The sequence below is a fragment of the Eschrichtius robustus genome, chromosome 4, assembly GCF_028021215.1.
Source record: "Eschrichtius robustus isolate mEscRob2 chromosome 4, mEscRob2.pri, whole genome shotgun sequence".
NCBI lineage: Eukaryota > Metazoa > Chordata > Mammalia > Artiodactyla > Eschrichtiidae > Eschrichtius > Eschrichtius robustus.
This window is the reverse complement of record NC_090827.1, coordinates 47,983,302-48,271,659: the sequence shown is the minus strand read 5'-3', so window position 1 is coordinate 48,271,659 and position 288,358 is coordinate 47,983,302. Positions and strand designations below refer to the sequence as shown.

At 35.3% G+C, this 288,358-nt stretch overlaps 1 protein-coding gene across 1 annotated transcript; it reads left to right on the top strand.

Annotated features, from left to right (window-relative positions):
- The first annotated feature begins 46,775 nt into the window (after positions 1-46,775).
- Positions 46,776-267,010, top strand: TLL1 (tolloid like 1). The gene is made up of 21 exons (XM_068542094.1): positions 46,776-46,944; positions 153,525-153,635; positions 157,281-157,361; positions 158,864-159,016; positions 159,507-159,624; positions 167,415-167,593; positions 172,279-172,384; positions 180,187-180,311; positions 188,532-188,647; positions 205,805-205,907; positions 208,448-208,564; positions 209,770-209,915; positions 219,130-219,325; positions 220,969-221,094; positions 222,524-222,684; positions 225,160-225,340; positions 234,279-234,404; positions 236,960-237,087; positions 259,080-259,293; positions 265,490-265,740; positions 266,876-267,010. The coding sequence occupies exons 1-21, from the start codon at positions 46,776-46,778 to the stop codon at positions 267,008-267,010; spliced, it is 3,042 nt and encodes a 1,013-aa protein (XP_068398195.1).
- Positions 267,011-288,358: the final 21,348 nt, after the last annotated feature.

Below are 288,358 nucleotides of genomic sequence, written 5' to 3'. Positions count from 1 at the left end.
GTCCTGCGCTGTTTGTATTCTAAACTCAGTTATCTTTAGGACAGAAAGAGGGTGTCAGATTTCTCACTACAGCAGACAAATAATGCTGTATACTTTATGGACCATCTTGTAGAGTTTCTGGTTAATTACATTCTGAGAAAAACTAAACCCATAATATCATGTATGTCCTTAGGATCAAAATTCCTTGTAAAATTCAAACCTCTCTTTTTATTTGTGTAAAATTTATAATTAAAAATCAATTACGGTAACAATATTCATATTGAAAATGCTATTAAACTAACAACACTTTTTTGCTCTTTGTATTTTTTCAAGTGTGGTGTGTAGTGAGTAAAATGATTTTTTTAAAGAAAGAAAATGCTTTGGTTTAGGCTCATTAAACTTCATTTTAACAAACTGAGCAATATCTTCTCCCTCTTGCGTCTCCCTCCTACCCTCCCCATCCCACCCCTCTAGGTGGTCACATATATGAATGCATATAGCTGATTCACTTTGTTATACAGTAGAAACTGACACAACATTGTAAAGCAATTATACACCGATAAAGTTTAAATAAATAAATAAATAAATAAATAAATAAATAAAAGAGACATGATACATTTGCATCCTCTGATTAAATCAGGTTATTTTCTCAAAGGCTGACCATGTAAATAATTCAAATTCATTCATCACTGTACAATAGACTTAATAAACATAATAAACACTTTGAAGAAAAAATAATACAAAGGCAGAAAAGCTAGTATATTAAGAATGAAAGTTATTATTGAGCCGATAGAAAGAACTTACAATGCATCTTTTGAATCACGGTTTGACATATCTTAATATTCTCAGAACTACTTAGATACACAAGCACACCCTCTTCCACATCTGATGTACCATCTGCCCCATTGTGAACGAGGGCCAAATACCTTCTCAGAATCAAACAATTCACAGCCTCTATCCCACTTTTTCTTATAGAAGCAACATCCTCTATATGGGCAAATTCCACTCCTGGGTAACATGATGTCTGTGCCACTAACAGAATGCCTGCTATCCTCCAGGACATTCTGTATCCTCAGTGTCCCCTTACCTGTGTTGTCCTGGATTACACAATGCTAGGAGCAGGAGGAAAGCATGGGCACAATTTTTTTTTTCGTAGTTCAAAATAAAAATCAAAATTTTCTTCTTTGTAAACATAAATTATAATTAATTTCTGGTTTAGTATTAATAGTATTTCCAGCCTTATATCCTGCCCTGCTCCTGCCCTTGAGTGCCAGAGAATCACTTCAACCTCAAGTTCTCTTCTACTTAGAACATCCTGTACTTTTGTGTTTACCCCATTGTGTTCCCTTCCTATATACCGTCCAGCCTCCCATTCTTACATTTTAAAATTTTACAGTGGATTACAGCTAATTAAAATAGAAGGATTTATTTGTATTAGACACTAATTTATTTGTATTATACAAATATTGCTTAAGTAATGATTTCCTTCATACATGGACAGTTTCAGAGACTTTCTCAATTAAATTCAAATGATTGTCTAAACGTCAGATTTTTGCTTCTGTGCATACTTTTTTTTTTTTTTTAATGTGAAAGACAACATGACTTATGTTTGGCTGTATGAATAAATGCATATTTGACCCTGTACTCTAATTAATGGATTTCATTTTCCTACCAGGTTCCTATTGGCACCCCAGGGTGGATCAGAGCCAAATTTCTGAGCTTGGTTGCTCGCTGAGTAGCCTAAACACACACACACACACACACGCAGGCATGCACACTCACACATTCACTCACTCACTCACGCAGCAAATGGCATCAGCAAATGGGGGTTTAAGGTGCTCCTTCTGGAGCAGGTTCATTGCAAATGGAAATTTCTCCTTCCTCCTCTTCAAATCCTTCCCTTTAAATTATATTTAAGCATAAAAACTTGCTTAATTTCTCTTGAGCTTTCATGACTGATCATAGGAGATACTGACAACTCTCAGTATATCTTCTCTTCCTTACCCAGATACTTCTTAAAAAATAATTTTGAACTGTAGATTAATTTAAAACTTTCTTACACGAGAAACATGCAGTATAGGATGGTGGTAATGAGTGCAGTCTCTGGGATGGACAACACTGGATGATGACTCAACCATTTAGAGCTATATGACTAGACTATTACTTAATCCTTGTAAACCTCAGTTTTCAAATCTAGAAAATGGGAACATTTTAGTATCTACCTAATGGTGCTGTCATATAGATTAACTGAGATTTAGCATTAGTATCCAAGCACTCAGTAAATGGTAACTATTATTATTGAAATTATTGGGGTAATCTCCATCATGAAGATGTGGGCTATAATTAATTTTGATCTGTTTTAACCTGGCTAAAAGTGACCAACATTCTCATCTGATTAGGAGATATTTTAACTTTCAGTATCTCTGAAATATTTATAGCAGTGAAGGTAAATTCTATATCCAGGCTTTACAGTAGATGGGAACACAGCTCAATCTCTCTCCAACAGACACCATAGTCTCTAATTCCTTTCTTTTTCTTTTTTATTTTAAGTTTGAAAAAGGCTATGTGCTGTCTAAAGATAAATAATATTTAAATTTTCTCTCATTTCTTCTCAAGTGCACAAGGAACATTCTCTGGGGTAGATCACATCTTGGGTCACAAATCAAGCCTCGGTAAATTTAAGAAAATTGAAATCATATCAAGCATCTTTTCTGACCAAAACACTATGAGGGTAGAAATCCATTACAGGAAAAAAACTGTAAAACCCACAAACACATGGAGGCTAAACAACAAGCTACTAAATAACCAAGAGATCACTGAGGGTTCAAAAAGGAAATTAAAAAATACATACAAACAAATGACAATGAAAATGCAATGACCCCAAACCTATGGATGCAGCAAAAGCAGTCCTAAGAGGGAAGTTTATACCAATTAAATCCTACCTCTAGAAACAAGAAAAATCTCAGATAAACAACCTAACCTTACACCTAAATCAACTAGAGAAAGAAGAACAAACAAAACCCAAAGTTAGTAGAAGGAAAGAAATCAGAGCAGAAATAAATGAAATAGAAACGAAGATAACAATAGCAAAAATCAATGAAACTGAAAGCTGGTTCTTTGAGAAGATGAACAAAACTGATAAACCTTTAGCCAGACTCATCAAAAAAAAAGGGAGAGGATTCAAATCAGTAAAATTAGAAATGAAAAAGGAGAAATCACAACTGACACTGCAGAAATAAAAAGGATCATAAGAGACTTCTACAAGCAACTATATGCCAGTAAAATGGACAACCTGGAAGAAATGGACAAATTCTTAGAAAAGTACAACCTTCCAAGACTGAACCAGCAAGAAATAGAAAACTTAAATAGACCAAACACACGTAATGAATTTGAAACTGTAATTAAAAATCTTCCAACAAACAAAAGTCCAGGACTAGATGGTGTCACAGGTGAATTCTATCAAAAATATAGAGAAGAGTTAACACCTATTCTTCTCAAACTCTTCCAAAAATTTCAGACGAAAGAATACTCCCAAACTCATTCTACAAGGCCACAATCACCCTGATACCAAAACCAGACAGAGATACTACAAAAAAGAAAATTACAGACCAATATCACTGATGAATATAGATGCAAAAATCCTCAACAAAATACTAGCAAACAGAATCCAACAACACATTAAAAGAATCATACACCATGATCAAGTGGGATTTATACCAGGGAAGCAAAGATTCTTCAATATACACAAATTAATGTGATACACAATATTAACAAATTAAATAATAAAAATTATATGATCATCTCAATAGATGAAGGAAAAGCTTTTGACAAAATTCAACATCCAGTTATGATAAAAACTCTCCAGAAAGTGGGCATAGAGGGAACCTACGTCAACATAATAAAGGCCATATACAACAAACCCACAGTGAACATCATTCTCAATGGTGAAAAACTGAAAGCATTCCTCTAAGATCAGGAACAAGACAAGGATGTCCACTCTCGCCACTATTATTCAACATAGCTTTGGAAGTCCTAGCCATGGCAATCAGAGAAGAAAAAGAAATAAAAGGAATCCAAATTAGAAAAGAAGAAGTAAAACTGTCACTGTTTGCAGATGACATGATACTGTACATAGAGGATCCTAAAGATGTCACCAGAAAACTACTGAGGCTAATCAATGAATTTGGTAAAGTTGCAGGATAAAAAATTAATGCACAGAAATCTCTTGTATTCCTATACACTAACAATGAAAGATCAGAAAGAGAATTAAGGAAACAATCCCATTCACCATTGCAACAAAAAGAATAAAATACCTAGGAATAAGCCTACCTCAGGAGGTAAAAGACCTGTAAGAAAACTATGAGACACTGATGAAAGAAATCAAAGATGACATAAACAGATGGAGAGATATACCATGTTCTTGGATTGGAAGAATCAATATTGTGAAAATGACTAAACTACCCAAAGCAATCTGCAGATTCAATGCAATCCCTATCAAATTACCAGTGACATTTTTTACAGAAATAGAACAAAAAATTTCACAATTTGTATGGAGACACAAAAGACCCTGAATAGGCAAAGCAGTCTTGAGGGGAAAAAAGCAGAGATGGAGGAATTAGACTCCCTGACTTCAGACTATACTACAAAGCAATCAAGACAATATGGTACTGGCACAAAAACAGAAATACAGATAAATGGAACACGATGGAAAGCCCAGATATAAACCCATGCACCTATGGTCAACTAATCTATGACAAAGGAGGCAAGGATATACAATGGAAAAAACACAATCTCTTCAATAAGTGGTGCTGGGAAAACTGGACAGCTACATGTAAAAGAATGAAATTAGAACACTTCCTAACACCATACACAAAAATAAACTCAAAATGGATTAAAGACCTAAATGAAAGACCAGATACTATAAAACTCTTAGAGGAAAACATAGGAAGAACACTCTTTGACATAAATCACAGCAAGGTCTTTTTTGATCTGCCTCCTAGAGTAATGGAAATAAAAACAAAAATAAACAAATGGGACCTAAAGAAACTTAAAAGCTTTTGCACAGCAAAGGAAACTACAAACAAGATGAAAAGACAACCCTCAGAATGGGAGAAAATATTTGCAAACAAATCAACAAAAGATTAATCTCCAAAATATATAAACAGCTCATGCAGCTCAATATTAAAAAGACAAACAACCCAATTAAAAAAATGGGCAGAAGACCTAAATAGACTTTTCTCCAAAGAAGACATACAGATGGCCAAGATGCATGTGAAAAGATGATCAACTTTGCTAATTATTAGAGAAATGCAAATCAAAACTACAATGCGGTACCACATCACACCAGTCAGAATGGCCATCAGTAAAAAGTTTACAAATAAAAAATTCTGGAGAGGGTGTGGAGAAAAGGGAACACTCCACACTGTTGGTGGGAATGTAAGTTGGTGCAGCCACTCTGAAAAACATTATGGAGGTTCCTCAGAAAACTAAAAATAGAATTACCATATGACCCAGCAATCCCACTACTGGGCACATACCCAGAGAAAACCATAATTCAAAAAGACCCGTGCACCCCAATGTTCATTGCAGCACTATTTACAATAGCCAGGTCATGGAAGCAACCTAAATGCCCATCGACAGAGGAATGGATAAAGAAGATGTGGTACATATATACAATGGAATAGTACTCAGCCATAAAAAGAAACAAAATTGGGTCATTTGTAGAGATGTGGATGGATCTGGAGACTGTCATACAGAGTGAAGTAAGTCAGAAAGGGAAAAACAAATATCGTATATTAACGCATATATGTGGAATCTGGAAAAATGGTATGAACCGATTTGCAGGGCAGAAATACAGACACAGATGTAGAGAACAAACGTATGGACACCAAGCGGGGAAAGTGGGGGGGGGGATGAATTGGGAGATCAGGATTGACATGTATACACTAATATGTATAAAATAGATAACTAATAAGAACCTGCTGTATAAAAAAATAAAATAAAATTCAAGAATTAAAAAAAATATATTCATTTTGTTTAGAATTTTTTAAATTAAATAAATAAATAAATAAGAACTCAATACTTTCAATTTGGAAGGAAATGGCTTGCACTGAAAAAAAGGAAAGAACCTGTTATTGATTAATAAAATATACTCTCCTTGAATTACTGCTCTTACTACTTAACATTTTTATTCTAATAAAAGAGATATTTAAACAATGTATTTTTTTCCTTAAGTAATAAGACAATAAGACATAGAGGTACTTGTCAAATCATAATGCAAAATAACAATTCATATCGCTAACCTAGGTCAGAGTGATAACCTTTAATAAAACAGTAACGTTTCAAAACCATAGGTTTAAAGAAGTGACATTTAACATTTGATAAAGCTTGACATTTTGCAATAGATACTAAGATAAAAAATAGTTTTAAATCAATTGCCTTTCTTTCTAATAGCATCAGGAAATTGTATTCTGTGGTGTCTCCTCCATTTGGGCTTTAGGTCTCCAATCACATTTAAAAAAAAAAAAACAGTTCTCCTGTTGCAATACTGATCAGTCCTCAGCAATATTAGGTAAAGTCCAACTTAAAAAAAAAAAAGTTTATGGGAGTGGAGGTGGGAAGGGTGGACATAACTGATATATAAGATTTTTCAAGTGACACCTCACATTTGTCTTTTTTCATGCCTTTCCTAGGTCTCCTTCTTGAACAGTTTGTTATCACCGGCCATGTTCACAGGATAAACTCAGTATTTTCAAGTCATCTGGATCCAAATATGCCCTAGGCTTTTATCTCCAGGGCCAACTTCTGGTTTAAATCATTTGTACGTCTTGACTACTTGAGAAAAAAAAAAACTCAATATGCCTTGTAAAACATTTTTAAAAGGTATGTACATTCATTTGGATCATGTTTTGTTTATTAGATTTTCCTGGACTAAAATGTAACCATTGATCTCAGCACAAAAATATCCACTTGAAAACTCTAGAGGAGCACAGGGAAGTTACTGAAAATTTACTGAAGAATAACTGGCTGTCTTATCTATGTCAACCACACAATTCTTCTTGACAAGTCTTCTTATTGCAACACACACACACATTTATACACATACTCACACAAGCACACATACACAAGAACATACACTTTCAAATCTACAGAGATGGCTAGTTTTGTGCATCTGTTTGTATGTTCTATGTTCTGTAGATCACAAAAACGTCTGCTTTCCTGTATGGAAAGAAAAGTTAAGCTTGCTATTATTTCTTAAATGCCAATAAATTATATATAGGTTGTATATAGGTTAGACAAGAGAACAAAACAAGAAAGAGGGCTACTTGACATTCTTCTCTTAGCAATTCAACCAAACTCAGTGTGAGACGTCAGAGCCTGGAATCATATGGTATCATCATCAGTCATTGTTTATTGTGTGCCTACCAAATACATGGTATTATTATAAATTACTTTTCTCCAGGCTCCTTAGGATGACCTTCAAAATTTTAATAAGCAAATTAAAACATAAACAAAATAATATTCACTCAAAAAATATCAATTGGTGATGGCTCTTTTGCGGAAAGTTTTGCCAGGAAAATTTCAATTAATTTTGAATCAGCATCTCTTGTACTTTTTCAAAAATCCCAAATGATTTTTTATCAATTTATAAATCTTCTCTATTTTCTCATACACAAATAAAAAAGTAACGGTTTTCGAAAATGTGTTTTTATTATGCCGAAACTCTCTCTCTCTCTCCTCTGTCTCTCTGTCTCTCTCTCTCTCTCGCTCTGACCCTTTTTCTGTCTCTCTATATCTCTTTTTGTCTCTGTGCCCCTGTCTCTGTCTCTGTCTTTCTCTATACATACATGATGAATTAGCCATTGTCTTTAACAAGGTCAGAAGCTCCTGACTTGAAATTTGCCAGTTTTGGAGCAAACATTAGTATCAGTTCTTCCAACAGATATTTAGTCAGTTTTCATTACCAGAAAACAATGTATTTCTACCATAATCTAAAAAATGTCATAAATTGTGAAGATGAATTGATATTTGCTATTAGATATTTGTATTAGTTAGATAGAAAGTTTTTTCTTAGTGAGAACTTAGCCATACATGTGGAACTTGAGTAGAGTAATTTGAAGAGGCCCAACTTTCCAAAATGGACTAAATGAAACTCAAAAACAGAGAGAAAACTAGCAACAATCTTGTTGAAAATTCTTGTTCTTTTCTTACATAGAAGAGAATAGATTTTTCTATTTATTAAGTTAAGTTAAAACAAGATTGTTGAGAGAAGATGGCGGAAGAGTAAGACGCGGAGAACACCTTCCTTCCCACAGATACAGTAGAAATACATCTACACGTGGAACTGCTCCTACAGAACACCCACTGAACGCTGGCAGAAAACGTCCGACCTCCAAAAAGGCAAGAAACTCCCCCCGTACTTGGGTAGGGCAAAAGAAAAAAGAAATAACAGAGAAAAGAATAGGGACGGCACCTGCACCAGTGGGAGGGAGCTGTGAAGGAGGAAAGATTTCCACGCACTAGGAAGCCCCTTCGTGGGCAGAGACTGTGGGTGGCAGAGGGGGGAAGCTTCGGAGCCACGGAGGAGAGCGCAGCCACAGGGGTGCGGAGGGCAAAGCGGAGAGGCTCCCGCACGGAGGAGCGGTGCCGACCAGCACTCACCAGCCCGAGAGGCTTGTCTGCTCCCCCGCCGGGGCGCGCGGGGCTGGGAGCTGAGGCTCGGGCTTCGGTCGGATCGCAGGGAGAGGACAGGGATTGGCGGCGTGAACACAGCCTGAAGGGGTTAGCGCACCACAGCTAGCCGGGAGGGAGTCCGAGAAAAAGTCTGCAGCTGCCGAAGAGGCAAGAGACTTTTTCTTCCCTCTTTGTTTCCTGGTGCGCGAGGAGAGGGGATTCAGAGCGCCGCCTAAACGAACTTCAGAGACGGGCGCGAGCCGCAGCTAACAGCGCAGATCCCACAGCAACAGGGGCGCAGAGGAAAAAGCGGAGAGACTCCCGCACAGAGGCTCGGCGCCGAGCAGCGCTCACCAGCCCGAGAGGCTTGTCTGCCCCCCCCCGCCGGGGCAGGCAGGGCTGGGAGCTGAGGCTCGGGCTTCGGTCGGATCGCAGGGAGAGGACAGGGATTGGCGGCGTGAACACAGCCTGAAGGGGTTAGCGCACCACAGCTGGCTGGGAGGGAGACCGGGAAAAGGTCTGCAGCTGCCGAAGAGGCAAGAGACTTTTTCTTGCCTTTTTGTTTCGCTGCACGCAAGGAGAGGGGATTCAGAGCGCCGCCTAAACGAACTCCAGAGAAGGGCGCGAGCCGCGGCGATCAGCGCGGACCCCAGAGACGGGCGTGAGACGCTGGGGCTGCTGCTGCCGCCTCCAAAAAGCCTGTGTGTGAGCACAGGTCACTCTCCACACCGCCCCTCCCGGGAGCCGGTGCAGCCCGCCACTGCCAGGGTCCTGTGATCCCCGGACAAATTCCCCGGGAGAACGCACTGCGCGCCTCAGGCTGGTGCAACGTCACGCCGGCCTCTGCTGCCACAGGCTCGCCCCGCCTCCTCCGTACCCCTCCCTCCCCGTGGCCTGAGTGAGTCAGCGCCCCCGAAGCAGCTGCTCCTTTAACCCCGTTCTGTCTGGGCGGGCAATAGTAGCCCTCAGGCGACCTACACGCAGAGGTGGGTCCAAATCCAAAGCTGAACCCCAGGAGCTGTGTGAACAGGGAAGAGAAGGGGAAATCTCTCCCAGCAGCCTCAGAAGCAGCGGATTAAAACTCCACAAACAACTTGATGTGCCTGCATCTGTTGAATACCTGAATAGACAACGAATCATCCCAAATTCAGGAGGTGGACTTCGGAAGCAGGATATATTAATTTTTCCCCTGTTCCTTTTTTTTTGTGAGTGTATATGTATATGCTTCTGGGTGAGATTTTGTCTGTATAGCTTTGCTTTACAATAGCTTTATTTTACTTCACTATATTATAGCCTCTTTCTTTCTTTCTTTCTTTCTTTCTTTCTTTCTTTCTTTCTTTCTTTCTTTCTTTCTTTCTATTTTTTCTCCCTTTTACTCTGAGCCGTGTGGACGAAAGGCTCTTGGTGCTCCAGCCAGGCATCAGGGCCGTGCCTCTGAGGTGGGAGAGCCAACTTCAGGACACTGGTCCACAAGAGACCTCCCAGCTCCACGTAATACCAAACGGTAAAAATCACTCAGAGATCTCCATCTCAACATCAAGACCCAGCATCACTCAATGACCAGCAAGCTACTGTGCTGAACACCCTATGCCAAACAACTAGCAAGGCAGGAACACAGCCCCATCCATTAGCAGAGAGGCTGCCTAAAATCATAATAAGGCCACAGACACCCCAAAATACACCACCAGACGTGGATGTGCCCACCAGAAAGACAAGATCCAGCCTCATCCACCAGAGCTCAGGCACTAGTTCCCTACACCAGGAAGCCTACACAACCCACTGAACCAACCTTAGCCACTGGGGACAGATACCAAAAACAACGGGAACTACAAACCTGCAGCCTGTGAAAAGGAGGCCCCAAACACAGTAAGATAAGCAAAATGAGACGACAGAAAAACACACAGCAGATGAAGGAGCAGGGTCAAAACACTCCAGATTTAACAAATGAAGAGGAAATAGGTAGTCTACCTGAAAAAGAATTCAGAATAATGATAGTAAGGATGATCCAAAATCTTGGAAATAGAATAGACAAAATGCAAGAAACATTTAACAAGGATGTAGAAGAACTAAAGAGGAACCAAGCAATGATGAAAAACACAATAAATGAAATTAAAAATACTCTAGATGGGATCAATAGCAGAATAACTGAGGCAGAAGAAAGGATAAGTGACCTGGAAGATAAAATGGTGGAAATAACTACTACAGAGCAGGATAAAGAAAAAAGAATGAAAAGAACTGAGGACAGTCTCAGAGACCTCTGGGACAACATTAAACGCACCAACATTCTAATTATAGTGGTCCCAGAAGAAGAAGAGAAAAAGAAAGGGACTGAGAAAATATTTGAAGAGATTATAGTTGAAAACTTCCCTAATATGGGAAAGGAAATAGTTAATCAAGTCCTGGAAGCACAGAGAGTCCTATACAGGATAAACCCAAGGAGAAACACGCCAAGACACATATTAATCAAACTGTCAAAAATTAAATATAAGGAAAACATATTAAAGGCAGCAAGGGAAAAAAAACAAATAACACACAAGGGAATCCCCATAAGGTTAACATCTGATCTTTCAGCAGAAACTCTGCAAGCCAGAAGGGAGTGGCAAGATATACTTAAAGTGATGAAGGAGAAAAACCTACAACCAAGATTACTCTACCCAGCAAGGATCTCATTCAGATTAGATGGAGAAATTAAAACTTTTACAGACAAGCAAAAGCTGAGAGAGTTCAGCACCACCAAACCAGCTTTACAACAAATGCTAAAGGAACTTGTCTAGGCAAGAAACACAAGAGAAGGAAAACACCTACAATAACAAACCCAAAACATTTAAGAAAATGGGAAGAGGAACATACATATCGATAATTACCTTGAATGTAAATGGATTAAATGCTCCCACCAAAAGACACAGGCTGGCTGAATGGATACAAAAACAAGACCCATATATATGCTGTCTACAAGAGACCCACTTCAGACCTAGAGACACATACAGACTGAAAGTGAGGGGATGGAAAAAGATATTCCATGCAAATGGAAATCAAAAGAAAGCTGGAGTAGCAATTCTCATATCAGACAAAATAGACTTTAAAATAAAGACTATTACAAGAGACAAAGAAGGACACTATATAATGATCAAGGGATCGATCCAAGAGGAAGCTATAACAATTGTAAATATTTATGCACCCAACGTAGGAGCACCTCAATACATAAGGCAAATACTAACAGCCATAAAAGGGGAAATCGACAGCAACACAATCATAGTAGGGGACTTTAACACCCCACTTTCACCAATGGACAGATCATCCAAAATGAAAATAAATAAGGAAACACAAGCTTTAAATGATACATTAAACAAGATGGACTTAATTGATATTTCTAGGACATTCTACCCAAAAACAACAGAATACACATTTTTCTCAAGTGCTCATGGAACATTCTCCAGGATAGATCATATCTTGGGTCATAAATCAAGCCTTGGTAAATTTAAGAAAATTGAAATCGTATCAAGTATCTTTTCCGACCACAACGCTATGAGACTAGATATCAATTACAGGAAAAGATCTGTAAAAAATACAAACACATGGAGGCTACACAATACACTACTTAATAACGAAGTGATTACTGAAGAAATCAAAGGGGAAATCAAAAAATACCTAGAAACAAATGACAATGGAGATACGACAACCCAAAACCTATGGGACGCAGCAAAAGCAGTGCTAAGAGGGAAGTTTATAGCAATACAAGCCTACCTAAAGAAACAGGAAACATCTCGAATAAACAATCTAACCTTGCACCTGAAGCAATTAGAGAAAGAAGAACAAAAAAACCCCAAAGCCAGCAGAAGGAAAGAAATTATAAAGATCAGGTCAGAAATAAATGAAAAAGAAATGAAGGAAACAATAGCAAAAATCAATGAAACTAAAAGCTGGTTCTTTGAGAAGATAAACAAAATTGATAAACCATTAGCCAGACTCATCAAGAGAAAAAGGGAGAAGACTCAGATCAATAGAATTAGAAATGAAAAAGGAGAAGTAACCACTGACACTGCAGAAATACAAAAGATCATGAGAGATTACTACAAGCAACTCTATGCCAATAAAATGGACAACCTGGAAGAAATGGACAGATTCTTAGAAATGCACAAACTGCCGAGACTGAACCAGGAAGAAATAGAAAATATGAACAGACCAATCACAAGCACTGAAATTGAAACTGTGATTAAAAACCTTCCAACAAAGAAAAGCCCAGGACCAGATGGCTTCACAGGTGAATTCTATCAAACATTTAGAGAAGAGCTAACACCTATCCTTCTCAAACTCTTCCAAAATATTGCAGAGGGAGGAACACTCCCAAACTCATTCTACGAGGCCACCATCACCCTGATACCAAAACCAGACAAAGATGTCACAAAGAAAGAAAACTACAGGCCAATATCACTGATGAACATAGATGCAAAAATCCTCAACAAAATACTAGCAAACAGAATCCAACAGCACATTAAAAGGATCATACACCATGATCAAGTGGGGTTTATCCCAGGAATGCAAGGATTCTTCAATATACGCAAATCAATCAATGTGATATACCATATTAACAAATTGAAGGAGAAAAACCATATGATCATCTCAATAGATGCAGAGAAAGCTTTCGACAAAATTCAACACCCATTTATGATAAAAGCCCTGCAGAAAGTAGGCATAGAGGGAACTTTCCTCAACATAATAAAGGCCATATATGACAAACCCACAGCCAACATTGTCCTCAATGGTGAAAAACTGAAACCATTTCCACTAAGATCAGGAACAAGACAAGGTTGCCCACTCTCACCACTATTATTCAACATAGTTTTGGAAGTGTTAGCCACAGCAATCAGAGAAGACAAAGAAATAAAAGGAATCCAAATCGGAAAAGAAGAAGTAAAGCTGTCACTATTTGCAGATGACATGATACTATACATAGAGAATCCTAAAGATGCTACCAGAAAACTCCTAGAGCTAATCAATGAATTTGGTAAAGTAGCAGGATACAAAATTAATGCACAGAAATCTCTTGCATTTCTATACACTAATGACGAAAAATCTGAAAGTGAAATTAAGAAAACACTCCCATTTACCATTGCAACAAAAAGAATAAAATATCTAGGAATAAACCTACCTAAGGAGACAAAAGACCTGTATGCAGAAAATTATAAGACACTGATGAAAGAAATTAAAGATGATACAAATAGATGGAGAGATATACCATGTTCCTGGATTGGAAGAATCAACATTGTGAAAATGACTCTACTACCCAAAGCAATCTACAGATTCAATGCAATCCCTATCAAACTACCACTGGCATTTTTCACAGAACTAGAACAAAAAATTTCACAATTTGTATGGAAACACAAAAGACCCCGAATAGCCAAAGCAATCTTGAGAACGAAAAATGGAGCTGGGGAAATCAGGCTTCCTGACTTCAGACTATATTACAAAGCTTCAGTAATCAAGACAGTTTGGTACTGGCACAAAAACAGAAATATAGATCAATGGAACAGGATAGAAAGCCCAGAGATAAACCCACACACATATGGTCACCTTATCTTTGATAAAGGAAGCAAGAATATACAGTGGAGAAAAGACAGCCTCTTCAATAAGTGGTGCTGGGAAAATTGGACAGGTACATGTAAAAGTATGAAATTAGAACACTCCCTGACACCATGCACAAAAATAAACTCAAAATGGATTAAAGACCTAAGTGTAAGGGCAGACACTATCAAACTCTTAGAAGAAAACATAGGCAGAACACTCTATGACATACATCACAGCAAGATTCTTTTTGACCCAGCTCCCAGAGAAATGGAAATAAGAACACAAATAAACAAATGGGACCTAATGAAACTTAAAAACTTTTGCACAGCAAAGGAAACCATAAACAAGACCAAAAGACAACCCTCAGAATGGGAGAAAATATTTGCAAATGAAGCAACTGACAAAGGATTAATCTCCAAGATTTAGAAGCAGCTCATGCAGCTTAATAACAAAAAAACCAACAACCCAATCCAAAAATGGGCAGAAGACCTAAATAGACATTTCTCCAAAGAAGATATACAGATGGCCTACAGACACATGAAAGAATGCTCAACATCATTAATCATTAGAGAAATGCAAATCAAAACTACAATGAGATATCATCTCACACCGGTCAGAATGGCCATCATCAAAAAATCTAGAAACAATAAATGCTGGAGAGGGTGTGGAGGAAAGGGAACACTCTTGCACTGTTGGTGGGAATGTAAATTGATACAGCCACTATGGAGAACAGTATGGAGGTTCCTTAAACAACTACAAATAGAACTACCATACGACACAGCAATCCCACTACTGGGCATATACCCTGAGAAAACCATAGGTCAAAAAGAGTCATGTACCAAAATGTTCATTGCAGCTCTATTTACAATAGCCAGGACATGGAAGCAACCTAAATGTCCATCGACAGATGAATGGATAAAGAAAATGTGGCACATATATACAATGGAATATTACTCAGCCATAAAAAGAAATGAAATGGAGGTATTTGTAATGAGGTGGATGGAGTTGTAGTCTGTCATACAGAGTGAAGTAAGTCAGAAAGAGAAAAACAAATACAGTATGCTAACACATATATACGGAATCTAAGGAAAAAAAAAAAAAAAAAAAAAAGGCCATGAAGAACCTAGTGGCAAGACGGGAATAAAGACACAGACCTACTAGAGAATGGACTTGAGGATATGGGGAGGGGGTGGGGTGAGATGTGACAGGGTAAGAGAGTGTCATGGACATATATACACTACCAAATGTAAAATAGATAACTAGTGGGAAGCAGCCGCATAGCACAGGGAGATCAGCTCGGTGCTTTGTGACCATCTAGAGGGGTGGGATGGGGAGGGTGGGAGGGAGGGAGATGCAAGAGGGAAGAGAAATGGGAACATATTGTATATGTATAACTGATTCACTTTGTTATAAAGCAGAAGCTAACACACTATTGTAAGGCAGTTATACTTCAATAAAGATGTTTAAAAAAAAAAAAAAAACAAGATTGTTTTTCATGTATTAAGCTATTAAGTTATGACAAATTGTGAGACATCATTTTTTCAATATATAAATATGCATATAAATATTATTTTGATATACATATTAATATAACATTCACAAACAATTAATATAATACATGTTGGCATACACATTAATATAACCATGGGAAAAATTCCCACTTCTTTGAAGTATCAGAGGGAGCTTTTTAATCTTTTTTTACCAGCATATTAAGAGCAAGGTGCTATTCAATTTATTTGCAGCAAAGTAGTTTAATGCCAAAAGACCCATGGGATATATACAGTAATAACTACCTAATTGTCTAGAAAATTTAGGCTTAAAGCACGTTGCTTAGGGGAGAATTCTGAAAATAGAGTTACTTTCCCAAGTCCATAGTATCTACTTCTGAGCTAAGCAGTGACGTGTTCTCAAGAGCTCCAGACAATCAGGAGGTGTCAGAGTCTCTGAGAGGCCCAGAGAAAGAAAAAATTAATGACATACTTTCTTCCTATGGCCTAATGAGAGCCTGAGGCCCACTGTTGGGAGGTTAGGCACTCAGACCAGAAAAGGGTAGATCCTGGGAGAAGTCTCACCAGTGTGAACCTCAGTAATTCAAGATGAAGGCTGAGTTTGGCTGATCCCAAGTGTGTCAGGACTCCCTGTTTCCCAAGGAGACAGGATGGAGCTGCAAAGGAAGGCCAAATGTGTATGTGTTATTAAAATATTTTAAAAGAATAATAGTGACAATAATGATATTATCAAGATAGTTTAACTATATAGCTACTACTCAATAATCTCTTAGTGCCAGAATAATCTTGTCTTAATTGTTTTTGTACCTTATCTAATCAAATGTACACTTAGCCAGATCAGAGTTTGCTCTTTAATATTAGTATTCATTTTTATAATTCAGTTTAGAATTTAAAATCTTCATCAGAGTTAAAGAATAATGAAGGTGGCGCAGGTCCAATACTGGGCAATAATTTCAAAATAGGCTACACTTGCAAGATGCCAGGCCATTTGTCTAATGCCATAATTTGTGGGCCAAACAATGAAGGTAATGTCACAGACCATTCAGTGACATATTTTTGTTTGTTTGTTTTTTAACCTTCTCATTTATCATCTTTGAACTTAGGGAGGCTGAATCTCAACATTATTTTTTTAAGCTGTGAAATCTGGCAGGCTTATCTCCTCATTTCATCTTTAATTTTCATATATTCATATGGTCTCTAGTGTTTGACTTGATTACATTTGCCATGACTTGACAAAGAGTTGGTATTTTGACTATAATACAGTATTAATTATGAAGAATTTAATTTTGTTATGTTTCCATTTGAACTCTGAAAGCTCATGCAGGCCTCCAATTGATCCTTTTGTGTTGGATTAACATGGTGCCAGTCAAATGAAATGTTTTAATTTTGGGGTTTTCTTAAACTATATGAAAAATTATACATAGATTCTTTTTTTTTCTTATCTAAGGATATATTCCAGAAATATTGCTATATGTTACTTTAACATTTTAACTGGGTTAATTTCCTCTGTCATAAGCTTTTTGTCTTCCAGTTTGGAAGGGAATTTTTTTTCCTCTTAAATCATTCTTGCCCTGTGAGCTGCCATGGAGGTTAAGGTGGCAAGAGCCTTTCCAGAGGTATGAATGTGGTTAAAAACTGGTTTTTCTTTCTTTCTCTTTCCCACATGCACACAACTACAACCTAAACACACACACCACACATCACGCACACACACACACACACACACACACAGAAAAACACTATTAATCTGTAGCAATTCAGGGGAATTCTAGGTGTAAGAGTCTTTGTTCTGCCCATAGGAAAATGAATTTTTGTTCATGACCTTTTGTGCCAGGACTACTATGACTGCTAAAATGCACCGTGATCACCTAAGAAGCACTGCCTCTCTGCCAGAGCTCAGTTAGCAAATTAGTATTAAAAATATTACCAGCAATCATATAATATCCAGCAGCAATAGAGATTTCATTTTTCTCTTCTATATTGCCAATAAAACAGTTTGTAATTGCATGTGCTCTATAAATTATTTTTTACTATCAACTTTGATCATCTCTAACCACAAGTTAAATAATTCAAGGTTGATTATAAGGTCAAGTAACATGATATGTAAGTATTAAAATAGTATTAATTTTTAAATATCCCTGACACAGAGGCTAATGTAAGTGAGCTATTTTTACTGTTCTTTCTGCCACTGTACTGTCTGAAGACTCTGGCCAGTATTTGAAAGCTCTTTCAACTCCAGACTCCCTTAGATACTCTTTTATGACAAGGAAAAAGGAGGAAGCAGGACAACTTTGTGTTCTGTGTGATGAAGGATCAGAAACCACAGCATATAGATTTTTAGAAAGAATGATAACTTTTTAGAGAGAAAAGATAAAGATTATTAACAACATTGACCTTGCAATCCAGTGTGACCATTCTTAAGACTAAATTGAAGAACTGAAGCAAATAACATGCTGACCCTCAAAACCACCTCATGTGACCATGAAGAATGTGTAGCAGTTGGGCTGAGGCCATGAGGGGTTTAGTTTTAATTATAGCAGTAACTTCAGGCTCACATAGCAAACTCTAAGCAGCTTCCCCAATATTTTATCTTTTTTGTGTATACTAGGAGGACTGTAAATACTGTATTTTCTGGCTTGCGTCATCACTATAGTAAGCATAAAAATTATCACCTAAACTACGATACTTTTGAGAGTGCCAGGGATATTACTACTCTTCTGTAACCACAGGCATAAACTAGGACTGACCTGGAGAAACAAGGAAACGAGAATGCATGGTCACCTAGGAATATATTTGTGGTGGAGAAGAGATCTTATCAAAGAATATGCACTAGTATGCACCTTTTGGAACCTCAGTAGTAGCTTCTAATGATTTTCCACACAATCTAAAAATAAACCATTTCGTCTTGCGAAATTTGGTCAGCAGTGAGATTTGTTGCCAGAGGAAAAACTGAGAGAGTTTCACATAAGTTTTAAACACAACGCTTTAAAAGTTGTGTTCAACAAACAACGATGATATGGTCTTGTATATATCAGAAATGAAGTCTCATGTATGAGTTGCAAATATGATATAAAACATTGTTGAAATATGTCTATAAATGGAATATTCCTAGGATGTAGTTTTTGTTCTAAGTACCTGTAGAATATTGTGGAAATTCTAATAAAAATACATGTATGGCTCATCAAACAGAAATTCCATTATGTTTCTGTTTTATGGAAGGGTGTTTATAATCAACGTCTAGTCTAGAGACTGGAGTAGTCACAACTAGTAATACTGAGAAATTCTTTAGGTAAAAAGAAATTTGTGTTGAAAATACTATCACAATACACATAAGTACAAAGGATTAGGCTAAATTTAGTTATTTCCTTCAACTGGCCACCTTAATTTTTAAGTCTGCTTTTATGTGAAATTGTGGTATTTGACTAAAATGTAAAATTTTCCAAAGTCAGCTTATTTGATCTAGGACAAATAGTAAATACATATATTTACTTTGAGTTTTAGTTGAGTAAGTTGGCTTAAAAGCTGAACAAGTGATATGTTGTGGCACAATCTGACTCTGTTTAGACATTCCAAGTGCAAAGTCAATCTGTAGGTTTCATGGATCAAAGAAGGAATGCTGAGATCACAACAAAGGCCTTGGTTTGTGGAACTGGTCCTGAGTGACTGGGTGTTGGTGGAACCTCTCTGAACCTCAATTTTCTCACCTATAAAAATGAAAGAACTGGATTAGATTGTACTGTAGGTCCTTTCCAGCTCTGACATTTTGTATTTCTGTCCCAGAGATTCAAACCATCAAAACCATTTTGCTATCATTTGACCAATAATCTTCCTCTTGACGTTGTCAGTATTTATGTCTGAGAATGGCTTTCACTGAAATGCATAAAAAATTAACTGTTTTAAAATGAATAATGATAGGAAAATTTTGGGTTTGTATTTTCAACCTCTAAGAAGTATATCTTTCTAACAGCTTCCCTCTAAACATCTTCATGTTAGCAATAAGCTGCACATAGTGGCATTCTCTAGGTAGTGTGTTTCAGCTGCATTTTTATTTCACTTTTACATGAGAAAATAATCAAAGTTGATTCATAAGGATTCACTTTCTGGAGAGATATGGAGGAAATTTCTGATTTTTTTCCAGAGGTACATCTGCCAGCTGCAAGTGAGATTCCATATGTTGTGTGGAATTCAAAGAGAAACTGCTTTTGATTTTTTTGCACACACAAACTACCTTATTTCAGATGTTTTGAAGAATGCCTGCCTGAAAAGGAGCTGCAAAATGATTATAAAATTATTTTGGTATCATTTACTGGAGAAAAATTCACAGTATTTACTAACATATTATCATACCAGCATATATAAAAAAGGAAGCTAGTAAAGTTGCTAGTTACTAGCATATTATTGAAAGCAACTGATTTTGGAATCTAAAATAATAAAACAAACACACATATATAACAAAACAGAAATCATTCACAGATAGAGAACACACTAGTGGTTACCAGAGGGGAGAGGGGTGGGGGGAGGGGTGAAATAAGTAAAGGGGATTGAGAGGTACAAACTACTAGATATAAAATAAATAAATTATAAGGATATATTGTAGAGCACAGTGAATATAGTCAATATTTTATAACTTTGTATGGAATATAATCTATAAAAATATTGAATCACTATGTTGTACATCTAAAACTAATATCATACTGTAAGTCAACTATACTTCAATAAAAATAAATAAATAGGTTATTACAAGATATTACTTTGCTGTACACCTGAAACATTGTAAATCAATGTATAGTTAAATTTAAAAAAAGAATAAAAAATAAAATTGCAATGAATAAATAAATAAATAAATAAATAAATAAATAAATAAATAAAGCACACAAGCAAGCAAGCAACTGAGTGAACAGAAAGGTTCGTTATGTCTGTTTTTCTTGCTTGAAATGACTTCCACACTCAATTGTTACACCTAGCTATGTGCTTTCTAAGATCCTGATCTTTCTCTGTAACACTTTACAATTATAATAGTCTGTTAAAATTTACAATATACAATCATAATTATAAATGCATATAATCTTGGTTTTGTGATGACAAACTTGAACATAATTCAAGTGATTTGTTTACTTGTAAGTGTTACACCCTCAGTAATTCTAACAATGCACTAGAGAATGAGAGCCGTGTAGGCACTGAATAAGTCCCTACTGACAGAGGCTATGCATAGCAGGACTGCTTGTGGGTGCAAGTTCAGTTATAGAAAGCATTTATTAAACCAGATTCCATCACTGCAGGATCTTACTGAATTTTCTGAGCCTTGAATATAGTACTCATTAATAAAGTTTCTACTGAAGGATAGAGAATGAGAAACTTCCCCAAGAATAGGTACCCTCTTGGTGTGAACATATACATCTCTCCTTTTAAAATTGAAGTGCTCTTTAGACTGAATTCTAATAACACAATACAACAGCTGAACATAATTGGTTCAATTTATTTCCTGCTATACAATTTTATGTATGTTTTCTTTAGTTGTGGCTATTTTTACGATCCTAATGGAAAGGGCTTTGCCTGGTATAGCATCTTGTGCATCATATTCTAAAACCTTTTTTTCCTGGAACCTTAAGAACAATGAAATGTACACGATAATGCAGTGATGCCTATGATATGAATCACTCTGTAGAATTCTACATAAACTGTTCTCTCAACAACAAGTAATGAAATATCATCTCTAAGTATTCCAAATATAATCAGAATGTTGTAGCATACTTTTTCAAAGCATTTTTTTTTTCTAAACTCAGAGAATGCCATGCAAAACCTTGAAAGTACTCATTCATAGCTAAAGCAGAAACATAAACATACATTTTTTACCAACTGGAATTTAAATCATTCAGTCACAACTTGTTATGTTAAAAAATAAAGAATGGTCCAAGAGACGTCCTTAAGGCTTGGATTGACTCTTCTGATTTTTAAGTCTGAACTAAACATAAAAACTACATCCTATGACATGATGAACACACAGTTCTGGATATACAGCTGTTACAAAGCAATGCTGACACCTACAGAGAATGTATGCAAATATCCAAGTTTAAGTGGTATGTACTTCATTGATTGGTATTAATCCTTTAAATTCCAGCTATCTTGATGTGCAAAAACAAAACATCTTAAGTTGGATTGTGGCATTTAAAAAGGATATTTGATTTAAAATTGAAAGGATATTTTATTGTCTGTTCAATAAACTTAATTGTTTTAACATTATTATTTGAGTGTCAAATCAAAATGATTTGGTTATTTTAATAATCAAGGGTGAAATTGATCTTACCAGCCCCATTGCTATGGGGCCATCTGCTGATGTCAACTGATGACCTGTGTGAAATATGCTCACAATGAAAAACAAACAAATGTGTTTCTTCTTTTTCCTCCTGAATTCGTGTAGTATTTCTAGTGAGGAAAGAGAGCTAGTTGCTTCTTTCTGGGAGAGTTAAGATAGGGTGTTCCCAAATCTATTACTGGAGGCCAGGGAGAAGCATATTGCCCCTTATCCAGTATTCTCTCTATTGGCCCTTCACCTCCATGCTGTAGAAGAACTATTCCCCTCAAATTAAAGCACATGTGAACTTGGTCCAATGAATATCTTTTATGTAGACAAAACTCAATACTCTCTTTAATGAGCATTAGCCAAAGGAAGGCAAAAACCAAATTCTTTATTAAACAAGTATTGGAGTGCCTAGTTGTCCAGGGGGAGAAATCAGGCTCCTGCACTGATGGATAATGAGAGTCCACTGATTCCAGTTTAAGGCTCAGTATCCAACTATCTACTCTGATTAAAAATAACCTATTTATTTTCAATAAAATTACCAAAGAATAACTTTTCAAATGAAAGTTCAGCAGCTTTATAAAGAAAAAGTAGGGAGACCTTCAAGATGGCAGAGGAGTAAGACGTGGAGATCACCTTCCTCTCCACAAATACATCAGAAATACGTCTACATGTGGAACAACTCCTACAGAACACCTACTGAACGCTGGCAGAAGACCTCAGACCTCCCAAAGGGCAAGAAACTCCCCACATACCTGGGTAGGGCAAAATAAAAAAGAAAAAAACAGAGACAAAAGAATAGGGACGGGGCCTGCACCTCTGGAAGGGAGCTGTGAAGGACGAAAAGTTTCCACACACTAGGAAGTCCCTTCACTGGTGGAGATGGGGGGGGGTGGCGGGGGGAAGCTTTGGAGTCATGGAGGAGAGCACAGCAACAGGGGTGCAGAGGGCAAAGCAGAGAGATTCCCGCACAGAAGATCGCTGCTGACCAGCCTGAGAGGCTTGTCTGCTCACCAGCCGTGATGGGTGGGGGCTGGGAGCTGAGGCTTGGGCTTTGGAGTTCAGATCCCAGGGAGAGGACTGGGGTTGGCTGTGTGAACACAGCCTGAAGGGGGCTAGTGTGCCACAGCGAGCCAGGAGAGAGTCCGGGAAAAAGTCTGGAACTGCCTAAGAGGTTTCAGGGTGCATGAGGAGTGGGGATTCAGAGCACCACCTAAACGAGCTCCAGAGACGGGTGTGAGCTGTGGCTATCAGTGCAGACACCAGAGATGGGCATGAAATGTTAAGGCGGCTTCTGCAGCCACCAAGAAGCCTGTGTGCAAGCACGGGTCACTATCCACACCCCCTCTCCCGAGACCTTGTGCAGCCCACTGCCAGGGTCCCATGATCAAGGGACAACTTCCCCCGGAGAACACATGGCACGCCTCAGGCTGTTGCAACGTCACGCCAGCCTCTGCCACCGCAGGCTTGCCCTTCATTCTGTACCCCCCACTCCTCCTGGCCTGAGTGAGACAGAGCCCCCTACCCAGCTGCTCCTTTAACCCTATCCTGTCTGGGTGGGAACAGATGCCCTCAGGTGACCTACATGCAGAGGCAGGGCCAATCCAAAGCTGAACCCCAGGAGATGTGTGAACAAAGAAGAGAAAGGGAAATTTCTCCCAGTAACCTCAGGAGCAGCAGATTAAATCCGCACAATCATCCTGATGTACCCTCCACCTGTGGAATACCTGAATAGACAATGAATCATCCCAAAATTGAGATGGTGGACTTTGGGAGCAACTGTAGACTTGGGGTTTGCTTTCTGCATCTAATTTGTTTCTGGTTTTATGTTTATCTTAGTTTAGTATTTAGAGTTTATTATCACTGGTAGATATGTTTATTGAATTGTTGCTCTCTCTCTCATTTTTTTTAATATATAGATATATATATTTTTTTCCTTTTTCTCTTTTTGTGAGTGTGTATCTGCATGCTTCTTTGTGTCATTTTGTCTGTATAGCTTTGCTTTACCATTTGTCCTAGGGCTCTGTCTGTCCGTTTTTTTTTTCTTTTTCTTTTTTAAGTATAGTTTTTAGTGCTTGTTATCTTTGGTAGATTTGTTTTTTGGTTTGGTTGATCTCTTCTTTCTTTCTTTCTTTTTTTTAAATTACTTTTTAATTTTTTTAATTTTTAATAATTTTTAAAAATTTTTTATTTTCATAAATATATTTTATTTATTTTATTTATTTATTTTCTTTCTTTCTTTCTTTCTTTCTTTCTTTCTTTCTTTCTTTCTTTCTTTCTTTCTTTCTTTCTTTTCTTTCCTTTCTTCCTTTTCTTCTGAGCCATGTGGCGACAGTGTCTTGGTGCTCCGGCCAGGTGTCAGGCCTGTGCCTCTGAGGTGGGAGAACCGAGTTCAGGACATAGGTCCACCAGAGATCTCCTGGCTCCACATAATATCAAACGGTGAAAGCTCTCCCAGAGATCTCCATCTCAATGCTAAGACCCAGCTCCACTCAATGACAAGCAAGCTACACTGCTGGACACCCTACAGCAAACAGCTAGCAAGACAGGAACACAACCATTAGCAGAGAGGCTGCCTAAAATCATAATAAGTTCACAGACACCCCAAAACACACCACTGGACGGGGTCCTGCCCACCAGAAAGACAGGATTCAACCTCATTCACCAGAACACAGGCACCAGTCCCCTCACCCAGGAAGCCTACACAACCCACTGAACCAACCTTGGCCACTGAGGGCAGACACCAAAAACAATGGGAACTATGACCTGCAGTGTGCAAAAAGGAGACCCCAAACACAGTAAGATAAGCAAAATGAGAAGAGAGTGAAACACACAACAGATGAAGGAGCAAGGTAAAAACTCACCAGACCAAAACAAATGAAGAGGAAATAGGCAGTCTACCAGAAAAAGAATTCAGAGTAATGATAGTAAAGATGATCCAAAATCTTGGACATAGAATGGAGAAAATACAAGAAATGTTTAACAAGGACCTACAAGAACTAAAGAGCAAACAAACAATGATGAACAACACAATAAATGAAATTAAAAATTCTCTAGAAGGAATCAAGAGCAGAATAACTGAGGCAAAAGAACGGATAAGTGACCTGGAAGATAAAATAGTGGAAATAATTACCACAGAGCAGAATAAAGCAAAAAGAATGAAAAGAATTGAGGACAGTGTTAGAGACCTCTGGGACAACATTTAACGGACCAACATTCAAATTATAGGGGTCCCAGAAGAAGAAGAGAAAAAGAAAGGCACTGAGAAAATATTTGAAGAGATTATAGTTGAAAACTTCCCTAATGTGGGAAAGGAAATAGTCAATCAATTCCAGGAAGCACAGAGAGTCCCAAACAGGATAAATCCAAGGAGAAACACGCAAGACACATATTAATCAAACTATCAAAAATTAAATACAAAGAAAAAATATTAAAAGCAGCAAGGGAAAAACAAGAAATAACATACAAGGGAATCCCCATAGGGTTAACATCTGATCTTTCAGCAGAAACTCTGTAAGCCAGAAGGGAGTGGCAGGACATATTTAAAGTGATGAAAGGGAAAAACCGACAACCAAGATTACTCTATCCAGCAAGGATCTCATTCAGATTCGACAGAGAAATTAAAAACTTTACAGACAATCAAAAGCTAAGAGAATTCAGCACCACCATACAAGCTTTACAACAATGCTAAAGGAACTTCTCTAGGCAGGAAACACAAGAGAAGGAAAAGACCTACAGTAATAAACCCAAAGCTATTAAGAAAATGGTAATAGGAACATACATATAGATAATTACCTTAAATGTAAATGGATTAAATGCTCCAACCAAAAGACATAGACTGGCTGAATGGATACAAAAACAAGACCTGTATATATGCTGTCTACAAGAGAACCACTTCAGACCTAGGGACACAAACAGACTGAAAGTGAGGGGATGGAAAAAGATATTCCATGCAAATGCAAATCAAAAGAAAGCTGGAGTAGCAACTCTCATATCAGACAAAATAGACTTTAAAATAAAGACTACTACAAGAGACAAAGAAGGACACTACATAATGATCAAGGGATCAATCCAAGAAGAAGATATAACAATTGTAAATATTTATTCACCCAACATAGGAGCACATCACTACATAAAGTGAATACTAACAGCCATAAAAGGGGAAATACACAGTAACAAAATCATAGTAGGGGATTTCAACACCCCACTTTCACCAATGGACAGATCATCCAAACTGAAAATAAATTTGGAAACACAAGCTTTAAATGATACAGTAAACAAGATGGACTTAATTGAAATTTATAGGACATACCATCCAAAAAACAACAGAATACAATTTTTTCTCAAGTGCTCATGGAACATTCTCCAGGATAGATCATATCTTGGGTCACAAATCAAGCCTTCGTAAATTTAAGAAAATTGAAATCATATAAAGTATATTTTCTGACCAGAACGCTATGAGACTAGATATCAATTACAGGAAAAAATCTGTAAAAAATACAAACACATGGAGGCTAAACAATACATTACTTAATAACCACGAGATCACTGAAGAGGATCACTGAAGAGGAAATAAAAAAATACCTAGAAACAAACGACAATGAAAACACGATGACCCAAAACCTATGGGATGCAGCAAAAGCAGTTCTAAGAGGGAAGTTTATAGCAATACAATCTTACCTCAGGAAACAAGAAACATCTCAAATAAACAACCTAACCTTACACCTAAAACAATTAGAGAAAGAAGAACAAAAAAACCGAAAAATTAGCAGAAGGAAAGAAATCATAAATATCAGATCAGAAATAAATGAAAAAGAAATGAAGGAAACAATAGCAAAGATCAATAAAACTAAAAGCTGGTTCTTTGAGAAGATTAACAAAATTGATAAACCATTAGCCAGACTCATCAAGGAAAAAAGGGAGAAGACTCAGAGTACACTACAAAGCCACAGTAATCAAGACAGTATGGTACTGGCACCAAAACAGAAATATAGATCAATGGAACAGGATAGAGAGCCCAGAGATAAACCCACACACCTATGGTCACCTTATGTTTGACAAAGGAGACAAGAATATATAACGGAGAAAAGACAGCCTCTTCAATAAGTGGTGCTGGAAAAACTGGACAGCCACATGTAAAAGAATGAAATTAGAACACTTCCTAACACCATACACAAAAATAAACTCAAGATGGATTAAAGACCTAAATGTACGACTGGACATTATAAAACTCTTAAAGGAAAACATAGGCAGAACACTCTATGACATAAATCACAGCAAGATCCTTTTTGACTCACCTCCTAGACTAATGGAAATAAAAATGAACAAATGGGACCTAATGAAACTTTAAAACTTTTGCACAGCAAAGGAAACCATAAACAAGAAGAAAACACAACACTCAGAATGGGAGAAAATATTTGAAAAAGAAGCAACTGACAGAGGATTAATCTCTAAAATATACAAGCAGCTCAGGCAGCTCAATATGAAAAAAATAAACAACCCAATCCAAAAATGGGCAGAAGACCTAAAGGAACATCTCTCCAAAGAAGACATACAGATTGCCAACAAGCACATGAAAAGATGCTCAACATCACTAATCATTAGAGAAATGCAAATCAAAACCACAATGAGGTATCACCTCACACAAGTCAGAATGGCCATCATAAAAAATCTACAAACAATAAATGCTGGAGAGGGTTTGGAGAAAAGGGTTTGGTAGGAATGTAAATTGATACAGCCACTATGGAGAACAGTATGGAGGGGTCCCTAAAAAACTAAAAATAGAACTACCATAAGACCCAGCAATCCCACTATTGGGCGTACACCATGAGAAAACCATAATTCAAAAAGAGTCATGTACCACAATGTTCATTGCAGCTCTATTTACAATAGCCAGGACATGGAAGCAACTTAAGTGTCCATCGACAGATGAATGGATAAAGAAGATGTGGCACCTATACAGAACGGAATATTACTCAGCCATAAAAAGAAATGAAATTGAGTTATTTGTAGTGAGATGGATGGACCTAGAGTCTGTCACACAGAGTGCAGTAAGTCAGAAAGAGAAAAACAAATACCTTATGCTAACACATATATATGGAATCTAAAAAAAAAAAAAAAACAACAAATTGTTCAGAAGAACCTAGGGGCAGGACAGGAATGAAGACACAGACGTAGAGAATGCACTTGAGGACATGGGGAGGGGGAAGGGTAAGCTGGGACGAAGTGAGAGAGTGGCATGGACTTATATATACTACCAAATGTAAAATAGATAGCTAGTGGGAAGCAGCCGCATAGCACAGGGAGATCAGCTCGGTGCTTTGTGACCACCTAGATGGGTGGGAAAGGGAGGGTGGGAGGGAGACACATGAGGGAGGGGATATGGGGATATATGTATATGTATAGTTGATTCACTTTGTTATACAGCAGAAACTAACACACCATTGTAAAGCAAGTATACTCCAATAAAGATGTTAAAAAATAAAAAATTTCGGTCCTATATAACTGAAATTAAAGACAGATAAAATGAGAGGAAAAAAAGTGGAAAACTTTAGTGAGAGACAATAAAGCTGACGTATATGAATAAAAGAAACATGTTCCTGAATAAAACATGGATTGGTATAGAGATGTCAATTACCTCCTAATTAACTTGTAGTTTTTATATAATTACAGAAAATCTCCAATGGAGTTTTATTTGCTTAAACTTGTTAGAAATTGTATAAGTCAGGGTTTTCCAGAGAAACAGTACTGATAGGAGACATATACATATATCTCTGAGACCCTCACACATTGGGGAGAGCAGTCTCCTTTACTCAATCTGTTGATTCAAATGTTTGTCTCATTCAGAAATACCCTCACAGACACACCGAGAATAATGTTTAACCAAATATCTGGGCACCCTCTGGCCCAGTCAATAAGTTTAACCATCATAGAAGTTCATGGGTGTAACTAGCTAAGAGCATTTTGCACAAGAAGACTCATAACAGAACAGCCTTAGCAAATAATTATATGCCTAAAGAAGTGTATATTCCATAATATATACTCTATGCCATATTAAATATATATAATATGAAGTCAAAATAATTAAAACAATGTAGCACTACATAGGCAGACACTTCAAAAGAACCGAATCTATAGTTTGTAAGTAGACTGGTATCACAAACTATTGTGAAAAGAACAATTGGTCAATAAAATGGTGTTAAAAATTGATTTCCTAGCTTATTAAATTAGGAAAAATATAGAGAAAATATGCAGAAAGTAAATTGCATATATCATCTGGTCTTTAGATATGAATGAAGAGATCATAAACTAAAATGAAATTGAAAAATAAAGAGTGATTGAATTAAGACCCAAAAAAAGTAGAGATTTCTATGTGTTACAAATATGCCATGTGAATTAAAAAGAAAATATCAAAGTTGGGGAAAATATTTACAGTGATTATAAAAAACAAAAACATATAAGGAAAATCCAAAATGTCCAGTTGAAAACTAGGCAGGGATTATAAAAGGGCCATTTCAGAAAAATTAATACAAATATTTAATAAATAATAGAAAGCATTGTTCAATATCACTAGTATTTAATCAAATAAATTCTAGTTAATGTGATAATACTGTTTTGGAAATTAAAGTTGTCAAAGATCAAAAGTAGATTATATTCACTATTGGGTAGGTATATATATGGTGAGAATACATACTCATATACTGCTGATAGAATATTAACATAGTAAAACCTTCTGAAAAGATAATGTATGGGATTAATGCTCATACTTTTTGATATTATTTTCACTATATGCTTTTATTCTTATTGAATTATGCTAAGAACTATATTCTAAGGAAATAACAAAAGTAGCTTAAGATATAAATACAAGTCAGAACATTCACTGAAGCACCACAAAATTGGGAACTGTCTAAATGTTCAACAGTTGAGAAATGGTGACGGTGATTTTGCTGCTTCCATAAGGTAGAATATTATGTAGCTATTAAGAATATATTTTCAGGGCTTCCCTGGTGGCGCAGTGGTTGAGAGTCTGCCTGCCAATGCAGGGGACACGGGTTCGAGCCCTGGTCTGGGAGGATCCCGCATGCCGCGGAGCGGCTGGGCCCGTGAGCCACAATTGCTGAGCCTGCGCGTCTGGAGCCTGTGCTCCGCAACAGGAGAGGCCGCGACGGTGAGAGGCCCGCGCATCGCGATGAGGAGTGGCCCCCGCTTGCTGCAGCTGGAGAGAGCCCTCGCACAGAAACGAGGACCCAACACAGCCATAAATAAATAAATAAATAAATTTAAAATAAATGTGATTTGAATAAAATATAAAATTTAAAAAAAAAAAGAAAAAAGAATATATTTTCAGAAAACTTTTAACATGTAAGACAGAAAATTCACTGAGATAAGAAATATGGCTATAATATGGGGTAAAGTCAGGATGGGGAAGATCTGTTTGGGTTAAGAACTTAACTTGTGTGTGCTAACGTTTAGCTGAATGAGAAGTATCCAAACAGAGATTGGCAATTGAATACGTGAGACCTGAGCACAGAGGAGATATAAATTGGAGAGTTAACATATCTTACCAACCTTTTTATTTCTGTTTCTAGCATCTCTGGTCATTCTGGCTAAAACTCTTTGTGTAGGGATTGATTTTTTTTTTCCATATGCTGTCCCTTTCCACTGGAAAAATTTAATCTACTTTATCAAATTCTATGAATTACTCCTTCATAGTAATATATTTACTTAATGGAGTATTTAATATTCCATTCAGTGGACTGACATTTTCATTGTCATGACTGACATGAACTGTGGCAATATATTCCTCCACACCCTCTACAGTAGATAATCCTCCAAAACCATCAGCTCTATTATGTCTCTCTCTTTCTCAATATCTTCAATGGATCCTCATTGCTTATAACATTAACAATCCCACATTAGCTTTAGCGAACATTTACTGTATTGTCACAAGACCAACCTCGGATTATTTGTTCCCACGGGCTGTAACGTCTCCCTCTCTTCTATAACACCAAATCTTATTCATATTTCAAGAATCACATAAAATGTCTTATCCTATATGGTACCTTTTTTCAATCCCCACAGACAAAAAGTTTCCTCACACAGAACTTTTCATGGTTCCTATTTTTACTTTTCGGTTACATATATCCCATACTAACCTATATTTTGCTCATTTGTTAAATATTTTACTTCATCTCCTAATTCTAAGTTATTTTTAGCAAAATCGGAGACTTTAAAACATCCCTATCTTTAGCAGATCTCTGGGGTTTAAAACAAAACAAAATGCAACAACAACAATAATAAAACAAAACAAAAAACGAGGGAGTGACAGTTTAATATAAATAAAGACATTAACACATACAAATTAGTTTCTTATGTTACAGAAGAGAAAATCTGTTCCTTTCCCATGCCTATGGGGCTTTTACAAAGCTGGTTGGCAACACACACAAAAACCTTAATACATTCCAAACAGCAAAAAAATGTGCAAGACCACTTTCTTTGATCACACTGTAAAAAATAAAAGGAAATAAAAATTAATAATAAATTGGCAAAAAAAGAAAACAAAATTCAGATGCTTTGAGATTAAAAAAATAAATCTTCTAATTAATTTTCGAGTGAAATTTAATAAAATTAGAATAAAACTACATACCATCAAAAAGCATTACAATGAGAAAAATAAATTTTAAACTTTATGAGATATTGCCTAAGCTCTTCACTAAAAAATACTTCATGTGGAAGATATAGTGCCTTAGCTTGCTCAGTATTCATTTCAACTTTCAATCAGGGGAGCTTTCTGAATGACAGGAGCTAGAAAGCTAAAGCCTACTTTTACATGACTTCCTCACAACTAGATTTTTGGATGTGAAATTGGTTCTTCTAAGAGATGCACTCTTGAGAGTTTTAGAACAGCACTGTTCAATAGAAATTTAATCTGAGCCACAAATGCAATTTTAAATCTTCTAGTAGGCACATTATAAAAAGTAAAAAGAAAACAGATGAAATCAATTTTTAGTACTGCATTTTACTTTACCCAGTATATTCAAAATACTGTTGTTTTAACATGTAGTCAATATTTAAAAATTGGAATGTTTTACATTCTTTTTTTTTCCCATTTAGTCTTTGAAATCTGGTGTGTATTTTAAACTTAGAGTACATCTCCATTTGAACTAATCACATGTCAAATGCTCAGCAGCCACATGTGGCTAACGACTACCGCGCTGGGAAGCAGAGCTCTAAATGATGAAAACGGGGAGAAGCAGTTTCCTGCTGTAGAGGCAGTTTCTCCTGGTAGACACTGTGGTAGAGAAGTTGGGTTTTCTGCAGGGGAAATAGATGTGGTGGTGATAGCGACTTGCTGATTTCTGGATCAAAGCTAAATAGTGCGTTCATGAAGTCAGCATTTCCAGCAATTGGCATCCCAATTCCTCCCTTTCTGATTGTATCAAATGTGGTACCTCCCTAACAAGCTGGTTCTGTGGTCTTCTTCTGGGGTCATTCCTGCTGGATCAGAATCAAGCTTGCTTCTTCAGGCCTTCCAATGTCTAAGTGTACAATTCCAACAGATTTCTCTTTGCTTAAAATAGAACAGTTTTTCCTCCTGCAACTAAACTCCAAATGATATACTACATTATAATAAATCTTCTCATGTTTAAAAAATAGTATATATGCTGAGAATTTTTAACTGTTTTTAAACCCAACTTCAATAAGATGAGTATAAAATGTAAAAGAAATCAATTAATAGAAAGATAAATTAACTAAAAAAAGAAAATCATTTTTACTAGTCTAATAAGTAAATAAAACCTAATTGGAAATGCATAAAATTGAAAATGAAAACAGCATGAGTTGTACAATAAAAAACTAGAAAATTATAATAAAACACTGTGTTTACATCAGTCTTTGTAAATTTTAAAATCTTAATTAAGCTAATGAAATGAAGGTCATAATTTTCTAAGAAAAATGAAATTATCAAATTTGATTAAGATATAGTGAAAACCTGAATATCCATGAAAGAATCAGGCATCTCAGAAGATAGAATATCATCTTTCTACAAAGGAACTTCTACAAATGGAAAAGTCACTCTAATCCCTGTATCAGATGTACCAGTTGGAAAAGTTTGAAAAAAATTAAAAAGTCAGCTGAGCAGAGACTAGAGTCTTTAAATTCTTTAGGTTACATGCTGCTAAGCCTCCAAAGTTTAGAGCATGCAGCAATCAGAAATATTCATAAAAGTTAGTGGGGAAAACCCATAATCTCAGTGATGAAAAGTATAATCTAAGCATTCAAAAAGGTCTGTACTTATGAGTTATCTTAGAGCAAACTGGGTATTGATACAGAAAAACAGTTAATGCTTATGGGTAGATAATGTTTGACAGTTTAAAAGAAGCAAAATCTTTCTCCAACTTACTGTCATTGCCAAGATGAGTGTACCTTTCAATTCAGCTAACCAACAAAGTAGATGATAAAATTACTCAGAAAGAAAGGCTATCTAGCATGTGATTTATGAATTAGAAATTAATGTTTTACTCACCATTCCTTAATTACTAAAAAAAGTCATTATACAGAGCCTACTGTATCCAGCACTGTGCTCATGAAAGGGTGACAAAACAGAAATATAAAATATTGTACAATGTTCAAAAGAGTCATACTTATTTCTTTAGGCATCATTTTATAGTTATGGACCCATTTGGAATTTCCATTACAGCCAAATAATCAGCTTCTGGGTAACTATTTTCACATTACATAAAACATATTTAGCTTCATGTAAGAAATCATGTCTTTTCCTTTTTATTCCCTAGAGTACATAACAGAATGCTGGTTGAATTGAGTTGGAAATAGAATAAAATTGAATTGAATACCCTGCGTTGGTTTACTATGTGAGTAATAAAACAACACCAACACCACCAGCAACAAATTCTACCATATAATCTTAATCTTAACAGTTAACTTGTTACTAATTTCTTTCTGAGTAATTAGAAAGTTTCTGAGCGACCACACCTGTTGATGGTGTAAGAGACAAGAGAACATCAGGAGAGTGATCTGGATGTTTTTGGTCAGTTCCCCTTCATCCATTATGTACAAGAAATTGCCTTTATCCATACTCTTTTGTCTGTGGAGACACAGCTAAGCAATGCTGCTCCCAAGATGTGGCTACAAAGAACTTCAAGTACTTTCTAAAGTACTAACACTTACAAACACTCCAAAGAATTTGTGCCAACCGAAGACTCAGTCATCTGACTCAAATCTTAAATCAGAAGCTGAGAAAGAAAATTCAGACTAAACCCAAAGAAAATGACTATAGCTAAGAGTCATACTGGCTACCTGACACTCATGCAGGTCTCCAAGGTAAGAACAGATTCAATTATTTTAGAAATGAGGGAGTTGGACATGATCTATGATCGTTTCAATTGCTATGATTCTGATGATCCACGCCGATAGTTTCATTAAAAGATTCTAATAGCTGATGTTTTAAAAATTAAAACAAGTTTTCTGACTACGTCACCTCATTCCATACATTTGTTTAGTTGAATTATATTGGTTGATTAATTGAAATTACATTTTCTAAATTACTAATCACAAAATTTGAAACTACCCCAGTATTGCCAAATATGACGGAGAAAAATATCATCTAATTCCCTATTTTTTCTTATGATGTTCTTTAGTTTAAAAACCAATTTATAAGAATTTTAGGAAGCTAGATCCATAAGAATAGATCTAGAACTATTTAGACTAAATTCCCTACCTAAAAGAAAGAAAGAGAGAAAAGATAATCATAGCAAACAAGTTACATATTATATGGCCAAATATAATCAAATTGTGCTCAGTTGACTGAGAAAAGATTTTTATAGTCAATAATTATTCAATATCTTTGTATGGTAACTATTGTGGCAATCATTTTGAAATGTATAGAAATATTGAATCACTATGTTGTGTAACAGGAACTAACATAGTGTTATAGGTCAATTATACTTCAATAACAAATAAGCAAACTGATAGAGATTAGATTCGTGGTTACCAGAGGCGGGCGTGGGGGAGGGCAAATTGGATAAAGGTGGTCAAAGGCACAAACTTCTAGTTATAAGTACTAGGGATGTAATGTACAACATGAGTAGTATAATTAACACTGCTCTATGTTATATATGAAAGTTGTTAAGAAAGTAAATCCTAAGAGTTCTCATCACAAGGGAGAAATATTTTTTTCTATTTCTTTAATTTTGTACCTATATGAGACAATGAATGTTCACTAAACTTATTGTGGTAATCATTTCATGATATGTAAGTCAAATCATTATGCTGCACACCTCAAACTTATACAGTGCTGCATGTCAATTATAGCTCAATAAAACTGGAAAGAAAATTTTTAATTAAAGAAATTTTTAAATGTTTAAAAAATAAAATATTTTATTATTATCTGGGTAGAGTTTATCCAATGGAATCTTTAGGACATAATGAGAATCACTCTCACACTCAAATCTCAGAAAAATTACATGTGTAGTAATAACTATAAGTCTTAAGAGATTCTCAAAAAGTTTGAGATTCAATTAAATTAAATACATTTACTTAGTCTGGGAGATATAAATTTTATAAATAAGTATAAAGTATAAAAAATATATACCCAAGAAAATATTTATTTGATCACAGAATCTTGCCCTTTTTTTTGAGGAAGGATTTTTTTTTTTGATTGAACTCATGTTTCTTGGAACATTTTTAAATGTCATAGCACTAAGGAGGTACGGAGCACTTCAGTTTTTCTAAGTGAGGATAAATTTATAACTCCCAAAGCAACTATAGTCCTGAAATGTTGAAAAACTATATATAAGTGTTAAGTGTAAAACCCTTTTAAAATGTGTATTATTTATACCAAACACCCTAATGTAAACAATGCATTAATATGTTCACTGTTATTAACAATAGAAAGATTAAAATACAGAAAGTTATAAAATATATGTGAAATTTAAGAAAAAATAGAAGGTTATTACCCGAAGTAAAATGTAAAGAGAGAATATTTTTCATAAATAAGGCCAAGTAAGATAAATAGGATTTAGACAGCACCAAAGGAAGCAGAAAGGTACTTGCTTTTTCCTCTTTCATTCTCCCTCATATTCTCTTTTAAGGTACAACACCCCCATGAACACTCTTCCCTCATTCTCTAAAGTGAAAGCTATCACTCTTCATAGAACATCTATAAGCTTTCATTTGTTCATCATATAAGGTATTTATCACATTTGATCAAGTTACTCCTGACATCCACCTTACTAAATTGCACATTCAGGGTGGTGACCATATGTCATTCATTTTCTGTGCCTATGTTTTCCTGTTAATATATATTGATCTCAAACAACTAGGCATCATTATAAAAGTTACAGTTGTTACAACTAAATTTATCAGAATGCCTGGTGCTGTGCTATGTGCTTTGAGAGTTAAGGTCATGATATTCTCATTCATACCGTATGTACTTATTTATGCATTTATATATTATGCATTGAAATATACTTAACTAATTATTTAATGTCTTAATTTCAGGAACTAAACTAAGCATAGCTGCTTTATAGGATTAATTAAAATCTAGTAAAATTGTATCATTCTAAAATTTGAGCATATAAAATTTGCAAAAATAGTTGCTTAAAAAAAGTCAAATAACTGTCCAGTTTTATCTGTAATGTATAGTCATTTTCTTTTTTTCTTTAATACTTAGCTTATATCATCATTGAACTTTTCACACTTTTCCTTTTATTTGTATGCATTTTAATTTTCTTTAGTGTAGTAACTGACTGCAATGAAATATCTAGAAAATTTGAAGAAGATTTTCTAAAGATATATTTTTAAAAATATTTTCACCCTCCCAAACTTGAATTAATACTGTGATCTGAAAAAAGGAAAAGTATTCTATGAGCCTTGCTGAGGTTCTTTTCTGTCTTTTCCTGTAGTTCCTATAGGGACTCAGACTGGACAAGGAAATTTATGTCGGCTAACAACTTCTGGTTCTCACTAGAGGTCGCCGGATGTCAAACAACTGACCAGCCAACAAGGACATAGTTGCCAAATGTAGTCTGCGTAAAGCATCCTCTTTGTACAATCTGGGTAATGCCTCACACAGCATGCCAATTAGAACACCATACTCTAAAACATGTTAAGGCCAATTAGTGCCTAACTCCTGCTCTGGTTCTGTCTTTGAAACTAAGAGCTTCAATGCTATGTGGCCTTTGAAGACCTGGCAGAAAAACAGGATCTGAAGGATTGGTATAACATTCTTTAGAGCAAATGCGTCAATGTAGTTAAGATTGTCTGATGACTTAGGTTATTATTATATTTTCTCTCTTTTATGAAGTGCTAGACATATTTAATTAGCATCACAATCAATGTTATAAATTCAACTTTTACAAAATCAATAATTCTTTAAGAGTTTAGTCATGTTGCTAGAAAAGGATGTGACATCATCCTGTCCTTTACTCAACACACTTGAGTAGGTTCCACAGGCAAATATTCATCTGGTGATCTCAATTTTCAAATTTCATCGTATACAGTACTTTCAGTATTCAAATTCTGACGTGGAGCTCATACTTTTGATTTTTTGCCCATCATATTAACTAGAACATTAATAAAACAAAATAATGCTTAAAACATATACAAAAATATCTCACAACTATAAATCCTCAGGAGAAATTTTAAATGGAGAAATCATTCCAAAAACATACCCTGAAATGAGTGATATGGTTAAAGGATTAATCTTATGGAAAAATATATTATGACAATTGAGGAAAAACAGATTTCATCTTTGAAATTCAAAATTAGAAATTTAAAAATTAGAAATTCAAAAGCCACAGAAAATCTTTCAGAACAACAACAAAAAATAGTCATCACTTCAGCCTATAGTACTTGACATGTGAAAGAAACAACTAATTTTGCAATAAAATAAGTTCTATTGAGCTAAATGAAAATTTATCATCAGATTATTCACTTTACTATTTATTATTTTGAGAAATTATTTATTAAAAATAACTCAGATAACTGAGGCCAAAACAGTAAATATAGATTTAACTAGGGGCAAGTGAGTTTTGAGGGGTAAGAAGAATACAATTTAGTAGCTGGTCTGCTCTGATATTGTTTTCTGTATAGTTAAGATCATTAACTGAAACAAAAGATATGAAGAGCTTATTGTTTTATGATCATTTTATTATTCTTGGAGAGCATGTCCTGTGAACTGAGGCATTTATGTACTGAGTTATTAGAATAAAATGGCTAGTAAAAGATCCTACTACATATTGAATTAATTGCTCTACTAATTGTTTTCCTGTCTTACTAGTAATTAAGAGCAAACAGCTCAGGTTCTCTGCAAGTGGCCTGATGATTTCAAAAGAGAAAGCCATAAACTTTGCACTGATTTTAAAGCCAAACACATGACATTTTCCATCTCTCATAGCAATTGTTATTAGAGAGTAAGAAAACAAAGGAGAACCAACTCATTTTTACAGGTTCAAGAAATGTTTAAAACTGTTGTTATTCATTTTGAAATTATTAAAACATTTTCTTTCAAAAGGGAGCTGTATTTAGAAATTGGTCTCTCAATATAATTTAATTACTTTTTAGTTTGATGTTGGAACCCATATGAATGAAACTTCTTTTAATCCTTCTGAAGAAAAGTGAGAGAGAGAAAAAAAAAAGGTAGGAACCCACTACATTTCTGTTACCACCAGAGTACTTAACAGTGAGGATTTGGTACTGAACACAGCCTTAAAAATGAACTGTGACCACAGACACAGATGGTGTTTTTGGAGTAGTTATAATAATTTGGAAAACACTGGGTATAACCTTCTATCAAATACATGCTAACTAAAGTAGGAAAAGGAGGAAATTATGCAGAAATGTCAGCACTTTTCCACGAGCAAAAACTGAGAGCACCACACCCATCTTCATCTGAAATAGCTATATAATTGATGGTGAGCGGTGCTTTCAAAATCTTGTCTGAGTAATTAGCTTTCGATAACCCAGCTCTCCTCAGTTCCCTGGCAAAGCAATGTGAATATTCCAGTGCTCTACTGACCTGAAGAAATCGGAATCCACTGGCCCAGCTGTGCTCTGCTCTGTTGACAAGATTTTTTTCTTTTTAGTTTTAGTTGTCAGACATAGAGTAAGTCTGAATAAAAACTTCCCCAGGAAGTGAGGAAGAGGAAAAAATGAAGGAAATTGTCCCCTCTGAGTTGTAGCCACTTCAGTATCTTAGGTTTTTAGAGTTGGTGTTGCTAGCCTTGAAGAAATCTTGTTCACCTATTTTAAGGACCATCAGTTAGTGTTGTTAAAGGGCTTCGAAGATGAAAAACAATAAATATACAAATAAACACACCTCAGATGCTTCATATTGATTGGGGGTTGGTTTTACAGGGCAAAACTAGTACTTTAGTGGTTGGAAAATCGATACAGAGTGAGTTATCATGCCTGAAGCTGAAGGCCAAGGTCATTAATTATTGCCACCTGAGAGCCGCCCAGTGCAGCTTACAAAATAAATCTGGCCTGGCCCTAGAACCAGACCCAGAGCATGATGGAGAGTTTAGAAATACTCACAGAAAAACCAGTGTTCAAATGCAGCTGCAAATTGTGAATAGAGTTAAATAAGTTACAAAATAATTTGGTGATTTTACAATGCATCATAAAAACTGATGTCAAACAAGTTTTAAATATATACCAACGAATTACCTAGCAACAGTTTTTCCAGTGTTACTCAAAGATGTTTGCTTTGATAAATCTAGGCTGTCAGAAATTTATTGTGAGAAGGTAAATTAACCAAGTTAGCTATGGGGTATTACTGCTACTTGGACATTTAGTTGCTTACAGGTAGGGACTAGAAAGGAGAGATAAAAGCCTGAAATCCCTGAGTGATGTTATGAATATAGGCAGTCTTCCTTTTCAGTCTCCCTTCAGATTCTCTTTTTACCTCCGAAGGAATTATCTTGTATTTCCCAACCATTTTGTAAATACTTATTACAAGTTTCTTTTTAGGGTATTTGATTTGATTGTGATCTCATGGATATTTTTTATTTGTGGGCGTGAGGAGGTGAGGACTTCATAGCCACAGAGCTCCTGTCAAACACCATGTTCCGTGCTAAGTGATTTATATACCGGATATACGAGATAACCACAGGAGGTTTAAAGGTGAGAAAAATCAAGCTAAGACAGAATGTGTCCAAAGACATCTCATAAGTAGAACAAGGATTCAAGGACATTTTCTAATCCTAAGCTCTGCTTTTATATTAAATGTATAGATTTTTAAAATTAATTTCCACTTTTATTCCAATGTTAAATGTTTCCAGTGATAGCCTATATTACTTGGATTGCTGAAATAGGCTCAATTCTATATTTGTCAGTTAAAAAATTATTTTGCTCTAGTACATATGTACATGCACAATATGTGTTTTATGGGATTCATGCATGGGGAAGACATGGTCTAGATGAGAACAATGACTTGGATGCAGGAAGAGTAGGCACTTCTGTCTAGAATATAATCTGTAGAGTCAGGAAGGAACAATGCAAAGTGAGGCTTCACCAGAGGCCAAAGGAAGAATGGGCTCTTACTGGGGTTAGAGGCTCTTGGCCACTCTTAGACATGCAGTTCCCCACTGCCCAACACTTGTCCACTGGATTAGCAGAACTGCAGGCCCCCAAAGAACAGCCAGCTGAAGGAGCCAGTGGAGGGTCAGAGGTTACAAGTTGACAGTAATATGTTCATGAATGACTCAGTCCTTCTAACTCTTACTCCTTATCTTCAAAAGAGCATAGGATCAGAAAAATGTTTGCAAGTGATCAACCTAGATAATGGGCGTTATGGAGTTTAGGTATTTCTTTCTCACAAGAGGCTGGTACTACTTCATTATTTTATTTTTAAATTAAGTTATTCTCATTGTATTGAAAGAATATAGTATGTTTCATGGAAAGCTTCAATGCCTGTTTTTTAATCTTCATGAGAAAAGTAGAATGAAATGAAGCACAAATTTTGTTTGATAGGGAAATTGTGTAGGAAAAATTGGAAGACCTACCTTATTGCTCATAATATGAAAATATGAACACAAGACCATATTAGCTAAATCAAGGGGACAGAAAATGGCCAGATGAAAAACATTCTAGATGTCAGTCACAGAAGTAAATATACTTCTATAAATTGGGGAATTTATAAGCAACACCAGCAAAGTCACCTAAATCTTTATTTCAATTTAATAGGTTTTGTATCAGTGGAATTTTTCAAATAAAACTGTTCTAGCTTTATTTAATTTGTAACCAGGTATGTGTGTGTGCTGAATTTCTCGTCTGACAGTGGAAAAGATCATAATGTACAGGTTTTCCCCATAGATCACTAGGAAAATGCCAATTAATAATAATAACCACCCTTTGTAATGTGCTTATCCCTACTAGAAAGTACATTACACTTATAATCTTACTTAATTCTTAGTCCAACCCTATTAGGTATTTCATTCTTGCTTCAAAAGTCAGGAGAGTGGAGCTAGGGAGGGACCTTGCCCAAGGCCAAACAGCTCCTCAGTGGCAAAGTCAGACTTAGAACTCTGAGTTTTCTGCTAATGAAGTCTATGTTCTTCACCAGTCTATCCACTGCTTCTCTCCAGCATAACCTTGAATAAGTCACTCTGCCTTAGAGTTATACCATTTAGGTCAAAGTGAAGGAGAAGAAGGCTGTTTTCAAATAATGTGTTTTAGAAGAGCTGGAAATAGTTTGACTTTTTACAACTTATTTATGATGATAATAGCAAACAAATACCAAAAGTGCACTCTATAGTAGGAACTGTAAGTACATCACATATATTAACTAACTTAATCTTTATAACAACTCTGAAATACTATGGAATAATAAGATAACCCCTGTTTTATGGATGAAGAAGCTGAAGGCACATGAGGTTAAAAAAGTGGGTCCAAAATTACCAAGCTATTAAGCAGAGAGCTGGAACTTGGATTGAGAGACTACTTCCAAGCGATACACTTGTACCTCCCTAGCTCAGTGCTCAGGGGACAACACTGAAGATTCAGTACAGACATACATTGAATACATACAGTTGAATACATACGGTGGACTCAAACCTATCAGTCTCACCAGGTGGGAAATGAGATGATCCCCCCCCGCCCCGCCCCTTCTTACTCCATTCCATTCCCTCCATTTCTCTTTGGCAAAGCTGATGCCTGAATAAAGAATACAATCGTTTCCAGATACCATTAGGCAATAATACATGGTTTCTGAACAAATAAGTCAGTGGAGCCATTCTTGAGACTTCTACAGCAAATAATGCTTAAATAAGAGAACAAACCAAAAGTGCTGACAGAAAATACATGCAGCTCTGTGCCCAAACATAGTCTTTCTGCATTGTGCTACTGGCAATGAGAATGGGTGATAAGCAGGTAGGAGAAGGAATAGACTGCAGTACAGGTGCAATGAATTCAGTTCCTATGTCTCCCTACCTAACAGACAGCATCGGGTAGGGGGACATAGGAACTGAATTAAATCAGTGTTTATCAAACATCAGCTAACCTTCATGGGCTGCCTATATGGATGACTTAATTTCATAAAGCAACTAACTTGTTTTTTAAGCTAAGCATCATTATAAGACATGCATATACAATGGCAAATTTGTTGATTTTTTTTCTAACATACACACACATATGTAACTCTTAAAATTTTTTTAAGTTTATCACTATGTTACCCAAAATGATCTCATGTAGCATCAGTAGCATTTGGGACTCACTTAGAAATAAGAGGTGTTATGTAGAATTGCTCAGGACTGAGAGAGAGTCTTAGAAGAAAGAAGGTAAAATAAAGCTTATGTGTGCTGTAGAGGGTCTCATGAGAATGGGGCAAAAGGGAGTGTTAAAAGGTCTGGAGTAGCTAAAAGCCATAAAAACAAAGGGTGTCTCTGTCTTCCACAGCAAGAGCAAACTAGTAACAAGGGCAGTGCAGCCAATCAGCAAGTACTAAGAAATGACCAGAGACTGTTAGGTCAGTAACCCCTGCTCAGACCAGAATCCACTGCAGAGAAGGAAGGCTCTTTTCTTTGTCTTCATTTCCTGGGGCGGTGTGTGTGTCTTTTTCTAAACAAACAAACACCTCTGTAACACTTGTTGTGAAACAAACATTGCCTTCTGTTCACTTCTTCAGTCTACTTGCTACTAGAAAACAGAAATAAGGGACAGATTTTTGACTGAACCCAGCATCATTCTAATTATCAAGAGTTGGGAACATCCTGCAGTGGTGATGCATGAAATAATGTGATATAAAAAGTCATAGAATGTAAGATTTTAAAAAAAAGAAAAGAAACTGTGGGAGGTAAACACCATTGAGGCCCAGAGACTCATCTTCTCACGTAAAAATATTTGACTAAGATGCATATAGATTCAGAAGAACAACAACATTAATACAGAGTAGAATTTTTTAAAGCCTTGAAGTACTAGGTTGAACCTTATAAAATTGACAATATTTGCTGTTTTCAACCAACAGATTAGACAATTTCATGGAGCCAAAATATATGCACACTACTTAGCTAGCAGGTTGACAGGGGTGAAACCAATGGAGAGAGGGAACCACATTTTATTCCATATATGTCTGAGTTATCTCTTTTTACTAGGAACATGAGCAGAATATATTCATGTATTACCTGGTTTCATAGCGAAAAACAATCACTACTAGCTAATAACAAATTGACTAGATTAGAAAATAGATATTTTTACTTGATATTGTCTACAAGGCAAGTTTATTTTAATTACTGTGATAGCAAACAAGATATACCAATTGGCATAGACAGTACCTCTTGCTTCAGCTATCTTTAGTGGCTTCCTCCCTAGGATTGCTGGGGTCGATGCGGTTCTGCTGCAAGCGACAATGGTAGTCAGAGGCAGCTGCTGCCAGCTAGAAGCCAAGGTTCCTTCAGCATGTCTTACTGAAGCAATCAGTCTCCTCTTTTATCTTCTAAGGAGACTGGATTTACATAGGGCACATATCTATGGCTATATTCGTATGACGGAACACTCAACTCCTTTCTCACATGCATATTGTTTTTTATGTTTTCTTGCAAATTCTTGCAAATTTATATTTTTCGAGGGCAGGGCAAAATCTATTTTTGTTTGCAATCGTACCAACTATAGAAATAAAGCTTAAAAGTAAGTATTTTATTATGATAAACTTAGATTTAATACATATTTTTAAATAATATTTAAAAATAAATCAGGGATTTGAGGCCTAGGATACTGGATGTAAATAAGTATTCTCTGCAAGTATTTTAGCTACAAAGAAACATTTCTACATTTTGATTTGAGCTTCTACTATGTCAATCATTCTAACTCTGGGTTACGAATGTATAAAATTGTAAAACTGAGCAATGATAAATTCTGTAAGGAAAATATAATAGGTAGATGTCCCTATATTGTAACATTTTTTTCAGGACAAATGAATGAAACATACTTATTACTGCAAAGTAAGTGATGTTTAGGCAAACTCCAGGTACAAACTCTTGCGAAATTACGTATGATAAAATAGCCTAAGGAAACGTTTGCAAGTCATTTAAATTAACAAGGGACATTTTAAAGGTCTGGGGGTAGGGAGTGGGGACACTGTCAGCAGCTCAAGAGGATCCTCTAAAAGAAAGCTGTATTTCCTGGGCTTTCAAATAGACTAAACAAAATATATTCTTATTTAGAGGATGCACTAGAGGAACGTCACTATTAATTATGCAAACATGTTTTTGATGGGTAAAAGAATTTGAGAATGACTCAGCAAGAGATTTCAAAACCAAATACTTCTACCTGCTTATTGAACATGTTCTTTCCAGATCTGCTCTCTTTTCTATGACCTGTGGTTAGAAGTTTGAGATATGTGGAAGGGAGGCTCCATCACTTTAGTGGCTTCTGAGAAAGCCGCAGTTTTGCCAGGAACATGGAATCAGTCAGTTCTACCCAGCCCTCCCATCCTTTTACTCTTAGTTTAAGTTGGAAATAATTGATACCTCTTCAACTTTAGCCTCTAATTTTTCTTTAACAAACGTAAAACCTAGTCAGATCCCCTAACCAAATACTGGGTCTACCTGTCAAAGGTTTGTGTGTTTGTGTGTGTGTGTGTGCATGTGTGTATGTATGTATGTATGTGCGCATGCGTGTGGTTGCCTTCCTATTTCCCTCTAGATGAGACTGTATGTTGATGGTAACTCAGAAAAGGGGGAGACATTTAGAAGTCAAATTAAGATGTAAAGGCAACAGAATATTTTTTACAAGTCACTGCTAAAGTGACAGTTCAAGATTTAGTTGGAAAAGAGAAGGCTCCCAATCATGAGTCCTTTGGAAATTTGGGGGAGGAGAATTCCTCTCACCTATTTTGGAAACTACTTGCAGATGTAGGGAAACCTCTGAATTGCTCACAACAGGGGTTTTGCAGAGATTTCGTCTGATTTTTTTTCCTCCCCAATTTCCCACAGCCTGTGTTTGTCCTGCGTCTGCTAGGCTGACATGTGGTTTACCTCGCTAATCCTGCTGCCAGGTTTTACACACTCTCCTCCGAAGTAAAACAACTGAAGCCAGAGGATACTGAACAACTCTGGGCATGGGCGCCAGAGCTGTCACAGAAAATTTGCTTCCCAAGTGTTCCTTCCAACTTCCCTTCCTGAGCCCGCGTGAGCCACAGCGCAGCCCTTGGCGAGGTCTTCGCGTTTCCTGCTGCTGCAATCTGTAACTGGATTTTGGATTTTTTTTTAACTGCAGTTCTGAGGATCTTAGTTCGTAGCACAACTTTGTTGGTTGGGGGACTTTGAAAGCAGTTTCCTTACCTCGGTCGCGGAGGCCCAGACACTTTTCCTCCCCTCCGGGCTGCACCGAAGCCAAGGCAGCAAAGGGGAGTCGCAAGCTCCTTGTGTATTGGTGGGGAGAGGAGGTTTGAGCCGAGTTGTCACCATCCCTCGCCCACCCCCGGTCTGGCGCTCTCGGTTGGCACGTACATCATCTATTAACTGCTGTCCCTGGACGCAGTGCATGATATATTCATTTTTATCTTTAGTAAATTATAAATGGAATTCTCGGCGCGCTCGTGTCTGTCTGCTCGTGTAGGGCTACCGAAAGGAGGCGGAGAGGAGGCTGTGGCCCGGATCCTGACCCTGATTGTATGAATAAGTAAGCAGGATACAAGTGATTGGGTTAGATGCTGTGAAGATTTTTTTTTTTCTTTTCTTTTCTTTTCTTTTCTTTCTTTCTTTTTTTTTTTTTTAAGTTAGGAAGAGGGTAAAAAGACAGCCGGGGGGGTGGGGGGAAGGCAAACAGTGCATCCCCAAATCCTCCCACTTTCGCCCTTCTCGCAGCCAGTTGCCGTGCTGCTTCTGCGGCTTTTAAGGTCTGGCGGCGAAGGAATGTCTGCCCCCAACCCGCGACCGCGGTCCCCACTTTCAGCTCAGACGCGCTGATGTGCAGACGGGTCTTGTCCTCCCAGGGCGGCGCCGGGTCTTGGGTGCGGGACACGCGCGGGGCCTGAGCACGGGGACCTGGGAGCCTGAGCCTGGGGCAGCGGAGCCGTTGAGCCGCAGGAAGGACGGCCGCGGGGAGGCAGCCTGGCCGCGCGCCCGCCCGGACCCGCTCCCTACCTGCCCCCGCCCGCCACCTCGCCCGCGCCGGGGGACAGGCCGCCCAGCCCTCTCTCGGCCCGACGGCGCCCCATGTCCCCAGACACCTGAGCGCCGGCCGCGCCGAGGAGCCTCCCACGGGGACAGCCACCGGTGCCCTTCCTTGCGAGGAAGATGGGGCTGGAGACGCTTTCCCTGGGGATGCTCGCGTGGCTGGTGGCCACGGGGGCTGTCCTCTGCGCGGAGCTGGGGGTCTGCGCCGGCCTCGACTATGACTACACTTTCGGTGGCAACGGAGAGGAAGAGGCGGAGGCGCTGGACTACAAGGATCCGTGCAAAGCCGGTGAGTGCCCTCTCGGGGCGAGACGGCGGGGGCGCGGCTGGCGCTGGGAGGGCGCCGGGTCTCACCTGTCTCCTTCCCACCCCCTCCCCACCCCGAGGGGCCGCGCCGCCTCCTTTGCCGCAGCTCTGCGCCGGCGGGACCGAGTGCCAAGCTCTGTCACCGAGTTTGGGGACCTCCTGGAGTTCCTACACCCCCCCCCCCACCCCCGCCCCGGCGCGGCGTGACGAGCCGCGGACGCAGCAGCCAGAGCTCTGAGTCCAGCGCCCGCGGCCCGGCGCTTCTCCGGCGGCGCCGCCCTGGTGCCGGGCGCCCGCGATCCCGCGCTCGGGCGGGCGGACTTCACATCGGGACACCTTCGCCCCCTCTCGGCCAGGGTCCTGTGTGCGTCCCAGGCGACAAGGGGATGGCGACGTCCTCCAAAGCTCCCCCGCTGAATAGATTCAGAGCATTTGCCCATTTCAAGAAACCTTAAAAACACTTCCAAGTTGCCGTCCCATTCAAACTCGTTTCTCGCCCCCACACCCCGTTTGCACCCTGAGACCTGCGGTGGGACCGGGATGCCCCTCCCGGCCCTTCTCCCGCCGCCTGAGGTCGGAGTCACACGCCCTGGCCCCGGGCCCTGTTCCACTGAGTTGAGGCCGAGGTGAACTGGGGTCGGTGGACCCACCATTCACTTTGCGAGGAAAGTGATCACGAGGGTGCTGGGGACGATTAGGTGAGTGCCTGTAAGCAGAAGGCACGTTCTGCCGCATCTCAAGAGGAAGGGAGGGCAAAATCCCCAAAGTAGCTTTGCCGCTCTGATTCTGTGCGGATGGTCTGCATGCGATGTCTTCCTTTCCTTAGCTAGGTAAACCTCTTTTGACCTCTCTTGGGCCTGAAGTTAGGAAAGATGTACGCAAATCAAGGAAAATGCTGGAAATTCCCTTGTTAACTTGTACCTTTGATGGCACATTGTTCTGACAAGGAGGGTATGTTTGTGACAGGGAGCATATGTGTTCGCGTTATCAGATCTTTCTTGGTGCACTCTTACTGCGTGTACTTCTTCAAACTTGGAGTAGCTTAGCAGAAATATGTCAGTCTGGAATTCAGAATTCTGATTTAATTCAATTTTGCTTATAAGTTTCCTCATCACCTTTAACATTCAGTCTATCCCACCAGAAGTTTCCTAGGCCTTCCTTGATAGTTTAGAGGACAAGACACCTTTCTGCTGTGGTTGGGCAGCCACCTCAGTATACAACTCTCTAAACCTACTTTTTATTGAGAAATTTGTTTTGAATAATGTTTGCAACTGGTTGAAAATTGAGGGTTTTCTTTTTTTTTTTTAAAGGAATTCCTTTATTTTTATTATTTATTTATTTATTTTTGGCTGAGTTGGGTCTTCGTTTCTGTGCGAGGGCTTTCTCCAGTTGCGGCGAGCGGGGGCCACTCTTCATCGCGGTGCGCGGGGCCTCTCACTATCGCGGCCTCTCTTGTCGCGGAGCACAGGCTCCAGACGCGCAGGCTCAGTAGTTGTGGCTCACGGGCCTAGTTGCTCCGCGGCATGTGGGATCCTCCCAGACCAGGGCTCGAACCCGTGTCCCCTGCATTGGCAGGCAGATTCTCAACCACTGTGCCACCAGGGAAGCCCGAGGGTTTTCTTGTTTTAGGAGAGGTAGAAATGAAGTATATTATTTCTAAAGATTGTCTACGAAAACACCTATTCTGATGCTCTGTTGTGTGAAAGATTCAGCCAGCTACCAATATAAGAAAATCAGGGCTTATCTATACATTGATCTGATTTCAGGAAAATAAATGTAGGTTTCTATACACATTAAAGTAAAAGCTTATGCTTTAAAAAATCATTAACTTCAAATATGCATATATTATAAGAAGTATCAAAAGTTAGCTAATTCATTTTCAGAAGTTATGTTGTTTCAGGCTTATCTTAACATTAGAAATTGTATAGAAGAAGGTTCTGTGAACATGTGTGTTTTTCTATTTAAGAGTGTTTGCAATTTTACAATTTAGTTGTACCATGTGTATTGAAACACACCTCAAGCATAAATGTCTATTTTCCTCAGCACATAAACATCCAGGCAAGATAAAAACAACAACAACAACAACAACCTTAAGAGCATTTACTTTTATTTTTCCTTTACTACTGGTTTATTTTTGAACAGAGCTGTTGAGGATAAACCAGCAATAAAACCAAATTTGAATGGATTATTATTCTAATCTTATTTCTTCCCAATTTTTGCGTACAAGAGGCAAACCTGTACATGTGTGTAATGAAAGAAATATAAGAATGGCCCAAGTGGAAGACTGAGAAGTATGGCCAAAATCTGAGATCACTTTTAAATGATCAACCCTGCTTTTTTAACTTAAAGAAATGAAAGGCTTTAATTTACCATCTTGGCTAAAGAGTAGCAAAATCTTAGTCCCTCTTTTTGGAACTGTATAAGACAAATAAAAGTAATAACAGGGAAAAATTAAATAGTACATTGAAATCCCAAACAAGAGTCAAAAAAAGTTCACTAAAATAAGAAAGATGAAGACAGATATGTGGAAGATAGCCAAAAAATAAGAGGGGGTGCTCTCCAGACTCCAGGATACCTTTGATCTGCCCTTCCCCAAGAGCAGAGTGGAGGGCATGGCCCACTGAATAAAATGCCCTTCTCTAACAGGGGTCCTAAAGTTCCTGAAACTATATGGTGGCTTGATGTCATAGTGACTAGCATAGCTTTATGGTTTCAAAGCACTTTGAGTACATTATTTCAGCTCAATGCACAGCCCAAATAGTGGAATTTGTTAATGTTACCATAACCCAGATAGGAAAACAGTTGCTCCATGAGGTCAAACCCATTTGTTAACGTTACCCAGAACTTGATTCCAAGTCTCCTTGCTCAAAGTCTGCTTGTATTAAACAATTACACTGTAATCTTAGCTGGCCTTTTGGAGGCCTTCCTTGAAATGCAAACAACAGAAATTTGTCCAGGTTTATCTGAGTCTAAACTAATAGAAGTGTAGTTACTTTCATTAACTGATATGAATGAAATGACTAAGAACATAATTTCATCTTTTCTAAATACAGTGAGAATATAAAGTCCTTGAGGACAGAGATCATAACTGATTTTTAATGTTTATCACAGGGATGGATTAACATTGTTAGATATCTGGAAAGTTCTCAATACCTTCTCATATCTATAGACTATTAATATTGATCTTCATCCCTCATCTACATCTCATTCTAACCAAGATCAAATGTTACCCAAGGAGAAATATTACTTGTTAAAATTATGCCATCCTTAATATATTTGTGAAACAAGATAACTTGTATGCCTTTCAAAACTCTGATTTGAAGTTCATGAAACTATAGGACAGAAAGGAAGATTCTGTGTTAATTTAACTTTGCTTTAGAAAGAAATTTTTGATATAAATAGAAGTAGATAAGTCAGTGTAGCACAGCCTCAGATGTAATTTGTATAGCCAAATCCATTAGGACAGAAAATAGGTAATTCATCTCTATATATAAACAGACACAAAGATGCAGATAATTCAAAGGAATGTCTGTCTTGCACATTAAGGTGTCAGCACAATACATAGTCATCTGAATTTGCAATCAGATTTCTCTTACTTTCTCTAGTTCAAAAGTGTCCTGAGGGATACTGAGAAGCTGATGCTGCAGGAGGTCATTCCAGAACAGAGACTGAGGAGTACTGTTTCATTGTTGTACTGTACCAGTAGATGTTAATCTGAGTATCTGTGAATATCTGTGAAGAGCCTGGGCAAATTCAGTGTGCAAATTAATCTCTCAGATTTGTCTATAGATTACCTGGAAAAGCAGAGACCTGATAAACCAACTCTGTGTTCTCTCCCTACTCCCTACCCCATTCCTTCCTCCCTCCCTCCCTCCTCCACCCTTCCTCCCTTCTTTTCTCTTTTTGTATTTAAGGGAGTATCAGGAAAGCACAGGCAATTGGAAATATAATATCTAAAGAGGAAGACTGAAAAAATTAGAATTTTGAATGATGAGTAGAGGCTGATAAGACTGATAAGGAAGGGTATCTTTATCCTCTTAAAGAAGTGTGAAAACTCTGAAAAAAAAGTCTTCCCTACCTTTAATCTTCTGAGTAAATGATTTTTTTTTTCTTGAAAAAAATCCAAGCATGATTAAAGGTCAGTGACTTGCAAGGTTAAATCTGTCTTTAGAGTGGCATATGCAAGCTTGTTTATATAGAAATAGGCTTTTGGTATCCTAAAGGATTATTATTTCTGCTTTTCTTTATAACCAGTGTCCTAATGTCCTAGTATACTAATTCTTGGGGAAATTTTCATAAATTTATAATCTCTCAGTAAGATCTTATCATTTTTTGGTTCTCAGTGTTGTACTTTCTAGCTTCATTGGCAGCCTCCTAGGTATGGCATTTTAGAATTTGATGTTGAACCCTATGTCTATTTTATTCCATCATAATATTAAATATCCAGACATATATTTATTGCCTGGCACCTCTTTAGGTTGCCAAACCCTCATGTTAAAAATGTATTTCATAGAGCTGCTTCTCTTAGCTAGTCTCTTCTGTTTTAGTTTTCATTCCTCAGATTTTTTTTTTTTTTTTAGAATTTTAATTTTATTTATTTATTTATTTTATTTTTGTCTGTGTTGGGTCTTCATTTCTGTGCGAGAGCTTTCTCTAGCTGCGGCAAGCAGAGGCCACTCTTCATCGCGGTGCGCGGGCCTCTCACTATCGCGGCCTCTCTTGTTGTGGAGCACAGGCTCCAGAGACGCGCAGGCTCAGTAACTGTGGCTCATGGGCGTAGTTGCTCCGCGGCATAGGGGATCTTCCCAGACCAGGGCTCGAACCCGTGTCCCCGGCATTAGCAGGCAGATTCCCAACCACTGCGCCACCAGAGAAACCGCCATTCCTCAGATCTTGATTTTATTTTCTCCTCCTGCCTCTAGTGCCAACTCAGAAGTGGTCAAAATACAGTTTTTGCAAAAGGGATGGATAAGAATTCTGTATAGTTGAATTCTATTCATCATTAGCCAATAGTAATTCTTTAGCCCTTGTCCTGAGGGCCTACATTGATTTTGTTGGGTCCACCAATGGCAGTTACTGATACTAGTTAGGAATAAGATAGATTGTTTTTTCTTAAATATATCCTCTCAGTCTAAGACGGCTCTAAAGCTCCTTTTTGTTTGCTTGTTTACACAGTCTCCTGAGATCTTCCCACTTTTTGTCTCTGAACAGGGTAGTGTGCTTTACAAATTCAAAATTTAACTGGCATCCATCCCTTCTGTGAGGTAGTTCCTGTAATAATTCATGGAACCTTTATGGTTTCCCTTCAAGTAGGTGCTCTTTGAGCCCTCTTTTCTCTGTTTAGGCCTCCTTAGCCCACAGCAGAACAGTTAAAAGTGTGTAAGAGCTAGTGAAGGCTTTTTGAGAAAGTTAATATATAATTCCACAACTTTTCCTCTTGCCCTCATGATGGCTCACTTTTCTACAAAAGTCTAATATATACCATATTAGTTTCTTCTACAGAAAATGTATTTTCTTCCCCCATTGTGTATGTATGAATCTGATTTTTGTACATCTTAGCAACTTTCCCTGATTTAAAATTTAGACTCACTTGTTTGTAGTTACCACTATATTCTTTGTAAACCTTAAGAATATTAGTCACATTAATAATCCCTTAGGTCTCTCAGTCAGTGAGTGTACTGGACAGGGGTTAACCCTTCAATGTTCCTAGAATTCAGGTGGATAGTATCAGATGCTAGTGATTTACTATCATTAATTTTTTTTTTCTTTTTAGACTGTTATCTATTGTTTCTAATAGTATATTAGCACCATCTGCTTAAAATGTTTAAAACTAGGACCTTCCCTAAGCTTTTCTAACAATGCTTGGAAAAGATAGAGGCAAATAATCCATTTAAAATGCAACTTGCACATCCTGCTGGGACCATCTGGTGTCTGGGGAGGTGGGGGAAGGGAGCTCTGCTGCTCCCCCAAACTGTAAGGAAGGCCCCCACCCACAGCATTTTGAGCCCACAGCGAGGCCTGGGCTAGGCCAGGGCTCAGGTGCCTGGCCAGATTCCTGGGGATATGAGATTTCCTCTACTAGGGGAATTTTGAGGACTCTTACAGCTCTTTCATGTTCCAAGATCTGGAATTAATCATGGACTTATCCTTCCTAAATTAAGGTGTAGAGAGTTCTCTCCCCAACCCTGGATACAATAGAATGATTTAGCAATGTGGCTTCGGTGGTTTATTTCCTTTAGTTATCTATTGAAGAATGCTACGAGAGGAGGAACATTAAAAAAAAATAATTTATAGCCTCAAAGCTATGAAACAAATTGCATAGAATGTGTTCTTTCTCCGAAATCAGAAGTGGGGGCTCCTTGCTTATTTATTTAGTTCTTGACAACATCAGCCCTGAAAGTGGGATATTGACTATTAAATTTTGAGACATTGTGGGCTGGCTAATGGAATGCTTGCTTTGTCAGCTCCTTACAAAATGTGTACTAATCCTGTCAAGCTGCATTTGTATTAAGAAGTATCGTAAATTAGGTGTTAATTGAAATTCAGAAAGTGAACCAATGAGGTGTTTGTCTTAATCAGCTCTTCTCCTGCAACTTACATTTATAGTTTAACCTAAAATATTTGCCATTGACCATATTAAAAAAAAAAAAAAAAAAACTTCTCAAATTATAATAGTTCCAAAAAGTTGAAACCATGGTCAGAAGTGTTTCCAAATATACTACTTTTCCCAAAACAAAATCTAATTTTATGTATTAATATGCTACTAAAGCATTCATCTCAATGTTTGAAAATGACATTTCAACAATTTCTAACACACTGCCCCATTTTACAAATCAGGGAGTCATTACGGAGGTGGAGACACAAACCATGTGTTTACTATCAGTGTCTTCTGTGTTGACGAACTTCCTATTGATGACACTTAATTTGTGTGATGAGGGAGGAAGATGTGGAATAGTTTTTGTATTCCTTACATTTCTCACTTTTGTTAAATATCAGCACATGGATTGTGTGCCACGGGGGCACCTCAAATGGCCCCTGGCCTGGTGGTTGGTATCAGCAGGTTCGGAGTTCTCTTTCTCCATGAGTGGATTTGAAGTGTTTATTAAGATAATCCCAGCCCTTGTGCAGCATTGGAACCACCTTGGCTTCAGTTCAGTCAATTGACTATCCTGAAAGGGTGGAGCTCCATTCCTCTGCCCTGATCTTTCTGATCCAAATGCCTAGTAGTTGAAGTTTATGGTTTTGTGTTTTGTACCCAGATTTTTGTGTTATTAAGTATCCCTCACTGCATGAAAGTTAAATCCCAGGGAAGAGCATCATGCAGAACTAGAAAAGAGCCAAATGGAGAAATTTCCAGAGAATAAATCCTTGGACTCCATATACCTCACATATCTAGGAATTGCCTTCATGACTCAGGTCAAAGTAACGTAGCTCATATTTTTACATTGTAAAAAGTCTCGTGTTTTCACCATATCCCTATCAATCAACATTATTGTTAACCCTTTTGGACACATGAGGAAACTGAAACTCAGAAGGGTCCAGTGTCTGGTCTGCCATCCCAGTTGATAAACAGTGAGAACTTGACCCCAGGTTTGGTATGTGATGCCTCTCTTTTTATGAATCTCCTTTGCTGGCTCTCCAGTCAGTACAAACATATTAAGACTGGCAATTGAAGTGATGGTATTTGTGCCATGTGCATTCATCCACTGTGATTTTCTTTAGTGAGGATACATCTTGCCTTCAACGCTCTTGCATTTTATAAGCCATATACTGTACTGTCAGAGTAAGGCCAATACTTTCAATTGTATGGAATATTGGGCAGGCCCTACTCCCTTTCAAGAGAGTATTTCCTAAGTGCAGAGTCACAAATGAAATACCTCAACTATGTGTAAGACAAATGAAAATGAATACGACTAATTCTAATCGAGATATATTTGAGTGCAAAGTAGTCTAGGGGAGAAACTGCTATATGTTGCCCCAAGTATATAAATTGTGACAGCAGGCTTTCCATGTTGTTTAAGGCGGGGGTTGAATTGGATTCGAGTAGAATTCAGTCATTAGTGTCTCGTTCTTGGCACAGGCCCTGGCATTTTATGTGGTACCCATTAAATTGTTTCACATTTTAGATTGCTCTCTGAGTATTCACTGAACTCCTGCTTATGAGCCCATAAACAGTGTGAAGAACATCCTTTCAAATGCAGGCTGTTCAGGAAAGTGGTTTACAGTGTACATTATGTATGTAAATGATGTGTGAATGCCTTTGAGAAAACAAATATGCTGTAAGAAAGTACTTAAATAACTTTATCTTTTCATTTCCAACTTGTCTAAAAGCCCTCAGGTCAAAAACTTGAAAGCTCTGACGGCTCATAGAGTTAACTAAACTTCTTGGAACTCCAGTCTGGTTTCCTAAGAGTAGGAAGTCTGGCACATTCAAAATATATACTATGTGTAATATTTACTATATTACAATTTCTTAGAAGAAAACATACTACTGTTAGCAAATTATCATGTTGTCTAGGAGGAAGATTTTCTGCTTGTACTTTTTCTCTAACAAAGGATTAAGAATGAAGCTGGTAAAACAGTTTTTCTAAACCTAAGAACAAGGGGAGGTTTTCCTTTCATATTTACTTTTTAGTCCCAGGAGAAGAAATAATATATATTTGGATCTCCATGGAGTGTGGCCTGCAGGCAGTCATCAGTGGAAGAATAATTAGGATTTGCCACCTGGAATGGGTAACAGAAGTAATGACCTAAAAATCAGGGGCCTTGTGTTGCATTATGTTTCTATGTGCAAAGAGATTGTGAGCAGTTTGCTGGGGGAACAAGGGACCAAGAATTAAATGCAGAAAGAAGATTCTGATTATAGGCTATACCTCCCGTGGGTCCCAGGATTTAAATGTTTATAATAAGAACAGATTTCTCGTGTATGTGAGGGTGGAATGGAGCATCATACACAAAGCTGTATGCTTCGTAAACAAGTATCCTTTAATACCCCTTATTTCTGAATTGCATGGTACCTGTAGCTTAGTGCTTTATGATAACATGTGTTATGTTACCCAATGATAGAATCAGAATTTGAATCCAGAATTCTGGATTCCATGTGCTGCCATGATGTTTCTTCCTTTTTCTTCTTCTCCCTCTTCTTCTTCTTCCTCTCCCTCTCGCCTTCCTCCTCCTCCTTCTTTTTCTTCTTCTTTTGGTATGAGGGCTTTTTTGCAACTTGGGGATGGCTTCAAAAATCATTTTCTTTAAAGATTTCAGGGAGGCCAGAATAGTGCATCTATTAAAATCTTGGGCTTTGGAGTGACATGGATATGAATTCTAATACTGGACACACCACATAGTAACTACACATAGTTTTACATAGTGAGTGGCTTTTGACAAGTTATTTAACACCTTTTTGTTTCAGTTTTCTGATCTATAAAATGGGAATGATGTTATAATTCTCATGGTGTGTTTTTTTTATATATAAATTTATTTATCTATTTATTTATTTATTTTTTGGCTGCGTTGGGTCTTCATTGTTGCGCACGGATTTCTCTAGTTGCGGCGAGTGGGGGCTACTCTGTTGCGGTGTGCTGTCTTCTCATTGCGGTGGCTTTTCTTGTTGCAGAGCACGGGCTCTAGGCGTGTGGGCTTCAGTAGCTGTGGCTTGTGGGCTCTACAGGGCAGTCTCAGTAGTCGTGGTGCATGGGCTTAGTTGTCCTGCAGCATGTGGGATCTTCCTGGACCAGGGTTTGAACCCATGTCCCCTGCATTAGCAGGTAGATCCTTAACCACTGCACCACCAGGGAAGTCCCTCGTGGTGTTATTATAAGAATTAAATGGATGTGAAGTGAAAATCACTCTGGAACATAGTAAAAACTGTAATTTTTATTCATAGTAGCATAAATATATAGGAAGTAGAGGGTTTTTTAAAAAATTGCAACTGCTTACACGTAAGAAGATGATCTTTATAAAAACGTTTGTGGGATAAAGTTATTTTCTCTCGCCATATATAAAAATGTATTCATATCTCAAGTCCTCTAAACCTTAAAATTGAGTTTAATCCCTCAGACAGACCTTTTTGTTTGGAAAGATATCAGAGGTAACCAATAGAAATATCTCCTATGTGTTGTTCTCCTGGTTATTTGCTCAGATGCCTAATACACTCAAAATATATTCACAATTTTCAATTCATATTGCCTAATGTGTGAATAGAATCTTGGCTATATAGTCTTTCAGTAATTTCTGGTTCATGTTTTATTTGCCATCTGAATTAACTTGAAGAGCTTACATACTCACAACCCTATGTTTACACAGAGCTAAGTTTACACATGGCTCTAAGCTACAAATATTCATAAATTCATCAAACCTTTATTGAACAACACATACTTACAGAAGTATGAAAAATGATACAGTGCCTTACCTGGCGTAGTCTTAACTTTACCATTTGTAGGTAGACGATAGTTAATGTATAAAGTTTTTTATGTTTATTAATCACATATTTGTATGCTAAAATTATTTCAATTTAGCATTTGCAAATGGATACTATTATAAATTATGATAATCAGAATATATATTCTTGTAAGTTTTTCCTGCAATTTTCTTTACTCATGATATATGAGAGATAAAGCTTTGTAGAGAGTGTAACAACTTTTAAGTCAGTAGTTTGTAGACTTTGTTACTCGGCAGCAGGCTGGGATAGGATGTAAGCAATTATTTGGATGTAGTCTGTATTGGCAATCATGCTTTCCATTTATTCTTTTCTCAAATACCTTGATTTAAAATTTTCAACTTCTTTTTGTCATATTTTTCCATATTAGCTACCAGAGTACATCTCTGTCCTCCATAATATATCCCTTCCTTAAATGCATTTAAAGGTACGTGGTTAACTTTTTCTTTGTTTACAAATTAGGAGAAGCAAAAGCAAATGATAAAACAGATGAAATGAATATCTAGGTTTTTTTACTTACACTATTCTACCGTGATTTCAAAAAGCAAATGTAAGTTTTTCTTTCTTTACATAATTCTATGTGGGTAGTGGTATGGCAATTGGAAAACAACCTGGACTGGTAGTCAAGAAATGTAATTTCTACTATTGGTTCTGCTGTTGTATTTTCATGTAACCTTGGGGACGTCCCTTGATTTTTCTTTACCTCAGTCTCTGAGACTTAGAAATCTCTAAGCCTGTTCAAGTCCCAAAGTTTTCAGAATCCTGGTTTCTCTGACATCAGAACAAGAGCTCTTCTGATGTGGTACCAAGAAATCTCAGGGCCAGTGACCCACACTGTCCACTCAGAGGAAAGGGAAGATTTTACACCTCTTCAGTGGTCAGTCTTGATAAAGCCTGAGGTTTCTCATGGTTCCAGCCAAATCATGGCAGCCACCAGGTTGCAGCTGCAATAGGTTGTGCAGTTCCTTGACTTGACTTTGCCAAAATTGGCCTTGAAACCAATTTATGCATAATTTCCCACCGCTCTTTTCCAACCTCAGTCCATCAGTAAAAATCTGCCAGAGTAGTGACAAGTTATGTGGACATCACATATGTGCTTATCAGAGCATGTTAGTCTCACATCAGCATCAGAATTGAGTGTTGTTCAGTCAGATTTGTATGTTGGATGAGCAGAACATGGACAGTGGATGGGAAAAATCCAATTCTTTCAAGTTTGAGGTCAATATTCATAATGGAAAGAACAAGAAATTTAGGCAAGGAAATTGCAGGAAAGTTTTTCTGGCTCTAAGCATTTTTACTAAATACATGACATATTAAAAGACACATTATATTAATCACTTATATCTATACTTGAAAACATTCTTCTGCTTGGCACAAGAGGATCATGCTAATTATCTTCATAAAATTCAACTTCACAAACCTCCAGTTTACTGAATTGTCTAGTAAGGAACTACTCTTTTCATCATAAGTTAACTTATGTATATACTTTTTTAATGAAGAGTCTCAATTCTCAACCAAGTCTTTACCAAAGGAAGTTTTCATTCTTGAGCTTTTATAATAGTAAAGAATGAACTCCAATAGAAATTAATAGCATGAATCTAGGTAATGTAGTTTAAAGAACACTGGGTATTGTGTCAGGAGACCTAGGTGTAAGTCTTGACTCTTCTGTGTTTAATTACATTATCTTGGTCTACTTACTGAACATTTCTGAACCTAAATTCTCTCATTTGTAACATGGGGGTAGTGATACTTAGTCCATAAAACATGTAAGGGTAAAATGCACAAGGTCTTGGTAAACTGTGATGCACCATACAGATGCAAATTAACACAACCAGTATTTTGCAACTGATATGTTTCAGGAAGATGCTTGGGGTGTACAAATAAGGTGTGTTCCCTTATAGTAAGGATTTCAGTATCTGCCAGAAAAAAAGCAACATGTGTTTCAATTATCAATATGAATGTGTAATAAACAAAATACTGTGGTAACACAGAGGAAGGAATTCATTAATTATATTTGGAATAGAGAAGGCTTGTAAAGGAAGGTGGCATTTGAACTGAATCTTGAAGTCTTGTAGTATTTTTCCTGGAGAAAATGTGGTGTAAAACTTTAGAATCAAATAACTAAATAAAAATTGAAGTTGTGAAGATTCATGGACTTTTATGAAAGGACAATAAGTGGTAAATAATCTAATGTGGGCAGGGTATGTTAGGGTTTGTGCTTTGGCAAGAAATGATTCTGTTAGGTGCAATGTAAAGGATCTTTAATGCCTAACTAAGGGGTGTGAGTTTGATCCCTTCGGCAGTGGGATGGGGACTTACTGAAGTTTTGAAGCAGGTCATTGGCTTGATAACAGCCACATGTTTTTAAAGATAAGTGAGGATGTGAAGGATGGTCAGATATAGTTGCTGTAGGAAGTAAGGAGCAAGTGGGAGGAGGGAAACTTGCTGGAGTAATAGTAGAGGAAAGTGTTGATGATTGCTTGCATATGCACTGTGTCAGCAGTTGTAGAAAAGAGGGGTTCTATTTAAAAGACCAGTCAACAACTGGATGGCCTTGGGGTGGAGGTCGAGAGATATAAAGAAAAGGAAGAGTTCAAGATGATGTCTTCGTGGCTGCCTACGTGAGTGGCGTGAGAAACTGGTACAGATAAGCCACATAAGAAACAGGATAAAAAACGCATTTGTGTTTTGTAAAGCAAGTACGTTTGGATCTGTTTGAGTTGCACAAAATTCTTGATGTTTGTTATGCAGGTCTTGGCCTGCTGTTGTTCTTTAAGAGCAGATTGGTTATATCTGGGCTTTTGTATTCTGTATTAACTTTGAAATCAACTCATCATGTCCCACTGTTTGGATTTAGATGAGAATTGCATTGTATCTATGGGTTACTTTACAGAGAATTATTTTTATGATATTGAGTCTAATCCATGGACATGGTATATATCTACATTTTTAGGCCTTTTTTAATACTCTTAATATTTTTATCTCTAAAGTTTCTTTCTTCATGTTTTGATAGACTTATTCACATATATTTTCTACTTTTGATGACATTTTGATATACAATTTTATAAAATTTCTCTTTTAAGTCATTTGCTGCTCTTGTGTAGAAATGTATTTGATTTTTAATGTAGTTAATTTTTATCCAAAATCTTTTCCAGTCTCTTATTAATTTTAATAATTTATCTGTATATTTTTCACATAGGTAATCAAATCATCTGAAATAAAAGTGTAGCTTTGTTTTTTCATTTACAATTCCTGTGCTTTTAGTTTAATTTAATTTATCTTGCCTTATGTGCTGATAGTCTTCCAGTGTTACATAGAAGTTATAACTGAGACCTAGCTTACTCTGTTCCCAGTTTTAAAGAGAATGCTTTCAATTATTTATCAATTATGTTACTTGATGTCTTTTTAAAAAATAGATACCTTTTATCAGATTAAGTATTTCTGCCTTTCCTGAGATGATATAATTATCCTCACTTCACCTTTTAATGTGGTAAATTAGAATAATTGATCTACTAATATTAACCCACTTTGTATTTCTGAGATGAACCCAATTTGATCACAAGCTATCATTCTTTTTATATCCCTGTATTCAATTTGTTGATATTTAGTTTGGAATTTTTGTTTTATGTTCAGTAGTTAAACTGGCCTGAAACTTTTCTTCTTCTATTGTTCTTGTTAGGTTTTAGTGTCAAGGTATGTTTGCCTTATAAACACTCTGGAACAGTTTGTGGAAGATTGGAATTATCTGTTCTTTTTAATGTATTGAAAGAGTTTCTCTTTGTTTCTGTTGGGTGTCTGGGAGTACTAACAATTCAGGACAAGTTTAAACTAAATTTTCTGCTTAAGTTTATTGGACTACCATGGTAATATAAATTTATAATGCAAAGCTACTTTGGGGATGATTTTTGCTTATGAGATTTCAGAGGATATTAGCTTTTCTCCATTCTGCTTAGGTTCAAGCTCTCAGAAAATCAGTTTTTGTGAAGTTACCTGGGTGCTATGAGTCCCAAATTTGGGAGTCCCAGATTTTTGAGGGGTTATTCTATTATACTTTTCAGCTTGGGTGGACCTTGGACTGTGTCTTCTGTCCTCTGAGCCCTGCTTGACAACAAAATTCAGTAGCCATGTCAACCAAGCTTGGCACATGCCCTCAGTTGAGGGCTGGCTTTATTTAGTCTTCTGCTTATCTGTCTGGATTCCCTCCTTCGCTCAGCCATGAAAATGTTTTACTCATGTTGTCATACATTCAAGGAGATTTTTTAAAGTATTTTATCTAGCATTTTTAGTTATGTAGGAAGCTCAGCCCCATAGTACCTAGTTTGTCATTTTGGCAGAAACAGCAGTCTTTAAAAGGGACTTTAAAAGTTAAAAAGAACTTTAAAATATTAAACATCATCAGGACATTTCCTTCTAGATCTTAAAAATTATGATGATTAAATGGCTTTATTTAAAAACCCATTTATCATTGTTTATTAAATATAACCATAGATCTTCTATAAGAATATACCATATGTCTACTTTGGTTAATTGGTAATTTCATAACGATCGAGGCACCATTTGTTTTATCTGACCTTTCAGGATAGCTATGCACAAGAACTCCAGAAGTTTCATGAATTTTGTGTGACGACTTCATTGTAAATGTAAACATTTTTATACCCTTCACTTGAAAGGATTCAATTCAGATTTCACAGGGGAAGAACGTCCATGTGTAAGTCAAACTAGACATTGTGATTTACAAGGGAAAGATGCACTGCTTGAATGAAGCAGTATACAAGTTATCTGCACTGACTTGCTGCCTTTAGGCAAATTTGATTACTCTAACCTTGCAGGATTATGCTTTTCTTAAACTTTCCAGTGAGGTAGATTGGGAATGTGTTTCTACATCTTTTGATATTTAATGTATCTGTTTTACTAATTTTGAAAAAATAGAGAAGCAACCCACCATCATTTGATATCTTTAATTTTTTAAAAAATTAATAAAGTTTTTTCTTTTTTATTTAAAATAAGAATAACTTCTTTAAACTCTTCTCACATGACTATTCAAAGTTTTAATAATACAATTTTAACCTCAATTAACATCTACTCATTCAAAATTTCCTGTATTGCCTTTTTAGTTACAGGACCTCAAATGAAATCTTATTAAGTCATAGAAATGTAGCTCTGAATGTACTTTTAGAGGTTATAACCTCAAACTCCTCATATTAGAGGCACTATAATATTTTGAAGTCCTAAACAATCCCAGTTATCATGCTTAACTTATTTTGGAGGAGATTATGCAAATCGATGGAGTTGGTGGTGGTGACTTGTGTATATGAAAAGAGGTAGATTAGAAAGGTCACTGTCATACACTGTGTCATTCACTGATTCGTTATTGTTTCCTGAAAATATGCCATTAATGATTGCTTTGAATTAAGCACTGTTCTTTCTATGCATCTTTTCTTTTAAAACACAAATACTCTTTGCTGGGTAAATGTTAAGTCATTAACATGAAAATCATTAATGTGAAAGATCAGACCTGTTTCATAAACATACTAGGAACACAGAAAATAAGAATGTGGAGAAAGCAGCTCTGAGGACAACCCTAGCCTACTTTACCACTTTGCTTTTGGGTAGCTCCTAGTCTGGGTACTCCAATGACTCTCTTGCCGTTTAAATATTTGCATTCCTTATATTGGTGCCTCTGCTTTATTCTCAGTCATTCTTAGTCAGCCTTGATCTGGGTTGTGTTTATAGAGATTTTTCTTCTCTAAAAGAAAGTTTTAGAGATTTCATCTTTAAGGGGGTTGCCGTTTCCCTCAACTTCATTCTTTCTTTTAACTCCAAATTGTATTTGTCATTTTAAGTAATTAGTGAGCATGTAAGCAAGTACTGAGTTTTTGAGTGAGACTATCACTTGATAGTCTAATAAACTTCCGTAGAACGGTAATAAGTTTTAAAGTGCTATTTTAGTATGGTTTTCTAAATGAGTGTTCACTACTTAAATAAAATTTGATCCAAATTTAATGATAATATTTCTTGATATGGGACTGACTAAAATCTTGCTAAATTCAAGCTATGTAAACTTCTGCTTCTGGCCAGGATGGAGTAACAGGGACCAGATTATCACTGTGCCTAAAAACTGTACAAAATATAAGGAACAATAGTTCCCAAGACATTGGGGATCAGGCAACAAGGAGAGTGGTCGTTGGGAAATAGGAAATAAATGAGGTGAGCCCTATGACTGCCCCAGCTTACTATGTATACAATAGGGTTGGAGAATCCAGGCAGAGACCAGAAGTTTCCCTGTTGAGGAGATGGAGCTGGGAGTCCAGAATCCAAAGCAACTAGAGTTTATGGGGCAAAGTACCAGAGAGGAGAGAACCGCATGGAGAAAACTTTGGAGACCTGCAGAGAGTTCCCAGCAATGTCCAGCCCAAATACTCAGCAGACTAGTGATTAGTGCATACATGTAAGAAGACTACCCAATACTCAGGAAAAAACTACCCAAAAGGATAAGAGGGAAAAATCCTTGGAGCTCACACAGAGCTGGTAAGAATGTTCTGTTGTCACCCAGGAGAGTGGAAAAACCTCATAATTTACTGGGCATCAGATAGAATCTGAGAAGAGTTTTTCCACAGTATTGAGAATAGCTCTAGCCTAAACACTGCTCTTGTCCTACCTAACAAAGCTTGAAAAAAAGATCAGAAAGGATCCAAGTAATCTAACTGCTTCCCAGAATAAAACTCAAGAGTATTTATAGGAATATAAAGATATCCAGCAACCAACAAGTTAAAATTCAATCAGCATTGCTTCTGGCATCAAATCAGTGTTGCAGCATTGTTTTAAGAGGCAAAAAAATAAAAAAAAAAATGGAAACAATGAGAATGTCTAACATTAGGAAAATGGTTGACTTAAATATGTTATATCCTTAGTAAAAAATAAAATGAAGATATTGAAAAGAATTAGTTAAAGCATATATGTGTTGATTCAGCTCTCTAAATCAACACATATATGCTTTAACTAATTCTCTATATTCATAATTTAATGAATGAAAAATAAAAGCAAGCTTCGAAAAAAACTGCAAAAATTATATATTTTGTCTATATATTGTTTACATATGAAAAATAGAGAAAAATAGAAAAAGGTATGGAAGAACACATACCAGGTTGTTAATATTTGTTACCTGAGGAAATGGAATAGGCATAGGGTGTAGAGACTATATAATTTTTTCTTTCATATAATTGAATTGTTTTATTTGTAAGATAAGCATAAAGTACTTTGTAATTTTTCAAGCCTTAAAATATTTAATAGGAAAAATTAATGACAAAGACTATGTAGGGATATTAAATATTTTTATAATACAAAATGACTATGGAAATATTAGTTGACTATATGCTTTCAGTACAACTGTAAAAATAGGATAAGCATGTAAAAGATAAAGACTAGTAAGAACTTGAGAGTTTTTTTTAAAGAATGCTAGATTTATGTATACTTCCCCCCTTTGTTATGTCTGAATGTTTGTGGGCAATAATAATGATAGTTCTATTATGTAAAGTATGTAAAATATAGATGGATGTGGATGAAGTGTAGATGAGAAAACATAAAAATGAAAGTTATTAGCATGGAAAGCTTATAAATCATTTTGCTTTTTCAATTTCCCCAAACTTTATGTAATGTTGTAATGTATTTATAATAAAGTAACTCAAAATCCGACTGGGCTTGCAAAGAACTACAAAAATATAATTCACAATGAGGAGGAAAATCAGTCAAATAAAAGTGTCTCAGAAGTGATACAGATGATGGAACTAGTAAACAAAGACATTAAACTAATTATTATAATGTTATTTCATATGTTCAATAAGCTAGAAGAAAGATTTAAAAAATAAATTTTAGACATGAAGAATATTAAAAAAGACCCAAATCAAATTTCTAGAAATGAAATATCCAACATTTGAAATTTAAAATATACTGAATGGTATTACCAACAGATTATATGTCGCAGGAGAAAAGATTAGTAAACTTGAACACAATACAAGAAATTATGCAAGATGGAACACAAAGAGAAAAGAGACTTTAAAGCACAATAGAGTATCAGTGAGCTGTGGGACAATGGTAAGTGGCTTAGTGTGCAAGTAACTGGAGTTGCTGAAGGAGAAGAGATAAATGGGGATGGGGTGGGAAAGAACAAAGCCTAGAAAACTATTTGAAGAACTAATACCTGAAAATTTCTAAATCTGATGAAAACAGTGAATGTGTAAATGTGATAATCTAAATAAATCCCACGTACAAAAAGCATGAAAAAATCTGTACTATGTCACATAATATTTCTTAAATCCAGTGATAAAGAGAAGATATTAAAGAAGCCAGAGTAAAGAGCACATGACAGAGGAACATACAAAGGAATTACAGTTTACCCTTGAACAACCTGGGGGTAAGGACACTGACCCCAAACAGTTGAACATCTGAGTACTGCTATCTGTTCCTCAAAAACAAAGGAATTGATAAATGACTCACCCAAGGGAAGGAGGCTGAATCATTTTGGATAGAATCAAGACTCAAATCCTAGTTTTTTTGATTGCACATATTGTGACCTCTAATTGAACACAAACTTTCCTCAGCACTTAGTTAATGTAAAGATCTATAAAATGGCAATACAGGTACTATGTTTATTGAAAAAAATCCATGCATGAGTGGATCCTGGCACTTCAAACCTGTGTTGTTCAAGGGTCAACTGTATATATAAGAGGAGCAAGGGTAAGAATGACAGCAGATTTCTCATTGTAAGCAATGTAATCTAGTAGATAGTAGAACAACATCTTCAAACTACTGAAAGAAAAACAGTGTAAACTTAGAATTCTTTACCTAGTTAAAACATCTGTCAAGAAGTGAAGGCGAAATACTTTTTCAAACCTACAAAAGCTGAAATAATTTATCCCTATCCAACTGACCCTACAAAAAATGTTAAAAGAAGTCCTTCATATACAATGGAATGTTACTCAGCCATAGAAAGGAATGAAATCTTGCCATTTGTGACAAGGATGGACCTTGAGGGATAGGTGAAATGTCAGACAGTGAAAGACAAATGATGCATGATTTCACTTATCTGTGGAACCTAAAAAACAAGTGAACAAACAATAAAACAGAAACATAGTTATAGATACAGAAAACAGACAGGTGGTTGCCAGAGGGGAGGGGGTGTGAGGGGAGGAAAGAAGTAGGTGAGGGAGATTAAGAGGTACAGAATTCCAGTTGCAAAATAAATGAGTCACAGGTATGAAATATACAGCATGAGGTATATATTCAATAATTATGTAATACCATTGTATGGTGACAGCTTGTAACCAGACTTATTGTGATGATCAATTTGAAATGTATAGAAATATCTAATCACTTTGTTGTATACCAGGAATGAACATAGTGTTATAGGTCAGTTATACTTCAAAAACAAACAAACTCATAGAAAGAGAGATCAGATTTGTGGTTACCAGAGGCGAGGTGTAGGGGGAAGTGGAATTGGATGAAGGCAGTCAAAAGGTACAATGAATTCTACAAAATATTTAAGGGAAGAAACCCACCAATTTTCTAATTTTACACAAAATTTTCCAGGGAACTGAAGAAAAATCATATGATGATTTCAGTATGTGAAAAAAAAATCATCATGACTAAAAACTTAGCAAACTTAAGTTTGCTAAGAATGTAATGGAAGTTCCTTAATTTAATATACATTACCTACAAAAAATCTATAGCAGATATATCTAATAGGGAACTGTTGAATCCTTTTCCTCTAACATTGGGAATGAGGCAAGGATGCCCACTATAACCACTTCTATTCAGATTGTACTGGATCTCCTGGCTAGTGAACTAAAGCAAGAAAAATAAAAGACATAAGGATTAGAAAGGAAGATATAAACATAAATGTCATTAGTAGTCAAGAAAATATGATGTAAACCCACACTTACTGGAAGGACTAAAAAGAAAAAGACAATACTGAATGGGAGAATGTGGAGCCACTGAAATTCTCATACAATGCTGATAAGATATAATCACTTTGGAACCCGCTTAGCAATATCTGGATGAAAGTAAAAGTCCTCCAAGTAGATGGCAAATGACAAGAGATGAAGATCTGAATCTACTCAAAGGAATAAAAAGCATGGGAAATGGTAACTACATTGCTAAATAAAGACGTTTTCATTGTTTAAATCTTTTTCATTGTTTGAAACTTTCCTTCTGCCCTGTATTATATGTTTGATTTCACAAAGGATTTGATGTACTAAATTCTCCTGTTTAATGTGACTTTCCATACTCCATTTAGTTATCTTCTGGGGCATACCCACCTTGTCATCTTCTCCCTGTTGTCTTCCTGTTCACTGGCAAACACTGCTTGCACCCCCTCCCTCCCTAGATTAAACATGCACACACCTACCTTTATAGAGGTGAGAGTTGGTTAAAATTAGCATCAAATACAACGTTTAGGATTAGGAGCTGAAATGAAGAGAGTATCTAAATGTGTTAAAGCCAATTTTATGATTCCTAATCTGTTTTCTAAAAGCATCATCAGTTGCTTTTATGACTCATTCCTCAGTCGCTCACCAATGAGAGATCCCACAGATGTCCAGTGAGGCAGGTACCCACGTTATAGTCTAAGAATAATTCTGCTTGTATTTTTAGAATAATAATGTCACAGCTCATTTCTAGGATAGGAGCAGTTTTCTAAACATTATGGTCCAGGAATCAGAAAACTGCTGACTTGTTTTTGTAAATAAAAGTTTTATTAAAAAAATGTTTTATTGGAGCACAAGCCATGCCTGTTCTTTTACATCTTGTCTACGGCTGCTTTCACGCTATGACTGTGGAGTTGTGTAGTTGCAACCACTAGAGTCGCAAGCCTTCTTGCAAACCTAAATTATTTACTCTCTTTAAGAAAATGTTTGCTGACTCCTATAGTTAATTAATAGCAGCAAACGCAGAACTTACTATGTGCCAGGTCATTTTACTATATTAATTAAAATATTAATTCTAATATACTTAAAAATCATATGAGGTAGGTTCTCTTACAATACTTATTTAACTGAGGAAACTGAGGCACAGAGTGGTTAAGTAATTTGTCCTTAGTCACAAAGCTAATAAGTAGTAGGGCCAGGATTTGAACAAAGGTGGCTTAACTCCAAAGTCTGGGCTTTTAACAGCTTGTCTCATACTGCTGCTCCAATTGAAGAAATAAAGGAAATACAGAATGTTTTAAAAATCCAGCATGTGGAATACATGGTGAATTTATGGTGGACAGCCAGCCAATTTAGGTGAAAATCAGGGAATTATTTTAATTATAAGAAAGAAGATAAGATATATTTAATTAGTTCTGGATTAATTACTGCAGTTTCTTCAGGCTTATTCATGAAAGAATAATTGTGATAGAAGCCAATTTTCAAAAAATTGTAAGTTACTTTTTCGAATTAGGCCTGTATCTCAGTACAGTAATTTAACAGGACAGTAGACTCAGGCTCCTTTTATCAGCTTCTTCATTTCTCGATTTTGTCTTTCTGGTTCAGTGTCATATCCGTGGAACTGTTTCACCGAGAAATCAATATCATTTCCAAAATTTAGCTTCCTAACTTTGAGTTTTCTTTAAACCTGTTTTATATCTTCTGCATCAGTGTAGTACAGAAATCAGTAAACATTTATTCCAGTAATTGTTTGCAACTATAACTTATGAAACGAAACAGGCTCAAGAGGTTCTGACAGCTTGCTTATTTTTCTTGAAGCTATTTGGGTTTGGATTTTTGACACAGTGGCCTCAAAAAGGTTTAAAAATTATGAGCATACAATTTGGTAACTGTTTCTCCTTATGGAGATTATGCTTGTGACCAGAGTTTAGAGTTATGGTTTTATTAAAAAACCATTATGCCACAGCTTAATCCATTTTTGGGCTCTAGGGCCATAATAGATAGTTCTTTCAATATGCGAAGCATGAGTTTTGTTCATCATGAGGTGTTAAAGCAATTCCTGTTTATTGTATCAAACAGCCACAAAAATGTGTTCATTTCCTTTTAGTAGGTACCTGCGGAATATATGAGGAATTAAAGAATATTTTGCAGAGAGTGTCATATCCTGCAAAGAGACTATAGTCTGGTAGGGAGTAGTAGAAGAAAGTATACAGATGATCGTAATAAAAAAATGCAGAAGTAAGGTCAACTTCACATAAGACACTATAAACTTGTGATAAGTTAAACAGCATTAAAATATTGAAATACTTGTTCAGGAAAATAATATAAGTTGATATGGAAGATAACAAATCTTTGCCACAAACAATGTTATAGGACTTGAAAAGGAAGAGATACTCTTTTACTAGTTCACCTTTGGACTGCTTTACAAAGAGGTGGAACTGCGTTTTAGGTAGATAGGAAGGATTAGATTATAAGAATACTAAGTATTTCTATAGCACTTAATTTTTTAAATGATTTTATATCTAATCTAATTTTGTAGCCACTTAGTAGAACAAGTAGTATTGTTATTCTAATTTTTAAAGTAATTTGAAACCAAGAGGGGTTCAGTGGCTTCTGTGTACACAGCTGGTGTGTTGTGGAAGTACTGTTCACACCCAGGTCTTCCAGCTCTGAATCCTCTTAAGTTCTGTATTGTACTACCCCTTAAAGAGAAGAGTGGAAAGCACAAAGCTAGAGTCAGTCTGCCTGGAATTCAGGGAAAGGAGGTTGGAAATTAGGCTGGGAGGCAGAGAGGGTCTAGATTCTGAAGCTCCTTAAATACCTGAGAATAGATTTGAGGTGGGAGCAGGGAAAGAGAAGATGAGTGGACCATTGTAGGACAGACATGATTGTGGCACAGACCAGGGTATTAGTAATGAGGTTGGAGGGAAGTGTTTAGACTCTGGGTGCATTTTGAAGATAGAGCCAACTGGATGAGTGGGGTTTTGAGAGGAAGAGAGAGTCAAAAATGATTCCAAAGTTTAAAACTTGAGCAACTAGAAGAATATAATTATGGGGAACACTGAGAGATGAGCAGGTCAGAGTTGAGTTTTAGATGTTTGGACTTGTGGAATAAAGATGCCAATTACACATCCAAGTGGTGGTGTCAAATGGGCAGTTGCAACACTTGAGTCTGGAGTTCAGTGGAAAGTCTAGGCTGGAGATAGGAATTTGGAAGCCATCAGAATGTATATAGTGTTTATAGTGGTGAGATTGAGTGACATCCTTAGAGGAATGATTGTAGATAAGAGGTCTGAGAACTTAGTTCTAGGGTGCTCCAGCATTCTGAGTTCTTGGAGGTAAGAAGGAACCAGTATGGAGCTTGAGACTAATGCAGTTGCTTTGGAATAATAATAATAAAAACAGAAAAGAGGCTGCTGGATGTGGGAAGAGCTCTAAGGGCATGTTGATCTGTAACTTAAGAGAGACATGGAGAAATTTTTTTCTAGACCATGCTATGGGTCTAATGATAATGTTAGGCAATGAATACTTCAAGGAAAGTCCATCCTTAAACACTGTATTGATTAAATATTTTTATTTATTGTATGAAGCAATGTTTATTTAGTTGTCACAATAACAAAGTAAGAAGTAAGTAATAGGAATAATGACTCCCTATTATTCATTTTTAACATGAGGAAACTGGTATCAGAGAAGATGAGTTGCTTGTAGTTTTACAGTTAATACTAGCACTTTTTTTGGTTATCAAAGTCAAGTCAATTTTCAATACCTATTATAGCCCGTGCTGCTAATTTTCTAGCGTGATGTGTTTTATAAGAAGGAACCAGTTAGAGACCAGAGCAAAGTAGAGAAAAGTGATTGATGTTAAGGAAAATAACAGAAGAACATTTAGAACAAAGCGAGATGACCTACAAGTACACAAAGAATCATGGTGTGGTGAAAAAGCACTAGACTGAGAATCAGGAAATTTGGAGACCAGTCCTGGCTGTTTAACTTTCTGGAAGCCTTGAAGCTAATTTCTGAGAGCTCTGTATGTTGCTGAGAGCCTGACTTTCATGTAGGAAAGGATTTGTAGGCACATTAAAAAGGTCTGGGAGGATACACCTATCAAGGAGTTACTTCTGCAGAGAAGATTGGACTTGGAAGGGCAAAGCAAAAGGAGACTTAATTTCCTCTATAATGTTGTTTGATTTATTTACAATGAACAAGTGTTACTTAAGTTTCATCAAAAATAAAAATGGTAAAATACTGTAAGACAAAATTCAATTCAGCAATTTCTAGACATCAGTAGAAAGATGTAGTTCATACCCATTTGATCTCTAAGTTTCTCCTGTAAAATGAGGGAGTTTGACAGGAGCCCCAAAAACCAATTCCAGCTCTAGCATCCTGGGGTCCTATGGAGAGCACAAATGTTAACATCTGGGGCCTTTTCCTCACTACTACATAAAAAAGAAACTGTGAACTAATATATTCATGAGAATTGGGTAACCAAAATGCTGTGGTTCACCAAAATGCTGAACTTGTAATGTGGATCTATACTAAGTTATTTAGTAAAACAATACATTATTTCACATAACCATAATAATCACTTGAAATAGTTGCTGTTATTATCACCTGTCATCTAATTTTACATATGAGGACATTGGGGCTTATCAAGATTAACTGACATACCCATGGTCACACAACTGCTAAGTGACGAAACACAAGCCTGAGTCTTACACCTGAAAGCTTAACCATGAAACAGTCTGATCTCAGTTTTTTACGGGGTGTACACCTTCCTTGATGTGGAGAAGTAATGATTTATTTTAGCTTACAGAGTGGGAAAACCAGTTAGCTTGGTTTTTGTCAAGTGCCTCATTTCTGAACCCCCTTTCTTTCAAGTTAATTTTTCAAGTTAACTCAGTTAACTGCTCACATCTCTTTCCTGTGCCTAACATTTTATAACTCTACCCTCATTCTTCAGTCATAAATTGCACTGCCCAAATTTTAATTTGTGTTTCTGAAACACAAATCCCTTCAAATTTATGGGTCTGTTTAATGTGACAGTATTTATTTTTTCCACAGAAAAGTTAAAGGTTTTCTTTAAAATGATATCGTCTCTGAATTCAGAGCATTAGATAATAGACTTTGTGTTGGCAGCACTGCTTGCCCCCTTCAACAGCCTACAGACCCACACATCCAGCTGACTGTCTTCCTGGTCCTAACACACTGTCCTACTCAGATCTCCAGCTTGAGTCTGTGACTTCATTTCTCTCTTAACTCTTGGACATAGAGCACTCCCAGGTCTGACCCACTTCTCTGCAGCTTCCTAATTCTCATTCCAAAACTTGATTTGGTTTGTCAACTGTTCTGTTTTCCTGCTCAGTTTCTATGACCTATGTGAACAGCTCTCAGACCTATCAGAGTATCAGAATCACCCAAAGAAATGTTTAAATTACAGATTCCAAAGTACGTATTTGAAGTACTAAATCAGTTGCTTGAGTTGCGAGCTGGAAATCTATATTGAAAAGAATTGCTTTCATGCATAGCCAAACAGGGAATTCCTGCCCATGTGATATCTTTACCTGAAGCAGGTGTCCATGCCAGTTTTCTCCTAGTTCAATAATCTTTCCTCACCAGGTATGGGAAGTTAAAGAATTAGCTATCATTCTGTCGTGGCACCTTGATTAGAAACTTTGTATTTGAGAATTATAATAAGAAGGCATTCTAATCTCCAGAAAAATGGTGCGTAAGCATTTTTCTGGAGATTAGAAAAATAGTTCTAAAAATAGAAGGTATTTTTAGAATCATATTCCCTATAGAGGTGCTCATTTTACCAAAAAATAAAAACAAAACCTTTTAGGTTAAATCCTTTTTCTCTTTTACCCTCTTTAATGAAACATAAAACACTTTATGCATTGGAGTTTACAAGCAAAATTTTCTTTAAAAATCATCATCATACCATATAAGCTGTGAGGTTATTACATGTTTATTCGAAACAGTTTTTGAAATAAGAGATTTCAGCCAATTTTCCAATGGATATTTTTCTTAGTTGAATAGCAAGTCCAGATCACTGATCCCTTTTAGTACAACATTTTTGTAATTAAAATATTCAATGAAAATAAACCTATTTAGGTTAATTTACTTAGTGAATGTTTAATAAATGTCTACTAAATGCAAACAATCTTATTAGGTACTAGAGACAAACACAGTTTCTGTCTCCATTTTGCTGACTATTGTCTATTTTTGTTGTATGAAAAGAGCCTTTACAGAGCTGAGTGTTCTTGTTCGGCATGTCATGTTACTTTTCTCTCTGAGGCAGCATATGCAGATTACTTTTTGAACTATGGCTTAATTACAAAGAACTGCTTAAAGCAAATAAAATGATATATAATTTATTCACCTGAGAAATTCAGGGCAAAGCCAGTCCTGCTTAAGCATGGAAGTCTAGTTGAAAATATGTTAATACTGTGTTCCAAAACAGAATTCCATATTATTGAGTCTTCTCTCCTGCATCTTACCCTTAATTTGCAGTTGTGCAAAATAACAGCTGTCTCATAGTACCACTTAAACTGAAGTACTATGTAAAACACTTATATTTCAGTTTCTAATTATTTACAGCATACACTAGGGAAGTTCCAAAGCTATAAGAAGTTAATGCATTAAATCTCCATAATTCTCTCCTTCTTCACCATTTTTAGTTGCTTATAGCACCAACAAGAAATGATGTTTAAACTCTTTTCAGGAATGTTAATTTTTTTATATTCGTTATCTTCACTTGATAGTATTTTGTGTATGGCTTTTAATTTTTACCACGTGTAAAATGTTTGTAGGTTTGTTTTTCCATTGCTGCCCCAGAGAACAACAGGCTCTAGTAAAAAATGTATTTATGCAGATTTGGAGAAGTCTTGAACTTATTCATGATTTTTCCTCAGATTTTCTTATCTAAATAAACACTTATAATTTTGATTCCATGAAATGCAATTTGTACTGCTATTCAAACTCATAGAGTTCTCTGACTTCTGGAGAGTTATTGAAGGCTTGATGTTCAAGCCATTTCAGTGTTACCTGAGGAGAGACTTGGTGACCCCTCAGTTGGAACAGAAGGATACACGGGATGACAGCGCGTACAGTGATGATGCCCTTGTGAAAAACCGTGAAGGTCTGAGATTCCTGCAGACTACTTGCAGGCTGAGGGGTTAGCCGGCCACAGTTTCACAGATGCTGGCAGAAGATTTTGTTTCTGAGAAAAACAACACCTAGTAAAGCAAACAGTATGGACTTCACGTTTGTGGGAGTTCTTTACGCACCCCAGGTCCCTCGGGGGTGCCGTGGAGGGCCGAGTAGTTGGCGCTAATGCGGAGGAGCAGAGTCACAATCAGGGACCTCAAATGGGCTGCAGCCAAGCCTCTCCAAACTCTGCCCTGGAAAGAGATGTTATACTGCTCAGAAAATAAATCTGCCCACTGCCCTATCTGTCTAGACTGTTCTCTATAAAAATTCCTTGAAAAGGTAGTCTAGAACGAAGGACATCAGTACTTACCACAAGATATGCCCACAAGAGACCTTTGGAGAACTGTCTCTCAATAGTCCTGAGCAATGAATATGATCATGATTTAAACTATTCCTATCAGAATTTTATACCCATTCCACTAATTCTGGTTACCTGAGTTTACCTTGGGGTGTATCTTTTTATATCACCAGTATCATAGGCAATATTGATGGTTAACAGTGTGGCTAGAACATAATGCCTAGAAGCACAGAGGGAAGGGCAGTTCATCCTAGACCAGCCCCCTTTCGTACAGATGAACACTGCATAAGCGGGTTCTAGGAAACATGTTCAATAACAATAGCCCAAACTGGAACTGCCTTTTAAAGAAGATCTGAGAAACAAAAAGGAAATAAGACATGTCAGAGAAATAAGGGCCAGCTATTCAGACAGGACTATTGAGAACAGTCTCTTTCTACAGTTGGAGTTAAAGCTCCTGGTTAGGATTGAGAGTTTAGGGGATGGTGTGATGTGATGAACTACAGAGGCTATCCTTTCTCTCTTTTTTTTTTTCTTTTGCCAGGTACTTAATTGCCTGCATTAAGATGTCTCTTTCTTTCTCTCTCTCTTTCTTTCTTTCTTTTTCTTTCTTTCTCTCTCTCTCTTTCTTTCTTTCTTTCTTTCTTTCTTTCTTTCTTTCTTTCTTTCTTTCTTTCTTTCTTCTTTCTTTCTTTCTTTCTTTCTTTCTTTCTTTCTTTCTTTCTTTCTTTCTATCTTTCCTTCTATTGGGGTATAGTTGCTTTACAATTTTGTGTTAGTTTCTGCTGTACAATGAAGTGAATCAGCTATACGTATACATATATCCCCTCGCTCTTGGACCTCCCTCCCACCCATCTAGATCACCACAGAGCACCGAGCTGAGCTCCCTGCACTGTACAACAGGTTCCCAATAGCTATCTGTTTTACACATGGCAGTGTACATACCTCAATCCCAATCTCCCAATTCATCCCATGACCCTCCATGTCCAAATTTCTGCTCTCTACCTCTGCATTTCTATTCCTGTCCTGCAAAGAGGTTCGTCTGTACCATATTTCTAGATCCCATATATATGCATTAATATACGATATTTGCTTTTCTCTTTCTTACTTACTTTGCTCTGTATGACAGACTCTAAGTCCATCCACATCTCTACAAATGACCCAGTTTCGTTCCTTTTTATGGCTAATATTCTGTTGTATGTATGTACCACATCTTCTTTATCCATTCCTCTGTCGATGGACATTTAGGTTGTTTCCATGTCCTGGCTATTGTAAATAGTGCTGCAATGAACATTGGGGTGCACATGTCTTTTTGAATTATGGTTTTCTCTGGGCATATGCCCAGTAGTGGGATTGCTCGGTCATATGGTAGTTCTATTTTTAGTGTTTTAAGGAACTTCCATACTGTTCTCCATAGTGGCTATATCAACTTACATTCCCACCAACAATGCAAGAGGGTTTCCTTTTCTCCACACCCTCTCCAACATTTATTGTTTGTAGATTTTTTCATGATGGCCATTCTGAGTGGTGTGAGGTGACACCTCATTGTAGTTTTGATCTGTGTTTCTCTAATAATTAGTGATGTTGAGCATCTTTTCATGTGCCTCTTGGCTGTCTCTATGTCTTCTTTGGAGCAATGTCTATTGAGGTCTTCCACCTATTTTTGTGTTTGTTTTTTTTTTTTTTTTTGGATATTCAGCTGCATGAGCTGTTTGTATATAGTAGATATTAATCCCTGTCAGTTGCTTTGTTTGCAAATATTTTCTCCCATTCTGAGGGTGGTCTTTTTTGTCTCATTTATGGTTTTCTTTGCTGTGGAAAAGCTTTTGAGTTTAATTAGGTCCCATTTGTTTATTTTTGTTTTTATTTCCATTTCTCTAGGAGGTGGGTCAAAAAGGATCTTGCTGTGATTTATGTCAAAGAGTGTTCTTCCTATATTTTCCTCTAAGAGTTTTATAGTGTCTGGTCTTATAGTGTAAAACCAAAATGGTTTTTAATCCATTTTGTGTTTATTTTTGTGTATGGTGTTAGGGATTGTTTTAAGTTCATTCTTTTACATGTAGCTGACCAGTTTTCCCAGCACCACTTATCGAAGAGACTGTCTTTTCTCCATTATATGTTCTTGCATCCTTTGTCATAGATTGGGTGACCATAAGTGCATGGGTTTATCTTTGGGCTTTCTATCCTGTTCCATTGATCTATATTTCTGTTTTTGTGCCAGTACCATACTGTCTTGATTACTGTAGCTTTGTAGTATAGTCTGAAGTCAGGGACCCTGATTCCTCAAGCTCCATTTTTCTTTCTCAAGATTGCTTTGGCTATTTGGTGTCTTTTGTGTTTCCATATAAATTATAAAATTTTTTGTTTTAATTCTGTGAAAAATGCCATTGGTACTTTGATAGAGATTGCATTGAATCTGTAGATTGCTTTGGGTAGTATAGTCATCTTCACAGTACTGATTCTTCCAATCAAAGAACATGGTATATCTCTCCATCTGTCTCTGTCATTTCTTCTCAAATGCACACGGAACATTCTCTAGGATAGATCACATCTTGGGTCACAAATCAAACCTTGGTAAATTTAAGAAAAATGAAATCATATCAAGCATCTTTTCTGACCACAGCACTATGAGGTTAGAAATCCATTACAGGAAAAAAACTGTAAAAAACACAAACACATGGAGGCTAAACAATAAGCTAATAAATAACCAAGAGATCACTGAAGGAATTAAAAAGGAAATTAAAAAATACATAGAAACAAATGACAATGAAAACGCAAGGACCCAAAACCTATGGATGCAGCAAAAGCAGTCCTAAGATGGGAAGTTTATACCAATTCAATCCTACCTCTAGAAACAAGAAAAATCTCAAATAAACAACCCAACCTTACACCTAAATCAACTAGAGAAAGAAGAACAAACAAAACCCAAAGTTAGTAGAAGGAAAGAAATCATAAAAATCAGAGCAGAAATAAATGAAATAGAAATGAAGATAACAATAGCAAAAATCAATGAAACTAAAAGCTGGTTCTTAGAGAAGATGAACAAAACTGATAAACCTTTAGCCAGACTCATCAAGAAAAAAGGGAGAGGATTTAAATCAGTAAAATTAGAAATGAAAAAGGAGAAATCACAACTGACACCACAGAAATAAAAAGAATCATAAGAGACTACTACAAGCAACTATATGCCAGTAAAATGGACAACCTGGAAGAAATGGACAAATTCTTAGAAAAGTACAACCTTCCAAGACTGAACCAGGAAGAAATAGAAAATTTAAACAGACCAAACACAAGTAATGAAATTGAAACTGTAATTAAAAATCTTCCAACAAACAAAAGTCCAGGACCAGATGGTGTCACAGGTGAATGCTATCAAACATATAGAGAAGAGTTAACATCTATTCTTCTCAAACTCTTCCAAAAAATTGCAGAGGGTGCAGCACTTCAAAACTCATTCTATGAGGCCACCATCACCTTGATACCAAAACCAGAAAAAGATATCACAAAAAAAGAAAATTACAGACCAATATCACTGATGAGCATAGATACGAAAATCCTCAACAAAATACTAGCAAACAGAATCCAACAACACATTAAAAGCATAATACACTATGATCAAGTGAGATTTTTCCCAGGGATGCAAGGATTCTTCAATATACACAAATTAATGTGATACACAATATTAACAAATTAAATAATAAAAACTATGTGATCATCTCAATAGATGAAGAAAAAGCTTTTGACAAAATTCAACACCCATTTATGATAAAAACTCTCCAGAAAGTGGGCATAGATGGAACCTACCTCAGTGTAATAAAGGCCATATATGACAAACCCACAGCAAGCATCATTCTCAATGGTGAAAAACTGAAAGCATTTCCTCTAAGATCAAGAATAAGACAAGGGTGTCCACTCTTGCCACTATTATTCAACATAGTTTTGGAAGTCCTAGCCATGGCAATCAGAGAAGAAAAAGAAATAAAAGTAATCTAAATTGGAAAAGAAGAAGTAAAACTGTCACTGTTTGCAGATGACATGATACTATACATGGAAAATCCTAAAGATGCCACCAGAAAACTACTAGAGCTAATCAATGAATTTGGTATAGTTGCAGGATACAAAATTAATGCACAGAAATCTCTTGCATTCCTATATACTAACAACGAAAGATCAGAAAGAGAAATCAAGGAAACAATCTCATTTACCACTGCAACAAAAAGAATAAAATACCTAGGAGTAAACTTATCTAAGGAGGGAAAAGACCTGTGCTCAAAAAACTATAAGATACTGATTAAAACTGGCTCTTTCAAAGTGACTTTTTGTGTTAACTAGTCATATGATTGAGGTTATTAACGCTGAGGAGTATTTAGTACCCCCCTCTCAAATCAATACTACCAACTAGAGAACTGAGGCCCAGGGAGTCTGGGAGACTCACCTAAAGTTACACAAAGGGGAGGAGCATATCTTCCTGGAGGTCGTTGGTTTATTCTAAAGGAGCACATTGTGTTCAGGTCGAAAATGAGTGAGACAGAGAGGTGGAGACTGACTGATCTCAGTAGGACTTTAATCCTCTATGTATAGAAAACTCCACTTGTCAGTGTAAATACCTACTCAAACTAGTATTGTATTTGGGAACTTGCCAGAATGTATGAAGGTGCATTTCAGTTTATGATTAGAGCTCAGCCCTAGTGTGGAAAAATATTAATTGTCATTCAGAATAATTTTTAAAAGATAAATATCTGAAATGCAAATACAGGATTGCCTTAAGCACAATAAACAATTAAATCAATTACAATTTACCAGTGAAACTTTTGAGCATTGAGATGTTTAGTGAAAGGCAGAGAATGTCAGAGTGATTTAAATATTTTCATCTGCAGTCAGAGGCATTGGCCGTACTGAGCTGGAAGGTATCTTGGCATCTGTTGGGATGATTTTCTTCCCTTTAAGGAGCCCCAAGCTCTTGGAACCCTGAAGCAGGACAGAGGGACCCTCTGAGGGTTAAGATCTTCACTTTTACTTATTTCTAATAGAGACACTCTACTTGTACCTGTTTCACAGCTTGGCTTCTGTTATTTAGAAAACAAACTTTAAAACTTGCTTGTATAGTATTTTATATCTTTTATTTTTTATTGAATATAGTTGTTTTATAATATAATATTAGTTTCATGTGTATAATATAGTGATTCAATATTTTTATAGATTGTACTCCATTTAAAGTTATTACAAGATAGTGGCTATAATTCCCTGTGCCGTACAGTATATCCCTGTTGCTTATTTATTTTATACATAATAGTTTGTACCTCTTAATCCCCTACTCCTATCTTGCCCCTCCTCACTTCCTTCTCCACATTGGTAACCACTGGTTTGTTTTCTATATCTGTGAGTCTGTTTCTCTTTTGTTACATACATTCTTTTGTTTTTAGATTCCACATATAAGTGATAACATAGAGTATTTGTTTTTCTCTGTCTGACTTATTTCACCAAGCGTAATACTCTCCAGGACTGTCCACATTATTGCAAATAGCAGAATTCCATTCTTTTTTATGGTTGAGTAATATTCCATCATATATATATATATATATATATATATATATATATATATATATATATATATATATACCATATCTATATACTATATATATAGTATATATATCCATTCATTTCTTCATGGACACTTAAGTTGCTTCCATATCTTGGCTATTGGAAATAATGCTGCTATGAATATTGGGATGCACATATCTTTTTGAATTAGTATTTTCCTTTTTGTCAGATATATACCCAGCAGTGGAATTGCTGGATCATATGGTAGTTCTATTTTTATATTTTTGAGGAACCTTCATATTGTTTTTCATAGTGGCTGCACAAATTTACATTTCCAACAACAGTGTCCTAAGGTTCCCTTTTCTCCACATCCTTTTGAACTTTTGGTATTTGTAGACTTATTGATAATAGCCATTTTCACAAGAGTGAGGTGATATCTCATTGTGGTTTTGATTTGCATTTTTCTGATGATTTGCTATGTTGAGCATCTTTACATGTGCCTGTTGACCATCTGTATATCTTCTTTGGAAAAAATGTCTATTCAGGTCTTCCGCCCATTTTTAATTGGGTTGTTTGCTTTGTTTGATATTGAGTTGTATGAGCTGTTTATAGATTTTGGATATTAACTCTTTCTCAGACATATCATTTGCAAATATTTTCTCCCATTCAATAGGTTGTCTTTTTGTTTTGTCAATGGTTTTCTTTGCTGTGCAAAAGCTTTTAAGTTTAATTAGGTCCCATTTGTTTATTTTTGCTTTTATTTATTTTGCTTTAAGAGACAAATCTTAAAAAAATATTGCTATGATATATATCAAAGAGTTCTGCCTATGTTTTCTTCTAGGAGATTTATTGTCTCAGGTCTTACATTTATGGTCTCAGGTCTTTAATACATTTTGAGTTTTTTGTATATGGTGTGAGGAAATGTTCTAATTTCATTCTCTTATGTGTGGCTTTTTTCCAGTTTTCCCAGCATCACTTATTGAAGAGACTGTCTTTTCTCCATTGTATATTCTTGCCTCTTGGTCATAGATTAATTGACCATAAGTGTATGAATTTATTTTCTGGCCTCTTTATTCTGTTCCCTTGATCTATGTGTCTGTTTTTGTGCCAACACCATGCTTTTATGATTCCTGTAGCTTTGGAGTATAGTCTGAAGTCTGGGAGGGTTATACCTCCAACTTTGTTCTTTTTTTCCTCAAGGTTGCTTTGGCAATTCAGGGTCTTTGGTTGTTCTTTTAGGATTATTTGTTCTAGTTCTGTGAAAAATATCATGGGCATTTTGATAGGGATTGCATTAAATCATAGATTGCTTTGGGTAGTATAACCATTTTAAAAATATTAATTCTTCCAATCCAAGAGCAGGAGTATCTTTACATTTCTTTGTGTCATCTTCAATTTCCTTCATCAGTGTTTTATGGTTTTCAGAATATGTCTTTCACCTCATTGGTTAAGTTTATTCCTAGGAATTTTATTCTGTTGATGTGATTTTAAACAGGATTTTATTTTTGCTTTCTCTTTCTGATAATTCATTATTAGTGTATAGAAAAGCAACAGATATCTGTATATTAATCTTATATCCGGCAACCTTTCTGAATTCATTTATTAGTTCTAGTATTTTTTTGGTGGAGAGACTTTAGGGTTTTCTACATAAAGTATCAAGTCATCTAAAAATAGTGACAGTTTTACTTCTTCCTTTCCAATTGGGATGCCTTTTATTTCTTTTTCTTTTCTGATTGTCGTGGCTAGGACTTCTAATATTATGTTAAACAGAAGTTGTGAGAGTGGGCATCCTTGTCTTGTTCCTGATTTTAGAGGAAAACTTTCAGCTTTTTACCACTGAGTATGATGTTAGCTGTGATTTGGTCATAAATGACCTTTATAATGTTGAGATACCAACTTTGATGAGTTTTTTTTTTTTTTTTATCATGAAAGGATGTTGAATTTTGTCAAATGCTTTTTTCTGTGTCTATTGAGATGATCATGTGATTTTTGATCCTACCTTTTGTTAATGTGGTGTATCACACTGATTGGTTTGTGTATATTGAACCATCTTTGCATCCCTGGAATAAATTCCACTCAATCATGGTCTATGATCCTTTATATATATTGTTGGATTCAGTTTCTTAATATTTTTTTGAGGATTTTTGCATCAATATTCATCAAAGATATTGGCCTGTAATTTTCTTTATTGTAGTGTCTTTGTCTGGTTTTGGTATGAGAGTAATGCTGGCCCCATAAAATGAATTTGGGAGTGTTTCATCTTCAATTTTTTTGGAATAGTTTGAGAACAATTTATAACTTGATAGGAGTTTGGATGCATGCATTTGTATGTTTTATTACATTTGAATTTTATGTAAAACACTATAAACAATTAATGATCTCAATTGGAGCACGCTGAAGTATTTAGGGGGAGATATACTGATGTCTGTGATTTACTTAGAAACACACCAAAAATAAGGTAGATTGATGGGTATAAGGTATAGGATGGATATACAATGAAGAAAGTATAGTTGCCTGTTAATGGTAGAATATAGATGGAAGATCTTAGGTGTGCTTCTTTCAACTTTGCTGTACATTTAGAAAACTCACCAATATAGTTCAACTCTCTCATTTTTAAAATGAGGAAAGTGAAGTTTAGGGAGAAGAAGATTAAGTCATTGGCAGGGCAGCAATTAGAACCAAAAGAACTCATTTGGCACCTTGTCTTTATATTCAAATTTGATCATTTGCCCCAAGATTTCTTTATATAAGTGTCAGAAAAATCATGAGTGTTATCAAAGATGAAAAAAAGGCATTCTATGGTATTATTGAAACTCTTAATTTTGGGAAAATATCCTTTTCCTTCCTTTTTTATTTTTCATGCTTGTAGCATTGAGGCAGTTTTCATGCTTTTGAAATTAGAATCAATTGTGAATTTATATATTCTATGGTATTTATGAACCAACTATCCATTTCAGATTTACGTTCACATACAAATGAATACAACTGACATTTCCTGATCAATATATTCCTTTGAAAGTATAGCAGTGAAGGCAACTTCTTTAGAAAAGGTCCATGAACTTTACATAGATTCTCCTAATGTCTTTTTTGGGAAAACAAAAAAATGACTTTGCCTCTGGTGTTTGACTGGTATAAGTCATAATGAAGGACTACTTAAAAATGGCTTCTCCTTGCTCTTATACTCCTCTAGAACATTTAGAGGGTAAGAATCTCTGAAGTCAAGACTACCTTAGGTTTAATTCTTGTGACATTTCTAAGTGTGAGATCTTGGGAAAGTTACTCAAGTTCTCTGAGTCTTTTTCCTTGGGTATAAAATAGGGATAATAATCACACCCTACAGATCAGAGTATTTAATAAAATCTATTATTAAAACTTTTATTAATGGTAACCTTAGAATTTGCTAGTGAATGACTTTTAGTTTTAACATTGTATGTTTATATTTTGTTTTGTTTATTTTACTTTTTACTTATAGCTGACATTTACTTTCATAAGAGATTGTGCTTCTGAATATTTATAGGATTTACATCTTCACTTGTCATGTCAATAAAACATGCACACTGTAATTCTTACAGTTCTTTATACAGAAACATGAGTCATCTATAAAGCACATTATGATTGGGTTTATTTATTCCCTACCTCTGTTCTCCTTTAAGAGATTCTTTTTTATTTCTCAGATTTTAGTGTTGATTACTGCTTTCTAGTCTTCTCCCTAAAAATTTCAAAATGTAAGAATTGTAGACTTGTACAACTCAAAATGTAAGGAATGTAGAATTTTAAAAGGGTGAGAAATTAAAATTTCAATCATTAGTGTAACTTAAAAATATTGCAATGTAAAGATGCTACTTTTTCATATTAAGTGGATAAAGATATTCTTAATTGTAGTAGGCACCACTTCAGACTAATGAAAATGTTAGCTGGGATATATAAATAACTAAAGCAAATACATTTTATTCTAAAATAGTAAATATATTTTATCCACCCCAGCATACATATACATATAAGGTAATAGTATATCATTTGAAGGAGAAACAAATGTCAAAGTTTTATGTACTGTAGCTCAGTAGTTGTATAATGCTTTCTTTGTGTATCATTTCAAATTCTTTTTTAAATCATATTTCATAGTTTTCAAGGTGACAAAATGAGCTCACTGTACAGAATCATAAAATTTGGAAGGTTGGGAGGAAGCTTTGAGATCTTCTGGAATTCTAAATTAGTGGTTTTTAATCCTTATTTCAGGAGGTTTTAAAAAATTACTAATGCCATACTCCAGGTGCATTAAATTAGAATCTCTGTGAATAGGGCCTGAATAGTCCTAGTTTTCAAAAGCTCCCCTGGTGATTCTACCATGATGTCAATGTCAGAATCATCCATCTGTTTTTGTTTTTTGTTTTTTGGCAACATTTAGAAAGGAAACAGAAGTGCTCTAGATCTTGGTGAAGTCATAGACTATTTGCCTTCAGAATTAAAAAAGAATCTTGGTCTCCTCTTAAACCAGTGCTTTTCCCACTGCTTTCCTTTGGTTACTCCAGACTGTGTTTTTCTTAATGAGTTCATGTGGTCCTCAAAACCCTTGGGAGAGATCTATTATGTGTAGTCAGGCCTTGTTTTGGTGGATGAGCCTCACGGGTATCGTACATTTGGATTTCCTGAAGCACTGGGGGATGAGTGAAGATATTGGCTTAGCCCCTAGATACCTGAACTGGATTGGTCAAGCTACTCCATAAACAGAGTTATTTGTGGCCAGGAGAAAGTACAGTGCACTTTTAGTTGGCTACTCTAAATTTTATGTACTACATATTTATTATATTAGATTTAACTTTTTTCTGTGATAATGTACTATATGTGTAATAGACTAGTTTTAATTATGGGACATATATTAAGTTTAAAGATCATATAATAAAAAATAAATATTTAAAGTAATTTTACCTATTGTAAAATAATTTTACCTATTTTATATTAATTCTTATGATTTTGTTCTCACTTATAGACAATATTATTCATATACTATATACAGTTAACTTGCCTTCTATGTATTCCAGAATTTTTTAAAATGTGGAGTTACAGTATTGTCATGTCATTACAGCTAATTTCCAAAGGAATCAAAATGTGGAAAATCTGTTTATAAACCTTTTTTGATATATCCTTTTGAAAAATACAGTTTATTCTAGGTTTTCATCACCATTTCTTTCTGTGGCGGGATAATGTTATAGTCTCAAGTGACATGTGGCCAAACATGGATTCAAGGGTAGTGCCTCTTGAAGGCCTTGTTTAAAACACTCACTTTGGGATACTACTGTGCTTCTTTACTTCCAGACTGACCACTGCTCTAAGCAGTGTTGGGGCAATGCCTGGGCTGCCCGACCCCTTGAAGTTCAAGAAGAAGCACCAGGACTTCTCATGATGGGAGGTCAGAATCAATGTAAGTGACTTCCTAACAGTGGCAGCTAAATCCCTTCAGTGATTTAGGTCTGTATGAAGTCAGCCATATAAAAGATTATTTCCAGTGTGTGGTGTTTGTCATCATCATACCCCAAAATCTTGCCTTTGACCTAAAATAAAACTTTAGAAGCGTTTCTCAAGTGTTAATTCTTATGTATCTCTGGTGAAAAGCACAGTGCAAAGATATGTGTTCAATTTGTTGTTTCCCTAGGATTACCCATCAATATTTTCAATTCCATGAAAATATTACTTTAAGGAAACTGGAGTTACTTTGAAAATTTCCATCAATGATAGTTTACAGAAAACTTAGAAAGTCTAATTTTAAATTTTTGTGGACTTTAAAGATGAGCATAAATGTACTCATAAATGCATAAGTGGGCAAAGCTGCAAGATTTCTATCTTTGAGAAAAGTTTTAATTTTGCTCTAATTTGACATTGTTGTTGAGCATTGTTGCTTAGTACAGATTTGTTTCTTTTCAGTGATGTTACTTCATGAAATGTCAACCATGTAGGAATTCCCAAAGATAAGAGCTCAGTAAATTGTATCAGAAAACACTTGATGTGTACAAATGGATAATAGAAATAGTAGAAATAATGTTCATTTGTGATAAATTACACGAGACTAGGATTGGATTTTTCCTTTGGGGTAAAATAAAGAAGTTGTAATATGATGCTTGTATTAAGACGGAGTTTTCATTAAGAATAGAAGAGGAGAAAGTGATGAAATAATAGAAAATATCATAATACCATCAAGTTTATTCTCATCAAGTCCTGGGGAATCTAAATATCTTTTCAAACAGTTTTCTTCTAGCTGTTTATAAGTTACAAGGTTATGGTGTTTGAAAATCATGAGAGGATAATTTTCTTGTACTGTTGAACTCTAGAACTTTTGTGTAAAATTATAATACTTCATTATATAGAAAGGACAACAAAGTTCTACAGTAAGTAAAGATTCAAACTGGTTTCTGTTTTTCTATCTAATGGCTTGCATCTAACTCTGATAAACAAGTTTAAACTTATATCATATAAAGTAATGTTTCACATATTGCTATTTTCCTTCATTGAATCCAATCCATAACATATTAAAATAGTGAGTACTGGAAAGTACCTAAAGCAAAAATCCCCAGGCATATTTTAGGCTTCCCATAATCAGTTTAAAAGAGAGTCATTTAAGTTTTGTGAGTATCAGATCTGATTCCCTTCCCTGCCTTCCCTCCTAGGTTGTTGTGAGGACGAAATGAGAGTAAATATGTAAAAGTACTATGTTAACTGTAACAGACTGTAGAAAATTTGTTAATCTTTTGGGCAAGATTTAGAACAAAACATTTAAAATAATCTGGGTGTTTTATCCAGCAACTTTAGAGAAGGTCATCTTCCTTATATAACTTTTATTTAAAAAGAGTAAGGAGGGACTTCCCTGGTGGTCCAGTGGTTAAGACTCCATGCTTCCACTGCAGGGGGTGCGGGTTCCATCCCTGGTAGGGGACTTAAGATCCTCTCCTGCATGGTGCGTGGTGTGGCTAAAAACATTAAAAATTTTAAAAGAATTTTTTAAAATGTGAAAAAAAAGAGTAAGAAACACAGCAATTAATATATAGTGGACTGAAATACATAGAATAACAACATCAAAATATTTACAAAAAGCAGCTTTAGCTACCACGGCATATACTGGAATCAGACTGCCTTTGTCAGCCCTCCCTCCTCTCTCCCCTGCCCTCTCTAACTTCTCCACTTCCTTCTCTCCCTTTCTCCACTCTGTTTTCTTTCTACTCCCTTACTTTCCAAGGTTGGTAGGACTTTCCTGCTTGTATCCTGACCTTAAGTTTTATATTTTGTGGACCCTCTTTGTCGGTATTACATCACATAGACACCCTGGCAGGTTTTGTAGAAAGAGTTTGGACACCTTTCCCTTGGTGTTTTGTAGTAAGACAAGGTGGAGCTCTCAGCTGTGGACCAGAGAAAAGAGAGCAGTCTTTGGTCCCAGTGAGTAACAAAACCACAGGTGGTATTGACAGGAGTGTATGGCTGTGCATTAACTGAGACAGTTCTGTGGTTTGAAACCCTTTAATTGTATCTGTCACTGCCATTTACAACTAAAGAAAAATTTATTGAATCTCACCACATGTTTAGAATGAAAACTCAGAGAAGGGCAGAACCAGAAAAGTAATGCATAAAAAGGAAAGTAAGCAGAGTTTGAGAAGAAATACAAAGAAATCTGAATTGCATAAACCGGATAGCAGTCAAAGGTGAATTTTTCTGTTGGAGATGAGTTCTGGAAGGCTGTTGGATGAGAGAAAGACAGAGAGCTCATTATGCCAGGGTTGCTGTGGCTTGTCAGGGCTGATGTCAGGAGAGCTGACTGGAGTTCTGAAACCTGGGGAACAGCACACACCAAGAACACTGGAAGGGAGAAAAATGCCACAAATGAATGGGTAGCAGGAGGTAAGGAACTCATTTATCTTGGCATTCATAGTTTAAACATCATAAACTTAATTCTGATTCTTTGTTATTGGTTGTTTGTTTTTTGAAGCCTGCAATTGAAAGAGTGGTTTAAAAAGTGCAATATTTGCATGAACATTGTATACCATTCTGTAATTACCCTGAGGCGGAAAATTGGGTTCTCCATTGTTCCCTTTTCTTCATTTATTATAATCATCCTTTTCCTTCCCTTTCTTCCTCTGTCTCTTTCTGTTTCCTTTCCTTCCTTGTTTTCAGTTCTCCCACCGCAAGATTTTAGAATGATTTCTTTAGACTTACAGGTCCTCACTGGACAATGGGATATCTCACAAGTATTTTCTTCAAACATATCAATCATAGGCACCATAAACTCAAAGGAGATTAATGTGTCACAGTGAATTTTCAAATTTTCCCTGTTGCATAAAGAAACCGATATTGACAAAGACAAAACAGTTAAAAAAAATAGAGCATTACTTCAATAATTTGGGCTATTTGTTAGCATTGTCTTATGATTTTCAGAATTTATATCTGTGTAAAAACTGGAAAATTTGGAATGTGATCTTTAGACAGAGGCTGCTCTTCTCTGAGGGTTAGAATCTGGTAACAAGAACAGTATTTGAGAGTTGACCTCTGGTCAATTGGCATTCCTTCCTCTGCCTGATTTTCTGCATTTGAGGGATTCTCGAGATACTGTAGTGTACCTCGGTCTCTCAGGTAGGAATATCATTAACTAGCTTGTATTTGTCTTTGAATAAATTACAAAAAAAAGTGCCTTCTCTGAGCAGAAGAATTGCACCAATCGACTCTTCCTTTCAAGTGTGGCTTGGCACCGAGACTGGGCTAGGTTTAGGCCTCTGTGTGCCACCTGGAAACTGTCACGGATGTATAAATAGTACTACAGTTACATGCAGTAGCCCTACCTCCAAGCCATAGGGCAATGGGAAAAATGGGAAATTTTCTCTAAACATGATGATGCTTTATATATTATCAAACCCCAAAATACAGCAAAAACTTGTTTTCACTCTTAGTCAATAATCAGAAATTGCTGACTTTGGGAACTAGCAGATTATCAACATTTTATCTGTCAGTTTTCAAAGTTTTAAATAAAGTATTATTTTAAATATTATATAAATAAATATTATTTTAAATATAGTCATATGATATTAATTATTAGAAAAGTAAATCAGAAAATTGTTTCTAAGCTATTCAGTGAGGCTTTGGCATAGAAAGATAATGCAATTTAAATAAAAGATTAAATTTTGAATACTATCATGGGTCAAAGAGTTGATAACAGTAATTTTGATTTGCCAGCCTTGATAGCATCCCAGATTCTCAGATAACTTGGGAACCTGTGGGTTGCAATAGAAGTAAGATATCAAATTGTGCCTCTATGTGTGTGTGTGTGTGTGTGTGTGTGTGTGTGTGTATGTGTGTGTAGGTTTTTTCTATCCAGCTATCTTTTTTATCTGTATCTATCTTTTTTTTTTAACATATGAATTCAGGTTTTAAGACCTACTCAGGAGATAGCAAGCTGGATGGGAAAGGTTTGCAGTTAAAAACTTTATATTTGAAACTGTAATATTCCTCTTAAATGCATTTAAAACGTGAATATTAAAACCCCAGAAGAAATGAAATTTGGAAATAATGTGATTGGCAATTTGCTCTTATCCTCTGGCTAAAGTTCCTATGCGAGAAGGTGGCTCAGGGAGGGAAACAAGAGACCACTCTGTCTCAAGAAGCAGAAGGCAGTGGGTGAGTCTTGAATATCTTTTAGGTTCAATTTGCTCAATCTAGTGATGAAATCACCTAATTTTCAGGGTTTCCTACTGTTGTTCTGGACATCTCAGCTGGCATTAGTGCCATGCATTCTTTTCATTGATATTTAAGCCAAAGTAGACAGGTGCTACCCAGTGGTGCCATACCAGAGCCAGGAGCTGGAAGTCAGACCCCAAGAACTCCCAGCCAGATTGCTGTACTGTCCGACTCTGTTGTTTCACTAACTTCGCAATATTGGAACATTATGGTTTATACAATTGAGCAACTACAGTTTTGGACTCTATTTATTAAATCATGATAAGGTTTTATTGCACTAGATGAGTGGAGAATACTAGGTTTATGTTATTTTTTTTTAAATTAATTCCAGCTTCTTTATCAAAATAAAAAGTAATAGCTCTGGCCATTGACTATTCATGTTTGATATTACAGTTTTGAAATGTGAATTTGATGTTATATTACTTATTTAGAATCTAGAGCAGAACTCTAACTACTGAAGCTACCTTTAAGAATTAAAAATAATAATAAAAAAAACAAGAATATAAAAATCTCAATTGGAAACTTTTGCTTCAATGAAGGAAGGCATGGCCTTTGGAAGATACATACTAAAATCAAGTGAAGGATATTAGCTTAATCTTTCAAACTTTTTATTTTCCTTTTATTTCCTTAGACTGTGTTTTGTAGGAATATTGAATTTGTGATTCTTATGTTTGATACTGATGAAGGAATTTTAAGCAAGTTTAAAGTAAAACTAAAATAAAAATTATTAAGATTATCTCTAGAACATATTAAGTGTGTTTAATTCCCTTTAGAACTGGAAATTTTAGCTAGTTTAAAAAATTATTTTTCCTGCTCTAGCTATTGCATTAGCAACCATAGACCAAGTGACATCATTGTTTTTAATAAAACAGATTAATAAAAATGTAAGAAGATTAAGCATTTTAGATTCTGGCTTCTATGCTTAATATGAGAGTATTGGTTTGAAGCCAGTACATGCTAATTTATTGGCACTTTGCTTGAAGTAATGTAGAAGATTACCTCCTCTGAGATTGTTCACCTGGGGTAGTCATTCTCAGCCAAGGAGCAATTTTGCCCCCAGGGAACATTTGGCAATATCTGGAAACATTTTTGGTTGTCACAGCTGGGGAGGAGGGTTGCTACAGGCATCTAGGGAATAGAAGCCAGAGATGCTGCTAAACATCCTACCGTGCATAGGACAGCCCCCAACAAAGAATTATCCAATCCAAAATGTCAAATAGTGCCAAGGTTGAGAAGCCCTGGTCTAGGAGTGTTTATTGCTTCCTCCTATTGCTTTCCTTTTTCCTTTTCCTTCTTTCTTTTTCCATTCCTCTTACTTAAATAGGTATGTGTAGCTTTGTGGAGAAGGGTAAGTGGCTGTCTATTTTGTACTAAATGTAATCTTTTAAGAGTTATTTCCTAAGGTGTGGCCTGTACAGAATGAAAAGGTGGTCAGGAGGCCTGCACTTGGCTGTACGACCTTGGACATGTCACTTACCTCTTTCATTTCTTTCTCTAAAAGTCAGAACTGAGCGAGATCTGAGGTTTCTTTTAGCCTAAGAAAATCAAAATATTTTGGCTAAACCATTCATTCAACCTCGCACAAGCACCTACTTGTGTCAAATGCCATTCTAGGTGCTGTGAGTGAACTGATACAGAAGATCAGAAGATGTAGCTTCTGATTTCTCAATGCCTGTGATTTAACTGGGGAGACGGACGTGTAAATAAAAGTGATCACGCACTGTGATAAGCATTCTAATAAAAGAGGCTATTGGACGACAGGAGGAATTTGCCAGAAGGGGAGGCAGGGCATCCCAGACAAAAGGAATGGCATAGGCAAAAGCTTAGGATTATGAACGCCCTGTTAGGTTAAGTAATGTTGAAAAGTTTCAGTGTGATGGGGATATGGTTGCTGAATGAAAATGCTCTTCTTGTGTTGCTTTAAAATATCAAAAATTTACAAAAGAACTTTAAAGCTGTGAAAAATAAATATTATCACATAGCCCTTGCACTGGAACCATTGGTTCATGTCCAAAGTGTTCATCACAAGCACAGACAGCCTGGATCACAGTCTGAGGATCCCGTCAGGTCCTGTCTTTCCTATTGTACTTGTCTTAACTTGTGCCTGAACTGCTGCTTCATTGTTAAAACTGTGGATTGTGGTGCAGAAGAGCCAGGAACAACACATCCAAATTTTAAGAAGTGTCTGCTTTTCCCCTCTATCAAGTTCCCTGGAAATAGTTTAGAATTTTAATAATCCCCTTGGGGCAATGGACTTGGGTAATTAAAACAGCTGATTTAATTCACAAATGTAGGTGGGACAAATGTAGTGTCATCCCGTTCAACTCTCCTAAAACAAGTAGAGAGCATGATGACAGAAATAGCACCAAGGCTTCTGCCACACATGGACAACAGGCAGCACCAATTTTTGGCTTCGTGACCAAACATTGGTCAGCATTGCTGAACTAGTGAATCTCAGCTTGGCTTAAGGCACCATCATACTCAATTTTCTTTTGCAGCTGTGAAAATCAGTATCTTCCCTTAGAGTATCTCATAAAAGGAAATGAGAGTATTCTGAGGGAAACTGATATTTTATCAGCTGTAAAGAAGTAGACAAATTTTGCGTGAGTTTTCCCTCAGCAAATCTGACTTTTCTCAGGAGAAGGGAGTTTAAGTAGAATAACTCCTTTTGCTGCTTTTCTTTGGAAATATCCAGATATAAAAAGAAGTCATGTAGTAGATATCACAGTGACAGGAGAGTTCAGGAAATCTCTCTTCTCTTTCCAGCCAAGAGCTGACTTTCTGTTACACTTAACTTCTTGATGTCTGAACTTCTCTTTCTAGAAATAAATCTAATAGTACCTGCTATTCTTGGCTCAGGACTTATGAAGTAATGTCTATAGAGTATTTGTGAAGAAAAAGGTTCTATAACACAAATAAGTATTTTTCCACCCTTGATATCAGTTAGTTTCCGGTTTGTATGACTAAATTCTAAGTAGTCTGACATTTGGCAACCTCTTTTTTTTCCCATCAGAATGTAAAATTCATGATTAGCTGCTCATTATGAATTTGTCACAACTTCACTTAACCTAATAAATATCCCAGAAAGTCGACTTGGCTAGAGCTGAATCAGTACAGCTTTATGAATTTGGCCACTAAGTTAAGCCAATAGTTTTAAATCTGTACTGATCTAAGGAGGAATGTGCAGAAAGCAAGGCCTGGGTGCATTCTCCCAGAATCAGTGGAGTTCAGCTGTCAATCAGGTTGGTTAGAGGAGGAGGAGGTACAGATGAATATGCTGAAGGTCAACATGTCCCCCTTTAGTATGTAGAGACCAGCAGTGGTACTAACAGAGGGACCATACTGAAGAATTAGCGGGCAAGCAGTCCTAAGTGTGACTTACGAGATTTAAAACGTTTTGAGTTCTTAAAGATTGTTCATTATGCCATAGATGCTTTTTCTTTTATGGTCTATTAGATTTTGTTTTCTATGTAAATAATCATCTGCTGCCTGCTTAAGAGACAGCCGCACACGTTCATTTAAGGATAGGCTGTGGCTGCTTTTGCATTACAATGGCAAGTTATGCAGTTGCAACAGAGAATTTATGGCCCACAAAGACTAAAATATTTACTATCTGTCTCTTTACAGAAAAAGTATGCTGACCCTTGCTTTAAAGAAATACCTTTGGTAAACAAAAACTATAGATAAATTCTCTCAGTGTCCAATTCACCTAGACAAATGAAATTATTTTCTTTTGAAGAAATGATAACCCCAAATACTTTCTTTTCATCTTATTTGCTTTATAATACCTGAAAAATTCTTTTAAAATGCAAATATTGAAATAATGTATAAAAGGAAGTATGTTTCTTATGATCTATAAGCACTCCAGAAAAAAACATATGCATATAGTAGTATAGTGACTGCAAAGTGATCTCGAATAGTGTTACCAGTTGTATTAGGGAAGTGAATAAATAACAATAACAACAGCAAGTGTTTATAATGTGTTTATTCTGTATTAGACACTGTTCTAAGTACTTTTAAATTTTTTTTTCAGCAACCCTTTGAAGTAGGATAATAATTATTATTTTTTTTAACATCTTTATTAGAGTATAATTGTTTCACAATGGTGTGTTAGTTTCTGCTTTTTAATAAAGTGAATCAGTTATACATATACATATGTCCCCATATCTCTTCCCTCTTGCGTCTCCCTCCCTCCCACCCTCCCTATCCCACCCCTCTAGGTGGTCACAAAGCACCGAGCTGATCTCCCTGTGCTGCGCGGCTGCTTCCCACTAGCTATCTATTTTAAGTTTGGTAGTGTATATATGTCCATGCCACTCTCTCACTTTGTTCCAGCTTACCCTTCCCCCTCCCTGTATCCTCAAGTCCATTCTCTAGTAGGTCTGCGTTGAAGTATGATAATTATTATCCTCATTTTATAGATGACATTTTTTAGTCATGAATACAGTTGAAGAATTTAACTTGTAAGAAAAACAACTAATAAAATATCATTTATAATATATTTCATGGGTTTATTGATACAAATGAATAGTTACATTTCTTGAGACTGTAAAGCCAAGGCACTGACTGTATTCCATGACAAATGTATTAAGAATGATGTAGAATAGTTTTAATAAAAGGAGAATTGAATTGTAATTTGGTAGTTTTCAGTTCTGAGCTTAATTGAATTTTCTTAAACTTCTAAATTTATTTTTTTATACAGTTAGATTTCTATTGGGTTTATTTTTTTCTTTCTCTAAAGTTAATGCATTCAAGTGAGCCCATATTGGAGATTGAAATGACTGTCTTCATACTCTGCAGAGGATAGTCCTCCATTCAGCAGTTCATTCTGAGATACTTTACACAAAGAGGAAGTGGCTTGGAGCAAAGACAAGTTCTTAGCTGGTGGCTGGATAATTGATAAGCAAAGGGTATGATCCCCTGTATGGCTTTTAGTAGCAAAGCAGAATCTATACTAAGTTGATCATTAAGCATGTCAGAGGAATGACTGTTAAGAGTTTGAATACAAGTAGAAGCCCTAAATGGGACTTAACTTTGCACGACAGTCAGACAAGGGTTGTACACTGTGGAATAGGTAGTGAGATGTTTGCAGTCCAGTATTTCATGCCACTTATCTCTGCTAACTCTGGAACTTGTCTTGGGGAAGCATAAAAGAATACAATGAAAAGACAGAGACATTTGAGATGAGAAACTCCCCAACTTAGTCCACGCTCATGAGAGCCCGCACCACACCCCATTTTCTTGAACCCTCAGCACAGCTGTTTCAGCTATTCAGCATGTCGCCATATGCTTTCCACTCGGAAAATGTTATTTAACTTGTTCCTCCTGTCACCATCTCTTCTAGATTGTTTCTTTATACTGGGAGATTCTCAACTGAAATATTTTTGTGGGTAGAAAGTGAATATTCCTAATAAAGTATTTCTTATCCCTTACTCCTATCTTTATAAATTTCTATCTGTATAGCTGTTTACCTCAAGATAAAGGGCAGATTCATGAACAGAGATAACCTATAAACCTTTCGAATTAGGGACACTCATCCGTGTCTGCAGTAACCACACGTTAACTCAGGAGATGAAGCTCAGCTGCCAGGCTCGACATGAAGACCATGTAGCTGGATGTTCTGACATTCATGATTCAGAATCCCTCCTGCTCTTTAGAATTTACTTATAATCAGTTGTTATTGAACAGATTTAGAATTACTTGTCAGAAAAATATTTTAAAACATTAATCCATTAATAATAATTCTATAATTAAGTTATTCTGTTTATGTAATTTATAAATCAAACGTTATTATATATTATTTATATAATTATTAAATTATTAATACATTAACCATACACTTTAATACATTAATATCAGTAGTGTATTCCTTATTCCTTTGACTCTGTGAATAAAGCCATCCATTTTGTATACATTGATTTGAAAATTTAAATTTCCTCTGAGATGATAAGTTTGCTGCACTGCATTATGAATTGTGACGTTGAACTGTTTGATGCATGGAAAAGATCTGTGAAAGCTACAGTGTAAATGTTGGTCAGATACACTACTGCTCTTATCAGTTGTACAGTACGACACATGTTACCTGGGTATGCGTACCACTTTTGATTAGAATGTTAAAGCAGCCTTAATTATACAAACTTTCTCAAAAAAATTCTTGTATAAGACTTCATAAGTTTACACTCTACTATATATGCCCCCCACACCCCCAAAACAAACCAAAAAATAACCCAAGCATTTTTCTTTTCTCTGTCCTATTTTTCAAGCTTCCACTGCATGCTGGTGGTGGTGTTGGGTGTGGTGATGGGTACTTAAAGCACCAAGTGGTTATCTCAGTCTCATTTTGCTTAATTGTTCAGTAAGTTCACCTCCTTGTCTGATCAGTTTTGTCTCATATACTCCCTGGGATGTTATGTGGGTGCGTGGGAGCAGGGGAGAGGGTTGTTTTTTGACATCATGGTCTTGAGTGAAAGGAAGCCTCAGATCTGAGTGCTGTCCCTGGATTCTCACTGGCCTCTGCTGGGGCTGTGAAGATGCTGCTCTTGTGCCCACTGCTGTTTCCTTGGCTGGCGTTCACTGTGGAAATCAGGGACGATGAACTTGGGTCCCTACTGACGCAAACCCCATGGAGTGTCCCCATGGTTGAAAATCCCAAGGTCTACAGTCCATTCTGTCCTGGCAGTCTGTCCTTCAGCTTTTCATTTCAGGACCACTTCGACTCTATTGTGGTAACTCCCTTGGAAATCTTATCCAGCACTGTCGATTACCTTTTCATCCTGCGCCGGGCTCAGAGAATATCCTCACCACGTTCCTCGCCCCTCGGGGGTTGGGGAGTGCTAACTTGCACGACCCCACTTTGGAGGAGGTCCACTAGGCCAGCACCTCCCTCTCAGATCTCCAAATGCTCCCTGCATTCAGCTTTCTCTCAGCACCCCTGTACCTTTTGCTGTTTCAACACACGGCGTGGGAGCTGGAACACTTTTCATGACTGATTCCCCTGCTGCTTCTCTTACCTTTCAAATTTCTATGAGCTTCTCTTATTTCTCTTTTGCTGGAAATTCCCGTAGGTCATACCCACCTCCTTCTCAAGGTGGAGTTCATCCTCCCTTTTCAAGTGCAAAATGCCTACTGGGAAACACACTTTGTCATAGAGAAAATTTTTTAAAAATACAGTTATGCTTCAGAGTATCATTTCTGTACCCTCTGATTTGTGGCTTAAACTGACTGCACTAGTCCTGGCAACCAGAAGTTAGAGGATGAGGCCTCCTCCACGTCAGGCAGTGATTCAAATGGAAAACAAGCACAGAAAGTTGTGCTTACAAATCAGACACAAAGATCTTGCATCCAACTTTAGAAGAATGCCCCAGGGAGCTGAAGGCAGGGAGAAAGAGATTCAGTTGAAGAGAAAAACAAGAGGCACAGGAATACATTCCCCAGCTCTGCACCACGTGCCTTTTTACTGCTTTGGTAGAGCTCATTCCAACAACTTCGGGTCACCTCTAGACAGTCTCCTGGTGGCCTTATCCCTTTGTTAGTGGCCTCCAGGAATCTGGTACGTTTTAATGTTCGTCACCACAGCCACAAGATCTCATAATAAAAAGATGTAATAATAAAAAATAGTTTAATAAAAAACTGTAATATTTCTCATTGGTTCAAAATATGTGGAAGCTATTAATGGGAAATTGAATAAAAATATTAATATTAAATTAATTCTAACCAAAATTCTGTGTTTTCTTTGTTATGGAACAGTCAGTACTTGGGGCCTTGTTATTTTGTTAAAGTAAATATTAGAATTATGAAAGGAATTTCTATAATCATAATAGTGTATGGTATTTTTTTAGTATCTTTAAAAACAACAGTACCAGTAGTTGGGAATCATTGTGCAGACAAGGAAACTGAAAATCAGAAAGGCTGAGTCACAAAACTAAAAAGAAGTGGGATTAGGATTGAAATTTAGGTCTGTCTGAAATCAGAACCCATGCCTTGTCAAGTCATTAAGCTTCAGCAAATAGAACATGTTAGAAATATTTCTGTGATGAAAACAATTTTGTGACAAATAAACAATGCTTAGTGCTTAGTTATCTTCAGAACACGCTGAGGAAGTTATGCTGAAAGAGTTAGTATTACCTGTCTTTTGCTGTAACGTATATAAAATTAATGTAGTACTAACTTAATGCACATGATCTAAGTTTAACTTTTTTTAGAACTAAGAGTTATAAAATAAAACTCAGATGTAGGGAACCAGACAAAACAAACATATAGGTTAGTGAATTGTAAGCTGAATACCCTTGGAATCACCATCCAAGTCAAGAAATAGAACATTTCTAGTGGCCCCAGAAGCTATCCATGTGCCCAGCCCCTGTCGTAGGACTATTACATTCTTCATATATAACCACCACCCTGATTTTTATAATAACCACTTTTCCATGTGGTTGTATAAGCTAAGAGTGCATTCCTAGACACCATAGTTTAGTCTGGCCCATTTAAAAATGTGATATATCTTTTAAGTCTCCTTTAGTCTACAGGTTCCCTTTCAATTTCTTTCTTTTCTTTATAATCTATTTGAAGAAGATCTTATACCCTTTAACTGGTATAGTTCATCATAAGAGTATGATTTTGCTGATTTGGAGACCTGTGGTGCATTCAACCTGTTCCTTTGTCTTTATGTTTCTCTACTTGGCAGCTGGGTCTAGATGTGTAATCAGACTGGAGTTAGATCTCTCTGCTGGTGGTATGTTCTTTTATCACGATGTACATCATGTCTGGTTTTAACTTTTTAAAAATATTAAAAGCTGTTGATACTTAATGCTTATAATGAGTATTAACTCCTTGAGAGTTACAAAATGATGATATTGTATTTTTTTTTCATTTACATAATTTAAAAAAAAAATCCTTCCACTCTTCTATTTTTTTGGTTACCCAGAGAGAATTAGTTCATACAGGAAAGGCAGGATAAATGTTTGTTTCCTTACCTTTATTTACACAATTATAAAGGCAACAATTTCATTCCCTGTCTTCCTCTAAGGCAACAATTAGTGTTGTAAAAAACCATTATGAACTAATTCAAACATAGTTGATGTGTTTTAGCCTTCTGTGATTACCTAAAATTAGAAATCTGTCTTGCTTTATTTATAGTGATTTTTGGTATAGCATTTTTAGTGGTTGCTCTGGGTATTACAGTATTCATATGTGACATCACCTAGTGGTATCAGCATTTTATTTCTTTTTTTTTTTCTTTTAACATCTTTATTGGAGTATAATTGCTTTACAATGGTGTGTTAGTTTCTGCTGTATAACAAACTGAATCAGCTATACATATACATACATCCCCATATCTCCTCCCTCTTGCATCTCCCTCCCACCCTCCCTATCCCACGCCTCTAGGTGGTCACAAAGCACCGAGCTGATCTCCCTGTGCCAAGTGGCTGCTTCCCACTAGCTATTTTACATTTCGTATATATGTAAAATATATATGTATACATGTCCACATCACTCTCTCCCTTCATCCCAGCTTACCCTTCCCCCTCCTCATGTCCTCAAGTCCATTCTCTATGTCTGTGTCTTTATTCCTGTCCTGCCCCTAGGTCCTTCAGAACCTTTTTTTTTTTAGATTCCATATATATGTGTTAGCATACGGTATTTGTTTTTCTCTTTCTGACTTGCTTCACTCTGTATGACAATCTCTAGGTCCATCCACCTCACTACAAATAACTCAATTTCATTTCTTTTTATGGCCGAATAATATTCCATTGTATATATGTGCCCCATCTTCTTTATCCATTCATCTGTTGATGGACACTTAAGTTGCTTCCATGTCCTGGCTATTGTAAATAGAGCTGCAATGAACATTGTGGTACATGACTCTTTTTGAATTGTGGTTTTCTCACGGTATATGCCCAGTAGTGGGAATGCTGGGTCATATGGTAGCTCTATTTTTAGTTTTTTGAGGAACCTCCATACTGTTCTCCATAGTGGCTATATCAATTTACATTCCCACCAACAGTGCAGGAGGGTTCCCTTTCCTCCACATCTCCTCCAGCATTTATTGTTTGTAGATTTTTTGATGATGACCATTCTGACCGGTGTGAGGTGATACCTCATTGTAGTTCAATCTGCATTTCTCTAATGATTAGTGATGTTGAGCATCCTTTCATGTGTTTGTTGGCAATCTGTATATCTTCTTTGGAGAAATGTCTATTTAGGTCTTCTGCCCATTTTTAGATTGGGTTGTTTGTTTTTCTGATATTGAGCTGCATGAGCTGCTTGTATATTTTGGAGATTAATCCTTTGTCAGTTGCTTCGTTTGCAAATATTTTCTCCGATTCTGAGGGTTGTCTTTTCGTCTTGTTTATGGTTTCCTTTGCTGTGCAAAAGCTTTGAAGTTTCATTAGGTCCCATTTGTTTATTTCTGTTTTTATTTCCATTTCTCTAGGAGGAGGTTCAAAAGGATCTTGCTGTAATTTATGTCATGGAGAGTTCGTTCTGCCTATGCTTTCCTCTAAGAGTTTTATAGTGTCTGGCCTTACATTTAGGTCTTTAATCCATTTTGAGTTGATTTTTGTGTATGGTGTTAGGGAGTGTTCTAATTTCATTCTTTTACATGTAGCTGTCCAGTTTTCCCAGCACCACTTATTGAAGAGGCTGTCTTTTCTCCACTGTATATTCTTGCCTCCTTTATCAAAGATAAGGTGACCATATGTGCATGGGTTTATCTCTGGGCTTTCTATACTGTTCCACTGATCTATATTTCTGTTTTTGTGCCAGTACCATACTGTCTTGATTACTGTAGCTTTGTACTATAGTCTGAAGTCAGGGAGCCTGATTCCTCCAGCTCCATTTTTCTTTCTCAAGATTGCTTTGGCTCTTCGGGGTCTTTTGTGTTTCCATACAAATTGTGAAACTTTTTGTTCTAGTTCTGTGAAAAATGCCATTGGTAGTTTGATAGGGATTGCATTGAATCTGTAGATAGCTTTGGGTAGTAGAGTCATTTTCACAATGTTGATTTTTCCAATCCAAGAACATGATATATCTCTCCATCTCTTTGTATCATCTTTAATTTCTTTCATCAGTGTCTTATAGTTTTTTGCCTACAGGTCTTTTGTCTCCTTAGGTAGGTTTATACCTAAGTATTTTATCCTTTTTGTTGCAGTGGTAAATGGGAGTGTTTCCTTAATTTCTCTTTCAGATTTTTCATCATTAGTGTATAGGAATGCAAGAGATTTGTGTGCATTAATTTTGTATTCTGCTACTTTACCAAATTCATTGATTAGCTCTAGTCGTTTTCTGGTAGCATCTTTAGGATTCTCTATGTATAGTATCATGTCATCTGCAAACAGTGACCGTTTTGCTTCTTCTTTTCTGATTTGGATTCCTTTTATTTCTTTTTCTTCTCTGATTGCTGTGGCTAAAACTTCCAAAACTATGTTGAATAATAGTGGTGAGAGTGGGCAACCTTGTCTTGTTCCTGATCTTAGTGGAAATGGTTTCAGTTTTTCACCATTGAGGACAATGTTGGCTGTGGGTTTGTCATATATGGCCTTTATTATGTTGAGGTAAGTTCCCTCTATGCCTACTTTCTGGAAGGTTTTTATCATAAATCAGTGTTGAATTTTTCAAAAGCTTTTTCTGCACCTACTGAGACGATCATATGGTTTTTATACTTCAATTTGTTAATATGGTTTATCACATTGATTGATTTGCGTATATTGAAGAATCCTTGCATTCCTGGAGTAAACCCCACTTGATCATAGTGTATGATCCTTATAATGTGCTGTTGGATTCTGTTTGCTAGTATTTTGTTGAGGATTTTTGCATCTATGTTCATCAGTGATATTGGCCTGTAGTTTTCTTTTTTGTGACATCTTTATCTGGTTTTGGTATCAGGGTGATGGTGACCTCATAGAATGTGTTTGGGAGTGTTCCTCCCTCTGCTATATTTTGGAAGAGTTTGAGAAGGATAGGTGTTAGCTCTTCTCTAAATGTTTGATAGAATTCGCCTGTGAAGCCATCTGGTCCTGGGCTTTTGTTTGTTGGAAGATTTTAAATGACAGTTTCAATTTCAGTGCTTGTGCTTGGTCTCTTTATATTTTCTATTTCTTCCTGGTTCAGTCTCGGAAGGTTGTGCTTTTCTAAGGATGTGTCCATTTCTTCAAGGTTGTCCATTTTATTGGTGTATATTTGCTTGTAGTAATCCCTCAAGATTCTTTGTATTTCTGCAGTGTCAGTTGTTACTTCCCCTTTTTCATTTCTAATTCTGTTGATTTGAGTCTTCTCCCTTTTTTTCTTGATGAGTTTGGCTAATGGTTTATCAATATTGTTTATCTTCTCCAAGAACCAGCTTTTAGTTTTATTGACCTTTGCTATCATTTCCTTCATTTCTGTTTCATTTGTTTCTGGTCTGACCTTTATGATTTTGTTCCTTCTGCTAACTTTTGGGTTTTTTGTTCTTCTTTCTCTGATTGTTTTAAGTATATGATTAGGTTGTTTATCTGAGATGTTTATTGTTTCTTGAGGTAGGATTGTATTGCTGTAAAGTTCCCTCTTAGAACTGCTTTTGCTGCATCCCATAGTCGTGGGATGGGTTATCGTGTTTTCACTGTCATTTGTTTCTAGGTATTTTTTGATTTCCTCTTTGATTTCTTCAGTGATCTCTTGCTTATTTAGTACTGTATTGTCTAGCCTCCATGTGTCTGTAATTTTTACAGATTTTTTCCTGTAATTGATATCTAGTCTCATAGCGCTGTGGTGAGAAAAGATACTTCATATGATTTCAATTTTCTTAAATTTAGCAAGGCATGATTTGTGACCCAAGATATGATATATCCTGGAGAGTGTTCCATGAGCACTTGAGAAGAAAGTGTAATCTGCTGTTTTGGGATGGAATATCCTATAAATATCCATTAAGTCCATCTTGTTTAATGTATCATTTAAAACTTGTGTTTCCTTATTTTTTTTCATTTTGGATGATCTGTCCATTGGTGAAAGTGGAGTGCTAAAGTCCTCTACTATGATTGTGTTACTGTTGATTTCCCCTTTCATGGATGTTAGCATTTGCCTTATGTATTGAGATGCTCCTACGTTGGGTGCATAAATATTTACAATTGTTATATCTTCTTTTGGGATTGATCCCTTGATCATTATTTAGTGTCCTTCTTTGTCACTTGTAATAGTCTTTATTTTAAAGTCTATTTTGTCTGATATGAGAATTGCTACTCCAGCTTTCTTTTGATTTCCATCTGCATGGAATATCTTTTTCCATCCCCTCACTTTCAGTCTGTATGTGTCCCTAGGTCTGAAGTGGGTCTCTTGTAGACAGCATATGTACGGGTCTTGTTTTTGTATCCATTCAGCCAGTCTATGTCTTTTGGTTGGAGCATTTAATCCATCTACATTTAAGGTAGGTATCGATATGTTTGTTCCTATTAACATTTTCTTAATTGTTTTGGGTTTGTTATTGTAAGTCTTTTCCTTCTCTTTTGTTTCCTGCCTAGAGAAGTTCCTTTAGCATTTGTTGTAGAGCTCGTTTGGTGGTGCTGAATTCTCTTAGTTTTTGCTTATCTGTAGAGGTTTTAATTTCTCCCTCAAATCTGAATGAAATCCTTGCTGTGTAGAGTAATCTTGGTTGTAGTTTTTTCCCTTTCAACACTTTAAATATGTCCTGCCCCTCCCTTCTGGCTTGCAGAGTTTCTGCTGAAAGATCAGCTGTTAACCTTATGGGGTTTCCCTTGTATGTTAATTGTTGCTTTTCCCTTGCTGCTTTTAAAATTTTTTCTTTGTGTTTAATTTTTGATAGTTTGATTAATATGTGTCTTGGCATGTTTCTCCTTGGATTTATCCTGTATGGGACTCTCTGTGCTCCTGGACTTGATTGGCTATTTCCTTACCCATATTAGGGAAGTTTTCAACCATAATCTCTTCAAATATTTTCTCAGTCCCTTTTTTGTTCTCTTCTTCTTCTGAGACCCCTATAATTTGAATGTTGGTGCATTTAATGTTGTCCCAGAGGTCTCTGAGACTGTCCTCAATCCTTTTAATTCTTTTTTCTTTATTCTGCTCTGTGGTAGTTATTTCCACAATTTTATCTTCCAGGTCACTTATCCATTCTTCTGCCTCAGTTATTCTGCTATTGATTCCTTCTAGAGAATTTTTAATTTCATTTATTCTGTTGCTCATCATTGTTTGTTTGCTCTTTAGTTCTTTCAGGTCCTTGTTAAACGTTTCTTGTATTTTCTCCATTCTATTTCCAAGATTATGGATCATCTTTACTATCATTACTCTGAATTCTTTTTCAGGTAGACTGCTTATTTCCTCTTTATTTGTTTGGTCTGGTGGGTTTTTACCTTGCTCCTTCATCTGCTGTGTATTTCTCTGTCTTCTCATTTTGCTTAACTTACTGTGTTTGGGATCTCTGTTTCACAGACTGCAGGTTCGTAGTTCCCGTTGTTTTGGATGTCTGCTCCCAGTGAGTAAGTGTGGTTCAGTGGGTTGTGTAGGCTTCCTGGTGGAGGGGACTGGTGCCTGTGTTCTGGTGGATGAGGCTGGATCTTGTCTTTCTGGTGGGCAGGACCATGTCCCTTGGTGTGTTTTGGGGTGTCTATGAACTTATTATGATTTTAGGCAGCCTCTCTGCTAATGAGTGGGTTCGTGTTCCTGTCTTGCTAGTTGTTTGGCATTGGGTGTCCAGTACTGTAGCTTGCTGGTCGTTGAGTAGAGCTGTGTCTTAGTGTTGAGATGGAGACCTCTGGGAGAGCTTTCGCCATTTGATATTACATGGGGCCAGGAGATCTCTGGTGGACCAATGTCCTGAACTCGGCTCTCCCATCTCAGAGGCTCAGGCCTGACACCCGGCCAGAGCTCCAAGACCCTTTCAGCCTACATTGCTCAGTAGAAAATAAGAGAAAGAAAAATTTAAACAAATAAAATAAAGTTATTAAAATAGAAAAAATTATTAAAGATAAAAAAATTAAAAAGTAATAAAAAACAAAAGAAAGAGAGAAAGAACATAGCATGCAACCAAACGAGAAAAACAAATCCACCAATGATAACAAGTGCTAAAAACTATACTAAAAACAAAAAACAAACCAAAAACAAAAAAAGGATAGTCAGAACCCTGGGACAAATGGCAAAAGCAAAGCTATACAGGCAAAATCACAAAAAGAAGCATACACATACACACTCACAAGAAGAGAAAAAAGAAAAAATATATATATATAAAATGAAAAAAGGAAGAGAGCAACCAAATCAATAAACAAATCTACCCATGATAATAAGCTCTAAATACTAAACTAAGGTAAATGTAAAACCAGAAATAAATTAAATGCAGAAAGCAAACCCCAAGTCTGCATTTGCTCCCAAAGTCCACCACCTCAATTTTGGGATGATTCATTTTCTACTCAGGTATTCCACAGATTCAGGGTGCATCAAGTTGATTGTGGAGATTTAATCCACTGCTCCTGAGGCTGGGGACAGAAATTCCCTTTATCTTCTTTGTTCACACAGCTCCTGGGGTTCAGTTTTGGATTTGGCCCCACCTCTGCATGTAGGTCGCTTGAGGGCATCGTTTGGGAAGTGTGAGGTCTTCTGCCAGCATTCAGTAGGTGTTCTGTAGGCATTGTTCCACATGTAGATATAGTTTTGATGTATTTGTGGGGAGGAAGGTGATCTCCATGTCCTACTCCTCCACCATCTTGAAGGCGCCCCCTCAATAATTTAATTAAATTTTAAATATTTTTCTACTAACTGATTGACAGTTATTTTCTGGAAGAGATGAGAAATTACTGCTAAGTTTGCTGCTGAACAATATGACAGAAGTTTTCTATGACATTTGAAGGCTTTAGATGCCTTCTCTCTCAACTTCAAAAATGTAAAGTCAGCTGGAAGAAGACAAGGTGGTTTCGAGCCATAGGAGCAGAGATGGGCAGGAGGAGAAATCTTGTTGCACAGCATTTTACTTCTTAAAAGGAAATGTGAAAACCTCTTCTCCATTTAGGTCTCTTTCCCTCCCCCAAATTTAAATATTTAAATTTAAGTATCATTGTCTTAAAAACTGTATGATATCACTCATATTTAGAATCTGAAAAGCTGAACTCCTAGCAATAAAGACTAGAATGCTGATTACCTGGGCCTGATGGGTGGGGGATATAGGGAGATGTTGGTCCAATAGTACAAACTTCCAGTTTTAAGTTGAATAAGTTCTCAGGATCTAATGTACTGCATGGTGATTACAGTAAATAATACTATATTATACACTTGAAAGTTACTGAGGGAGTAAATCTTAACTTCTCATCACAAAAGAGAAATGGTAATTATGTGACATGAAAGAGGTGTTGACTAAAGCTATGGTGGCCATCATTTTGCAATATACGAAGGTTCCAATTCAACCCGTACACCTTAAAGTTGCACAATGCTATAAGTCAATTTTGTCTCAGTAAATCTGGGAAAAAATAAATATCACTGTTTTGAGTAACAGATAGTATTATAATTTTCATTTTAATCATCAAATATGACTTATAAAACCCATGAGGAAGAGACCTATTGTGTACACCCCCAAATTCTGCTCCTTCTCTTGTTCTTCCTTCCTTCGTCATGCTCCAAGATCCTTTCATCTAACATTTGTCATTGTTTCTTGGCCTACCCACTGGAAAAACTATGAAATATCATGTATTTTTAAAGGTGAAATACCTGATGTGTTCATTCAGATATTGCTAATTCAAATTTTGGATCTTGGGGTTTTCACTTATCTCTATTTCATTTTGGTTCTCAAGGACAACAGAGGGTGTTAGAATATTCCATGATTATTCTGTCTCACATATCACACACAATGTTCTCAGAATAACAATACTAGAACTATTATTACCAATTCTGATTACTGAAAACAATAAAACAAAATGTCTTTGCATATATACATCTATGAACCTCAATTTTTTGTCAGAGCTTATAGCCATAACATATAATATTTTCTTCCTTCTAACCTTCATCATTTTTCTTTGTTCTGCAAATAACTATTTATTTAATGCTCCACACAAGTTCTTCTGTTGATGTCTCTCTAGACATTTTTATTGCCTGAAATTTGTTCTCTAATAGATTCCTGAAGAAGGGCTAATAGTAACCACCTTCTGTGAGTTCTTTCCTATTGATAACAGTTTACATTGAAAGTCAGTTTTGTTAAGAATGATCTTTGGCTCAAATTTTCATTTTTTTGAGCATCTTAATCATACTCTCCATTTATTTCTGAAATAAAGCACCACTCTGAAAGACAATTGTTTTCTTTCCCTTATACTTCATATACTCCTTTTATCTCAATGGCCACAGGATTTTTTTTTTCTTTCAAGTCCAGAATTTTACTAGATTATCTGTTGATGTTGGTAGTTATGGGTTGATACTCTCAGGTATATTATGTGCTTTCTTAATATATAATTTTAAATATCTTTATTTGGGGAATTTTTTATTATAATTTTTTTATTTGTTTTGTTTCCTTCAGAGACTAGATATAAAATAATAGAGTGGTTATAAGTTCCTTTAATTATTTTGATAGTATTGCTTCACTGATTTTTAGCATCTAATATTATGTTAAAATTCAGAAGCTGTTGTGATTCCTGTTTTACTGTATGTTTCTCCTTTTTCTGCTTCTTTTCATACCCAGTGTTCTGAAATTTCTCAAGTATTTGCCTTAGTGTAAGTCTTTATTCTTTCATTGGGCTAGGCACCAGGTGAAACGTTTTTTATGTAGAAAGTCTTGTTCTTCAGTTTGGGAAAATTTTCTTCTTTTATTTCTATTTTTTAATTGAAATATAGTTAGTTTCAGGTGTACTACATAGTGATTTGACATTTTTTTCACTTAAGCAACAAATATTTATTGATTGATGTTTTAATGCTGAATAGGACAAACAGTTCTGGCCCTCCTGGAACTTAGAGTTTTGAATGATATGGAGACAGTAGTCAGTGCCATTGCAAGGGTTGAAACTCATGTGCCTCTTTACTCTTAGTCTAGTATTTTCTCCATTACCATCTTCTTATTTTAGCTCTTATTGAAAAATGTGCACTCCTTACTGAGTTTATTTTAAATTGTATTTAATTATTATAATACCTAAGGATATTATGAATATCATTCATTGTTTAACTCAGGAGTATAGCTATAACTATCCGATTTCCAGAATTAATACAGCCACTGAAAATTCTGTTTTTGACAAAATCCTTAATGATTTGACATTTGCATATGTTATGAAATGATCACCATGATAAATCTAGTAACCATCTCTCCCCATACAAACTTACTACCATATTATTGACCATATTCCTTATGCTGTATATTACATCCCAATTTATTTATTTTATAACTGGAGGTCTTTACCTGTTAATTCTCTTCACCTGTTTCACCCAACCCTTCCCCCCAGGAATCACACATTTGTTCTCTGTATCTATGAGTCTGTTTTCATTTTGTTTTGTTCTTTAGATTCCACATATAATTGAGAGCATACAGTATTTGTCTCTCTCTGTCTTATTTCACTTAGCATAATACCCTGTAGATTCATCCATGTTGTTGCCAATGGCAAGATTTCATTCTTTTTTATGGCTGAGTAATATTCCATTGTATATTTTTACCACATATTCTTTATCCATTCATCTATTTGTGGACACTTAGGTTGCTTCTATGCCTCAGCTATTGTGAATAACAAACACTGTAGTGAACATAGGGATACATATGTCTTTTAAATTAGTGTTTTCATTTTCTTCAGGTAAATATCCAGAAGTGAAATGCTGGATCATATTGCAGTTTTATTTTTAATGGTTTGAGAAACCTCCATACTGTCTTCCATGTTGGCTGCACCAATTTACAATCCCACCAACAGTGCATGAGTGTTCCATTTTCTCCACATCCTCACCAACACTTGTTATTTCTTGTCTTTTTGATAATAGCCATTTTAACAGGTATGAGGTGATATCTCATTGTGGTTTTGATTTGCATTTCCCTGATGATTAGTGTCTTCTATTATTTCTTTAATTTTTCTCTCCTCCCTTTCTTAATTCTCTCATTTTATAATTCTTATTAGTTGAATGCTTGGCTTCCTGAATTAATTTTCTAATTATTTTCCTTTTGTTTTGTTGTTTTTACCTGCTATAGTAAGACTGTTTGTGTCCCCACAAAATTCATATATTGAGATCCTAATCCCCAATGTGATGATATTTAGAGACGGGGCATGTGGGAGGTGGTTATGTCATGAGGGTGCAGCCCTCATGAAGGAGATTAGTGCCCTTATAAAAGAGACCCCAGAGAACTCCCTTGCCCTTTCTGCTATGTAAGGACACAGCAAAAAGAAGACTGTCCATGAACCACAAAACAGACTCTCACCAGCCAGCACCTTGGACTTCCCAGCCTCAAAAACTGTGGAAAATAAACGTCTGTCATTTATAAACCACCCAGTCTGTGGTAATCTGTTTTAGCAGCCCAAAAGGAGTAAGGCACCATCTCTTTGCCTTTTTTAAGAATATAATTATATAATTTATAAAAGCCACACTTTTCAAGTTTAAGTTTGATGTGCTGTCCCAAACTTCCCTTGTGCTCCTTTGTTGTCAATCCCCTTACCCTGTTCTCATCTCCCGACAACCACCACTGTGTTTTTTTTTTTACTGGAGTTTCCCCTTAAAATCTCTGTCTTTTTGTTCTCTTTTCTTGTAAATTTCCTGAACTTATAGTTTTTCTAATTACCTTTCTAACAAGAATTTCAATTTAAGCTGTATTTTAAATTTTTCTTAACATCTTGTTCTTATTTCATGGCTGCAATGTCATTTTATCTGTCTGTAGATGTTAATTAAGGTTTCCTGAAAGCTTTTTCTGCAGTTCCTCAGAGTTCCCTTTTCCTTTTTGTTTTGCTATTCTTTTTTTAAAGTTGAATATATTTTTCAGATGTCCGATGGTTCTTAACTATCCAATCATATTCAATGTGAAGTGCTGAAAAGCTGATTGGAAGTCTGTGTGCCTGGGTGGGTCTTTCAGGGTTTTGGGCTTCACTGCAGAGTGAATGTATTCATTGTTAACTCCAAAATTATTTGTAGATGTTTTGCTTGGTGTGGTTTGCTACCTCCAAAGAATGAGCCACTCATGTCCTTCCTGATTATTCTAGTCTTACAAATTTGGGGCAGGAAAAGGGATCTCTGGATCTCACTGATGGCTATGAAAATATCACTTAACCATTTTGTTTTGAATGCCACATCTCATCCTGGGTTTATTCTCTGCTTGGTGTTCCTAAGTCTGGAATCTGATTGGCTAAGTTTCTCCAGAACCTATAAAACTTTTTTCTGGGAAGCTTGACAGATCTGGATGGGGTAGGGTTTGGGTATCCAACTATTCTTTAAACAGATTTTGAAAAGACCCACCTGTTTTCAGCCCCAGCCTCGTCTTAGCCTTCCACTACACTTGGAGCTCTCCATACTTGAACCTTTCTAGGGTTCTACATGGTGAATTGGCTTGCTTCCTCTTCATTATTTCTTAAGGATTATCTTCCTTCCATTTTGCTAAGTCACCTATGCTTCCTCTATCTACTTACTATTTAGGTTTAAGGTGTATCTTAGTTTCATTCAAGATGGTGTCTAGACTTTGCTTTCTTGTTCTATCTATTGTTTATGGGATGTTTTTGAGAGTAGAAGAGTATGGAAATGTCTTTAAATATCCATCTTGAAATGAGAAGTCTACAGCTATATCCTTAAATATAGCTATGGACTTCTCTACATAAACTGCAGTCTTTTACAGCATTTGACACAACTATCATACTACTCTTTTTTTTTAATTGAAGTATAGTTGATTTATAATATTGTGTTCATTTCAGATGTACAGCACACTGATTCAGGTTTTTTTCAGATTATACTCCATTATAGGTTATTACAAGATATTGGGCATAATTCCCTGTAATTTTCATGGTTTTTATTACTTTTATTCTCTTATATCTTCCTTTCTCTTTGTCTATTCTTATGGTGCCACTGTCATCTATAATATCTGTTAAACATGGATGTAATTCAGCATTTTATAATTATCACTTTTTTGACTTTCCATCAGTGATCACTTGGATGATCATATCTAGCTTTAACCAAACTGCAGTTCTGTATATCCACCTTCTTATTGGGCTTTTTCATTTCTGTGTTCTATCCATTTTAGTAAAAAAGTCAAATATTAAAATCAAAGATATATTTCTTACAAAACCAGCTTCTCTTCTCTTTCCTACTTCAGGACACTATAGTTTTCCTATGCAATCATGCTTGACATTTTAGAAGTACCTTTAAATACAACCTACATATATAATTGGAAATTAAATCAATCCACTTGTTTTTCTTTAAAGTTTTATGTGATTGCATTCAACGTTTTCTTTCCATTGCTGCTGCTTAAATCCAGTTTGAGCTATTTTTTCTTTTATTCTAATAAGAGATATACATTACACATTTGTATAACTAAAGAAATCTGCTCAGTGTAAATTCTGTCAAACTGATGTAAGGAAGTTGAAATTCCTAAAAACTGTACAAAATAGCTCTTTCTTTACACACACACACACACACACACTGTGTATATATATGTATACACTAGGCATAAAGATAGCCAAAGAAATTGGTAATTTTATCATGGACAAATTTGTTGTATGGAGAGGAGAAATTTATTTCTTAAGTTGTTCAAGAAGATAAGATTTCTCAATTATATGCATATGTGCAGAGTAGAAATTGTTCCAAGCAAAATACCATGAGATTTTTTGCCCTCCTAGATATTCCTGTCTGTGTTATTGTTAGGAAAGACATGAAAGAGGATGTGACTTTTACTTAACATATATCATCTGTTTTATTAAAGAGCAGAATGCACATGGCAACCTTTGTTATCTAATTTCTCAACTGAGTACAAAATTGGACAGCATCAAACTTGCTTGCATTTTGTAAGCATTCACCATGTATTGGGATATTTCTCCTTGGTGTTCTATATCCTGCTGCTTAGCTGGAAATGTTATACATTTGCTCAATCTTATCTCTTAGGATTGATTATTTCATTCTATGTACAGAATAACTTAGAATTTAACATGATTTTGTTGTATCAGAGATTTCATTATCACTTTACATCATTTAGATCTGAGAATAAGATGTATTTTCTATATCTTCAGAGCTTTGTAATTGGATCAAGGTTATATAAAAACCTAAAATGAATGTCTTCTTAATACATGTTTGAAAGACATGATTTGGTTTTCTGTAACTTTTGTTCTACTGTCTTTACTTCTGAACATAAAGACTTTACTGAATTAATTTACTCCTTATTTACTGGTTTATAAAAGATAGAGCTTGAGAAGAGGTGATTCCTCTCAGGTCCTACAGAATAAATTGAGCTTGTTCTAATGATGAGGAAAGAGTTAAATTTTAGGAGAAAAGTAGAGATAAATTGAAGACAAGAAATTGTTTAAAAATATAAAAAGAACATATACCATGTATGAATGAAACAAAGTGCAAACCATTTTAGCATAGCTGAGAATTTATGAGGCGGGAAACAGAGGACAGGGTATTTAATGAATGATGAGGCTAAGACATATTTTAATAATTCATTGTTGCTGAAATGTATTGACTGATCAAACTTAGCATTACACCTTAACAAAGATTGGGATTTTTATGGCCCAATACCAACATGAAAATGTATTTAAGTTTGAAGTACATTCATTTGAAAAAAGAACTTAAAATTAAATAAAAAATAGGAAATAATTGTCCAAAGTACTCCCACATATAAAGAGTAAATGCTGTTACCAATAGCTAATTTTTATTAGCTTTCCTTCCTTCCTTCCTCTCTCTCTCATTCATTTTTCTTTTTTTTTTTCCTACATCATAAAACACAATTACTATATTTAGACTCTCTTTCCTGTTATTTTGCCCTCCTTCCTTGTCACCTTGACTTTCTTTTTTTAAATTCTGGGATTTTAAAAAATTGGGGAGCTCCCAAGTAAAAAAATGAGGAAAAACAACACTTGTTTGAAATGCATTGACTTAAGGTAGGGTTAGAATCAATGACTTTAGAGTTCCTCCAATCTGAGTTTAGGCCTCAGCTAGGATACTTACTAGCTGTATGATCTAGGTCTAGCTACTTTTCTTCTGTTAGCTAATAATAGCAAATATTTGAATATGTACGGTGTTCTGGTCATTCTTTTACATTTTGGTTATTAACCCATTTATTCCTCACAAAAACTGGAGGTATTATTAAGCCATTTTACAGATGAAGAGATGGGAGCATGGATAATAACTAAGTAGTTTTCCCAAGATAACATAATTCATAGTTTCTTCATCAGGGACATCTGATGTTTTTTCCAGTTTCACTTTTGGCCATTTCTCTACACAAGCCTATACTTCCAACACCACTGGCATTTGCAGTTGCCATTTCATATATGTGTGACTTTGTAATGCACTTATCTCTGAGGTTCTTCCCACTACCCTGCCCATTTCTCATCCTGGCTAACTCTTCATCCTCTTCCAAGACTCAGTTCCAACCCTAGCATCACTTCCAGCAGAAAGCCTTCCTTCTCTGTCCACCTATGGCTGTGTTAAAAAAAAAAAAAGATGATGCTGGGCTCCCATGGCATTCCTTATCTCCATGATCAGGCTGAGGCAAAAATTACTTCCAGTCTTTCTATACCAGAGTCTAGCTGAGTATCTTTCAGTATGGAAGAGCAATTGAGAGAAGAATATAATCTTTTAAATTATAAGTTGGTATAATTTGAATAACTTACTTATTTTAGCTTTTGCTTCTTCAGTTGTACTTCAGTTGGCTTCAATACTATTTCCATCCTCATAGGATAATTATGAGAAGTGAGATAACATATGTCAAGTGCATACATGCCATGGGAAGCTTACTCAGTAAATGAGAGCTGTTTCTGGATTATTATTAGTGTCCAAGATTATTCACATACATAGGCTTTCTCAGAACACCAAACTATGTCGATTATCACTGGTCATGGATCTTCTTGAGCACCATTTATTTTCACTTCAGACAAATATTTTCTCTGAAAGAATATTTCATTTAAAGTTTGGAAAGAGCAGAAAAAAATCCTTTAGGGGCTTCCCTGGTGGCGCAGTGGTTGAGAGTCTGCCTGCCGGTGCAGGGGACATGGGTTCGAGCCCTGGTCTGGGAGGAACCCACATGCCACGGAGCGGCTGGGCCCGTGAGCCACAATTGCTGAGCTTGCGCGTCTGGAGCCTGTGCTCCGCAACAGGAGAGGCCGCGATGGTGAGAGACCCGCGCACCGTGATGAGGGGTGGCCCCCGCTTGCCACGGCTGGGGAAGGCCCTCGCACAGAGGCAAGGACCCAACACAGCCATAAAATAAATGGGTAAATAAATTTAAAAAAATATCCTTCAGTTATCAAAGGTAAATAGGACATTCAAGTTCTCTTTATTCCTCTCTAAATTTGAAATGTTTGTCTAGGTACTTTAAACCAAAATTAATTGCACTGCAAGATTAACTTCCTTGTTTATTTGCTATACTCAGCATAAAAGAAAAGATTGCTAGCTCATGCAAATAGAATAATTGCTTAAATGGATTTTCCTTCTTTTTTATTTAACAATTTAAAAACTAACTTTCAAAACAATACATTTTAAGCTTTCACACAAAGAAGTAAAATTTTAAGTTTCTTAGAAACTCTTTGATTTAAAAAAATCTTACTTTATTAGTTGTATACACTGTAATATCAGTTTTAAATAATTAAAATTAGTTAATTTAATTAGAAATCTTCTTAGAGAGCTTTGAAAGTTCCAAATTTTAAAAGATCATAAGCTCTTCTCTCTTGGTAGTATTTTACATTTTTTGTTTCTTTTAGATATTCCTAATATGATTTTTCTTAAGAAGAGATAAAATGCATATAATATAAAAAGCTTTCTTTAGAAGAAAACCGCTTATCTCCTTAAAATTGAACCTTTAAAATGTCATGCCAGGAAGTATTAAGTAAACCATGAATCTGAGTTCTAATTTGTGATTATTCGGAAATTGTTCCCTTATAGTCTTCCTAAGCCACATGTACTCTTTGGAAAATGTGAAGCAAAATACTTATTACGGACCTCATCATTAAAGCCATAATAAGGCAAAGTCATGAAAAAGAAAATGCGTGTACTACATAAACAAAGCTGCTAAGTAGATTGGAGTTTTTATTTTATTATTACATTGTGCTGTGTATTTTATTTGAATTGAACATTTATAGTTTTTTTATTGATGCTGCATATGCACAATTGTATATTGACTTTTGTGCATCATGATATTATTTGGTTAAGCTAATCCACCTTCCTTTTGGGGACTGACTTCTTTATGCTTGTGTGTATATAGTTTTAGTAGTTTCAAATAAATTCTTGTTTCAGACTTTATGAACTTAGCTATTTGAGAATAAGCTGATATAACTTCATAAAAAAGGATAAAATGCCCCTTTGGGGGACATTCATTATTTGCAGATAGTCTTTTTATCGGTGATCTCAAATGTTGATTTTGAGAGAGAGCCGTTAAAATACACTACGTTAAAGTTATTTTTATACATTAAATTGTGTCACTCTATTGCTTAAACAACTCCAAAAGCTGTCCAAAATACTTACAAAATCCAAATTCCTACCTGATTAGGCCTTTATCTTCTCTCCTACTTTATTGCAGGACCTTCTTTTCTGACTCAAAGTGCTTGAGTCTCCATGGCCATATTTCAGTTCTAACACAGGACACTCTTTCTGGATTCAGGGCCTTTGCACATTCTCCTCTCTTTGCTTTGAATGCTCTTGACTTATTTACTTAACTGACTTATACTTATCATGCAGGCCTCAAATGAAATATTACCTTCTCAGAGAGGTCTTCTCCATCAACCCCAACTTACTCCTTCCCCCATGTTCCCATGTTGTCTGTCATGATATCATTTATTTACTTGATTATACATATATATTTTTTTCTTTGTTATTGTCTTCTCTACCATAAATGGTAGACCTTGAAGATCTGGGATTTATCTATATTGTTTAATAGGAGCAGAACAATATACTAAAGGTTAAGAATGAATGATTAAGAATATATTTCTTCCCACATAGAGAACAGTTTATGCCAAGTTCCTGAGGCAGGAAGGATCCTGATGTGTTTCTTAAACTGAAGGAAGACCAGTGTGGCTGGAGCATAATGGATGGCAAGATAATGACATGAGACAAGGTTACAGAATTTAGCAGGGCCTGGAAGGCAGTATTAAACTAAATTGGACTTATTTCATAGTATAAAGAGAAATCCTTGTAAGGTTTCGAGAAGGGGATAAAAAGGTCTGAATTTAAAGGAGTTCAGATTCACTGCTCTTGAAGATTGAATCAGATGTAGGAAAGAGTAAAGCTGGGAAAATCCATTAGGAGCCTTGTGCAGCATCTAGGGAAGAAGATGGTAATTTGGATTTCAAGTAGTGGTAGTAGAGTTTTAAGAAAACGGGAACTTGAGAGAAGATAATGTTGGTGCATTTTCTGTAGATGTGTAATTCTGGCATTGGCATTACAAGTTTGGGGTAGGGGATCAAAAAGATTTTGGACATGCTGTGTTGAAGATATCTGAGATACACGTAAAGATGTCAACTAGGAAGTGGATATGTGAGTTTTGAACTCGGAAAAGAGGTTTTAACTAAAGAAATTAATTTGACAATCTTCAATATGTAACTGTTATTCAAATACACAGGACTAGATATAATTAACTGGGAGGCACTGTTGGGAAGGAAGAAAGTCCAGGGAAAAAGCTTGAGAAATCCTAACATTTAAGAAGTAGAATTTTGCAGAGTCAGCAAATAGACTGGGGAGGAATAGCAAATAACGTAGGAGGAAAGCTAGCAAATAACGTAGGAGGAAAGCATTGTGAGATGCTGAGAGAATAAGTGTTCTGCCTTGCGTGATGCTGCTGAGAGATTGAAATAAACCGCCTGAAGTATTACTAATTTGGCAAGAGAAGTTTTAGTGTTGTTGTGGGAGCAAAAAATGGGCAGAAGTTCATTAAAGAGGAGAGGAGGTACTAAAGATAGCAAGTATAGACAACTTTTAAAAATCTTTCTGAATGGTAAGCAGAGAATGGTATAATAGCACTAGGGACATTTTGGGGCAGGAGAGGACTTTGAAAAGAATAATAGGTATTGGAGCAAGTTTGTATGTTGATGGGAGTCATCTAGTAGAGAAGGAATGGTTGGTGATTCAGCAGAAAGCAGAGAAAATTCTCTGATAGGGTTTTCAGTGTGCTGCATGTGGTGACATCATAAAGGGGATGGAAAAGGACCTGCATAATTGTAAAGTCTATTTATTTTTGTTCAAAGTGGTCAAATTGTTAATTCTAAGTTGATGGTATAAAGTGTGAATTATATATTGTAAGCCTTAGAACAACTGAAGAAATTATATAAAGCTATGTAAAAGACTATATAAAAGGTTATGGTAAAAAAAAGTCAAGAAAATTAAAATGGAATTGTAAAAAATATTCAAAGATATCAAAAGAGGGCAGGGAAGGAAAATCAGAATGTAAGTTTTGTGGGCAGATTCTAAAGATGTCCCCCAAGATTCTTGCCCACAGGTCATTCAGCCAAACACCAATCCAGGTACTGCTCTGAGAGGACTTTGAAGATAGAAGTCAAGTTACTAAACAGTTGACCTTAAAATAAAGATATTATCCTAGATTGTTCAGGTGAGTTCACTGTAGTCCAATCAGCTCTTGAAAGCAGGAGACAGAAGAATCAGTCAGAGAAATGCAGTAGAATAAGTCAGAGAGCCCTGAAGTGTGAGATGAATGTGGGAGGGAAACAGCTCCACCTGCTCTTGCTGGTGAAGAGTGAGGCACACAGCTGTAAGGAGCCAAAAGAGGCACCAAGGAAAAGGGATCTTGGAGATCTCTGCCCTATAGCCCCAAGGAAATGAATTCTTCCAACAACCTGAACAAGCTTGGAAGATCTGATTCTTCTCCAGACCTTCCAGAAAGGAACGTCACCTTACTGACACCTCAATTTCAGCCTTGTGAGACTCTAAGCAGAGGAACTAGCTGAGCCTGGACTTCTGACCTACAGCAATTGTGAGATAACTGGTGTTGGTTTAAGCCACAAAATTTGTCATAATTTGTTAGGGCAGCAATAAAAATTAATACAGATTTTGGTACCTGGGAAGTAGGGTGCTTTTGTAACAAATACTTTAAAATTCAGAAATGGATTTGCACTCAGGGCTGTGGACAGAGGCTGAAAGAATTTTGAGGACTCTGATGGAAAATGCCTAGATTGCCTTGAACATGAAAGTGGACATTAAGGATGCTTCTGGTGAGAGCTTAGAAGGGAGTGAGGAACGTTATTGGAACCTGGAGGAATGGAGATCATTGTCACATAGTGGCAGAGTACATAGCAAAATTGTGTCCTGTAGTTATGTTATAAGCAGAACTTGTAAGTGATGAACTTGGATATTTACTTGAGATTTCCAAGCAAAATATGGAGGATGTTACGAGGTGTATTAGTGTGCTTAGGGTGCTATAACAAAATACCACAGAATGGGAGGCTTAAACAACAGAAATTTATTTCTCACAGTTCTGGCAAGGTAGATTGCATTCTGAGGGCTCTTCTCTTGGCTTGTAGGTGACTGCCATCTCACTGTGCTCACAGGGCTTCTTCTTTTTATTTGCGGTGTCTCTTCTTATGAGGACACTAATCCTATTTGATCAGGGCCCCGCTCCTATGACTTCATTTAACCTTAATCACTTTCTTACTTGAAATACAGCCAAACTGGGGTTAGGGCTTCAAAGTAGGAATTTTAGGGGGACACATACAGTCCATAACATATGGCTTCTTCTTGCTTATAGTAAATTGTGAGATGAGAAAGATAAATTGAGCAGAAAACTATTAAACAAAAATTTAAAAGAACCTAATGATTTTGGAAGCTCTCACCCTATCCAGATGGCAAAAGACTCTAAAATTAAGAGATTTATTGCCAGTAAAATGTGCTGTGGAGAAAAGTCTAAGGGTGTGACTCTACAAAAGATCAAAGTTTCAGGTACATAGAAGGGTCTTTGAAGAGATTAAAGGTGTGATTAACAGATCCCCTCATTCAAACCAGGGGCTTCTAGGAATCTGAAGAGTATTGTTCCTCAGCCATCACAGCAGAAGGCAAAACTAGGGAAGACATTATCGAGAAAAGATCTGTGAAGGGACGTCTTGTCTAATGGAGGGAAACCCTGTGAAATTCACAGAAAGCCCACACAGGTTTTAAGAATTTTATACTGGTAGAAACACTGCCAGCTTGGACAAAGAAAGACAGAGGAGTGTGAAACTAATTAAGGCTGGCTGTGTGATCCCCAAAATTCTACTGACAGATAAAATTCATGATAAAACTACTCAACTGCAAATAGGTGTTACCTTTCAGAGAAAACAGAGGTGTACTGAGCCCAAAGGTTGGGACTGGGATCTTAGAGGGCAGAAACAAAAGCCAAAGAGAATTTTCCCAAGTCTTGAAACCTAATGTACTTGTCCTACCTAGATATTAAAACTGCATTGAAACTGCGACTATGTTTTACCTTCCATTTTTTCCCCTGTTGGAACTAGCATGTTTGTAACTGACACCTTATGTCTGTCTCACATGTGTATATTGGGGACAGATAATATGTGTCTTTAATTTCACAGGTTCACAGAGAGAGAGAGATTATTCCCAGGAGTTCTATTTAATGGATTACTCACCCACACTTGATTTAAATGAGAGATTTTGGACTTTTGAGCAGATAAGATTTATATGAGATTTTTATGCTTTGAGCTGATGCTGTAATGGAATGAAACTCTTGGGAACATTGGGAGGAGTGTGAATGTATTTTGCCTTTGGGAGAGATCTGAACCTTTGGGGACCTGAAGGTAGACTGTGGTAGACATAATTTATAAGTTGTTTTCCCAAGATTCTACTATTCTGGTTATTCAATCAAGTTAATCCAACTACTGCTGCAAAGGGGCATTGCAGTTGTAATTAAGATGTAACCAGCTGATCTTAACATAGGGAGATTATCCTGTTTTATCTAGATTGACTCAGTATAATCACATAAGACCTTAAAAACAGAAGAGGAAGGTAAGAGAGTTAGAGAGATTCCACAAAAATAGAAGTCAGAGAGATTTAAAGTGAGAAGTCCTTAACTTACTGTTATTGAAGGGCAAGATGATGAGGAATGCAAGAAACATTAAGGATCTGAGAGGCTCCCAGCCAACAGCCACCAGTCAGCAAAGAAATGGGGACCTCATCTCTATTGCTGCAAGGAACTGAATTCTTCCAGCAACCTGAAAGAGGTTAGAAGCTCATTCTTTCCCAGAGCCTTAGTCAGTTTCAACCTGGTGACGCTTTAAGCAGAGGAACTATTTGAACCACACTGTGCCTAGAAACTCTGATATAATTAATGAGTTATTTTAAACCACTCTATTTATACTAATTTGCTACAGCAGTGGTAGAAAACTAACACAACAAAACGTAAGGAATGAATAGAAAAGTAATACTAAAATGACAGACATAAATCCAACCAAATCAATTATGTTAAAGGTAAATGGTCTAACTACAGCATTAAAGACTGAGGTTATCAGATTAGATGTAAAAGCAAGACCCAACTATATGCTATCTACCAGGAAACTCACTTGAAACAAAAGGATGGAAAAAGATATATCACAAAAACTTGAATAAAAACAAAAGCTAGAGTAGCTAAAGAATATCAGCCAAAGAAGGCTTCAGAACAAGGAAAATTATCAGGGACAAAGAGGAATATTATGTAATGATGAAACAGTCAACTCATTAAGGCATAAAAATTCAAGTAGGTCTTTTACAATAAAGCTTCAAAACATGTGAAGCAAAAACTAAAAGAACTGAAAGAAATAGAGAAATCTACAATTATATTTAGAGACTTCAACATTGCTTTCTCATTAATTGCTGTAACAAAAAGGAAATTAGCAAATATATACAGAAAACTTGAGAAACATAATCAATCAACCTGACCTGGTTGACATTTACGGAACATTCTACTCAACAACAGCAGAATATACATTCTTTTCAAGTGTACATTGAACATTCACCAAGTTAGACTATATTATGGGTCATAAAATAAGCCTTATTAAATTTTAAAAATGAAATTATTAAAGATATTTTTACTATAATGGAATTAAAGTAGAAATAGATAACAGAAGAATAGATGGAAAGTCTCCATATATTTGGAAATACTAAATAATATAACTAACATACAAATAAATAACCCAGGGATCAAAGGAACAATAGCAAAGCAAATTAGAAATATTTGAACTGAAAGAATATGAGTCTACAATGTATCAAAATACGCATGGTGTTGCTAAAGCAGTTTTTAGGAGGGACTTTATAGCACTAAATGCTTTCATTAGAAAAGAGAAAAACTTCTCAAAACAATACCTTGATCTTCTACCTTTAGAATCTAGAAAAGGAGGAGAAAAAACATAAAGTAAGTAAAAGGAAGGAAATCATAAAGATCAGGGAAGAAATCTGTTAAATTGAAAAGAGACAAACATTAGAGAAACATCAGTGAAACCAAAAGCTGATTCTTTGAAAAAAAGTAAAATAATATTAATAAACATCTAGCCAGATGGACTAAGTGAAAAAGAGAGAACACACAAGTTACAAACATTAGGAATGAAAGAGGGGATGTAATTACTGATCCTAGAATTATTGAAATGGAAAACAACAAAAAATCCTCTATGCACATAAAATTTGACAGCTTAGATGAAACGGACTGATTCATTGAAAGACACAGACTACTAAACCTCATCCAAGAAGAAGTGGTAACCCAAACAGCCTATATCTATTAAAGAAATCAAATTCCAGTTAATATCCTTCCAAGAGAGAAAACTTCAGGTATAGGAGGGCTAGAATTTAGGACAAGATGTTGGGGAAAGCACAATAATGAGAAAATCAGGCTATGGTACAGTGGCCAAACACAGATTTATTGCACCAAGGGGAAATCCCAGACCCAGCCTGCTGGCAGGAATGGGCCACTGACATAAGGACTGTCTGGGTCACACTTGGCCCATGGACGGTTAAGGCCAGGCTTCAGTAGCTACATTCAAGAAGGTCTAGGTGGTCTTTGAAGGAGAGAAGGAGTCTCAAGAGGAATGTGTCACATTAAAAAGGAAGGGCTAATTATGTGCGTTACCCTAGTGATGCAGTGGGTATGCAGAGAAGAATTTTGACTTGATTGTGCATTACTTCACATTCTGGTGGTACTGGTGGCAAAGATAGTTCCTCTTTTATCATTGGGTACTTCCGTAAGCTCCCTACTCAGCCACGGTGTCCTGCACTGGAGTGAAGTTTCTTTAGGTGACAAATATAAGCACCTTGCTATACTCCATATAGTGTTTTAATTCCATTACAGTCATTGGTCCATTTCCACCAAGTCAACCTAATTTCAGGTGTTCCTGAATTTTTATTCTTTTTAAGCAGTGTGGTTGATCTTAAAGTTCACAGTGCTAGAGCACTGCTGATCTACTCTGTATTACATTTTGTGTAGCATTGTGGTTATTTTCTACTTCTGTTATAAATCTGAACAACTGCTCTGTTGTATTTTATGAACAGGTAGAAATAAAAGGTTGACTTTTGCAGTTACCTGTTAGAAAATATTTCTAAATGGAGAATTTCCTGCTCATCAAATTATTCTGATGAACTCTACAACTTTGGCCAAGTCAAGGAAAATGTGAAATGATGCTCTTCTAAATATGAAACATACCAAAAGATTATACTAAATTTCTGTAATATTTCATTGTTATTTTGTTCATATTTTCCCCTATTAAAATTATGAAATCTTATGGATCAGATATAACTTTTAAAAATTTTTGTACAATCTTGAGGAAACATTTGGAACATTTGAATGATTCTCTATTCTGGTTTTGAAGAAAACTTGTCTGAGAGTGAATTATAAATTGTGCATCAACTTGAATATTTTAAAGAGTGATTTGAATAATGAAAAAGTGAAGTGGGGAGATCACTGGGCAAGGAATTAAAAACCTGAGTTTTAGATATTGCTCATTATTTTGTGACCTGGGGCTCCTTACCTAATTATTGCCCTTCCATCTTATAGATTTCTTATGAAGATTGACGAGAATGGGTGGACTTACTTGTACATGAAAATACAAGCAAATAAATAAATGAAGGATTATAGGGTATTAGAAGATGTTGAGTGCCTTCTAAGGACATACAGATCTACTGTTTTCATGGTTCTAATATATTAATAGTCAGTGGAAGGCACAATAGAATTGACTCTCTGCCAAAATACCTATGTTAACTCCCCAGTTCATATGACTGGGGAGAAAAAAATCAATATTTTCAAAAGACAAATGGATCCAAATATTTAAAGGAAAAAGGTCTTTTTTTTGTCTTCCAAATTATACTGCACAAAGTGTCCCACACTAGAGAGCAAGAATGAGCTTAAAAAGAGAAAGAAAACTTGAGATATTGTGCAGATTTTATTGCTGACATGTTTGCTTAATTTCCAACTTCACTTATGTATATTTCCTTAATTATAATCCTGGTAGATTCTGATTTTTTTTACTAGTCTTTCAAAAAGACTTAACATGTCTAAGATGTAAAGTCAAAATGAAGGTCAAAATCAGATGTTAAAAGCAGTTGCTGTCTTGTCAAGGCATAGTGGTACAAGTATTAGGTTTGACATCATGACTACCAGTGCCATGCTGAAATGATGAGTGACTTCTACATTTTGACAATAACCATGGCTTTGGATAATAGAGGCAAGTCCAAGCGAGTGCGTTTGGTATTTGTCCTTTGTTTTTTATTGTTATTGCTCAAGTTCTCACCCAACCTCAGTTTTCATGAACCATGAGGGGCTGCCAGATGGACAGCCTGTGCTTCTCACATACCTGGCTCCCCCAAGCTTCACTTCTCCATCTGGAGTCTGGTTAACTGCGTCAGTGCTGAAGCCCCAGGAGCTAACTTCTACCTGCCTTTCCACTGCTGTGTTCTCTCCATGGAACATCTATTTATATATCACCTCATGCTGCAGCACCCAGCTGGTTTTGTTGTTGTTGCTTTCCATTTGCAGAGATGTTAACTGCAGTGGTATTTATTTGTCATTAAAAACGCCTTTGAGATAGGTCATCCATTCCCTCTTTGCCATATTTTTGGTACAAATGAAGAGAGTGAATTTCACTCAGTTTAGTCAAGGACACAATGCCATTTATACACTTCTCTTTATTTAACAGTAGAGCATAATTTCCCTTAAATCTCTTTTTATAACTTTATTAGACAGAAGGTGTTTCTGAATTGGAATGTGAATGCTAGCCTTTTGTAATTGAAATAAATTCCATTGGAAAATCTTTGTGAGGTTCTAGGCCTAAGAAAGGATCCTGTGGCAGAATTGCTTATAATAATTATGGTATTTCCTTGAATTTTTACTTCCCTTGAAGTGATCTTTGTAATTAAACACAAGTGCTCACCTAATTTATCTATTTCAAACTCTGGTGGCTAGAATTCTTAATTTGGATACTATCTTGAAGTTTTTATTTTAAACTCAAAATTTATTTTTATTATATCTTATTTTGGATCTTTATTACTTTAACTCCGCTAATAATTACTGGCTTCTTTCCAACATTCACTAATTGGATTTGTATAAGAATGTTTCAAAGGGCCACACAACACTACCCCATAACAGTGGGGGGGTGCCAAGTATATGGGGAGAGGAGGATTTTAAGAATGTCTGAGTAAGATAGGCCATAACTACTTTTCTGAAATACTCAGAATACCTAAACACTTGAGAGGAGTGAAAGGGGTAAGTCAGTTACAGGGAGCAAGTGGATTCTTCAAAAGGAAGATTTTTTTAACAATCTGGAAAATATTAATGGACTCATAAAAATGTAAATGGAACAAATTATGAACACAAACTTACTGAGGGAAAAAAACCATCAGCCAAGCAGAGTATTGGGGTGTGATAGCAGAAGAAAGACAGAATTCTGAGACCATATTAATATCACAAAGACATTTAAATGAAGCACATATTTGGATTAGTTTCTTTTCATGATGGTCTTATCACTATTTTATGTTTGTCATGTATCATATTTTCTTTCTTTGTCAGGGTAATTGGGGATATTATAATCTCAAAGCTCAGGGAGGGTTGCATTTTGATTCTGGAATTGTAAGATTTTTATAGTGAGGATTGAAGAATAATAGACAAAAGATAATCCATATGAAGGGGAAAATGCATAATACTATTGGAAGACTGGAAGGATTTCAATTGTCTATAATTTTTCATAAACTGTGAGGAGCAAGGGTGAAAGCTCAATGAAGAGTCTCTGTCTACATCTGTTAGGTGAGGATGAGTCTCCATGGTGATGGCACTGAGGTTTATAGATTCACAGCTGCTGTGCATTCAGCATGAAAATGGATTAAGTGAAAAAGTAAGGTTGGGAGAAATGGAAGGAGATACCAGTGCAGCAGAACATCACTAAAAATATCCCTGATCAACCAAATAACATGTGTTATGTGATATCTTTGCTAGAATTGTGTTGTCATTAAAGCCTTAATGAGAAACCTCTATATGCCAGAATCTCAAGATTTTAAGCTAAGTATGGCAGAGTCCCATTAAGATTTTATAACCTACTGGGTTATATTACATTAAAATAAACATGGCAGTGTTGGCTTTCTGTCGGAGAAAATATAAGCCAATTAAGACACACTGATAGCCTAAAAGAGGAGTTTTTGCCAATATTCTTTAAGAAAAAAGATTCAAACCATAATATTTTCTACCATATATTATTTTTTCCAACCTATGAGATCAAAATTGTTTTATAGCTCATCTTTTAAATTAAAAGTCAGCGCTTTTGCCTCCATGTAACTGTAGCAATAGTTAGAAGGAGCCACATCAGGAGCTGTGACACCTTGGGTCAAAGAAATATCAACTGTGGTTTTGGAAAGCTACTTCCATTATTGCCTGGGTGGTGAAAGGAAAGAATATAAATGTGTATATGTTGATCCTTGAAGAACCTGGAAGTGTTTTGAACTGTTAATCATGGGGCCTTCTTATTTGAACCTGGAAATTTTGTCTTGTCAATGTTAAATTGTATTCTAGTCCAGAATGCCTGAGTTCAATTTAAAATTTTAATTTGTGCCTTGATGGCACAAATCAGTCAGTCATTACCAGTATGTTTGTATTTAATTATATTGAAATAGTAGTTTTACCTTTATTATTGTGTTCAGCAGACATTCATTTAGAAAGAGTTCAGGACCCTAAGCCATTAAGCACTGAGATTGTCTCTAACTTTATTTGGTAGGGTTGGAGTGCATAACATTGTAAATAGTCACATGTACACACATTTTTTAAAAGCCCTGCATATATGCTGTATGTTTTCAAACAGGCTTCAAATTCTAGCTCTAACCCAAATAGTGAAAAAAAATATGGAAAATATCCTCAAATGGATACAACTTATGATAGCAGAGAGTAGCATAAATTGGTAGTTTTTTTTGTCATTATTTTAGAGATGACCTGACAGAATTTACTCAGGGTCTGCTTTTCTCTGTCTTTCATGGGAGTGTGGCATTCTTGCTGTCATGAAAATAAACAATAGAGCACAGGTTCAGAATTATTAATCACTGTACTTAGAAGGACTTTTTCATATTAAAATATTGAAAACACTAACATCCTTTGAAGAATTTTGTTTTGTATATTTTATCATCACTAGGGCATATTCTTATCATATAAAGTTTATGAGAAGTTGTTATTCCTAACTAGAGTTTTACTACATGTAATATTGTATGTATAATTTTATAGGAATCTACCATTCCCACACAATTTTTCATCCTGCATAACTCTAAGGGAATTTGTTAATATTAAATACGCAAACTAAGAAAGATTCTGAATGTCTCATTACTATATAAGATGTAAACATTGAACTTCTAAAAAGTGTTCTAAGGCGATAGAAGACCACTTCTTGAAAAAAACAAAATTCAAAAATTTTAATTCTCTGTTTGCCTATTAATATTTGTAATTAATCAGATTTTTTAAAATGCTTATTCACTACTTTTGTGCTTTGAGATATTAGAAGTGAAATATTTTTAGAATACTGTAAACATTGCTCTTTCCTAAGGAACCCTCTTTTCTTTGATTTCTTTTTTTATATGAAGCATAGTTGATTTACAATATTATGTTAGTTTCAGGTGTACAGCATAGTGACTCAGCATTTTTGCAGATTACACTCCATTATAGGTTATTACAAGACAGTGGCTATAATTCCCTGTGCTATACAGTATATCCTTGTTGCTTATCTATTTTATATATAGAAATTTGTATATGTTAATCCCATACCCCTAATTTATCCCTTCCCCCTTCCCTCTCCCTTTTGGTAGCCATAACTTTGTTTTCTGTATCTGTGTGTCTGTTTCTCTTCTGCCTATGCATTCACTCGTATTATTTTTCAGATTTCACATATGTGACATCATACAGTATTTGTCTTTCACTGATTTATTTCACAAAGCATAATATTCTCTAGGCCAATCCCCATAGCCACAAACAGCAGTATTTCATTCTTCTTAAGGCTGAATAATATTCCATTGTGTGTGTGTGTGTGTGTGTGTATCATATCTTCTTAATCCAATCATCTGTTGATGTACACTTAGGTTGCTTCTGTGTCTTAGCTATTGTAAATAATGCTGCTGTGAACATTTGGGTGCAAGTATCTTTTTGAATTAGTGTTTTTATTTTTTCTGGATATATACCTAGGAGTAGGATTACTGGATCATATGGGTTTTTAGTTTTTTGAAGGACCTCCATACTCTCTTCCATAGTGGTTGCACCAATTTACATTCCCACCAACAGCGTACAAGGGTTCCCTTTTCTCCACATCCTCTCCAACATTTGTTATTTGTAGACTTTTTGATGATAGGAGTGAAGGGATACCTCATTGTGGTTTTGATTTGTATCTCTCTAATAATTAGTGATGTTGAGTATCTTTTCATGTGCCTGTTAGCCATCTGTATATCTTCTTTGGAGAAGTGTCTATTCAGGTCTTCTACCCATTCTTAATTTTTTTTTTATATTGAGTTGTATGAGCTGTTTGTATATTTTGGATATGAACCCCTTGTCAGTCACATCACTTGTACACATTTTCTCCCTTTCTGTAAGTTGTCTTTTTGGTTTGTTGATGGTTTCCTTTGCTGGTTGTAGTACAGTTTGTAGTACAGTCTGAAAACTGGGAGGGGTATAGCTCCAGCTTTGTTCTTTTTTTCTCAAGGTTGCTTTGGCAATTCAGGGTCTTTTGTGGTTCTTTTAGGATTAATTGTTCTAGTCCTGTGAAACATGTCCTAGGTATTTTGATAGGGTTTGCATTAAATCTATAGATTGCTTTGGATAGTATGGCCATTTTAAAAATATTAATTCTGCCAACCCAAGTGCACAGCATATCTTTCCATTTCTTTGTGTCATCTTCAATTTCCTTCATCAATGTTATACAGTTTTCAGAGTATAGGTTTTCCACCTACTTGGTTAAGTTTATTCCCAGGTTTTTTTTTTTTCAATGTGATTTTAAACAAATTTTTTTTTTTTACTTTCTCTTTCTAACAGTTCATTTTTAGTGTATAGAAATGCAACAGATTTCTATATATTAATCTTGTATCCTACAACCTTGCTGAATTCATTTATTAATTCTAATCATTCTTGGCTGGAAATTTCAGGGTTCTCTATATGAAGTATAGAGAAGTATCATGAAGTATCATGTCCTCTGCAAACAGTGACAGTTTTACCACTTCCCTTCCAATTTGGATAACTTTCATTCCTCTTTCTTGTATGATTGCTGTGGCTAGGACTTCCAATACTATGTTAAATAGAAGAGGCAAGAGTAGACATCCTTGTCTTGCTCCTGGTTTAAGAGGGAAGGCTTTCAGCTTTTCACCATTAAGTATTATGTTAGCTGTGGGTTTCTCATAAATAGCCTTTTTAATGTTGAGATTTATTCCCTCTATACCTACTTTGATGAGAGTTTTTATCATGAATGGATGTTGAATTTTATTAGATGTTTTTCCTGCATCTATTGAGATAATCTTGTGACTTTTATCCTCCCTTTTGTTAATATGGTTTGTCACACATATTGATTTGTGAATATTGAACTATCCATGTGATCCTGGAATAAATCCAACTTGACCATAGTGTATGATCCTTTTAATGTATTGCTGGATTCAGTTTGCTAATATTTTGTTGAGGATTTTTGCATCTATAGTCATCAAAGATATTGGCCTGTAATTTTCTCTTTTTTTGTAGTGTCTTTCTGGTTTTGGTATCAGGGAAATGGTGGCCTTGTAGAATTAATTTGAGAGTGTTCCCTCCTCTTCAATTTTGGAATAGTTTGAGAAGTATAGGTGTTAGTTCTTTATATGTTTGGGAGAATTCCCCTGTGATGCCTTCCAGTCCTGGACTTTTGTCTGCTGGGAGTTTTTTTTTATTACAAATTCAATTTCACTTACAATGTTGGTCTGTTCAAATTGTCTGTTTCTTTTTGACTCAATCTTTACAGGCTGTATATTTCTAGAAATTTGTCCATTTCTTCTACGTTGTCTAATTTGTTGGCATATAACTGTTCATAGTATTCTCTTGATTTTTTCATATCTCTATAGTATTGGTTGTTATTTCTCCCCTTTCATTTCTTATTTTGTTGATTTAGGTCCTCTCTCTTTTCTTCTTGGTGAGCCTGGCTAAAGGCTTATCAATTTTGTTTATCTTTTCAAAAAACCAGATCTTTGTTTCATTGATCTTTTTCTAGTTTTTTGATCTCTATTTTATTTATTTCCTCTCTGATATGTATTATTTCCTTCCTTCTGTGGTCTTTGGGCTTTGTTTGTTCTTCTTTTTCTAATTCTTTTTGGTGGTAGGTTAAGTTGTTTATTTGAGGTTTTTCTTGTTTATTGAGGAAGGATTCTATCACTATGAACTTCCCTACTAGAACTGCTTTTGCTGCATCCCAAAGATTTTGGAAAGTTGTGTTTCCATTTTCTTTTGTCTTGAGGTATTTTCTGATTTCCTCTTTGATGTCATCATTGACTCATTGGTTTTTTAATAGCATGCTGTTTAGTCTCCACATGTTTGTTCTTTTCTTGTTTTACTTTCTGTAGTTGATTTCTAGTTTCATACTGTTTTAGTTGGAAAAAAAGTGCTTGATATAATTGCTATCCTCTTAAATTTGTTGAGGTTTCTTTTGTGACCTCATATGTTATCTATCCTGGAGAACATTCCATGTGCACTTTGAAAGAATGTGTTATGCTGCTGGGTTTGGGTGTACTGAACTGTAGATATCTATTAAGTCCAATTGGTGTGTTGTGTCATTTAAGACCACTGTTGCCTTACTGAGTTCCTATCTGGATGATTTGTCCATTGATGTCAGTGGGGTGTTAAAGCCCCCTACTATTATTTGTTACTGTCTATTTCTCCCTTTATGTCTGTTAATGTTTGCTTTATATTTTTAGATGCTCTTGTATTGGGTACATATATGTTAACAAGTGTAATATCCTCTTCTTATATTCATACTTTTATCATTATATAACACCCTTCATCTTTTGTTATGACCTTTGGTAAAGTCTGTTTTGTATGATAGGATTATTGCCACCTCCACTTTCTTGTAATTTCTGTTTGCATGAAATATCCTTTTATGTCCCCTTGCTTTCAGTCTTTGTGTGGCTTTAGCCCTGAAGTGAGTCTCTTGTATGCAGCATATGGGAATGTTCTTATTTTTTGTATCCAATCAGCTACCATATGTCTTTTGATCAGAGCATTTAGTCCATTGACATTTAAAGTAGGTATTGATAGGTATGTACTTATTTCCATTTTAGTATTTGTTTTCCAGTTGGTTTTTATCAATAGTTTGTCTCTATTCATTTCTTTTTCTTTTTGTTTCTCCCATTGTGGTTTAATGATTTTATTTTATATTATGCTTTGTTTCCTTTCTTTTTGGTTTTTGTGTATCTATTATAGGTTTTTGATTTGTGGTTTCCATGCAGTTCATATGTGTTGATCCATAATTATATCATCTTTTTTTTTAAATTGGAGTACAATTGCTTTACAATGTTGTGTTAGCTTCTGCTATACAGTAAATTGAATCAGCTATATGTATACATATATCCCCTCCCTCTTGAGCTTCCCTCCCACCCCCCTGTCCCACCCCTCTAGGTCATCACAGAGCACTGAGCTGAGCTCCCTGTGCTATACAGCAGGTGCCACTAGCTATCTATTTTACACATGGTAGAGTATATATGTCAATGCTACTCTCTCAGTTCGTCCCACCCTCCCCTCCCCCACCCAATGTCTACAAGTCCATTCTCTATGTCTGCATCTCTTTTTCTGCCCTGCAAATAGGTTCATTTGTACCATTTTTCTAGATTCCACATATATGCATTAATATACAATATTTGTTTTTCTCTTCTGACTTACTGCACTCTGTATAACAGCCTCTAGGTTTGCTTTAAACTGATAGTCATTTTAAGTTTAAACACATTCTAAAAGATCTACATTTTTCCCCTCCCCCACATTTTGTGTTTTTGATGTCATATTTTATATCTTCATGCTTATTCCTTTACTGTTTATTGTAGTTATAGTTGGATTTGCAATTTCTTGTCTTTTAATCTACTCACTAGCTTATTTAAGTGATCTTCAATACTTATTATATACTTGCCTTTCCTATAGGGATTTTCCCTTTCCTAGAGATTCTTACTTCTTTTCCATTTAGAGAATACCCTTCAACATTTCTTTTAGGGTAGGTTTAGTATTGAGGAATTCTTTTAGTTTTTGCTTGTCTGAAAAGTTCCTTATCTCTTCTTCTATTCTAAATGATAATCCTGCTGTGTAGAATATCCTGTTTTTCCCTTTCAGGACTTTGAATATATCATGCCCGTCTCTTCAGTCTTGCAAAGTTTCTGCAGAGAAATCAGCTTATAGCCTTATGGGGGTTCCCTTGCAATGACTCTTTGTTTTTCTCTTGTTGCCTTTAGAATTTTCTCTTTAACTTTTGTCATTTTAATTATGATATGCTTGGTGTGGGTCTGTTTGGGTTCATCCTGTTTGGGACCCTCTGTGCTTCCCGTACCTGGATATCTGTTTCCTTCTTTAGGTTTGGGAAGTTTTCAGCCATAATTTCTTCAAATACATTTTTGATACCCTTATCTGTCTCTTCTTCTTTTGGAACCCTTAAAGTGCAAATTTGTCACGTTTGATGTTATCCCAGAGATCTCATGTGTTGTACTCATTTCTTTTTCATTTGTCTTTTTGTCTGCTGTTCTGATTTGGTGATTTCCATTATTCAACCTTCCAGATGACTTATGCATTCTTTTATGTCATTTAGTCTAGAGTGCTTCTAGAGTGCTTTATATCTCAGATATTAAATTATCTATTTTTGATTGGGTCTTCTTTATATTTTCTAGTTCCTTGTTTAAATGATCTGTGTTTAGATCAATTCTCTTCCCTAACTCAGTTAACATTTTTATTACTAATGTTTAAATTTTATGCCTGGCAAATTATTTATGTTTCATTATTTTTCCAGGGGTTTTCTCTTGTTCTTTCAATTGGGAGTAGTTCCTCTGATCTATGAATTTAGGTGAAACAGTTACCTATTGTGGTCTTGAAGGGGTGTTCTTATGTGGGCATGTCCCTATGTAGACTGCGTCTGCCCAGCACAGTGGGAGGACCTGTGGTAGAGGGCTGGATTTGATGTGAATGCCAGTCATGTATTTACGCAGGGTGTTTTGGCCACTCTCACCTTATTAGGGGGAGTGGTCGGAGATGTAGGAGCTGGAGTTTGTGCAGGTTGTGAGGCAGGACTTCCTCTGCTCAGTGGCTGTCACCACCTTGTCAGGAATGGGGTCTGCTCTCAAGTTGTCGAGTGGAAGCCCTGAGGGTCTGGCTTAAACTGACTCTGTTTCCTTTACGTTTGCAGTTTTCCTTCTCTCTGTACTGGGGGCTTTGCCCCAAAGGAGGGGAGTGCTGAAGCAAGTGGGGCTCATGTGCTCATAGAGGTCCAATGCTCTGCCTGTGTAAGTGTCTGAAGTTCTGCTTAGATGCATCCCAAGGTTGTGTTTTTTCCCGTCATGGCCACTCTAGGTCTAGTGCCACACTGTGCTGTGGAGTGTGCTGTGGTGCACAGCAAGGCAGCTGTGGGAATTCTGGCAGCTGCACTGCTTTCAGAAGTCTGGGCTGCTTCTGGGGCACTGCTTGAGTAAGCACCAACAATGACTGCCACCCCCACCTGGGCTCTGTCCCAGGACTGGGTCACCTCTGCATCCCTAGGTCAAGTCTTTTCCCAGGTATTGGCTGCCCTAGATCCAGTGCCAAGGTATGGCATGGAGTGAGTGAGGCTAAGGTGTTCACTTGGCTCAGACTGGGGAGCGTGGTGCAGTAGCCAATGATAGGGCAGACCTCTAGGGAAGAATCTGTGTACTCCTCACGAGTGGAATCTAGGCTTCTCCAGACCTTCTATTTGTCCCAGCAGTTCTGCGAGCAGTGAAAGGGGCTTGTCTCCTATGCATAGGATCCCAGGACTAGGAGGCCCAGTCTGTGGCTTGTCCTGCCCACACCCCAGGGTAAGGGTCCACACATGTGATCTCCCTTTTCCTCTGATTCCCCTCCCAGGGGCACAGGTCCCGATCTGATGCTTTTCTTCTCATCCTACTCAATTACATGTATATCTTTCTTACAGCCTTTGTTGTAAAGGAGTCCTGCCAGTTTCCAGTTAGTTTTCCATGAGAACTGTTACATATGTAGATATATTTTTGATGTGATTGTGGAAGAAAGTGAACTTCATGTCCTGTGCTATCTTGATCTCCCTCCCTTCTTTGATTTCTACATGTATGAAAGAAGGAACACAAGAATACATATTCACAATGGCCTTGGAAATGATCCAATGGGAATTCACTCCAGTGGATTCACAAGTAACTGAAATATGACCAACTATTATATTCTTAAGCAGGTGAATTTTTTGAGATATTTAAAGTATATTAGAGACTATTACTTTCCACTCAATCTTTTTTTTGGAACCAGGTTCATTTATGTAACTAATGTTAACATAGCACTTATTATGTACTCAGCTCTGTATGTGAAGCTGAAAATTTAGCATTGAACCAGAAAAACAAAGTCTCTGCTCTAATAAACTTTACAAAGCATAATGTACAATGAATAGTTAAGAAATAAAATAATAAACAGCTAAGACCTACAGTATACAACAGGGAAAGAAAATATAAAAAAATAATATATATGTATGTATAACTGAATCACTTTGCTGTACAGCAGAAATTAACAAAGCATTGTAAATCAATTATATGTCAATTAAAAAAAGAAATAAAATAATTACAAATTACTATAAATGTTCAATCTTTGTTCTCTTCTGGTAAGTAAAAACTTTAGGAGGAGGTTGTGTCTCCATTTTAAATAAGAGGTGCAAGAATGTTAGCATTTAAAATAGACATTATTCTTTTGACTGTGTATAACTGGATTCTGAGAATATTTGCCTTTGCTTTTTTACCTATTCAAATTTCCTACTCTAGAGTATGCTTCTTAAAAAAGAAATTAACACATTATTTAAGTGATTATAGTTATTCTGTTTCAAAGAATAAATAGTCCATATAACATTGAATTGGTTTACTGGTGATCCAATATTTTCGTGTGCAACAGAAATTGAAATTCATGAGTTTTTTTTCTCCCCAAGGTCACACCCTGTGGGTTGGTAGTTTTAGACTCTCCTTGGTTACTCTGGGTGGATTATCTAGTGGATTCACCTACACCAACATCCCTGAGGGCTCTAAGCCACCACTTATGGTGCCCTTCTCAGGCCATGGCTGCTGTATTTACAATAAAAATTGGTCAAGAAAGTATCATGAGTTTCCCAAGGGAATTAACTGCTGCCAAACATATTTCTCTATTGCCAAGTGTATAACAGCAGCCCCAATTCCTCTGATAATCAGGGTCAATTCCCCTTTCAGGATGGTGATTCCTTATCTTGCCTGCTGGTGCCTTGGCAGAAGAAGGCCAGGCAGCAGTCATAGCTTAAAATTCAATGGGATTCTTGCCTTGTCTTCAGGTGGAAAAGCTCTTTCTTTGTGAACAAAGACCTTTAAATGTGCAGAGTACAGAGCTGTGGGTGACTAGAAGCACAAATTTCCCAGTGGGTTACTGAGAGCGGTGTTAATAGGACCACTTCTATTTCTCCCTCTAGGCTTTTTACTGTGATGCCAGTCCACACTGAGCCTTTAAGAATTTGTTAATTTTAGATGTTTCCTTCTCATCCAGTTTCAAGGGGTATCTCTTTCCTCATGCTCTGTTTCCAACAGTCCTCAAAATATCTGTGTATAGTTATCCGAGGAAATAGCTTAGGCCTCTGTGGAACAACTGAAGAATCATTATTATATATTCTTTTCATGGTGTTACAGGGTTCTTCTTCTTGGAACCCTGATTCCTTCTTCAATATATGGGTTCCAGGTCTGAACACTGGTTCATATCCTGAAGCTCACTGAGGTATTTTTTGGAAGGTAAGAGTTAACCACTCTCAATCTTTTCATCCTACAGCTTCCATATTTTTTATTGTACACATTGCATAATACCCTTGGTCGACTGCCTGTTTATTTTGCCACTTGGATGCCACGTTCTATGAACTATCTCATAACTCTTTAAGGTCAGGGTTTCTGCATGTGACTCCAACCTTGCCCTGAATTATGATAACTGCCTCTACCTGGCTTGTGGTAATTGCTTATGTTAATTGAGCTTTATCTTATGACTTCTATTTTGGGGGGATTCTATCATACCCATTATTGTCAGCAAGCCCAGTTCTGTTAACACCATCTTCTGCCATCAGTCTTGGCTTTCAGAGGATTATCACTTCTTACTGATGTTGGCTCTTGCACCATTGTGTTCCTTATGTCTTTGGTAAATGGTATATCTTCAGGGTCCTGCTGTGTAGTATAGTTATCTGGTGGGTTTTCTGGCTGAACATAATATGTCCATTCACTCATACTTACTTCTCTGAGCCTTTTAATCCCTCTGGCATTTACAATTTTGGCATTTCTCTCTTACTTAAGGTAGGTCAGTGCTAAGAGCATGTTTATATTATCTTCTGGTGTCCTTTCAAGGGTATTAAAACCTGTATCCCAGGATAGCATTTCCAAATGAATAAACTCTCTCTTGTATAACTTCATGTGCCACCTTAGATTTGAGTCCTTTTGTACTCTCGGCTCCTCCAGGTACAAGTCAGCTAGGTTCTGTAGATACTTTTGGATACAGTCTCTTGCCTTCCATTTTAGGCCGAACTCATTCTGGTCAACTTATTTTGTGATTTAATCCCAGTTATTATTAGTTTAGAGGTCAGAAAGGGAGGTGAGGGCAGATCTTGAGGGGAGCATTTTTATCTTTCAGGGTAGGGTCACTGCATCATCTTTAAATAAGGGGAGAACACTAGTACTTCATAGGATGGAGTAGGCCACTTCTTCAGACTCAGAGGTTTCAGAGAGATCTGGAAGCTCAAGATTTTCAGGTGCATCAACTCATATTTCTTCATTTGTGTCAGGGTACTACTTTTTACCGAGAAGAACATAACTTTGCTATAGTTGACCTGCTGAGATCAGGAGGATAGCCCTTCCTTAGAACTCTATAACTCTTGGGACTTGGTCCTGGACCTCATCTTTAATTGTTCTCTGCCATCAAGCTGTAGGAGACAAGAGCATATTTATATGCTACTGAGGAGGCTTTCTGGTTTTCACCCATAGCTTTTAATTACTAATTAATTGTTCTCAGTCTTTTGTTAACATTTAACAAACATCAATGGCGTTTAGCATTAGCCGCCTAATTTGCTGTCCTTAGAGTTACTATTTCCCCTGTATTGCACAAAACCTGATACATTACACTAGCATTCCCTTATATGGTCTACCATCACTACAGGAGAAAAATTTAACAATTATACTGTTATCTTACACCAGAGGCTATTTGTGTTCTACTTACAACCAGTGATGAAGTTCTCATTGCCAGCCAAAAATCTCCCTTGCCAAGATCTCATTTTAGTGTGTGCTTATGTGTACCAATATTGGCACCAAGTGTCACAGGTTGGGTTGCTTGGGAAGCAGACTTGATGATGGACATTAACATGTAGGGCTTTATCAGGGATGATTCCTGTGGGGAGCACCACTTGTGAAAGGAAGGGAAGGGAGCAAGATGGGCAAAGGAAGATATTGTCCTATAATGTAGTCTCAATGGAGGTCCCAGACAAATCTAGAGCTCTGATGCTAGGATGACTCATCAGAGATGTCCCAAGTTGTGTTGAGGTGGGGCTACACCCTTATGTACTCTCCTCTACCAGTTATTGGATGCTGGCTACCTACACAAGATGGGTTTGGCTATGGATGGCGTAAGTCTTCAGCCAAAGGGACTGATAGCTGAAGTTTTTCGGTCAACAACCTTTCCAGGATCTGGGAATAAATTCTTCAAACAAGAGGTGGGATCTCAGGAGCTTATCAAAGCATCCTCTAAAAAATACCATAGACATAGCAGCATTATTTACAATAGCCAAGATATGGAAACAACCTAAGTGCCCATCACCAGATGAATGGATAAAGAAGATATAGTATATATCTTATATATATGTGTGCACATATATACATTGTCTGTCTGTATGTGTGTGTGTGTATATATATATATATATATACACACACACACACACACACACTGAAATACTACTCTGTCATAAAAAAGAATAAAATTCTGCCATTTGTAACAATATGGATGGACCTGGAGAATATTATGCTTAGTGAAATATCAGACAGAGAAAGATAAATACTGTATATTGTCAGTTATGTGTGGAATCTAAAAACAAAACAAATGAACAAATATAACAAAGCAGAAAGAGACTCACAGATACAGAGAACAAAGTAGTGGAGAGGGATGGGAGAAGGGGCTAAAGAGATGAAGGAATTAGGAAGTACAAACTACCAGTTACAAAATAAGTAAGTCATTGGGATGTAATACACAGCACAGAATATAGTTAATATTTTATAATAACTTTGTATTGTGTGTAATCTATAAAAATATCAAATTACTGTTGTATACTTGAAACTGATATAATATTATAAGTAAATATAGTTCAATAAATTAAAAAAAAACATGGAAAAGACTCTAGTAATGGTACCCATCTCCCAATCTCCTCCATATTTATAGAAGCAGTGGAGTGAGGAAACAACTAGGCTACTATTTAGAAAAAACATATGCCCTTAAATGTAATACCATGCTCAGACATGGGTACAGATCATTCCTACCAACTGTTTAAGGAATAAATAATCCCACTCTTACACAAGTTGTCTGAGTAACTAGAAAAGAAATAATGTCTTCCAGCTCATTTTAGGGGGTTACTATAACTTTGATTCTAAATCTAGACAGGTGAAAATAAGAGAAAAATATTATGGGCCAATCTCTTTTGTAAATCAAAATGCTAAAATTCAAGATAGGAACATAAGAGGCTTCTTTGACCTAATAAAGTATCTGCCATAACCCTTTAGCTAAAAGCATAGTTAGCAGTAAAATATTACAAGGCTTCTCTTTAGAGATCCTCAAGATGGTGGAGAAGTAGGAGGATGTGGAGTTCATCTCTCCCCACAAATGCATCAGGAATACATCTAAAGGGGATTACCTGCTGGTCCAGTGGTTAAGACTTTGCCTTCCAATGCAGAGCATGTGTGTTCGATCCCTGGTCAGGGAGCTAAGATCCCACATGCCTCAGGGCCAAAATAAAACAAAAAATGTAAAACAGAAGCAGTATTGTAACAGATTCAATAAAGACTTAAAAAAAAATACATCTACAAATGGAGCAATTCTTACAGAGCACTTGCTGAACATTAGCAGAGGACCTCAGACATCTAAAACGACAAGAAGGATCCCCATCTAACCAGGCAGGCTGAAAGAAAGAAGGGAAAAGGGAGAGGAGAGGAAGCAGGATGGACATGTGCCCCTTGCAGGGAGCTGAAGGTGAGGAGAGGTTCCCACATCTGGGGAAGCCCCCTCACTGGTGGAGAGATCAGCTGGGACAGAAGGGGAATTTCTGGGGCTTGGAGGAGAGCCCAGCAACGGTCTGTGACAGGCGGCACAGAGTGAGACCTACACAGATGGTCCATGCCACAGCCCTGTGTTCCCCAGCCTGAGATAGGTGTCCACCAGTGTGCAAGGGGGCTGGGTGCTGGAATGTGGGGTTTGGAGAGCAGACCCAGGGAGGGGACTGCTGTTGGCTGTGAGGAGACAGCCTGAGAGGACAGGAGTGAGGAGCTCCACTATCAGGAATGCTCATGGAGGAAGCCCGGACCACCATGGGGACACACAAAATGTGGAGCCACCATTGCAGCATCTCTTCTCACCCTCTGGTTCCTGCCTCCACGGGCAGTAAGGAGGGCTCCCACTGGAGCAGGCTCACGCGCCCCCGTCATCACCTCCTCCACTATCTCCCTCCTGCCTGGGCGACACGCTCTCCTCTATCACCACCTCAGATCCCCCCTCCCTGAGGGGTTCACGCATTCCAATCACTACATAGTAGTGTGTATATGTCAATCCCAATCTCCCAATTTATCCCTCCCTCACTTTACCCCTGGTAACCATAAGTTTGTTTTCTACATCTGTGACTCCATTTCTGTTTTTTAGATAAGTTCATTTGTACCTTTTTTTAAGATTCCACATATAAGCAATATCGTATGATATTTGTCTTTCTCTGTCTGACTTACTTCACTCAATATGATAATCTCTAGGTCCATCCTTGTTGCTGCAAATGGCATTATTTTGTTCTTTTTAGTAGTTGAGTAATATTCCATTATATATATGTACCAGTTCTTCTTTATCCATTCCTCTGTTGATGGACATTTAGGTTGCTTCCATGTCCTGGCTATTGTAAATACTGCTGCAATGAACATTGGGGTGCATGTATCTTTTTGAATTATAGTTTTCTCTGGATATATGCCCAGGAGTGAGACTGTTGGATCATATCGTAGCTCTATTTTTAGTTTTTAGGTAAGCTCTGTACTGTTTTCCATAGTAGCTGTACCAATTTATATTCCCACCAACAATGTAGAAGGGTTCGCTTTTCTCCATACCCTCTCCAGCATTTATTGTGTGTAGATTTTTGATGATGGCCATTCTGAGTGTTGTGAGGTGATACTTCATTGTAGCTTTGATTTGCATTTCTCTAATAATTTGTGATGTTGAGCATCTTTTCATGTGCTTTTTGGCCATCTGTATGTCATTTTGGAGAAATATCTATTTAGACCTTACTCACATTTTTTTTTTTTTTTTTGATATTGAGCTGCATGAGCTATTTGTATATTTTGGAGATTAATCCCTTGTTTGTTGCTTCATTTTCAAATATTTTCTTCCATTCTAAGAGTTCTCCTTTCATTTTGTTTATGGTTTCCTTAAAAGCAAAAGCCTTTAAGTTGAATTTCATCCTATTTGTCTATTTTTGTTTTTATTTTCTTTACTCTAGGAGGTGGGTCAAAAAAGATCTTGCTGTAATTTATGTCAGAGAGTGTTCTGCCTATGTTTTCCTCTAAGAGTTTGATAGTATCCAGTCTTACATTGAGGTCTTTATTCCATTTTGAGTTTATTTTTGTGTATGGTGTTAGGGAGTGTTCTAATTTCATTCTTTTACATGTCCAGTTTTCCCAGCACCACTTGTTGAAGAGACTGTCTTTTCTCCATTGTATATTCTTGCCTCCTTTGTCATAGATTAGGTGACCATAGGTACATAGGTTTATCTCTGGGCTTTCTATCCTGTTCCATTGATCTATATTTCTGTTTTTGTGCCAGTACCATACTGTTTTGATGACTGTAGCTTGGTAGTATAGTCTGAAGTCAGGGAGCCTGATTCCCCCAGCTCCATTTTTCTTTCTCAAGATTGCTTTGGGTATTCAGTGTCTTTTGTGTTTCCATACAAGTTGTGCAATTTTTTGTTCTAATTCTGTGAAAAATGCCATTGGTAATTTGATAGGGATTGCACTGGATCTGTAGATTGCTTTGGGTAGTATAGTCATTTTCACAATATTGATTCTTCCAATTCAAGAACATGGTATATCTTGCCATCTGTTTGTGTCATCTTTGATTTCTTTCATCAGTATCTTGTAGTTTTCTGAATACAGGTATTTTGTCTCCTTAGGTAGGTTTATTCCTAGGTATTTCATTATTTTTGATGTGATGTTAAATGGAATTGTTTCCCTAATTTCTCTTTATGATCTTTTGTTGTTAGTGTATAGGAATGCAAGAGATTTCTGTGTGTTAATTTTGTATCTTGCAACTTTACTAAATTCATTTATGAGCTCTAGTAGATTTTTGGTAGCATCTTTACAATTTTCTCTGTATAGTATCATGTCATCTGCAAACAGTGACAGTTTTATTTCTTCTTTTCCAATTTGGACTCCTTTTGTTTCTTTTTCTTCTCTGATTGCCATGGCAAAGGCTTCCAAAACTATGTTGAATTATAGTGGTGAGAGTGGACATCCTTGTCTTGTTCCTGATCTCTGAGGAAATGCTTTCAGTTTTTCACCATTGAGAATGAGGTTTGCTGTGGGTTTGTCATATATGTCGTTTATTATGTTGAGGTAGGTTCCCTCTATGCCCACTTTCTGGAGAGTTTTTATCATAAATGGGTGCTGAATTTTGTCAAAAGCTTTTTCTGCATCTATTGAGATGATCATATGGTTTTTATTCTTCAGTTTTTCATGTGGTGTATCACATTGATTGATTTGCATATATTTAGGAATCCTTGCATCCCTGCGATAAATCCCACTTGATCACGCTATATGATCCTTTTAATGTGTTGTTGGATTTGGTTTGCTAGTTTTTTGTTGGTGGTATTTGCATCTATGTTCATCAGTGATATTGGCCTATAGTTTACTTTTTTTGTGATATCTTTCTCTAATTTTGGTATCAAGGTGATGGTGGCTTCGTAGAATGAGCTTGTAATTGTTCCTTCCTCTGCAATTTTTGGAAAAGTTTCAGAAGTATACATTATATCTCTTCTCTAAATATTTGATAGAATTCACCTGTGACACCATCTGGTCCTGGACTTTTGTTTGTTGGAAGATTTTTAATCACAGTTTAAATTTCAGTACTTGTGATTAGTCTGCTCATATTTTTTATTTCTTCTTGGTTCAGTCTAGGAAGGTTGTACCTTTCTAAGAATTTGTTCATTTCTTCTAGGTTGTCCATTTTTGGACATAAAGTTGCTTGTAGTAGTCTCTTATGATGCTTTGTATTTCTTTGGGGTCCACTGTAACTTCTCCTTTTTCATTTTTTAATTTTATTGATTTGAGTCCTCCCCTTTTTTTTTTTGATGAGTCTGGCTAAACGTTTATCAATTTTCTTTATCTTCTCAGAGAAAAAGCTTTTAGTTTCATTGATATTTGCTGCTGTTTTCTTCATCTCTATTTCATTTATTTCTGGTCTGATCCTCATGATTTCTTTCCTTCTACCTACTTTAGGTTTTGTTTGTTCTTCTTACTTTAGTTGCTTTAGGTATAAGCTAAGGTTGTTTATTTGAGATTTGTCTTGTTTCTTGAGGTAAGATTGTATTGCTATAAACTTCCCTCTTAGAACTGCTTTTGCTGCATTCCATAGTTTTGGATCATCATGTTTTAATGTAATTTGTCTCTAGGTATTTTTTGATTTCCCATTTATTTCAGTAATCCATTGATTATTTAGTAACATATTGTTTAGCCTCCATGTGTTTGGGGTTTTTAGTTATTTCCTGTGTTTGATTTCTAATCTCATAGTGTTGTGGTCAGAAAAGATGCTTGATAAGATTTCAATTTTCTTACATTTACCAAGGCTTGGTTTGTGGCCCAAGATGTGATCTACCCTGGAGAATGTTCCATGTGCCCTTGAGAAGAAAGTGTATTCTGCTGTTTTCAGATGGAATGTCCTATAAATATCAATTATGTCTAGCTGGTCTAATGTGTCATTTAAGGCTTGTGTTTCCTTACTAATTTTCTGTCTGGATGATGTGTCCATTGGTGTAAGTGGGGTGTTAAAATCCCCCGATATTATTGTGGTACTGTTGATTTCCCCTTTTATGCCTATTAGCAGTTGCCTTATGTATTGAGGTGCTCCTATGTTAGGTGCATAAATATTTATAATTTTTATCTCTTCTTCTTGGATTGATCTCTTGATCATTATGTAGTGTCTTTCCTTGTCTCTTTTAACAGCCTTTATTTTAAAGTCTATTTTGTCTGATATGAGTATTGCTACTCCAGCTTTCTTTTGATTTCCATTTGCATGGAATATCTTTTTCCATCCCCTCACTTTCAGTCTGTATGTGTCCCTAGGTCTGAAGTGGGTCTCTTGTAGGCAGCACATATACGGATCTTGTTTTTGTATCTTTTCAGCCAGTCTATGTCTTTTGGTTGGAGCATTTAATCCATTTACGTGCCCACAAAGCCCACAGCTGCTAAAGCCTGACCCATCGCATCTGCAGGAGCACTTGTTCCCTTTCAGATGTTTCACAGGCAAGGAAGCCGTCAGTGGAGGTGTAACTCTGTGATTCACACAGCTGCGAGGAGAGATTTCTGCTCTTCTTCCCTAGTCACATGGCCCCTGGGGCTCAGCTGTGGTTTTAGCCTCACCTCTGTGTGTGTCCTGCCCAATGGAGTCTGCTTTAGAGGTTGCTAGACCACATGGGAGCCCATCAGGCAAGAAGGAGCCGAGGCAGTGATCACGGAGAGCAGGCCACCCAGGTGGGAGGGGGTGGAGGAGGCAATGGCAAGGGCATACGAACCAGCTCCTGTGGGGGCCCTCCATAGTGCTCCTGTCCCCTCAGGCTTTCTTTTCACAGCCAACAGCAGTCCCCTCCCTGGGTCTGCTCTCCAAACCACACATCCCAGCACCCAGCCCCCGTGCACACCAGCAGACACCCATCTCAGGCTGGGGCACACAGGGCTGTGGCATGGACCATCTGTGTAGGTCCCACTCTATCCTGCCTGCCACAGACCAGTTGCTGGGTTCTCCTCCAAGCCCCCAAAACTCCCCTTCTGTGACAGCTGATTTCCCACTGGTGAGGGGGTTTCCCCAGATGAGGGAAACTCCCCACCAGGAGTGTAGGTCCCATCCTGCTTCCTCTCCTGTTCCTTTTCCCTTCTTCTTTCTTTCCTCCTACCTGGTTACATGGGGATCTTTCTTGTTCTTTTAGGTGTTCAAAATTGTCTGCTAGTATTTAGCAGGTACTCTGTGAGAATTGTTCCATTTGTAGATGTATTCTTTTTTTTTTTTAATAAATTTTATTTATTTATTTTTGGCTGCGTTGTTTCTCCATTGCTGCAGGTGGGCTTTCCCTAGTTGCAGCGAGCGGGGACTACTCTTCATCACGGTGCACGGGGTTTTCATTGCGGTGGCTTCTCTTGTTGCAGAGCACGGGCTCTAGGTGCATGGGCTTCAGTAGTTGCAGCATGTGGCTCAGTAGTTGTGGCTCGTGGGCTCTAGAGCACAGGCTCAGTAGTTGTGGCACACAGGCTTAGTTGCTCCACGGCATGTGGGATCTTCCCGGACCAGGGCTCGAACTCGTGTCCCCTGCATTGACAGGTGGATTCTTAACCACTGCAGGGAAGGCCTGTAGATGTATTCTTGATCTATTTGTGGGGAGAGATGTACTCCATGTCCTCTTATTCCTCCGCCATCCTGGAAAGTGTCTATCAATTTTTTCTATTTTTTTAAATCTCTATTTTATTTATATCCTCTGTGATCTTTTATTTCCTTCCTTCTGCTCACTTTAGGGTTTGTTTGTTCTTCTTTTTCTAACTCTTTTAAGTTAGATTGTTTATTTGAGATTTTTCTTGTTTTTTGAAAAAGGCCTGTATCGCTATGAACTTCCCTGTACTAACTGCTTTTGCTGCATCCCATAGATTTTGTATGGTGTGTGTGTTCTTTGTCATTTGTCTCAAGGTATTTTTTAATTTCCTCTTTGATTTCATCTTTGATCCATTAGTTTTTTAGTAGCATGTTGTTTAATCTCCATGAAATCATATACATGCTTATTTTATGTTGTTGAAATAAAGTGTGAACATTACAAAAAGGAAAAATCTCACTGGTTAAAACAAATATATGGCAAATGTAGTATATCAACCCCTTATAAAGCTAAAAGGAAGGTTAAAAGACAAAAGTAGTAAAATCACCTATATCCACAATAAGTAGTTAAGGGATACACTTAAACAAAATAATTTAAAACATGATGTCAAAGAAATTAAATATGTGGGGATATTAAAAATACAGGTTTATTTATGACCTTTCTTTACATTTTTCAGACATTGGTTTGTTTTATAAGACTACAGTGACTTTATTTAAGTAATAGATTTTTTCCAACTGTATTATTTTGCTCAATATTAAATATATAATTTTTGCTCATGATACACATTTGGTAGTTTATTTAGCTTCTAAGTTATTCTCTTTTTAAAAATAACTCATCACTATTGCTACAGAGAAACTGGAGGATTTTATGACCAGTTTTCCAATTTATATCTATTAGCTAAGACTTATGCCAGTTCTAAATATTTAAATTGAAATAATGGCATAATTATTTAATATTGAAATTTAAATAATGATTTTTCTGGTATTTATAAAGATTTTATTTATGTAATATGCATGCATTTCATTTTACATTTCAGCATCTATTTCCTTCTAATTTATTATCTATAACCAGACTTGAAACATTACTGGCAGATTATTTAGTAATATTAATATTGCAACTAGATAATAAGCAGAGTCTTTGGTGTTTTCTTTCCTTCCAGCACGCCAGCTATGATGAACTCCTTTTTTTTTTAGTAGTACTACTAAAATACTATTTTTTTGGTAGATCATTTCCAATTGTCAGTGAAGTACATCATCTCCATATGCCAATGCAGTCCATCCTTGTTCCTCCCCATCCAAAAAGAAAAACACCTCTTCTCTTCATTTGCCATATGAGACCATCAAGTGGTTCATATGGGGCACCAGCATTATCTCAAATTGAAATTTTTAGACAGACAGTGCTTCTGACTCAGAATCTTTTTTCTCTAAAAAATTACCTGAAGTTAGTGCCAATAAACTCCCAAATCAAATAAAGGGAGATAGTATAATATAATGGGCAATAAGAGATGGTAAGTTTTTTAAAAAGTAAATTCTATTGACAGGTTAGTAATATGAATCTATATCCTAGAATTTTCTAAGGCTCAATTGGAATAATATTGATGAGGGTGCTTTATTAACATTAAGCACCATACATTTAATATCAATATAAGTTACTGACACTTTATGGAACTTTTACAAAGTTCAAAATAATATTGACCAAGGATATTTCACAGATATTTCTATTTTTTGCTTGTTTTGGTGTGAATAAAGTTCCATTTAATTATCCTTTCAATTGTTGAAGGTCTCTGAGACTATGAAGAGAAGGAATAGAAAACAGTATGTGGAGTCAAGTTTTTAGGATGTTAATGAGCTTTTAAATTTTGTAAAGGCTATTTCACTGAGCACATGTTGACTTGAGGTCTGTGCAATGGCATAAATTAAGCAAAGAAAAAAGACTCCAACCTTTGACTTGTGCCCTAGAGGAAATCTTTTACAAAGATGAGTAATGGTCAGAAAGGTTGGAATATAACATTTTCTCTCTTAACCTATTATAACAATAGACTAATAAAAATGGAAAAAGTGAGAAAAAAGGTTCTTCTGTTTTTGTGAAGAGTTGACCAGCCAATGGGTAAAACATAGCTAGAATATAGAAAATAGCATTTTCATGAATGACCTTACTTCCAGGAAGGCATCAAGATTTACTCCAAGAGCTAAGGTCAATATTTAGAAAATAAACCAATTAATTTAAAAATGTAAATTAATTTAAAAAGAAGTATCAGGGTGACTCCTACACTGGCCACAGTTTGTAGACAAACTTCCTAAGGGAAGAAAAAACTCAAGCCTAAGGGAAGAAAAAACAGCTCAATTGTTATAAGACGGAGGAGACATGGGAAATATAAATAAACCAAATCTTGGTAGTGGTTGATTATATATTCATTATTTGAGCAGTATAAGAATGGCAGTTTTTAAAAACTTATGAGCTACAATAAACCATTTTTTTTAAAGCTTGTGACAGAAAATATTAGGCCATACGCAAAATAAGTTTCAATATTTATTTTTACATTTCTTGATCAAAGTACTTTTCTGTCAGTGTTTTTTCTTTTGAGTCAAAGAGTTCAAAATGAGTATTTGTGATGTGGTTGACATTTTTAAAATGTCCTGAGGAACCCTATCCATAGGCATTGTGGGTTATAAATGCAGATTGACACGGTATTTTGATGGATCATTTTTTGTGGGAAAAATTTGGTTTTCTTACTTAAAAAGAAAGATACAATTATTTGAAAATTTAGTATTTAATCACATCCATATTGTTAAAGTGCATTAAAACAGGGAAAAAAAGATTTAAAAAAGATAAATTGCTGCTTCTGTTCTGTGTTCAGAATCTATTGATCAATCTAGATTTATCTTGAAACTCATTAATATACTGAAAAATTATTATCAAATGTCTCCATATTCTGGAGGAATATTCCTTGCATGGTATATATGTACATGTATATGCATATGTTTATTTGTTTTGCATTTCAGATTGAACATATGATTTTGTGCTGAGACTGTATTTTGTTTCCTGATTCAAGAAATAATCAAAACTGTGTTTAACTCGAGCAGCAGTTTTGTGTTCTTTGAAGCAACCTCTAAATTTGGAGTATGTTTGGACAGCTTTTTTTTAAAAATAATGGCCCAAACAGTTAGCTTTTTATACTGTACCACACCCCCTTCCTCCAGAAAACCTGCCCTTGGTACATAGAGGCATCTTGTTTTAAGGCGGCAGATGAGAGTCATATTATCCAGAAGCACCTTTCAATCCAGTTTATTGGAGAAAGATGAGTAAACCATTTTATTTAACTCATCATTTATACTTCACCACATCACACTTTTTGTAGATTGGATGATTTTGTTCAGTTTATGTGATAGTTTATGGTAGAAGTTATAATGCAGATCTTGAAAAAACCCTATGAAATATTTTAAATAAAGCATTGCATATGATTTTTTTATGAACAACCACAAAATAACTGGACTACAAATCCTTTCTTATTATTAGAAATTTAAGAAAGAAATGTACTACATGAAACATTTCTTACCCTTTTATTTTTGAAGATCATTTCTGAGAATCTATGTAAAAATATATCTTCATTTATTTTAGTATTGTATCAAGAACTTTTAAAATGTTAGATAATTGTTTCCCAAACTTGGAACTTAAAGTAACTTTCATGTTTGTCATTTTGGGGAAAAAATTTATTCTGTGAATATGAAATGCCACCAGAAAACTATTTCCTCTTTTAAATAAGGTAACGTTGTCTCCAAAATATATATATTGGAACTTTTGCTAAATCTTACTTTTCCTTGGGAATTTGCTTAGTGGTTGTCAATCAATCATGTAAAAATAGTTGACTTTTAAGCCTTCGCTGTTGCCCTTGTCTGAGGAGATTTTCCCTAGGCCTTTATTTTAGCCTACAGTAGCCAAAGTAGCTTTGTCAGGCCTTCACATGACATCATCTTCCTCCCTAAATCCAACATCAATAACAGCATAAAGTTTAAACTGAAAAAGTGTGATAAGCAAATCCTCTTGGCTATTGTTGAATCTTTAAGTTATCTCTCAAATCCTATATGTCTCAATATAACTGATCTGTTAGTTCAGTCATGTATTTCCTGAGCACATCATTGTGATGTTTAGGAAAAAATGATACACTTCCCATAACTACACTTAATAATATATGCTATTGGAATAAAAAGAAAGACAGCTACCTTTTAATTGTTTTTTATTTTAAAATATACAACAATAATTCCCTCTAGCTTGAAAGGATTTGAAATATTCTTTGGAATGGTTGAACACCTAGTATTTGGGGTCATAAGGCAAATTTGTGAATTATGTCGCATGCCTAGCCTCATTTTTCTTATATACAACTATACCCCAATTCATTTACTCATTCACATTTTTTGTGCCTCATAACATATACTGAGGACTACTTTATGTCAGGCACTCTGGCAGTGAGTGTTTAAAGATGAGCAACACATCCTTCCTGTGGTCAGTATTTTTAAACTTAGGTTGAGGAATCAGACAATCGAAAGCATGTTATGAAATCTTGTGTGTTGGAAAGACAGGCAGGACATGGAGGCGGGTGAGACCCCTAAGGGTTAGCTGGGGAGAGGAGCTTCCTGGGGGGGCTTTCTGTAAGAAATGCCTGAGGAGCTCTGTCATCTTGTCTACTACAGTGTACTCCCAAGTAGTCATCAACTATCAAGAAAATATATTCGTTTCCTTGAGAATATTTAGTTTGTAAGTATTTTCTCCTGAGTGCATTGAAAGGCTCTGCTTTTTGCAAAAGTAGAGGTTCTTTACTTTGTGTGACCCCTTTTGGTAATCTACTATGGACCTCTTCTCTGGAAAACATGTGGTGACTGTGTTTACAAACTCATACATATTTTTTGCATACAGCTTTTAGGAAATCACAGGCTTGAAGTGTCCTTAAAGCTGGTCCCTGGACCCCAGCTTCAAAATTGCAGGACTATAGATCACTGGGGAATCGGGATGTGGGTGGAAGAGACATCATTTAGAGTATAGGGAATCACAACCTTGGATGGCTTATTTTCACCATATATTCTTTTATAAAATGTGCAGTAAAAGCACCCTGTCTTTTTTTGTTGTTTTTTGGTCTCTGATTAAAAAAAATTTTTTGTAGTACAATGAATGCAAATAGCCTTTGGGGAAAAACAAAATCTGTGGTTTTCCATGTAGTTTCAAAATTGTTATTTTTGACATTTTATTTTGGCCTATTGGTTAGCTACATCCCCATTTTTTGACTGGAATCTGAGCAGAATTCCAAACAGATAGTAAATATTCTAATTGCACTGAACATTTCCCTAGTATCGTAATTTATAACCAGTTTCCTATATTGCTTCTGTATCTGATATCAGTAAACTCAAATCACTGTATTAAATGGGGCTAATGACTGATAATTTATAGTTTTTTAAATTAATTAATTAATTTGTTTATTTTTGGCTGTGTTGGGTCTTCGTTGCTGCGCTCGGGCTTTCTCTACTTGCGGCAGGTTGGTGGTGCGCGGGCTTCTCATTGTCGTGGCTTCTCTTGTTGTGGAGCACGGGCTCTAGGCACGTGGGCTTCAGTAGTTGTGGCATGTGGGCTCAGTAGTTGTAGCTCACGGGCTCTAGAGCTCAGGCTTAGTAGCTGTGGCGCATGGGCTTAGTTGCTCCACAGCATGTGGGATCTTCCTGGGCCAGGGCTTGAACCCGTGTCCCCTGCATTGGCAGGTGGATTTTTAACACTGTACCACCAGGGAAGCCTGATAATTTATAGTTTTAAAAGTATTTCCCTTTAATTTTTGTTTTTTGATGTAAAATAAATAGAAAATACCATATAGAAAGAAAAACAAAAAGCTCCAATATGGACTTGAGAATTACAAATATCTTGGAACCTATATAAAAAATATATGTTGGATTACAATGCAAATTCTAAATACATATTAATATAACTTGTCATCTTCCAGCTGCTATGCCAATGCATAAGTAAATATTTAACATGTAGAAATAAGTCACTTAGACTAAAGTAGAAGGTGAATTAAGGAAACCTTCAAATGTGTGCAAAAAAGAAATTGTGCATTTTAAACTATGTGATAGGTTGAAAATTCTAAGATGTCTATTTTTTGTTGCTGTAGACAATATCAAGATTTAAAGGTATATATGGCCTACAGTACATCAAGTCTACACATATACGAATTGGCTTAGTCACTCACTATTGCTCCTGAAGCAATTCATGGCGGATTCAGAACTGCAAAACTACTGAGGCTATTAGTTAGAAAAAGAATAACAATAAATAAAAAATAGGCTATGTACTCCAGAGCAGTTTTGTCTCCTTCGAGAATCATCTGGTCTTATGCCATTCTTATTCCAGAAATAATTTTTTTTCTTCTGTGAAGTGTTATATCAACCTGGACTGCTGATCTTAGTTTGATATAATCCATCAAGACATGAATCCTATTGCATGTGAAAAGTCACTACAAGAAAATAAAAATCTAAAACACATTTGAGTTTTATTTTACTACTACCTTTATTATATAAATGTAGTACAGATGAAATACACTTTATTTGGTTGAATGCTTAAGCTTTCAAGTCAACCAGCTGATTCAGAGAGAAGTAAAATTTATTGTTGGAGAAAAAAATGGTTCTAATAAAGATAATGACAATGATAATTATTTGTAGTAATGGGAGCTTGTTAAAAATGTAGATCTGAGACCTCTCCCCAGACCTACTAAATCAGAGCCTGCATTTTTACCAGATTTGCTGTGATTCCTGGAAAAATAAAAGAGAAGCACTTTTTTAGTGTCCCTAACTGTCCCCCAGAACTAGGGAAGGAAGAGGCAGACTGAGAGAGTCACTGCCAGTCAGTGCTCACAACTATGTGCATAGTAAATACACATGATAGAAGATTTAAATAACTAGCAAACTTGTATTTACCTTAGAATAGTGAAAAATCTTGAAAAAAAAAGAGTGCAAAATTTATTTATGAAAACGAACAAGCCTTTATATAATTGGAAGATATTTTATTTAGGTAGGCCATCTATTTGTTAGGATGTCTGGCTTTAGGGATGGTGGAGACTTAGCAGTTTCTGCTGCATGTGTATGAAACTGATTAGAATCTGGATTCAATTTCAGTCATCAAGACCAACTTCTTAGTCAGCACTATTAACTCTTCTACAGACTTCTTCATCCCTGATATCAAAAGATTGTAAGCATAACTTCTACAGACTGCCATTCCATCGACAGTAGGGCAGAAGAGAGGGGTTGATGAGCGAATTCTAATTCTAATGAAGATTTTTTCATATGTTGAACTGATAACGCATCTTGAACTAATTTCTGTTTTCTTCCTTTCTAGATTTACACATAAATAAACCTCTTCTTATCTCATGTCAGTTTTGTATAAGCGAACTAAACTAAGTATATAATTTTATATGATAAACCTTTGATCAAAGCCTAAAGCATTGTATAGCTTTCAGGATTGAAGTTTATGACTTAAAACTAATTTTATTAATTAGTTTTTATAGCTAAAATTCATACATATTAAGGTTTGAATTTAGTAAAAGTGATTTGAAAAGGATGGATTTTGTCATTTTCTAAATTTTTTTCACTTTTTTAAATTGAAATATAGTTGATTTACAATGTTGTGTTAGTTTCAGGTGTACAGCATGGTGATACAGTTATATATATATATATATATATATATATATATATATATATATATATACACTTTTTCAGATTCTTTTACCTTATAGGTGATTACAATATATTGAGTAGGATTCTCTCTAAATTTTTTAATGTAAATTCCTCCCCTCCTTTTTGGTTTTACAGAAGAAAAATCTGAAGAAAAAATTTAAAAAGCAAATTTGTAAACCTGTATCAAGAAACAAATATCCCAGAATTTCCAAGGCATTTGTCAATGTTTTACCATTTCATGATTAATTTACTCTCTCTCTTAAATTTGCTACATTTCCTAAAGTTATTATATTTTGACATCTGATAGTACAAAGGGATACTTTTGGGCTCAAATAAACAAGGAGGCCATTTTTGTTATGCAAATGTATATTTCTGACCTTAAAAGAGAATTCACTTACTGGTTTAAATACATTCACAATGGTTTATAGAGCTTTGCTTTATTAAGTAGCATAAACTGCTGGGTATAAAAGATAGAGTGTTTCCAGGATCAGGGTAATGATTTTGACGCTCCTAAAAATATGGGCAGTGTCTTATTTGTCATTAATGATGAAAGGTCAGCACCTGGTCATTGCCTAAATAAAAATTGACTTTATTTATACATTTTATAGAGACTCAGAGGCAAAGTCATCTTTAGAGAAAGTGCATTATAACTGTATAAAAATGTGATGAATGAGTTGTTATAACAGCACAATATTCTTTTGTCTCAATTGAACCTCACTTTATGAAACTATCATAGCACACAGTTTAGTTGCTACTACCTCTTCTTCTACCTGTCAGTGAAGACCTGCTGATCTCAGACATCCACTGTAAATATAGACATTCTTATCAGATTTTAATTTATTTGCAAATTAGCCATGATTGCTGAGTTTTCTTCCCTTAGAACCCCACCCCCACCCCATAAATCTGAGGCCACTTCATTCAAAGAAATAACTTTCTCCCTCTCCCCTCAAACATCAAAGTAAAAAAAGTGGGTCACGTCCTTTCACAGGTGGCTTATATTACACTGTAACAGGTCCAGTAGGTTCAGTTACACTTACTTTCTGAAATATCTCTACATCTTTAGGGACCACATTTCCACATTTTTTAGCAACATTTTTCTAATTAGCTTTGTTTGCATCGATTTTTGCTCTTAAATAATTTATATTTTAATTGAAATTTTCTTTTTTAGCTGTGTTTTGGGGTGACATTGCCTTAGACGATGAAGACTTAAATATCTTTCAAATTGATAGGACAATTGACCTTACACAGAAACCCTTTGGAAAATTTGGATATACCACAGGTACAGTTGATTATTTGATTCAGTTTGCATTCATTTAGAAGAAAATATACTCTTGAAATGCTAAAATACTCTTTGGATCATTTTTGATGTTCCAGTGATCACTTTGATTTTCTTGATATGAATGAGCCTATTTAGAAATTTAAGTTTTATTCATAGTTTTAATTTTATTAATTAATGTATTTAACAAAGATGTTGTAGTGTTTACCATGTACCATGTACTGGGCCTGGTTTAAGTACTTTGCAGGTGTTAACTCTTTGAATCCTCATAATGACCCCATGAAGGTAGATGCTTATTGTGATTTACAAGTGAGGAGATGGAGATTTACAAGGTTATGTAGTTTTCTTATTGTCACATAGCCAGGAAATGACTGAGTCAGGACCAAAATTCAATTCTGAGGAAGGTTAAATTTCATAGTCTTGAACATTATATTCAGTTGCCTCCTTTTTGGATATTGAGATGCAAAAAGTAAATTATTCTTAGAGTAATTATATACAAACTTATTTAGAAAAATTATCTATCTATTTTTATAATTTTTGTGAAAACCTGGAAGAAAATTTCAATTTCAACTGTTTGAACATATTTGAATTATGCCTATATGAGACTTGTAATATTTTAAAAGACATTTGGGTCCTCATTTAAAAATATCTGTACTAAAATTTAAAAATTATTTTATATTATCTTGATACAATTTTTATTCTGTATTTTATTTTGGAGAAAAATTGCAAGGTTAAAAATGTAAAATTTCTTTTTGTAGTTATAGCTAAAACATTTATTCAGTGGCATGCTTTTTGATTTCATTGAATCTCTCCTTCTGTCCAATGCTATTTTTACTTTCTTCTTGTATTCTATGGAAAATAAAACATATAGTTCCTTTGTGGTATCTAGCAGACAAATATATTTTAGTCTTAAGACTTTTTACTGTGAATTAACATCTCTCTTTGCCCAATTTACTTTTTCGCAGCTTTTTATTATGACATGTTTCAAAGATATCTAAAAGTGGATAGGATAATGCAAGCAACACCCATACACCTTGAAGATTCAGCAGTTGTTCAGTTTACCATATTTGCTCTCTGTATGTGTGTGTGCATGCATACATGTATAAGTATGTATAAAATATTTTGAAGTTAATTACCAACAACATAGCTTTTCAATATTAAATAGGTTAACATGCCCTTTTAAGAATAAAGACATTATTGTACATAATCAAAATATTATTACATATAAGAAATTTATGTAAGGTAATAAAACTTAAATAATACAGTACTTAAAAATAATATGCTTTAGCCTTTTTATTTATAGTGAGTCTTTTCTGAAACATACATCAAATATATGAGGGATACTGCTTTGCAGTGTAATCGCAGATAGTATATTCCTATAGGTATGTTTATTGACAGACTCCAACCATTATCTCACACTTAACACTGTCACAGAGATAACGGATTTGGAACAAGAGAGCAATGGTATAACTCAGCAAAATCTTAAATTTATCACATTACATTCTCAATTTTTATTAAGATTTTCATTAGATTCAAGCTTTATTCAGGTCATTTATTTAACCCATTGTCCTCTCTTTGCACTGGAGACATTCATTTTCTGTGATTCAGAACATTTTAATACTATGTAATTTTGTCATTTCATTTATAGTTAAGCTCTGAAATAGTAACATTTGGAAATAAAATATCATTATTTAGATAAATAGCATAAAACAATTATACTATCAATTATAAAAATCATATTGTAAATATATATGTGAAAGGTACATGTTTCAAAGTAATTTATACTATTCAGTTGAATTTCAAGCATCATAAAGAATTCTATATTTTAGTTTTTTCTTACTCTAACTTTTCCCTTTCTTGTTAGTTTGTGCTGAATTGACTATATTTATTTTCTTATTTCAAAATGTATTGTCTTTCTCATAAATATTTATTAGGTTTGTATATTTTTATTTTAAAAATTTTAGAATATATGAGAAATAAACACATACTATGAATTTTCCTTTTTTCTATTTCAATGAACTATCTACACAGAATTTTATTTATATTGCTATAAAAATTATTCAAAATTATTAAAACATTATTGACTTTGAGAGTCTTGAAATGTTTCTCCTAGCCTATAATTATTCTTATGCTTATAATTACCTTAATATTAACTAAGATATTTCTTTTTTCCTCATAATTAGCCTCCTTCTATACATATTTATATGTGTTTCAGACCTACCTAATATGCAATATAATTGTTAGGTAATGGTCATTTCAAATACATTTTTACTATCCTTTAAAAATGTTTGTTGTAACTGCTTAGGAATGAATGCATTTAAGTATTACCTCATCTTTCTAAAATATTCAATGAAAAAATTTCAAAAATTTTTCTCAAGGGGCACAGCAAAAATGTGACCATGTAATTCACATAATTAAGCAGATTATTAGTGAACAAGCACTCTAACTTATTTGCCTTATAAGGACTTAATAGATATTTCCTATAAGAGGCTTATATATTAATAATTTTTATTATTGTTTTTGTTTGTTATTAGCTTCAATCTAGGTAATTAAGTTTCAGTATTAATTTCAAAGGGGAAAAAATATTGGAAGGAAATAGTTCAAACTATTTCCATGCAAGAACAGTTTGTGGTTTGCATGAATTTCTGGTCCTCTTTCATTGTCTTAGCCCACAGGCTCATGAACCACTTGTTCTGATATCATTAGTGATCAAATTAATTGTTTGCTCAATGATACCTCTTTGTATTTTTCTATCAAAGATTCAAGGAGAAGGCAAAATAGGAGATAAAAACTGGGAGAGCATTTTGTTAAAGCCCTGGAATGAGAATCAGAAGATTTGGATTTTCGTCAAATGATCTGTTTTCTGATATGACTTTGTTCTTAAAATTGCAAGAAGACATATTTCCTTACGTCACCCTCTCCTCTACATTTTGAGCTATAAAGTTCTTTATATCCCCTTTATAAATTTTGCAAATTGCATAACATACCAATGTATTTTGCAGCTGGACATCCTTTTGGATTCTCACCTTGTGAATTTTTTTAAATTTTTGTTATTGGTTTTTATAAATTATAGAAACTAATTTTCAAAATTTATTTGAATACATTATAAAATGTCATATGCTATTAGAAATATCTCAAAATTTATCCAAGCTTTGGGGCAAAAGTTGCACTATACACTTGCTTTTTTTCCCTGTTGCATTGAGAATTTACATACCTATGCTCTTCTAACGTTTTTATTTCCATTTGCTGGTTTGCCATCTGAAAATATTTAGTTTGTATTGGGAAAATAGCTGGAATGCACTCAACAGGGCAGAACAACTTGCTGTCATCCTATATAATACTATGTGATGTCAAGGTCACAGTGAAGAAAAATGTTTCAGATTATCGATAGATGACTCAATTGCCATGATGTCCAAATAAAGTCATTGAGATTGCTCTCTTAATTTCTCTTACCCCCTTAGTTTTAGTTACTAAAATTTGTTATTGTAGAATTTTTACCCTCTTCCAAGATTTATGGGTATTCATTACTTTAAGACCACATAAAAAGAGATGTCCAAAGAGAAATCAATGTAGCCTATTACTATTGCTTATTTACAAGAACTTTAATTTACAGTGAAGTTAACTTACTATTTTCTTTTACTCTTTAAGGTGGATTTGGAGACCATGGTATGTCAAAGAAACGAGGGGCCCTCTACCAACTTATAGACAGGATAAGAAGAATTGGCTCTGGTATATCAATGTTTAAAGTTTCAGACACTTGATGTACAGTGAATATTATACTCATAGCAGTTCTGTTTGCCATTAAGCTGCAAATTATGGAAAGGATATATGCTGAGAAAGAGTCCTTTATTCATTGTTATTTTGTTAGTTGATATCCAACGTAAGTTTTTTAGAACTTAATTGGGGACATTTGAAATATTTTAGCTGATTTTCAGCTTCTCTTTAATAAAAAAATGTATTAGGTGTTTATTTTATTGTTGGTATTTATTTCCAGTAGATTGGTATTTTTATCAAGCATGGAGCTACATCAGTTTTAGTCAAATGGAAAAATATCATGGCTGTTTCTTTTGAAATAAAATCCACTTAAAGTAAATTGTCAAACTGATTAATTAGATTAAAAAATAATTGAAAATATGTTTTACCCTTCCAAAAATATATATAGGAAAACATTCAGAGAAACTGCCTTCTGGCTTAATGATTAGTTAATATTTAAAGTATTGAATTTATTAATCACTATTTGTAGATTTTAGAGTTTCTTTTTCAAGTCTTCTGTTCAAAGTTCATATCCTAACATCTCTTCAATTGATCAATACTAATTAAATATTTTAAAGTGCCTACTTTTAAGGATTAATTTTCCAAAGTGAAGATACTTTGCTCCAGGATATTAAAAGGTTAGACATGTTAGGAACACAGGCATAGGGCGCATACATTCAGTGTTCGTTGTGTCTGAAGTGTATGTAAGTGGTAAACTATTTGTATCAACAATGATATGCAAATAAGAAAAAATAATCATGAAAATGTAGGAAAAATAAAACAGTAACAAAAAAATTATGAAGGGTCACCAAGAAAAGTCAGTGACTGCAGACTTGAAAGCTCTTCCACAATAGACTGCATTTTATGTTGGCCTGTTCACCTTGTGTACTGCTCTCTAAATCTTTTCTGTTGCGTGGATATGAATCCTGAGGAAATTGAAATAGAGATAGCCCATTGTCCCAGAATCTGAGACCATATCTGTCTTATTCTATTTCATTTACTATCTCTACAGTGTAATATTCACAATTTTAAGCTGTACTACAGAATATCAATTCTGATTTAAAGGACTAGGGATTTAGCAGGAGTAAGAAAGGTTTTGAACATCATAGGACTTTTTAAACAATGTCTTTTTAATTCTAGTGGTGAATTTCTTAGTGTTCTAGTAAAGTAGAAAACAAAAGAATTTTTCTGTGGCTTACAAAGTCTATCTGACTTCTGTCCACTGTGGGCTGTTGTATGGAAATTCATCAAAATTTGTTCATAGAGCATTAGGAAATAGTATTTTGACATGAACTACTTAAATATTTTAACACTTTTTTCAAGTATGTAATATAAATGAAGTTTTTCTTTAATGCATTTTGACTTCAGGCATATTTATATAAATGTGTAAATAAGACATTTCACCTTGTCCTTTAAGAGGTAAATGATTCTCTGACCAAGGACTTCTGTTTCACAGAATGTTTTAAATGTCACTGCAGGCTTGGAGCAAAACAACACAGTTAAGGAAAAAGTACCTCTAAAATTCTCAGGGCAAAATGAGAAAAATCGAGTTCCCAGAGCTGCTACATCAAGAACTGAAAGAGTATGGCCTGGAGGTGTTATTCCTTACGTTATAGGAGGCAACTTCACTGGTAAGATATTCCCAGAGGGTCTATTTTGATAAAGAATTAATAATTATCATATAGATTAAGTGTATATTTTTAAAGAATACTAACATATAAAACATAGTATTAAATGAAACACGAGAAATATTCCATTCACCTGAGTTGTCAGTTAGGGTGTCTTGAAATTTAAAAATATATTTAGTCTTGAGTTCTAAGAATCTAAAGAACTATTCTGGTTTTTAAATTGAATTTCAAATGTACCTATTAAATCTGGAAGCTGATTTCAGCTGACAGGAATAATGTATGTCTTGTTTACGGAGCCTTGTACACACATACTTGTAGAGACAGTAAGCTCAAGCCTACTGATTATGAAGGCAGTGCCCACTCTCAAGAGTGGCTCACTGCAGTGCTTGGAGCTAGTATTCTTTGGTTGATGATAGAGGTGGTGTCTGACCTGTGCAGCCAGACCTGGGATGGAAGAGCCCATTGTTTTATTAATGTCATGCCATTTTTCCAGGCAGCCAGCGAGCCATGTTCAAGCAGGCCATGAGGCACTGGGAAAAGCACACATGCGTGACTTTCATTGAAAGAGGGGATGAAGAGAGTTACATTGTATTCACATATAGGCCTTGTGGGTAAGTAGAACCAGGGAATGACTTAAGTAAATTTAGAAGGGAAAAAAGAATCCATAGGTAAGATTCACTTTTTAATATTTGCTTAGAATTTTGCCCATGAGAAAGTATGAATTTTACATAAGAGAATATTATATATTAAATAAATATATTCTTTGATCACAGACCTCTGTGCATCCTCCACCACCACAGCTGCCTTCCCTTCTATTCTAACTATATGGTGGCATTGCCAACATCCCACTAACCTGAGTTAGAAACCTCAGTATTGTTTTTAGTGATGGATTTTTTAGTGATATCAATAGAAACAATGCATTTCTGTTGATATCCACTATGTCTTATGGTTTCCACTTTTATCCCATGTCAGTCCCTTGGTCCGTTCATGTCTTTGTCCTCTCACACCAGCTGTATTCCAGCTGCTCTCCAGTCTTGCCTCACCAATTCACTGCCACTAGAATTATCTTCAAAAAACACTCTTCAGAGCAAAATACTACACTTATTGAGATTCCTCAGTGTTTCCTCCTACAGTGATATTTTCTAGATTTGCTTCTTACAGGATAACAATACTCTCTTCAAAATAAACTATTCTATAAGTTGTGAAAATGCTGTGTTAAATTTCAATAGGTATTTCTACAAGCAGTGTGCTAAACCTTACTAATATTCAACCAATTGAAAGAAATATAGAATACAGTGTTCCCTAAACTTTTTTTAAAAAGGGAACACCCATCTCACCCTGTTAATAGTGAAGAATGTATATCAGTATTCCAGAACACATTCTGGGAAATGCTAGCTTGAGAATAAAACCTAGATGCTTGGATGTAACATTTAAGGAATGCCATGAACTTACCACAGCTTCCATCTGCTGCTTCTGCTGCCACCACTTCTCTCCACAAATCCCATAATCTAGCCAAGTTACAGTAACAGCAGTTCTCCAAGCAATGCTGTGTACTTTAAAAGACTTTTCATTGTGAAAACTTTCAAATTTTTTCTCCCTATATTTCCAGTTAATTGGAACTTATATTTAAGTATTTGAGTATTTAAATTGTTTCCATTTTTGTTTGTTTGTTTGCTAAGAATACTTGATAGGGTGTACTGTCTACTTTACACTGCATCACATCAAGAGGCACATATGCCTGGACCTACCACTTTAGTGATACTGTGATTGATCAGTGGATTCAAATGGTGACAGCCAGGTCCCTCAATTTTAAGTTCCCATCATTGCAGAATAGTCATTTTCTCATGTTGTTCTTTTCTTTTATTCCTTCTACATTTATTAGCTGAAATTCTTCTATAAAGAGGAATTATCTCTAATCAACTGTAAGTATTTGAATACCCTCTATTATAGTTCACATAGAGAAGTAAAAATAAATGCATAATTCCTTTGGAGGAAATAGTTCATGCCCTAATGACACATATTTTCAGGGCGGAGGAAGTATATATTTCACTAGGTATTGGGGGCATTACATCATCTGGCTTTGTTCTACCATATTTTCCTAGAACATTTAACTTAACTTACAAAGTAATGAGTTTTAATTTTGGCCCTACTTAAGTGACATTAGGAAAAACTATACATTATTATTTTTCTATATATTTTGATAGTACCATGATTTTTTTAGCTATGACTTATTTAAGCAATGTTTTCTTCTAAATTACTCTAATTACTTACTCTTGCTAAGTTTTGGTTACATTTGAAGTCCCTCCTAATTCTTTATATGTATTTAATATTTTTAAATATTAAGGACCTTTTATGGTCCAAATCTAGACTGTCCTTCCTTCCTTCTGATTATCTAATAGGAGTGGATATAGCTCAGATTACATATTTCTAAATATATAATGTATTCAAATCAATACATCTTTTCTTTACCCACCCTTCAATTCTGTAAATACATCCAAAGCACCAATCACTTATTATTTTATTGCTCAAATTCTGTTTGTAACAAATTCATATTTATACTCAATTTCTTTTATTAATTTGGTTCTTTTCAAAGTTTTCCATTTCACTTGTTTTATACTGCTAAACTATTTTTCCCCATTCACTATCATTCCTTCATGTTTGTTTGTGTGAGTTTTAGTTGCTTGAATGCCTTTACTTTCCATTTTCATCAGTGGAAATCTTTCACATATTTCATGCTCAACCATTTTTGAGCTGCCTGCAGTGGGACTTTGCTCTACAACAGCTATAATAGCTCCATTTCCACTGTTGGTTCAAATGTCTACCTTCACCAATGATGAGGGCAGGGAGCTTACCTCTGTGTCCCTCATGACACACAGCACATGGCTTTATAGGTAGGTGATTAGGAAAGTACCAACAATTTACATGTCAGCTAAAGTACATTGTGTGTAATCCTGAGATTAAAAAATGTAAGAATTCAAAGGGGGTTTGAAGAACATGTACTTCATCAATTTAGAGATGTGAAAACTGAAGTTATGACTTTCCCCAAGATACTTAAATCTGTAGTTACATTCCTGAAATTAGACTCTTGAGTTTATTTGTGACTGTTATAGTAGAAATGTTGCATTTTGGTGATTTGTTTTGGTGCTCATTTTCCAGTTCAAAGTTTGCCCTGTATTATTTTTTCAGTGATAGGAAGGATGATACTTTTTATAAAATTTGATCATTGGCCTGCTAATCATTCTAATCATTTTGTGACTTCTAAATTTCATTTTAAATTACCGTTATTGGCCACAATTTCATGAAATTGTGGTTATTTCATCATTCTTGCTATGATAATGCTGCATTTATATCTCATAAAAATCAATTTAAATTATTAAAGAGTTTGACAGTTGGTATTACACAAAATAGTGAAGGCCATCTGCAATAAGATATATTTTGAGTCAAACATTTAACATTCTATTGGATTTAGTATTGGGTCTTTTTTTCCTATAAGAGCTGCGGCATATAATGCATCACATTTAGCAATACCTAGTGTAAATATCCATAGAATATGGAGAACCTGTAAGGTGGTGCCATTGATATGGATGGCAACATTTATTAGTTCTGTTTCTAGCTTTAATCTAGAAGGCAAATGTGTCTTACTTCTTATCACTGTCATCACTTTCATTGAGTTTACCCACTAAGTCAGACAACTTGTAGCTCTTGCAATTTTTAAAAATACAAGCTAAAATAATCTCCATACTTATGGGAGGAATTATTAAATATGGAATCACCTATATCATTTAGAGCATTATATTTTCCATCTTATTCTGCTACAGTCAATTTTTATTCAATAAATATTTAGTGGGTGTCTAATTCCATATCAGGCCTTTGATAGGTGGGAAAATAATAAAATTTTAAAAAGCAAAAAGTAGAAATCAGACCTTTTTGCCATTTAGCTCTAGTGTATTTCCTATTTTTAAGTTGCATTATAATCGTACATTATGTTTATATATATCTGTATGCATGTTTTTAGGTATATGATATCTTTGCTTCATCTGCAGTGGACATAGGCTTTAACCCTCTATATTGACAAAAGGTTTGAACTGAGCTATACATATTTTTCAATGAATGTCTATTGGCTTCAGTGGCATTTATTTATTTTACAAGATTATTAATTATAAACAGCAAAATGTGAGACCATTTTATAATAGAAGTTGTTTGATTTTATTCTTTGTAAGTCAGAGATTTATGTAACTGAATTTATCACCTTCATCTATTATATGCTGATTTTTAATGATTGCCAAAAAACAAACAAACAAACGTAGAGTTAACTTATTTTCTTATTTTCTAGATTTCATATGCTTTAATTGTATTTAACTTTGGTCAGTTTGATTATTCAGACTGTAACAGTAGTCACTTATTCATCCTTTCCTGTTGAATTCCCATTTTGTACCACTTACTGTACTAACTTTGGGGACTATAAAATTGAATGTAAGTTGTTTTCTCTCTGCAAGGATGTTATAGTTAGGCAGAGGAAGTGTGCTAGCCAGGATTCTTGTTCTCAAGCAACAGAGACTGGCTAACTTAAGCAGAAAAAATAGTTTTTTAAAGGAATCTATAGAATTATACTAATAGAAAAAGTGGAGAGCCAGGCTGAAGGAGGAGTCTCAGAAAGAGCATGTTGAACCCCTCACCTTGAGCATTTCCACCACTTCTTTGGATGCTTGCTGCTAATTACTAGAGTCTTAGCTCTGTCCTGCACTTAGGAGATCTGTTCTTTCAATAAGTGTTTATTTATTAAAATTTTTAACTTTTTATTTTTCAAAATATTTCCAGTTTTATTGAGATATAATTGACATATAACATACTGTTTTAGGTGTATAACATGATGATTTTAGACTTGTATATATTGTGAAGTGATCACCATAATAAGTTTAGTTAACATCCATCATCATACTTAGTTACACGTTTTTTTTTTTTTTTTCTTGTGATGAGAATTTTTGAGATCTACTCTCTTAGCAACTTTCAAATATATGATATGGTATTGTTAACTTTAGCCACCATGCTGCACATTACAGCCTCAGAAATTACTTATTGTGTAACTGGAAGTCTGTACATTTTGACCCCCTTTCATCCATTTCACCCACCCTTAGCCCCCACCTCTGGCAACCACCAATATGTTCTCTGTATCTTTTGAGTTCTATTATGTACCAGGCTGTATTCTAGGAGCTAGCATTATAGCATGAGCAAAACAGGTACACTTTCTGCCCACTAAAATCTTACATTCTAGGTGGGGAGGCAAAAACCCTGCAAAGATAAATGAAATATAAAATGTATTAATAGACAATAAATTCTAGGACAAAAAGGAAAGTAGTGTAAGTGGGATGGAAGGGCATTTGCACAGAACTTGAAAGAGAGGAGGAAACAAGCCATATGTATATCTGGGAAACAGAGTTCTTGACAGAGAAAATAGACAGTAAAAAGGCTCTGAGGCAAGAGTATGTCTGCATGCTCAGGGCACAACAAGGAAACTTCACGGCTCGAGTGGAGTGACAGGGATGATAATAAGAGACGAGATCTATATGGTAAGATATTTGTGTGTGAAGATTGTGTAAGATCTTATAGTTTTTTTATAAGTACTTTGATTTTCCTCTGAGCAAAATAGCCTGTATCAGTCAGCTAAGGCAATTTATGACGTGGTAACAAACAACTCCCAAATCCCAGGAGCAAGAGCAACAAACACTTACTCCTTACTCTTACTGTATATCTGCCACTGGTTAGCTGTAGCTCACTCCAGAGTCATCACTATGGTGTCCAGTCTGATGGAGAAGCCTCTTTTTGGAACCTTGCAGTTGTAGCAGAAAGAATAGAAACAATATGGTCAACCATATTTGCTCTTAAAGATTCTCTCCAGAAATGACACATTTTTTGCTCACGTGACATTGTCCAGAGCAAGTCACATGACTAAACCCAGCATCAGTAGGGTAGGGATGTATAATTATCTCCCAGAGAGGGGTAATGAATACTTTTGAATATTGACACAATTTATGACATAGTCATTGGAGAATATTGAGTAAAGAAGTGGAGTAATCTGAGTTTACATTTAAAACATATCTTTATGCTGAGAAAAGACTGCTGTGAGGAGGGCATAAAGCTTACAGGCAACTCTCTTTGTGCGTATAGGCTTTGCTCCACCAATCCGAGGCCAAAGTAGGGAATAGTGGGTTTTGGATTACCTTCTTGCTCTCTATGGCTTAGTGAGGCTTCTCTAAAATTAGTAAAAGATTTTCTTGAGAGGACAGGTAGGGCTTATAATGGCCAAGCTTTAAAAGCAGCACTCAAATTTGAAACAGAAAATCAAAAGCCATGTACAAGAAAACGGCATCAAACCTGGATGGAATTAGAAAGAAACTCAGACACGTTAAAACCATGTTTTTATAAACTGTGCATATTAAAAATAAACTGTGCATATTAACCTGTCATTCCATACATAATTGTATGTGCATATATTTAGCTATTTAGTCATTTGAGCATCTAAAATTCTTCCGTTCCTGGACCTGTAGTATGTCAGAGATCAAACCACCACATTTTTCTTCACAGGACCATTGTAAAAGCCAGTGTGAAATGTATTTTTGCTTTCCATTATGAAACCCCATCTTATTTATTGGAAATTGTTATAGGTAAAATTATGCTAATAAAAGGTGTTTTAGATTAAAAGAATCAACCACATTGCTTGACTATCTCCTGGATTTTGATTTGCAAAGTACTTTTTTCTCTGAATATAACCAGCAAGAATGATTCAGTGTGGGTAATTTAGTTGCTGTATAATCCTCAGATATTTCACTTTCATCACTATTGCTTTATGGTAGCAAATATTTCAGTTTAAATCTCTCCAAAATTTGCAAATTTTGAGTTTTGCTACACCTAATACTTTACTATTTCAGTATGTAATAAATAACTACATATGTATAAATTTAAAAGTCTTGGTAAAAAAAAATCTACCTGAGAGCAAAAATACAATTCCCTGATTTTTTTCCCTACCAGTTACTTCACTTTTCTTTCTTTTATTGATTTATTAAGCTTAATTAACTGTTATAATAGATTCATAAATAATAAGTTGAATTACTTCTTCTAGCTGGCATTTAAAGCCTACAGAAATAATTGGAATGACAAATGTGCTTACTCTGAAAAGTGAAATTAGTGAAATGCATTTTAAAAATTTTGGGCAATTAATTTTGGGCAATTTCTTCTTTTAACTTAATAAATTAGAAAAGGTGTTCAGTGTCCAGCACATTATGATTCCCATCTATTCAAGACCAGTTATTTACTGCCCTCTATTGCTGTCTAGAGGGGTGGCCCTTAGATAAGCTATTTTAATGTAAACCCTAAATTTTGAAGTTTTAAGTGTAATTTTATTTATAACTATGATTGTAGTTACCATATTATTATACCATTTAAAGCTTATTTTAAAGTGTGTTCCTATGTGTCCACCCTTGCATGTGTGTGCACACTCTCTCATGCACACTGACACACATGCACGTATGCACACACACACAATATGAATAAATGGAATATCTATATTTTGGGTAGAAAAGCATCACTATTTGAATATGTATAAATATCAATAAATTGAAGAAAATTTGCAGGAAGATGCTCTGCATGGTTCACATTCTGAAAGTCCAAGAGATTCTTTCAGAAGGTGAAATGGACTATCACACTAAACATTTGCCTGACCATTTGACACAGTCTCATAATTCTACCAGTTGTTGATTTTCCTTCACCAGTCAACCATTAACCCTAGATAATTCACCTTTTGAAACTAATTTTCCTCGATTGACTTCTCTTAAAAGTTCTCTTCTTTAAAAAAATTCTCCCATGAAGAGGAAAAGTAATTCCTTTTTTAATTAACCAACATTTCTCATAAAGTTAATTGTTTTTCTCAAAGAGGAAAAATAAACTTTGTTTTTATTTTTAATACTGAAATAATGGATTATTGTTAGATAACCATATTGACAAAGTAGTTACCTAAATGGGTCTTGAGGATAAAAAATTGTATTAGAAATACATGTGAGTTGATGTCTTAAGTTTAACTATATGTATAATAGCCATTAATCATCATCATAAGTATTTTATTTTCTGATTTATCTTCTGAATACTCCTAAAAATTATTTAAGGCACATCTTCTAATATATGAATTAGTACAAAGGCACTTCAATAGATTATTTGTGGACTCGTACATAAATCTACCAGGATTACTAGAAATTTCTATTAATGAAATATTTATTAATGAAAAATTGTTCTGCCTCTGAATGTGTTGGACTTTACAGTTCATGACAAATTTTTACAAAAGTTTCACCCTACTGGAATTCACTCAGCGTCTCCCTGTCCACCACCATCTGCACTTTCTACTTTATTCCAGATGCTGCTCCTATGTAGGTCGGCGTGGAAATGGACCTCAGGCGATCTCTATTGGCAAGAACTGTGATAAATTTGGAATTGTTGTTCATGAATTGGGCCATGTGATAGGTTTTTGGCATGAACACACACGACCAGATCGAGATAATCATGTAACTATCATAAGAGAAAACATCCAGCCAGGTGAGAGGCTTCAGAATGTGTTGGGTTTAAGGTTGACTAAATATCTTTTAAATGTATTGTACTATTTATCGTTTAACTTCTTAAAAACTGTGAACTGATTTTGTTGATATTGTAGATCAACATTTTGCTTGATTTAAAGATAGCTGCTATGGTGTTAATTTTTTCCTGCAGATCAAATGATCTTATGCATTTTTTAGGCTTGCTTTTTTTCTTAAGATATAGCTATTTTATATCCAAACTTCGGTGCTTTCCAAGAATGGGTGTAGGCTATTAAAGCATAAATTAATATTAATAAATTTTTAAAAAGTATTTTCTATACTTAATTCTATAATTTATGTTGTTGGCATTTAAAAAGGGTCCAGGGTTTGCCACAAAATATGCTGCTACCATACAAATCTATATTATACCAGGGACAAGTTCTGGAGAAAATTCCAGGGAAGTGAGTCATTTCCAGGATAGTCCAAATATTTTCTTGAGATTTCCCTTTAACTATACTAAAGACAAATTCTTAAAAATGTTTTCAATAGTTTCAGTAGTTCAATAGTTAATATATAATTAAAATTTAATTTTCTCCGACAGTTGATGTGTGATAATCACCTCATTTAGTTTTTCATTTGTTTTACCTTTCATAATTCATAAAGATAAGTACATCTCAATTGCCAGAAGAAAAATCCTGTTGTTTAGAATTGTCTTAGAAAGTTGTGTGTATTTCTAGCAGAAGCAAAGTAGAAATGTGTCCTTATTTCCTTATCATGGCCAGTTTTAAGTTACAAACATTTAATTCCTTAGAATTTCCTGTGATTAACAGCGTTGCTCTATTTATTTGTTCATAGCATATTTGCTGCCAGTTATTTATTGAGGCACTATTAGATGTTAGAGATACTTCATGAAAATTACAGAGCTTAGTGTATGTATATCCATGTATACAAACGACTGCAAGCGGGTGAGAATAGTATTATATTGAGAACACAGCCCAGTCCAAGCAAGGTGTGACAAAATGTGCCTTGCGAGTCAAGGGAGACGCCACAAAGGAACTGAAATTTAGAAGTAAAGGGGTTCTAAGTGCCCAGAAGAGTGATGGAATTTCTAACTGGAAAAAAAAAAGCATCATGATCAAAGCTACAATTACAGATAATTAAATCATTTTTATTTGCCCAAATGGCTGCATGGTAAGTTACAAGTGAGAGATTAGTTGGTAATTACCAAGGGAGATTAGATCATAGGGATTTTCTATCTGAAGCTAAGGAATTTAGATTTTATCCTCTAGCTACTGGAGAATAATCAAAGGATTGAAAGCAGAGCAAGTTCAGATTTAAAAAAAGAATTCTTTCAGCTGTAGGGATTATTAACTGAGAATGGGGATATGGGGGTGGGGAGGATGAACGTGACATCAGGGAAACCTATTAGAAACTTAAATAAATCGTTTATAAGAGGTGACTAAGTCCTCAGTTAGGGTGATGTAGGCCAAGAAGAAGGAGAGGAATAATCTTTCAAAAATATTTTAAGAGGAACATCATGTGAAAGCAAATCTTCAAGATTTTATTTTTAGGCAACAGGATGAATGGTGGCACCATCAAATGAAGTAAGAAATGTGGATAAAGCAACATATTCTTAAGAGGAAGAAAGACAAATAATTTCATTTAGCATATCCTTGAGTTTGAGAAGCCTTTAGATGGTCCAAGTGGAGATATTTAGTAGACAAAGGAAAAGTGAGTCTAGACTTTAAGATATCTAGAGATAGAAATTTGTTAGTGGATTTGACTGTCTAGGAAAATGTTGGAGGAAGAAGAAAATAAGATTGTGGGTAGAATATGGGGAACACCAATATTTAAGCAACATTTTGTAGAATATCTCTCAAAAGATTAAGAAAGTTTGGTCTAAGAAGTAGGAGAAAAATCAATGAATGTGATGTTACAGGGAAGAGATCACTTCAAGAATAAAGAAGTAATCTGTAGTGTTGAAAGAGAAGTAAATAACATCTATACTCCCAATATAGAAGACTCTAATGCCTGACCAGCTATCAAGGTTCATCTTATACTTTGTATCATTGGGAGACAAAGAGAAAATAATATTTCTGAAAATTACTCCAACTACCAATTAAATGAAAAGTTTTCTATCAACCACAGTTACTAAATTTCCTCTATTATGTGGACAAAATAACTTATAAAGGAAGTAACTTCCAAGAATGATTCTTGCTCTTAAAAATAGGACTCTGGTTCAACATAAATTTATGTAGCTAAAACAAGCAGAAATGTATAAATAGTATGTAAATGTATAATACTTAACACAGTGCTAAACCATTTATGGCTTTTCATATTTTTGAGTCAATATGACTCATAATGTTGACTCATATTTTGAGTCAACATTCAATCTAATAGAAAACAACAATTTATTGCATGAGATGTCCTCAGTATTTGGAACTCCATGCACATTTTGTCATACCTTGCTTGGATTCAACGATATTCTCAACATATGATTATTTTCACTTTTCTCACTCACTTGCAATCATTTGTACGTATGGACAGTTGACCCTCCATATTCATAGGGTTTTGCATCCGTGGATTCAACCAACCTTTGAACTGAAATTTCTTATTCATTGTACTAAACCATTTTATATAAGGGACTTAAACATCCACAGATTTTGGTATCCAAGGGCTTCCTGGAACCAGTCCCCTGCAGATACTGAAGGCTGACTGTACTATAGCAAGGTAATTCTAGTATGAAAAATTCATGTTGGAGAATAATATTGAGCAAATTTGTGACTTACTTTGGCTCAGAAATTTTAGATCAAGTGTTATTCTAGGGCAACGTCTAATAAGTGTGGACTTTAGCTGCATTTATATGCAAAATTAGTGACTATGATAGGAGCCAATTTGGTACAAAGATTGGATTACTTTAATCCACTTTAGAACATGCCTTCAAGAAGGAGGTTGTCATTTTTTAAAAAATTGTTTAGGGTGAGTTCCACTGGTGCTCTGTATCTCTGATCCTCTTCTCTTCTGTTATGAAATGTCTGATTTTCTTTATTTGGACCAAGTATGGCTGTGTTCTTTTTAACTAGCACAAAACACTGTTTCACATACATGGTAACTGCTCAGTTATATACATCAAAATGTATTACTGAAGTTGCTTCGTGTTCCACTTTCAGAAATTTTTATGAAACATTTTGCTTTAATTAGAGAGTATACTCACATATTGTGCTTGAAATTTGAAATCTCCAGTGGGTTATAGATTAATATTAAAAAATCAGCTCCACAGCTTTACAAAAATCTCACCTTAGAATTTGTTGTACTAAAATATACTTACCATGTTTCATGAAGAACAGAGTTTTTAACAGTTACTTCTATCAAAGGTTGAAGATAATGCAGGGTATTTCCCGAGAATAGTTGTAATACAGACAGACAAACCAGAGATTTGTGGAACATGTATTTCACTATATGGTGTAGTTAGTTCATTGAAAACTATTTATTGTGTGAATTCATTGTAAGGTGGACTAAAACACTTTACTCTGGGACTTGGGTTCTGTAACTTCAGGCTGATTGTTTTATCTTTAATGCTCAAGTGAGTATATCAGACTTCCTTATCACATGTAGGAAAGATATTATACTCTGTGGCATCACTCAGTTTTTTTATTGCCTTTTGGGAAATTTTTAATGTAATATTTTTATATTCAGTAGTAACATGGCAGTTGGAATAAAATTAAAATAGTTACATAAGTGTTGTACAATAATAGTTCTTTTTTGAACCCCAGCCTTGAATTTGGAAACCTAATAACTCAACTTTACACTTTGATGTTTCAAAATGAGCTATAAAAGCAACCATCTTTGGCTGCTGAAATTGTGAAAAATGAATCACTGAAACCTAAACTCTATCTGAGGAAATACTCTGCCTCTGGAACCATTGATGTAGATCTACACATTTAACACTATGTTATTTTCAAATTTCAAGAAATAATATTACAATACAGATACAAACAGGCAGTTGAGAAATCTATTAACATGAAGATGTCCAGAAGTTAAAATAGCAGTCGTGAAAAGTAAAAAATGAAAGAGTAAGTTCTGAAGCATATTCTCTTGACCAAAAAAGCCCTCCAAGTAGAGTCTCCTTTTCATCAAAGATAATCTTGTTTCAGTTGCTGTGGTTTTATCTTTAGTGACAAATTCACATAGCAAACGCCTGCAATGTTCTGTGTACATACAAATATAGTTTTTATATTTTTCCCAGCGTTTCATAGACTCTAACAAAAATAGGAAGTTTTTTTGGGGGGGTCTTGGCAAATATAGTCATAAGAGAAAGGTGGGAAACTTATTAAGTAAAAATGTAACTTTTTATAATCACAATATTGTTTAAAAAAAAACAGTAGTTTTAAAGGAACAAATATTTAGAGAAGGTGAAAGAGTATACAAAGAAAACAAATCCAAAGCATGCTTTTGGTAATCTACCTTTTTGCCAAAATTAACTTATTAATGAAATTCAATATTACTCTTTCAGGATGGTATTCAAGTGCAAGCAGTGGCACTGGATGTACCCTTTTGCGAGTACCTGGGTGTTAGTGTGTAAATACAACGTCATGAAAATCAGCAATCAGCATTTGGTAGAGAGCAGATAGAGGCAGGAAGGGCTCTTCTGTTCTCTTTTCTGCCTGTTAAGAGGCTTCTGAAGTGTTTTCTGTGCCTAATTCTTAGGTCAAGAGTACAATTTTCTGAAGATGGAGCCTGGAGAAGTGAACTCGCTTGGAGAAAGATATGATTTTGACAGTATCATGCACTATGCCAGGAACACCTTCTCAAGGTTGGAGTCTCAGGTTATACCTTTTGACTTTTAATTCCTTTCCTCTGTGTGGCTCCTCACAAAACTAGGTTTAACATTAGAACTAGGACCACTTTCAAATATTGCTGTCATAAAGTACAAAATATACTTGATTGGTGTTTATAGCCAACAACAGGCATTTGAGATTTTAAAAACACATTTTCACATTTCCTATCAAATAAATAGATTCAAAGTAAAAATTAAAATTGTTTGAAATTATTTAATATTCTTAAATCTTAAAAAAGTTCAATTAAAATGATTACCAAACCAATCAGCATGTTAAATTGGCAAAGCACTATTAATGGAAATTAGGCATTTCAAGTCAAATAGCAAGCTCAGTTGTTGAGTTGGAATGTTATACTCTCCATGTGACTTGTGCTTTTATTGTGTATTTTCTGTTGCTCAAGTACTAATTTCACTTGAAAAATGTTATAGTAAAATAATTCTCAGAGAACATTTTAGGAAGATATTTTACTTCATATACTTTCCAGTTATTAACCTTAAAATTATTTCATTAGTGACTGAATGCTAATTTTTAAGAGTGTAATAAATTTAGGTTTTGATCTATTTCACTCTAAACAAGATGTCATCAAGGCAATGGTTTCCAGGTAAGGAATCTGAAACTGTTAAAACCATTGAAGTCATATCTTTTTCCCATTTTATACCCATTTTACACTCATGTCCATTCCACTCATTCTTTTCTGATCACCATGCCCATTTCACAATTCATTAATGTCTATGTTTAAAGGCAGGGTCAGGAAGAAGACAGTAAGTTCAAGTTAATTCCCTGTTTTAAAAAAAAATTTGTGGTAATAAGTAGAGAAGGGTGTAAACAAACTCTTAATACTTGGATAAATATTTAAATGATGATTTTTATGACCAAACTTTATTATTAACATAATTGAGTGTTAACTGTATTTTAAAAATCAGTTTATTCTGAAGTATATATTTGTTCAAATATAATAACTACCCAAATACTTGTTTTTTGAATTGAATTGAAGTTTTAGTAGAAATACATCCATAAATTTGGCCTGAAATTAATCTTAAAGAATTATAAAGCTTATAAAGCTTATAAAGCTTTGTTTTCATGCTTGGAATTGAGTTTTCTTTAGAAACATGTGAAAAATGAGGATTTGGGTACCAGTTTAGCCAAAGTGTTTCTCTTATACTGTTGAGTTATATTAGTTAGAAATAAACTGAGTTTAGATTCTTTGGAATAGAGCTGGAGAATGGAAAATGTAATTTATTCTTTCTATCCCTGGTAGACAATGAACCTAAACCAAAGTTTGAAACATACATTTTCCCTTATTCTGTACTCCTTTTATGTCTTTAAATTGTTGCTTTTCCATAAACCACGAGGTTCTTGCAATTTATCACCCCCTACACCTAACTTTGGAGGTGCATGACAACTAGCCTTGAACTATTATTTTCTCTTATTGTTTCAAAATTTACCTATTCCATTTTCCCAAATAAACTTATATTCCAATAGTGAAAGTAACTGTATCTACCTGTTAGAAGAATTGATTCAATACACATTATTTTTTTGTTCTGAATTTCATGAGAGGAAATATTTCACACAGCTCTCAGCCACCACCTCCAAAGTATTTGAATTTTTTTAATTATTATTGTGGTAAAGAAACCTCAATATGAAATTTACTGTATTATCTAATTTTAAGTGTACAATTTAGTAGTATTAAGTACATTCACATTGTTGTGAAACAGATGTCCAGAAACTTTTCATCTTGAAAAACTGAAACCATATACCCATTAAACAACAACTCTCCTCTCTCCCCACCCCACCCCCACCCCACCACCAGCCTCTGGACCACCTTTCCACTTTCTGTGTCTATGAATTTGGCTACTTTAGATACCAAGTAGAATCACACAGTATTTGCCTTTTTGTGACTGGTTTATTTCACCTAGCATAAAATCCTTTAGGTTCGTCTATGTTGTAGCATGTAACAGAATTTCCTCCCTTTTTAAGGCTGAATAATATTCCATTGGATGTATATACCACATTTTGTTTATTCATTCATTTGTTGATGGACATCTGAGTTGCTTTCACCTCTTGGCTACTGTGAATAGTGCTGCCATGAACATGGGTATGCAAATATCTCTTCCAGATCCTGTTTTCCATTCTTTTGGATATATACACAGAAGTGGGATTGCTGAACTGTATAGTAGTTCTATGTTTAATTTTTTGAAGAACCTCCATAATTTTTTTCTTAGATGCTGCACTATTTCACAATCCCATCAACAGTGCACAAGTGTTCCAATTTCTCCATATCCTCACCAACATGTGTTCTTTTCTGTTTTGTTTTTTAATTTTTTGATAGTAGCCATCCTAATGGGTATGATGTGATGTCTCATTATGGTTTTGATTTGCATTTCTCTGATAATTAGTGATGTTGACCATATTTTTATATGCTTGGCCATCCACATCACCAATTACTAGAGAAATGCAAATCAAAACTACAATGAGGTATCACCTCACACCGGTCAGAATGACCAGCATCAAAAAATCGACAAACAGGGCTTCCCTGGTGGTGCAGTGGTTAAGGGTCCACCTGCCAATGCAGGAGACGTGGGTTTGGGCCCTGGTCCGGGAAGATCCCACATACCGTGGAGCAACTAAGCCCATGCACCACAACTACTGAGCCTGCGCTCTAGGGCCCGTGAGCCACAACTACTGAGCCCGTGTGCCACAACTACTGAAGCCCACACGCCTAGAGCCCATGTTCCCAACAAGAGAAGCCACCACAATGAGAAGCCTGTGCACCACAAAGAAGAGTAGCCCCCACTCGCAGCAACCAGAGAAAAGCCCACATACAGCAACAAAGACCCAAAGCAGCCAAACATAAAATAAATAAAATAAAATAAATAAATTTATTTTTTAAAAATCTACAAACAATAAATGCTGGAGAGCATGTGGAGAAATGGGAACCCTCTTGCACTGTTGCTGGGAATGTAAATTGATACAACCACTACGGAGAACAGTATGAGGTTCCTTAAAAAACTAAAAGTAGAACTACCATATGACCCAGCAATGCCACTACTGGGCATATACTCGGAGAAAACAATAATTCAAAAAGGCACATGCACCCCAATGTTCATTGCAGCACTATTTACAATAACCAGGACATGGAAGTAACCTAAATGTCCATCAACAGAGGAATGGATAAAGAAGATGTGATACATATATACAATGGAATATTACTCAGCCATAAAAAGGAAAGAAATTGGGTCATATGTAGAGATGTTGATGGACCTAGAGACTGTCATACAGAGTGAAGTAAGTCAGAAAGAGAAAAACAAATATTGTATATTAACGCATATATGTGTAATCTTTAAAAAATGGTGTAGATGATCTTATTTGTGAAGCAGAAATAGATACACAGATGTAGAGAACAAACATATGGATACCAAGGGAGAAGGAGGAGGGTGTGATGAATTGGGAGATGAGGCTTGACATATATACACTATTGATACTATGTATAAAGTAGATAACAAATGAGAACCTACTGTATAGCACAGGGAACTCTACTCAGTGCTCTGCGTGACCTAAATGGGAAGGAAATCCAAAAAAGAGGAGATGTATGTATACGTATAGCTGATTCACTTTACTGTACAGTAGAAACTAACACAACATTGTAAAGCAACTATACTCCAATAAATATTAGGAAAAAAAAAGAAAAAAATCTCCATTCAAATCTTCTGAGTATTTTTAAATCAGATTACTCCATTTTTCTATTGTTGAGCTGTAGAATTTCTTTGTATATTCTGGTCTCTTATCAGATATATATATATCTTGCAAATATTTTCTCTCCTTTTCACTTGATTGTTTCCTTTGCTGTGCACAAGCTTTTTAATTAAAAATCTAGACCCACTTACCTGTTTTAGCTTTTGTTGCCTATGCTTTTGGTGTCATATCCAAGAAATCATTGCCATATTCAATGTAATGAAGCTTTTCCCCTATGTTTTCTTCTAAGAGTTTTATAATTTGGGGTCTTATATTCAGGTCTTTAATCTCTTTTGAGTTATTTTTATATATGGCTTTGATAAGGGTCTAACTTTGTTCTTTTGCACATGGATATCCAGTTTTCCCAACATCATTTGTTGTAAAGATTATCTTTTCCCCATTGAGTTAATACCTTTAACACCATTGTTAAAGGTCATTATATATACTAAGGTGTATTTTATTCCTGTTCAATTCCATTGTTCTATAGGTCTGTCTTTATGCCAATATCACACTGTTTTAGTTACTTAAGCTTTGTAATATGTTTTGAAATCTGAAACTGTGAGTCCTCCACCTTTGTTCTTTTTTTTCAAAACATGTTTGGCTATTCAAGGTTCTAAGAGATTACATATGAATTTTAGAACTGTTATTTTTTCTATTATTTCCACAATAAATGCCATTTTGGTTTTGATAGGGATTATGTTGATTGTTTTGAGTAATGTGAACATCTTAACAAATAAAGTCATCCAATCCATAAATATAGAATGTTTTTCCATTTGTTTGTGTCTTCTTTAATTTCTTTCAGTGATGTTTTGTAATTTTCAGTGTATAAGTCTTTTGCTTCCTTGGTTAAGTTTATTCCCAAGTATTTTATTCTTTTTGATGCTATTTTAAATGGAATTGTTTTCCTAATTTCCTTTAAAGATTTTTCACTGTTATTGTATAGAAATGCAACTGATTTTTGAGTGTTGATTTTGTATCCTGCCACTTTGCTGAATTCATTTATCAGTTCTGATAGTTTTTGGGTGGACTCACTAGGATTTTATACATATAAGATCGTGTTATCTGCAAACAGAGATCACTTTACTTCTTTCTTTTCAACATGTATACCTTTTGACTCTTTTTCTTGCCTAATTTCTCTGGCTAGGACTTTCAATACTATGTTGAATAAAAATGGTGAGAGCAAACATCCTTGCCATCTTCCCGATCTTAAATGAAAAGTTTTCAGTTTTTCACTGAGCATGATGTTATCTGTAGGTTTTTCATATATGACCTTTTATGTTGGGATAGTTCCCTTCTATTACTAGTTTGTTGAGTGCTTTTATCATGAAAGTGTGTTGAATTTTGTCAAATGCTTTTTCTGCATCAATTAGATGAACATGTGGCTTTTGTCCTTCATTCTGTTAATGTAAGTATTTGAAGTTTTATAGTTTCTTCTATTCTGAACCCAGATAGTCTACAAAAGTTTTAGTTGTTTTCATCAATATTTCCCATGAGCAGATTTAGGTACTTACTGTGGGAAGAACAGGGCTGCATATAGGGGGCTTTATATGCATAGATAATTTGTAATGTACATGCTTGCAAATTGGAACTGCCCATTTCTAATAAGAGAATTGTAAAATTTTATGAAGTTTTATGAAAAGCACAGTTAATTCACTCTTCTAGTGTAGGTAAAACAAATGAAGATTAGTAAGTGACCCCATCTATAGTCTGTCTGAAAGAATGTTCAGGAAGAGCCTACATTGCTTAATGGCCTGGTTGTGGAAGGAGAGAATTGTTAATTTTCTGACCACAAAGAAAGATCAAAAGAATGGGTGACTGACACCCATACAAATGGAAGGCAGATTACCTCCATAGATTAAATGAGCCAAAATTCATCATTCTATCACCTGAGTTTGAATATATCTTCTCCAAGATGTCCTTGACCTTTTAAAATTGAATCTTTTTTTTTTGAAAACTGGAAAACACAAAATTTTTCGAAGACTATGGTTTTTTTTTTTTAGAAATAGGAATAGAAAATAGTGAATACTTCATTAGTACTGAAGTACTGCAGAAGTTGTAACACTTCACTAATTTGGACTTACCTACTTAATGTATCTGTTGATTTGTGCAGCAAAGTTGAAGAATAACTTTTCTCGGTGCTACCCTATAGTTCAACTTCCCCTTCAGTTGCACTGGCCTAGCTGGAGTTGTGTTTTATTAAGTGTGTGCAAGCTCTCACTTTTGATGATCATTAGTTCCCCTTCCCTACCTTCATCTCAGGTAGTATACATATGGAATTTTGTAGAGACTTAGATTTGGTTTTAAAAGAGTTCCAGTATCTATTTGAGTTATCTGGGTTTTATCTAAAGATCACCACTCCTACATAGAAGCTAGGGAGGTTAGTCATAAATTACTTATAGATCATGTCATACCTCTGTTTACCATCATCCACATATTAAGAGTTTTCCTCAGGTTAAAAGTTAAACTTTGACACTCAAACAAAGCATCCTCCCATCTCAGGGTTGCTGTATTAAAGTTCTTTCTCTCTGTGACTCTCTACTCCCAGTTACCCACATTTACCTCGCCTTCACTTCCTTGATGTTTGGCTAAAATGTCAACTTCCAAGTGAGCTTTACTTGGATCACTCTATTTAAAAGCTATCCCATCAGTGGATAATCAATATTCATCTTCTCTTCCTTATTTTTCTCCAAAGTATCTGTCACTATCTCAGTTATCAATCTTTGTTAAAGACTTTCTCCCTCCATTAGAATGTGAGAATCTTAAGGGAAGGAATTTTTGTTTCTTTTATTTACTGCTATAAATCCAGGTCTGTAGGTCTATAACAATGCTCAGTAAATTTTTTTTTTTTTTTTTTTTTGGCCATGCCACGTGGCATGCATGATGTTAGTTCCCCGACCAGGGATCAAACCTATGCCCCCTGCAGTGGAAGTGTGGAGTCCTAACCACTGGACCACCAGGGAATTCCCAGTAAATATTTCTTAAAGGAAGAAAAAGTAGAGCTAAAATGTTGTTCTTTTAACCTGCAGTTTAAATACAATTTTTCATTTAAAAATTTTGGAAAGAAGCTGTTCCATCATTCATCCCAGTTTCAAAGTTGTTTTTTTTTTTAAATAATTGTATTTCTTAATTTAAAATACTTTTATAAAAAGTGTCTCTTTATATACAATCCATCCTCACCATTTGGAATAGTCTCCCAATCCATTTAACTTTTAAGCTCAGTTACTTTCTTTAGAGCTACAAATGTTAATATTCATTGCAAAATTAGACTGTATCTTTAGTTTACTGTATTCAGAAGTTTTAGTCATGCATAGCAAGTTTGTATCACAACCTTGGGTGTGAAAAAGCTCAGTATCTGTAGCTTAACGTTATTAGTGCATTGCTTAGTTGTTTTTTTTTTTTTACTTATAAATTTTACCATGAAGTTTTTACACTATATGTATATGTGTGTTTGTATTTATGTGTGTGTGACAAAATTATTTTGCTTTAAACTTCCTAAAATTTGACACTCTTTGTTTTTCCTCGTTCTTGTAACATATACTGTAATAATTTGACTTCAAAAAATACTTAGGTTAAATTAGTAGTTTAATTTAAAAATATTAACATACTTGTTTTTTTGACTTTTACACGTTTAGTAATCTAAAAAATATTTATTATAAGCTGTTCTTAAGAAAATAGATCGCTATGAGGAAGAATTGTTTGACAACTTGGTAATTTAATTGTTTTTAGATCTTGAGCTACCAAAACAAGAACCATAGTGTACTTGATAGGGACTATATAGAATTTTAGATTTTAAAAAACAAATAATATACATTTTTAAGGAAAAAGTGAATGCCATCACTGACTTTATATTAGCCATACACATTTAGCACACAATTTTCTTCTACTTTGATGAAGGTGTTTTGAAAGTCTGACACACTCTTTAAATCTTAACACTGATATATTTCTCCTTTGATTGGTTTGAGTTTGGAAAAAAAAGCATATTTGTGAGGAATATATGTGTCTTAATTTGGTGACTTATGTGTGACTTGCTTCTGATTTTTTTCAGGGGGATGTTTCTGGATACCATTCTCCCCTCACGTGATGATAATGGCATACGTCCAGCAATTGGTCAGCGAACCCGTTTAAGCAAAGGAGATATTGCACAGGCAAGAAAGCTGTACAGATGTCCAGGTATTGCACCACCCAAACTCAGAAGCATAGTTGTGCCTGATAGTGCTCTTACAGATAAATAAGCCACAATTTACTCAACTGTTTACTTGTCTCTTTTCATGCTGGCATGTGACTGACATATTCAGTTCAAAGTTGCTAATCATAAAATGAAATAGGAGAGAACTCTGGAACACCCATTGGTATAATTAAAAACAAATTGCTAGAGATCATATTTCAAGAACAGGGATAGTAAGCTTTATTTCTTTTAATTTAATGAGTAAAAGAGAAAAAAAACGTTGTTTTATAGTTGTTGTTAAATGGTTGCATGATTTCATAGTCAAATTAAGAGCTTCCTTGTCAACATAAAAAGAATATCCTTTATTTTAACTTCAGAATTGAGTCCTGAATGATCTTTTCTTCCAAATACCATCATTAACAGTATATAAATTTAAATTTAATTAAGTGGAATTTATAACTTTGTTGCAAAATATAAGTTCTAACCATGTTTCTAGTGAACTACTAAATGTTTGCTATTAAAGTTGTGAAAAAAGATTAAAGGAAGGTCTTAATAACAATGTTCCAAGGGAACACTAATGCCTTACTGGTCCAAGAAAGAAAAGATTCTGCTTCCAAACTGGAAATACTTATTACTCTATGCACCTCCTATATACTCAAAATGCTTGAAATAGCTTATATCAAAGATACATGCTTAACTTTGCTTAACTCAGCTTTTCCCAAATTTTTTTGTTTATGGAAACTAATACCTATGGAATTCACTTTTTGTTCCAGATACTAAGATCACAAGTGGTAAAATAACTATAAAAGTTTTAACTGGCTGCTATTCTAATAATTTGTGCAGACATTCAGAGACAAGATGGGTATATTAATCATTGAAGTTTTACATAGGTTTTGTTTAAATTTTATTTATATATATATTTAACTATTGGGAAGTTATATTAACTAAGTTTACTGTGATTATTGGTACCAGTCCAGGAAACTTTCTTTGTAGGGTACAAGAGAGGGCTAGCTGATTCATTCACAAATGTAATATTTGCTCATTAACATATAGAAACATCTACATGGGGCAGAGAATGGTCTTCATCTTCCCTTTATCCCGGTAATCAGCAGTCTGCTTGTGAAAGAGATCCTCTCTGAGGTGTGTGAGTGGTGGTGCATCTTCTTCTCTTCATAAATGATTCATTTGTTGTCTTGTTCTCTCTCTTTTTGGGGGCCTTCTTTTTCTTGTGACTCTCATTTTCTAAATGTATTCTTCTCTACTTGGATCTAATTTTAGGATTACTTTCCTTTTTAATTTCTAAACTCCTGAAGCTGAACTCTTCTTCTAATACAGTCTCTGGTCTTTATTTGCATTTTCTCTTAATATAGTTTTTCTGTAGTCCCATGAACTTTTGGCTTATAACTACCTCATACTTATGCCAACTGTCAAACGTAATATTCTCTCAGTAAATCTTCTTTAATTAAATGTCAAGTAACATAATAAAACTAGGAAAAAATAAAGTAAATTAATATCTAAAAATAAAGGAGCTTCTGAGGATTAGAGTGTTCATAATTATATAAATGTGTATGTGTATTCACACATGAACCCACATACAATCTATGTTTACAAATTTAAAAGTGTTGTTACACATACAGTATATGTACAGGATATCCACGTCTATGGATGCACATCTGTGTGGTTGTAGGGATGGAAGACCAGTTTCAGTGTTCATGGAATTTGAATACCAGATACGTTTTAAACACTCATACATTAAATTTACTTTTTAATTAATATGAGGTTCTTTTTAGTTACCTAAAATATTAATCTCTTTAATTCCTTATATAATGCTCTGAGATTCCAGCCAGAATACCCTTGATATATGTGCTTATGTACAATTCTTGACTAAAATATATTGCCAACATGCAAAAAGAATTTAGCCATTTTCCCACTTATTCATGGACCCATTTATTCTTCTCCCATAAAACATTCCTTAGTTCAGTTGATGGTACCACACATAGATCTTCCCAAGCCAGAACCTGGAGGGCATTCTTACTTCCTTCCTCCTTTCGCCTCACTTCCCACAACTAGTCAGTCCTGCTGCCTTCTTGGTATTTACCTCATGTTCTTGAAGTGAATCCCCTATTCTAGGGATCCTCTTCTTTTGTCTGGATTGCTACAATGTTTCCTAAGTAAGCTCTTCCCTCCATCCTTACATTTCTTTAGTTCTCTGGCCACACTGCTGTTCAAGTGACTTTTCAATATGCAAATCTTACTCTGCTTCTTCTAGGATAAAGGCTGATTTCCTTCTCAAAGTCTCTTTCAAGATTTTCCCCTGTCTCTTCCCCCAGCCTCTTCTCTAGGTATTTCCCTTACAGCCTAGTTTCTCACCTCTACTTCATTCAGCCCCTGACACTACAGTATGCTTGCCTCTTGCTTCTTCCTCCAGCCAGAAAACTCTTAACTGCCTCCTGGCTAAATCCTAACTCATATTCAGAATTTGACTCCTATGTAACCTCCTACTTAAAAACTCGCTGGTCTCCCAGGATTCCCATGTTGATAAATGCTTTATTTGGTTCTGGCCTTATGTCTTACTCCTATAATCATCAATTCACTTGTCATTTACCACATTAGAGTATAATTAGAGTATAATCTTTAGGATTGGAGTTAGGCTTTTTCCTCAGGGTATTCTGAATCAGATATAAGTTAGATGCTCAATAAGTTGTTGTATGAATGAAATAGTTGCTTTAATATGGGGAAAGTACTGCACCAGATATTATGGCCACAGAGAAGGAAGCACAGATTATACACACAAATAGCCAATCATCTGTGGGATTATACAGACAATATTACTTGTTGAGGAAGTAAATCTCATCAGTAAAGGATGCTAAAGCAGTTCTGAGAGGGGTGCCTAAACTGAGCTGCACCCTGGAATGAGGAAGGCTTCTTGGAGTTGGTTTGTGCTTCATCTTCAAAGATGATTCAAACTTGGCTAGGGAGTTACTATTGAAATAGATTTTAAAATATTTCAGTAATTAATCTCACCATTATGGCTCAGATGACTTGGGATTTCTTTTAACATTCCTTATCTTAAAATAATTTTAAATCTAAATTTTATTTATTACATATAAAAGTTTAAGGGAGCCATGGATGTATGAAAAAGTTAATTAGGTAGTGCTAAGTTGATTAGATATAGTTTTATTTCTTCCCCTACTCTAGAGTTTATCAAGATTTTGGGGGAAGAGATTTATATAATACATTATTGTCTGTTTTATTTAGAGTTAGTAAAATTGTAAAGTGTTCTTATAAAAAAATGGAAAAAGGATTCTCAATCTTTGATATTTGGTGGATGTTGTAGACATTTGCTTGGGAAAATATCTGTAGATGTAAATACAATCAGCAGTAAATTTAACCATATTGTTAATAACACAAGAATTTGTAATAATTTCTCAGCCACACACAATCCAAGTAGCATTTATACAATTCAAACACAATTTTCTATCTTGGAAGAGGTAAGTTACACTAGAATCATGTGATGCAAAAGTGAGATGGATCATAGAATAAAGAACTTTTTATTATTAACTATTTTTTAACTTTGGCAAAACACATACATTAGACCTGTCCTATTAACAAACTTCTAATTGCACAATACAGTACTGTTAACTATATACACATTGCTTTACAGCAGATCTCTAGAACTTTTCCAGCTCGCATGACTGAAACTGAAACTCTATACCTATTGAACAGCAGCTCCCTGTTCCTGTCCTCCCAAACTCTGGCAACCACCATTTTACTTTCCACCTCTTTGAGTCTGACTACTTTAGAAACCTCCTGCAGTATTTGTCCTTCTGTGTGTGACTGGCTTATTGCACTTAGAATAGTGTCCTCAGGGTTCATCCATGTTGTTAGCACATGACAGATTTCTTTCTGTTTTAAGGCTGAATAATATTCCATTGTATGTATATACCACATTTTCTTTATTCATTCATCCAGTGATGGACATTTAGTTTGTTTCTATCTCTTGGCTACTCTGAATAATGCTTCAATGAATATGTGAGTGTATGTATTTCTTCAAGATTCTGTTTTCAGTTCTTTTGCATCAATATCCAGAAGTGGAGTTGCTGGATAATTTGGTAGTTCTATTTATAATTTCTGAGGAAACTCATACTGTTTTCCACAGTGACTGCACCATTTTACTTTCCTACCAACAGTTAAAGTGGTTCCAATTTCTCCACATCCTCACCAACACTTGTTATTTCCTGTTTTTTGATAATGGCCATCTTAACAGGTGTGAGGTGATATCTCATTGTGGTTTTGATTTGCATTCCCCTGATGATTAGTGATGTTGAGCATTTTTTTCATGTATCTATTGGCCGTTTGTATGTCTTCTTTGAACTGTCTATTCAAGTCCTTTGCCCATTTTAAAATTTGGTTATTTGGGGTTTGTTGTTCTTTGTTTGCTTTTTTGCTATTGAGTTGTAAGAGTTCCTTATATATTTTGGATAGTAACCCCTTATGAGATGCATGATTTGCATATGTTTTCTTCCATTCCAAAGATTGCTTTTCACTCTATTGATTGTTTCCTTCACTGCACAGAAGCTTTTTAGATTGATGTAGTCCCCCTTGTCTATTTTAGCTTTTAAAGCCTGTACTTTTAGTGTCACTATCTGAGCAATCATTGCCAAGATCACAGTTATGGAACTTTTCACATATGTTTTTTCTTCTAGGAATTTTACAATTTTGGGTCTTCCTTTTAACTCTTTAATCCACTTTGAGTTGATTTTTGTGTATAATGAAAGAAAAGGGTCCAATTTTGTTCTTTTGTATGTGTATATCTAATTTCCCCAACACCATTTATGGAAGAGACTATCCTTTCCAAGTTGTACCGTCTTGGCACCCTTGTTGAAGATCCCAGTTTACTGTTTAGGTGTGGGTTTATTTTTGGCTCTTTATTCTGTCCCATTGGTCTATAAGTCTCTCTTATGCCAGTACCATACTCTTAATTACTGTAGCTTTGTAATATGTTTTGAAGTCAAGAAGTGTGAGGCTTCCAGCTTTGTTCTTTTTTCCCAAGGTTGTTTTGGCTATTTAGGGTTTGTGGTTCTATATGAATTTTAAGCACTTTTCCCCATTTCTGCAAAAAACACCACTGGGAATTTGATAAGGATTGCACTGAATCTGTAGATTGCTTTGGGTAGTAAGGATATCATTTTAACAATATGAAGTCTTCCAATCCATGAACACATTTTTTTGTCTCCCTAAATTTCTTTCAGCAATGTTTTATAGTTTTCACCTTACATGTCTTTTGCCTTATTGGTTAAGTTTATTCCTAAATATTTTATTCTTTTTGGTGTTCTTATAAATGGGGTTGTTTTCTTAATTTCCTTTTCATATTGTTTGTTGCTAGTTTATGCAACTGATTTTGTGTGTTGATTTTGTATTCTGCAATTTTGTTGAGTATTTTTTATTACTTCTAACAGTATTTTTTTTTGTCTGTGGAATCTTTATAATTTTGTACATATAAGATCATGTCATCTGCCTAGAGAGATAGAAGTTTAACTTCTGAATTATGTTTAGAGTAATTTTGATTAGGAGAGTGATAATAATTTGCCTTTGTATATTTCTTTATGCCTTTTTGCTCTTAAATAAGACTGCATTTTCGAGCTCAAAGATACATTCTAACAATTAAGCGCACAGTCTTCCTACCTGTGTCAGAGGTATCTAAGGGTTAAAAAGAGATCTTTGGGCATCACAATACTTGACTCCTACAACACAACTTTATGAAGTACATATTAATAAGATAGCCACTTTACAGAAGAGAAAACTGAAGTTGAAGCTTTTGAGACTTGCTTGTATGACATAATTAACAAGGGGTAATGCCATGACTCAACTTCTCTTTTCTCATCCACATAGCTTTCTGAGTAAATGGACAGACTATGTATTTAACTTAGTAGTACCATCTTTTCCTTGTTAATTTTCCTTTAGTTCTTTTAATATTAAAGTTTTTTTAATATATCTTCACATGAATCAACAAATGGCCAGGAAAGTTGATGAAATTTTCTGAAATAGTGATCACGTAGCCTGGGACAGCCACACTTATTGAGGAAAATGCACAAATGATTACCACAACTTGACAATATGTGTTTGTACTTCTTGAATTATAAGCAGGTGCTATATAATAGATTTATTTAATTTTTGAATTATATTCTGTTTTTTTTACATTTTAGAGAGTTTTTATCTTTTTTATCAGAACCGTAGTGTTTGTTTACATTTGTGAGTCAAATATATTTAATTTTTTAAATTCCACTTTAGGAAGTCCAGTACCAGCATTCTATGTGGCTTAGTGGAGTTTTCAATTATTTCAGAATTTATTTCTAAACTACTGTAAATTGCAGCCTTTTTTCTTTGAAACCCACTCAATTCCCAAATGACTATTCAGCATCTAAACTGATCCTAGTTAGAAGCACATTGTCTGCATTAATAAATCTTAACAAATTTTCCTTTTTCTAAGGGTTCTTGTAATGTCACATTTACCAGTATCCTTAGATGATTCTTGGAAAGTGCTGATTATATATGTTTTACCTTGAGCATTTTTGTTTCATTCTGAAATTGCTTTTATCTGCCTATTCATCAGATTAAGCACGGCTTGCTCTTACTTTAAATTTATTTTGTTGTGCAAATATAATATCTGTGTTTCTAAATAAATATTTATATCTTATCAGACTGTTTTTACAGCTCTATTTTATGTTTTCAAAGCCATCATCTTTGTTTCTTCATTTAAATCAAGATATGCAGACCATTTATAATTTATTGATTTGATGAGACAAGAGTTCACTTGCTGGGAGCTATGATTCTATAATATGGTAGTATATCAGTTTTTATTTCAGTCCCTTCAGAGGGAAGGAGCTGTTCTTTCAAATTGTTGAGTGAAGGTTATAAACATGTTTATATAAATCTTTATATAAACTGGCTGCAGTATAGGAATTATTCTTGAATTAAGGATACTTAAAGCAGCCTAGGTTCATGTGGCTCATACCATGTCTTGCAAAAACAACAAGAAAATCCATTATAGAATGCTTCTAACTACAAACCTTGGCTGAAACAGAGTTAATTATGCTCTGTTCTTGCCTTTGTTGAAATGGCCTATAGATATCAATCACACAGATCTTGAAGCTGTGTAACTGATTATTATTTGCTATTTCAGATGACTGGTAATCACTTCCAAGAAATTAGAAAGGCTTAGTAAGAGGAAAATATAATTGCTTTTCCAGTAATTTCTACTTATGATTGACAGAAAACAGAGAATAAATAAATGTCTACATCTTATTTGAAAATTTGAATCTTTGGTGATTTTTTTTTTTTAAGTTTGTTTCCACTTTTTTTATATTTTATTTAATTATTTTTGGCCGCATCGTGTCTTTGTTGCAACACGTGGGCTTTCTCTAGCTGTGGCCAGCGGGGGCTACTCTTCAGTGCAGCGTGCGGACTTCTCATTGCGTTGGCTTCTCTTGTTGCAGAGCACGGGCTCTAGGTGCGCAGGCTTCCGTAGTTGTGGCACACGGGCTTAGTTGCTCTGTGGCATGTGGGATCTTCCCGGACCAGGGCTCGAACCTGTGCCCTCTGCATTGGCAGGCGGATTCTTAACCAGTGCACCACCAGAGAAGCCCTTCCATGATGTTTTTATCTTTCAATTTTTTTCCAGTTTATTTTGAAAAATATTTTCGTTGTGTGTGACATTTTGGCACCTCTTATTGATTATTTATTCATTATTATTTAAGATTTCTTTTTTCAACTTTGATATGGTATTCATTATTAAAATTAACCTCACTCTACACCAAATATACTAATGGAATGTTTCGTGTGGTCCCAGAGCCACATCAACCAGGTATCCACTGGCCTGAAGCTGAATATGGGTGACGTATAAGTTGGCTACTGGCTCCTTGAGAATGAATGAGAAAGGTTTCCATGAGGAAGAACTTTGTGGTTCTTCAGGTTATTTATCTCATAATCTTGTTATATGGTTAGCTATAGTAATCCGATTAAGTATAATGAAATTCTAGTAAGAAAGACGTAAAGAGAAATTACTTAGAAAGGAAAAGTGTTTTATAAAATACAAATATATATTCTTGTCTAACACCAAAAGACTGGAGATTTTATTTATGAGGCCAATGTCTTTCATAAAAATTAGAGAATAATCTTATCTTTTTCATCTTTTAAGAAAATCAAACTTTTTTTTTTTCTTTCAGCATGTGGAGAAACCCTACAAGAATCCAATGGCAACCTTTCCTCCCCAGGATTTCCAAATGGCTACCCATCTTATACACACTGCATCTGGAGAGTTTCTGTGACCCCAGGAGAGAAGGTAGTTTATCCCATCAAGAGTTCTCCTTTAATCTCAGATGCAAAGGTTCATTTTCTTTCAAATATAATTTACTTTGTTTTTTATTCTTGTTTGATTAGTAAAATAGCTCAGAAATTTTATAATGGAAATTACTCAAACTCCAGGAATTTTTTGAAAGATGTAATTTTAAAAGAAATGGTAAATGGTCTAAAAGGGTTGACATAATACAAATTATGTACTCAGACACACTGAAATTAAAAGTCAGTATCAGATGGATAACTAGAAAAATCCCACACATTTTAAAATTGAGAAATACACATTAAATATTCAATTCATTCAAGAAGAAATTGTGATAAAATTAGAAATTATTTTCAATTATAACAAAAATACTGAGAATACCAAACCTGTAAGATGCACCTAAAGCAGTACTTAGAAGGAAATTCACAGACCTAAATGCTCATATTAGGAAATAAGAAATACCCAAAACTAATGAGATTGACATTCACATAAAGAGACTAGAAAAAGAGCAATAAAATAAATGACAAAGTACATAAAGGAGGAAGTAATAAATAAAAGATAAAGTTGAAAATATCATGGTATTGTACAAAGTGTGGACAAAGTTGGTACTTGAAACAATTTAGAAAAATAGAGAAATGGGTGAAAAGAGATCAAGAAAAAAAAAGAATAACAGAGAAAGCACAATTAGCTAATATTTAGAATAAAAAGATTATTATAACCATAGATACTTTAGGCACCAAAAGAACATTTTGAACATTATGCCAATAACTTTAAAATTGTAAATGAAATGGGCAAATTACTACAAAATATTACTTACTAAGTTCTTATTTGAGAAGAAATAAAAAGCTTGAATGCTCCTATAACCACTAAAGAAATCAAATTACTATTTTATTGAGTTATTAGTCAAAATTTTTTCAACAATGAAATCCAGGCTCAGATGGCTTCATCAGTGAGTTCTACACAACAACCAAATAAGAATTAAGTATAATCTTATATAAAGTCTTCCAGGGAATAAAATAAAAGATACCCTCTCCTATTTATATGGCTAGCAAAACCTTGATAGCCATCCTGATGACAAGAACAGTGTAAGAAAGGAAAATTTTAACCCAGACTCACACTTGAATATGTATGTAAAATCCTCCCCACATTAGCAAACCAAATGCAAATATATATGCCTGTGTATGTATGTATCTATCTATCTATCAATCTGTAAATATATAAATAATATATAATATATATATATTTCAAGGGCAGATATATGCATGGATATGTGTATATATGTATGATATATTATGTATATATGTTTGTGTGTATATGTATATGTAAATATATACAAGCACCATTAGACGAGTATCACAATTAAATCAAGAAAAATAATCTATTAATGATTTAACAACAACAACAAAGCCTGAGCAAACTAGGAATAGAAGAGTATTAATCTTATAAAGAGAAGCAACAAAAATTAGTGCAAATACCATTATCATTAGGGTAATTCTGAAAGTATTTCCTTTGAGATAGGTAAAAAACCAAGTATGTCCACCAGTCCTCTTCTTTTTTTAACATTTTGGTGGAAATAGTAGCATGTTAAGGCAAGAAAACGAAATTACACATGTAAGAATTAAAAAGGAAGACATAAAATTCCTTTTATCATATTGTTTATTTGGTTATAGAATTTAAAATTATTAAGAAGTGAAATGAATAAATCTATTAATTTCTGGATTCTGTCTGGAATGCTAACCTTAAAAGTCTTCCCAGACCAAGATTGTAATGATATCAATTTTTGTTTTTTACTAGTTATTAAATGATTTTTGTCCTTCGCCTTTGACTAATTCATCTGGAATGACTCATATACACTTTGAGTTTTGGTGGAAAAGCAAATGTAGTTAAGAAAGTTTCAACTCCCTGAAAATTGAGTGTTGTTACGGGTATCATGGGTATGGAGTTGTCCAGGATGTTGCAATACTCACAATGAAAACTAAATGAAACTCTTGCGTAGCATAAACAGATTTTATACATAAAAAGTTACAACTGACTTGTAATACATGAACACATACATAATTCTTTATAGAGTTATTTTTAAGCATTATGAGTCTATGTTGTAATATAGTTATAGGTGTTGATCAATTTCTGTTTAGATCCTTTGAATAAGCCCCTGAAAACATATTATGAAAATCATTAAAGAGGTACTGAAGAGCAAGATATAAAAGATGATAAAGCTTCACAGAAAGTTTAAAATTGTACATGATATTTTTTTTCAGTTTTTCTTAGTTTTTTAAAAACATTTTTATTGGAATCAAGTTGATTTACAATGTTGTGTTAGTTTCAAGTGTATAGCAAAGTGAATCAGTTTTACATATACATATGTCCACTCTTTTTTAGATTCTGTTCGCATATAGGCCATTACAGAGTATTGAGTAGAGTTCCCTGTGCTATAGAGTAGGCCCTTTTTAGTTATCTATTTTATATATAGTAATGTGTGTATGTCAATCCCAATCTCCCACTTTATCCCTTCCACCACCACCCCCCCTTACCCCCTGGTAACCATAAGTTTGTTTTCTACATCTGTAACTCTATTTATGTTTTTTTTTTTTTAAACATCTTTATTGAAGTATAATTGCCTTACTATGGTGTGTTAGCTTCTGCTTTATAACAAAGTGAATCAGTTATACATATACAATATGTTCCCATTTCTCTTCCCTCTTGCATCTCCCTCCCTCCCACCCTCCCCATCCCACCCCTCTAGGTGGTCACAAAGCACCGAGCTGATCTCCCTGTGCTATGCGGCTGCTTCCCACTAGTTATCTATTTTACATTTGGTAGTGTATATATGTCCATGACACTCTCTTACCCTGTCACATCTCACCCCACCCCCTCCCCATATCCTCAAGTCCATTCTCTAGTAGGTCTGTGTCTTTATTCCCGTCTTGCCACTAGGTTCTTCATGGCCTTTTTTTTTTTTTTCCCCTTAGATTCCGTATATATGTGTTAGCATACTGTATTTGTTTTTCTCTTTCTGACTTACTTCACTCTGTATGACAGACTCTAACTCCATCCACCTCATTACAAATACCTCCATTTCATTTCTTTTTATGGCTGAGTAATATTCCATTGTATATATGTGCCACATCTTCTTTATCCATTCATCTGTCGATGGACATTTAGGTTGCTTCCATGTCCTGGCTATTGTAAATAGAGCTGCAATGAACATTTTTGTACATGACTCTTTTTGACCTATGGTTTTCTCAGGGTATATGCCCAGTAGTGGGATTGCTGGGTCGTATGGTAGTTCTATTTGTAGTTTTTTCAGGAACCTCCATACTGTTCTCCATAGTGGCTGTATCAATTTACATTCCCACCAACAGTGCAAGAGTGTTCCCTTTCCTCCACACCCTCTCCAGCATTTATTGTTTCTAGATTTTTTGATGATGGCCATTCTGACCGGTGTGAGATGATATCTCATTGTAGTTTTGATTTGCATTTCTCTAATGATTAATGATGTTGAGCATTCTTTCATGTGTCTGTAGGCCATCTGTATATCTTCTTTGGAGAAATGTCTATTTAGGTCTTCTGCCCATTTTTGGATTGGGTTGTTGGTTTTTTTGTTATTGAGCTGCATGCATTGTTTGTAAATCTTGGAGATTAATCTTTTATCGGTTCCTTCATTTGCAAATATTTTCTCCCATTCTGAGGGTTGTCTTTTGGTCTTGTTTATGGTTTCCTTTGCTGTGCAAAAACTTTTAAGTTTCATTAGGTCCCATTTGTTTATTTTTGTTTTTCTTCCCATTTCTCTAGGAGGTGGATCAAAAAGGATCTTGCTGTGATTTATGTCATAGAGTGTTCTGCCTATGTTTTCCTCTAAGAGTTGGATGGTGTCTGGCCTTACATTTAGGTCTTTAATCCATTTTGAGTTTATTTTTGTGTATGGTGTTAGGGAGTGTTCTAATTTCATTCTTTTACATGTACCTGTCCAGTTTTCCCAGCACCACTTATTGAAGAGGTTGTCTTTTCTCCACTTTATATGCTTGCCTCCTTTATCAAAGATAAGGTGACCATATGTGCGTGGGTTTATCTCTGGGCTTTCTATCCTGTTCCATTGATCTATGTTTCTGTTTCTGTGCCAGTACCATACTGTCTTGATTACTGTAGCTTTGTAGTATAGTCTGAAGTCAGGGAGCCTGATCCCTCCAGCTCCATTTTTCGTTCTCAAGATTGCTTTGGCTATTCGGGGTCTTTTGTGTTTCCATACAAATTGTGAAATTTTTTGTTCTAGTTCTGTGAAAAATGCCAGTGGTAGTTTGATAGGGATTGCATTGAATCTGTAGATTGCTTTGGGTAGTAGAGTCATTTTCACAATGTTGATTCTTCCAATCCAAGAACATGGCATATCTCTCCACCTATTTGTATCATCTTTAATTTCTTTCATCAGTGTCTTATAATTTTCTGCATAAGGTCATTTGTCTCCTCAGGTAGGTTTATTCCTAGATATTTTATTCTTTTTGTCACAATGGTAAATGGCAGTGTTTTCTTAAATTCGCTTTCAGATTTTTCATCATTAGTGTATAGGAATGCCAGAGATTTCTGTGCACTAATTTTGTATCCTGCTACTCTACCAAATTCATTGATTAGCTCTAGTAGTTTTCTGGTAACATCTTTAGGATTCTCTATGTTTAGTATCATGTCATCTGCAAACAGTTACAGCTTCACTTCTTCTTTTCCGATTTAGATTCCTTTATTTCTTTTTCTTCTCTAATTGCTGTGGCTAAAACTTCCAAAACTATGTTGAATAAGAGTGGGCAACCTTGTCTTGTTCCTGATCTTAGTGGAAATGGTTTCAGTTTTTCACCATTGAAGACGATGTTGGCTGTGGGTTTGTCATATATGGCCTTTATTGAGGAAAGGAAGAAAGTTGAGGAAAGTTCCCTCTATGCCTACTTTCTGTAGGGTTTTTATCATAAATGGGTGTTGAATTTTGTCAAAAGCTTTCTCTGCATCTATTGAGATGATCATATGGTTTTTCTCCTTCAGTTTGTTAATATGGTGTATCATGTTGCTTGATTTGCCTATATTGAAGAATCCTTGCATTGCTGTTGGATTCTGTTTGCTAGTATTTTGTTGAGGATTTCTGCATCTATGTTCATCAGTGATATTGACCTGTAGTTTTCTTTCTTTGTGACGTCTTTGTCTGGTTTTGGTATCAGTGTGATGGTGGCCTTGTAGAATGACTTTCGGAATGTTCCTCCATCTGCTATAGTTTGGAAGAGTTGGAGAAGGATAGGTGTTAGCTCTTCTGTAAATGTTTGATAGAATTCGCCTGTGAAGCCATGCAGTCCTGGGCTTTTGTTTGTTGGAAGATTTTTTTTTTTTTAATTTTTATTTATTTATTTATTTTATTTATTTTTGGCTGTGTTGGGTCTTCCTTTCTGTGCAAGGACTTTCTCTAGTTGCGGCGAGCATGGGGCACTCTTCATCGCGGTGCTTGGGCCTCTCACCGTCGTGGCCTCTCTTGTTCCAGAGCACAGGCTCCTGACGTGCAGGCTCGGTAGTTGTGGCTCATGGGCCCAGTGGCTCTGTGGCATGTGGGATCTTCCTAGACCAGGGCTCGAACTTGTGTCCCCTGCATTTGCAGGCAGATTCTCAACCACTGTGCCATCAGGGAAGCCCTGTTGGAAGATTTTTAATCACAGTTTCTATTTCAGTGCTTGTGATTGGTCTGTTCATATTTTCTGTTTCTGCCTGGTTCAGTCTTGGAAGGTTGTGCATTTGTAAGAATTTGTCCATTTCTTCCAGGTTGTCCATTTTATTGGCATACAATTACTTGTTGTAATCTCTGATGATCCTTTGTATTTCTGCAGTGTCAGTTGTTACTTCTCCTTTTTCATTTCTAATTCTATTGATTTGAGTCTTCTCCCTTTTTTTCTTCATAAGTCTAGCTAATGGTTTATCAATTTTGTTTATCTTCTCAAAGAACCAGCTTTTAGTTTTATTGATCTTTGCTATTGTTTCCTTCATTTCTTTTTCATTTATTTCTGATCTGATCTTTATGATTTCTTTCCTTCTGCTAACTTTGGGGTTCTTTTGTTCTTCTTTCTCTAATTGCTTTAGGTATAAGGTTAGGTTGTTTATTTGAGATGTTTCTTGTTTCTTAAGGTAGGATTGTATTGCTATAAACTTCCCTCTTAGAACTGCTTTTGCTGCATCCCATATGTTTTGCTTTTGGGACGTCATATTTTCATTGTCATTTTTTCTAGGTATTTTTTTATTTCCTCTTTGATTTCATCAGTGAAATCAGTGAAATTGTTAAGTAGTGTGTTGTTTAGCCTCCATGTGTTTGTATTTCTTACAGATTTTTTTCCTGTAATTGATATCTAGTCTCATAGTGCTGTGGTCAGAAAAGATACTTGATAGGATTTCAATTTTCATAAATTTACCAAGGCTTGATTTGTGACCCAAGATATGATCTATCCTGGAAAATGTTCCATGAGCACTTGAGAAGAATGTCTATTCTGTTGTTTTGGGATGGAATCTCCTATAAATATCCATTAAGTCCATCTTGTTTAACATATCATTTAAAGCTTGTGTTTCCTTATTTATTTTCATTTTGGATGATCTGTCCATTGGTGAAAGTGGGGTGTTAAAGTCCCCTACTATGATTGTGTTACTGTCGATTTCCCCTTTTATGGCTGTTAGTATTTGCCTTATGTATTGAGGTGCTCCTATGTTGGGTGCATAAGTATTTACAATTGTTATATCTTCTTCTTGGATTGATCTCTTGATCATTGTGTAGTGTCCTTCTTTGTCTCTTGTAATAGTCTTTGTTTTAAAGTCTATTTTGTCTGATATGAGAATTACTACTCCAGCTTTCTTTTGATTTCCATTTGCATGAAATATCATTTTCCATCCTGTCACTTTCAATCTGTATGTGTCCCTAGGTCTGAAGTGGGTCTCTTGTAGACAGCATATATACAGGTCTTGTTTTTGTATCCATGCAGCCAGTCTATGCCTTTTGGTTGGAGCATTTAATCCATTTACATTTAAGGTAATTATCGATGTGTATGTTCCTATTACCATTTTCTTAATTGCTTTGGGTTTATTATTGTAGGTCTTTTCCTTCTCTTGTGTTTCCGGCCTAGAGAAGTTCCTTTAGCATTTGTTGTAAAGCTGGTTTGGTGATGCTGAATTCTCTTAGCTTTTGCTTATCTGTAAAGCTTTTAATTTCTCCGTCAAATCTGAATGAGATCCTTGCTGGGTAGAGTAATCTTGGTTGTAGGTTTTTCTCCTTCATCACTTTTAATGTGCCCTGCCAGTCCCTTCTGGCTTTCAAAGTTTCTGCTGAAAGTTCAGCTGTTAACCTTATGGGGATTTCCTTATGTGTTATTTGTTGTTTTCCCTTGCTGCTTTTAGTGTTTGTTCTTTGTATTTAATTTCTGATAGTTTGATTAATATGTGTCTTGGCCTGTTTCTCCTTGGATTTATCCTGTATGGGACTCTGTCTGCTTTCTGGACTTGATTAACTATTTCCTTTTCCATATTAGGGAAGTTTTCAACTCTAATCTCTTCAAATATTTTCTCAGTCCCTTTCTTTTCCTCTTCTTCTTCTTGGACCCCTATAATTTGAATGTTGGTGCGTTTAATGTTGTCCCAGAGGTCTCTGAGACTGTCCTCAATTCTTTTCATTCTTTTTTTCTTTATTCTGCTCTGCAGTAGTTATTTCCACTATTTTATCTTCCAAGTCACTTATCCGTTCTTCTGCCTCAGTTATCCTGCTATTGATCCCTTCTAGAGAATTTTTAATTTCATTTATTCTGTTGCTCATCACTGTTTGTTTGCTCTTTAGTTCTTCTAAGTCCTTGTTAAACGTCTCTTGTATTTTCTCCATGTTATTTCCAAGATTTTGGATCACCTTTGCTATCATTATTCTGAATTATTTTTCAGGTAGACTGCCTATTTCCTCTTCATTTGTTAGGTCTGGTGGGTTTTTGCCTTGCTCCTTTATCTGCTGTGAGTTTCTCTGTCTTCTCATTTTGCTTAACTTACTGTGTTTGGGGTCTCCTTTTTGTAGGTTGCAGGTTCGTAGTTTGAGTTGTTTTTGGTGTCTGTCCCCAGTGGCTAATGTTGGTTTAGTGGGTTGTGTAGGTTCCTGGTGGAGGGGACTAGTGCCTGTGTTCTGGTGGATGAGGCTGGATCTTGTCTTTCTGGTGGGCAGGTCCACATCTGGTGGTGTTTTTTGGGGTGTCTGTGGCCTCATTTTGATTTTAGGCAGCCTCTGTGGTAATGGATGGGGTTTTGTTCCTGTCTTGCTTGTTGTTTGGCATAGGGTGTCCAGCACTGTAGCTTGCTGGTTTTTGAGTGGAGCTGGGACTTGGTGTTGAGATGGAGATCTCTGGGAGATTTTTGCCATTTGATATTACATGGAGCTGGGAGATATCTTGTGGACCAGTGTCCTGAACTTGATTCTCCCACCTCAGTATCACAGCCCTGATGCCTGGCTGGAGCACCAAGAGCCTGTCCTCCACATGGCTCAGAATAAAAGGGAGGAAACAAAGGAAGAAAGAAAGAAGAATATAAAATAAAATAAAATTTAAAAAGTTATTAAAATAAAAAATAATTATTAAGAAAAAAATTTTTTATGTAATAAAAAAAAAATCGGACCGACAGAACCCTAGGACAAATGGTAAAAGCAAAGCTATACAGACAAAATCACAGACAGAATCATACACATATACACTCACAAAAAGAGATAAAGGGAAATATATATATATATATCTTTGCTCCCAACATCCACCTCCTCAATCTGGGATGATTCGTTGTCTATTCAGGTATTCCACAGATGCAAGGCACATCAAGTTGACTGTGGTGATTTAATCCGCTGCTCCTCAGGCTGCTGGGAGAGATTTACCTTTCTCTTTTTGGTTTGCACAGCTCGTGGGGTTCAGCTTTGGCTGTGGACCCTCCTCTGTGTGTAGTTCGCCTGCAGGCGTCTGTTCCCGCTCAGACAGGGCGGTGTTAATGGAGCAGCTGCTTCTGGTTTCTGGCTCACTCAGGCCGGGAGGAGGGAGGAGTACAGATGCGGGGCGAACCTGTGGCGGCAAAGGCCAGCATGACGTTGCACCAGCCTCAGGCGCACCATGTGTTCTCTCAGGGAAGTTGTCCCTGGATCACGGGACCCTGGCAGTGGCGGGCTGCACAGGCTCCTGGCAGGGGAGGTGTGGAGAGTGACCTGTCCTTGCACACAGGCTTCTTGGTGTCGGCAGCAGCAGCCTTAACGTCTCATGCCCGTCTCTGGGGTCCGCGCTGATAGCCGCGGCTCACGCCCGTCTCTGGAGCTCCTTTAAGCAGGGCTCTTAATCCCCTCTCCTCGCGCACCAGGAAACAAAGAGGCAAGAAAAAGTCTCTTGCCTCTTCGGCAGCTCCAGACTTTTTCCCAGACTCCCCCCTGGCTAGTTGTGGCTCACTAGCCCCCTTCAGGCTGTGTTCACACAGCCGACCCCAGTCCTCTCCCTGGGATCCGATCTCCGAAGCCTGAGCCTCAGCTCCCAGCACCCACCCGCCCTGGCGGGTGAGCCTACAAAGCTCTTGGACTCGTGACTGCTGGTCGGCACTGATCCTCCGTGTGGGAATCTCTCCGCCTTGCCCTCCACACCCTTGTTGCTGCGCTCTCCTCCTTGGCTCCGAAGCTTCCCCCCTCTGCCACCCATGGTCTCCGCCCATGAAGGGGCTTCATAGTGTGTGGAAACATTTCCTCCTTCACAGCTCCCTCCCACTGGTGCAGGTCCCGTCCATATTCTTTTGTCTCTGTTTTTCTTTTTTCTTTTGCCCTACCCAGGTACGTGGGGAGTTTCTTGCCTTTTGGGAAGTCTGAGGTCTTCTGCCAGCATTCAGTGGGTGTTCTGTAGGAGTTGTTCCAAATGTAGATGTATTTCTGATGTATTTGTGGGGAGGAAGTTGATCTCCACGTCTTACTCTTCTGCCATCTTGAAGCTCTCTCCCCCAAGGCAAATTTGAAAATAATTAACAAAAGGGAGTGAATTGCACTGTAAGATAGTAAAAAAACATTATGAAGTTTCAGTAATTCAAATTCTGTGGTATTGTAAAATAGGCTTCTGGATTAATCTAAAAAAGTCAGAATTATGCCTCAGGGAAGAGAAGACGTCACATATTCATTTATAGAGATGATGTCTCAAATAAATTGGGAAAAGATTTTTTTAATAAATAATAATGAAATCATTTAAAAATATTTTTGAAAACATTAAACTTTTATTTTATAAATTTATTTATTTATTTATGGCTGCATTGGGTCTTTGTTGCTGCATGCAAGCTTTCTCTAGTTCTTCGTTGTGGTGCCTGGGGTTCTCATTGCGGCAGCTTCTCTTCTTGCAGAGCACAGGCTCTAGGTGTGTGGGTTTCAGTAGCTGCAACATGCGGGCTTAGCGGCTCTGGCTTGTGGGCTCTACTGCACAGGCTCAGTAGTTGTGGCACATGGGCTTAGTTGCTCCGCAGCCTGTGGGACGTCCCGGACCAGGGCTTGAACCCATGTCCCCTGCATCGGCAGGTGGATTCTTAACCATTGCACCACCAGGCAGATCCCTAAAGTTTTATTTTATATTGCATATTTTTTCTAAAGAAAGCATAAATGATTTGTTTTTTATTTTGAAAAAGATGTCAGGTACATAAATTGAAAAAAAGAAAATGTAATAAAATAATTTTTCAGAGCTATTTACATAAACTAAATCTCTTTTATAAAAATGCAAATATACATATTAAAATCAAAATGAAGAATATTATAGCACAAATGGACAAGACAACATTGATGTTATACATATATGAAGAGCTGTTATAAATTAATAAATAAAGATTTACACCATATTAGAAAATGACTGAAGAAGCAGAGTATTTATTGAAGTATCAGGGTAAATAGATATTTAATCAATGTATGAAATTGTTTACTCTCATTTTTTATCAAAGTAATGTTACAACAATGTGCTGTACTTCATTCATTAAATTGGCAAAGAAGGAATAGAATGATAATATCAAATGATGGTGAGAGTACCCAGCTCCTGGAAATAAACATTGAGATAACATTTCTGAAGAACTCTGCTAATCTGTATCACATTTTGCAAAACACTTTATCTTAGAAATTTATCCTACAGCAATTATCTGTTTATATGCAAAGATAGCTATTTAGAAAAATGAAAAATTGAAAACAAAATAAAATTTGAAAGTCGAAAAAAAACACTGATTGATTTTTTTTAAGTACTAAATATTCTATTTTACAAAAATATACATAATGGCCAATGCAAAAGTGAAATGTTTATTTGGTAATTTACTTAACAAATTATTTTTATTAAGAAGGAATAAAACATGGTATAAATGAGAAGACTGTCACTAAATTTCTCTCTCTGAAGATAATCACATGAGTTATTATTTTAAAATATCATGGCACCCTTATTACAAACTATTTTTTTTAAAAGACTGTATTTCCTGGAACTAGAGACTATGTTTTCAAATTATTGGTAAGTTTAATAAGCAGGTTAAAAATCATAGGCATGAAAAGATCTAATTTTTAAATTACATATGTTAGAGACAAGATTATAGAAGAATATAAGCATTGTGTTGGTATATACCAACACAATGCTTATTTCTCCCTGGTAGGTTTACAAATAGGTTTTGATTTCTTCTTCCTTTCCTTTTCTACAATAAACTTATATTACTTTATCCAGGAAAAAATATTTTTTAAATGAGTGTTGTTGTGCAATAATGTGAATGTACTTAATGCCACAGAACTGTATACTTAAAATGGTTAAAATGTTAAATTTTATGTTTATTTTACCACAGTTAAAAATAATAAGATTGAACATAATAATAATAATAATAAGATTGTCAGTGTACATGTATGTCTTCCTAGGACTGAGCTTCCTAAGGTAAAGGCAGTCCTGTTCAATCCCAGGCCGTCCTTGACATTGCACAGCAAATGCTGGGAACAGCCCAGAATGTGCCTCTGGGAATGTAGCTGTACTGAGCTGACAGAAGCACATAATATCGATTTTTTCATTCCTTAGAATTGATTGACCTTTCTACAAGGGCATATTGCTTATGTCTTGACTAGAGTTAATATTTTTTCTTTTCCTATATAGCCCATTTAAAAACTATCATTTGACCTCTTTCATTTTGCAAAACTTTCTTTTTACAAAATCTAATGATTTACACATATGGGGTCAATTTACAATATAATATTTATATTGCCAAAGGCCACTTCTTAAATTTAGCAATTGCTATGTAGAAAAATCTTTGATTTTATTAAAATAAATGCATCTGCTTGTTTGTGAAAGAAATCTTTGCCATCAAGAATCTTACAAACATATAACAAGGACAAGGCCTAGTTATATAATAGGCAAACTGAAAAATAGCTGAAGAAAGCAAGACACAACTTGTCATGGATTTGCAGAGATAAGAGAGCTTAGATCTTGTTGGGAGATCCAGACATGACTGAAGAGAGGGCAGTATTTATTTCAAACTTTGAGAGATATGAAGAGTTTCTAGAAATAGGGAAGGGGAAAGTAGGATCCCAGGTAGAATTATGTATACCTTGAATAAAGGAATACTAAAATTGGGGTACTTTGTCAGGACGCAATAGCAAGAGTCAGGGATGAGTGGGATGAAGATTCTTCATTTGAGATAGTGAAAGTGAGGCAGCAAAGGTAGGTTATCACCTAGAATCTTTGATGCCCAGGCTTAGAAATTTATAATGATGGATGTAAAGCCACCAATACCATGATGGGAACCCAACTTTACTGGGTTTAAAATGATCATAGAGTGTAGGATGAATTGGAGAAGAGTTCAATTAAAAACCAAAACACATCTTGTGAAGCTCTTACATTAATTCAGAGAAGCATGGAGAGCACTGACAGTGAAATAGAAGGAGGAGAACATTTTCAGGGGCATTGCAGAGTATCTATAGAAATTGGCAACTGATTAGATATAGGGATGGAGTAAGGATTAAGGAAAGGCAGGTATAAAAAATGTTCCTGTGAATAGTTGGTGATGACAAATCAAAATTTCAAAATCCAGATATTATCATATATATTTAAGCAGAAAAATTATTTTCATAGCCTAATCCAGCTCCTGGTTTTCACCTGCCATATAATGAATCCCTGATGGAATTATGATCTGAGTCATACAACTAGTCTGTTGTAAGGCAGGGGCTTAAACCAAGGCCCCAAGTTCTCCTGCCCATTCTTCTTTAGAATTTAAATTAAGAATCCCTTATTTTAACATGTTGATTTTCCTGGGAAACTTTAATGTTTTTATGTCTCCCAGCAGAGTTGGATTAAGTAAATTGGATTAATATTTTTATTTATTTCATAACTGTTTAGGATTTATATTGTAAGGGATGCTCAAATATGTACCATGAAAATAATAATACATGAGAATCTTAACAATGTAATGTTACCTTAGTGTTTTTCTACACATTATCCAATTAAATCTTTCTGATTTAATTCTGCTGAGATCAGCCTGATATGATGATCTCCATTTTATAGCAAGAACATTCATTCAAACTCAGAAAGTTTAAGTAAACTAGCAAACTGAGAAGCTAGAACTTGAACCTACACTTTTTGACTCACAGTCACAAACAACTCCTAGTTGTGATAATAAATGCAAATTTTCCCTTTAGTATGATATAGTTCAGCACTGAACAAAACCTTAATTATCAGTTATTCTACGATTTGGCAAATCTTTCTGGAGAGGATATACAGTAAATGTTTTTGGCTCTGCCAGATATACAGTTTGTTCAAATACCCAATGCTACCATTGTATTGCAAAAGCAGTCATAGACAATATGTAAAAGAATGTGTATAACAAAACTTTCTTTACAAAAACTGGCTATAGGCTGGATTTGGCCCATGGGGTATAGTTTACTGGTCCCTGATTTTGCCCCTAGTCTTATTTCTGAGAAGAAAACTGTTGTCTGCCTAGAGAGTTTATCAGACTTGTCCAAGCTACTTCTGGATGGAGCCTTGAAATCTATTTTATTTTACTGCTTTTAATTCTAATATCTCTTTCTAAAGAACTATTTAATAATATCAGTCTAATTGACAAGATTTCTATCTTCCCCATCCCCAGCACTATAAGGTATAAATATATTCTAATTGGTCTTTTTATGGTATTCATGGAATTAGTTTAGGTAGTCAATAATATCTTAATCGTGCTGACAAAAGTTCACTGGTTATATCTTTCTCTGGAGACTTCCAGACATCCAGTCCCTTGACTGTTGATCTGCCTTTCTTCAAGATTGTTCACTCTGTAAGATTGTAAAACAAAGTCTTTACTAAGCAAACTCCATAGCAATTGAATCCATTTAATTTGCAGAATAGCAACTAAGACGCCAAACAGATGACAGGAAATCTTAGAATTGTTCCTTGTATCTCCCTCAATCCCATGTTCCAGAGGAACTATGATGAATTTTAAATTGAGAAATGGTAAACTGATACTTAACATAAGAAATAAAACATCTATATAATTGTGCTAGGTAGTTTTTATTTCATCATTCTTTGAAAAAAAGATGCAACGTATTTATATAAAATAGCATAATATAATATAAAACAATCAAATATTTTTCAAGTGCTTTTGATTTGTAATTCAAGTATGGATTCTGCTAGCAACCTTAGTCAAAGACCAACATTTTACTTCTACATCAGAGCCCTAAGATTTGATTTTAGAAAACCTATCTTTATTACATTTTCTGCTTCTAAAGGACGCTATGTTTTACATTAAAGTAGGCCAGTTTTGTTCCTTCACAGTGCTTGGAGTTTAAAATAGAAGATTAAAAACAAGATAGGAAACTTTTCTGTTTAGAGTTACCCCCTTCCAACTGTGTGTGTATGTGTGTGTGTGTGTGTGTGTGCGCATGTATGTTGTATGTGTGTGTGTTCCGGGCTTCAAATATTAACTATTTGTTAGCAATCCAACCACATCGTTTCAATTTTGAATAAATTTTGATGACACGCATCCCTCCAATTTAGCTGATTTTTTCCTCATCGAGGAGGAAGTTGAAACCCTTTGCATACCATTATACAACTCTCCTTTATATCCCAGAGGGAAGCCACAAATGAGCCTTGAGGTCTACTGTTTGTGTCTGTATTCTAGTTTTGCCGTCTCTGCTATAACAAATAAGTTCTCATATGATCATACAGAGTTGAAACCCTGGTGGTTGCTATAGGGAGAATACAAATGGAGAATGAAACTTAATATCAGACAGTGGTAGTATTCCCCATTTGTAGAAGCCTTAAAGTAAATATAAGGAGGGAAACCAGAAATTATTTCCCAATTATGTCCTAAGAATAACCTAATGTTGAATTAGTATTCAGAGATGGAAGAGCAAGCATATTGGTAACTTCAGGAAAATAGTTTAGAAACTATGCATTTTGATAATCAAATATGGAGGGTTTTGAAAAAGAAAGGGAAAAAAAGGATTAGTCCTTTGTCCTTTGATATTTTGGAAATTCTTGTAAAACATTTTTTAGAATATTTAGAATGATAAAATCAGATGAAGGAAAAAAAAAACAAAGGAAAAAGAAAAAAACTATAAATAAGGTAGAAAGAAATAAATGAAGTTTTATTAAACCGAAGCAAATTATGCCACGCCTACTGCATTACAGTTAAACAACATCTTGTCTCTATTCACATCCTTGATAGATTTCATCCTTTTGTAATCAAGAAAGTACATGTTTAAAGAAACTGGTAAATGTTGAATTTAATGGTGAAATGTTAACACCATTATAAGGTACAACTGACTTTCATTATAGTTAGATAAATTCTTAGTTTCCATCTCTGTGAAATGGTTATTTATATGGGCAATTAAAACGAACTTTGGCATACAATTTCATCAATGATCATCACGGTGCTGAGATATAAGATGCCATGAGAAATATTTATTGTTATGCTGTATCTTCATCCTAGGAAGAAGTAAGCTAGTTGAGTGAGGATTGATTTGCCATAATTAGTACTTACCTTTCTGTTAAATACTATGCTCAAGAAAGGGGAGAAGTATATGTTTTCTAACACAAAAAAGGTAGTACTTTTAGGGAATATGGATTCAAAATTGATTATACTTTTTCTTTTCTTTTTTTTCATTCCTCGAGAGTCTTCCTACATTAGAATTTTTATATTGACACAAAAGGATTCTGTAAATACTGTTACAACCTACAGTTTTATATTAGAAGTATGTCAATTATTCATAATTTGTTGCTTTTGGCCAAAGTCCATTTCAATTTCTAGATTAAAGAACCGGTTCATTGTACACCTTAAACATCTTAGATGTTTTAAGCAGAATAGAGTTAGAATGAGTTTTTGAATATACAAAAGTATTTTCCAAGTGAATTTTACCTCAGCAGATACGTGCATTTTTATGTTAGTTTGGCTCTACTTTTTGGTGTAATCAACTAAAAAAAAAGTTAATTATATGAAAAGTAAAGTCTTTTTATAAAGCAGTAAGAAAACTGTCTTTTCTAAAGTTGCTCTTGAATTATCTTAAAAAGCAACATCATTTCAAAACAAAGTACAGAATAAAGGGTCATGTACAAGATCTTCTAACTTAAAAGGTCTTCGAATACATATTCTTGGATCTGGAGAAACATAGTGACATCTGTCTTTGATTATAGTTACATGGACAAATTTTAATTCTAGAGCTGTATTTAAAATATTTCAACATACACAATGATATTATGTTCCTGGAATATGGCACATGGTGGTTATTTTTAACGTAATTATAGATGTCTGAAATAAATTATTAAAAAGAAGACACTCATAGTAAAATCAGAAGTTCTCATGGTTTAAGTCATGTTTTTCTAAGAAAATTCAAAATAAACTATTTGAATAAAGATTTCTGTTTGTTTCACAATTGTTCAAATTAACTTTACAGAAACTTTGGTTTAATTGCTGAAATGTTTAGTTTCTTTATTGACATTGTGCTTCTAAATTGTTAGACATTAAAGTGAATGAGAAAATGGGTGTTTTTTTGAGTTGTTTATTTAAAAAATATTAGAGGGATACTGATACAGGGGAAAAAAATGTGCTATGAATCTCTTTTCACAGTAGTCCTGGGTTCCTAGCCATGTGAAGTTACAATCATTTTTAATCTGTGTATTCTTTTGTTACATTTTGCAGATTGTCTTAAACTTTACTACGATGGACCTATACAAAAGTAGTTTGTGCTGGTATGATTACATTGAAGTAAGAGATGGGTACTGGAGGAAATCACCTCTCCTTGGTAAGAAATTTTTTTTGCCTCTATGTGGCTATGCATGTAGTCTGTCTTGTCTAGAGACAATTCTTTCAAGAGTTATCTTAGAGTTTAAAATGTATGAAACCAACATTTTAATTTTTCTTATACTTTTTTCAATCACAGCAAAAATACTCACAGACAGATAGATAAATAGACAATTAATTGATTTAAACCAGCTTCAATTATGAGGTGGTATTTGGACCTGAACATAATGATTTAGAATAGCTTATAGTGAATAATCATCACATATTCTGTATTTTTAATTTTAAAGTCAGAGTTTTAATGAGTAAACCAGATAAATTGTGTATTTGTGTATGTATGTTGTTTTGCTTTGTTTGCTAAGGCAGTAGAGCGTGAGCTGTTAGGTACACATTTGGTTGCTGGCTTCCTGCACCAAGGATATTGGTTCTTACTGTAGACATCACAGTTTTGCTACTCAGGTTTTTGTGGCTAGGAAGGTGCATCTGTAGTTTGTGTATAAATTGTAGCTCAGACTTGATGCTCACGAAAGTGTGCTACCAACATTTAACCACAGACGACATCACTAACTTACATGAGGCGCTTTCTGTTGCCCTCTGTTTTACTTAAAGGTGAGATCTGCTGTGAGCATGTGAGCATCTACTCTACTGATTTTTTTTTTTTTTGAGATTGTAACTTTTCCTTCTATTTTTAGAAGTAGCTTTACTCAGCTGTGTTTATGTGCCTACAGATCTTTTCTTCTTAATATCTAAAACCTGCTGAATGGACACTGTTGTATTAAAAGTGACAGCAGCCTTAGTAAGTCCAAGAGATCTGTAGAAATGCTTAAAAATAAGGAAAAACTAAGATTTGAGCTAATTTGATAAACCAGGATGAGGAAAACATTGTCTTGAACATTTAGTTTCTTAGCCTAGATGAAGCAATTTGTAATATATTTATGTGTGTTCCAAAGAAAACATTTCATTAAACTCATATTGAAAAACCAATTCTAAAACTGAAATATTGAGAACACGTTTTAGAGCACCATCACCATTACACACTGCAGGGTATAATGGCCTAACAGACTGGCTTAGTCTGACTACAATATTCATGTGGAAAGCTTTCCCCACTATTTCCTCTGAGACCTTGTTCCTCAGAGTGCAGCTGTCACACTGGAAGCATCAGAATCACTTAGAAGGTTAGAAGTGTGGAAATGCAGGTCCCACTCCATACCTTCTGAACAAGAGACTGCATTTTGACAGACTCCCTGGCAATTCATATGCACATTACAGCTTTTTCTCTTTTAGTCAGGTTACTTTCTTCCAGTTTCCTTTTTTAAAGAATTGAAGTATAGTTGACTTACAGTGTTGTGTTAGTTTCAGGTCAGCAAAGTGGTTCAGATATAGATATAGATATAGGTATAGATATATAGATATAGATTCATTTTCAGATTATATTCCGTTACAGGTTATTACAAGGTTTTGAATATGGTTTCCTGTGCTTTACAGTAAATCCTTTTTGTTTATCTATTTTATACATAGTAGTTTGTATCTGTTAATCTCATACTCCTAATTATCCCTCTCCCCCTCTCTTTCCCACACATTACAGTTTAAGAGACATTGCTCTCCTTTACATGCCCTTAATTTACTTTGCCATTTAGGGAGACATTTTTTCACCTGCTATCTGTTAGTATGAATTTGTTTCAAGTTGACTGACATTTTTCATATACTAAAACTCTGTATGACATTATTACCAAGGGCACACAAAAATGGATGACAATATATTATTCTTTGTGGAATTATTTCATGTGCATTGTCATATTTAACTTTCTGTCATCATATAAAATCTTAGAGCACAGTAGCAGATATACAGTAAGCAACGAATATTTGTGGAAGGTTGAAGGAGGGAAGAAGGAATGACAGGCAATAATGTATTTGCTCAGTATTATACTTGCCTGTGGATAAACAATCAGAAAAAAATTAGAACTCATTATCAAGTCTTCTGATACTGTTTGCCATTCTGCCTACTACACTACATACTACAGCTTTATAGACGAGATGATGGAATGTATGTAGTAACATAAGATCCTTGGGCAGCCTGTGGGTTTCCCTGACAAGTCGCCATTGAACATGGCTAAACAAAGAACTGTACTTTGAGTTGTCACTTCCCTACTAATGACCAAACTGAAATTTTGAAGCAGTTTTTCAGCATCACCTGTACTTTTATCTGTTTTCCATAGAATAATATTCCCCACCTTGATATATCATGTGTCATTTTACAAATAGGACATGTTTTGAGCTAGCTGTTTCTTAATTCTATAGATAATAATACTGACATCAGTCATTTAATCTGAGAGTGATATGTTCCAATATTCTATAAATAAATATGAAGAGATTTATTTATCCACCTTTATTAAGTAAATATTAAGGAATAGTTATGGCTCTAGTTCCTAGGGGTAGATATAGGAACCAAATCAGGTTTTATGCATGCAATTTGTAGCTAGTATGAAAAGCAATTAGAATATAAAGTCATATTTAGGAGTCTCTTTATTCTTTTATTTCTTTTAGGTAGATTCTGTGGGGACAAATTGCCTGAAGTTCTTACCTCTACAGACAGCAGAATGTGGATTGAGTTTCGTAGCAGCAGTAATTGGGTGGGAAAGGGCTTTGCAGCGATCTATGAAGGCAAGTCACACTGAGTTTAGAGATGGCTTCTTCTTAGACCTCTAAGCAGAAATATCCTTTCTCTCAATTTCATTAGAATGATATTGTAACTGTATTTTAATTACAAAATTTTCTAAATCTGTATTATAATGTTCATTATGATGATTTTAATAAAAATACTCGGTAAATTTGAACTGCAAAAACAACCTGCTTTCTGGTACCAGTAACGTGGTAACATGTAAATGTACTCATCTGGGATGTGTGGGGGGAAAAAAACCTCATTAGAGATGTGTGGAAAACAACAGCAACAACAAACGGCAAAAGAGTTCTTAAACTTCGGTTTAAGAAAAACTTTTGTTTTTTCATGACAACATTAAAATGTTGTGAAGAAATTACCACTTCTCTTTGTGCTGAGTTTGTGTGTATTTGATACCTGTACTGCGGAAATGCCTTGATAAAGGAAACTGCACAGAAAGTAATTGCGCACAGTTCTGGAGCTTGCTTTGTCTAAATGAGAGAGTCAGCATTCAAGAAGAATTTACTAGAGGCTTTGTTCTATATGTATCTAAAACAGTAAACTGGCATTGTGCTTCCTGGCTTTAAAAACCTTCTTGCCAGATCATGGGTAGAGAAGACCCTTCTTGCTCCTGCCTCTGCCAGCGCAGAAGTTTAGGCTATTTAGAAGACAGAAGATTTCTGCTTCTCTTAGACTTTTAAGAGAATGGAAGCATTTGTTTTAGAGATTAACTGTGTGGTTGTGAAGAGTATGATTTGGATGGAGCCACAGATGTTGAGCACGAGGGCCGCTCACAGCCAGAGGCCCAGGGAGTTTTGTGGAGCTTCTCTCCTGACCAGCTCTTCCACTGAGGTAAAAGACCTAAAGAAGCAGTTCAGAGAATCAAAGAGGAAACTCACATAGAATAAATTACAAAATCTCAAAAGGTTTTTAAAGTTTTTTTTTTAAATGCTTGTTTTTGTAAAAATGTGAATTAACAGTGATAAAAAAATCATATTCCTCTGCTGACTGTTATCTAATATTTATAGTTAAGTGGCTAGATTTTTATTTTTTAACCAACTAAATATTTACAACCAGCCAACCTTGATTTTTATAACCTGGTTTTTATATACTCAGCTCAAGGCACCAAACTAAAATGTTATCTTAGAAGAAAACGAAAATGAAATAGCATGTCTAGGTTTATTTATTTGTTTATTTTTGCTTTCCTCAGCTATCTGTGGAGGTGAGATACGTAAAAATGAAGGACAGATTCAGTCTCCTAATTATCCCGATGACTACAGGCCGATGAAAGAATGTGTATGGAAAATAGCAGTGTCAGAAGACTGCTATGTCGGGCTGACCTTTCAGGCCTTTGAGGTAAAGTCCTTCAGGCAGCCTTTGTGGGGCACATCCTCCATAAATGACAGTGCATTTAATGGGATCCTCATTAAAAAAGCAAAGAACTAGAGAATCAGCTTTTTCATCAACAAAGAAGCAAAGGATTGCCTATAAAATGCAACATCAAGAGCGAAAGAGGTTTTTTTTTTTCCTTCTTTCCTCTTATTGCAGACATTTTCAAGAAGATTAAAGTGAGTTTACATTATCTGTGCTTTTTGAATTAGAATGTTTGAAGTACTGTCAATAGTTTCTTTTGACAAATGCCCAGGCTTGTTTCACAAGAATGCTTGAAGAGTCCATTAAATAAAAAACTTGTCTTTCTCTTCTAAACTAAGAGGTTAAAGGTAGATCATCTTTTTTGTTGTTGTTACAGTGTAAATCCATTTTTCACCTTTTTATCATTGTGCCAAAAATTATTTATATCAAAAAACAGGGATTTAAATATTCTTAGGAGCTTTTGACTTCATCAAAAATATTTATTGGGGAAGAGATCAGCACCGACACTGCATTAGATGAGGGCAGAATAAACCAAAGGCCAGTCAGAATCCTGCAGCAAAGTCTGCATCTAAAACTACTGCACTAGCTAATGAGTCATTTTTGTGTAGTGGGGAGAACTGAGTGAGGGATTAGAAGCTAAGGGATATGGGAATTTGTCAAGAACTCCTGAGCATGTTTAAATTACAGAATCAGGCTAGAAATTGAGAGCCCAAGGTGGAGTAGGAAGGAATGATGTGGTGCTGGCAGTAGGTCCAGGAAAGAGTTAGAGATCCAGATGCCATTCCTGGAGATTATTTCTTTACTGAAATTAGAAGGCCTACTTACTGTCCAAGTGATCAGAAGGCCGGGGTAGAGAACCCCATTCATTGCCAGGATGTACTTGCCACTGAGTGTGGTGACTGTGTAGTGTCCCAGTCCCCATAGCAGGAGCTCCAGGGGAATCCAGGTGTTACTCAAAAGCCCAGAGAAACTCATACCCCCACCTGTAAACTGTGTAACATATTTTTTGGTATTGTCTCTACCCCTTTGCTTGTACCTTTTAATTTTCAAGGCATATTTCTTTTTAATCATGAAAAAACTCTCTTTTATGCTGTGATCATGATGTTTATGCCCCTGACCCCTTTGCATTCTTGGAAACCTTGGTTCTGAGATTATCTGATTCACATTTATTTTTAAATTTTATTGGATTGCAAACATTATTCAAATAGAACACTTTATTGTAAAGAGTAAACTAAAATTGGGTAGGATTCACTTTTTAGACCAAAACAACTGGTTCACTGAAAAATTATCTAATGACCACATTACATGTGTTAATAGTTTGTACTATTGCAAAAATTAAGAGATGAACTGCCTTTCAATATATAATTCAATGTTTTATAGAATTCTATTATAGTAGTGATGTCAGCAAATACATTCATTCCATGCATCTAAAAACTGAGATGCAGAAATTGCTGACTTAGCTGGTTTGCAGTTTTTTTTTGGTTTTCTACGATTTTTTCATTCGTTTGTTGGTTTTGATATATCAATATAGTAAGAGTGATATTCTTCAAAAATAGAATAATGTAAGGACAAATAAGAAAGATTTACACCTCAGGCACTTAAAACCATGCCTGACACAGAGTAGTCATTTAATAAATACTTGTTGATTAAGTGAAGGAATAAGTTATTGCTAAGCTTTGGAAATGAGGTAAAATCATGTCACAGTTTGGCTGATAGTACATTTTATTTATTATCTCTAGTTTCCTGTCCTTTCTTCATTTTGCTTTATTTCCTTATGTTTTTCCTCCTTTATTTATTTATATTTGAATGTCTAGTAGGCCTCTCATCTTTAACTGACTAACATCAAGCCTTTGATTGTCTTGTTTTACTCACACTAACCCACTCACCTTCAGTCTTCCCTATTTCAGTATTTAGTGTTTCAGTATGTCACTATTTACTCAAAGAATATCCCTAATTCCACTTTTTGTCTTAAACCCCAAGGCCAATTAATCAGCATATTCCATTTGCTTTGTCTTTAAAATATACCACATACATGACCACTTTATACCTACTTTCTGGCCACCACTGTTCTAATCACTGCCTCTTGCTTTGGAACTTTGGTGAGCTCTTCACATCTCTACACTTGCCCTACATATCCTGATATCCACACAACAGCTGGGATGATACTTTCACAATGTAAGTTATATCAAACACTCCTCTGCTTAAAGTTTTATCAAACACTACTCCCCATGTGCCTCATGGGGAAAATCTTTGTGTTAGACTTTCAGGCGTGCGTTATAATGCTGTTGGCCATGAGTTCACTGTTAATGAATTGGAATATCTGTGAAGGTACCTTTAAACAGAAACACACATAAAGCAAGGTTAAGTATTGATATGATGACAAAAATTTTGTGACCAGAAGCTCTCAGGAACCTAACCCTGTATTTCTCCAGGAGTCATGAATCAGTATTCACTAACTCAGTGTTTTCAGTGACTTTGTTGAACTCAACTACTGCTAATACTAGAATCAACTGTATATATTTTTAATTTGGTCTAGTGGTCATTAGGTGGTTTGTTTCAGTTACTCAGTTATCTGTTTATATCGATTTGTTTTTGTTTACATAACATATTTTCAATATACAGCTTATGCATTTTATATTTAAAATGTATAATTTTAAAAAGGTCTTCACTATTTCTCAGTGTTTTGTGTCTTTCTCTGACAAAACTGTTTTTATTCACTGATATCAATCTTTGACTTTTTCAAACACTTTCTATTTTTGTAACTCTTTTATTCCCTATGTTACTCTCTCCCTTTTTCAGATAAAAGGGCCCTTAAGATAAGCTAGTTCTGTTGAAATCTACTATAAAGAACTTACTGGCTGTTCATTATTTATGCCTTTCTGTGAATTTATGTCATGAATATTCACCTCTCCTAATGCTACTTAGATTTTAATGTAAGTACAGAAAGAAATCTGAACAAGTGCTTTTGTTAATGAGGGTAATAGAGTCCTAATACTTCTGTAATCATCACCTTTGGGAAGATTTTTCTTCTCTAGTAGTTACTGGTATGTTGACTCTTAAGACCAATACTGAAGTGAGTTTGTACATGAATGTAGATAATGTCTAAAATCATTTTGAAGGACCGTCTTCTCTTCAGCAGTGGTGTTATTTGTAAAAAAGCCTGTATACTACTATTTCACTTGAGAACTTTCAGTATGCAGAAATACATAAGAGAAAAAGTTGGGGAGACTTTACAGTACAACTTCAAAGAAATGTCAATAAAGCAGGAAATAAGTGTAATAAACCCAGAGCTTAGTTATGTTTAATTAAAATCCCTACATACATTTATTTAAGTGGGATTACATTTGAGGTACTTATCAATATTTCTACACACTGTGATTTGGTTATATGTTCCTTTTGAAAACCATAGTATATAATAGTCTTTCCCGTCATTACTAGCAACATTCTAAACTACATACGAAAGTTTTTTATCTTGGTACATTTGACCCTTGAACAACACAGGTTTGAACTGCAGGGGTCCACTTATGTGTAGACTTTTTAAAATAAACATAGTACCTGTTATTTTCATTTTACAGATCTTTAAGTGTGGGGGAAAGTTTGTGTTTGATTAGAGATCACAATATATGGAATCAGAAGAATTAGGGTTTAAGTGGTGAACCTCTCCAAACTATTTCAGCCTCCTTCCCTTGGGTGAGTCATTTATCAGTTCCTTTGTTTTTGAGGCAGAGATAGCAGTTGGCGGTTTTTCCAACTGTGCTGGGTTGGCACCCCTAACCCCTACGTTGTTCAAGGGTCAACTGTACTTTGTGAATTACCTGATTAAGAGTAATACTTTAATTCCTTTAAATATTTTATATTAGTTTAAGTTAAGTAGACTAGTCTTTGTGAATGAACTAGGAAGCCAAGACAAGATCTTAATTAGTTAACATTTTAATGCTTGCCCTGCACTATCTTTGGATATTTGGTTAAGAATGTATATTGGTTAATGACTATATAAGAGAAGTAAGTAGCTCTTCAGAATTATAGTTTAGGCTATCATTCTGCTCTGAAAGATTAGATTAAATAAACTTTCCCAAGGTCACACCGTTCTTAATTAGTAGACTGTGAGTGATACCAGTTCCATGGCCTGGCACTCTTACACCCAGGTCTTGGTAGCAAAATGAGGCATCTAATTCTCTCATGGCAATAAATTCTTTCCCATCATAACTATTGTCGTTTGTACATTTGAGTTGTTTAATCAATAAATGCCTGTCAGTCAGGGACATGTCTGTTTATTCATCACTGTTTATATACTGTCAAGTATATATTTATTATCTGGTCATTATAGGTTTTCAGTAAATATTTATTAAATTTATAAGTGAGTAAAAAATAATTGTGTCATGAAGGAAAAAAAAAATCAAATGGCAGCATTGAGAAACCTGAATCATATAAAAATAGACCTAACCCAGCCTTATGGTTTTGATTTTCACATGGTTGAGCATTTTGTTTTTTCTCCTCCATTTTTGAGCTCTAATTGTATACGTATCAATATTCATTAAGTATTAAATAGTAATAATAAAACTAATACTAATTAATAAAATATTAAATATGACAGTGGTACATTTTAAAATAATCATCTATTAAACTTTTTTCCTTTTTATTTAAAATTCCTTTTGTCATAGCATTTATTACTTAAACTTACTGTATTTTTCTCATTATTAAAATTAATTTATTTTTAATAAAAAATGCTAATCTTGACTGTTTTTGTTAGTCATACTTTTCTTTAACATTTTACCTCAAAGCAAAATATAATGACTTAGCATTGTTCTAAATGTATAGAATTTTAAGTTATATTATCTATAAAAGTTAAATCATTTATGGAGTTGATAGTATGAATTATATTTTGAAATTACATTCTAACACTCACAGAAGACTTTTTTTTATTATGGTAAAAGAGACATAACATAAAATTTACCATCTTAACTATTTTTTAAGTGTATAACACAGTAGTGTTAAGTACATTCACATTGTTGTGTAATCAACCTGCAGAACACTTTTCATCCTGCAAAACTGAAACTCTTTACCCAGTAAGCAACAACTTCCCATTTCCCCCTCCTCCCAGCCCCTGGCAATCACTCTTCTGCTTTATGTCTCTTTGAATTTGACTATTCTAGGTACCTCGTGTAAGTGAACTCATAGAATATTTGACTTTTTGTGTGACTTTTTTAATTTCACTCAGTGTAATATCCTCAAGGTTCATCCATGTTATAGCACTTGAAAGGATTTCCTTCCTTTTTATGGCTAATATCCCATTTTATGTATAGACCACATTTTGCTTATCCATTCATCCACTGATGGACATTTGGATTGCTTCCACCCCTTGGCTATTATGGATAATGCTGATATGAACATGGATGTACAAGTATCTCTCCAAGACCCTGCTTTCAATTTTCCAAATATAAAACCCGGAAGTGGAATTGCTGAATCATATGGTAATTTTATTTTCAATTTTTCAGGGAGTACGGGAGAGCTTTTACTGAAACTATTACCTAGAAACTTTGGAGTTTTCAGAGGTTTTTACAAATAAGTAGGTATTGCAGTAGATGTTTTTGCAATGTTATATTTATTTGGAAATTTGATTGTAAAATGAAAGCAAAGTGTGTGAATGGCCTCTGAGCCTGGGTATGGTATCTTGCTCCAGGGCTGGCATTCCTTCAGTCTTAGAGCTCCCCCACATGCACTGACCACAAAGCTCTGCACTGGTTGGCAGTGTTAGAATGAGAGGCTGACTACTTTAGGTTACTTTTAATTGATTTTAGTTCTTGCTAAATAAAATAACTCAGCTTTTTGATGCTTCCTCTCTAACCTGCCAGTAAAGACATGGACCCCCCCACTTAGTAATGAAATGTAATATTAATCCCTTCTGGCTAAGGTTTGTACTTATTCTTCCTTCTCTGTGTATTTGGATTTACTTCCAATATCATTTATATATCAGTTTTCTAAAAAAATCTTCAGAACTTAATGTCACTTTCACTGTTTTCTCTATATACATATTAGGTCTGTTTACGTTATGATAAACTTGCCACATTCCTATATGGTTTGTGTTCTGATTACCTTAAAGTCTGTAATGAATCAACATCATCATTACCAAACATTTATTACATGTCCATGCTTTAAATCAAGAAGAGACTGTTTTTCCTTTTCTTTTTTTTATGAATTACTGACTTTGGTGTTCTTTTTCTCATGGTACCTAAGGTTACTGGCATAACATCAATGAACTTATCCACTTTTTAGCTTCAACCATATTTATTTCTTCAACTATATTTATACTAATTGATAAAGTAATCAATACTGCTGGAGAAAACGTTACACAAATAACATAAATAAAATAAATCAAACTCCTATTTGTGCTCACCATCATTACTGTTATGTGGATGTAGTTGAAGAGGTATAATTATAATTAACACCAATAGAGCAGATTTATTGTGCTGGTATTGCAATTAGGATTAATATAATTAAACTGGAAAAACATGTAAACAAAGATCATGGAGGTCATTGATATGATATCAAGGTCAACAACCATGGCATTTACTGTGTGAGACTACAGTGTATATTTCTATTGTTTTACCCCTAATACCAGGTGCATAATACTTTATATAAGTAAGATGTAATTCATAAATAGGTACTGGTGGAATCAATCCTAAAATTGGTCATTTTTATTCATTTTACCCATGAGATATTTACACTTTGTGTATCATATAAAATATTTGAAGCTCTAATTTTTACTAAGTAACCAGTGAATACACTATAAATTAAAATGTAAAGAGATCTATTGTTTAACTATTAAAGGAACAGGGTGAGTTTTATATACAGGGAAATACCCATTATCCTATATCCTTTTAATCACTGATCATATGTAATTTTTTTTCAACAGTGTCTCTCTTGTTTTCTTCATACTGTGATTTTCAAAAGCAGTAATTTCTTCAAAATAGTAATTAAAAACCCATTTTAATTAACCTTCTTATTTTTTACTCTGGTATGGCTTCTGATATGAAGCAACGTGATTTTTTTTTTTCTATTAATTAACTTTCTATGGCAAGCAGCTACTTTCTTCATTGTGTGTTCTCACTCCCTTTCCTCTTCTAACTAACTTTTTCCCCCCTTCCAATATAATTCATGAGTTGCAAGCATTTCATTCTGTGCTGCTCAAGCAGGTGAAGATAGATAGGTTGACTTGCTGAGACCTTTGGTTATTTTTCCTACAGTTTTGTTGTTTGTTCAGTTTTGCTTACCCTTTTATCAAGTTGTACACCTTGAGAGTTTTAGATATTATTTTATATGTCCCCTTAACCAATGAATAGACATTGGCCATCTGGAAATGTTCTCATATTTATGGAGAACTCTGATTTTGAAGGGACTGTATTAAAGACTGAGAAAAGAAGGTATGTTATAGCTGGTCAGATTGGCCTTGTCACCCCAGTGACTAATTGTTTTCCTAGTGAGACTGCTAGCTCTCCCTCACCTCTCTATTTAACAGCTACTGTCTCAAAAGTATGCTTTAAATAATGAGATATTTTTAATGTTAAATATTTTCCAATTCTTTCCCATAATTCCACACATGAAGAGAATACATTTTTAGGGAAAAATCTGGATTTATGAGTCACAGTGAGCTCCTACTGATAGTAGGAGCAATTTAAAATTGCAAACTTCACGCCCGCCACCCCCACTGCTCATACTTCCTATCTTGTTTCACTTTGTATTTTTCCATAGAATGTATTACTTTCTAATATTTTATGATTATTATTTACCTTGTTTATTGTTCCTTTGCTGTCTACCCACCAGTATAAGCTCCAGCAGGGCAAGGCTCTGTTATTTTGATGAATGATGCATACTAAGCAGTGAGAAGAGTGCACAGCACAGAACCGGCACTGAATATTTATTGAAGAAATGAATGAATTCTGATTTGTGATTGGGAAAAGGGCAGCAGCAAGTGCAATACTTAGTTCTAACCAAACCTGCTTCAAAATCTATTTTTTTTTGTTTGTCCTTATGCTGCCTAATTTGAAGACTATCATTGTTAATGTATTGACAAATCAGGAAATGACTTCTTCAACCAACTATACCAGCAGTTTCATGCATACAGGTTGTAGTTCATAGAATGAATGTGTTCCCTGACATTCGTTCTGTAATAGGAGAATTCCATAAATTAGTGAATTGTATGTTGAATGATGGTTGACAACATGTGATACTTTTCATGGTTTATAATTATAGATGTCAGTGCTTTCCAGCTTCAAATACCTAATAAGTAGTTGACTCTATTAAGACTTCAGAGTTAGGGCCCATTTTCTATGAAAATAAAAAAGCAAGAATTTATTTAGAAATTGTCTTATAATTTATAAAAAATTTGTAAATTTTGTTTTGTTGTTTGTAGAAGTTTAGGGCTAAAACAAAGGTCTACAAACATTCACTTCTTCATAAAGCCAATAGTCTGAGCTAATATTTGCATTTAGTTGTTTAGGAAAGAGATTGAGTACATCCAGGGTGCATGGGTCGAGAATAATGTGTTAAGGTAAAAGGCTCATCTAAACATGCCTGTTACCCTGAGAGGGGCGGCCAGTGCTAGTTCTACAATGGAGTAGTCTTCCCACACAAAGCTATGCTAACTATGGATAAAGGATTTCATAGACTAGGAAGAAATGTAATCCCATGTTATCAGATTTTGCTTCAAAAAGATATGTATAACCTAAAATAGTGCAACATTTGTCAATAATATGAATTCAGCAGCTCTATTGATAAAATAATGATTTTTTTGATCAACTATGAGCAATTTTTATAACTATGTTTCAGAACAAATTATGCACTGCTTATAGCATATCTAGCCCAGATTTCTAATGATAAGTCTGGATTCTCTTAAATTCTATTTTCCAAAGAATTACTACTTGTATTTTTATTTTATTTTAAAAGGCAGTTAACTTCTATTGATCGTAGTGCATGTGGATGCACTTTTTCATAGATTTTTTCCTCTGTCTCTCTACCAGATTAATAATCCTTTATTCATGGACAGTGTAGATATTACCATACACACTCAACAGAAATGCTCTCTTTTGGTATAAGTAATATGGCCATGTTAGTACTATGGCACTGAGAATACATGATACTTTTTATAGAAATAGCTTTGTCTGTTAATGAGATAGATCACATATTTTTACTCTTACAGATTGAGAGACATGACAACTGTGCCTATGACTACCTAGAAGTTCGAGATGGAACCAGTGAAAATAGTCCTTTAATAGGGCGTTTCTGTGGTTATGATAAACCTGAAGATATCACATCTACCTCCAATACCTTGTGGATGAAGTTTGTTTCTGATGGAACTGTGAACAAAGCAGGGTTCGCTGCCAATTTTTTTAAAGGTAATTTGAAATCATTTAAAGTGGAAGCTTTTCTCTGTCAAGGATAAATGTGGTATTTAGCTTTGAGTTAGGGGAGAAATAAAGTAATATTGAAGATTGAAGTATGCACTATTCATAAAGATATTTTGATGGTTTTTGATGAAATAGTTTACTGGTTAAAAAACTGGAATTTGGAGATTTGTAGCACAGGGTAGGAACTCCATTAGGATATTCTACCACCTGTTTTTTAGGAAATAGTCAAAATAGCAAAATCCAGAAATATACAGACAAGAGGAAAATATTTGCAATATAGTCAACAAAGGGTTCATAACCAGAAGGGGATTACTGATATATAGTTTATCAATTTATTTCCGGGTGGCAGCATTTCTAAACCATCCCTTAGAGAACAGAATTCTACCACATTAGAAATAATTTATGGCCTCCTTAGTAGAACATTCTGATCCCTAAAATGTCTTTTTGACATTATTACTGATCAGCTTTAATTTTGAATTGTATAACCAAATTTTAGTTTATTTTCATGTCCCATGTTTGGTGTGTATTCCTCAGGTAAAAAGAAAGCTATTTTAGTGCAAATAATAACATCAGATTTGTATTTTGAAAATTCATAGGCACTTAGGTTAAGTGTGTTATTACAGAATAAAATTCTTTTATGGGAAGAGAAAATAAATTTTCTCTATAATAATTTTTAAGGAATAAGTGATGGATTCAGTAGTGTATGTCAAAATTTAGTGTGAATAATATCTAGATATTTTCATTATTCAAAGAGCAATAATATAATGGATTTTTCCTGAGCATTACTTAGATGCTCACCATTTGAACTGAAAGGCAGAGAACCTTGGCACTTCTACTATATGTATCCCAAGTATTCATTAAAATGTTCATTTACATGCTTTAAATCTTCTCTATGTTATATTTTACAGTAGAAGAAACATACTATAAGAGTCTCTCATGTGATGTTTGTGTATTTGCTTAACAAAATGCTTAGTCTTTGGATGATGCATAATTTCTCCATGGAATATTGTTTGCTGTTTTCCTAACTCACAGTAGGTTATTCCTAAAGAGTGAGATTATGGAGTACTTTGTCATATGTGTTTTTTAAAATAGTATATATTTTTCATATGTCTATTTCATATATATATTTCATGTTACCATATACAATTAAAATAGTTTCTGTTTACAAAAATATGGAATTATTGTATTTTCTGGATCAACATATCTATATAAAAAACAGTGAATGTTTTCAATTTAAAGAGGTCTAGTAAGTTTCATAGTTTTCCTTCTTTTTAATTTTTAGTCACCATATTTTATTTCTTAATAATGATATTACTTTAAAAGCATTTCTTCAGGCTACCTAGCAAACTATACAATGAAATGAACAGGTGAATCCATGTTTTTTCAGTAAGTTTTTCTATTCCATTCTGAAAAATCTCTAGGTTTTAATAATCCTCTTTAACTTTAAATTCAGAAAAAAACATACTGTGTCTGAGATGAGGTGATCTTCAGTTGGCCCAGTCCTTCTGGTTCTTACACAATTCTTAGATTGCAGTGACATGGGTTCTTGTATGTCATCAGTCAAGGGCTTGCAAATTGTTCCTGTTCCTTCGTTGAAGAAATCAATTGTCTAATTGTCGCCATTTTTATAGAGGAAGATGAGTGTGCCAAGCCTGAACGTGGAGGCTGTGAGCAGCGTTGTCTGAACACACTGGGCAGTTACCAGTGCTCCTGCGAGCCTGGCTATGAGCTGGGACCTGACAAAAGGACGTGCGAAGGTGGGACTGGATTTGCACGTGGAGTTCCCTGCCTGAAACCCCTACCCATTTCGTTCTACCATGTAGTCTCATTCTCTTTCTCTTTTTATGCCTTCCTCTTATACTAGAATAAAATAGACACAGTTATGAAGAAAATACAGTATCTTTAAAACACAGGACATTGTATTCCAGATAATAATGAAGTTATGTGGCTGTTATTTCCACGTGGCTACTAAAAATAAATACACTTTAGAAACTTACCAAATATGGTAAACCTGAGATTACAGGTAGTTTAAAAACTATATTTATAAATATAGTAATATTTATATTAGCTAACATACATATCCACATATACATACATATGCCTATATACACAAAGGCAATTCAAGAGACCAGTTACTTTAGCTAACTCTTGACTCCCTAGGAATTAATTAGGAACTGTGTACAATATGTTCATTTCACTTAACTTGCTTTTGAAACCCTAATTTTCCTAATTTCACTATCAATAAGAAAGAGAGGTAACATAAATAGTACCTCTTTTTTTTTTTTTTTTTTTTTTTTTTAATTTTTATTTATTTATTTATTTATGGCTGTGTTGGGTCTTCGTTTCTGTGCGAGGGCTTTCTCTAGTGGTGGCAAGTGGAGGCCACTCTTCATCGCGGTGCGCGGGCCTCTCACTATCGCGGCCTCTCTTCTTGCGGAGCACAGGCTCCAGACGCGCAGGCTCAGTAGTTGTGGCTCACGGGCCTAGTTGCTCCGTGGCATGTGGGATCTTCCCAGACCAGGGCTCGAACCCGTGTTCCCTGCATTGGCAGGCAGATTCTCAACCACTGCGCCACCAGGGAAGCCCAAAATAGTACCTCTTTTAAATAGATCATCCAAAAGAGAAAGAAAACCAGTTGTTAAATGGAGTTTTTGGAATAACAAATATGCTCTATTTACTATAGTTTACCTTGCCTGCTAGCTCAAGTAACTCTTTCCTTGTCTTGGAAACAAGTAACAAGTTCCTTGTCTTGGAAAAAAAAAAAAGAGTTTGGGGAAATAAACAATTGATTTTGGTCTTACTACATCATGCTGTATTGTACTTTACATGTATCTTTTTGTTAATTCTCACAACAATCGTATGGTGTAGATATTATTATACACATTTAAAATATAAGAAATCTGACCCCCAGTTTTCTTTATATTGCTCGCCCAACTTTGAAGTGATCTAAAATGTACAGCCATCATTTTCTTCGCTCCAAAGCTACAAAATAACACTTTATAAATTGGATTAGATGATTAAAATAGTTGTACGAAAGACTAAGGAATAGAGACTGCAGCTTTCTAGATTTTGAAAAATCCAGAAGATGGTTGAAATTTAATGCTGAGATGTTTGATTATCAATGGAAAGGTGCTAAGAAGGGGGTAGATTTATTAGGGGAAACCTTTCCCTTTTCTTTCTTTCTAGCGGCTTGCGGTGGACTTCTTACAAAACTGAATGGCACCATAACCACTCCAGGCTGGCCGAAGGAGTACCCTCCCAACAAGCACTGTGTGTGGCAAGTGGTGGCACCAACACAGTACAGAATTTCTATGAAGTTTGAGTTTTTTGAATTGGAGGGCAATGAAGTAAGTGAATAATAAATATATTTTTTAATAAAGTGTTTTAGGAATCCCTAAAGGCGATCTGGTAAACTAAAAAAAAAAAAGAAAGAAAGAGAGATAGAGAAGAAGAAATAAAGAAAGGAAGGAAGAAGGAAGGGAGGGAGGAAGGAAGGAAGGAAAAAATGAAGGGAGGAAGGAAAAAATGAAGGGAGGAAGGAAAATTGCAGTAGTACAACAGTATAAACGCTGTAGTCTTTCTTTGCTCTATTTCTCATTTCTGCAACTGCTTATAATTCCTATTGGCATGGGATGATATTTTAGACTGTCTCTGGGAGATTGAAAATTACCCCCCAGCATTTTCCTGATTTATTAAAGTACTATGAAAATATTAGGGTAATGTCACATAGATTTTTCTAGAAAAAATAAACCAAAATTCACTTGTTGAGTCATAACAGAAATACCTTTTTGGGAAAACCTGGTATATTTCACTTGTGGAAATGGGTATATTTTCATTATATAAGTAGTTTTTCATTATGAGTATGCTTATGGTTCACAGATAAAGTGAGAAAGATAGAGAGAGAAGAAGAAAGAAATTTTTTTAACCTCAATAAAACATGTATTTAGTTGACACTATCTTTCCTTTGCCTTTATAGCTTACCATAGTAAACGTCTAGTTTTCTGTCTGGTGATCACTTTTAAACAAGTGAAATCATTTATTTGAGAATTCCTATGTGCTAGTACACACATACCAAATTCAAATGGAATGTCAGGCCTAGAGATGACAACTTTTAGAACTGTGTCTTGTGTGATCGGTCAACATTAAGTCTAGAGAAAATGTAATAAATGTTTGTTCTGTTTCAGCTTTTCTACTTTCTTTTCTTTTCTCTAACTCCCACATCCTTCCTCCCAAAAACTTTTTTTTCCTGTGTTTATTTTAAAATGAACGAGATCCAAAAGTATGATAAAATTCACTCAAAAATTATTTTGTCTTTGATGTATATCTGTTGGAACACTCATAAAGAACTGAGAGAACAGAAATATAATGTATCTGTGCTCCTGGGCAATAATTGTTGGTAATATTTGTGGGGTTTATACTGTAATTTTGTCTTTGTGTATGTATCTTTGCTTCTTTTTTCCCCTCCCACTTATACTTCTTTCTTTTAATCATTTTTTAAAAATTCTATTTGTAGTAGTCAAGGCACTTCTGTGGTTTTGAGTTAAAAAGAAGTGTAGACTTTTGTGTTGCCTTAAAGGAAATTAAAATATGAAGTGTAATGCACTGATATTTCAGAGAATTGTACAATTTTAGAGCTCAATGGACCTTTTGAGATCTTCTTTACATCATGTAAGTTTTATGATGGAAAAGACTGCAATTTATATTTCTTACATAATTTATCCACATGAAACATCATTTTTCTTTAATAATTACCTTAAATTTGGGGAAATATTAAAATTAAGAACATATTTTTATAGTAATCTTAGAACAGCTTTCATATGAGCAACACGTTTTGAAAATGGGAATCTCCCTGCCAGTTCTTCAATGTAATGTGAGCTTAGTATTGAATGGCTTCTACTTTCTCAGTTTCCCTAAAGCTGTTGGTTGTGGCAGAAATGGCATTTTGATTCACTAATTGATAGGTGTTCTTAAGAAGGATAAACGTTTATGTTTATGAGGAAGAAGGGTAGATGGTTTAAAATAAATGGGGCATTGTGTTTGAAAGCATTTTTCTCATGGTAGCAGTCTTTATTCATGGAAGGACCCTTTACAAACTCTGTAACATATCCTGGAATTCTTAAACTTATGATGAGGTTACTGTGTGGAACGTTATTAATAAAATTCTGTGCATTTTCATAGTTTAAAGTCTTGAATATTTAAAATAAAGGCATGAGCAAAATCTTGACTTATAGAATACTGGGTTAAGTTATAACTTCATTGTTTTATTCATTTTACTGATATCTAAAAGGAAAGTCAATATCAAACAACTTTAGCTTTGGTAACATTATCCCATCTTGTGTCAGAGCCCTCTCTAAATAAAAGTTGCAGTTGTAACAAAGTAGATAGAAAACTTATTTCATTTTTCCTAGCAACATTTTGCTTATTTACCACCTAATTAATATCACAGCCAGTAATTTGAGTTGACATATTGCAAAGTACACATCATGCCCAGAGTTCAATCATATGCTTTGTTAAACAATTATTCATCTCAGTTTTCCTTAAGTCTGTATTTTTTGGAAAACATGTATGCTGTAAATACATATATACAAGCATACATTTGTATATACATCTCTTGGGGCTATTCGGAGCAAAATCTTCTCTCATCTGTGTATCATGCCTTCTGCTTCATATTTGGACAATTTTTCTTGATTTTTGGACCTGTTAAGTCCAGTTTGACTACCACAGGAGTAAAGAGGGAAAAACATAACAAATTAAAAAAAAATAAATGTCAATCATCTGATGCTCTCAAATCTGGTGATTACAGTAACCATGTTTATTTCTAGGTTTGCAAATACGATTATGTGGAGATTTGGAGTGGTCTTTCTTCTGAGCCTAAATTGCATGGCAAATTTTGTGGTGCTGAAGTGCCTGACGTGATCACATCTCAGTTCAACAATATGAGAATTGAATTCAAATCTGACAATACTGTATCCAAGAAGGGCTTCAAAGCACATTTCTTCTCAGGTATCAGTATTCTCATGCTGCATGTGTATATTACAGATTTTAAAGATGGATTGGCTTAAATTGTATGCTATCCATTCTTCCCAGTTTTCTGTAAATGAACTTGGAGGTACATAGAATGCATGAACATTTATCCTAGTTTAATACTTTTTTAAAATTAAGATATTAATAAGAATGGCCCTGATGAAATGCAGCTCTCCAACACTTAGATCTTACATAAATTCTCATCAAATATTTCAAAGGCTAGTAAAAATAACACAAAATTATTATGGTAATATTTTCACACAGTGACTTTATAAGTGGATAGCAATAATGATACCAGACTTCCAAAAAGTGGCAGACTTTTTCAAAATTATCTTTGTATTTGGAATATGTGGTCTCATTTTAGCAACATATTTTTTTATTCTTACTGCTTAGCAACATGTTTATTATTCCTCTTCTTACTATAATATCTTCATTCTTTTTAGTAAGCAGACATTTAAAATCATACTTTACCTCATCATTATAGAAATGATTGCAGTAAGAGGCCTAGAAATATGGAAATTATAATTTTACTAAAAATAATATATTATCAGATACATTTAGCAGTTGACATGTCTACATTTGGAATTTAATGTTTAGTTGAACCAACTCACATTAAAAATTCCCTCTTAAAGAGCTGAAATTTGATTAAAAGTCCCTAAATTTTAAGAAACTAGATAGAAACATCAGTGAAATGCCCTTATTTTCCCAATTCCAAAATTGTTCCTTTTAAAAATATTACTCTGAAACTTCAAAACTAGATAAAATTGTAATAAGCCTTGCTAGATATAGCAATCTATTCTGCCTGAAAGACTGGCAAGCAATGTAAAGCAACTGAATTCCAATTATGTTTTAATTTCAGGTAATTTAGATTGAGTTAATTCAAAGTCTATTTATTCCAGTCCCCATGTATTTAAGATTAATGAGATTTACAGTGCCTGGGGTTTGTTTGGGGCTTTCAGTGTAATTGAAATTAATGGTTCACAAGTTCCATTGAGGTCCAAGTCATATATGAAAGTAACATTCAAAATACAATGGATCTTGGCTCCCTTGTTCTCATTCCCTTCCTTCCCTCAGATATAATTGCCTTTTAAAAGTTATTCTCAGATATAGAAAACAAACTAGTGGTTATCAGTAAGGAGAGGGAAGGGGGAGAGAGGCAAGATAAGGGGAGGGGATTAAGAGGGAAAAACTACTATGTATAAAATAAATAAGCTGCAAGGATGTAATGTACAGCATAGGGAATATAGCCAATATTTTATAATAACTTTAAATGGAGTATAATCTATAAAAATATTGAATCACAATGTTGTTTACTTGAAACTAATACAACATTGTAAATCAACTATACCTCAATATAAATAAATAAATAAATAAATAAATAAATAAATAAATAAATAAATAAATAAATAAAAATTATTCTCAGGCATTCATTTAAGATTTGTTATTCAAAGTAGCATTTTAATATACTATTTCAATGAAAGGAAGACTTCCTTAGACTTTACTATTCTATAAATATTATGTAGTTTACAAATTTTAGGTGATCCAGTGTTTAGAGATACGGCTTCTTATCTTAGAACCACCTAAATATTTATTTTAAAAATTAAAATTATAAGGTGAATAGATTTTATTATATTATTAATATTCAGGATCCTATACTTTAATCACTCATTTTATTTAATAAAACTTTTTTTAAAAGAGGCATGCTACATATACTGGTGACAAAGTATAAGTAAATTTAAAGTTCCCCAGAGTATCTAAAATTCATTATCTGATATTTATGTTCAGGCAAAACTTCCCAAATTCTAAAGACAGGTTATTTGTCTGTGTCGTTAGGACAACAATATTGTTAAGTAAACTGAACAATGAAGTTCAGGGAAAATTAAACCCCAAATTCTCATGTTGTAGCTATCATTCTGAGAACCTATTATGCAGGCATACATTATCTCTTTAATAATCAAAGTAAAACTGTAATATTCTAAATGTTCAGTGTCACAAAGTATTTAACCCCAGTTCATCTCGGGTTCTCTTAACCATAAGAGATGATCACGTCCTTTGCAAATAGTATTAGTTATGTGTTATGTTCAACATATCTGTGACCTGGAAAACAATAGATATACTTTTCACTTCTTTATTAGATTATTATTTTGTAAAGTCCAAGATAATTAAGTATAAACATTCAGTGTTTTCTTTTTGATTCATTGAAAAGTCTTGGCAGTTTGTCAGATTCATATTTAAAATACTATAGTCCTGGATAAGTAATTAGATCTATTTCACATTTAAATTCTTGGGAGTTTCTGCTAGTGGGCAAGATGTTTGCTCAGGAAAAGGGAAGATAAAAACATATTTGTTTTGTACAATAAAGAGATGGCAGTGTTACTTAATGTCCTGATTATGATCATCTTACCAAAACATAATTTACAGAAGATCATCCATTGTAATATATAGATTCTATTCACATTGAAAATATCATTTTAGAGTTCTAATAATGCTATAAGTGTAATTGTGTGTTAAAAGTCAAATAACTCATCATATTTATTAGAAAGTAGGCATGTAAACCATGGGGATATTGTATTTCACAAACAAAATTGAAGGATTTTTTTATGTTAAAATTCACTCTTGGGGATTTGATAAAATGCATTACTGCATTAATTGTGACAAATTCTTTAGAAATAAATTTAACATAGGAATCACGAATTATTACAATGACTAATCTGTTTGCTCAGAAATTCAATTCTTGGGACTCTTTCATAAAGAAATATTTCAAAATCTGGAAGAAGGATTTTCAATATACTGTGATAGTGACAGAAATTTTAAACAACATTCAAGTGCACTGTGTGAGCTCTTCCATACCATAAGGATGGTTTAATGATTTCATGGTGTAAAAAGTTGTATATGATAAAATATTAATGGAAATCTAGGTATAAAGCTATATGTGCACTGTGCATACAGCTAAGCACGTGGGTGGGAACAGATCTGAACGATGCTATTTTAAAATACCTAGAATGTTTGTGTTAAGGTGAAAAGATGGTGCAGTGTAGTTTCACCACAATTTTTCTCAGTTTTCATCTGATTTAAATATAAAAATAACTTTAAAAGGAAAACACACATCATATTTCTACCTATCTTTTACCCCAAATATTTTCTAGATTTGAAAACATTACCTAATAGACTTTGATCTTTGAAAGTGAAATTTTTAAATCCATCTATTTATTAATTAGTTAATAAATATTAATACAAATTAATAATATTAATACAAGTGTTTTGAATTTAGTTAAAGCTTCTAATTTTTATTTTTATAGTTAATTTATAATATCTTATAGACAATTGAATAAATGTTTGCTGTATTTTGTATGTTATTCCAGAAACATTTGATGGAGACAAACTTTTTTTGTTTTAACAACTTTATTGGAGTATAACTGCTTTACAATGATGTGTTAGTTTCTGCTGTATAACAAAGTGAATCAGCTATACATATACATATATCCCCATATCTCCTCCCTCTTGCGTCTCCCTCCCACCCTGTCTGGAGACTTAATCTTAAGTGGTTCTGTTTATAACCAGTTTTCTAAAAAGTTTAGAAGTGATTATGAATTTATGAAAACATAATGAGTAATATACCATGTTTAGCTATTTTTTCAGCATACTTTTTCCCAGAAATATTATCAAGAAATTCAATTAAAAAACAAACAATATTTATTATAAGTGATTTCATATATTTTGTAAAGGAAAGCTATTTAAAAATAACTTCTAGCTGTCTTGCAACTAAGTGATACATCAAGAAAGAAAAAACACAAGGAAATGTATTTAGATTTTTAATGAATATAATGAAATAAACCGTAGCATTATTTTAAAAAATACAATTATTTAATGAAATAATCATACTGAGATTTTACTTATTTTTGCACATAGCCTCTGATTTTAAATAAGCACTTTATAGACCTAAGAAATGGAATTGGAAGAATGACACTAAGAACTTCTTAGCAAAATAATTAATACAGATTTCTGTCACTTCTATGCTCATCAAAGTAAGAAACCATCACATAAATTCTTATTTAATGTCTTAAATTAGTCATGAAAAATGCTATAGCTTGAAAATCTAGAAGTGATTGGTTTATATAGCAGAATATCGACAAGCTCCTCTATAAAAATTAGTATCATATTGTTCTGATAGTAAGGGTATGTTATAAAGCAATATAATGAAATAATATCAAAGTAAATAAGGAAATTACAACTATAAAAGTAAGGCTATTTGAACATGATGTAAAATTACTTGTCTATTAAATTTTTTATGTAATTCAGAATATAATGGCATAGGCATTTTCTAGACGAGATCTGGTTCAACAATATAATACTGTTATTTTCTTGGAATGAATGAAGTTTGTTTTTAGATTAACAATAATTACTTTACTTTTATGATAGTAAAACCAAACTTAATTTTATATGATGTTATATTTGAACACAAGTATACAAATCTGCATAAGTATACATGATATAGTTTACTTATTTTAAGTGATTAAGCAAAATTAACTGTATTCTACTCAGAACAAAATTATTTTTCTTTAAATAGGTTAAACTTAAAGGAAATATTAGTAGGATTTTATGCATGTAAAAGCAGCAACATTTGGGAAACTGGACTTTTAATTTAATCACACTGTTCATTATTTGGGAATAATGTAACAAATAACTTCAGGCAGTGAGAGCTGTGCATAGACATTCCACCTTCTTTAGGCAACCTGGTAGTGGTGAAAAGACTCAATGATGCCTTGAAGGATAACCTCATTAAATGGCAGTCCCCCTCACAGGTAACTTAATGGGAATGTGATCTTTTCCTGATGGACCCAGTGACCTGCACAGTAGCAGAAATGCAGTAAAACCCAGATTTCTTGATTCCCAGTTTATTTCTGTCTGTAACAAATATAGGAGTCAGATAAAATGATTTGTGTGATATTTCTACCTCTGTATTCAAGTGATTTCAACTGACCTGCTCCTCATCTTATCTACCTTTCAGTGTTTATAGATATTTCTTTACATTGTTCCTTCTGTACACCATTTCTTTCATGGAATGGTCATAGATATTTTTAGAATAAATTCAACCTGATATTATTCTAACAAAACTTTAAATGTTAGTGTGATTAATTTCAAATAAACACAAATAAAGCTCTCCTATGATTCTGAATCCTGTTCCAAGTTTCATGATTAATGATATTTAAATATTTGCATGTTTTAGAAAGAGCAAATTGTCTGTCGTTGCTCTCAGTAGAGCTTACCAGAGCTCTTTTGAAGGTGATTATTTTTTCAACAGTTTTGTGTTGAAACCTGTGTGTGTCTTGTATGCATGCACACATGCATGGGGTGTATGTGTGTATGCATGAGTGTGTGTGATCTGTTTATTTTATATTTTAGCATTTATTGTAAGTATATCTGCTCATGTGTTTCTGTTCTGGTGCGTGGACCCTTTACTTCTTTTTCCTACAGACAAGGAAACTTTCTGCAAAGAGAAAATTTTTATTTTTGAATCTTTCAAAAACTTAATATAGGTTGCCACTTCAGTCCCATCCAGTATGTATTATTCATAGACTGATGGCCTCTGATAGACTCAAGGATACTCTGCAGGCCTCTGATGGGAAAATGCCACTTCCTTTTTCCATAATAATGGACCTTTCCTTCATCTAGCATGAAGGAATGGAAATCAGATATGTCCATTCCAAAGAAGGAGGCTAATTTCCACCTGCAAAAATTAAATGTTTTGATTTCTACTCAATAAAACGTTTGTTTCTCTTACTAATAAAAACTTTTTTTTAAATTCCATGCCTATAGTATGAAAATGTTAGAAAATTTCAAATGAATCATTGATATAATTCTCAATTAATTGAATTTGTTATGCAGACTTTCTGAGAAATTTTTAAAACTCTGCATCCTCCTTCCTTCTCTCTTTCTTTGGATTTTCATTGTTCAAAATATTAGTAGTTTGTGTCCTAAGAGGAGAAAAGGAAAGAAAGTAAAAACAGAATTATATTTGCTAATAGTTTTTTTTTTCCCTCAAGTTTGATGATCTTTTATAATAAGTTCAGAATATATTTGTGGAACTCATCTTTTATGATATTAAGTTAAATAAATAACTTTGCGTGATATTAAAAAGTCTGGATAATTCCAAGTATTCCGATGTTTACTAAAATTTTGTCTTTTCATATTGACTATTTGGCATATGCCAGTACGATTTTATATGCTACTTTGCTGGGGATGATGACTTTTACCTGCTGCTTTTAATTTCTATTTTGATTTGTCCAATTTTGAATTTTAGCTAAGCTTTAGATTAACCTATACATATATTCTAGCAGTGTATTTGATAACTCAATTTTCACATGATATCGCTTGTATTAAGCAATGTTTGATGCAGGGAAGAAGACAGAAAACATTTATCAACTGGAACACTGAAAAATAATAGATACTTAGACAATATGACTATATAAAATCTTCATGCTCCTCCTCTTCTTCCTCATTTTATTCTTCTTCCTCTAAAAATTATTTTTCCAGCACAATAGAAATAGGAAAAACTGGCTACAAAAAACTACTATTCAAATATGAATGGTTTCACTTTCAACTTTATTTCTGTTTACTTACCATTACCACAAGTCAGATTATGTTCTATCAAATCTAAAGAAAATAACTCTCCTTACAAATATCATCTAGCAACATGAGATTTTCACTAGAATGAAGTTTAAATGTTAGAAATATTTTATGGTTTGGAATTGTTTTCATTATAAAATGACAGTAGGTTTAAAAGTTCAGCAATACTAACTTGTGTTCTTTTTTTTAACATTTTTATATCTCTCATGTATGGTAGTCTAAACAGATCCAAATAAAAGGATGACTCAGGCAGTCCCTGCCCCGATAGGTTTGTCACTGAGCAACCTGTTTACCAGTCAATTGCAAATGTGAACTAATTTTTTCTAAACTACTTTACTTACAATTGTTAGATTTCCAACCAACCCTCAAAAATCTGGTTGACCTAGAGAACAACTAAAGTTCACTATATCAGGTTTTAAGTATACCAAGCAAACATCAGATAAATATTTTTATAGGAAATATGTGTCTATTTCAGAGTGGGTAATTCTAGCACCAGAAATTTTTAAATTGGCTCTTTCCTTTTAACAATGATGAAGTGTATTTCTGCATCAACTCATGAAGAAGTATTTTTCCAAAGCATCTTAAGAGCCCCTGGAAAGGTGTGTTAAAATATAAATTTAAATCATCTACTGCTTGACTGTCTGAATTAGGAAATGCAGGTAGCTGACAGCATGGTAGTAGGAAGTATGGTTCACCATTCACCCATTCTGCATAGGTCATTCACAACTTACCACGTGTAATTTTCACTGTTGATACAATTAAGGTAATGGGACTGCCAAATTATGAATTTCTCTAAAATTAACTTTACGAGGCTAGTTCTCTATTAATTTCTGATTTCTTATATATTTTGATGTTTGATGCTCTTTTAGAGATAAATTTTCTTTATTCTATGCTTTTTTTCTCCTCTGCTTAGCCTCCATAGTAAGTATTAAAAGTGTAATGGAAGTGTTAAGGATAGGTAGAGAACACATAAATTGCAGATATATTGATCCTGATATATTCTTTAGAACTTTGGGACTGCCTGTATGTACATGGAATATTCTGATATTGCCAATGCATGAATTGGCAATATAAGACATAGCATATATGTGCTATGTCATGTTATCAGTCTACAAAATGGGAAAAATAGTTGCATTCATAAAAATTACTATCAGATCCTTGGATAAAATTGTCTTTCCTAAACCCATCTCCATAGGGGGAATATTGATTTGATTACAAAAGCAAAAATAACACTTGCTATTTGTATGCCACCATGAGCTCACAAATTCTCACTAGAAAAATCAATTGACAGTGTAAATTTTGAATTCAGCCTGACCTTTGATGTGACTGCCGTGTGTCCTTTTTGTTCTCTGTGCTATGGGAGTGGGGAAGGTCTGAGTGATGTGTCATCATATGTATGTGTCAGGAGCAGAGGCCAGGTTTTTACTTCAAAGGACAAGCCAGACATGGAATGACAGCTAAGCAGCATAATATGGTGGCTGATGCCTCTCACTGAATTGACTGCCTGCTAATATAGTTGGGATTTTTTCCCTGTAGTGAATTTGTTGGCTATTTCTTAAAGTTCATATTTCCTATTCTAACCTTTACTTCTAGCACACTAAAAGCCCTTTTACAGAATTACTTCTTAATAAACTGGTCTGCTAGAGGAGATTAATTTAAAATATATAAATTGTTTCTTCTTTAGGATAGTCTAATGATGCCTTATTCTGTCTTGAAATATTATAAAATGTTCATATTTATTAATGCTAAGCATAACTGCAAAGTTAATGAAAAAAATCAACTACAGTAATTATACTGAGTGATTTTTAAAAAACGATTACACACAAATCTTGGAAATGTGTTTAGCCTCTGCCTATACAACATGGTTAATACAGTGAAGGATTTCCCTCCACTTAAATGCCATTATTTGCATTTAATCAAACTACTCACAATTTTTAACTTATTTTAAAAATTGGCTATAAATGTTTAGGATTAGTTGGAAAAAGATTCTTTCATTTCCTTTGCCCTACTCAAAACTTCTCCAGCATAGGAATGAAAGAGGACTACATGTTGTCACCCTAGTGCAAATGATCTTGGAAACAATTCATGGCACAAGGCTCCAAGCTAAACAAGGAGTGGGTAGAACTAAGACACTATAAATTTTTTGATTTTTTTTTGTTTTATGTTGGGAACACAGAAAGCTGTGACTTAGTTTACCCTTTGCCAGTGTTAACCACAACTAAATGACTCTCCTTTGATATCCTTTGTTTTTAAAGTTACTTACTAATCTATGGGGTTATCTCTTTGCTAGACAAAGATGAGTGCTCTAAGGATAATGGCGGGTGCCAACATGAGTGTGTCAACACAATGGGAAGCTACATGTGTCAGTGCCGTAATGGATTTGTTCTGCATGAAAATAAACATGATTGCAAGGAAGGTATGAAAGAAGTGTTCTTTTTTTGACAACATCTAGAATTTCATGCAGTTTGGGTAAAGCAGTTCTTCCAGGTAGAGTTAATCATATCAATGAGTGATAAATGTTAACTGTTCAAATGTCAAAAATAAAAATACATGCAGTGTTCAAAGATCCAAGTCATAGTATTGGAAACCTTGAATTACCTAAAGGTACTGCACTTCATATATGGTTGGCATTAGAATAACTTTGTATAACAGACATAGAAGCTGCTGTGATGCCATCTGGCAGCCAGAAAAGCACTACATTATCCCTCAGTCTTCACAGACCAGACCTTATAACTATCTCCATATTTAAACTTAACTTCTGCTAAATGTCTTACATTTGGTTCAATTTCCCTCCCCAAAATATCTCATATATGTGCTACATGAGTGATGTCACTTTAAATACCAGGAGTATCAAATTCAAATGCCTACCAGAAGAAAGACATTTGAAAATACTGTGCCATTTAGAGTTTTAAGTCATGGTTTTGCCCCCTCCCCAGCACACACACACACAAAATCATCCTAGTAACTCAATATTAGCCTACCAGTTTTTGGTCCTAAAGTCTTACCATATTCCAAGGTTTTATAAAGATAATTATCTTAATCTCCTGAGCCAACATGAACTACATGGGAACAAGAAATAGTTATTCAGGTCTTACTTCTTCCTTTGTGGGTCTGCTCCTGAATTTTCCATTTAACTTGGATTTATTACTAAGGCAGGTTTCATAACTAGTCATTAGCACATGTAGAGTGGTGGGTGCCTGACTAGAACCACAGGTAGATAGCACTTCTTTGTATGCACATTTGAATAGTACAGAATACCCTGAATTGACCCTTGTTCCATTCAGTTCCATTCAAATATGGTCATATGTCACATTTTTTTCCTCTTTATTTCACAGAGTTAATGACATTGCCCAGAATCATATGCAAGTAGGATTTTTTCTCTTTTTACTTTCATGTATGAGCATAAACCAATGAGATTATGATATGTGTAACTTGGTAAAGTATTCTGTTAAATCAATAGGCTGGGAAATAGGCCCAGTTATTTAGAAATATGGAAGGTAATTCAGAAAAAAGAGAGACAGCTTTTCAGAGTATGCATTTAGCCTGTGACTCACAGGTAGCAAATAAATTTAGATATCCAAAGTCTCTCTTCATTACAGTAAATATTTTCAAGAAAGGACTCTTTTTAAATGGAACTGTATCCAGGCACCCCTAATAAAGTTCATCTTTACTGTTAGTAAAGGGGCTGGATTTTCTTTCACCACTGCTATAGTACAGGTGCCTTATACAGTTTAGCAGTGAGCCTCTTGGCTTTGTCTTATAAACTAAACTATTTGCCAGATCTGGGAGATTCCACACTTCATATGACCAAGGCAAGGACAGGGATAATGGGATTTAGGAAACCTTGTCAAGACAGGATCCAGACTTTAAGACTACTGTCTTGCTGCATGACCCTATATTGTTTGAAAGGAGCTGAATTTCACCCTTTTTTTGTGTTCCTTGGTTAAGAATCCAAATCTCCCTATGGAAACCCGGCACCGTTGAAGCAAAGGTCTAGTCGGAAAGCATGTGCCAACAGCACAGTAATGTCAGTCATTTTATCCTTACTGTGCAGCCCTGTAGTGCAACAAGTGTTTTTTCCATATAGTAAAGTATTTCCCCAGAGATTTCTTGGAAAATTTCACAGAATTAATTGTATTTTAGAATGGATTACATAATACATAACAAATAATTTCCAGCCTATGCCAGAATGTGCAGGGTGACACTTCATAAATTATATAGATAGAATACAGTCTGAGGATATTACATGTTTTTGAAGTTTGAAATTAACAATATTGGATGGTCCCCTCCAAGATGAAGTTGTTTAAATTGTAAGACCTAAAAGAAATTTCATGTTAATTGAATGACATTTTTAAAAATTAATTCAGAAGCTAGTAGTTGTTTACATATTTTTCCCCTTAGTGCTTCATTTCACTGTGATGAAATGACAGATAATTTACTTTAGCAGCTAAAATTATGGTTTAAGTATTCAAGTGTATAATTTAACAAAGAGAGAGAGAAAATGTAAAGACATGTTTCATAAAGTGGCTTAGTGATACTAATTAGCTATAAATGATGTTGCTGTTAATAGGAAAAAAATAACTGAAAACGACATAGTCATTTTTGTTGTGGCATTGCATTAAATATTTTGCACATACCAAGAGTTGATACCTTTGATTGTCAATAATGTTGCTCTGTTAAAATCTAAACTTACAGATCCAGCAGTTAAAAATAGTTCATTTTCTTGGAGGCATTTATCTAATTCATTGTAAACACAATTTCATGTGAACCCAAAAACAAACATTTTCTGATTATGATTATGATTATGCAACAGGTTTACCAAAGCGGATGAATATGATACTGGAGACTAGAGTGATGATTAGTTATTGAGGAAAATCTTTCATCAGGATAGTGTGTAAACAGGCTACTTCCTTGCTGGCCCAATCCTGGGCTGGATTTCCACACTAATTGATTTTATCATTATTGGCACAGCTGAGTGTGAACAGAAGATTCACAGTCCAAGTGGCTTCATCACTAGTCCCAACTGGCCAGACAAGTACCCAAGCAGGAAAGAATGCACATGGGAAATCAGTGCAACTCCTGGTCATCGAATCAAATTAGTAAGTGAGCGCGTTGTTCTTTTTTCTGTTAAGCTGCCTGCCCGTGTCTTGCACAGCTAGTGCATGGAAATAAAATAAATAAAATGAATGTTTATTTAATTGAATTGAATTAGTAGGCAGATGGGAAAGACTTTCTTTCTTATGCTTTCCTACTAACACTAAATAAATTCCTGATTTCCTAGATCAAGGTGATAGTAATGGTAGCCATGTAGTTCTTGTACAGTCTTCTTATCCTGGATGGGATGCTTTAAAAGGCATTACCAAAATTACTACAAAACAGTATGTTCTACTTCCTAATATATTATTGAAATAATGTTTCCAAATGGAGATATAAATGAAGGAACAAAAATATCAGAAATTCAGCAAGAAAGCAATAAGTATTCACTTCAATGCAGCATAGTAAATTCTATCGGTTGTGTCAATTCTATATGACTCATATACAAAGCATATGTATTTTTATAATAAAACTAAGTTTGTCTTATGGTTTATGGAATATTATTTTTGCATAATGTAGTTGCCCTCTTTAGATGAGTACCATTATCGTTAGACTTCTTCCAAATTCAAATATGAATGTAATATATGTCCTCTCTCCTGTATTCTATGCGTCTTGCATTCTGTCCTGGTCATCTGACAGTACATACTTGAAGAATATAATTTAAAGAAATAGAATCATAGGAATATAGAAATTTTAACAATTTTCTGAAGTATGCTGTTGTCAAAAGCAGGAAGGAATGCCAACTAGCAAAGTTCAGGACAGTCTAAGAAGAACCATAATAAAGGACAAGAAATTGTCTTGAGAATGAGGCTACCAGTCCACTGTAGCTTACTGGACCAGTCCAGTTAATTTTGAAAGTCTGTTTGAACCCTTTCCTTCAGTGGGTTTTTTTGGCCAATAAAGACATCTTATTCATATGCAACATAATAATAATGTTATTAGAGACTGTCACTGAGATATTCATATTCCTATTATGGAGTTCCTTCCAATCACCGTATTTGTAAGATATCAGTAAATGACTTTTTGAACAGAGACATCAATTCATTTCAGCCACTCTTTGGAAGGATGCTAGGTGCTAAGATAACAGCACTGTAGGATTTGATTGCTTTCCAGTCCTGTTGAAGACCCTGACTGAGATGATCACTCTCTGAAGCTTATGGGCTGAGATGCAAAGGCTGCATTATTTTCAGCAGTGCAATAGCTGAGGGAGTTGGGAAAATGGATTTTCCTGAAGACTTTTGTGTGTGTGTGTGTACATCCAAGTTTCATCTGGTATCATATTCCTTCTCCCTGAAGAATTTCTTTTTATATTGTGTGTAGAGTATGTCTGTGCAGTTTCACTTTTTAAAGATATTTTCATTGGGTATAAAATTCTAAGATAGCAATTTTATTTTCCCAGCTGCACTTTAAATACCTGACTCCACTATTTTCTGTCCTTCATGGTTTTTAATGTCTGTGGTAAATCTTAATTTTATTCCTGTGGAAATAATGATTTTTTTCTCTGATGGCTGCCTTCAACATTTTTTTATCAGCACTTTGAATATAATGTATCTGGGAGTGTGTGTGTGTGTGTGTGTCCGTCTGTCTGTCTATCTGTTTAGTAATTTATCCTTCTGAGAAGTCTCTGAATTTCTTGCATCTATGTTGTGATGTCTGCCATGAATTTTTGAAAACTTTTGACCATTATTTTTGACAAAATTCTCCTGCATTACTGTCTCTCTTCTTCTGGGATTCAAATTACACATATGTGAGATTGTTTCATATTATCCCATAACTCTTGAATTCTGTTATTTTTTTGCCACTCTTTTTGGTTTTAAGCTTGGGTTATTTCTATGGACTGATCTTCAAGTTCAATGATTGTCTATTCAGCTGTCTTGAGTGTACTTATGAGTTTGACAGAGGTATTCTTTATCTCCCTTATCATGTTTTTTTTATTTCTTGAATTTCCATTTGATTTTTCATGTGTATTAGTCTGCTTAGGTGGCCATAACAAAATACCACAAACGGAGTGTCTAAAACAACAAAAATGTATTTTCTCACAGATCTGGAGGCTAGATGTTCAAGGTCAAGGAGCTGTGGGGACTGGTGTCTGGTGAGGCCTCTTTTCCTGACTTGTAGATGGCTGCTTTATCACTGTGTCCTCACTTGGCCTTTCCTCTGTGTGTACATATGAAGAGAGAGAGACAGAGAGAGAGAGAGTACGTGCTCTGGTGTCTCTTCATCTTCTTATAAGGACATTAGCCCTGTGGGATCTGGCCTCACCCTTATGACCTCATTTAACCTTGATTACCTCCCTAAAGGACCTGTCCCCTAATGCAGTCACATTGGGTTTAGGGCTTCAATGCATGAGTTTGGCCAGGATGCACAATTCAGTTCATAACACCATCTCTGCTGAAATTTCTCATTTGATAGATTAAGCATAGGGGTCATGTTTGAGTCTGCTCTGTTGATTATTTTCTCTCTTAACACTGTGCTTTTCTTCTTGCCTTTTTGTGTGTCATGTGATTTTTGATTAAACATCAGATATTTTGTGTTTAACAGTAGAGACTTTATATCTGGAAATGGGTACATCTCTTCTGTTAGGCTGTTAGTGAATGTGTGTATATGGGAAGGGATGTTGTTGAGTGAATATAGTCAGTAATTAGCTGAGTTTGGGTTGTCTTGTTCCTATGATTACCTTCAGTGAACCATTGGCTTTTAATTCCTTTCTCTTAGATTGAAGGCTGGAATTTCAGATGCATTTTCTCAATGTTTCTCCTTTACCTTTAGCTTCCGCTTTCATTTCTACCACAAATTGTATCCCTCTTCACACTTTTTTCCCTCAACCAGTGATAGACTGCAGTTACACACTGCTTGGTGCTTGGTAGTCTGGTGGTGAGGACAAGGGGTTCTCTACCTTAGACAGGATCTGTGTTTCTAGGTCTTAGAAATAGCCTTTCTCAGTGGTCCTGCCTCTTCTCTTCCTGGCAGCCAAACTCCATCTATCTCTGGTTGGTCTTCCATGGGAGAGTTTCTTTTCCCTCTCCCAGTTGTAGCAGGTCTCTGATATTATTGGTGTAGGCTCCTGAGTCCAAGACTTCCCCAGGGTTGGAAGTGTTATTTGTTTGTTTGTTTGTTTAAGCTTTCCTGTGGCTACAGTGGGTCTGCATGTTTGCCCTGGTGGTGACAGGTTTTCTGCTCCTCCCCCAGAGGCTTATTTTCTTTTCCAGAGAAGGGTTGCAACAGGACTTCATGCTTTTCTCCCAGCAGTGACCACTTCCCCCTCCAAGCCTGCAACACCAAGAAAGGCACTTGCCTAACTCCTGCTCTTCCCACAGTCTTTCTCATGAGCAGGAGATTGAAGTCCATGGAGAAGAGCCTGCAAGTGGGTGCAAACTCCTGTGTCTACAGCTCCTAGGGTGCTATACTCTAGTCCACAGCTGACCTTTACAATACATTACAATTGTAGCTGAATGCATCTAACCTAATGGCACCCAGCAACTCCTCTAACTGTAGTCTGTCACTGGTGACATGCTCGTGTCTCATCTCTCCTTGGCAGGGGCTGAGAGTCAGTGGATTTGATACTACTTGGTTGACTAGTGACTTTGGCTCTTTGATGTGTTCAGCAAAGTTGTGATTTTTTTACTTTACATAGGTTTTCTTGCTAGGGTAGAAGGAACACTAGTCCCAGCTTTCTATATCCAAGGGGAAATAGAACTCCTAATATACCTCAACTTGAAAAAATGTCAATAATTTATTTTTTCTCAATTATATACCTTTCAGCTTATTGAGCATCCCTTTCAATTCTAGGACAGTCTGCTTCTTTACAAATTACAGGCAAATATTCCACTTGAAGATCAGGAGAGTCTGTTCAACAATGGTCATACATGCTAGTATCCTAAGAAGATAATTTTTAGAAGGAAAGGAACTTTAATGCAACTATTGATCTTTGTTTTAAGTATTTGACTTTGTGATCTTTGTAGAAGTAGTTACAGTCTAAGCCAGAATCTTAACATGCATCAGAATTAGCCTGGAAGACTTGTTAAAACACATTTTTGCCACTCCAAGTTTTCTGAATCAGAGCGTAATATTGATTCCACTCTCTTATTTCATTAATCATGTTTATATAAAGCCTGACTCACAATATCACTCTAACAATCAGGATCAGTAGAAAGTGTGTTGTAACAGATTAGCTACCAACTTCAAGTGATATTTTAGTTCTATACTTTTTAACTCTTACCATTTTGACATTATTGTTGCTTACGTTTACTATTTTTGTCTCCCTGCTTGTAATATAACTGTTAATGAATCTTATCTACTTTAAAACTGAAACCACTATCTGTTATGGATCTCAGCCAATGGACATTTGACCAGCATTGTTTGTAATATTCAAATCATTCAATTACCTACCTATATGTTTTGACATTTATTATACAGGAGACTTGATCAAAAAGATATATTGTTTAAAATAAATGCATTTTGTTTGTTTTCTTTAGGATCCTTAATTTTCATGGAGGAACTTGAACCCAAACTAAATTTGGAAAATAGATTCCAAGGAAACTTGGAAAATTCTGAAATCTATTAATCCTGTTAGGTCAAGAGCTGCTGATAGATACTTGGTTCCAAGTTAGTTTCTTTATAGGCCAAGGCAAAAAAGAAAAGGCAAAGAAAAGATTTGGTGTCCCTGTGTGCACCATGGAGCTTTCTTTACAACTCATATTTACTCCTCTTACCTTAGGCTGTGTGGAAAAATAAGAAAACATTTCTAAATATTTTACCTATTCATACAGAAGCAAAGAAAGGAAATTGTCCCTGAAGACAATTCCATGACATATTTTTTAAAACACCTTGTTTATGAATTTTGAGAGTCTTACTCTTCTTTCTAACCCAGATATTCCTTTAACTTAACATAGAGTTGTATTGAGTGACGTGCAAGTAGTGGCTTATGGGCATAAGCAAGCCTCTTTCACTGCATCTGAGATAACTATTATTTTAGTTAATTTGGTTTATTTGTAAGACTACAAATTAATATTATTTAGGTTATTTAGATAATCTTGCCATTATGGAATATAAGAGGAATTACAGTAAAATTCAGTGCCCTTTGTGAGATACAAACATTCTTGTGCATAGTATTTATTTACCATAGTGTGGTTATCTATATCTAGTGTACAATAATTATGTGTAAGGACTGAACTATCAGTAGTGGTAGTTTATTACTGATTTATGGAAATTTAAGAGTTCTGGCATTAATATGCAATTATTACCTTTTATGCACTGTTCTAGTTATCTACTGCTTCATAATAAGCTAACCCAAAACTTCATGACTTAAAACAAGAACCATTTTATAATATCCCATGGTTTTGTGGGGACGAGATCATGATTTGAGTAATGCTTTACTGGCAATTCTTTGGTTGCCCATGGCATTGATTGAGGTCAGTAAGTAATATTCACCTGGGGCATGGTCTGGTTGGGAGGGTCAAGTTGGCTTTAATTTTATGTCTGTCACCTTGGTAGGGAGGGCTAGAAGGCTGACTTAGCTGGGACAACCAGAGCACCTACACATGACCATTCTAGCATGGTGGTCTCAGGGGAACCATACCCTTTACATGGAAGTTCTGGATCCCTAAAAAGAGTGTTCCAAGAGGCCCAGGGGAATACCTAAGTAGCTCCCGAACATTACCTCTATGCATTCTATGGTAAAGCAGATCAGAAAAGCTAACCAGTATTGAAGGGGAAGAATATTAGACTTCATGATTCAATGGGAGAAGTAGCAAAGAATGTGTAGCCATCTTTAATCCCACACATGCATTTAAGTGTATGAGACAGCATATATTCGGGAAAGTAAAGATGACACAAATGAGTTACTACCTATACTCTCCTGAGTAGTTTTCTCTAGGCAAAGTCCAGAATGTGCAGTCAGAATACTGTTAGGTTCTAGTATACCACCTAGTATACAAACAGGAAATATTTAAAGGTAATTTTTTTCTAATTCAATACTAAATTCTATCCAGTAATATAAAATAGCAATTTGAATACAATAATAACATAAATTATGTCTCTACATAATGAACATACTCATTAATTTTTGTCTTTAAGTCATGAATTCCCTATTATAAAGCAAAATATGAAAATCAAGTAGAATTGTGTGTATGAGTCAATATAGCGGTTCTTGAGGATTTTTTTGTATTCTTGTATATACCTTCTCTTATCTTTATAAGACCCTGGAATATTATCTTCATATAAATGCAGTAAGCTAGGGAGCTGGGATCCAGAGACCCTGGGAGTGTCATTTTTGAAAATTCTAAAATAGTCACTCTCTCATATGAAATTCTACAAATAAAAATATGAATGTTTTTAAGTTTTCCATTTCTTGAAAATGCTCTCCAAATTGTAAAATGTAGCTTGGGCACATTTGTATCTCTTAAAACTGTACTTAGGCTAAGACTGTGTGTATAGTTCCCAATGGTTTCAAAGTGGTATCTTGTATATTACCTGAAGTTGATGTCATAAATGACACTTATAGATAAGGAAGCAGTCCCAGGCAGTTTAGATGACTTGGAAAGTTTATAAAGGTAGTAGGAGTCTAAGTACCTTCAAGCCCAAGCATTCTGTCTCTACAGAAAAATCTTATTTTTCCTTATAGCATCCTGCATCAGAGAAGAAAGAGATCCATAATTGCTGTGTACATTTATGCAATAATTTAAATGGAAAATAATCATATTTCCTAATATGATTAGGAACATTTGTTAGGATAACATCCTAACAAAATTACAATGATTAAATAAATGATTAAACAAATATACAGCAGAGACTTGTGTCTAGATCCTAGCGCTTCTACTTACTAGTTGTGTTATCTTGGGAAGATACTTATCATTTTAAAACCTTGATTTCTTCATCTGGAAATTGAAGCTGCTGTTTACGAATTTTGTGTGTATACAAAATGAACTTGTATAAAACGTATTTGGCACAGTGCTTTATTAAGTGCCAATAAATGCTGCTGTATGAGATCATAATAATAATCATAATTATGATAATAATCTAAAATTTTTTTATTTTTATTGAAAATTCAACCATGATCAAGTTTTTGTGTAGCCTTATCAATTTGAAATTCAATCCTTAGTGATCCACTGATTGTTTAGTAGCATATTGTTTAGCCTCCATGTGTTTCTGTTTTTTATAGTTTTTTTCTTATAATTGATTTCTAGTCTCAAAGTGTTGTGATCTGAAAAGATGCTTGATATGATTTCAGTTTTCTTAAATTTACTGAGACTTGTTTTGTAGGCTAGCATGTGACCTATCCTGGAGAATGTTCCATGTGCACTTGAAAAGAATGTGTTCTGTGGCTTTCAGATGGAGTGATCTCTACATATCTATTAAGTCCATCTGGTCTAATGGGTCATTTAAGGCCAGCGTTTCCAGATTCATTTTCTATCTGGATGATCTGTCCGATGATGTAAGTGAGGTGTTAAAGTCCCCTACTATTATTGGGTTACTGTCAATTTCTCCCTTTTTGTCTGTTCATATTTGCTTTATATATTCAATATTTAGGTGCTCCTATGCTGGGTGCATATATATTCACAATTGTTATATCTTCTTCTTGGATTGATCCCTTCATCATTATGTAGTGTCTTTGTCTCTTGTAACAGTCTTTATCTTAAAGTCTATTTTGTCTGCTATAAGTATTGCTACTCCAGCTTTCTTTTGATTTCCATTTGCATGGAATACTTTTTTCCATCCCCTCACTTTCAGTCTATGTGTGCCTCTTTTTTTTTTTTGGCCATGCCTCATGGCTCTCAGGATCTTAATTCTCCAACCAAGTCTCCCTTCAGTGGAAGCACAGAGTCCTAGCCACTGGACGACCAGGGAATTCCCAGTCTATGGGTGTCTTTAGATCTGAAGTGAGTCTCTTGTAGGCAGCAAATATATGGGTCCTGTTTTTGTATCCATTCAGTGACTCTGTGTCTTTTGGCTGGAGCAATTAGTCCATTTACATTTAAGGTAATTATTGATATGCATGTTTTGTTGCCACTTTGTTAATGGTTTTGGGGTTGTTTTTGTAGGTCATTTTTTTTCTTTCTTCTTCTTTTTTCCCTTCTCTTGTGATTTGATGACTGTGTTTAGTATTATGTCTTTAGACTCCTTTTCCTTTTTTGTGTGCATATTTATTATAGATTTTTGGTTTGAAGTTACCACAGGTTTTTTTTTATAGCAGTCTATGTATATATGTGATTATTTTAATTTGCTGATCTCTTCATTTCAAATGCATTTTAAAATCCCTGCATTTGTACTCTCCTCCTATCATGATTACTGTTTTGGGTATCATATTTTACATCTAATTCTTTTGTGTATCCCTTAACTGCTTACTCTGAATACAGACGATTTTACTAGTTTTGTCTTTTAACCTCCTTACTAGCTTGTATATGTATGATTTCCTACCTTTGCTGTATGTTTGCCTTTACTGGCAAACTTTTTCATTTTGTAATTTTCTTGTCTCTAATTGTGGCCTTTTCTTTTTTGCCTAGACAGGTTCCTTTAACATTTGTTGTAAAGCTGGTTTGGTGGTGCTGAATTCTTTTAGCTTTTGCTTGTCTGTAAAGTTTTTGATTTTTCCATCAAATCTGAACAAGAACCTTGCTGGGTAGAGTATTCTTGGGTGGAAATTTTTCTCTTTCATCATTTTAAATATATTGAGCCACTCCCTTTGGCCTGCAGAGTTTCTGCTGAAAAAAATCAGCTGATAGTCTTATGGATGTTCCCTTGTATGTTATTTGTTGCTTTTCCCTTGCTACTTTTAATATTCTCTCTTTACCTTTTTATCATTTCTTTTTGTTTAACATCTTTCCTGGAGTATAATTGCTTTACAATGGTGTGTTAGTTTCTGCTTTATAACAAAGTGAATCAGTTATACATATACATATGTTCCCATATCTCTTCCTTCTTACGTCTCCCTCCCTCCCTCCCTCCCTATCCCCCACCTCTAGGTGGTCACAAACCGCCAATCTGATCTCCCTGTGCTATGAGGCTGCTTTGCACTGGCTATCTACATTACGTTTGGTAGTGTATATATGTCCAAGCCACTCTCTCACTTTGTCACAGCTTACTCTTCCCCCTCCCCATATCCTCAAGTCCATTCTCTAGTAGGTCTGTGTCTTTATTCCCATCTTACCCCTAGGTCTTCGTGACCTTTTTTTTTTTTTCTTAGATTCCATATATATGTGTTAGCATACTGTATTTGTTTTTCTCTGTCTGACTTACTTCACTCTATATGACAGACTCTAGGTCCATCCACCTCGCGACAAATAACTCAATTTCGTTTCTTTTTATGGCTGGGTAATATTCCATTGAATATATGTGCTACATCTTCTTTATCCATTCATCTGTTGATGGACACTTAGGTTGCTTCCATGTCCTGGCTATTCTAAATAGAGCTGCAATGAACATTTTGGTACATGACTCTTTTTGAATTATGGTTTTCTCAGGGTATATGCCCAGTAGTGGGATTGCTGGGTCGTAAGGTAATTCTATTTTTAGTTTTTTAAGGAACATCCATACTATTCTCCATAGTGACTGTATCAATTTATATTCCCACCAACAGTGCAAGAGGGTTCCCTTTTCTCCACACCCTCTCCAGCATTTATTGTTTCTAGATTTTTTGATGATGGCCATTCTGACTGGTGTGAGATGATATCTCATTGTAGTTTTGATTTGCATTTCTCTAATGATTAATGATGTTGAGCATTCTTTCATGTGTTTGTTGGCAATCTGTATATCTTCTTTGGAGAAATGTCTATTTAGGTCTTCTGCCCATTTTGGGATTGGGTTGTTTGTTTTTTTGTTATTGAGCTGCATGAGCTGCTTGTAAATTTTGGACATTAATCCTTTGTCAGTTGCTTCATTTGCAAATATTTTCTCCCATTCTGAGGGTTGTCTTTTGGTCTTGTTTATGGTTTCCTTTGCTGTGCAAAAGCTTTTAAGTTTCATTAGGTCCCAAATGTTTATTTTTGTTTTTCTTCCCATTTCTGTAGGAGGTGGGTCAAAAAGGAGCTTGCTGTGATTTATGTCATAGAGTGTTCTGCCTATGTTTTCCTCTAAGAGTTTTAAAGTGTCTGGCCTTACATTTAGGTCTTTAATCCATTTTGAGTTTATTTTTGTGTATGGTGTTAGGGAGTGTTCTAATTTCATTCTTTTACATGTACCTGTCCAGTTTTCCCAGCACCACTTATTGAAGAGGCTGTCTTTTCTCCACTGTATATGCTTGCCTCCTTTATCAAAGATAAGGTCACCATATGTGCATGGTTTTATCTCTGGGCTTTCTATCCTGTTCCATTGATCTATGTTTCTGTTTTTGTGCCAGTACCATACTGTCTTGATTACTGTAGCTTAGTAGTATAGTCTGAAGTCAGGGAGCCTGATCCCTCCAGCTCCATTTTTCGTTCTCAAGATTGCTTTGGCTATTCGGGGTCTTTTGTGTTTCCATACAAATTGTGAACTTTTTTGTTCTAGTTCTGTGAAAAATGCCAGTGGTAGTTTGATAGGGATTGCATTGAATCTGTAGATTGCTTTGGGTAATATATTCATTTTCACAATGTTGATTCTTCCAATCCAAGAACATGGTATATCTCTCCATCTATTTGTATCATCTTTAATTTCTTTCATCAGTGTCTTATAATTTTCCACGTACAGGTCTTTTGTCTCCTTAGGTAGGTTTATTCCTAGATATTTTATTCTTTTTGTTGCAATGGTAAATGGGAGTGTTTTCTTAATTTCACTTTCAGATTTTTCATCATTAGTGTATAGGAATGCCAGAGATTTCTGTGCATTAATTTTGTATCCTGCTACTTTACCGAATTCATTGATTAGCTCTAGTCGTTTTCTGGTAGCATCTTTAGGTTTCTCTATGTATAGTATCATGTCATCTGCAAACAGTGACAGCTTTACTTCTTCTTTTCCGATTTTGATTCCTTTTATTTCTTTTTCTTCTCTGATTGCTGTGGCTAACACTTCCAAAACTATGTTGAATAATAGTGGTGAGAGTGGGCAACCTTGTCTTGTTCCTGATCGTAGTGGAAATGGTTTCAGTTTTTCACCATTGAGGACGATGTTGGCTGTGGGTTTGTCATATATGGCCTTTATTATGTTGAGGAAAGTTCCCTCCATGTATACTTTCTGCAGGGTTTTTATCATAAATGGGTGTTGAATTTTGTCAAAAGATTTCCCTGCATCTATTGAGATGATCATATGGTTTTTCTCCTTCAATTTGTTAATATGATGTATCACGTTGATTGATTTGCGTGTATTGAAGAATCCTTGCATTCCTGGTATAAACCCCACTTGATCATGGTGTATGATCCTTTTAATGTGCTGTTGGATTCTGTTTGCTAGTATTTTGTTGAGGTTTTTTGCATCTATGTTCATCAGTGATATTGGCCTGTAGTTTTCTTTCTTTGTGACATCTTTGTCTGGTTTTGGTATCAGGGTGATGGTGGCCTTGTAGAATGAGTTTGGGAGTGTTCCTCCCTCTGCTATATTTTGGAAGACTTTGAGAATGATACGTTTTAGCTCTTCTCTAAACGTTTGATAGAATTCGCCTGTGAAGCCATCTGGTCCTGGGCTTTTGTTTGTTGGAAGATTTTTAATCACAGTTTCAATTTCAGTGCTTGTGATTGGTCTGTTCATATTTTCTGTTTCTTCCTGGTTCAGTCTCGGCTGGTTGTGCATTTCTAAGAATTTGTCCATTTCTTCCAGGTTGTCCAATTTATTGGCATACAGTTGCTTGTAGTAATCTCTCATGATCCTTTGTATTTCTGCAGTGTCAGTTGTTACTTTTCCTTTTTCATTTCTAATTCTATTGATTTGAGTCTTCTCCCTTTTTTTCTTGATGAGTCTGGCTAATGGTTTAACAATTTTATCTTCTCAAAGAACCAGGTTTTAGTTTTACTGATCTTTGCTTTTGTTTCCTTCATTGCTTTTTCATTTATTTCTGATCTGATCTTTATGATTTCTTTCCTTCTGCTAACTTTGGGGGTTTTTTTTTTGTTCTTTCTCTAATTGCTTTAGGTGCAAGGTTAGGTTTTGTATTTGAGATGTTTCCTGTTTCCTAAGGTAGGAGTGTATTGCAATAAACTTCCCTCTTAGAACTGCTTTTGCTGCATCCCATAGGTTTTGGGTCATCATGTTTTCATTGCTATTTGTTTCTATGTATTTTTTGATTTCCTCTTTGATTTCTTCAGTGACCTCTTGCTTATTAAGTAGTGTATTATTTAGCCTCCATGTATTTGTATTTTTTACAGATCTTTTCCTGTAATTGATATCTAGTCTCATAGCGTTATGGTAGGAAAAGATACTTGATATGATTTCAATTTTCTTAAATTTACCAAGGCTTGATTTGTGACCCAAGATATGATCTATCCTAGAGAATGTTCCATGAGCACTTGAGAAAAATGTGTATTCTGTTGTTTTTGGATGGAATGTCCTATAAATATCCATTAAGCCCATCTTGTTTAATGTATCATTTAAAGCCTGTGTTTCCTTGTTTATTTTCATTTTGGATGATCTGTCCATTGGTGAAAGTGGGGTGTTAAAGTCCCTTACTATGATTGTGTTACTGTCAATTTCCCCTTTTATGGCTGTTAGTATTTGCCTTATGTATTGAGGTGCTCCTATGTTGGGTGCATAAATATTTACAATTGTTATATCTTCTTCTTAGATTGATCCCTTGATCATTATGTAGTGTCCTTCTTTGTCTCTTGTAATAGTCTTTATTTTAAAGTCTATTTTGTCTGATATGAGAATAGCTGCTCCAGCTTTCTTTTGATTTCCATTTGCACAGAATACCTTTTTCCATCCCCTCACTTTCAGTCTGTATGTGTCCCTAGGTCTGAAGTGGGTCTCTTGTAGACAGCATATATACAGATCTTGTTTTTGTATCCATTCAGTCAGTCTGTGTTTTTTGGTGGGAGCATTTAGTCCATTTACATTTAAGGTAATTATCGATATGTAAGTTCCTATTCCCATTTTCTTAAATGTTTTGTGTTTGTTATTGTAGGTTTTTTCCTTCTTTTTTGTTTCTTGCCTAGAGAAGTTCCTTTAGCATTTGTTGTAAAGCTGGTTTGGTGGTGCTGAACTCTCTCAGCGTTTGCTTTTCTGTAAAGGTTTTAATTTCTCCATCGAATCTGAATGAGATCCTTGCTGGGTAGAGTAATCTTGGTTGTAGGTTTTTCTCATTCATCACTTTAAATATGTCCTGCCATTCCCTTCTGGCTGGCAGAGTTTCTGCTGAAAGATCAGCTGTTAACCTTATGGGCATTCCCTTGTGTGTTATTTGTTGTTTTTTCCTTGCTGCTTTTAATGTGTTTTCTTTGTATTTAATTTTTGATAGTTTGATTAATATGTGTCTTTGCATGTTTCTCTTTGGATTTATCCTGTACGGGACTCTTTGTGCTTCCAGGACTTGATTAACTATTTCCTTTCCCATATTAGGGAAGTTTTCAACTATAATCTCTTCAAATATTTTCTCAGTCCCTTTCTTTTTCTCTTCTTCTTCTGGGACCCGTATAATTCGAATGTTGGTGCGTTTAATGTTGTCCCAGAAGTCTCTGAGACTGTCCTCGGTTCTTTTCATTCTTTTTTCTTTATTCTGCTCTGCAGTAATTATTTCCACTATTTTATCTTCCAGGTCACTTATCCGTTCTTCTGCCTCAGTTATTCTGCTATTGATCCCGTCTAGAGTATTTTTAATTTCATTTATTGTGTTGTTCATCATTGCTTGTTTCCTCTTTAGTTCTTCTAGGTCCTTGTTAAATGTTTCTTGCATTTTCTCTTTTCTATTTCCAAGATTTTGTATCATCTTTACTATCATTATTCTGAATTCTTTTTCAGGTAGACTGCCTATTTCCTCTTCATTTGTTAGGTCTGATGGGTTTTTACCTTGCTCCTTCATCTGCTCTGTGTTTCTCTGTCTTCTCATTTTGCCTATCTTACTGTGTTTGGGGTCTCCTTTTCACAGGCTGCATGTTCGTAGTTCCTGTTGTTTTTGTTGTCTCTCCCCAGTGGCTAAGTTTGGTTCAGTGGGTTGTGTAGGCTTCCTGGTGGAGGGGACTAGTGCCTGTGTTCTGGTGGATGAGGCTGGATCTTGTCTTTCTGGTGGGCAGGTCCACGTCTGGTGGTGTGTTTTGAGGTGTCTCTGGCCTTATTATGATTTTAGGCAGCCTCCCTGCTAATGGATGGGGCTGTGTTCCTGTATTGCTAGTTGTTTGGCATAGGGTGTCCAGCACTGTAGCTTGCTGGTCGTTGAGTGAAGCTGGGCCTTTGTGTTGAGATAGAGATCCCTAGGAGAGTTTCGCCATTTGATATTACGTGGATCTGGGAGGTCTCTTGTGGACCAGTGTCCTGAAGTTGGTTCTCCCACATCAGAAGCACAGCACTGACTCCTGGCTTGAGTACCAAGAGCCTTTCATCCACAAGGCTCAGAATAAAAGGGAGAAAAAATAGAAAGAAAGAAAGAAAGAGGATAAAATAAAATAAAGTGAGATAAAATAAAATAAAGTTATTAAAATAAAAAATAAAGAATAATTATGAAAAAAATTTTAAAAAGTAAAAAAAAAAAAAAAAGAAAAAAGAACAGACAGACAGAATCCTAGGACAAATAGTGAAAGCAAAGCTATACAGACAAAATCTCACACAGAAGCATACACATACACACTCACAAAAAGAGGAAAAGGGGAAAAAATAATTTATCTTGCTCCCAAAGTCCACCTCCTCAATTTGGGATGATTCGTTGTCTATTCAGGTATTCCACAGATGCAGGTATATCAAGTTGATTGTAGAGCTTTAATCCACTGCTTCTGAGGCTGCTGGGAGAGATTTCCCTTTCTCTTCTTTGTTTGCACAGCTCCCGGGGCTCAGCTTTGGATTTGGACCCGCCTCTGTGTGTAGGTCACCTGAGGGCGTCTGTTCTTCACTCAGACAGGATGGGGTTAAAGGAGCAGCTGATTCAGGGGCTCTGGCTCACTCAGGCCAGAGGGAAGGAGGGGTACGGATGTGGGGCGAGCCTGCAGCAGCAGAGGCTGGCGTGACGTTGCACCAGGCTGAGGCGCACTATGCATTCTCCTGGGGAAGTTGTCCCTGGATCACAGGACCCTGGCAGTGGCGGGCTGCACAGGCTCCCGGGAGGGGAGGTGTGGATAGTGACCTGTGCTCACACACAGGCTTCTTGGTGGTGGCAGCATCAGCCTTAGCATCTCATGCCCGTCTCTGGGGTCCACGCTGATAACCGCGGCTCACGCCCATCTCTGGAGCTCCTTTAAGCAGCGCTCTGAATCCCCTCTCCTCGTGCACCAGGAAACAAAGAGGGAAGAAAAAGTCTCTTGTCTCTTCAGCAGCTCCAGGCTTTTCCCGGACTCCCTCCTGGCTAGCCGTGGCGCACTAGCCCCCTTCAGGCTGTGTTCACGCAGCCAACCCCAGTCCTCTCCCTGCAATCCGACCAAAGCCGGAGCCTCAGTTCCCAGCCCCCGCCCGCCCCAGCAGGTGAGCAGACAAGCCTCTCGGGCTGGTGAGTGCTGGTCAGCACCCATCCTCCGTGTGGGAATCTCTCCGCTTTGCCTTCCGCACCCCTGTTGCTGCGCTCTCCTCCGCGGTCACGAAGCTCCCCCCTCCGCCACCTACAGTCTCCGCCCGTGAAAGGGCTTCCTAGTGTGTGGAAACTTTTCCTCCTTCACGGCTCCCTCCCACTGGTGCTGGTCCCGCCCCTATTCTTTTGTCTCTGTTTTTTCTTTTGCCCTACCCAGGTACGTGGGGAGTTTCTTGCCTTTTGGGAGGTCTGAGGTCTTCTGCCAGCGTTCAGTAGGTGTTCTATTAAGAGCAGTTCCATGTGTAGATATATTTCTGATGTATCTTGTGGGGAGGAAGGTGATCTCCACGTCTTACTCTTCTGTCATCTTCTCAAGACCCCCTTTTTGTCATTTTAATTACAATGTGTTTTGGAGTGTTTGGTGTGTTCCTCCTTGGGTTAATCCTATATGTGACTCTGCACTTCCTGGACTTGGATGACTGTTAAGTTTCCCATGTTAGGGAAGTTTTCAGCTATTATGTCTTAAAGTTCATTATCAGCCCCTTTCTCTTCTCCTTCTGGGACTCTAATGCAAATATTAGTGCACTTGATGTTGTTCCAGTGGTCCCTTAAACTGTCCTCATTTCTTTTCATTCTTTTTTCTTTTCTCTGTCCATCATCAGTGATTTCCACTACTCTGTCTTCCAGCTTGCTGATCTGTTTCTCTATTATTTAGCCTACACTTGATTCCTTCTAGTGTATTTTTCATCTCAGTTATAATATTTTTCATCTCTGTTCGGTTGTTCTAACTCCTTGTTTAAACCTTCTAACTTCTCGTTTTGTGCATCATTCTCCTCCCAAGTTCTTTGATTATCTTTACAATCACTACCTTGAACCTTTCTCAGGTAGATTGCCTAGCTCCACTTCATTTAGTTCTTCTGGGGTTTTTATTTTGTTACTTCATCTGGAACATGTTCCTCTGCCACTTCATTTTGCCTAAGTTGCTGTTTTTATTTTTATTTTTATGTATCTAGTAGGTTGGTTATGCTTCCTCATCTTGGAGAAGGGGCCTTTTGCAGATGTCCTATGTGTCCCAGCAGTGTGCTCCCTTCTTGTCACCCAAGCTATATGCTCTAGGAGTTCTCCCTATTACGCCTGCATGGGTTCTTCCGTTGTGGCAGGCTGACTATGTGGGTGGACTGTTAGGCTTGGTTGGCCCCTGGTCTGGTTGGTTGCTTGGACCTGCCTTGTGTGGAGGCTGCCAGCTGCTGGTTGGTGGGGCCTGGTCACAAGGCAGCTACCTGCAGAACCCCAGGGGGCCCCAAGGCTAGTGCTGGCTCACTAATGGGAAGAGTTAGGGTCCATAAGACTCCGGGGCTGTTGCCCCCACACTGGTGGGTGAAACCAGGTCCTGGTGTTAGTGCTGGACTACTGGCAGGCAGAATCAGGTTCTGGGGTCTGGTTACAGGGCCCAGGAGTCCCAGAGCTGATATAAGATCACTAGTGGGGGGGGTGGGGGCAGTTCCTGAAACACAGGTGGGTACTGGGTCTGGGGTGTTCTGGAGTTTGTGTTGGCCTGCTACTGGGCAGGGTCAGGGCCCAGCTGGTCCCAGGGCAGGGTCTGGCCTGCTGTAGGCAGGTTAGGTCCACAGGTTACGGGATTGTGGTTTTCTTGCATCTGTTTTCTGCTCCCTGGTGGGTGAGGCTGATCCAGAGACTAGGCCAGGCTTCCTGGAGGGCAGCACCAGGGCCCAGGGGATTCTGAAGCTGGTGCCTTCTCACTGGTGGATAGTGCTGGGTCCTGGCCATCTGCTGGATAGGGCTGTGTCCAGAGGGCTGTGGGCTCAGGAGGTCTTTAGGCAGCCTGTCTGCTGCTAGGTGAGGCCAGTCAATGCACAAATGAATGGACATGGTTGTGTTCCAGTAAAAGTTTAATTACAAAAAAGCAGGCTTCAAGCCAGATTTCCTCTATGGGACTTAGTTTCTTGACTAAGCTAATAAAGTTATGGATAAAAGAGTTTGAAATCATGCAGTTATAAGTGTTTGTCCTCATTTCCCCTGAGAATCAGAGGGTGAAAATATTTGGCCTTACTTTCTATGGTAGGCAGAATAATGCTCCCCATTCCCCAAAGATAACCTTGTCCTAGTCCCCAGAAAAGTGTGTTGTATTGAGTCACTAAGTATGTGTTAATTTGCTAGAGCAGCAATAGGAAACTAATATATTTGCCTTGTTTTTAGAGTGTGTATTTGTGTGTGTGTGTGTGTTTAATCATGAGATGCTAAATGCATGATAACAGTTTTAAAGTAAAAGAAACCTTGGTTGAAAGATACTTGGAAAAAGTCTTCCTACTAGAAAAGAGATAAAGTTCTGAATGAATAAAGGGATAAAGTTCTATCATTCCTGGCTTCACCCTGTCTTGGTTCTGGGAGGCTCAACTGATCATTAAATTTCTGGTACTTTTTTCATATTCTGAATTACTCTTCATTAAAAACAAAATAAAACAAATGAAACAGAAATAAAGTTCTAGGCATAAGAGCACACAATAGGCTTATGTCATTTTTATTTTATTTATCATATCCTAAAGCTTTGCTAAGTTATATAGTTGTGATTTACAGCTTCATATATGGGATATTTGGAAAACAAAACACCCATAAGTGTTATATAATTCTCCACCATCAATCCATTATAAGTATATTTGATCACTGTTATAGAGTATTCATGGGAAAGAAAAGGTCTTTTGAATCAGAAGACTGGGGTTTATATTCCACTGTGCCTTTTTTTTCCAGTGGCCTCTAATCCTTCCAACATCTTGTGGGAAACCAAATGATAATTCTCACCGAAGGGAGGAAAAGGCGAAGGATGGCTAGGACTCGAGAGCTCTGAATTTCATCTCACAACTGCTCACATTGTATCAGTCTCTTTAATTCTCTTAGTTTAAATCTTAGCTAGATTTTACTTCCACATTAAGCATTATCATTTTATTATCTTGTCCCTTGTGAATGTATCTTGTCCCTTGTGAATGTGACTTTGAATGGCCTTATCCTTTAGCCAGTGCATGTATTTTCAGTAAAAGTACCTCCACAGATGTTCATATGAGGGGGTTGCATATGGAAGCTTGGCTGGTGGCCAGGAAGGTAGATTAGGCTTGCTTGGATGTTCCAGAAACAAACAGTTATTCTTTCCAGAGCTTAAAATGAAAGTTCAGTTTTATTCCTTTTGAATGAAACTCCTTAAATGCATTAGAATTTCTTACTAGAACTTACTGTTATTCACTCTTTTTGGTCTTTCTAAAACCTGGATTATGAACCTTAAAATCATAGAAATATAATCATGGAGTGAATAAGGTTTAAATGTTTGAATACCAAACTGTAAAGTCTGAATATAAACGCTTAAGAAAAATATTTAGAAGTCCCCAAAAAAGAAGGCAGTGTTTCAGCAGAAATCAGAGTTTCTTACAGCTCCACACATCAGCTTTTCTGTTCTGTCTCCATTGTAGAGTTGAAGGACTTCGGGGGAATCTTTTTTGGGAATCTAAGTGTCTTCTAGGGAGACATTTCTGTGCCATTGGTTCCTGGTGGCTGGAAATTTTCACATTCTGCATCATTTAGACATAGAGACTCATGGCTCAGGATGTGTAATAGAATAAAGTACTAAATTGTGTATCTCACATTATCTTTGGGGACTCTAAAAACCGTTTTTAAAGATTTTCTATTTTCCCATGGACTCCTATAATACCATTCTATGGCCTAGAAATATTTTATATTAAGGCCAAGTCACTATATATGGAGGGGTCTCTACGTGGATGTCTCTATGATATTACAGGGCCGATTTATGAGATCTCAGCATGTGAATTTGTCACATTTTGCTTGTGTGTGGTGGAGCATTTGGTTAAGCTGACTTCTGGAAAAGGACCAAAAGGACCACCCAATCTTTGCAGCTGACCTAACAAGCTGCTACTTATTCCAAGAAGAAAATTCAACAGTACTTTAATGAATGAGAGTTATTTGCATCGTTGAGAATGTGTCAGCTACAAAAGCTTTGCCTAATCTGACTCTTATAGAGTCAGTCTGATTCCATTAGTAATCTGATAAAAAGCTGGAGCCAACTGACTCCAGACCAGGTGTCAGCATGCCCCCAGCCCACTAGTTCAATGCCACCTTGTGTTGTATTGCTCTGCTCTGTAAAATATGTTATGATTTACTCCAGAAATCCTGCATTTATTTCATTAGAGAATGAAGTAGCCACTTAGTTATCTCATTCACTTAGTTTTCAGTGGACCAATCAATGGACTGAACATGTGTGGTCTGTAAATTCTGATCCCATTTTTAACTTTTACTTAAAGGATAAGCTTTAGAATGCCATTACCCCCATCATTCTTAAAATTTTCTCTTGTACACAGTAGGTTTCTCTGCTCTTTATATTTATAGATGAATGGTTCTAAAGCCCATTCAAAAGAGACAATTATTCAACATGCAACAGTTTTCAGATATTGTTATATTTCTTTTTAAGCAATATTTATCTTATTATTTAGAAGCTTTGTTGCATATTTAGCTAAAAAAAAAAACTCTTGGTGCAGCTAAGCTGATTTTCTCTTATTGCTTTCTTAACAGTTACAAACTGATATTAAGACTGTTTCTGTGTACACAAAGATAATAGAAGCTGACTGAGTACCATCTTATGAGAGGCAGATTACCAGAAGTTTTGGTTTGCCATGTCTACGTTGTTTCCATTCATGGGATTGGCCATAAACTGGGTTTAAGTAATTAGGTAGATGAATGGAGAGACTTATCCAGACATCCAGCCAACAATCCATTCAGTGTCTTCTATAGTCCATGCACCGTGTGTCTACTCTGCTTCATTCTCTGCCACTAGATTACAGAGATTAATAAGTGACAAACCCTTTGGTGATGGTGTACTTTGAATGTTGTGCTTCAGATTAAATAAACTCTGCTAAAGTCTCCTTGTTCACTATATTTTTCTGCACTGTGTTTGTTTCCAGTGAGATTCTTTGTGCTGTATTTAATCTTTTTTGAACTAGCCAGAGTCATTGGTTGAATGAAGTAAATATTCCTTTTTACTCGTAATAATTATAGCAAATAGTGATTCACTAATGCTTATTGGTTATAACATTTTAATTTATATTTTTAAGTAGGGCACAGTGGAATGAGACATGAGAGATCAGCCCACTTCCTTTTCTTTTGTCTCTTCACTCTTTTCTCCTACTCCCTAATTAATATAAATTGCTTCCTTCATTTCTTCCCTTACTCCTCTAAAGTCAGAAGTGAGAGCAGATGGTAGTGTGGTTGGAATAGATAAATGTGGTCAACAGTGAAGGAGAACCAGTCTTAGTCACTTTTTTCTTTCAAAAATACAAAATGTATGCTTTAAATTGAGAATTATAATCACTTCACAAAACTGCATTAAAGAAAACATGTATGTAGAAAGTTTATGTACAAATATTTTATGCTGTAGGGATTGTAGCAAAATTAATACATTTTCAAGCATATTTTATATTTCCTCCAATTTATTTTATTTTTTTTTAGCTTTGCCCTATAGACTTAAGTAGTAGTGATGGTTTATTTCTTGAATGTATGATGGTTTTTATGAGGAATGGAAAAAGCCTTAATTGGCAATGGCAAATAACCTAGAATCCCTGGAATTATTAATAGTTTGGACAATTATTATTTTCAGTCAGTCTCAATTAAACTTTCATTGTTATATTTAATGTGTTAAATATTTAATAAACTTTTATTTTAAGAATTTGCTACACATAAAAAAGCATACTAAACTTTGCAAGACTCCAAATATTAAAATAAGTGTACCATCTCTCTGAAAAGTTAATTAAAAATAATCTAGCCTAAAGTCATATTAGTGTTTTCTAATAATATGGGTTGTAAGATCTAAATAAAGAAATGTATAATGAAAAATCCCTTTGTGTTATGTATTCTATTAAGATTTACTACATTTAATTTTTGTGAAAATAATTACTTGTTTAATTATTTTATGGGGTTTTCTTTTTAGTTTAAGTGCTCAATGGTATGATGATGTTCAGTAGTTTATGATCATTAACACCAGAAGGAATCATTTTTAAAATATAATTGTTTAAAATTTTCTGATGCATTAAGAATAAATTCAGAATTAAATTCAGAATAAAATATCATTTGTTATTATAATCTGTCTAAATTCTGGAGTAGCCTTAATTGCAATAGTAGAATTAGTTGCAATAGTCAAATAGTACAATAGAATTTCATGTGAAGTTATTACATTGTTTTCCTCATTATAAAGTCTTCCTAGAGACTTTATATTCTATTGATTTCACACCCCTTTCAATGATGTGCTAGATGGATTGAATCATTTGCATGGCCTGGACATATTATTGTTCTGTATTTCTGCTCCAAAGAAAAGAACCTATTTTGAGTGATATGTGGCTTTTTAATTTTTTTCCCCTTTCTTTCTTTCTTTTTTAATAGGTCTTTAGTGAGTTTGAGATTGAGCAGCATCAAGAATGTGCTTATGATCACTTGGAAGTATTTGATGGAGAAACGGAAAAATCACCAATTCTTGGACGACTGTGTGGGAACAAGATACCAGAGCCCCTTGTGGCTACTGGAAATAAAATGTTTGTTCGGTTTGTTTCTGATGCATCTGTTCAAAGAAAAGGCTTTCAAGCCACACATTCTACAGGTCAGTAAATTAGGGGATGCTTCTCTTTTCTGAGTAAGATCCAAGTTTCTTTTCTAGTGTGTGCAGGGGATCTATAACAGGATTATAAATGAATCAGAAGTCTCACTGAAGCACTGTGTGAAATATTTGAGAACCACATAGCATCCTAACTAAATATCTTTGTAGCTGTTGAACTAATTAAAAGAAACACAATAGTTTGATCTGATTCATGTTCAGTGTGGTATGATCAAGAAGAACTATCTCTAAATATTTATATGGTGTATTCCATGTTAACTTTAGCAGTTTGATTTATATGTTATATTTAACAGATAGAAATCTATAGCTTGGAATTCAAAAATTTTGTTTTTGCTAAAATCCTACTTGTTTAGCTAACTTTCACATTAATATATTTTTGTAAGCCAAATTTGGAATTTAACTCTCTGTTTTACAGAGCCTTATTTTTTTCCCTTTTATTTGGTAGGCAACACAATCTTTTCCCTAATCCTAATCCCTAATTTGACTCTTACAGATTCCAGCTGTAATGGAAGTCTTTAAGAAATAAAATATAATTTAGAAAAATATGGAAAATTTTAAGCAAAAATGTCAAATAACTTTTTTATAATTTGGAGCAAGTTTATAATATATTCCATAAAGGTCCAGTAAATATCCTTTTTTTATTCAGTTAAAAAAAAAAATTCATATTTACTGAAATCATTTAGCTTATAGTGACACCTAGTGGCAGTTCTAATGCCAAAACTATTGAGACACAAATTTATCTTGGTGTAAAATGCAGTATAATAGGCTACAAATTCATCAATGAAACAATTTTAGTGCAGTAATTTTTGTCATGGTTTCCTGATTATTGTTTTCTCCTTTTACTTTCCTTTCATTTTAGAAATCATAACTTTATTCCATTGTCCAATATTATTTTCCACCCTAGTATATTCTATTATGAGCATTAGATTTATATTGAAGTCTATTTCTGAGAAAGTGGATATTGTCTGATCCATGCTAGTAATGACTGGACTCATAAATAATACAAAGTAATTATTTCTCATGATTAATATAAATATTCTGGTTTGAGAAAAATCTTTCATGGATTAAAAATTTCATACTAATGAAGGATTTTTTTATACACTTTACGTTTGTTCTTTAAATATTTTCCTGATAACTTGTCACACATTGAAGGAATGGAAAAATTGGAATCCTATGACTTGATCAATATTTTTCTGAAGCACAGAGTTAATGGCACAATTTTTAAAATAATCCTGGCTGGGCTTCCCTGGTGGCGCAGTGGTTGAGAATCTGCCTGCCAATGCAGGGGACACGGGTTCAAGCCCTGGCCTGGGAAGACCCCACATGCCGCGGAGCAACTAGGCCCGTGAGCCACAATTACTGAGCCTGCGCGTCTGGAGCCTGTGCTCCGCAACAAGAGAGGCCGCGATAATGAGAGGCCCGTGCACCGCGATGAAGAGTGGCCCCCACTTGCCACAACCAGAGAAAGCCCTCGCACAGAAACAAAGACCCAACACAGCCATAAATAAATAAATAAATAAATAAATAAATATTTTTAAAAAATAAAAAATCCTGGCTGTCACAGGTTCCAATAATGGAGTGTAAAAATATGTTATCAAAATTCTTGAAATAGCTGATACACTATTTTTAAATTACTTACCTATAAATTCCTCTGTCTTAGTTTCATAAAAACCTACTTTTATAGTTTCTCTTTTTATCTTTACCTTTACCTTAAATCTCAAGTTTTCTTGCAGCTATATAACTCCATGACTCCTTAATTTGCACAGCCTCTGCTCTGGACCCTATTTCAGTGTTTGTATTACCATTTAGAATCCACTGGTAGGACCTAATTATCTTCTCATAGAGATCATATATTGAAATCCAATTGTATATATAGCATGCACTTGATATTTCAGGCACATACATATACTTAATATAAATTACATACATTGAGTTCTCAAAAGAGCTATATGATGTATGAATTATTATCTTTATCTTCAGATAAAGAAATTTAAAATCGGAAGGATTAATTAATTTGCAAAGACTTCTAAAATTATATCAAAGCCTGGATTTTATCCTAATTCTGTTTCCAATGCTCATGTACTTTCTACTATGGTATATTTTCTCTTAACATAAACATTTTGGATTAGGAAGAAAACCAATACAAAACTGGATCACTGTTAATTGAAACAATAGGTAGAGACTGAATGCTTCCTTATTTGTCTTAATCAAATCTTCTGTTCCAACTATCCAACTGAAGAGGCTCATTTTTTCTCCCTGTTCAGTTCAAATCCATTCAAATACCCACGTGAGCAGCCCCAATCATATTTTGTAGGCAAAACATGATTCGGTCCTGTCATCTCAGAAATGAGGATTTTGAGACTAAGATTCAAATGAAACCGAAGTAGCACAAAAAATAACAGTTAGAATTAGAGTCCTAGCCTCCCAACTCCTGCTCAGCTGTGCTCGTCAAAATTTTTGGCATTACCTGTTTGTTTGTTTGCTTGTCTATTTCACGTGTAAATTTTTGCTCTCACTTAACCAGCTGTCTTTGAATTTTCTGGGTAGATTTTATTTACACTGTTACTTTCAAGTAGCCACACATGCTGAAATATTCTTATGTACTGCTTACTATTTATTTCTTTTGAAAGCTTTCTCTTTAACAAGTTTATTCCACAGTCTTTCATGAAATATTTATTTGGTACCTGCTTTGAATAGACACTGTAAAGTATTAGTAATTCATAGCAAAAAGTTAGGAATTTTGTGGGAACTTATAAGAAAACAGAAGGAATTCCTGCCTTTTGACAACTATAGTCTGATAAGTTATACTTATGATTTTCAGTCAGTTTTTACCAACAAGACAGCCAAGTCCAGTACCACATCTGTCAATTTCTGCTAAATGTATAAAGCATTTATTCATTATTTAATGTTTTCTAGAATACATGTAACTTTTATTAAGGGGCCCTGAAGTATACATTTTAATTTGCTTGAGTAAATTTATATTTCTATATACAATTTTAATTTTATCCACAAGGAAAGCTTCTAATACTATGAATTTTGAAATTAGGTGGAGAGAAATATTAATATTGCTTTATGGCTATTTTTTTTTACAAGTAATACTACCCAAATCAATGGGAAATGGACTTTATTGGAAAAAGTCCCTTTTTCCTCTAAAGGTAGGTCCAAATTCTAAGTCCAAATTTATTTTAATCAGGTAACAAATAGTGTTATGCCAGCCTTAGATAAATTATTGAAGAAAAAAATTCTTTCAGTAAAAAAAAAAATAACCTATATATTCTCTCAGAGGATAAGGCTATAATACAGAAAAAGAGGGGGAGTGTGGAGAGAAAATATTTTAAAACATGGCATGTCAGGTAGGACTTTATTCTGCAGCAGAAAGCATCATCCTAACTTAAAAATCAAATAATATATTATTAGGCTCCTTAGAAATTATTTTGATAGAACTTAATTAAATTATAGTGCCTACTAAAAGCATTTATTGCTCAAATTACAGGCCCTCACAAGGATTTAACACTTTACCAGGAAATGAACAGAAGTCTTTCCAAATTAAAATGAGGGCCACTCTTTCTGAAACATTTTAAGTCACTCTTAATTGTAGTTTAAGTCATTTGCTTTGAGTATTGTCATTTTCTAGAAGTTTTCAATAAAATCAAATAATGATGCCTCACATTTCAGATTCACAAAGGCTTTGTGAAATCTCTTTTTGTTCAAATACTTCATTTCCTTCTTGATTTCTGTTCTGATCTGGGGTTGACAGAGAATTGTCTCCTCTGGATCCTGATTTGTTTTGCTACTTTGTTTCTCTGAAGTAGGCATGCAGAAGCCAGTGCCTCTCCCACAGTCCGCCCCTTCCTGGATTGCGGAATAAAAGTAATACAAGTGCCGACAGTTGTAAACAAAACAAAGCACTCAATTATATCAAACTTTGAGAATAAGTCGAATTTTTAAAATATCTGTAAATGAGATTACACTGGTTTATACATTTATATATTGAATTCAGAAATACTTTCACAAAATATTTTACTAGCCTTCAAAAATATAATCCTTCCTTTCTGAAAACAGATTAATAGTGCTTTAAATTGTTTTTCAATTTTTCTGGCTTTTCTTTTCATGCCTGAGTGGATCCCTAGGAGTATAGATGATGGCATTTAGATATTCTGACTAGAAAATAATAACAAAATGATGATTGTGTATACTTATCTGGCTTTTCCTATGTGCAAGTTATCCTTCAAGGATTTTACATATATTAGCCCATCACTCTTCATCTAGACCCTATCATTTGACTACTATGTATGATCCCCACTTTAGGACTGAAGTGGGGGACAAAATCCCACAGCTGATGAAGCATAGAGTTCAGATTTGTACCCAGGCCATTTAGCTGTGGAGTTCTGTCACAGGGAGAGGACAATAATTCTTGGAATTACTGGGGTAAGAGAAGCACCGTGGTGGGAAAGGAAGGATGCTTGGCTTCCCGTCTGTGACACTTAAGAGATGATTCCCAAGACTGATGAGATTTGCAGCTTTCCAGAGTGGTTCTAAGCACATGTGTTTCTTCACATGTTTACATTTGTAATTGTGGCACCTACATCAATAGATTGTGCAAGACACCCCACCTACCATCTGGAAGACAAAGGGACATCATTTAACATGATGGGGAAGCCATTCTCATGATTGAAACCCTAGTTGGAAGTTCATTCATATGTTAGTTGCACAAAGGTCTCTGAATGTGCAGTTGTCTGTGACAATGCCTATAGTTTTGGCTGAGCCTACTTGTATTCAGACACATCTAGATGGGGTTCCATCCTGGGAATTCAGAAATATTTTGTTACTTAAAATCACCAAACCACAATGTGGGTAAATCATATACAAATCTGAAAAATCTAAGAATTTTAGCTGTCCTAATTCACGTTCACTGGGTCCTGCCAAGGACAATCTGGTCACAGGTGACCACACCAGGGTTACAATTGTGTTTTGATAACCAGAAGCTTAGCTGTCCAAATCTTTCCACATTGGATTTTTGTTTTTGTTCCCTCCCAACTCATACCAGTTTTCTTGGGACTTTCCTGATTTTAGTACTGAAATTACTGTTTCCCAGGAACCTCTCAGTCATTGGCAAATAAGGGCAAAAAGAAACTCTACTTTCTCCTGATACTTTTCATATCCCTTTCTTTTTCTCCCTACCCCCAACCATATGTTTGTATGTGTACTTGGTTGGAGGAGACATTGTAGACTTCCTCTACAATTTATTCTTTAGTCATTGTAAAATCTGGGAGCTCAGACTACAAAGAGTTCCTGAGAAAATTTTGAAAACTTTTATTCTCTAAATTACACTAAATGTAAATTTTATGCAGGCTTATATATTTCTTTGGTATATTTACCTCTAATGACAAAAATAGTAACTGGTAAAGCCAATATTTATTAATATCTCTCTGAAAAAGCCGTAAAAAGAGCATTTAAAATTCCTTTGTTTATTAAAAACACAAAATATAACTGACAAGGTTCTGGAACTACAAAAATAACTACAATTAATGATGTGTGTATGCTTTTCCCAACCAAGTTAGATAAATATTTCTACCTAAATAAAGTAATACTGGTCTGTATATTCTATGCAGAGAGTTCTATATGACACATATGCACATATAGGAGTTTTATATATTTTGTTGATCTTTAAGTTATTTCTTATTCCTTTGGATTCTGGGTTCTTAAATTATTAAGATTAAACTCAAATTAAGACACTGACCTTTTTTCCATGAAAACGGTTATTTAAGACTGAAAACAACATGAGATATAACAATAAAAAAATGCATTGAGAGTTACTATATAACAGGTACTGTTTTAAGTGATTTTTGTGTGTTAATTAAATCCTCAAAACCCACTAAGATTGGTACTATTATTACCATCTGCACTTTACTCTTGACCACTTTACCCTATGGATCAGAGAAGTGATGTCACTTATCCAAAGTCACTGAGCTAGTAGGTATGGAGCTGAAATTCCAACCCAGCTGTCTCTTTAGGGCCTATAACGGTACCCACTATGCCATCTGAATCTTCAAATATGGGGAACATAACTGATGGTGGAAATGAATACAGAAGTTAGAGAGTGGTTAGACTATATTAAAAGAGAAATTTGAATTGTTAAAGCTCATTGAGCTCACTTATTTCATTTTTCTTTCCTGGGCAGAGTGTGGTGGCAGACTGAAAGTGGAATCAAAACCCAGAGATCTGTACTCACATGCTCAGTTTGGTGATAACAACTACCCAGGACAAGTTGACTGTGAATGGCTGTTAGTGTCAGAACGGGGCTCTCGACTCGAGTTATCCTTCCAGATTTTTGAAGTGGAAGAAGAAGCTGACTGTGGCTATGACTATGTTGAGCTTTTTGATGGTCTCGATTCAACAGCGGTGGGGCTTGGTCGATTCTGTGGATCAGGGGTAAATACAGTACCAGCAGGATACCATAGACATGATAAAAATGCCTATAAATTGGTGATTGATATGTGTAACATATGCAAATCAGCAGTGCTTTTACAAAATGGCTTGACAAGTTATAACATGCCTCTTCTTCCCTTACTTCTCCATCTCTAATGAATTTGCTCAATAATATTGAACAAGACAGATGAATTCAATAGCTATAACTTCTTGTTACTGTCCACATCTTAACTTTTTTAATTCATGTTTTTATTGTGCAATAAATATTTAAATGTTTAATTATCTAAAAGCAATATGCCTAAACACACACCTTTGACAATTTTGTAAGCTTCTTAAAGCATAAAGCAAAAAGAATATGCACATCATTGGCATTCCTCTCTCAACAATATATTTGATAAGTGGCAGTATCTACCATTGGTGTGGGGGTTTAGCCAGTACTGTTGAATGTTGCTCCATTGCAGTGGGCACAGGACGGAGTACCAAACATAGGTCAGAGGGTGTCTACATGAGAAATAAGAAACAGGAAAGCTTAAGGTTTTCTCAATGCTTTTCCTCCAGGATTCACTGCATTAATATCAAATGTTCTTCTGAATACATATTTTGTTCTGAAGATATTAGTCCCATTTTTCAAATGTCTACCAGTGACTATTTCTTAAATAATATTGAAATCCTGTCCAAATAGCTACTGAAATGAAACAAAAATTATTCTTGGTACTTAGATTATTAAAACAAGAAGGAATGGATTTGGATTCTGGAAGTGGCTCTGCCTCAGAGCACCTTCTGAAATAGATTTAATGTCCCTTTATCCTCTGTGAACCTCACTTTCATTACTTGTAAATCAAAGGAAATTGGCTTAAAATTTTGGGAAAAAACACCAAGTTCCAGAATTTGGAAATAGACTTAATTATGTTCAAAGCTCAGTTATATCACTGATCAGACTTGTGATCTTGAGCATGTCATCTGTTCTCTGAAACTCAAGTTTTCTCATCTGTAAAATAAAGTCACTCTTATCCACTTTTCAATGTTGTTGGGAGGTTTAAATTATATACCAAAAAAATTCCCAAACATGAATTACATTGAAGAAAAAATAATTCATTCCTGTTGTTTGTTTATTTGTTTTGTTTGTTTTTGTCTTCAGCCACCAGAAGACATCTATTCAATTGGTGATACAGTTTTAATTCATTTTCACACTGATGACACAATCAGCAAGAAAGGATTTCATATAAGATACAAAAGCATCAGATATCCAGATACCACGCATACCAAAAAATAACACCAAAACCTCCATCAAAACATAAAGGAATGGGCATAATGGAAAGAAGATGTATTTCTTTTTTAAATGAAGATTTTAGCACAAAGTTTTATATAATGAGTTTGAGAAGAAGAAAACTGCAAGACCAGAATTATCTCTGTACTAAAAGAGAAGTTTCCAGCTAACCCTGATCAACATTACCAGGATATCTGAACTTCATTCTTGACAGTATAAATATAAATAAAGTTGGTGAAAGGGCGTCTCATGCTTCAAATAAGACTTCACAATCCTTTGTTCACAGCTCACCATAGCTGCTTCACAATTCAGTCCCATTCAGGGTCTGTGACCCTGCAGAGTGTCCTTTTTGACAATTTTTCAATATATGGAAAAGTAAAATGACCTTGCAGGTCATAAACTGGAACACCCTCTCCTTGTATCTTAGGATAATTGCTTTGACTTTGCATCTTGAAGACAGTGTAAACCAGACCCATATAAGTTGTTGTGAAGTGGGAGTCTCTTGAGGGTGGTTTATACTTTAAATGTGGGTATGACAAATGCTTGGAAACTGGAATATTTCAGCTTCATTATTTTCACTTGCAGGCTAAATTTACCTCTTTGAAACATAAATGATCTCGAGACCACTTCCTTTTTGTGACATTCTGACAAGTTTGAAATTTCAATACTGTCTATCATTGCAGTTAACTCTAGATATCATTTATTTAAGTGCTGGAAAATGCCCAGTTGATTGGTAAACTCAGTTCTTTCAGCGAAAGTGCTGTCTTTTCACACCAAATTCAAGAAGCCTTGTGATGTCTTATGAACTTGATGAGACAACTCCCAACAGGTGTGAACAGGATTCTTCTAAGTGACTGCCTGGATGGTTCATACTCAAGTTTCACTGCTGCTATTGTCTTTCTTTTGTTGTTGATCTGTTGTAGTTGTTAATGTTGATGTTGTCATGGTTAATGTATTATTTTTAAAACATGAAATGAAATGAAGTGGAAGTAGGCCTTGTTAGAATTGAAAGATCTCTTTCTTTCTCTTCCTAGAAGTCAGTTTTTTAAAATGCAATGTTGAAAAAAAAAGGATTTGTTTCTGAAAGACTTTCCATGGTGCTATTCCATAAACATTTTTTTAAACAAAGTTTTTGACCTTTGAGCCAACCACCTGTAGACTATGAACGTCTCTGTCTGGATGGTAGCACTTGAAGACTAAAGACTTAATGTATCAAGAGTATATCATTGCAAGGGCAACACTTGTCCTGTGGAACAACTGCTTATATTGCCTTAGAATTCTTTCATATGATCGAGCAGATCCTCCTAAGATATACAACTTTTGAGAAGTTGAACATAATAGTGTATGTTAATTAGCAATTCTATGAGGAAAATCCATTTCTGTGACTGAGAGCATTGGGTATAAATATGGTGACCTGCTTTTATTGTAGAAAATGAATTTTCGCTTTAAAGGCAGGTTTTTAAAAAAATATTAATGTATGTATATGTGAGGTTGTCTGAATGAGTGGAGTTACAAGGAGGTGAAAAGTAGTGGGTGGTTGAAAAGTTTAAATTTACGTGCCCAGTTCTACTAAAACCCTATTTAAAGTAGCACCTTTCATAGGGCGTTTCATGGACAAATAATGGGAACTTCTAATTATTATCAACCCCATTTTTAAAAAGCTCCTTCCTTCAGAGAAACTCTATTTTCATATTTTTTGATGTTGATATAGATTGCTATATGAAGCAGCTTTTGTTCTGTTACCTGTCCATGAACATTCAACATTTAATAAAATTGAGAATTTTCCTTCATTTTACAAAATTAAGCTATACACACAGATTTAGCTTATTTTTTTTTTTTTTTGTCATTGTTGCCTTGGAAATCTTTTCTTGCATATGAACTTTATTATGTAAATACATTTTTAAAACCAATCTTTTGATCTTACTGAATGTTACTTTGGAAATGTATAACTAACGCCTGCAATATAATGAGCTTTTTAGTGGAGCTGATTTATTCCAGTAACTCTTCTATATTTTTTTTCACTAATCTCCAGTTAGCCAAAATATTGGGAATGGGAATTAAAGGAGAAAAAAAACCTTAACACCTAATATACTACACTGTGCCCAGCCCAGTACTAGGCACATACACTAGCTCTTTTTAACCTTTATGCCACCCTTTGAGAACTGTGGTGATGTTCTCATTTTGTGGTTTAGGAACTGAGGCTCAAAGAAGGCATATAATATTCCCAGGGTCACAGTGTAAAGTTAGATGTTAAAACCCAGGTTGTCTGATATAAAAATCTGTGTTTGTTCTACAAAATGTAGTAGAATCAATCTTGACCTATATAAATAGTAGATATATTTTATGATGAAACTTCTCCACATAAAGTCAATTTTAGAGGTGAATTACAGTAAAACTTTCAGGATAAGCATTGTTCCTTTCAGTAATAGCATGACAATTCAAATATCAACTGTAGATATCTTTAAGAACCACAGGTAGTACTAGAAATGTGAAAAACAAAAAAAAACTACTATATAGTTTGGAGTTAGTAACTATGGGCCTTTGTTAAAATAAATATATTAAATTATTTTACCTGGTGTGGTAGGAGAAATGTAGTGTTCTACTTTAAGAAATATTGTGGATATTCTGACTGACATCTTATTAGGCCACAATGAGCTGCCTTTGACACAACTGAGAAATAAAGTATTTAGAAGGCACACCACAGAGATGTTGTCATAACTTAGGTCTTCAATGGGAACATTAATTTTTTATTGTACCTTATGTCAGATATCAGCTCACTGAATATTATTTTTATATTAATTCGACCTTGGCTTAAGTATGTTGTTAAAGTCAAACACAAACAGCTTCGTTGTTATTGTGTTAATAATTGTTAATTACTGTTCTAGGCATTTTATTATTAGTTTTGTAAATTTATTTTCAACCTCTACTCTCTATTTGCCAAAGTTCTAACTCCTATACAATCCTCACTAACTATACATAGAAAAAAACTGCTCCCACTTTATATGATTTTATTAAATTATTTTCAAATTCAATTTTGAATATTAATCTAGTTTATTTAGGAAATCGTGACAACTGCACAAAACAACATTTTTAAAGAAATATATGAGAAACAGCAATTCTATTTCCAAAGTCTCCAAATGTCCCCTGCCTGTATTGGCTGAATTTTTGCTATCTTGGATTAATTTTAGTATACCACAGTTATCAGATTCAAATTCTGTTCAATTTTGTTTTTAAACATCTTAGTCTCCTTTGTTTGGTTTCTATTACTATATTTTTGATAGTAAGCCTCAAATAATGAAATTTTATTCTCACATATAGAAAATCTCTAAAAGCATCTAATTACTCTTTACAAGGCTAAAATTTTTTTAAAAGAAACATTAAATTACATATTTGTTTAGATTTAGGAAACTATAACCACGTGTGACATTAAAAATAACTTTTCTTAAAGCAATTAACAAAATGTTTGGAAATTTTATTTAACAATAATTTTATTTAGCAAGAATATTTTGGATAAAGAAAACCTTAATACCACTTATTAAATCCTGCATGGGAGGAAGAAAACAGAAAAAATAATTACCATATAAAGATCTATAACTTGAGCTGCAGTGATGCCTTCTGTTTTACTAGAAAAAATATGTAATATGAGCTTATCAAAAAGAAAGAAAAGATGGTCTATGGATGCATTTTTACATCAGTGCATAATAAATGGTTACCAATGAACATTTAACTTTTAGTCTTTTAGTGCTATTGTTATAAAATTGAGAAATTTTGTCATTAGCTTAGGAAATGATGGAAAGCCTGGCTCTTACACAATGTGAAATATTATTATTAGTCTCCAAACTTTCTTTTGACATGTACTTTTTAAATTGTCCAGCTTTCAACCTACCTACATTTCACTCCCCACCAGTGTACCCAAACTGATTTCAGGCTTACCATGTAATTCTAGTCAATACCATGACACTTACCTGGTGCAGAGGTCAACACAAGGTGATTCCAAACAGTGTATAGGGCCCTGAGCATGTCTCATATATATAATCTCCCTCTCGTCCAATATTTTGAATACAAATTCAGTGCAATAAATCTCAACTTCTAACTTTAGAAGACTTGTAGGTAAAATATTACTTGGGTTAAAGCCTATAAAAAGAGAAGACCTAAGCACCAACATGTAGTGTAAGACATGTAGATAGAAGGCCCTGACAGCTGGGTCTTCTCTTGCATTTGCTGCCAGAGCAGAGGTGGTTGAAGTGGCAGGGAGAGGCCCATTTCAAGGAATGCCCTTAAAATTATTTAAACAGAAGAACACCCAGAAAGGACAAATAAAGTGAAAGGATTATAAATAATAAGGCTTAAGTATGTAAATCTATCCTAAAACAATATTTAATGGACATTCCATAGAGGGGTATAATTAAAAATTAAATTGCAGAAAAATTTTCCACAGGGATGTAATAAATTTGTTAAAGTCATTTTTACACCATTGTACAACTATTAGTTGTGTTTGAATTTCATGGAAATAGAGTCTTTCATATTAATTTTTGTCATTTTTAAGCCAAAAGACATAGACATTTATTTATTCAACAAATATTTGCTTAATGCCTATAATATGCTAAGCACTATGTTAGATGTTAAGAATTTAATGAGACTTTAAAAAGAAAAACAATCACAATCTTTTCTTTCTTGAAAGTTAAATTATAGTGGGAGAGATAAATATTAATATTAATTAAAAGCAAATCACAGAAAGGCATAATTGCAATATAAAACATGCATGTGCAGAATTCCCTGGCAGTTCAGTGTTTAGGATTCCATGCTTCCACTTCAGGGGGCACAGGTTCAATCCCTCATCAGGGAACTAAGATCCCACATGCCACTGTGGTGCAGCCAAAAAAAAAAAAAAAAGCATGTGCATTTTACTACCATTTTGGGGGCACTCTTCCAAACAGCATGGTTTGGATTTTGAGACAAGTATTAACATAAGCATCCTTTCCTTACCCTTGATTTTCCACTGTCTTCTTACTTACATTTGTGCTTTCTAAAATTTCAACTTTTGTATAAAATAACTTATTTTTGCATCAATCACATATTTTCAGCTTATAAATGAAATTATTTATTCTCATGATGAGCAATAGGAGTGGGATAACATATCAAAATTCTGATATTTATTTATGTAGTTATTTAACAAACGAAACTAAACAATGTAATTTTATAAAAAACACTACCTAGGGAGGTGGCCTAGATGGAGAATCCTGACTTCACCTCCTCCCATGGACACATCAAAATTACAACTACTCACAGAGCAACTCTCTGTGAGAACAACCTGAAAACTAGTAGAAAAGAAAAGATTTTCCACAAAGACATAAGGAAGAAACCACAATGAGAAGAGTTGGAGGGGTAGAGACAAGACATAGTCAGACCCACAACCCACCAGTCAGCAAACCACAAATGTACAGAATATCACAATTGTAGATGTCGTCCTCAAATAGCAAGGGGTCCAAACCCCACATCAGGCCACCCTACCTGTGGGTCATGTGCCAGGAAGATGAGCCCCCAGATTATCTGTTTTTGAAAATCAATGGGGCTTGTGTTCAGGAGAGCCAGAGGGCCATAGGAAACAGAGCTCCACTCTTAAGGGGCACACACAAAATCTCACATGTTATAAGACCCAGTGCAGAGGCAGTAGTTTGAAAGAAGCCTTTAATTTCAGACCCATTTCCTGATCTTGGAGAGCTTCCCAGAGGGGTAGGAGGCAAATGGAACTCCCGCTCATGATATAGACACTAGCAGCAGATATTACTGTGAGCTCATTCCAACGGAAAAACATTGGCACTGGCAAGCACAATATTGGAATCCTCCTTCTAGCTTATTAGGGCCAAGGACCCAGCCCTGCTCACCAACAAGCCCCACCCTACCCCCAGATCACACACAGATTATCATATTAAAATAATCATATATATGGGGTTATATATGACCTCATGGTAACCACATCCAAATTATAATAGATACACATGCAAAAAAGTGAAGAGAATCCAAACATAATACTAAATAAAAATTGTCCTCAAATCACAAGGGAAGAGAGCAAAAGAAGAAGAAAGGAACAAATACAAATTAGAAAAACAGCCTGAAAACAATTAGCAAGATGGCAACAAGTACATACCTATAATTAATTACTTTAAATGTAAATGGACTAAATGCTCCAGTCAAAAGACATAGAGTGGCTGAATGGATTTTTTAAAAGATCCATATATATGCTGCCTATAAGAGACTCACTTCAGATCTAAAAACACACATAGACTGAAAGTGAGGAGATGGAAATAGGTATTCCATGCAAACGGAAATGAAAGGAAGCTGGGGTGGCAATATTTATATTAGACAAAATAGACTTTAAAACAAAGACTATAATAGGAGACAAAGAAAGACAGTTCCTAAAAATCAGGGATCAATTCAACCAGAAGACATAACAATTGTATATTTATATACACCCAACATAGGAGCACCTAAACACATAAAGCAAATATTAACAAACATAAAGACAGAAATTGACAGCAACACGATAATAGCAGGGGACTTTAAGATGTCACTTACATCAATGGACAGATAATTCAGACAAAAAATAAGGTAACACTGACCTTAAATGACACATTAGATCAGATGGAATTAACAAACATACACAGAACATTCTTACTAAAAGCAGCAGAATACACATTCTTTTAAAGTGCACATGGAACGTTCTCCAAGATAGATCACATGCTAGGCCACCCAAAAAATCTCAGTAATTTGAAGAAGATTGAAATCTTATCAAGCATCTTTTCCAAACACAAAAATATGAGACTAGAAATAAACTACTAGAGAAAAACTGAAAAAAAAAAGGAAACATGTGGAGGCTAAACAATATGCTACTAACAACAAATGGGTCAATGAAGAAATAAAAGAAATAAAAAATACCTAGAAATAAATTAAAATGACAACATTGCAAACCAAATCTATTGGATGCAACACAAGCAGTTATGAAAGGGAAGTTTATAGCAATACAAGCTTACTTCTGGAAACAAGAAATATCTCAAATAAACACAAGCTAACCTTACACCTAAAGGAACTAGAAAAACAACAAGCAAAATCTAAAGTTAGTAGAAGGAAATAAATTATAAAGATCACAGAAGAAATAAATGAAATGGAGACCAAAAAAACTGGAAAATATTAATGAAAGTAAGAGCTGGTTCTCTGAAAAGTTTTTAAAAATTTAAAAACCTTTAGCCAGACTCATCAAGGAAGAAAGAGAGAGGGACCAAATAAATAAAATCAGAAATGAAAGATGATAAGTTACAACCAACACCACAAACATACAAATTATCATAAGAGATTAATACCATTATATGCCAACAAAACAGACAAACTAGAAGAATCATACTGATTCCCAATACTGAATCAGGAAGAAATAGAAAATATGAACAGACCAGCTACCAGTAATGAAATTGAACCAGTAATTAAAAATCTCCCAATAAGCAGAAGTCCGGGACTAGACAGCTTTACAGGTGAAGTCTACCAAACATTTAAAGAAGAGGTAACACCAAACCTTCTCAAACTAGTCCAGAGTATTGGAGAGGAAGGAATACTTCTAAACTAATTCTACAAGGCCAACATCAGCCTGATACCAAAACCAGACAAAAACGTCACACACACAAAAAAATTATAAGCCAATATCAGTGAAGAATATAGATGCAAAAATCCTTAACAAATATCAACATCCAAGTTGAACAATATATTAAACACTATGATTAAGTGGGATTTCTACCAGGAATGCAAGAATGATTCAATATCCACAAATCAATCAATGTGATACACCACATTAACAAAATGAAGAATAAAAACCATATGATCAGGACTTCCTTGGTGGTCCAGTGATTAAGACTCTGCACTCCCAATGCAGAGGGCCTGGGTTCGATCCCTGGTCAGGGAACTAAATCCCACATGCTGCAACTAAGAGCCTGCATGCCACAACAAAAAGATCCCACATCCTCAACTAAAGATCCCACATGCTGCAACGAAGATCCTGCATGCCGCAACTAAGACCCAGCTCAACCAAATAAGTAAATAAATAAATATGCTTTCAAAAAACCATATGATCATCTCAATAGATGTAGGAAAAGCTTTTGATAAAACTCAACATCCATGTATGATAAAAATTTTCCAGAAAGTGGACATAGAGAGAACATACCTCAACATAATAAGGGCAATATATGACAAAACCAAGCTGAATTCATACACAGTGATGAAAAATGGAAGGAATTTTCTCGAAGATCAGGGACAAGACAAGGATGCCCACTCTCACCACTTTTATTCAAGATAGTATTGGAAGTCCTAGCCACAACAATGAGACAAAAAGAAATAAAAGGAATCTAAATAGGGAAATAAGTTAAACTGTCACTGTTTAGAAATGACATAATACTATATACAGAAAATCCTGAAGAGGCTACCAAAAACGTTTTAGAACTCATGAATTCAGTAAAGTTGCAGGATACAAAATTAATATATAGAAATCTGTATACACTGACAACAAATTATCAGAAAGAGGAATTAAGAGAACAATGTCATTTACACTTGCATCAAAAAGAATAAAATACTTAGGAATGACTCTAACCAAGAAGATAAAAGACCTGTACTTAGAAAATTATGAGACACTGAGAAAAAAATTGAAGATGACACAAATTGAAGAATATACTGTGCTTATTAATTGAAATAATTAATACTGTTAAAATGACCATACTCCCCAAGACAATCTATAGATTCAATGCAATCCCTAGGACAATGCCAAAGACTTTTTTCACAGAACTAGGACAAAGAATTCTAAAATTTGTATGGAAACACAAGACTCCATGTAGACAATGGAACCTTGAGAAAGGAGAACAAAGCTGGAGGTATCACACACCCTGATTTCAAAACATACTCAAAACTATAGTATTCAAAATCGTACGGGGTTAGCACAGAAACAGTCACATTGATCAGTGGAATAGATGCCCTGAAATAAACCCAAACTTATATGGTCAAATTATCTATGACAAAGGAGGCAGAAATATACAATGGGGAATAGACAGATTCTTCAATAAGTGGTGCTGGGAAAACTGAACAGCTACATGTAAAAGAATGAGACTAGAAAATTTTCTCACTCCATATACTAAATAAACTTAAAATGGATTAAAGACTTACATGTAAGACCTGAAACCATAAAACTGTTAAGAGAAATCATAGGCAGTATTCTCTTTGACATCAGTCTTAGGAATATTTTTTTTGATATGTCTCCTCAGGCAAGGGAAAGAAAAGCAAAATAAACAAATAAGACCACATCAAACCAAAAAGCTTTTGCACAATGACAGAAACTATCAACAAAACGAAAAGACCACCTACTGAATAAGAGAAGATATTTGAAAGCAATATATCTGATAAGGGGTTATTACCAAAAATATACAAAGAACTCATACAACCCAACATCAAAAAATAAATCAATCCAAATTAAAAAACGGACAGAGGGCCTGAATAGACATTTTTCCAAAGAAGGCATACAGATGGCCAAAAGGCACATGAAAAGATGCTCAATACCACTCATCATCAGGAAAATGCAAATCAAAACCATAATGAGATATCACACCTTCACACCTGTCAGATTGTCTATTACCATTAAGTCAATAAATAACAAATGTTGGCATGGATGTGGAGAAAAGGGGAACTGTGCACTGTGGGTGTGAGGGTAAATTGGTCCAGCCACTCTGGAAAACAGTATGGCGGTTCCTCAAAAAATTAAAAATAAAACTACCATACAATTCAGCAATCCCACTTTTAAGTATTTACCCAAATAAAACAAAAACACTAACTCAAAATGATATATGCACCCCTATGTTCATTGCAGCATTAATTATAATAGCAAGATATGGAAGCAACCTAAATGTTCATCAACACATGAATGGGTTAAGAAAGTGTGATGCATATATATAGAATGGAATATTATTCAGTCATAAAAATGAATGAAACCTTGCTATTTGCAAAAACATGATGAACCTAGAGGGCAAGTAAAAAGGTAGTCAGACAGAGAATAACAAATGTCATATAATTTTACTTATATGTGGAATCTAAAAAACAAATAAAATAAACAAAACAAAACATAAACTGACGCATAGATACAGAGAATAATCTGGTGGTTGCCAGAGGGGAGGTGGGTATAGGGATGAGTGAAATAGGTGAGGGAGATTAAGAGGTACAAGTTTCCAGTTATAAAATAAATAAGCCATGGAGATGTAATGTTCAGCATGGGAATATAGTCAACAATATTGTAACAAACTTGCATGGTGACAGATGATAACTAGACTTATCCTGGTCTTCATTTTGTAATGTATAAAATATTAAATCACTATGTTGTACACCTAAAACTAATATAATATTGTAAGTCAATTATACTTCAATAAAAATATTTAGTAAAAATATTAAAAACAAGTTTTCAATGGATTCTTAAATAAAATATCATAACTGATGTACATTTATGTAGTTTATTAATTCAGAGTATTAATATAGAGAGCACAATAAGTATGTTATTCCAATTTTGCAGATGGGGATTGTGAATATATAATAAATTTAAAATTTTACAAGATCATATGATGTCTATAATAAAATATATCTGAAAAAGAGTTGATATATACATTACATTTTAAATTGTAATTTGACATCCTTGAAGATAACACTTTTAAAATAAAATTCTCTCCTAAAGGTGATTGAACCCTGCCACTCAATTCGAGAATCAGCAGAATCGATAGGATCATATTCAAAATTGACATTCTCTATTTTAATTTTGTTTCTGTTTATTTTTATGTATTTATTTATTTGTTTCACTGGAAAATAAAGATAATGCTCAGTTTTAAAGGTTAAAAGTGTACAAGTTGCTTTGTTACAATAAAACTAAATGTGTACACACACAAACACACACACATACAAAGTAATCATAATTCAGACACCTGTTTTGCTTATTATATTGTATTTTTGAATACTAATATACTTGAAACTAAGTTTCGCTTAAAAACAGAAAAGCCACTTACTTTCCCATTAAGCAAATAATTTTATATAGCTTGATTAAATTGTATTGACTTTTATTTTGAGTTATGGTGGAGAAGCTTGCTGCAAACAAATATACTCCATAAGAACAAATGGGAAAATTAATGTGACATTTTTTCAGCTTTATTTAAGTATAATTGACAAAGAAAATTGTAAGATATACAATGTACAATGTGGTGTTTTGATATATGTATAAATTATGAAAGAAATACCCCCATATTCATCACCTCACATATTTACTTTTTTGGTGAGAATATCTCTCTGTTAGAAAATTTCAGTAATATACTACAGTGATATAAACTATAGTCATAATGTTATACATTGGTTCATCAGACCTTATTAATGTCATAATTGAAAGTTTGTACCCTTCTACCAATCTGTCCCTATTTGCCTACCCCCAGCCCCTGACAACCGCTATCTACTCTCTGTTTCTAAGAGTAAGACATTTTTTAGTTTCCACATATAAGGGATAACATGCATCTGAAGAAAATTATAATTAGCTTAAATACTATTTTAAATGTAAGATACTTTATGGAAACGTCATGCTAACCACAAAGCAAAAGCCTATAGTAAATATACAAAAGGTAAAAAGAAAAGAATCAAGGCATACCTCTATAGAAAATCATCAAATAACAACAGAAAATTTCAGAGCTTGTGATTGGTCTGTTCATATTTTCTATTTCTTCCTGGTTCCGTCTCGAAAGGTTGTACAAAAGCCCAAGGATGAGATGGCTTCACAGGTGAATTCTACTAGACATTTAGAGCAGAGCTAACACATATCCTGCTCAAAATCTTCCAAAATATAGCAGAGGGAGGAACACTCCTAAACTCATTCCATGAGGCCACCATCACCCTGATACCAAAACCAGACAAAGGTGTCACAAAGAAAGAAAACTACAGACCAATATCACTGATGAATATAGATGCAAAAATCCTCAACAAGGAGGAGGATTAACCAAGATGGCGAAGTAGAAGGACGTGCTCTCACTCCCTCTTGCAAGAGCACCAGAATCACAACTGGCTGCTGGACAATCATCAACAGGAAGACACTGGACTTCACCAAGGAGGATACCCCACGTCCAAGGACAGAGGAGAAGCCACAGTGAGACAGTAGGAGGGGTGCAATCAGAGTAAAATCAAATCCCATAACTGCTGGGTGGGTGACTCACAGACTGGTGAACACTTATACCACAGAAGTCCACCAACTGGAGTGAAGGTTCTGAGCCCCACGTCAGGCTTCCCAACCTGGGGGTCCTGCAATGAGATGAGGAATCCCTAGAGAATCAGACTTTGAAGCCTAGTGGGAATAGATTGCAGGGCTTCAACAGGACTGGGGGAAACAGAGACCCCACTCTTGGAGGGCACACACAAAGTAGTGTGCACATCGGGACCCAGGGGAAGCAGTGACCCTGGGGGAGACTGAACCAGACCTACCTGCTGGTGTTGGGGGGGTCTCCTGAAGAGGCGGGGGGTGGCTCTCTTTCACCATGGGGACAAGGACACTGGCAGCAGAGGTTCTGGGAAGTGCTCCTTGGTGTGAGCCCTCCCAGAGTCTGCCATTAACCCCACCAAAGAGCCCAGGTAGGCTCCAGTGTTGGGTTGCCTCAGGCAAAACAACCAACAGGGAGGGAACCCAGCCCCACCCATCAACAGGCAAGTGGATTAAAGTTTTACGGAGCTCTGACCGCCACAGCAACAGTCAGTTCTACCCACCACCAGAGCCTCCCATCAAGCCTCTTAGATAGCCTCGACCACCAGAGGACAGACAGCAGAAGCAAGAAAAACTACAATCCTGCAGCCTGTGGACCAAAAACCACAGTTACAGAAAGATAGACAAGATGAAAAGGCAGAGGGCTATATACCAGATGAAGGAACAAGAAAAAACCCCAGAAAAACAACTAAATGAAGTGGAGATAGGCAACCTTCCAGAAAAAGAATTCAGAATAATGATAGTGAAGATGATCCAGGACCTCGGAATAAGAATGGAGGCAAAGATTGAGAAGATGCAAGAAGTGATTAACAAAGACCTAGAAGAATTAAAGAACAAACAAACAGAGATGACCAATGCAATAACTGAAATGAAAACTACACTAGAAGGAATCAATAGCAGAATAACTGAGGCAGAAGAACGGATAAGTGACCTGGAAGACAGAATGGTGGAATTCACTGCTGTGGAACAGACTAAAGAAAAAAGAATGAAAAGAAATGAAGACAGCCCAAGAGACCTCTGGGACAACATTAAAAGCAACAACATTCACATTATAGGGGTCCAAGAAGGAGAAGAGAGAGAGAAAGTACCAGAGAAAATATTTGAAGAGATTATAGTCGAAAACTTCCCTAACATGGGAAAGGAAATAGCCACCCAAGTCCAGGAAGTGCAGAGAGTCCCATACAGGCTAAACCCAAGGAGAAGCATGCCAAGACACATAGTAATCAAAGTGGCAAAAATTAAAGACAAAGAAAAATTATTGAAAGCAGCAAGGGAAAAACAACAAATAACATACAAGGGAACTCCCATAAGGTTAACAGCTGGTTTCTCAGCAGAAACTCTACAGTCCAGAAGGGAGTGGCATGATATACTTAAAGTGATGAAAGGGAAGAACCTACAACCAAGATTACTCTACCTGGCAAGGATCTCATTTAGATTTGATGGAGAAATCAAAAGCTTTACAGACAAGCAAAAGCTAAGAGAATTCAGCACCACCAAACCAGCTCTACAACAAATGCTAAAGGAACTTCTCTAAATGGGAAACACAAGAGAAGAAAAGGATCTACAAAAACAAACCCAAAACAACTAAGAAAATGGTCATAGGAGCATACATATCGATAATTACCTTAAACGTGAATGGATTAAATGCGCCAACCAAAAGACACAGGCTTGCTGAATGGATACAAAAACAAGACCCATATATATGTTGTCTACAAGAGACCCACTTTAGACCTAGGGACACATACAGACTGAAAGTGAGGAGATGGAAAAAGATATTCCATGCAAATGGAAATCAAAAGAAAGCTGGAGTAGCTATACTGATATCAGATAAAATAGACTTTAAAATAAAGAATGTTACAACAGACAAGGAAGGACACTACATAATGATCAAGGGATCAATCCAAGAAGAAGATATAACAATTATAAATATATATATGCACCCAACATAGGAGCACCTCAATACATAAGGCAACTGCTAACAGCTATAAAAGAGGAAATTGAGAGTAACACAATAATAGTGGGGGACTTTAACACCTCACTTACACCAATGGACAGATCATCCAAAATGAAAATAAATAAGGAAACAGAAGTTTAAATGACACAATAGACCAGATAGATTTAATTGATATTTATAGGACATTCCATCCAAAAGCAGCAGATTACACGTTCTTCTCAAGTGCACACGGAACATTCTCCAGGATACATCACATCTTGGGTCACAAATCAAGCCTCAGTAAATTTAAGAAAATTGAAATCATATCAAGCATCTTTTCTGACCACAACGCTATGAGATTAGAAATGAATTACAGGGGAAAAAACGTAAAAAAGACAAACACATGGAGGCTAAACAATACGTTACTAAATAACCAAGAGATCACTGAAGAAATCAAAGAGGAAATAAAAGAATACCTAGCGACAAATGACAATGAAAACACGATGACCCAAAACCTATGGGATGCAGCAAAAGCAGTTCTAAGAGGGAAGTTTATAGCTATACAAGCCTACCTCAAGAAACAAGAAAAATCTCAAGTAAACAATCTAACCTTACACCTAAAGAAACTAGAGAAAGAAGAACAAACAAAACCCAAAGTTAGCAGAAGGAAAGAAATCATAAAGATCAGAGCGGAAATAAATGAAACAGAAACAAAGTAAACAATAGCAAAGATCAATAAAACTAAACGCTGGTTCTTTGAGAAGATAAACAAAATTGATAAGCCATTAGCCAGACTCATCAAGAAGAAGACGGAGAGGACTCAAATCAATAAAATCAGAAATGAAAAAGGAGAAGTTACAACAGACACTGCAGAAATACAAAGCATCCTAAGAGACTACTACAAGCAACTTTATGCCAATAAAATGGACAACCTGGAAGAAATGGACAAATTCTTAGAAAGGTATAACCTTCCAAGACTGAACCAGGAAGAATCAGAAAATATGAACAGACCAAGCACAAGTAATGAAATTGAAACTGTGATTAAAAATCTTCCAACAAACCAAACTCCAGGACCAGATGGCTTCACAGGTGAATTCTATCAAACATTTAGAGAAGAGCTAACACCCATCCTTCTCAAACTCTTCCAAAAAATTGCAGAGGAAGGAACACTCCCAAACTCATTCTATGAGGCCACCATCACCCTGATACCAAAACCAGACAAAGACACTACAAAAAAAAAAAATTACAGACCAATATCACTGATGAATATAGATGCAAAAATCCTCAACAAAATACTAGCAAACAGAATCCAACAACACATTAAAAGGATCATACACCACAATCAAGTGGGATTTATCCCAGAGATGCAATGATTCTTCAATATACGCAAATCAATCAATGTGATACACCATATTAACAAATTGAGAATAAAAACCATATGATCATCTCAATAGATGCAGAAAAAGCTTTTGACAAAATTCAACACCCATTTATGATAAAAACTCTCCAGAAAGTGGGCATACCGGGAACCTACCTCAACATAATAAAGGCCATATATGACAAACCCACAGCAAACATCATTCTCAATGGTGAAAAACTGAAAGCATTTCCTCTAAGATCAGGAACGAGTCAAGGATGTCCACACTCACCACTATTATTCAACATAGTTCTGGAAGTCCTAGCCACGACAATCAGAGAAGAAAAAGAAATAAAAGGAATACAAACTGTAAAAGAAGAAGTAAAACTGTCACTGTTTGCAGATGACATGATACTATGCATAAAGAATCCTACAACTGCCACTAGAAAACTGCTAGAGTTAATTAATGAATATGGTAAAATTGCAGGATACAAAATTAATGCACAGAAATCTCTTGCATTCCTATACACTAATGATGGAAAATCTGAAAGAGAAATTATGGAAACACTCCCATTTACCATTGCAACAAAAAGAGTAAAATACCTAAGAATAAACCTACCTAGGGAGACACAAGACCTGTATGCAGAAAACTATAAGACACTGATGAAAGAAATTAAAGATGATACCAACAGATGGAGAGATATACCATGTTCTTGGATTGGAAGAATCAACATTGTGAAAATGAGTATACTACCCAAAGCAATCTACAGATTCAATGCAATCCCTATCAAATTGCCAATGGCATTTTTTACGGAGCTAGAACAAATCATCCTAAAATTTGTATGGAGACACAAAAGACCCCGAATAGCCAAAGCAGTCTTGAGGGAAAAAAATGGAGCTGGAGGAATCAGACTCCCTGACTTCAGACTATACTACAAAGCTACAGTAATCAAGACAATATGGTACTGGCACAAAAACAGAAACATAGATCAATGCAACAAGATAGAAAGCCCAGAGATAAACCCACACATCTATGGTCGACTAATCTATGACAAAGGAGGCAAAGATATACAATGGAGAAAAACAGTCTCTTCAATAAGTGGTGCTGGGAAAACTGGACAGCTACATGTAAAAGAATGAAATTAGAATACTCCCTAACACCATACACAAAAATAACCTCAAAATGGATTAGAGACCTAAATGTAAGACTGGACACTATAAAACTCTTAGAGGAAAACATAGGAAGAACACTCTTTGACATAAATCACAGCAAGATCTTTTTTGATCCACCTCCTAGAGTAATGGAAATAAAAACAAAAATAAACAAATGGGACCTAATGAAACTTCAAAGCTTTTGCACAGCAAAGGAAACCATAAACAAGACGAAAAGACAACCCTCAGAATGGGAGAAAATATTTGCAAATGAATCAACGGACAAAGGATTAATCTCCAAAATATATAAACAGCTCATTCAGCTCAATATTAAAGAAACAAACACCCCAATCCAAAAATGGGCAGAAGACCTAAATAGACATTCTCCAAAGAAGACATACAGATGGCCATGAAGCACATGAAAAGATGCTCAACATCACTAATTATTAGAGAAATACAAATCAAAACTACAATGAGGTATCACCTCACACCAGTTAGAATGGGCATCATCAGAAAATCTACAAACAACAAATGCTGGAGAGGGTGTGGAGAAAAGGGAACCCTCTTGCACTGTGGGTGGAAATGTAAATTGATACAGCCACTATGGAGAACAATATGGAGGTTCCTTAAAAAACTAAAAATAGAATTGCCATATGACCCAGCAATCCCACTACTGGGCATATACCCAGAGAAAACCGTAATTCAGAAAGACACATGCACCCGAATGTTCATTGCAGCACTATTTACAATAGCCAGGTCATGGAAGCAACCTAAATGCCCATCAACAGACAAATGGATAAAGAAGTTGTGGTACACATATACAATGGAATATTACTCAGCCATAAAAAGGAACGAAATTGAGTCATTTGTTGAGACGTAGATGGATCTAGAGACTGTCATACGGAGTGAAGTAAGTCAGAAAGAGAAAAACAAATATCGTATATTAATGCATGTATGTGGAACCTAGAAAAATGGTACAGATGAGCCAGTTTGCAGGGCAGAAGTTGAGACACAGATGTAGAGAACAGACATATGGACACCAAGGGGGGAAAACTGCGGTGGGGTGGGGATGGTGGTGGTTATTTGTGTGGAAATATGTTAATATAAATGTTTCAGACATTACATGAAATTTCTAAAAATCTTATATGTTCTGGTATAATGTTATAAGTCATAATCCTAGTTATTACTTTAAAATGTATATCTCAGAAATAACTAATTTTCTTGTCAACTGCATTATTATGAACTTTCATCAAATCTTTAACTGTGGTCATTTTTAAGTCTTTTGTCATTTACAGACAGTTCTGGGTGTACTCTGATGCTTTTGCAAATATATTCCTATAAAAGGGTTTCATCTTCAAGAAATTCATGGAAAAGACTCTGACAAGTACAGGTTTCTGGTAACTGACTGTACTGCTGAACTGAATGAATAAGCATTTTCAGAACTCTAATGAAAAACTGATGAACTCATAAAAGTGCTAACAAAAGATCAAGATGAAAAAAAAATTAATTACATGGAACTGAGTGAACTGATGAGGATGAGTATAATTTTTGTGACTTACTGTCTGAATTAAAAAAAAATCCCACAAGGACTCAGAGGCAAAGAATATACAAATCAATTTTCACTGCAAAGTAAAGGAGCCGTTACAGTGGAGGATTACTGGACTGAATGTCAATATTATGACATAGTATGAGTGTGTTTCATGTTTGGTAATTGCAATCATTGTTGCTTTTGTTGTGGTCATCCATGTACAGTGCTTGGTGTAAGTCTATTTATCTCTTGTAAAAATAAAATACAGTGTGTGCGTGTGAAAAAAAAATCCTCAACAAAATACTAGCAAACAGAATCCAACAGCACATTAAAAGGATCATACACCATGATCAAGTGGGGTTTATCCCAGGAATGCAAGGATTCTTCAACATACGCAAATCAATCAATGTGATACACCATATTAACAAACTGAAGGATAAAAACCATATGATAAGCTCAATAGATACAGAAAAAGCTTTTGACAAAATTCAGCACTGATTTATGATAAAAACGCTCCAGAAAGTGGGCACCTACCTCAACATAATAAAGGCCATATATGACAAATCCACACTCAACATCATTCTCAATGGTGAAAAACTGAAACCATTTCCTCTAAGATCAGGAACAAGACAACGTTGCCCACTCTCACCACTATTATTCAACATAGCTTTGGATCTTTTAGCCACAGCAATCAGAGAAGAAAAAGGAATCCAAATTGGAAAAGAAGTAAAACTGTCATTGTTTGCAGATGACATGATACTATACATAGAGAATCCTAAAGATGCTACCAGCAAACTCTTAGAGCTAATCAATGAATTTGGTAAAGTAGAAAGATACAAAATTAATGCACAGAAATATCTTGCATTCTTATACACTAACAACAAAAAATCTGAAAGAGAAATTAAGGAAACACTCCACTTTACCATTGCAACAAAAAGAATAAAATACCTAAGAATATACCTTCCTAAGGAGGCAAGAGACCTGTATGCAGAAAACTATAAGAAATTTTTTCTTACACATTAAGAAGAAAGAGATATCAAATAAACAATCTAACAACCTAACTTAAACCCTAAGGAACTAAAAAACGAAAAACAAAATAAGCCAAAAGTTAGCATAATGAAGAAAATAAGAATGATTAGAATGGAAATAAATGAAATAGAGACTAAAAAGACATCAGAAAAGATCAATGAAACTAAGGGCTGTTTCTCTGAAAAAAAAATAAAATTGACAAAATTTTAGCTGGACTTGCCAAGAAAAAAAGAGAGGACTCAAATAATAAAATTTTAAGTGTAAGAGCAGTTATTACAACAGATGCTACACACACACAAAGGATTATAAGAGACTTCTATAAGTAATTATATAACAAAATAAACTGGACAACCTAGAAGAAGTGGATACATTTTTAGAACATATAACCTACTGAATCATGAAGACTGAATCATGAAAAAATGAAAAAAATGAACAGACCAATTACTAGTAAGGAATTTGAACCAGTATCAGGACCAGATGGCTTCATGAGTGAATTCTACCAAACATTTTAAAAAGAATTTATACCAATTCTTCTCAAACCTTTCCAAAAATAGATGAAAAGAACATTTTCAAACTCATTTTACAAGGCCAACATTAGCCTGATACCAAAGCCATACAAGAACACTACAAGAAAAGAAAAAAAAAGGTCAATAATCCCAGTGAATTTAGGTGCAGAAATTCTCAGCAAAGTATTAGTAAACAAAATTAAACTATGCTTTAAAAGGAACATACACCTTGTTCAAATGGGATTTATTTCAGAGATACAAAGATAGTTCAACATCTGCAATTCAATCAATGTGATACACCAACTTACAAAACTGAAGAATGAAAATCATATGATCACCTCAATAGATGCAGAAAAGTCATTTGATAAAATTCAACATCCATTTATGATGGAAACTCGCAACAAAGTAAGTGTAAGGGGGATGTACCTCAACATAATAAAGACCATCTATGGCAAGCCCACAGCTAATATCACACTAACAATGAAATTCTGAAAGCTTTTACTCTAAGATCAGGAACAGGACAAGGATGACTACACTTGTCACTTTTTTTCAACAGAGTATGGGGTGTCCTATTGAGAACAATAAGAGAAGAAAAAGAAATATAAAGCATTTAAATGGAAAAGAAGTAAATTGTCTTTATTTGCAGATAACATGATATGTACAGAGAACTCTAAAGAGTCCATCAAAAGCTCTAACAACTAATAAACAATTTCAGTAAATTTGCAGGATACCAACTCAAATTTTTTTTAAAAGTTGCATTTCTATACACCAATAATGAGCTATCAGAAAGATAAATTAAGAAAAGAATCCTATTTACAATAGCATCAAAAGGAATAAAATACTAAAGAATAAATTTAAGCAGGGAGATGGAAGACCAGTATATAAAAACCTGTACAATACATTGATTAAATAAATTGAAGAAGACATAAATGAAAAGATGTCTCATGTTCATGGACTGGGGGCTTTAAAAATTATATTGAGTGCACTTCTCTGTGTGTCACAAAATTACTTGTCATGCTGATTGCATTTATTCTTATAGTGACTTTTTTCCTGTGCAAAGTTTTGTGATTCTTAAAAGCAGGATGTAGATATTATTCATTATTGGGTTTTTTCTGCACCTACAAAAACTTCAGAGTAAAGGCCTCCAATATTTATTGGTTGCATTTAATTGACTTGAAATGGGACTGTATTAAATTGTGTTTAACTACATGATAAACTAAAAATTATCTTTTCAGAAAGTATTTGATACTTTAAAATCCAGGATATTTTATAAGTAACACTGATATGAAATTAGTAAATAACATAACTAATACAGGAATGGACTTGCCACTTCTAATAATGAACATGGAAAATGTTATCCTTTTATCTTGATAAATACGTTGAGTTACAATACAAAACTGTAAAATAATTTTGTAAAATAAAAGAGACCTTTACTTTTTGTTATTTGTCTCATTTTTTAGGCCATAAAAGAGTAAATTTAGCATAAGACATTTTATAGCAATGTGAATACATTTCATTTTTAATAATAATTAGGAAAATTTACATTTCCATCTT

Coding starts and splice junctions, on each gene's coding strand:
- TLL1 (XM_068542094.1), top strand. CDS start 46,776: ATGGGGCTGGAGACGCTTTCCCTGGGGATGCTCGCGTGGCTGGTGGCC. Junction 180,312..188,531: donor AAAGCTGTACAGATGTCCAG/GTATTGCACCAC, acceptor TTTTTCTTTCAG/CATGTGGAGAAACCCTACAA. Junction 225,341..234,278: donor CAAAGCACATTTCTTCTCAG/GTATCAGTATTC, acceptor TCTCTTTGCTAG/ACAAAGATGAGTGCTCTAAG.